The sequence below is a fragment of the Triturus cristatus genome, chromosome 4_1 (assembly GCF_964204655.1).
Source record: "Triturus cristatus chromosome 4_1, aTriCri1.1, whole genome shotgun sequence".
Lineage (NCBI taxonomy): Eukaryota > Metazoa > Chordata > Amphibia > Caudata > Salamandridae > Triturus > Triturus cristatus.
The window spans coordinates 1250219560-1250507917 of NC_140585.1; the positions used below are offsets into that span (position 1 = coordinate 1250219560).

A 288358-nucleotide genomic window follows, 5' to 3' on the forward strand; every position below is an offset into this window, starting at 1 on the left:
TTTGGTCTACATTTATCTTTATGAATCAGGCCCTGAATGTACATATGGTAAAAAGTCAGTCTGCAGTCAGTGCTGGAATAGAATGGAAACCAGCTGTATTCTGGTTCTAGCAGCAATTCTCTTCTTGAGCCAGAACAGAGACCCAAGTGCTCCCAGTGAAACTTGCCTTTTGTGTCCCAATACTGTGTGTTGACATTAGGTGACTGCGTCCCTGCAGGTCCTTACAAACACTGTTCTGTTTCTAGACCTAGACCTCATGGCCTAATGCATTCTGGGTTTGTATTCTTGTTTTTCTTCCGCCAAACTAATTTGACTAACTCCTGAAATCAATGATTTCTAGATCAAAAGCTCAGAACTTCATACATTGTGTTCTTAATGATCTGGAGTGAGATGGTTAACCCAGTTGACAACAGAAAACATTCAGGTGCAGTGGCGTTGAAGTGGTGAGGCGTAAAATGATTGTCATACTGCACCGTAGCGAGCGAGCATAGCGAGCGCGCCCGAACAACCTAAGGAGGGTTGGGGGGGTTCTCCTCCCAAGAAAATTTTGAAAAGAAAATTGACAAATGGTGCATTTTCAAGCAAATTTGAGTAAGCAGGAAGGTTAATAAAGCAATTGTGAAAGTGCAGTTATTACATTAATAAAGAGATGTCATATAACATAGGTAGCTGCTTATTCAGTATAACCACAGAGCTTCATAACAGACTTCGAGATGCAATGCATTTCTGAGTACCTCACAGATGTTTTTTATTTAACAAACAACTAAACAGGTCCCAAACTAGCAGCATTCAACATATTGTTCACTTTTTGTAGATAAAATCAGCACGTCTGTCTTTAAGAGCAGCAAACTTTTCGAAAACTTGAACGTAAAATCTGGGATTCTTTTAACTAGGTCGCTCTCTATAGAGAGCATTGCTAAAGCATTCAGTCTTTCCTGAATCATTGTGTTCCTCAGGAACGTATTAATTCTGTTTAAGGTGGTAAAACATTGTTCCGACTGCTGTTGTCATAGGAGTGGTAATGACAATTTTTAGTAAAGCCACTGTCTCTGTAAGGGACTTTTCCATATTAAGTTTCTGAATTAAAGCCAACAAAGAAATGGCACCAGTGGCCTTCCGGTATACACTCATTCCATGCAGTATAGTCAACTCAGTTTTCAGGTCCTCTGTTGAGCATAGAATAAGCTTCCACAGCATCATTCAGAGCTTGCTCAGGGAAGGATTGATCATATTTTGCAAAGTGTTCACTTTGCAATAATGTGGCACTCACCAAATGTTTTGTGAAAGAAAAACTTTCTTGTGCATGCACAATTATAATGTCACATATCTCCTTGGCAATTCGGACCAGACTGCTGATGTTTTTTCTTGCGGTTTGAAAAAGTAGAATCCTCTGGCAGTTTGCTGTCTAAATTGTCAACCCCATCTCTCACTTTGCTCATGTTGGTGACAAACATACTGGTATCTCTTTGCACAGAGACAGTATCTGTCACTTGTACTTGTAACTGGTCGTATAGTATGTCGACAAAATATATTATGTCATGAAATAAAAACAGAAAGAACTGAAACTCTCTGTCTTGTAGTGTTCTAGCAAAGTCATGGGCTTCATTCTTACTTTTGTAATCAAAGTCTTTATTGGCTTCTATGGGGTCAAAACATTTCTCAAGGTCCTCCCTATGTTTATATATTAGGTTGACTGTACGTATGTTAAAGTTCCAACGAGTTGAGGATCCCCTTGGAAGCCTTTTGTCCACAATCTCCTGAAGTGCTTCCGTTCTTTTGGGGGAACGTGAGAAGAATGCTGCCATGCCTCCTACATCCTGAAAGAAAATGTGTGTCTCGGAGATCTTTGATACTGCCTGTTGCATAGTAAGATTAAGTTGGTGGGCGTAACAGTGCACATAATGAGCATTAGGGTACACATCTCTAAATCTTTTCTGTACTCCACCAAGGCTTCCACTCATTACGGACGCACCATCATAGCTTTGTGCGATATGTTTTTTCTTTGAGGCAGCTCTGGAAAAATGAAGTTCAGTTCAAGCAGTATAGCTGAAGTAATGGTTTCTGCACTAGAATCTCTTAAATGTGTGAAACCATAGAACCTCTCCACAACTTTACTGTCTTTGTCAAGGTACCGAAAGACTAATACGGACTGTGTTTTTGTGGCCGCATCAGTGGTGTCATCAGCCTGAATAGCCACAAAGTCTGTGTTTTGCACCTCTTGGACAATATGGCTTCTCATAATTCCTAGCATACACTCAAGAAGTTCATTTTGTATTGTTTTAGAGGTGCCCTTAAAGACTGTAGCACTTGCTAAATGTGCTTCCATTTCCTTGTCTATGCTTGCTATTAAATCCTCAAGGCATCTGAATATTCCAGGATTTGAGGAACTTTCAGATTCATCATGACCTCGCAATGCCAGTTCGAAAGCACCACAGAAACTAATGCAATCAATTATTTTTGATAGTATGTGTCTATTCCTATCAACTGCTTCATTGTGTTTCTGTATTGTTTTTCTGTATGCATCGCTTATGTGGTGCTCAATCGGTGTGTCTCCCAATATTCCCAGCGGTACAAAAGGGGGTGGTGATGGACGGAGCATCAGAACCAATCAAACACTCACACCCAGTCAACAGATCTGGGTTTGATCCATCACCGTTCTTTAGCCCACTTTGCCACCCCAGTTCAGACATGGCCATATGCAAATCAGTCTGACCCTGTGCCTCATGGGAACAGTCCAGCCCGAACTGCCAAGCCATGCCTTCCCTGGACCGGAAACAAGCTTCCTAGGACCGGTTTCTGGCATTTCAGCCGTCTTCAGCCAGGCTTGCTTGAATCCAGTGGCAAAGTGAGCAAGGGACTCACGTCTGAGCATACCCTGCCAACTTATGGCGAACAAAGCGGTACAAAAGGGGGTGGTGATGGACGGAGCATCAGAACCAATCAAACACTCACACCCAGTCAACAGATCTGGGTTTGATCCTTCACCGTTCTTTAGCCCACTTTGCCACCCCAGTTCAGACATGGCCATATGCAAATCAGTCTGACCCTGTGCCTCATGGGAACAGTCCAGCCCGAACTGCCAAGCCATGCCTTCCCTGGACCGGAAACAAGCTTCCTAGGACCGGTTTCTGGCATTTCAGCCGTCTTCAGCCAGGCTTGCTTGAATCCAGTCCCAATATTCCCAGTCTCGTCAGGTTTCCCATATGGTTTCTTCAGTGTGCATGCTTTTTTATTTTGTCAGACAAATGCTTCAAGTCTATTACTCCTTGTTTTGTCCAAGACACGTCACCACTAACTAGAAAGCAAGGGAAGCAGAACAGAGAATTTCTAGATGCGCACCCTGTAAGCCAATCAGCTTTTCTGTACCAGGTGTTTGAGAATGTACGTTTGTACGTTTTTCCTCTGTCCTGGGAAATTTGTTGTAGTTTTAGGTCAGGCCGATTAGGTCCTAATTGCTTTAGATGTAGTTTCTCTTCAAGTTTCCGTCCAAAGAATGGCCTTGTATTTAGCTGTTCTACTGTATTCATGCCGATGCTGGCCTTACCAATATTAAAGAAACCTGTCAATAATCAAAGTACAAAGTGTAAGGTTTGGTGCAATAATATCAAATTTCAGTATAAATACATGTACCTTGTGCATTATCGCAATATATCTCCAACAGCTCCTCTTTGCACAACATGACTGCTAAAAATACAGCCTTACTGCCTGCTGCCTCTGTGTGCCATACTGATTGCTGAAGGCACTGAAACAGATACTGCTTGAAGGCAAGGGATAGATAGTGCCTTTAACAACCGTTATTGTCCAAAGCACAGGGCTAAGGCTATTAGTAAATTACAGCCACTGAGGGTACAATGTTCAAAATGTGCACCCACCCCAACCACCATGTAGAGTGACCACATACATAGCCCTAACTCCAATCTAAAAAAATATAGCATCAGTTTCCTTACCTTTAACACTGGTGTTTGCTGGGTTGTAGCCGGGGTGAAAGAGCAGCAAAGGAGGTTGGGACCTCTTGTTCTTCGCCCAAATATTGCCCAAAAATTAGGTAATGGTTGTCCGGCTTTACCAGGTGCTGCAAATACAAATATAACAATTTATTATTATTTTTTTTTAAATAAAATATTTTTATTGAAGTAAACAACAACAAGTCACGTATTTGAGCATAAGACAAGTTGCACTCTGTATCATTCACTAGTATCCACCATTTAAGACAGTCAATACTATCAGGGTCCATTATTGCGACTCCTTTCTGTCCGTTGCATCTCTAGTTTTGTCGTTGGGGACACACATATTTCTCCTTGATGAGCATTCCACTTGCCAGTTGTGGTAGTCTATAGTCCCGAACGGGTTGGCGGGTCCGCAAATAGGCAGTCTACTACCACTGTATTGATTCTGCCTTTTTTAATTTCAACACGTTTGGGAGGGTTGGCCCAAGAAGAACCAAGTATAAGCAGGAGTTTTCTCCTCACAGTCACAGGTAAATTAAGAAAACCAAACAGTCTCTGTCCGAGGGTTATTTCTTGTGGATGCGGTCTTCTATGGGGAGGTGCGCCGCCTTCAATGTTCCGTAGTCCGCCTCTCGAGGGGCTCGGTGGTTGAAGGGAGGGAAGAAAAGAAAAGAAAACAGTTCTACGTCGCTGTCACTCTTTGTATTCGCTGTGTGCCACCATCACCGAAGGAGCGTGTAGGGAGGGAAGTGCGGGAGTCGGGGGTCTCACCCTATTCTGTGGCCTCACTGCCCTTTACACTCCTCCCCACCAACCCCACCCGAAAGGTCCCCGGAGAGCCACTTGCCTCGAGCCACGGCCCGTGCCCCGGACCGCGGCGCTGGGACCCGGGGCGTCTTCTCCTCCCTGCAGCCCACCGGGTTTGCTCGCCTTAAAGACCAGGATGTTTCTTCTGGGTCCTCCGCCTTCCGACTCGCCGTCCTGCGCTCCTCTCGTCCGCCGATCTCCTCCGCTCGTCTCTGCTCCTTCCTGTAGTCTCCTTGTCCGCCGTTCTCCTACGCTCGTCTCCCCTTCTGCCGCCGTCTCTCCTCTTTTCACCCGGCCCTCTTCCTCTTCCCTCGTTGGCTCCTCCCCCGAGGTTGGTGTGACCGCTAGAACGTCTCCCACTTCCGGAGCGGAGCCCAGCGGCACTGTCACGCTCCACTTCCGGTCTGGCTCCTGCTCACACCCCACTTTTTATCCCATTTCTTCGGGCACCCCCTTGCTTTAAACACCTCTTTTTCCACAATCCTGCACATGTCAACTCCCTGACCCACATCCGAAGCGAAGGCCGATCTGCCACTCCCCACTTCCTCGCTATCTCCCTCTTGACCATTGTGTAGCCAAGTGTCATAAACTGTTGTTCGATTTCCGTGAGGTCCGTCGGCTCCCATATATTAAGGAGACCTAGCTGAGGTGTAAGGGTGTGTTTTTTCCCCAAGGCCTCTAGGATGTGCTCCGTGGCTCCCTCCCATATGGGTCTCACCCCTGGGCAGTCCCATAGCATATGGTAGAAAGATGCGTCTTGTTGGCACCCCCTAAGACAGTGTGCACTTGTCCTCGAGCCTATCTTCGCCAGGGTTATATCAGTTAAGTAGGATCTGTGTAAGATTTTTAGTTGAATGAGTCTGTACCGAAGTGTTATGGCTGCCTCATGAGGGGACATCAATGCCGCCTGCCAGTCATCCTCGTCAATAGGTCCTATGTCCAGCTGCCATCTCTCCCGCAGTTTGTAAAAGGTATCCGGTAGATTATTACATAGTTTTTTATATGTGAGGGAAATGGCCTTGGTGAGCAATGGTCCATCCAGAAGCCTGTCCTCTAGCGGGGATGAGTCTGGGATCTCGTCATGTCTGGGATAGCTGTAGTGAGAGCGTGTCAGATTTGTAGATATCTAAACACCTCCCCCTGGGCCAGATCATACGTCTTCTGTAGGTCGTCGAATTTGAGAAGAGCCCCCTTTTTAACCAAGTCCCCTATCGTCGAGATTCCTATTACGTCCCATTTGTCGAACCCGGAATACCTGCCCAGAAGCCCCAATCTCTGGGTACACCACAGGGGCGTGGCCTTGGTGAGGGTCTGCGCCGATCCCAGGCGGGAGTTCGCCAGGTGCCATTTCGTCACCGTGTGAGCTGTGGGGCCAACATAGCAACCCCTCCGAACCCTAGAATACAATGCCTCCAGGTACCCCGCCCTCCCCATCTGGTATCTGTCTAGCATGTATGCCGGGTCCACCGGGTATCAGTAGATCCAGTGATTTACCACCACCAACTGTGATGCCCAATAGTACAGACAGAGATCCGGGAGGGCAATGCCACCATCATACAACCCTTTAGTTAACTTTTTCATGGCTATTCAAGGGGATCCACCATCCCACAGCAGGGTTCTAATTTCACTCTCCACTCCGGTGAAAAAGGCGCCTGGGACCCTGTGGGGGCAGTTTTGAATGACATACAGAAACCTGGGAAGGGCCAGCATTTTAAATAGTGCCGCTCGCCCGATCAGCGACAGAGGCAGGGAACGCCAGTGTTTAACATCTGCCCACAGTCTAGTTAGAGGAGCCGCGAGATTACGGTCGTAGAAAAGATGGGGGTCCATAGTTACAAAGATCCCCAAATATCTGAAGCTTTCCATCGTGATCTCCACCGAACATCCTAGGGGCAGTCGGAGAGCCTGACCCCTCAGAACGAACAACACAGATTTACTCCAGTTTATGGCATAACCCGAATATTTTCCGAAAATCGTGAAAATATTTAACACCCCATGAAGGGATCTGTAAGGGAATGCAAAGTAGAGCAATATATCATCTGCATATAATGATATTCTATCTTCATGGTCTTCCGCCCATTTCAAACCCCTCGCCATGACATCTCGCCTGACCCATGCAGCCAGTGGCTCCAGCATTAGAAGAAAGAGCAAAGGGAAGAGAGGGCTACCCTATCTAGTTCCCCGTTTCAGTGGGAAGGATCTGGAGGTGTAGTTATTTACCCAGACCTGTCCTCGAATACCCGTGTATAACAACCTCACCCAGCCCGTGAATTTGGGTCCAAAGCCCATACGCCTCAATACTTCAAATAAGTAGGGCCATTCGGTGGAATCAAACGCCATCGAGGCGTCTAGAGAGAGGACCACAGCGTCCTCCTCGAGAAATCCACAGCGTGCTTTAGCGTTGTGGAGGCGTCTGATGTTTAGCGCCGTGTTCCTCCTGGGCATGAATCCTGACTGGTCTGGGTGGACCAGTGAGGAGATGACCGCTATCAGACGTAGGGCTAAGACTTTTAATAGGATCTTTGCTTCCGCATTTATTAGGGAAATGGGGCAGTAGGAGCTACAGGAATCGGCGTGTTTATCAGGCTTCCTAATTATTACTATGGACGCCAGACGCTGCTCCTCTGGTAGGAGACCTTTCTCGTAGCTTTCTTCAAACATGGCCCGCAGATGGGGGGTCACCTGGGTGGACGCCACTTTTAGAAACTCTATGGGGATCCCATTAGGACCCATCACCTTGCCTGACTGTATCTTACTCATTGCTTGCTGGTTTTCTACTTCCGTCAAGTCCCAGTCCAGTGCTTCTCTATCGCTATCAGACAATGTTGGTATGTCACTATCGACCAGGAGTTGACGGGAGTCTTCCGATGTGTATGAAGTGGATGGAGTGTAAACGCGTTCCAAGTGGTCCGCGAATGCATTTGCGATGTCCCTTGGATGAATGACTTGCACCCCGTCCCCAAGAGTTAACCGGGGCACCCATTTCTCCCCCTGCTCCCTCCACTCTAGCCACGCCAATAATTTCCCTGCCCTATCTCCCAATTCGTATAGTTTATGTGTCGTGTGTCGGAGCTTGTTCTGCATCTGGCCCCTAACTAGGATCTTATATTTCTCTTGTTTGAGCTCCAGGCGGTGTCTGGTGTCCTCTGAGGGGGCCATATTATAATCAGCCTCCAATCTATGGAGGTCTTCCTCAAGCTGAACAATGTGGAGTTGACGCTTCTTGGTGTATCCCACCTTGAGGGCGAGGGTCTGACCCTTTACCATTGCCTTGAATGCCTCCCATACCGTTTGTGCCGAGTCTAGCGAGCCTACATTATCCAGAAAATAAATAGTGGTGTGCTCAAACAGATCCTCTTTAATGTCTGGAATTGTCAGCAACCAGGGACTAAGAGTCAGTACGGTGCATGGTTGACGCTCAAAAAGTATGAAGTCAACTGTCACTGGGAAGTGGTCCGAGATACCTCTCGGGAGAGCCCGGGGATTTTGGAAGTGACCGATGGACTCCGACTGTGTTAAGAAATAATCAATGCGGGAGGAGCTCTTGTGGGCATTGCAATAGTAGGTGTACTGGACACCGTCGGGTTGGAATGTACGCCATACATTCACTAGACCCAGGGCAACGGCGAACTCCTCCATATGCATGTGGGGTCATGTCAACTGTCTGGGTGGATGTCTATCTCTGCTGTCGTCCATAGTCATGTTAAAATCCCCACCCAGTATTAGCTTGCCAATGGGAAGATCAGTTAATATCCTCCCGAGTTCCACCATCGCTTCTCTACCCATCGCCGGGGGGAGGTACACTGAGACCACATGTAGTATGCTTCCCTCCCATTGCACCTCTGCCACTGCAAGCCTGCCTCACGGATCTGCCCAGGTATGCCTCACCATGAGTGCCACACTCTTTTTGATCAAGATACCTGTGCCCCTGGAACCCAAGGTGAAGTCCGCATGTACCAACAGCTTGTATCCCCATCTACTGAGGGCTTTGCATTTATTACCCACCATGTGCGTCTCCTGGAGGAATACCAGGTCAGGGGCCTGCTGTTTTAGGTATCGCTGCACTATCCCCCGCTTGATTTTGTCCCCCATTCCATTTACATTCCATGTCATCACTAGGAGTGATTTGACCATATTAGCCCCTGCCATCAGATGTCAAGTGATTTGGACTGGGATACCTCCATGTCTCCTGAAGCGGGATTGCAGCCTCTAGGAGGCGATTCTCCTCCCACCCATCTCTGCCTCCCCTTAAGTATACAGAAAGTACAACCCAATTTACAGCCATCACGCCTGCAACGTGACTGTCTCGGGTACTCCCGGAACCCACTCTCAGTGTGCCTGTGACTTGTGGACATAAACCCCCAAAACATCTCAACCCCCCTCCTAGAAACTTCCCCCCCTCCCCCCTCCCTGCCCCCCTGCCTGTGGATTTCGAACTACCCACTCCCAAACTAGGCAGAGTGCCTCTTCCCCCCAAAGTACTCATGGGTGTTGGCTAGCAGCCCTCACTTCCTCGCCTTGTCATAGTGTTCGTGATGTTTCAAGTAAGTGTTCACAGCCTACTTTGTGACACATCTCCATCCCCACCGACATGCCATCCAATTTCGTTGACTCCTGCAGCCACGTATCTGCGGACTGGTCCGCTTCAAACCACGTTGAGGTTCATTCTATACCGCTGTGTGACATCCCTTCCTTTGCAGCCGAGGAGGTGCCTTCTTCCTGTTCCCTACAGTGTGTGGAATTGGGTGGACGGGGTCCTCCGTTTCGACCTCTTTGTGGACCCTCAACTCTCCGCCACCCTTCCATCCAGTCCCAGGCTTCCTCCGGTGTGGAGAAGAACCACGTCTTCCCCTCCGATTCTACGCGCAGTTTTGCCGGAAATAGCATCGCTTATTTCACGTCACGCTGTCTGAGTTCTTGTTTGACAGCCATAAAACTGCGCCGTTGAGCCTGAACCTTCGCTGTGTAGTCAGGAAAGAATGTTACCACACTGTTGTCGATTTTAAGTGGTGGATTAGCTCTGGCCGCCTGCAAGATGGCATCCCTGTCTCTGAAATTAAAGACCCTCGCTATGAGCGGACGCAGAGGGGCCCCACGCTTAGGTCGCCCCCCGGCACCCTGTGGGCCTTTTTGATGGAGAAATACCCAGACAGTCTTTTTGGCTGGAGATGCTTAGTAATTAACTCTTCAGCGTATAGGTCCACGGCAGGCCCCTCTGCGCGTTCCGGAACCCTCAAAATGCAAATATTATTTCTGCGTGCCCGCACTTCATAGTTGTCCATCTGCTTGGCCATCGTGGCTTGTTGGGTTTGCAATTCTATGACTTGCTGTTGGAGCTGGGAGGTGTCAGCCTGCAATGCTGCCGTTGTGTCCCCCAGGCTTCTAACTTTATCGTCCATTTTACGAAAGTCTGCCCTGAGGAGGGATACCTCCACGTTCACTGAGTCTAGGCGAGCTTCCAGAGAGGTACGCACCCCCGTGATTGCTTCCATTATATCTTGAAGCGTGAGGTCTGCCTGGGACGATGCTCCTTTCTTGCCGTCTGGGGCTTCCATGAGCTCCTTCTCGCGCTCCTCCCCTGCCTTTGTCCACGCAAATTTGGCAAGCTTAGCCTGGGCTGCTGCTTTAGGTCCCTTCCCACTCGCCATCCTGGTCCGGTAACTGTCCCACGCCGGTGGCCAACTCCGGAGGTCCCCACCGCCTGCCCGGTGGGAAATCAGAGCTGGAAGGCCCCCCCGGGGTGCCCGGGATTTAGCAACCTGTGGGAGCCCTCAGTGCGCACAGGCCTCGAGGTCTCCCCTGCCCACACCGGCGCAGGTCTAGCCGTTTCACCTGGGTCCTCTTATCGACTGTAGGTCGTTTAATTAGCGTGCTACTCCTCTGGGGCTCCCTGTCTGGCCCGCCTCAGCCCCTGCTGCGCTGGATATCGCCGCCGCGACCCTGCCCAGGCCGCCCCCGTACTCCCGCTGTGTTCCGTCTGGCCGTGCAGCATGGGATATAAGGTATGCGTCACGCAGGGGGGGCCCTCGTAGATGGCTCCCCCTCGGTTCCTTCCGTGGGATGCCGCCATCCGGTCAAGTATTCCGCCAATGTCGCTCAGGGGAGGGGGGGCACCCAGATCGCTGATGAGGCCCTGCTCCCAGCTACCGCCGGGGCCTCGACTTAACAACTGGCCGGCCAGGTCCCCAGGCGCCACGCTCCCTTCTCGCACTCACCGCCGTTCCTTGTGCTGCTGGAAATGACCTCTGCTCCGCAGCGTCAGCCCGAGCTTCCGACTGTCAGAGGGCTTTCAATCCACGCCGGTGAGCTGGATCGTATGGATGCTGCAGTTTGCGCTGAATCTCTGGGGCTCGGTCAGCCGATTATGGCGCCTCCGCCATCTTGCTCCCCGACTCGGCTGAAGGTCTCATCTTCTTCCCGCCGTACAGGCACTTCGGAGCACTGTCAAGATTCCCGCTCAGTCCCGGAGGTGTAGGCACACGTTCCCCCTTGGAGTGTTGAGTTGGGCTCACGATAGTTGCAGGATAAATGTCTGATTTTCAGCGAGGGCTGAGGAGCCTCTCTAGAGAGCCGCCATTCGCCTCGGACGCTGGACGACAATTTATTTTTGAAACATTAGGATAATCAAACAAAGAGGGGGGTAAAAAAAATAACGCTCTAATTTTTACTTTGCAGTTTGCATGCAGCTCTTAGATGACAGATAATAACTCACTGTTGTATGTTAGGATTTTAACTAACAAACTGCAAGTAACAAAAGGATCTCTCTGACAAAAGCAGTGACTCACTGACCTATTTTAATCATGTGCATTTTGTGATCCGCATCAGATACATGTTCTTTGCAGCAGGCACATTAACCTTCTGCGCTACCTTTCCATGAGTCAAAACTTCCACTAGACAAAACTCTGATCTCTCTCTAGGAAAAACATTAACCATCAGCGTTATCATGACATTTTTATTGTTTCTGAAAATTGCTAGAGGCCAGGAAGGTGGTAGCGAGTGCTTTTAGAACCATAATATGCTTGCAACTCCATTCACATTACGCACAAGACAAGAGAGCAATATGCTGCCTAAATAACAAGCATTTGCAATGCAATAGGTCTCGAATTATTAAAGTTTGAGCTACAGGCATTGCTAAATAATGCAACACCAATAGCTCAAACTTTAATAATGCGAGACCTCTTGCATTGCAAATGCTTGTTTTTGTAGGCTCTGTGTGCGCTGCAACCCAAGGGGATGTGCAGCAAGAAAATGACCATCCATGCAAATGCAGCGTGAACCTACCAAAATCAGTTGCATTTGCCTCTCTAAACTTCTGTTTCACAACTAAAGCATACAAGGGGTATTTTTACAAACATTGCTCCATATAATAAAGTATTAAGGTATTTTTGTGACAGTGGCACAGCCCTAGGACATGACCTGTTAAGTAGCACCTGCACACCAGTTAGAGAAAACTGGAATCAAAAGGTTGAACCACTGCGAAATGTTACTGTAGTAACGCACCCGCCAGAGGCGTTTGTTTCCCTAGCCGCCCTCCGCCTGATTGTTCTCAGTGGCTAACGACGGAGAGCTGCAGCATCCCACACTCCTGCTGCCCTCTTCAGAGCAGCGCCCTCAGCCTTCACTATCTCTAATAAATTGGAGCAGGAGCTTCCCGAATGTTTACTTTAACTATTAGTCAAGAACCATTACGGACGTCCTTGAACCATGCGAGAAGAAATAGGAGGGAAGTGCATTTAAGTATGTTCTAGAGCTGCTTTAATTATCCCCAATAGTTAAAGTAAACAAAGACAGAAAAGTAATGTGAACTGACTCGAGAAAAACATAGGAAATTTGAATTCAATGGCTCAGATGCAATATGGGGCTGTATATACAAAACTCCATGTTCCAAATCAAATGATCTAGAGTTCTGTAAAATAGCAGACAGCGAAATTTGCTGACAGGCCGTGATTGATAGTAAAACACACACTCCTGCACACATTATGCAGGAGTCCTGCATAATGCACCCCCCTCCCCCCATGATGACAGAACATGCGGCATATGTAGGAGCCTGCTCTGATCTGTTACCCTTACCCTTCTAGACTACAAAGCGCCACGGAAGAAGAAAACTACTTTTGCAACTGCATGGTGTCCCCTTCCACGGTGAAAGGCACCCCTCCACGGGCCTCCTATTGAACTGTCGCTGCTCATCCTGCGCTTCTGCAAAGAGTGGCGGAAGAACGGTTCCACACACTCGCGTGAAGCAGTCAGTTACCTGCCAGTGACGGGCGTGCATAGCACTAGTGTCTGAGCGCTGGGGAAAGAAAGGGTGTCATCGCTAGGCGCGAGACCTAAAAACGAAGACATGGGCTAAGGTTTATAATATTTAAATTAAGTGGAATTAAATCTGCCCATAGAATTGCGTGACAAGATAACTGTTTAAATCATACTTGTGATCTTTGCGTTAAGTCCGGGTGTAACAGCCTGAAGTTGTGAGACCAGTGTTGTGCTGGGGACGCAAACTCAGATGTACCAAGAAGCGATTTAAGAGTTTGTATTTGGCGTTGTTGATTGTTTTAACCACTACCCCACAAACCCTCTGACTGTTCCACCTTTCTCCCATCTTCAATCTCATCTTGCATCAAGGGATATCAGAGTACACAATCTACATACAGAAACTTAAACCAATAGAATTTGAATATGGCGTTAACGCTTAAAGGGGTAGGATTCAATTGGTAGGGTGCTGATGGGAAATAGACTGTTGTCAAGCGTGGATACCTGGAAGAATTGCCATTAAAATAGTGCTTTAAATGTGCACTTTTAAGGGGTGGGACAGACCAAGCGGTGTCCCGTGCTACATACAATTTGGCATCCCGGAAAGACCATTTTGTTTACTCATGTTATAGAGGAGGGGAATTAATTTAAAACCGGCGGACAAACTGTGAAACAAATGCTCCTGCTGTGTCTCAGAGAGGAGACCTCCTGTGCACTCATTGACAGGGTGACCCCTGGTGCCCCTCACTGACAAACAAGCTGCTGCCTGTCACAGCAACGCCCCACTATTTTATCGGGCCTTACTAATAATGAATGGAGATTTATCTTGCGCCAATCACGCGCCGCGGCCTTTGCAAAGCCATAGCAGGGGACCTATCCCACTGAGTAAACATGGCCCACGGAGGGAAACAACAGACATGCTCTTTAATTCCCCCTTGGTCCCACCAAAAGTCATTTTCTCAGTATTTGCGCACCGCACTAAGTTGTACTATGTGGCTTAACCTGCCCTGGCTGTCTGTTCATACACTGCTATCCAACTGCTGGGGCAAGTGCACAATCTCAAGGTTTCACTTGGGGTTTAAACTGACGGATAACGCCCCCAGACACACAATTCCACCTCTTCTTTGCTTTGCGGGGATTTTCCCGGTCCTTTCGCACTAGTGCAGTGAGCGCGTCGTTAAACAGCGGCCATGGAATCTGGTGTGTGCATTATGTTTGGAATTTGGCTCTCACAATTTAACAATGGTCTGTAAAATATGTTGGTTTGTCAGTACACTGCAGGGGTTTCAGGTTCCATATTTAGGAAAGTGCATGGGGTAGTAGTGCAGGATGTGCGTCACTCTTTTCCACATTATGGAGGGAAACAAATTAAGTCATAAACATATGGCAAGTGGGTTGGACTGGTTGTGTGATAAAAGGCGGGACACCAAGTATTAGGTCTGTAAAATGAGATGCGGAGTTTGCTGGTGTGCGCCTGCACTGCCCATGCGTGCCCGGGAAGACCGAAGAACGGACATTTGACCTGCTGGTATGAAAAACTGCACGTGTGATGAGGGGCGTAAAGCGCCTAATAACCCCCATGCCCCCCCCAGTTACGCTCCCCCTTCTTGCCCTCCCTGGAAGATCCTCATAGATAGCACCTAGAAGACAAGTGCTTACGAGGCCGGGTTGGTCGCTGCCTCTGGCAGGTCAGGAAACAACAACGGTATCCCGAGCTAACCGTCTCACATGAACATCATATTTAGAGAGAGCCTGTAAGTGCTCTATAAAAATCATCCATGTTGTTATTGTGAACAGTTTTACAACATAAATTCATCAACATACTGCACGCTAACAAAAAAAAGTAAGAACAAGACAATGGGACCTGTCGTCCTATTTCACGAGTGAAACCTGCCCTGTTTCTCCCTTGCATGTGGTATGCACCAACACTACAAACATGGGTTTGTGAAAGAAACCAAAGAACAAGAGTGAGGAAGATGGCAGCTGGAGCATTGACTCTTGGGGACGCCCTGCCGAGTTAGCACATCCCCGGCCTCCTTCCCTAAAACTAACATTGTGTATCCACTCCCTGGGACCCTCGAGTTACCCGGGGGTGCGCGGCTCGTAACTGAACAGCCACGCCCTGGGTGAAGATGTGAGCGGCTCTCGGTGGTGCCTGGGCAGTCCTGTCCGGTCCTGTCGGGGCTGCAGCGAGGCCTGCCCCCTGCAGAGCCCAGGCCAGGTCTTAAACATGGCTGCATTTCGTCCGGAAGCTCCTCGTAAATCCGGATCTCGCAGCAGGCCGCGGGCCCGGATTCCAAACCCTCACCGGACCCCGAGAGAGGGACCGCAGCCTCCCCCACAGGGCGTGTGGGCCGAAGATAAAGGCGCCGAGAAACCCCTCAAGACGCGGGGAGACGCTGCGCGCCGCTGCCACAGGAACAAGCATCGCGGCACAGACGCTTTACTTTTAACGTTAAAAGTAAAGCACGGGTGCCGCGATTATACCAAAAGTAAAGAAATAGATGTTTTTCTATTTCTTTACTTTTGGTATAATCGCGGCACCCGCACTTTACTTAAAATATCAAAAGTAAAGTGCGGGTGCGGCGATTATACCAAAAGTAAAGAAAACAAGCGCCACTGAAAGCAATCGTGTCGCGATCGCTATTGTCAACAACTAGTGGTGCGCGCACACATTGTCCCGCCTTTGCCCAATCGCGTGCGTTAAAAAAAAAAACACGCGCAAGCCAATGCCAGATGGGGAAAGCAAAACCACGCGCACAAGCGTGTGGGTAGCTTTCTAAACCCCGTACAAGAGGTCTCGCGCTGCGCGAGCAGTGCTATGCACTGCAACGCCAGGCACGAGACCTAAAAAGTACCAACATCCTGGAAAAAGCACAGTAAAGCATGTGAAATGTAAGCAGGAAGAACATGGTTACCAATCCACCCATCAATCAGTCATTGCAGTACTCCACGATTGGTGCACTTCCCCACCAGGGAAAACAATGCTGTTCAAAAAAAGACAAGAAAACAAAAGTACTGCTTCACTGTCAAACTCTGTAAAGTAGCGCTAATATGTTTGGGTGTGAATAAAATCAATATAGCCACTTTGCGAACACTCGGACTTGCTTTATTTCATTTTTTATTTATTTTTCATAGTTTGAACCTATCTTGACCACCAGTTGAGGCTGGTGACATTTGAAAGTTTATATGGGCAAGAACACTGAAGCTGCGCTTACCACCAACAATAGAAATGCAATCGCTTCCCACCACCCTTTTCCATATTCGCCATGATATCTCTCGACATATATTTTTTCACTTTTTTCTGCAGACATAATTGCTGGCCCAATTTGAATAAACACATTCTTTCCCCTATTTCGACCCATGTAGGTTGGTTAATCCGCCTGTGACCTTTAGCCCTTGATTTGTAGACTTCTGTCTGCAAACACTGAGAAGGGGGGTTTGAGGAAGTGCGGAGGAGCCCGGCAGCCGAGCTGCAGACACCGGCAGCTGGTGGGAAACAATTCGAAGCTGCTATCTTTGAGTGTCACACCTGTCACAGGTGAATGATGGCAAAGGATGCATTGCTGACCCTTGCTTCCTTGCGTCGGAGCCAAGGTTAGATCTAGTGACCCGAGCCTCGCTGGTGAAATTTTATATTGTGAGCTAAAACGCCCCCTCCCCCTCCCCCGCCGTATACAAAGTGCTGTCCTGTTTTCTGCGCTGACACTCAGAGCATCTGTCCACTGATTGACAATTGCTGCAGATAATTGGAATTCCGTTACCAATGCAGCTCTGCAAGGTTGGTTTGCGCACTCAGATGGCACCACTGCAGGTAGTTCACTCTGGGAACCATGTCATGAGTCATGGGAGGGGAGAAAAAGAGGTGTCTTCAGGGCAGGAGAAGAAACAGCAGTCTGTCCGTGGAATTGGGTACTCACACGTGCCACACTTGAACTATTGGAGACGAGGCTGCTGTGCTCACTCAGGTAAAGCTCGGACTTCTTTATAAGGATCTGCTGGTATTGAATAAATGGCTTGCAACCAGGTTGGGACAGCGGTTTGGGGGAGGCCATCTTTCCGAGAGGAGTTGGTGGTAACATGACGACCATCTTGCTAGGGTCAGAGAGCATGTGCTTTGTTTTCTGTGCTTCCGATAATTACAGAAACTGAACCTGTGTAGTAGAGGCCCTTCGAGTTCTTTGAATGGTAAGCCATGAACATTGTAAGACAGTTCAAGATTGCACGGTTACCCTGTCTAGCGGCCTCCAATTTATACTATGCTTGGACAGATTGTTCTGCTATCTGTAAAAAGTTGGGCATAGCACCAGGTATGCAAATACCCTAATTTGTAGAGCAATCAGTCTTCTATTGAAGAAAACACATTTCCATAGAGAACAGTATGGTGATCACCTTCTTTGCAAATCGATAACCTTCTTTTATAAAGTCTATCTCTTTGATTTTCATTTCTAAACTTAAATATCTTATCAAGCATTACATGGCGCAGTAAGCCAAGGCTACCGAGAAGTGCCAATTCACATAATAAAGTGGTAGATACTGTTGCTACTGCTCAACTCAGCTTTTTGTGTATAGAAATTCCGTGCTCGCCTTTTGACCATCTCATACCTTATAGTTGATGTAAAGAGGAGCAGGGTAACTGTAAAAGGTCACCCAATGGAGAGCTGGAAGGAGAACAGTTTCAGATGGATGGATACTCTGTATGGAGACCAGGGCATCTTCCGAGATAATGCCTTTTAGGACTACACATTTCCAGCTTTGTATAGTAAAGAACTCTGCACACTGTTGGCACTTGTTGGAATGAACCATGCTCACCTTTTTTGTCATATTTGCTCGGGAGTAGCAACGGGTCAAATTCTTTATGGACTGAACTAATGCCAAATGTGTTTCGATTGCAATTGCCACAACTCAACTTCCCTTCTGAATACTGGAAGCAAACCCCAGGCTGATGCAAACTTGAATTCTCTTGGTACTTCTCAACCTTTCACAACTCAGCCCCACCTCGGACACCTCCGTTCACCCTAAAATCTCCCACAATGACTATCGAGATGAAAAAAGCGGGAGTAAACTCATTTAAAATGATAAACGCGGGAGGAGCCAAGATGGCGACCGGAGCAGTCGCTTGAGCGCCCGGCTCCGTCGGCCCTTGGCCTCGGACTACCATCCTGATTCCTATCCTTGCCGATTTTCGAGGTCCAACGCGTGCGACGATGCGCTGACTGCGCCGCCGCTTTCCCGAAGTCTTAGCCCGCCCGGATGCCGGAGTTCTTGGTGCCTTTGTTCCCCGCACTGGACCCCTGCTCTACTGTGGCCCCGGCCGGCCCCCTGGAGGCGTCGCAGTCACCGGACCCGCTGGTGCAAATCTGAGCCCCGAGGTCCCGATCCCGCCTCACGCCACGGACGGCCGCCGGGGGAGCCGGGGGAGAGACGCCCGGACACCTCCTGCACCCTGCACCTGACGGGCTGGAGCTAGAGGGTAAGCCCCGGCGTGACGGGTCTCCTGCCCCGCTCTGTGGACCACGCTGTGGAAGGCTGCAGACCCCCTTCTTCTATGGTCTAGTCGGCTGCAAGAGAGCCCGAGGGAGGGGAAGCGACTGTTGGCTTTCACCTGTTGCGGCGCAGACCTGTTGGGAATTGCCTCCTTGTCACGATCCCCCCCCTGGCCACGGTACCGTTCAGCGGTAAAACATGGCGCTGATTGCCTGCTCGCTGCTGGGGGGTGATGTTCCGGTCTCGCCCGCTGCCCGCTTCGCCCTCCCTCTACCAGACTCCGGCTCCCCAGTGCCGTCCCGGATTGCTGCCGCTGTGGGGGCGCAGCTTCCGCTGACATACGGCTCCGTTCTGGCTGCCCTGCGGGACTTTCGTCTGCAATTGTGTGTCGGCTTGCAAACGCTGAGTGAGCGGTTCGACTCTACACTGTCTGCTGAGGGTCGTGAGCGCCCCGTTTGTGATCAACAAGACGTGAGTCAGCCAATGCTGTGGTCCTCCTGCGGGGAAGTAACGACTGGGTGTAGCGGTGCTCCACTGGTGTCTGCGTTTGGCTTTCCCGGCGCTCAGGATCAATCGCTCTCCCGCTCAATGGCGGATACTTTGTTTCCCCGGTCATTGCTGCCTGCTTTGTTGTTGCCTGCCTCACCGTGCCCACAGGACCCTCCAGCTGAACTACACCTGACGACCTCGAGGAACCGTTCACGGTGGCCTACGGCTCCTTTTATGTGGAACTCATGTACTTTACAAGCCAGGTCTGGATTTTATATGGTGTGCAAGGGGACCTCAATAGATGATCGGCGGCCATTTTGTGACTCTACTTCTCCATCTTCTTCCAAGCGGCCATATTGTCTTTGTCTGTTCGGGATGCGGGGCATTCACGAGGGGGCGGGTCTAATCGTAAGCCCGCGATCGGGCCAGGGCTAGATTACTTTCTATCATCATAGTTTCACGGACGGGCTGGACTGGGACTGGAATTGTTTGCATATGTTGTGCGCACTCGTCGCGATCTGTCTGCCTTCATTTCCTTGTTGTTACATGCTATCTTCCCACGACCGCCTTTGGGTGTAGTGGGGTTTCAGTGTGTGGAGGCTTGGTTGGCCGGTGGTGTCGGGCGCTCCGAGGATACGTGGGCTCCTCCCCGCCTCCTTTCTTCTTTCTTCTCTTAGTTTCTTTACTCTATTCCTACTTTCTCTCTCGTCTATATTTCGGGTTCATTGGGCGACAGGCACTATGCTGGGGGGGGGGGCAGGCCATAGCCTCCGCATTGGTGTAGGGTGGGGGGGTAATTTACTGTTTCTTTTTAGTTCTATGGGCCTCTTTCTTTCATGTCTCTGCGCTATACTTGTTTCGATTCGGGGTCCGGGTGTGGGGTGGATTGAGTGGGGGCGGCTTTTAGGGGGTGCGTATTTACTACTGTGATGATCCTGTTGTCTAACTGCATCGCCTTACTGTATGAGATTTTCTATGGCTGTTTTAATGATGCTGCTGCTCTCCAGTGTATGAAGCCGACTCGCGGACTCGAATCTCCTTGTTTCTATCCTTTACTGATTTCTTTCTCGATAAAAATTTTTTTTTGAAAACCTTAAAATTAACCTTCACTTCTCCTTCCCCTGGTGTCAAGGATCCCTCCAGTGTATGAATCCTGAATCATTGCTAATCTTGACCTTGACGCACAGGGGATGTACTGTTTGTCTCTGTGCTCAACCGTATTGTGGCCGGCCTGATGGTTGTAGGCCCGTATTTGTTCTTTTACTATACACAAATAAAGGTTTTAAAAAAAAAAAAAAAAAAAAAAAAAAATGATAAACGCAGTTTTATATAGCGCGAACTCGACCGGAAGGTATTGGAGAAGGATCACTGACAGAATATCGAGGAGGAAAATATCGACCTGCCAAAATATAGAGGAAAAAATATAGAATGCCAAAATATTGAATCCCTATCTACAAACAGCTGAGTACAAAAATATCGAATCCAAAATATTGTTGTAAAAAATATAGTTAGTCAAAATATCGAATTTTTTAAATATCTTGAAAGTAATGTAAAATTAATGAAATAATATATATAATTAACTAAAACATGAGTAAAAATTACTATACCCACTCCAGAGAGTGCAACAGTAGGGAAAGCGTTGGATAGCGTAGGGGTAAAAATTACTAATCCCACTCCAGAGAGTGCAACAGTAGAAAAGCGTTGGATAGCGTAGTGGTAAAAATTACTATTCCCACTCCAAAGAGTGCAACAGTAGGGAAAGCGTAGGATAGCGGGAGGATAAAAATTACTACTCCCACTCCAGAGAGTGCAACAGTAGGGAAAGCGTTGGATAGCGTAGGGGTAAAAATTACTATTCCCACTCCAGAGAGTGCAACAGTAGGGAAAGCGTTGGATAGCGTAGGGGTAAAAATCACTATTCCCACGACAGAGAGTGCAACAGTAGGGAAAGCGTTGGATAGCGTAGGGGTAAAAATTACTATTCCCACTCCAGAAAGTGCAACAGTAGGGAAAGTGTTGGATAGCGTAGGGGTAAAAATTACTATTCCCACTCCAGAGAGTGCAACAGTAGGTAAAGCGTTGGATAGCGTAGGGGTAAAAATTACTATACCCACTCCAGAAAGTGCAACAGTAGGGAAAGCGTTGGATAGCGTAGGGGTAAAAATTACTATTCCTACTCCAGTGAGTGCAACAGTAGAGAAAGTAATGATTTAATATTTTAATAAAAATAAATTAATTATCAATACCAATAAAAAATTAATTAAAATTAATTACCAATTACAAAATATTTAATAATTAATTCTAAATACCAATCATTAATATTTATTAAAAATTAATTGCCTATTAATAATTAATTAACAAACAATTTTCAATACCAAAAATTAATAAATAGTAATAAAAATACCAATTAATAATTAATTGCCAGTACATTAATTATCAATACACAAACATATTTTCAATAATTAATTAATTACAATTAAATTACTTCCCACCCTGTTCCCCTATAAAACCACAGCCCGCTACGAAGAATATATTAATACAATTAACAAAATTATACATTAATCAATTAATAAAAATGAATTACCAATTAATAAAAATGAATTACCAATTAATATTTAATTAACACTAAATTAATTATCAATACCAATAAAAACATTTTTTTTACTTAATTACAATTAAATTACTGCCCACCCTATTCCCCTGTAAACCCACAACCCGCTACAGAACTAAAACGCAAAATTAAATTAAAAATAATTAATAATTCCTAAAAATTACTATTTAATTTACTATAATTAAATTACTTCCCACCTTATTCCCCTATAAACCCACAACCCGCTACGAAATTAAATTATGCAAAAATTAAATAACATAAAATTCATTAATTTAAAAAAATTAAACATACATTACAAAAACTAATGTACACTTTTAACACATATACTAACATACAAAACACTTAAAAAAATTCGATATTATTAAAAATTCAATATATTTTAATGCCTATATTATGTACTTCGATATTTTGACAGTCGATATTACTTTACCTGCATTTCAATAATATTAACCACTATATTATGTCCATTCGATATTTTGTCCATTCCATATTTTGTACTCGATATTATGTCCATTCTATATATTTTTTTCGATATTGTGTTTAGTTACCATTGGAGAGCTTTGTTACATTACACAAAGAAAAGATTCATTTTTTGTTAGGCACAGGGAGATTAAGTAATGTTGAGTCGACCTCGAGACTTGAACGCCAATCCCCAGCTCAAAAGTAGGCAACTCCTGCGCTGCTTGCCGTATTGTACTGAGTCAGACTCAAGCAAGGCTTCTTACTAGTACAGTTTTCAACTTGCGAATTTGTGGCCCGCCTGCCATGCATTTTGCGAACTCCGCAAAATGTTTTCTAGGTTTTCTTGACTGTAATGAAAACGGTTTTCATTACAGTCAGCGGGAGGCACAGGCCGCACAACCTTCTCTTTTGGTGGACCCCTTCTGTGGCGGCGGCTCTCGATCGCCTGCTCGGCTTCTAGATCATAATATACAGCACTTTGAAACAGGTTAAAAATGTTAATCTGTTTCCAAGTGCTGTATACTAAGATCTCGAGGCCCCGCAGGCGATTGAGAACCGCCGCCTAAAACCATATAAAATTTCCATATATAATTACACCAAATGGACGGTCCAAACCCATCTCGATTTTTTCACGGAAAATAAAATGTAGTATGCATTGCACACTTGACTTACCTTACGGGACCTCTATCAATCTGGTGACCCACCGAGCACCAGCCACGATGAGCAGTAGACATAGGCAGGCACTCACTGAACACGAGGTGTGTCGACTCGACTCGTGTGTGTCCGATGCGGTCTGTGACGACGTCATCATGAACAAAATGGCCAATCACTGTCTGCATGGCTTGATAAGCCACAGTGTTTGGACACATAGTTGCCGATCACGATCCGGTAAAAACCGGGTACGAACCGTCGGACGGAGCATATTCTCCGTCCGACGCGTACCCGGTCGTCAAAATATACAAACATGGAATTACGATTCGCACGGAAACTCCATTTCCGTACGAATCGTACAAAACCCCGACCGACGAAAATAAACATACAGGACGACGCGAACAAGGAGTACCTGTACGCGACGGACAGACATGGACCCAAACCTACGTGTCATTCCGGCCCTCATAGCAGTCGACCTCCTCTACAGGTTCGGACGCAGACGCCGCAGAAGGTCAGAACAACAAAGGGAAGGGGGAAAGGGGGGGGCAGGACCAGGGGCAGGCCACAAAACCCCCACCAAAGTCACACAGCACACATGCCCTGGACATACCTGACCCCCAGGCCCTGGTCACCACGAGGGGGTGGGGGCGTGTCCAGCAAAGCCAGCGTCCGCCACAACGGAAGTGCCTGACGACGCGAACCGGCAACACAACAATACAGGTACGTCCCGTACCCACGCCTTAAGAGCGTGGGTATGAGTCGTACCACGCCCACACCTACGTCATCCCAACAATGGCGGGACGGCTGTACCCACGTGGCAAAGGCCTGGGTACGGCCCGCAGAAGCACCACATAGCGTGGGGACGCATATGTACGGACCATTCCCCCACACGCATACGTATGGAGCGTACCCCCCACCCCAACAGTGTAAGTACGACCCGTACCCTCACATGCGTACGTATGGAGCGTACCCTCACCCCAACCGTGTATGTACGACCCGTACCCTCACCCGCGTACGTATGGAGCGTACCCCCAACCCCAACAGTGTAAGTATGACCCGTCCCCTCACACGCGTACGTATGGAGCGTACCCCCACCCCAACAGTGTAAGTACGACCCATACCCTCACCCGCGGACGTATGGAGCGTACCCCCACCCCAACAGTGTAAGTACGACCCGTACCCTCACCCGCGGACGTATGGAGCGTACCCCCCACCCCAACAGTGTATGTACGACCCGTACCCTCACCCCAACCGTGTATGTACGACCCGTACCCTCACCCGCGTACGTATGGAGCGTACCCCCACCCCAACAGTATAAGTACGACCCGTACCCTCACCCGTGTACGTATGGAGCGTACCCCCCACCCCAACAGTGTAAGTACGACCCGTACCCTCACCCGCGTATGTATGGAGCGTACCCCCACCCCAACAGTGTAAGTACGACCCTTACCCTCACCCGCGGACGTATGGAGCGTACCCCCCACCCCAACAGTGTAAGTACGACCCGTACCCTCACCCGCTATGCATGGAGCGTACCCCCACCCCAACCGTGTATGTACGACACGTACCCCCCCCTCGTATGCATGGAGCTAACCCACACCCGTGTATGTTCTAAGCGTACATATCGTGAAATAGGAGGGGTGTGTGCAGAGTCCTCCCAGCAGTGCCCAGAAACAGGAGGGGTGGGTGCAGAGTCCTCCCAGCAGTGCCCAGACACAGGAGGGGTGGGTGCAGAGTCTTCCCAGCAGTGCCCAGACACAGGAGGGGTGGGTGCCTAACACTCCCAGCAGTGCCCAGACACAGGAGGGGTGGGTGCCTAACACTCACAGCAGTGCCCCTGCAAAGAAAAGGGTGGAGTACCCACAGATCCAATGCCCACAAATGTCAGTCAGGTGCACAAAGATCCTGCAGTACATGTACCACATGTGTGCGAGGCTGGTAGTATACACATGCATAGCGCCAAAAAGAAAACATGTCCACATGAAGTCATGGCAACAGTCTACATACACAAGTACAGTGACCACCAAGGATGCCACGAATGATGCAGGTGGAGACATCGCTCCGCATGCATGTGCAAAGTTGAAGGAGTCCCTCACACCCCCAGCTGATGTAGACACAGCTCAGCACCACATAGTGGAAACACCCTGCAGGGAAGATGTCAGGGTACACAGAGGAAGGAACACACCTTGGGACAATTTCACCATGCAGTAACTGCTTACATGAACAAAGACACTTAGCTAACACCTTGTGATGGCACACAGATACCAGGGTCCCCCCTATGACCAGCACACTACTACATTTCCCACACACCCAACACATTACCACCACCCAAAATCATGTAGCAGCCCCACCAACAGCAATACCAGAAAAGCAGTAGTGATCTAAGGAAAAAAAATTGGCGTTATTCAGCATTACCAAAAAATGTTTGTGTGGATAAAGTTCAATATTTACAAAGCCCATAGGGCAGTCCATGAGTCACAGCTGGATGGGGGACACAGTGGGACGCGTGTCCCCTAGCTTGCCTGCACAGTCAGACTCCTTCGTCTTCCACAGCGGGGAGGGCATCATGTGGGGGGGAAGGACCAGGCACCGCAGGGACATGAGGGCGATCACGATCCGGTAAAAACCGGGTACGAACCGTCGGACGGAGCATATTCTCCGTCCGACGCGTACCCGGTCGTCAAAATATACAAACATGGAATTACGATTCGCACGGAAACTCCATTTCCGTACGAATCGTACAAAACCCCGACCGACGAAAATAAACATACAAATGTGATCCGGGAAAGCGTTGACGTGACGTCGGGACGCACGCAGCCTGCCATTCACGAACCAGGAATTACGATTCGCACCGACGTCATCCCGCACGGTGAATATTTTCCGGCTGCCAAAAACTGCCGGGAAATCAGGACGACGCGAACAAGGAGTACCTGTACGCGACGGACAGACATGGACCCAAACCTACGTGTCATTCCGGCCCTCATAGCAGTCGACCTCCTCTACAGGTTCGGACGCAGACGCCGCAGAAGGTCAGAACAACAAAGGGAGGGGGGAAAGGGGGGGGCAGGACCAGGGGCAGGCCACAAAACCCCCACCAAAGTCACACAGCACACATGCCCTGGACATACCTGACCCCCAGGCCCTGGTCACCACGAGGGGGTGGGGGCGTGTCCAGCAAAGCCAGCGTCCGCCACAACGGAAGTGCCTGACGACGCGAACCGGCAACACAACAATACAGGTACGTCCCGTACCCACGCCTTAAGAGCGTGGGTATGAGTCGTACCACGCCCACACCTACGTCATCCCAACAATGGCGGGACGGCTGTACCCACGTGGCAAAGGCCTGGGTACGGCCCGCACAAGCACCACATAGCGTGGGGACGCATATGTACGGACCATTCCCCCACACGCATACGTATGGAGCGTACCCCCCACCCCAACAGTGTAAGTACGACCCGTACCCTCACATGCGTACGTATGGAGCGTACCCTCACCCCAACCATGTATGTACGACCCGTACCCTCACCCGCGTACGTATGGAGCGTACCCCCAACCCCAACAGTGTAAGTACGACCCATACCCTCACCCGCGGACGTATGGAGCGTACCCCCACCCCAACAGTGTAAGTACGACCCGTACCCTCACCCGCGGACGTATGGAGCGTACCCCCCACCCCAACAGTGTATGTACGACCCGTACCCTCACCCCAACCGTGTATGTACGACCCGTACCCTCACCCGCGTACGTATGGAGCGTACCCCCACCCCAACAGTATAAGTATGACCCGTACCCTCACCCGTGTACGTATGGAGCGTACCCCCCACCCCAACAGTGTAAGTACGACCCGTACCCTCACCCGCGTATGTATGGAGCGTACCCCCACCCCAACAGTGTAAGTACGACCCTTACCCTCACCCGCGGACGTATGGAGCGTACCCCCCACCCCAACAGTGTAAGTACGACCTGTACCCTCACCCGCTATGCATGGAGCGTACCCCCACCCCAACCGTGTATGTACGACACGTACCCCCCCCTCGTATGCATGGAGCTAACCCACACCCGTGTATGTTCTAAGCGTACATATCGTGAAATAGGAGGGGTGTGTGCAGAGTCCTCCCAGCAGTGCCCAGAAACAGGAGGGGTGGGTGCAGAGTCCTCCCAGCAGTGCCCAGACACAGGAGGGGTGGGTGCAGAGTCTTCCCAGCAGTGCCCAGACACAGGAGGGGTGGGTGCCTAACACTCCCAGCAGTGCCCAGACACAGGAGGGGTGGGTGCCTAACACTCACAGCAGTGCCCCTGCAAAGAAAAGGGTGGAGTACCCACAGATCCAATGCCCACAAATGTCAGTCAGGTGCACAAAGATCCTGCAGTACATGTACCACATGTGTGCGAGGCTGGTAGTATACACATGCATAGCGCCAAAAAGAAAACATGTCCACATGAAGTCATGGCAACAGTCTACATACACAAGTACAGTGACCACCAAGGATGCCACGAATGATGCAGGTGGAGACATCGCTCCGCATGCATGTGCAAAGTTGAAGGAGTCCCTCACACCCCCAGCTGATGTAGACACAGCTCAGCACCACATAGTGGAAACACCCTGCAGGGAAGATGTCAGGGTACACAGAGGAAGGAACACACCTTGGGACAATTTCACCATGCAGTAACTGCTTACATGAACAAAGACACTTAGCTAACACCTTGTGATGGCACACAGATACCAGGGTCCCCCCTATGACCAGCACACTACTACATTTCCCACACACCCAACACATTACCACCACCCAAAATCATGTAGCAGCCCCACCAACAGCAATACCAGAAAAGCAGTAGTGATCTAAGGAAAAAAAATTGGCGTTATTCAGCATTACCAAAAAATGTTTGTGTGGATAAAGTTCAATATTTACAAAGCCCATAGGGCAGTCCATGAGTCACAGCTGGATGGGGGACACAGTGGGACGCGTGTCCCCTAGCTTGCCTGCACAGTCAGACTCCTTCGTCTTCCACAGCGGGGAGGGCATCATGTGGGGGGGAAGGACCAGGCACCGCAGGGACATGAGGGCGAAGGGTAGGCGTCGTGGGTGCAGGGATGGAGGACTCCACCACAGGGGGTGGGGCAGGGCCAAAGGCGGAGGCCAGGATCTCGCTGCACACCTTAGCAAGGTCCTCCAGCGTCTCCCCTGCACCCAAAGGAACCACAGGCCCCAAGGAGGGGGGGGGGGGGCGGAGGGATGGGTCGCAGCGCCACTGGGGGAGGGTGTGGACAGGGGGGGGACTCAACCACCCTGACCGGGGACTCCCTGGACTGCTTGCGGGGTGGTGTCACAGTGGGGCTCAGGGACAGAGCGGCCATGAAGGAGTCCTTGCCGGATATGTGGCCAGGAGAGCTGAGGGGAGGGGATTTGGAGGGAGTGGATTGGGTGGAATGCGGACTCCCACTCTGGCTGCATGACTTGCGTTTGCCCCCCGACCCAGTGGGTGTGCCTACTTCACCCTGAGTGTGCGTGCCAGGAGGTGTGCGTATGACCTTCCCTGCTGGTGTGGTGCCTGTGTCTGTTGTGGTGGGTGCATGCTGACGTCTGGGTGTACGTGGGACAGGCATGGGAGTGGGAAGTGTGGATGGGGCAGGGGTAGGGGGTGGGACGTAGCGCTGCAGGAGACCCACTGCTGCAGTCAGTGTTGAGTCTATGGACCTCAGCAACTGGCGTTGGTCAGCCTGCGATGAAAAAATGCCCTCCAAGTATGCCTCCATGTTGTGCAGCACTTGGCTGTGGCCATGGAGGACATTAACGATCGCAGCCTGACCAACCTGCAACTGCCGCTGGATGTCCACAGACTCAGCATTGGCGGCAGCAGTGGAGACAGGGGCAGGGGGTGCGGTGCCTGGCAGGAAGGAGACATGTGGTGACCGGGCACGCTGGGAAGGGACACGAGCAAGTGGGAGGCGGCTGATGGCAATGGAGGGGGCGGGGTGCGATGTTGTGCCGCTGTCAGCTGCTGGTGCAGCCTCCGCCCACTCGGAGAGATCATCCTCGGACCCGTCAGCTTCATATTCAGTTGTGCCAGTGGACAGGTCCTCGGCCTCACTCTTCTCCGCCTCTGTACCACTCAATGTGCCAGGCACGATGTCAACGCAGGCACTGGTGCTCGGTCCCTCTGCTCCGTCTGTGCTCATGTCTCCCTCCGTGTCCCCCGACGATGCTGTGGGCAAGGTGAAGAGACAGCAATTAATCACACACCTGTATACATATGTCACATGAGTCCAATCTACATAGGTTACAGTGCATAGCCTGCAAAGAAAGATCAGTAACACCTACAAAACAAGGTACAGATGTAGGGCATGCAACACACAGTTGGTTGACCCTCTATGCCAATGAAAATCCATGGAGAGCATGACACAATAGCAAATGACATGAAATGGAGTTTGACATAGGAGCCAGGCCCTGGGGACAATCCAGCACTGCATCTGCACCACACAGCGTTGCCGAAAATAGGGATGAGGAGGGACCATATCCATGAACTTGAGGCACATGCTGCATAGGTAATACTGAAAACATGCCCACCATGACTGGCTCACTGCACCTTGAGTGTATGTCCAGACAAACATCTTACACTGGCCAGACCTAGCAAGGAGAATACTGGTTTTGACATGTAGGCTTGGCCCGCACCAACCACCCCCTACATGAGACAATTTGTTGAGGCACAGGTGGCACTTACATCTCTTAGTCTGGGTGAAATACACAGGGGCTGCATAAATGCAAGATTGGACGCCAAATACCCAAGGTGCGCCTGTCCAAATAATCATGTACAAATGGCCACCATCAGATGATTGTAACAAGACACACAGGCACTGGCCACCGTGAGTATGAACAAGGAAAATCAGGTCAGGCTGTACAGTGGACACTTGTACTACATTTTACGTCAATATACATGGTGCCAGGGGACAATGGCACAGAGCACAACCTATGCTGTAGACACTGAGAGTGTCCACGTTTTGTGATGACACACTTGACACCTATGAAAATATGCCCCAGGGGACAGTAGTGGCCACACAACTCCATGGTCCTGAATGGGAATGACTGCAACACACGCCACCATCCCTGCACTATGCGTATCGCACACTCATGCACATCATGTCACAGGCCACAACATAGGACATGCGCGCTGTAAGGCATTACACTTGAGAGACTAACTCCCATGTCTGGACTCAGCATCAGTGCCAACTCACATGGAACCCACATGTACTGAACTGGACAGGGCACAGGCAAGGTCCCAAAACCTGTTACACACCACCCCCACACATGATGCTACAGGCATAGTTCACGTGGAGAAAGCGCCAGCCGACATTACCTTGTGAAGGAGTGACTACACACAGACCAGGGAACACATTGCAAGGAGGGGAAGGGAGGCAGGAGAGCGCCGCTATACTGTGGGTAACTGGATCTGCACAGCACCTTTAAACCCTGGCAGTGTATCCATGCAACTGTGCACTTACAAATGCTGGTGACACACAACAAACACACATGTACCTACCCCCTTCCTGCTGCTGCTTCTCCTGTAGGCGCCTGTCCAAGTCAGGAAAGACCACCGCCAGCACACGCTTGTGGATGTGGGTCAGACGGCGGCGCCCGCGGTTCTTATGGGTCTCAGGTGAGTCCCCCAGCAGGACCCGTGCGATCCTCCGCGTCCAGCACCGGATATCCTGCCAGCGTTTCCTCACCTGGGGCAGGCGCCGCTTGCGACCATCCGCACTCCTCACGGCACTGACGGCGGTCAGCCATATCTGCTTCTTGGCAGAGGCGCCTACCTGTGAGGATGAACAAGTGACACTACATCAATACACCAGGCACATGTCACAGAGAGACATATTTGAACAAAATTGCTGTTTACAACAAGGCATAGTATGCATCCAACGCATTGCACCTTTGTCATAGGGACATGATCCTCTGGGGAAGGGCTAAAGCAGTACGTGCCATTGAAAGTACACAGGTGGAATGAGGGCAACCACACAATCAATGATCCAGGCTCACACTGTGCATCACAAGCTACACCAGGATAATGTGCAGCACCTCAAAGCAGTCACATGCCACAGGCCACTGACGCTACCGCAGCAGAGTACACAGACACACACAGGCACAGGACATTCACCTGCCATTGCCAAATGCAGCGACAAACCTCACTCTGCACATGTGCCACTAGACGGGGGGGCTCACAGGTGTGGGGCTGGCTCTGCACGTCAGACACACAGCACTGCTCCCTGCTCACATCACATGGGCAGGGTATCTCCATCCCTCATGCAGCCCCGGGTGCTACACTCCACATATGCACCCACCCACATGACAGGGGACTTACACACACACAGATGTCCAGTGTACGAACACATCATGTGGACACTCTCAGCACAGGTACACAGAACTAACACACATCTGTGGGTACAGTCACCTGTCACACTGGGCTGACCACATAATCACATGAGGACTGTAGAGGCTACATTCCCAGGAGGACAAGACAGGCAGAATGTGGCATGCACCATGCAGTGATTGTCACAGTAAACACAATGCAAGTGAGGACGGCAGACATGCACCACTGCATGCTCTGGCTGGGAGACATCAGGCATTCCCCCCCCTGGGACCCGCCCTACAGTACATAGCATGTGTGACACACCTGGACACAATGCCAGAAGTCACAGTCACAAAAAAGGGACACAGTCTGTGCTAGTAGACTCTGCACTCACCTGATACCCTGGTCGGCCATACAGCAGGGGGTACTGTGGGAGGATCACATCCAGCAAAGCCAGGTTCTCCTCCAGGGTGAAAGGCTGTGACCTCTCCACAGACCTTGACATGGTTCCAGGGAATCAGTAGCAGCAGCTGGGTCGTCGAATACAAAGATGTGCAGGCAAGTGCTCCCTCATGGGACCTGGCTGCCTTATATCTGCCTTGCTGTCCTGTTTCATGCACAGGAGTACAGAGTGATTGGTCACTCACATTTGCATCCTATGTTTCCTCCAATCCCTTCAAACCTAGCACAGTCAGTGGGTTCTTATTGTGTTTTTTTCTTCAGCATGATGTCACCTCCAGAACCACATTGCAACAAAGTAGATTCATTCAAACTGACTACTGCTGTGCACCTGCTTAAAAAAATTCAAACTTTAAACTTGGTCTCCATGACAACCAGCATGCATGTAGGCCTTAATACTTGTCCCTCATGTGTCCCCTATGTAATTTGGAGCTCCACACACAGGTACGGTGCGTCCCGGGGCCCTAGGGCACCCCAAATGCATGTCAACGGCCCGTACAGGCGTCTGTACGGTCCGTACCACTATGGGTGTGCTCGCGTATGCGTACTCATGGTGGTACGGACCGTACACGCGCGCGTGCGTACGCTCACTTTCTGTATGGGTGTCCTCGCGTATGCGTACTCATGGTGGTACGGACCGTACACGCGTGCGTACGCTCACTTTCTGTATGGGTGTCCTCGCATATGCGTACTCATGGTGGTACGGACCGTACACGCGTGCGTACGCTCACTTTCTGTATGGGTGTCCTCGCGTATGCGTACTCATAGTGGTACAGACCGTACACGCATGCGTACGCTCACTTTCACTATGGGTGTTCTCGCGTATGCGTACCCATAGTAAAAGTGAGCATACGCACGCGTGTACGGTCCGTACCACTATGAGTACGCATACGCGAGGACACCCATACTGAAGGTGAGCGTACGCACGCGTGTACGGTCCGTCTCACTATGGGTGTGCTCGCGTATGCGTACCCATAGTGGTACGGACCGTACACGCGTGCGTACGCTCACTATCACTATGGGTACACATACGGCAGCACTCCCATAGTGATAGGGAACGGACACAGGCCCTCTTAGCGAAAGTACGGTGCCTTTCACACATCACAGTGGTGACAGGCAGCACACAGGAAGGAATAGGGCTGACATACTTGTCCATGGATGGACATCAAGGCATTGTCTGGCCAGTACTACATGTGTGGGGCACAGGTGTGAAAGGCTGTGATGTGGCACATTACTCCTGAGTCGAGAAGGCACCAGATGTATAATGAGATGTGTACAGATGTTATGTGTGACGGTGCAATGTGTGCCAGGCATGCCCTTAACTCCTTTGACATGTGTGCATGTCGTACTGCACACTTGGGATGAGCATCACTGGCATGGCACGGTCCACAACACACGCAAGTGTCCCCTGATGCCCGGTACAGGGGTTACCACACCAGACATGTCACTACCCACGGTGCACGATGTGTCTATGTCATGTATGTGTGGTGTGTTCCCATTAGGTTGATGTTGGAGCTCCCTCAAAAGCATCAGCTGTTGCAGCAACCAACATAAGTCTGTGTGTAGATGGACATGGCACACAGTTACGCACACCAGGCCACATGTGGTATCAGATGTGAGGTGCGTATGTATGCATGGGACACGGAGTAGCGTAACAAGGACATGTCTGCATCCTCTCTATGAATGTGTGGTGAGTCATCACATGTACACCTTCATGGCAAGGTGTGTGGGCTGTCCTAGTGTAATGTCATGTGACCTGTGGCTCTAGTGTTCCGCTACCAGTCTCTGCAATCGACATCCTACTTCTGCTGATGTGTGGATGTATGTCACTCCTGTGTTGCGTCTGGCTGTTCACTTACACTGGGACACAGCTAATCCCATGCCATGGCATGTGGAGGTTCACAATCTCCGTGTGTAGCTGGGTCTTGGTAGGAGTGTCACCTGCCAGCCATACGTGTCCAGGGCATGTGGCACATACCTGACTCCGTATGTCGCATATGTGTATTGACAGATTAACATGTGCTCAGTACATATAAATTGTTGTTGTAGTGCACTCACTCTTCCTTGTCACTTCCAAATTACTGCAGAGCGCCGCCTCTTCCCCGACCAATTCCGGACTTGGCTGCCATGCGGGAGAATGACTGTATCCGGTGCTACCGCTTCCCCCAACTGTTGATTCTGGAGTTGACGGCGAGACTGGTACCACACCTGCAACCGCTGCACAGGTATCCTACGGCACTGACACCCAAGCTGAAGGTAATGGCAGCCCTACATTTTCTTGCCACGGGTACCTTTCAAAATACCATAGCTCATGTTGGTGGCATGTCCCAGAGCATGTTCTGCCGTGTGCTGCATGATTTCTTAGAGGCCATGTTGCTTCACCTGGCTGAGTTCATCCATTTCCCAACCCCTGAAATGTTGACTGGCGTCAAGCGTGGATTCTATGCCCTGGGAGGGATGCCCCATGTCATTGGGTCCATAGATGGGACACATGTGGCTTTGGTACCACCACAGGCACAGGAGGTAGCGTACAGGAATCGCAAGCACTACCACTCCATCAATGCCCTTGTGGTGTGTCTGTCCAACATGGTGATTTCACATGTCTGTGCTCGTTTTCCAGGATCAGCACACGATGCCTACATCATGAGGCGTAGCAGGGTGCCTGAAATGATGACGCAGCTGCGCAACGAACGAGCATGTGTTGTTGGTGGGTACACTCTGTCTGTCCTGTATTTTGCGTAGACTTCCAGCACGACCGCTTCTCCTGTCCTACTTATGTCCATGTGCTTTCCATGTAGGGGACGCTGGCTATCCCAACATGCCATGGCTGATCACACCTCTCCGCAACCCCATCACGCAGGCCCAGCTCCGCTACAACACCGCCCATGGCCGGACAAGGCGAGTGATAGAGAGGACATTTGGCCTCCTGAAGAGCAGATTCCGATGCCTCCACAAGACCGGCGGCGCCCTCCCATATGCCCCGGCGAAGGTCTGCAAAATCTTCATGGTCTGCTGCATGCTGCACAACATGGCAGTTGAGAAAGCTGTGCCACTCATCCTGGATCAAGATGATCAGGACCATCCACCCGTGGAGGACGAAGGGCTTGGCAATGGGGCTAGTGATGTGGAGCCGCAAGAGGACATCCGGACTTGGCTCATACGCGACTTCTTTGCTTAGTGGTGAGTACCAGTGTCTGTGTGTGCACGCATTGGTCCCCGTGTGGCATGTGTTGCGATGTGTGTGTCCATCTGCATGTATGCCACCTGAGTCAGAGGTGTGTGTGGATGTGTCACTGGAGTGATGGTGCCAGTGATGTGTATTTCCCCAGTCATAATTGTGACCTAGCATGTTGTCATCCTTACATGTGTCGAGTAAATGCACATGCAAGTGGCTGTGCTTTTTGTGGCTGACTTCTTGTGTGTCTCTCTTCCCCAGGTACTTGCGCATGCCGTCTGCTGCTTGCATTGTTGTGGCACTGCTATTCCTCATGGACACGTCATTGTGTGCTGACTCAGCGTTACACGCACGGACAAGTTTGGAAGTCTCCTTAGGGTAAGGGATGCATCAGGGGTGTATTGGGTGTGGCAGTTGTTTACGATGTATGCACACTGCCCCTGTCGATGTTTGGTTCCTCTGCAGACATGTCGCATCACCATGGTGTAGGAGAGTAGGGTCTGCTTTCTATGTTCACCCCCACTTTTTGCTTTTGCTTTACTGGTTTTCGACTTAGATGTGGCTGTGGGCCTGCTAATCAGACCCACAGCCCTGCTGTTCTCTCTCTAAATTAATACTATGTACTTTAGGTGCATAACCCAATTGGATAGGATCATCTTATTGGCCCCTGTACAGTGTACCTTAGGTACCCAGGGCATAGGTGTACCCTAGGCCTACCAGGGGATGCAGCATGTATTATGCCATCCCTGGCCTGGCCTCCCATTATGACACAACTGGCTGATCACTCAGCTGGGGCAAGGTCGTGTAATCACCCCTTGCTTAGGTGTAGTATTCCTATACCTAACTTACATATAGACACATGTGTACCTATCAGCCACTCCTATGGCAGGCCTTAACAATCCTGGAGGCAGAGTGCTTGGTAACATGTGAGATGGTGCTCTAGCATGAGCTGAGCCTGTCTGCAGCTTTCGGAACCATGTCCTTATAGCTGTTCTATGATATAGCCTACCATATACTCTTAAATTGCCTTATAATCTTAAACGGTTATGGTAACTATGGTTTGGCTTTATCAAAACATGTCGTGTAAGGTGTCTAACACTTTGGAATAATACCCCCATCCCATTTCTGGGGATGAGGATATTATCCCTCCCTTCTAGAGGGAGAAGACATGTTGTAACCTACTTACCCGGTCAAAGTTAACCAGAGCCCCAGCATCACAAAATGGATGCTGCTGCCACAGACACAAGTCTGACCTCCTGCTGCTGGGAGTGATCCCGGCAAGGGAGGCTTGGACAATAGGTTTCCTGCCTTGGGAGGTGCGAGCACCACCCCAGACAGGCCTTAGTGTATTGGGGCAGGGAGGGATGAATAGAATGAGACATGCCTGGGGCACACAAGGTGTCCCGTGCATAGTCCAGTTCAAACCGGTGCTGGGGCTCTCCAGCCCCAGTCCTGGCGCGAAACTGGACAAAGGGAAGGGGGTGTAACCGCCCCCCTCCCAGGTCCCACCCATAAGGCGTGACCTAGCAGGTAACCCAGCCCCCCAGATTTGGATAAGAGTGGTAGCTGGGCCCCAGGAGATTAGATTATCCTGAACCTGCAACTTGAACAGAAACTCTGGACCTTCGACCTTCGACGAAAGAAGAAGACTGAAGAATCTCCCTTGTGGCCAAGGAGTGGCTACCCTGTGCAACTAGGCACCATCAAGAGACTACCCTTTGCTTTGCTAAAGTTCTACGAGGGACCGACTGCAGAGCCCGACCAGAGCCTTGACTTCCAGACTTCTCCGACCCTGATCCACATCCACAGCCGAGCTGAGATCCGTGGAGGCGACGAGAGACGTGGGACCGGCTACCTGGGAAAAGTGGCGAGTATCTTCCAGCGCAGCTTCTGAGGCACCCTCGAAGTTGTGCACCGGGGATTGAGAAGCCCCAACCCCAAGCACCATCTGCACCGAAGATCAGCCCCCCACACTCCACAAGTCCTGCGTGGGGCCCTTCTGCATTTTCCTGCTTGCCGCGTCTGTCCGGTTGCTTGCCCGTTGGCTAGTGGCCTTTGTGACGACGCATCCAGAAATCTTCACTGCTGGTTTGGCTCCTCCAGACTGGCTCCCGCTTCCTTGAAAAAGAGAAGCACCCCAGACCTTCCTGGTCTGCACCAGAAGCAAGTCCTCCATTCTTCGTGGGTTCCGCTTGCCAAGGCTTGGTGAGTCCTAGTCCAACTTCGACGCCACCGACAGCAAGAGCCTTCGTGGGACAGCTCGCCTCCTGGTCCTGGTCGTCCTCGACGTTCCCTGGTCCTCGTGGCTGCAGCGACAAGCTTCACCTTCACCTGCAATCTTCACGACATCGCCTGGTTCCTTCCTGGTTCCACGTGGTCACTGGCTAGTGACCTTGACTCTGTCCCTTCTGCTTGCAGGTCTCCTCTCTTCTTGATCCCAGCCTTGGGATCCACCGGACACTCTTCACTGACTGCCTGTCAGCAACTTTCCTTCAGGCATCCATAGAAGTCCACGACGAAACCCGACGCAAGTTCACACCTATGCACCCGCAGTCCGTGGGCTAGGTAACTTGGGTACTTCGGTGCTCACAAGGGTAGTGACTATCCTAGGGTCTAGTTTCCGAGTCTCGACTCTCTAGCTGCTTCAGAAGTGTCCTTAAACTGTTAATTTCTAACATCTACTATTTCTATCGACTTGTACGCATTACGCGTGAGTGTTTCCACTCTGCACCTGAATCCCGTGGGCCTCCCACTTCCTAACTGTTGCTAGTGTAGTGTAGCCCCAGCGATTCCCTAGGCCTAGGCCTATCCTATTTCCGTGACAGTGGTCCTTATACCACTTACTTAGTATATGGTTTGCGTGGCCCCTAGGGCCTAACTGTATTACTTACCTGTGTGACTTAATGTATGCTTGAATAAGACTGTGTTGTACTTACCTCTAATCTCATAAAGAGTGCTGAGGGTTTGACTAGAATAAATACATTTTTTTCTATATATATATCTGTTGTGGTGTCCTTTCATTTGGTATTCAAGGGATTATATATGGTATCACAGCTGGCTTCACATGCCATTCTGAGTTTAGCCTAAGACTGCTCTTGTCCATGCTACCACTTGGATAGCTGGTCTATAAGGTTGACTTTACAACCAATCATCATAAGGGTTGTTTGGACTGATATAAGGTGTACACTAGAACTAGTGACATCATACATCAGGCCAACTTCTCACACATGGTACACATGACATGCAGCTGGGTACACCTGAATAGATGGTCAGACTTGTTGACAGTCATCAGTGATGGGATTGTGGAATGTGATGATGGCATCAATGTGTGTTACACTGCCCTCGGACACATACGGTTTGCATTGGCTTGACATGGTGTGTGACTTCCACATCAGCGGATCAATGGTGTATGGCAGGCTCTCCGTGAGCAGCAGGGGGTGTTTAGCTGTTAGCCGACACTTGTGTGCCAGTTCCATGGCTATCACGCATTTGTGCTGTAGAAGGGGGGTGCCAGTGTTGGACCCACATGTTACTCCACATGACCTGTTCATGTGTACTCCGAGTTGCCTCTGCAATCCCAAATGCATGACTAATAAAGGTGTCCCTATGCCTCCAAGGTGCCTCTTCTCAGTCAATGCTGGTGTGTTGCCATGGGGCATACGGCATGTCTGGCATGGTTTTCCGTGATAGTGGTTATGTGTCTATGTGTAGAGTAGCAAGATGCAAGCTGTTTGTGTGGGATTAGACTGTGTATTGTGCATGATGTCCATGACTGTGTGGGTATTGTGACATGTGCCATCTCCATGCATCCAACGTTGGCCAGGCCACCATTCTCTGCATCCACCTGACTCAAGCTTGCAGGACATGGTTCTGCCACCTGTCCACACATACCTGGGTGCCCCACAGGACACTCCACATGATCCCTGACCTCTGCGCATGGCTGTCGCTGTACTCAATATGTCTGTCGGCACAGTTGTGCGGCCACCCCCTCAGCTGGTTGGGCCCATCACGGGTGTGTATGGTGCTCCATGTCTGTCTTGCCTAATACAATGTGACCCATGTGTGTCCGGTGCCAGACTCAGGCCCCAGGGTGTGGATGGTTGAAGTCAAATGAGAACTCAGGCATGGTTAGACTTTACAAGACACATGTAAGGTAATAATGCAACCAGTAGGCATCTTCTCTTCATGGTGTGACTTTTTATTTTGGTTGGGGGGGGGGGGGGGGGGGGTTTGACATGAGGGGCTTTCCGGGTGTGTGGAATCCAAAGTTCACTAGGGGAGTTGGTGTCCTTGCCATTTGAAATCCCCAGAGTCCATGCCACAGTCTTTGTCAACATTGGTCAGACAGTGACCAGCAAGTCCATGTGGCAGAGAATGTCTTTTGATGCTGTGCTGCTGTTGCTCCAGTGGGCCAGGTGCCAGGCCAGGTGTCCTGGGAGATGGTGCTGTTGCGCCGACCCTCACGGTCTTTTCCGTGGACGACCCGCCCTCCTGCGGGGACCCTCAGAAGCAGGCCGTGACGATGTTTGGGATGCTCCATCGGATGTTTCCTCCTCCTCCTCCTGATCCCTCCCTGTGGGTGGTGATGTTCTACGCCTGCTGGCACAGGGAGGGTTGCCCATGTTGTCGGCCATCCGATGGAGTGTACTGTGAATTCCCGTGAACACCGTCACGAGCTCAGCCTGTCTGTCCTCCATCCGCCGTTGGTGTTGCAGTAGACAGGCATGTTGCTCCGCATGTTGCTGGGCCTGCTGGGTCTTGATCTCCTCGAGGATGGACACAACCTGGGCCATGCCCGTGGTGTCCTGCCGTTATGTGTCCAGGATGTTACGGACATGGGAATATACCGGTTCCCCAGCCAACTGGTCAGGCTCGCGCCTCCGCCGTCCTCCACTCCCACCACCCCTGCCCACTTGCACCTGGCCTGCCCTTGTGGGCACATCGGGTCTCCGGGACCCCTGAGGGGTGGCCTCCTCCTGGGTGCCCGGGACACCGTGTCCCTCCTGGCCAGCCTGGCTGCATTGTGGTGGTGGGGCAGGGATCCTGGGTGTCTCCTGGGATGTGGCAGGAGTGGGGGTGGTGGTTGGCCCAGTTGTACCTGACGCAGGTGCTGCAGGTCTTTGGACACCAGAGGGGCCAGGTTGGTCGGGTCGGGTTCGTCCACAGAGTGGTGACAGTCGTCGCTGCCGGTGGCTCCGTCATCCCGCCGAGCCGGGTCCTGTGAGTCTTCCCCCCCCAGTGTTGGGGGGTGATCCACGACGTTGACCTGTGTGTGAGAGAGACAATGTTAATTTTGTTCCATGCAACATCCATGTTTCATTGGTTTCTAAGTTGGCACATTTCCTCTGGGAATTTGGATATGTCTTGCATTCCATTCACAGTGCACTTGTGCATGGGTATGTCCCTTGGGCACAGCTTTTGCGACTTTACCTATGTGTGGCACAGTCTTACTAGCTGCGTCAATTGTGACTGCAGTCAGCAGTGGAGTGGGCAGGTGTGGCGAACCATGCATTGGCGCCTTCCGTGTTGCACTGTACGTGGGCACATGGAGTGGTTCCACACACTTAGATAATGCAGGTAGCTGTCGTTGTGCTCGTGCACAGGTTGTGACATGGCCCTGTGTTTTGCCATGGAGAAGAGGGGGGGTTCTGGCACTGGCCACCCTTGTCTACATGCACGCAGTCCACCTGCTGACGAGCAGACATTCCCACACACCACAAGGCTGATTTGCTCTCCCTGTGTGTCCCTTTCTCGCTCCCTCTCTGTCCCCCTCTCCCTCCCTCTGTGTGTCAGCCTCCTCCCTCTGTCCATCTCCCTGTGTCTCCCTCCCTCTCTGTCCCCCTCTCCCTCCCTCTGTGTGTCAGCCTCCTCCCTCTGTCCGTCTCCCTGTGTCTCCCTCCCTCTCTGTCCCCCTCTCCCTCCCTCTGTGTGTCACCCTCTGTCACCTCAGCCCAGCTTCCTGGGCACACACTGTTAGCAGATCTTTGAATGGCCCTTGGATTGTTGATGTGAGTTTGTTTCTGATCTCCAGGCACCCATTGGGTGTAGTGTCTGTGTGTGCGCTGCTGCTGTGGTAGTGTGTGCTGCCACTCTTTCACAGTGTTGGCTGTTCATTAGCTGCTGTCATGTGCAAGAACGTGCCGTCACCCCCATGTGTTGATGCAAGGCGTCCGCCATTTGCTGGCAAGTCATTCCTGTGTTGGGACACACTGTTTGTCTGGCTGTGACCTAGGCCATATGGGCAGGGGGCATTGTTGTCTGCTTCTGAGTTGCACTATGTGATTTTTTGGGCCCACCCTCCCGCCATCCGGCTTACCGTGTCATGTGTTGGTGTTTTCTGTGGCCTGTGACTTGACATTGTCCAGCTGGGTGCATGGGGCATGGTGGCGCCAGTGGCATGTGCGTGTTCATGGAGTGTGGTTGAGTCATGCGATAGCTTGGGGTGGTTGCGTGCCTGTTTGTGAGTTTGGTTGTGGATGACGTTCCCCCCATGTGAGGTGAGTTGTTTGTGTACTCACCCGGCTCTCGGAGTCCATCTACTCCGTCCACTGCCTCCACCGGCAGTATGGCCATCACCCTCTCCTCCCAGGGATGGTATTCTACGCGTCTGCGGGGCGGCCCTCCTCCAGTGACGTTGGCCTGGTTGTGTTCATCGGTCATTTTGGCTCGGACCCTCCTCCGCAGATCGTACCACCTGGCTTGGCATTCATGCTTGGTCCTTCTGGTGTCCGCAACAGCATTCACAGCATCGACGATCGTCTGCCACATGGCTGTTTTTGCTGAAATGCTGGTCTGTCTGACCAATGTTCCAAAGAGCTGTGGCTCGACTCTGAGGATTTCATCGACAAGGACCTCCAACTCTCGGCTAGTGAACTTTGGATTCTTGTTAGTGGGCATGGTGAGGGGTGTGGGTGTGGATGGTTGTGGGGGGTGTGGGTGTGGATGGTTGTGGGTGTGTGGGGGTGGTTGTGCAGGTGTGTGTGTGAATGTGATGAGGAGGTGTTTGTGAAGGTGTGTGTGTGAAGGTGTGCAAGTGTAAGGTGTAATAAAGGTTCTAGTATGGTGCTGTAGGTTGTCTGTGGGGTCTGGCAGCAGTGAGTCTGTTGCAAAGGCTCATGGTTTGTGTGTGTGGGCCCTTTTTATTGGTCCATTGGTGGGTGTGGCTGTGTTTGAACTTTGGGTGGGTGTGTTATAAGGAGTGGTTGTGTTTTGGGCCTCTGTTTTGGTTTTTGGCAGTTGCAGGTCAGTGAATGTGTTGTTTTAGTGGTTGTTGGACATGTTTTGTGGCTTTGTGCCATTCGAATGGTGTATTCTTGTGTTGTTTTGGTTTGTCCTGGTTGTGTACATGCGTTTTTAGCGTGTGTACGGTGTGTACATGGGCCATTTTGTTGTACAGTGCTGTCCTTGTGTCTGGCTTGGTACGACTCGTACATGCGCAATGTTGTGTGAGGGTGGTGATGTTGGGGCCTGGGGTGCGCTCTGTACTTAGAATGTTGGGGTGGGGGTACGCTCCATGCATACGAGGGTGGGAGTACGACTCTAACGTACACGGGTGTACATACACGGGGGGTACGACACGAACGTACACGGGTGTACATACACAGGGGGTTCGACACGTACACGGGAGTACATACACGGGGGTACGACACGAACGTACACGGGTGTATATACACGGGGGGTACGACACGAACACGGGTGTACATACACGGGGGGTACGACACGTACACGGGTGAGCATACACGGGGGGTACGACTCAAACGTACACGGGTGTACATACACGGGGGGTACGACACGAACGTACACGGGTGTACATACACGGGGGGTACGACACGTACACGGGTGTACATACACGGGGGTACGACTCAAACGTACATGGGTGTACATACACGGGGGGGTACGACACAAACGTACACGGGTGTACATACACGGGGGGTACGACACATACACGGGTGTACATACACGGGGGTACAACACGTACACGGGTGTAAATACACGGGGGGTACGACTCAAACGTACACGGGTGTACATACACGGGGGGTACGACACGAACGTACACGGGTGTACATACACGGGGGGGTTCGACACGTACACGGGTGTACATACACGGGTGGGGGTACGACTCGAACGTACACGGGTGTACATACACGGGTGTACATACACAGGGGTATGACACGTACACGGGTGTACATACACTGGGGTACGACACATACACGGGTGTACATACAGGGGGGGTACGACACGTACATGAGTGTACATACACGGGGGTACGACTCGAACGTACACGGGTGTACATACACGGGGGGTACGACACGAACGTACACGGGTGTACATACACAGGGGGTTCGACACGTACACGGGTGTACATATACGGGTGGGGGTACAACTCGAACGTACACGGGTGTACATACACGGGTTTACATACACGGGTGGGGGTTCGACTCGAACGTACACGGGTGTACATACACGGGTGGGGGTACGACTCGAACGTACACGGGTGTACATACACGGGGGGTGCGACTCGAACGTACACGGGTGTACATACACGGGGGGTACGACACGAACGTACACGGGTGTACATACACGGGGGGTTCGACACGTACACGGGTGTACATACACGGGTGGGGGTACGACTCGAACGTACACGGGTGTACATACACGGGTGGGGGTACGACTCGAACGTACACGGGTGTACATACATGGGGGTACGACCCGTACACGGGTGTACATACATGGGGGGGTACGACTCGAACGTACACGGGTGTACATACACGGGTGTACATACACGGGGGGTACGACTCGAACGTACGGGGGCTGGGGGGGTGTTCGGCACGTATGTGGGCACATGTCTCCATGTTTGCTATGGGTGTTCGGTCCGGACGGTGTTTTTTCCATACGGTTGTAACATCGGACGCATGGGATGGATCGTGATTCCGTGGTCGGACTTCACTTTTCACATTTGTACGGTAAATCGTCCGGGGACGCGTCGGACACATTTTCCGACCCGAGGACGTGTGGGGAATGATTCCCAATGCGATTCGTATGGTCTTTTTCCCATGCGAATCGTAATTGGCAGTTTGTACGGCACTTGTACGATTCGTACGGTAAAAAGACCGGATACGAGTCGTACGGGGAATTTTTTTACCGGATCGTAATCGGCACCATTCTGTTCCCATGAGGCACAGGGTGAAGACTGATTTGCATATAGCTGTGTCTGAACTGGGGTGGCAAAGTGAGCTAAAGAATGATGATGGATTCAACCCAGATCTGTGACTGGGGGTGAGTGTTTGAAAAGTTTCAGCACTCCGTCCATCATCTCCTTGTGTTTGCTTTATTATGCCATAATGCCAGCCTCTCATACTGCGCGGTGAAGTGTGAACGCGTGCGGTGCCTCTCAGCCAATTCTGGCTCTGCTCCAGCAGCGCCAGGATTGGCTTGAGCAGGGATACTCCCCGCCCATTAGGAGACCGGGGGTGCGGCATGAAGCAACCCTCGCTCTCCTAAGGGACAGGCTAGTGCATATGTTCGGGCTGGTCGTAAAAATGACCAGCCCAAAACCGAACATGCGCACTACTGAGTGCTGCCGCGGCCCGACCCCCTTCAGCTTCCTGATTGCCTCGGCGTGGCCCGGTGACCGGCCAGGAATTAACGTCAGTAAGTTACTGATTTAGGCCTACATTTTTGTAAACGAATGGGGGCAAATGGGGGCATGTGGCATTAGTGGGGCAACACCCCAGCGCCCTAATGGACGCACCGCCACTGTTCAGGGGCGCAGGCGTGTTAAGTTCCCTTTCCCATGTGGCGCTGCACCTGCAGAAACTGGGAGGTCTTAATGGTCTTTTTGACTTGCATGTTATATAAGGACTTCTGCAACAAACCATTAACTCACTGAGCTATCATACATGACATATAGGTGCCGATTCCGATCCGTTAAAAAAAATTACCGTACGGCTCGTATCCGTATTTTTTTACGTACGAATCGTACAAGTGCCGTCCCACCGGTGAAGTACAATTCGTACGTGTAAAATACATACGACTCGTAGCGGGAAAATGTCTACGAGACGTCGTCGTAATGTTTTACGTAAAAATGAAGTCCGAGCGCACAAGTACGATCCGTACCGCCCTTCCCAATACACAAGCGTATGTAAAAAGTCCCGTGCGGAGCGAACTCCGTACCACTCGTATCCCGGGTAAACCTCTGCCCGGGATACGAGTCATACAGCCCCCCCCGCATATGGCCGCACGTACCCCGTATGTCTGCACCGTACCCCCCGTATGTCAGCACCGTACCCCCCCATTACCGCACCGGACCCCAGCACCGTACATGGACGCGCCGTACCCCAGCCCCATACACCAGCCCCCTACTTGTACGCGCCGTACCCCAGCCCCGTACTTGGACGCGCTGTACCCCAGCCCCATACTTGGATGCGCCGTACCCCAGTCCCGTACTTGGACACGCTGTACCCCAGCCCCGTGCTTGGACGAGCCGTACCCCAGCCCCCTACTTGTACGTGCCGTACCCCAGGCCCGTACCCCAGCCCCATACTTGGACGCGCCGTACCCCAGCCCTGTACCCCAGCCCCCTACTAGTACGCGCCGTACCCCAGCCCCGTACCCCAGCCCGTACTTGGACACGCCGTACCCCAGCCCCGTACCCCAGCCCCGTACCCCAGCCCCCTACTTGTACGCGCCGTACCCCAGCCCTGTACACCAGCCCCGTACTTGGACGCACCGTACCCCAGCCCCGTACACCAGCCCCGTACTTGTATGCGCCGTACCCCAGCCCCATACTTGGACGCGCCATACCCCAGCACCGTACCCCAGCCCCGTACTTGGATGCGCCATACCCCAGCCCTGTACCCCAGCCCCGTACTTGGACGCACTGTACCCCAGTCCCGTACCCCAGCCCCGTACTTGGACGCGCTGTACCCCAGCCCCGTACCCCAGCCCCGTACTTGGACGCGCCATACCCCAGCCCCGTACCCCAGCCCCGTACTTGGACGCTCCGTACCCCAGCCCCGTACACCAGCATCGCGTCTGTACGCACCGTACATATGCTAAAACAACTCGTACTGAACCAGGACACTGTAAAACAGCACAAGGAGGGTCAATTCGACTCGCACAACACCACAAAACACGTCTACAGGAGAAAATGCATCAAAATGACTGACCTGGCACATCCAAACAGGCAAACAGAGGCCCAAACTCACAACCACCTCTTATAACACACCCACCCAAATTTCAAACTCAGGCACTCCCACAAATGAACCAATAAAAAGGGCCCTCACACACAAACCATGAGCCTTACCAACAGACTCACTGCAGATACAGACCACACCACAACAACTGCACCCATACACCTTTACATATTCACCGTCAAACACACTCCTTCACACATACCCCCTCTCCACATTCCCACACACACCTTCACATTCACACCCACACACCCACAACCATCCACACCCTCACCCCACACCATGCCCACAGACAAGAATCCAAAGTTCACAAGGGAGGAGCTGGACATCCTTGTCAACAAAGTCATTAGAGTCGAGCCACAGCTCTTTGGAACATTGGTCAGACAGACCAGCATAGCCGAAAAAACACGCATGTGGCATAAGATCGTCGATCGGGTGAATGCTGTTGTGCCCATCAGAAGGACCAGGAATGAATGCCAAGCCAGGTGGTACGATCTGCGGAGGGCAGTCAAGCGCAAAATGAACGAGGACTACGCCCAGAGCAACATCACTGGAGGTGGGCTGCCCCGCAGACCGGTACATTACCATCCCTGGGAGGAGAAGGTGATGGCCCTGCTTCCGCCGGTGGGAGTACACGGAGTCGAAGGAGTTGCCGAGCCTGGTGAGTACACAAACAACTTACGTAACATGGGGATAATGGCATCCACACCCCAACTACAACAAATGCACTCACCTACCCCCAAGCCCTCACCTGACACAACCACACTCAAAAACAACGCTCATGCCACTAACATGTGTATGCCCCATTCACAAAGCAAGGCCATGCCATGTCCCAGGCTACACAAACCACAAACCCAAGACTGGATGTCCGGGATGCTGGGAGGGTGGGGTTCACAAAACACATTGTACAACTCAGAAACAGACACCATTGCCCTCAGCCCATATGACCCAGGTACATACCCATGCACCATGCTCAATGCACAGGGACTGGTAAAGTACTGACAAGGTAGCTGACACTTGGCCCTGCTGTAGGCAGCACAAGGCCTTCCTGTGACCACTGCAAACTCAAACACAAACACAACAAGCTCAGATATCTACGACAGCAACTCACACTCACTGACATGGCAGCATGCTCCATGGGGGGACAGATACATCACCTGGGGTGGTTAGTCTAAATATCGAGTTTTAAATTTCGACCTACAAGTATATCGAGTTGTTAATATCGTAGGTAAAGAATATCGAAGTCAAGAATATCGATGGACAGAATATCGACCCCAAGGTAAGTATTATCGAAGTTAATAATATCGAAGTCATTAATATAGATGTAAGTAATATCGTAATCAAAAATTTCGATGTCAATAATATCGATATTTTATTAGTGTAATGTATTTTAATATGTATTTTATTTGTATGTTAAAGATTATTGTAATGTATTTTAATACATTTAAAAATAAATGTTTAGAGATTAATAATTATTTAAAATATAATTTAGCGTTTTAGTATCAGAGCGGGTTGTGGGTTTATAGGGGAATAGGGTGGGAAGTAATTTAATTATAATTAATTAATTAATATGTATTGTTTAATTGGTATTTATGATTAATTAATTGTAAATTAATTACTAATTGTAAATTAAATATATTAATTGATTAATTATTTGTTAATTAATAATTAATTGTAAATTAATTTTATTAATTGGTTAGTTATATAAGTTATAATTAGTTTAATATTAGTATTTATTTATTGGTATTGTTAAATAATTAATTGTTAATTACTAATTAATTGGTGATTTAATTTTATTAAGTGATTAATTGATGATTACATTAATTAGGTGAATTTTTATGTGTAGTGGGTTGTGGGTTTATAAGGGAATAGGGTGGGATGTAATTAAATTAAAATAATTACTGATAATTTTTATTTATTTGTAATTAATAATAATTAATTGTTAATTAATTATTAACTGGTAATTAATTGTTATTAGTACGTTAAATATAGTAAATATAAATAATTTATTATTTCATGTTATTTGTTGTTATTGCTAATTAATGTATTGTTAATTAAGAATTAATTTGTGAATAATTGTAATTTGGTAGTTAATATGTATAAATTAGTAAATAATAAGTATATTAATAATAAAGAATGTATTATTAATTGTAAATAATAGATAAACTGATATTTAAATGTATTGTGTATTTTGTATGTGTAGTGTGTTGTGTGTTAAAGGGGGAATAGTGTGGGATGTAATTTAAAGTTATTTATATAAATATTTATTTTAAATAATTGGTATTTAATAATATTTTGTAAATTAATTATTAATATGCTATTTTTTTATAACTAATTATTTAATTGGTTATTATGTTTATAGAATCCCTATGTTATCCAGTGCTTTCCCAACTGTTTTACTATCTGGAGTGGGAATAGTAATTTTTACCCTTACGCTATCCAGCGCTTTTCCTACTGTTGCACTCTCTGGAGTTGGAATAGTAATTTTTACCCCTACGCTATCCAGCGCTTTCCCTACTGTTTCACTTACTGGAGTGGGAATAGTAATTTGTACCCCTACGCTATCCAGCGTTTTCTCTACTGTTGCACTCTCTTGAGTTGGAATAGTAATTTGTACCCCTACGCTATCCAACACTTTCCCTACTGTTGCACTCTCTGGAGTTGGAATAGTAATTTGTACCCCTACGCTATCCAACACTGTCCCTACTGTTGCACTCTCTGGAGTTGGAATAGTAATTTTTACCCTTATGCTATCCAACACTTTCCCTACTGTTGCACTCTCTGGAGTTGGAATAGTAATTTTTACCCCTACGCTATCCAACGCTTTCCCTACTGTTGGACTCACTGGAGTGGGAATAGTAATTTTTACCCCTACGCTATCCAGCGTTTTCACTACTGTTGCACTCTCTGGAGTGGGAATAGTAATTTTTACCCCTACGCTATCCAACGCTTTCCCTACTATTGCACTCTCTGGAGTTGGAATAGTAATTTTTACCCCTACGCTATCCAACGCTTTCCCTACTGTTGCACTCTTTGGAGTTGGAATAGTAATTTGTACCCCTACGCTATCCAGCGTTTTCACTGCTGTTGCACTCTCTGGAGTGGGAATAGTAATTTTTACCCCTACGCTAACTAACGCTTTACCTACTATTGCACTTTCTGGAGTTGGAATAGTAATTTTTACCCCTACGCTATCCAACGCTTTCCCTACTGTTGCACTCTTTGGAGTTGGAATAGTAATTTTTACCCCTACGCTATCCAGCGCTTTCCCTACTGTTTCACTTACTGGAGTGGGAATAGTAATTTGTACCCCTACGCTATCCAGCGTTTTCACTGCTGTTGCACTCTCTGGTATGGGAATAGTAATTTTTACCCCTACGCTATGCAATGTTTTCCCTACTGTTGCACTCATTGGAGTGGGAATAGTAATTTTTACTCCTAAGCTATCCAGCGTTTTCACTACTGTTGGACTCACTGGAGTGGGAATAGTAATTTTTACCACTATGCTATCCAGTGGTTTCCCTACTGTTGCATTCTCTGTAGTTGGAATAGTAATTTTTTTCCCTACGCTATCCAACACTTTCCCTACTATTGCACTCTCTGGAGTTGGAATAGTAATTTTTACCCCTACGCTATCCAACGCTTTCCCTACTGTTGCACTCTTTGGAGTTGGAATAGTAATTTTTACCCCTACGCTATCCAGCGCTTTCCCTACTGTTTCACTTTCTGGAGTGGGAATAGTAATTTGTACCCCTACGCTATCCAGCGTTTTCACTGCTGTTGCACTCTCTGGTGTGGGAATAGTAATTTTTACCCCTACGCTATGCAATGTTTTCCCTACTGTTGCATTCATTGGAGTGGGAATAGTAATTTTTACTCCTAAGCTATCCAGCGTTTTCACTACTGTTGCACTCTCTGGAGTGGGAATAGTAATTTTTACCCCTACGCTATCCAACGCTTTCCCTACTGTTGGACTCACTGGAGTGGGAATAGTAATTTTTACCACTATGCTATCCAGTGGTTTCCCTATTGTTGCATTCTCTGTAGTTGGAATAGTAATTTTTTTCCCTACGCTATCCAACACTTTCCCTACTGTTGCACTCTCTGGAGTTGGAATAGTAATTTTTACCCCTACGCTATCCAACGCTTTCCCTACTATTGCACTCTCTGGAGTTGGAATAGTAATTTTTACCCTTACGCTATCCAACGCTTTCCCTACTATTGCACTCTCTGGAGTTGGAATAGTAATTTTTACCCCTACGCTATCCAACGCTTTCCCTACTGTTGCACTCTTTGGAGTTGGAATAGTAATTTTTACCCCTACGCTATCCAACGTTTTCCCTACTGTTGCACTCTCTGGAGTTGGAATAGTAAGTTTTACCCTTACGCTATCCAACACTTTCCCTACTATTGCACTCTCTGGAGTTGGAATAGTAATTTTAACCCTACGCTATCCAACGCTTTCCCTACTGTTGCACTCTTTGGAGTTGGAATAGTAATTTTTACCCCTACGCTATCCAACATTTTCCTTACTGTTGTTTTCGTTGCAGTTGGACTAGTAGTTTTATTGTGTCTGATATTTAATATGTTTTGTATTATTTTAGCTATTGTAATATATGATTAATCATAAAAATTATTCACACTAAAAATATTGATTATTATTTGGTATATGTAATTATTAAATATTTATTAATGTTATTGTTTTATGTGTATAGATGTATTGGTAATTTTTAAAAACATTTAATAATGTATACGTTACAGAAATTATTATTAAAATTAATTATTAAGTAAGTATATATATTATATATTATATGTATATGTTTAATTAAAGTTTTATTAAATTATATATATTAATTATACATTTTAAATATTATACAATATATTTAATTATGTTTATTTAATTTCTAAGTATAATTTGGTTTATTTTACATATATTTTTAAAGTAAAAGAAAAACGATATTTTTAATAACGATATTTTTGACATCGATATTTAATTTTCGATATTTTTGTACTTACCATGTTGTAGATAGGATGTCGATATTCTTGACATCGATATTTTTGTTGCGATATATTTGTAGGTCGATTTTCTGTCTGTCGAAATTATGTCATACAACCATCACCTGGAAGACCCACTGCCAAATCACACTACACCCACCAGCAGGCACCGTCAATCAATCAATCAATCGATCAGGGTACTTGTAAGGCACGCTACTTACCCGTGAGGGTCTCAAGGCGCTGAGGGGGGGGGGGGGGGGGGGATGCCACTACTGCTCGAAGAGCCAGGTCTTGAGGAGTCTTCTGAAGGCAAGTAGGTCTTGGGTCAGTCGTAGGTGGGTTGGGAGGGTGTGCCAGGTCTTGGCAGCGAGGCAGGAGAAGGATCTGCCTGCGGGGGACAGCTGCGAGGGCGAGGCTGCCAGAGCGGAGCTGGTGGGTGGGGGTGTAGAAGCTGAGTCTGATGTTCAGGTAGGCTGGTCCGGCGTTGTGGAGTGCCTTGTGTGCGTGGGTGAGGAGCTTGAAGGTGATCCTCCTGTAGATGGGGAGCCAGTGCAGGTCTCTCAGGAGGGGGGTGATGTGGCTGTGGTGGGGGCCGTTGACGATCAGTCGTGCGGAGGCGTTTTGGAAGGGTTGTAGCGGCTGTTGGTGTTTGGCTGGGAGTCCTGCGTAGAGTGCGTTGTCGTAGTCCAGTCTGCTGCTGACGAGGGCCTGTGTCACTGTTCTACTTGTTTCGGTCGGGATCCACCTGTAGATCTGGCGGAGCGTGCGTAGGGTGTTGTAGCAGGAGGAGGAGACGGCGTTGACCTGCTTGGACATGGAGAGGGAGGATGCGAGGATCAATCCTAGGTTGCGTGTGTGGTCGGTGGGTGTCGGTGCTGTCCCCAGAGCAGTCAGCCACCAGGAGTCGTCCCAGGCTGAGGGTGTGGGTCCGAGGATGAGAACCTCCGTCTTGTCCGAGTTCAGTTTCAGACGGCTGCTCCTCATCCAGTCGGCGATGGCCTTCATACCCTCGTGGATGTGTTTTTTTTGGCGGTGTGAGGGTCCTTGGTGAGGGAGAGGATGAGCTGGGTGTCGTTGGCATAGGAGATGATGTTGAGGTTGTGGCGGCGAGGCAGGAGAAGGATCTGCCGCAGGCGGTCGTACGTTGAATGCGGGGGACAGCTGCGAGGGCCAGGCTGCCAGAGCGGAGCTGGTGGGTGGGGATGTAGAAGCTGAGTCTGATGTTCAGGTAGGCTGGTCCGGCGTTGTGGAGTGCCTTGTGTGCATGGGTGAGGAGCTTGAAGGTGATCCTCCTGTAGATGGGGAGCCAGTGCAGGTCTCTCAGGAAGGGGGTGATGTGGCTGTGGCGGGGGTCGTTGACGATCAGTCGTGCGGAGGCGTTTTGGAAGCGTTGTAGCCGCTGTTGGTGTTTGGCTGGGAGTCCTGCGTAGAGTGCGTTGCCGTAGTCCAGTCTGCTGCTGACGAGGGCCTGTGTCACTGTTCTACTTGTTTCGGTCGGGATCCACCTGTAGATCTGGCGGAGCGTGCGTAGGGTGTTGTAGCAGGAGGAGGAGACGGCGTTGACCTGCTTGGACATGGAGAGGGAGGATGCGAGGATCAATCCTAGGTTGCGTGTGTGGTCGGTGGGTGTCGGTGCTGTCCCCAGAGCAGTCGGCCACCAGGAGTTGTCCCAGGCTGAGGATGTGGGTCCGAGGATGAGGACCTCTGTCTTGTCCGAGTTCAGTTTCAGACAGCTGCTCCTCATCCAGTCGGCGATGGCCTTCATACCCTCGTGGATGTGGTTTTTTTGGCGGTGTGAGGGAGAGGATGAGCTGGGTGTCGTTGGCGTAGGAGATGATGTTGAGGTTGTGGTGGCGGGCCACTTGTGTGAGGGGGGCCATGTGGATGTTGAAAAGCGTCGGGCTGAGGGATGATCACACACCCCTTACACAAGCACACACCCCCGGGGCAGCCAATGGAGTTACCCACTCTCGCAATGGACATGTGACACAACAAGATCAAGCCACAGCCAAAGAAGCATCCAGGCCCATATTCGACATGTCAAACACTCTGGAGAACATTTCAATCAGTCCCCTGCAACATACCCATCCACAAGTGAACATTGATGTGAATGCTAGGCACATACAACTACCTGGAGGAACTGCGGTAACTAGAATATGTATGAAACATGGATGTCGCATTAAACAGCATTAACATTGTCTCTCTCTCACACACAGGGCAACGTCATGGATCTCCCCCCAACAATGGGGGGAAGTACCACAGTCCCAGGCTCGGGAGGAACCTGATCCCACTGGCAGCGACACCTCACAACACTCCGCGGATGAACCCAACCCACCTGGCCCCTCTGGTGTCCAAGCCCTTGCAGCACCTGCTTCAGGTACATCTGTGCCAACCACCACCCCCATTCCTGCCACATTCCAGGAGACACCCAGGAGCCCTGCCCACACTGAACAACAGAGCCAGTCTGACCTGGAGGGACAAGGTTCTCCGGGCACCCAGGAGGAGGCAGACAACACCGCAACTGCCATCCCTCAGGGGTCCCGTAGACCCGATGTGCCCACAATGGCAGGCCAGGCTCGTGTGGGCAGGGGTGGTGGGAGTGGAGGCAGGCGGAGGCGAGAACCTGACCAGCCAGCTGAAGGGACCGGTATGTCACACGTACGCAACATCATGGAGGCATACCGGCGTGACACCAGGGCCATCAGTCAGGTAGTGGCGACCCTCACAGACATTAAGAATCAGCAGGCCGAGCAACACGCCAGTCAACAACAACACCAAGGACGGATGGAGGCAAGACTGGCTGAGCTCCTGGCGGTGCAAACGGACATAAGCAGTTCACTCCGTCGGATCGCCGACAACATGGGCAACCCTCCCTGTGCCACCAGGCGAAGACCACCACCAGCCACAGGGAGGGAGGAGAAGGAGGATTCGTCCGACGGAGCGTCCCAAGCATCGTCAAGGCCTGCATCTGAGGGTCCCCGGAGGAAGGTGGGTCGTCCACGGAAAAGACCGTGAGAGGCAGCGGACCATCCACATTTCCCAGGTCACCTGGCCTGGCACCTGGCCTTCATGCGCAACAGCAGCACCTCATTCACTGACATTCTCTGCCACATGGACTTGCTGGTCACAGTCTGACTAATGATGACCAACACTGTGGTCTGGACTCTGATGACTTCAAATGCCAAGGAATCCATCTTCCCCTGTGAACTCGGTAGAGCACCTTATTTATTCCTAACAAAACACACATCCCACCGAGAATAAAACACATTTTTTATTATTAGATGTTGCAGTCATTTTGCATTAGTCCACAACATACGTGTGGGTAAATGTCAAACTATGCCTGAGTGTAGAACTAACTCCAGCCATCCATACCCTGGGATCTGAGTCCGGTACAGGACACACATGGTCACAATGTATCATCCGATACAGACTGGGAGCCCATTACTCGCCCGTGATGGCCTCAAGCTGCTGAGGGGGGGCTTGCAATACTGTGCGGACCGACCAATCAGGAAGAGGATGATGAAGGCCTAGAGGTCATGGCTCATGTGGAGGGAGTACCAGGTATGTTTGGCCAGGTGGGAGAACCATCTCCTTCATGCTGGAGTTTTGTCGATGTGAAGAATGGTGGCCAGGGCAAGTTTGGATGCATAGAGTTGGCCCAACGGGGTCTTGGATGACAGACGTACAAGGTTGATTTAGGGGTCTGGGGTTGTTGACTGCCTCCTGAGTGTGTGTGAGGAGTGTGAAGGTCATCCTGCAGCACACAGTGATCCCTTGCAGCTATCTCAGGTGGACGTTGATGTGGCTGGTGCACGGGATGTTGAAGCTAAGGTGTGCAGATGCACCCTGGATGTGGACAAGTTTGCCGGGAGTTTGGCTGTACTTGCTCTGTAGGGTGCGGGGCTGTAGTTGACACAGCTGGTGTCGTGGACCTTGGAGATGGTCTGTCTTGCCTTGGAGTGGATCTATCTGTGGATCATGTGCATCATGCAGAGGGTGTTGCAGCATGAGGTACAGATGCTGGTGAGTAGCATGGCAATTGTGAGCGTCGAGTACAGGATGCACACCATCTTGTGTGCGTGGTCACTGGGTGCTGGTGCAGTGCCCTGGCGGGTGGGACACAAGGAGTTGACCCAGCTGTAAGGGGACAATCCTCAGATTATAACCTCAGTCCTGGCCAAGTCCAGCCTCATGTGGCTGATGCTCACACATTCATCAACGGACCTCGGGCCTACTTGAAGGTTGGAACCGGCAATGGCTGTGTCTTTGGTGAGGGTGAGGAGCAGCTGGCTGTCAATGGCATACGAGATGATGATGAGGTTGTGTGCGCATGGGATGGTGGAGAGGGGGGTCATGGACACATTGAAGATTGACATGCTGAGAGATGAGCCCTTGGCCATGTTCCAGATGAGGCCACTGTACTACATGCTTAAGGCTTGAGTCCCACTCCCATGGCCTTGCTGGTGAGCTACTAGGTGATTTCATCAGGGTCCATACCCGGGATACCAGTGTTGGAGATGTGTGAGCTGACAGTGTGTGAGCACATCATGTCTAATGTTGTGGAGTGGTCAAGGGGGGTGGCCTCATCATTGTGGAGCAGGGCAAAGTTGTCGTTGTTGGTGGTAATGATGACGTTTGCAGTGGGGTGATTACAGTGGAAGATGGCCTTGTGCAGGTTGCCTGGAGCTCTTTGTGTGGAGGAAGTTTGTCAGTCGCTAGTTGCCTGTCTTCCTGATTACATTTGCTGGCTAGGGAAGCACGGTGATGTTCCTGGAGAGCCTGCGTTCCTGCCGTCCGTTGTCTAAGAAGGGCCTGGGTCACTGCATGCATCTATCTACCATGGAATGTGGCTAACTCCAATGATACATACATGACGTGCTGGATGGGGGCTACAAGAATGGGGAATGATGTGGTTGAGATGTTGTGTGGGAAGGGGCCTGATGGAGATCCCCAGTGGATGTTGCATATGAGCCGGGTGTTGTATCTCCTGATGATGGAAGTGCTAAACCTGAGGGGGGGTTGGTCCCGCGTATAATTGTGCGTTCTGCCTCTGTGTGCCAAGGCTTGCGTGTATGTCCATTTGCTTGCAGTGGTAGAAAGTAGAAAGGGATAGCCTTGCAAGGGTGGGCTGTCTTGTGGATGGAGAGCCGATGTCAGTGCACTCACAATGCAGAAGAGCTCCTTGATGTTGTGCGCTGTGTTTGCCTCTGCACCTTCTAAAGGATCTCCAATTGTCCTTGATGATGACATGGTGATGGCTGTGTGTGCCGTTTGCCCTGCTTGTAAGGCCACTGATGGTTATTTGTGGTGCAAGCTGTGCACAATAGTCCTGCTAGACGTGTATGAGTCCACTAGCTGTGCCTGGTCACAGGTGACGTAATTCTTGATCTGCGTCACAGGAAAATCTGTCAACGTGGCTAGATTGTTGGATCCAGTGTGTGAGGTTGCAGGGTGTGGCAGTGGTGTTGGTTCCAGTATCCCACACAGCATGTCTGTGTTGACTTACATCAAGCATCTGTGGGGGTTTGGTAGTGGGGTGTGTGGCAGTGTGTTGCTTGTCAGAAACGTGGATGCCAATGTGGATGGACCAATGATGGTTGCTGGTGTGGTTCTCATCCAGCCAGAAGTTCTGGGCCCACAGCCACATGTATCCTGTGGATGTGAGTGCGTGCGTGAAGATGGACGTGTTGATGGCTTTGTTGAATTGTGGATGTAGGCTTGGAGATCTGTAGATGAGTGTTACTCTGAGGGTTTGCAGGGGGTTTGTGCCAAACCCGATTAGTGACCCTGAGTGCATACTTGGGAATAGATATCAATTCATCCTCCGGGATTGTTAGTGTTGTCCCTGCGGCTGCTCTTGTAGCCGTCTGAGATGGCAATTAAGAAGTTGTGTGCTGCGGATGCTTTTATCCACGTCACTGTCATGAAGGTGATGTGTGGTCCTGTTGTATTGAGGAGGTAATAGAGTCCAATGGCGTGCTGTTGGACGGAGCCGGTGTGGAGCAGGAGGGACATGACCTGGTTGGTGTGCCCGGGCCTGGAAGGCGGGGCAGCGCTGTGTAGGCAGTTGGAGTTGCACACTCAGCATGCGAAGGGGTCGTGTGCGCGCCTAGGGTATGGCTGAGAGCATGTGGTTGAATTTTGGTTGCACATTGCTTGGGGGTGGCTGCAACATGAGACTGTTGTGTGATGTGGGTCATGCAAGGACATGAGTGTCGTGCAATGTGCACGTTGCATGCACTGAGGGTCCTGTCTTTGGCACCGCGTGGCGGCAACAGTGGCACAGACAAGCTGATGCCAGCCCAATGAATGGGTGGAGGGAGGAAGGGTGGAGCATCTTGGAGGCGTGTGGGATGCAGAATCCGGGAACTTGGTGGGCCCTTGCCACAGCGGCCACAGCAGCAGGCGGCATGTACTGGAAACTAGGCCGAAAGTAGCACACAAAGACAAGGAGGTCAGAAAGGACAACAATTGCAACAGGCGTACGTAAAGGAAGGAGTGTCAGGTTAGTCATGGCTCACCCAGAGAAAATGGCTGAACAATCACCAAAGATGACAGACACAGGATCAGGGAACAGAATGCCGATCTGCGCACAGGAGACACACCCTCAGCAGGCGTGTCCGGCCCGTTGGGGTGAGCAACCTGGCCAAAAACATACACACCCATGGACCTCATGCACAATAGAGATCATCATCCATGAAGAAATGCATGCATGTTGACAAAATACACATACACTCCTAGGCACAATCTTTGACAACTATGCCAGAGATGACGCATGCAAAGTGGCAAGAGACCTGCATTGACAGAGATGAGGCACTTATGAGTGTGAGGAACACCTTTATTACTCAAACTCACACTAAGGGAAATGCATCTATGTGCACAGACTCACAAGTAAATTGACTGAACATGTGGGACCTACGCTGGACACCCCCTTCACAACACGGATGTTGTGAATCCAAATGAACTGGCACACAAGGGGATGAGCCACACACCTCCTGCTGCACACGGAGAGGCTGCAATTCCCCACTGAGCCTGTCATGGGGATGTCCCACACTATGTCCACCCGTAGCATCCCATAGGTTTCAGAGGGAATTTTTACACACATTGATGCCTTCACCTGAACCCTACACCCATTACAGATGACTGTCAGGAAGGGTGACTATCAATTCACAGGAGTCATGCTACATGTTATGTGCCCCATGGTGAGTCGACATGTATGCATGGTAACACAACATGCTCAGGAGCAGTACCCACACATTCCAAACATGTACCACCCCAAAAATTGCCTTGCTTCAATCCTTACCCAAAATGACCTTTCCCCATGTCCGTGCATGGAACGCTGATTCACCACACGTTGCAATACTCATGAGGAATAGCAGGAGGACAACGATGAGACGAGCAGACAACATGCGCAAATACGTTGGAATGACAGACACACAAGAAGTCAGTGCAAAGAGTTTTCTACGCATACATGGTCATTTCCTAAACCTGAACAATGTTGTCCCCATGCTAATTTAAAAGACAGTGTCTCTGGGGAAATGTGTGGAATGACATCCTCACTCGAGTGACACACATCTAAGTCACTTAGCATACAGTCAGCTGGACACACACATTGCAACACATGCCACCCAAGGATACAAGCGTGCACCCTCAGACCCAGTGACTCACCATTATGAGAAGAAGTTGCGTATGAGCTGACTCCGGATATCCTCCTCCTCGTCACTTGCCTCGTGACCATGCCCTTCATCCTCCACGGGTGGATGTTCCTGCTCATCAGGATCCAGGATGAGTGGCACTGCCTTCTCCACTGCCATGTTGTGCAGCATGCAGCACACGAGGAAGATATTGCAGACCTTCACCGGTGCATATGAGAGGGACCCGCCTGTCTTGTGAAGGCACCGGAATCGGCTCTTCAGGAGGCCAAAAGTTCTCTCAATCACTCGCCTTGTCTGCCCATGTGCATTGTTGTAGCGGTGATCTGCACCTGATCTTGGGTTGCGGAGAGGTGTCATCAGCCATGGCATGTTGGGATATCCTGAGTCACCTACATGGAAACATCATGTAAAAAAGTGGGTCAGGAGATGCCGTAAGCGAAAAAGATACCGCAACACACAGGCCAAACAGAGTATACCCACCAACAAGACATGCTCGTTCGTTGTGCAGCCGCAGCATCATTTGTGGCACCCTGCCTTGCACAGACATGAGAAATCAGTATGTTAGCAAGACACACCACAAGGGAATTAATAGAGTGGTAATGTTTACGGTTGCGATAGGCTGCCTCCTGTGCCTGTGGTGGTACCAAAGCTACATGTGTCCCATTAATGGACCCAATGACATGGGGCATCCCTACCAGGGCATAGAAATCACCCTTGACACCTGTCAACTCCTCAGGAGTAGGGAAATCGATGAATTCATCAAGGTGCACCAACATGGCTGCCAAAACATCACGCAGGACACGGCTGAACATTGTCTGGAACATGCCACCAACATCAGCTATGGTGAATTGAAACGTACCGGTGGCAAAAAAATGTAGGGCTGCCATCACCTTCATCTTGAGGGTCAGCGCAGTAGGATACCTGTGTCGCAGTTGGAGGTGTGGTTCCAGCTTGGCGGTCAAGTCCTCAATCAACTGTGGTGTGAATCTGTACCGACAGGATGCAGTCTTGTTCCCTCATGGCACCCAAGTCTGACATTGGTCGGGGGACAGGCGGTGCCCTGCAGAAAATTGAATTGAATACCGAAGATTTTGAGCATGACATCATCAATGTCAATGAACAGAGCACATGCTAAACTGCTACTACACATCAGATGAAAACAGAGTCTGGTCTGTGCAATACATCCAGGACACGTATGCGAGCTTGGTGAGACTCCTACAAAAACCAAAATACATCCCTTGATTGGCAAGTTGACATGACATGCCCTGAAACGAGCTGGGGGCCAGTCTGAGTGAACAGCCAGAGACATCACAGGAGTGACATACATCCACATAGCTGCATTTAAAGGATGTCATCTCATACAGACAGCTGACGGCAAGCTCGACGCACAGGTCACATGGAATGGCAAATGTACAGATCCAACACATTGCAATGAAGGGGTACACGTGAAAAAAGAAACCACAGACATTGATACGACGCAGATATGTCCTCATGTGAAAATGTCATGTCCAATGCATACAGACCATGCTTATGTGGGAATCCACATGTGGCATGGTGTGCGCAGATGTGTGCCATGCCCATCTCCACACAGACACATGTTGGATGCAGCAACAGCAGATGTAGTTGACGGAACAATAACAGCAAGCTCATGGGAACACATGACACACACATGACATAGTCACAATGGGGCACGCTGATCGTGAAATGTCAGTTGGTAGTGTCCCTGTCCATGGCATCAGGGGACAGTTGCGGGTGGTGGGGACTGTGCCATGCCAGTGATGCTTTGCGTGACAGGTGTGGAGTACAGGCACACATGTGCAAAGTGTGAAGGGGAAGTGTGCCACATAGTGCCCCATCACGCATGACATGTGTACACAGGTCCTCACACATCAATTGTGCAACTACATGAGGAGACATGTGCAATTTCACTGCCTGACACACCTAGGCCATGCACACGAAAGTCTGCAATGACAATGACTTGATGTACAGCCTTGTGCGAGTCTGTTACCTCCATTCCTTTCGTGTGCGCATCCTATCACCAGTGTAAGCGTGTGAAACGCACCGTACACACGCTCTGAGAGCGTGTGTACGGTCCGTATCACTATAGGAGTAGTGCCGTAGGAGTACGCGTGTGTGTACGCTCCGTACACACACGCGTACTCCTATGGCACCACTCCTATAGTGATACGGACCGTACACACGCTCTGAGAGCGTATCACTATAGGAGTAGTGCCGTAGGAGTACGCGTGTGTGTACGCTTCGTACACACACGCGTACTCTGACGGTACCACTCCTATAGTGATACGGACCGTACACACGCTCTCAGAGCGTGTGTACGGTCCGTATCACTATAGGAGTAGTGCCGTAGGAGTACGCGTGGTACGGACCGTATTCACGTCGTGGGTACGGTCCGTATCACTATAGGAGTAGTGCCGTAGGAGTACGCGTGTGTGTACATTCCGTACACACACGCGTACTCCTACGGCACCACTCCTATAGTGATACGGACCATACACGCGTACTCCGACGGCACTACTCCTATAGTATCACTATAGGAGTAGTGCCATAGGAGTACGCGTGGTGCGGACCGTACTCACGTCGTGTGTATGGTCCGTATCACTATAGGAGTAGTGCCGTAGGAGTACGTGTGGTACGGACCGTACTCACGTCGTGGGTACGGTCCGTCTCACTATAGGAGTAGTGCCGTAGGAGTACGCGTGTGTGTACGCTCCGTACACACACGCGTACTCCTACGGCACCACTCCTATAGCGATACGGACCGTACACACGCTCTTAGAGCGTGTGTACGGTCCGTATCACTATTGTAGTGGTGCCGTACGTGTACGGGTATGTGTGAAACGCACCGTACTTGTGTTTTTGGCTCAAAAAATACATAGTGGAGGAGTATTAGGCCCAAAATGCATGCAGGTTGTCATGGATCCCGAGATTTCTGTTGCAATGTGCACATCATGTGGGCTGGAAAAGTCAGTTGGGCCAAAAATTATAATGTTGCAAAGTAGTGTTTGCCTTGCTATGATGCTCAAATTTCGAACCATGCAAAATCATGTCATTGGTGTATGCTTAAAGGGATTGGAGGAAACGTAGGATGCAAATGAGTCTGACCAATCACTCTGTACTCCTGTAAATGAAAGCCCCCAGCAAGACAGATATAAGTCAGGCTGAACCCATGAGAGGGCACTTGCCTGCACAACTTTCCTGTCGACCACTGCTGTTGTGTGTGTTTGCTCTGGCACCATGTCAAGGACTGTGGAGAGGGCACAGCCATTCACCCTGGAGGAAAATGAGGCCCTGCTGGATGTGCTCCTCCCACAGTACCCCAGCCTGTATGGGAGACCAGGGCAACAGGTGAGTGCTGACTCCACTACCCTTGACTGTGCACCTTTTTTGTGACTGTCACTTCTGCCATTGTGTGCAGGTGTGACAGACATGCAATGTTGTTTACAATGGGTCCCAGGGGGGGGAAGGCTTATGTCTCTCATGCTGAGCATGATGTAGTTCAGGTGTGCACTCCTCACTTGCATTGTGCTTACTGTGACATTCACTGCATAGTGCATGACACATTCAGGCTGGAAAATCCTTTGTTCCCTATTTTGTCTATTGTCCTGAGGTGATTCAGTGGTCCCCCCGGTGTGACAGGTGACTGTACCCACAGATGTGTGTGAGTCGAGTGGAGCTGTGGTGAGAGTGTCCAAGTGATGTGTACGCCCCATGGACATTGATGTGTGTGAATGTTCCTTGTCATGTGGGTGAGTGTATATGTGAAGTGTTGCACCACAGCTGCATGGAGGAGGCAACAGCTCTAACCAGCTGATGTGAGAAGTAAGCCGTGCTGTGTGTCTGACTTGATGAGGTAGCCCGACACCTGTGACTCCCCACAGGCAAGTGGCACATGTGCACAGTGATGTATGTATCCGCTGTTGCCAATGGCAGGTGATTGTTCTGTGCCTGTGTGTGTCTGTGTACTCTGCTGAGGTTGCGTCAGTGGGCTAGGGCACGTAACTGCTTAGAGGTGCTGTCCATCAGCCTGGTGTTGCATGTGATGCACAGTGTGTGCCATGATCAGGGAGTGTGTGGCACCCCTCCTGCCACCTGTGTACTTTCAATGGCATGTAGTGCATTGGGGATTCCACAGAGGCCAATGGACATATGAGAAATAATAAATTCATTGGCAGCATCCGATGCCCTGTCCAACATGTCAAAGATGTTCAAATGTGTGTCTCTGTGACATGGAGCATGTGTAGTGATGTTGTCTCACTTTGTCATCCTCACAGGTAACTGCCTACGAGAAGGGGGTCATCTGGAAGAGGATCGTCAGGGCCATGAGGATGGCGGGGGATCGCAGGCGGCGCCTGGCCCAAGTGTGGAAATGCTGGCAGGACATCCGGTGCTGGACCCGGCAGATCGCCTGGGTCCAGCTGAAACTATCACCTCCACACAAACACGGCGGGCGCCGATGCATGACCCCCCACATGCAGCGTGTCCTGGCGGTGGTGTTCCCTGACCTGGATAGGCGGTTCCAGGAGATACAGCCGCAAGGAGGGGGTAGGTACATGTGTGTTTGTTGTCTTGTGTGTCACCAGCCTTTCGAAGTGCTCTGTCGCCTGGATACACTGCCAGGGTTCATATGTGCAGTGCATATTCTGTTCCCCAAAGTCAAACGGTGCTCTTATTCATCCCTTCCCCTCCTTGACATGTGTACCCTGGTCTGTGTGTAATCACTATTGCACATGGTCATCTGGGCTGCCGGTTGATCCAAGTGCACGTTGCTTTATGCATCATGTGTGAGGGTGGTCTGTGACATGTGTTGGTATCTTGCCTGTGCCCTGTCCTCTTCACTCAGTTGGGGGTCCATACTGGTTTGCACTGATGATGAGTCTCACCATAGGAGTGTGAGGTTTCCAGTGAACACACTTGCAGCATGCATGACCGATGTTGTGGCCTCAGACATGATGTGCATGAGTGGGAGATATGCATGGTGCCAGGACGGTTGCTCATGTTACAGTCAGATCATTCCAGGAACAAGGAGCAGTGTGCCCACTACAGTCCCCTGAGACACCCTTGCCTCGTAATCAGGTGTGTCATCCAACACTGTGCCCATTCTCTGTGTGTTCAACATTGGTTTGCCTATGTGGCATTGTTCCCTGGCCTTATTATTATTTATCCGAAGTGTGCTACATGTGTTCACTGGACAGGGAGACCCCATTTGGCTTGTCCCCCCACACTGGGCAGTGCCTGTGTGGCTATTCACAACTATCTGTTGATGGTTGTTTGTCACATATATGTGTTGGCAGCCTCACGAGGTGATGTTGAGTAAATTTTGGGAAAATTTGAGCAAAGTTTAGAAAACACTGATTAAGAGGTGTCAGTTCTTGATCTGTCTCAATCACATTGTCTCAGGTATGGGGGGTTTGTGCGGGCGAGGCCTACATGGCCAAACCTTATGTCGCCTTGCCAGCTCTGACCTGTGTGCAATAATTGTCTTGACAGAGACTCAACGTGCAGTGACCCAGTCATGTTGTGCGGTGTTTAATGTTTGTGCATTGCAGCATGTGTCAATAGTTTAAATACATGATTCCTGGTCATACATTTTTGGCACCAGTGTGTGGTCCAGATGCTACGAAGTTTTGTCTTTGTGTGCTGACATCTGTGTGGACATTCTGGCTTGCCATGGGGGTTTCTGCTCAGTGCAGGTGTGCCTTTTTACGACCCAATTGCAGGCCCCGCAGCTTTTGCATTGTCCTGTGTTTGGACATGTGTGCCACTCCACATGACAGGCAGTGGGTCAGATGTGTTGCCAACTGTGTCATCAGGGAACGGATGGCCATGGGACAACTGGCATAATGAAAGTTGTTAGTCAAAAGAGTCTTGTACCTTGGCACTCACTACACTTGTCAACATGTCTTCCAGTTTTCAATGCTTTAGTTTGATGTTTTTGTGTGAAGAAGAATAATGTGCATGCATGACAGATGTCTCCCAAGGAAGTGCACAACAAACCACCTTTACACTTTCATGGAACACGCTAGCACTTTTTAAAAGAAGCCACTGTTCTCATCAGACTGTTTAGCAGATTATACATATACTTCTTCCCAGAGTGTTGTGGAATTTGGGTAAGTGCTTGGTTGTTGGTGATACCAACTTACGAGTGTCAAGTCATCAGGACCTCTGTGGGCCCATGTATATGTACTTTCTGCAACACCATTTCTTTTGGACAGTGGGTCCTGTGGATAAGGCTGCCAGCTTCTTCAATGACTGGGTAAATGTAGTTTGGTGTGCACCTCCTTTGGAGACATCTTTTATACAGGCACATGTGTGTTCTGTTCACAAAATGGAACATTCCCACATAATTGACATGTCGATTGTGTGAAGTATTGTTATTTCCAAGGGACTAAAGTTTTGGGGGTTACTGTTTGAAATTACTTACAAGGCTCTGAGTGTGGGGACACCTTTAGTATTGAGGTGTGTTAGTTTGCCTTGGGTGCAACACTCGTGTTTCTTTCAGGGTAAACAAGAGGTGGAATGACTTCATTGTATTGCTGTGCTCACCTGTTCCCAATCACTAACTTCTCAGTACATTTCTCAGTCTAGTTTTGGGATGGTGTGTCCTATTATTCCTTGTGTCCAAGTGGCATGGTGGGTCTACCAACTGGGGAGTACAGGGCTTACATATGTGCGGAGTAATCTAGCTGTTACTCATTAAGTATTGCCTGATATGCACTGTGACCTATTGTTTTGGTACTCATGTGTCAGATGTATACAGGTGACTGATGTTTTTCTGTATGTTCACTTTGCCCACAGCATCATCAACGGTAACCGAGGGAGACACCAGCACAGACCTTGAGGAGGGACCCAGCACCAGCGGCACCAGTGTTGGCGAGTCATCGGGAGCCAGTGGCACGGAGGGCGAGGGAAGTCAGTCAGAGGACCTGTCAGGTGGCGACACCAACTACGATGCAGACGGGTCCGAGGCTGACCTCATCGAGGGGGCGGAGGCTGCCACTACACCTTGCAGCAGCCCAACATCTGGTCCCGCCTCCTCCATCACCGCCCTCCCAGTTGCTCCGGTCCCTTCTGTCCATGCTGACCACCACCATGTCTCCTTTGGTCCAGGCACCGCACCCCCTGCCCCTGTCACCCCTGCTGCCCTCAGTGCTGAGTCTGTGGACATACAGCGGCAGTTGCAGGTTGGCCAGGCATCGATGCTGAATGTCCTCCATGGCCACACCAGACTGCTGACACAGATGGTGTCGTTCATGGAGGGCATGTCATCAGCGATGTCTGAGCAACACCGGTTTCTGCAGCCCATGGACTCTTCACTGACGGTAGCAGTGTCTCTCCTGCAGCGCTTCGTCCCCCCTACCCCAGCCCCATCCACAATTCCCTCTCCCATACCTGTCCCATGCACACACAGACCTTTTCACGCCCACACCACACCAGACACATCCAGCACACCACCAAGAAAGGGCAAGCGCACACATCCTGACACGCACACACAGGGGGAGATAGGCACACCCGTTGGGTCTGGGGCACAAAGCCATACATGCAGCCACAGTCTGAGTACGCATGCCTCAAAACCCAGTCCCTCCACCAGCACTCCCCTTGGCTCCGCTGCCCCCACTGTGTCACCACCCCGCAAGCGGTCAAGGAAGTCCCCGGGCAGGGGAGTTGAGTCCACCCCCATGTCCACCCCCTCCCCTAGGAGCGCTGAAACCCATCCCTGCGCCCCCCCCCCTCCGTTGTCCCTGGGGCTTCTTCCGGGACAGGGGTTACTCTGTCCGCCCTTGCAGAAGTGTGCAGCGCCGAGCTCACCACCACCTTTGGCGCTGCCCCACCCCCTGTGGTGGACACGTCCACCCCTGCACCCACCCCACCTATCCTTCCCCCTCCTGTCCCTGCGGTGCCTGGTCCTTCCCCACATGATGCCCCCCTCCCCCCCCCCCGGTCGACGAACCTGAGGGTTCCAGTGTGCAGGCAAGCTAGGGAAGACATGTGCCCCAGTGTCCCCCCAAGGACTTATATGATGGACTGTCCATTGGCCTTTGTATATAGTGTTATTACTTCCTTTTGTTTAATGCTGAACAAAGCATTTTATTCTTCCTTTGAACACTATTGCATTTCAGGTATTGATGTTGGTGCTGAGGCTCCAGGAGTTGTGTTATTGTTCTGAGAAATGTTCGAGTCTGATGGTGATGAGGTTGACCATGGTATCTGCGTGCCATCACAAGGTCTCTGCCAAGTATCATTTGTAGTGTGTGTTATGATGGTTTTGAGACATTGTCCCAAGGAGTGTTCCTTCTTCTGTGGCACCTGACATCTTCGCTGCAAAGAGTTGCCCAATTGTTGTGCTGACCTGTGTCTACATTTCCTTTGTTGGTGACGGATCCCTTCAACTATGGCCATGCCTGCTCAGCAATGTCTCTGGCTGCATTGTCTGTGCCATCCTTGCTAGTCACTGTACTTGTGTATTGAGTATGTTGAAATGCCTTCATGTGGAAATCCTCCCTTTTCAGCACTATGCATGTGTGTAATCCAGGCCTAGCACACATCTGGTACTTGTTCTGCAGGGTATTTGGGCACATGACTCACAATTGTGGGCATTGTATCTCTGGAAACTCCACCCTATTCCTTCCATGAGAGACGACATCTTGGTGGCTGGCCCAGCACCTGTACATTCCTATCATTCCTGGGATGTGCGTGACAATGTGTGTTCCCTTTGGCTCTCTTAGTTTAGTAGGCAGTGACATGACTATACAGTCTTGTGGCATGATCTCAGTGTGTGTATTGTGCTGCATCTGCCAGGGGTGGGTATGCATGTGTCATTTGTCCTCACACCAACATGTGGTGTGTCATGCAGTGGGGGAAAGACAGCTATCCTCCTGGGAGTGGGACACTGCTGTCAGTGATGTGTTGTTATGGCACTATCATCATAGTCAAAACTCAGGGATGCGTACATACACCCATGGAGTCGTGGGCATATGCTAATGATGTACACACCCCCATGTCTATGTCCACTGCTGGGAGTCCTCTGCACCCACCCCTCATATTGCAGGCCACTGCTGGGAGTCATATACACCCAACCCTCACATGTCTGTCCACTGCTGGGAGTCCTCTGCACCCACCCCTCATATTGCAGGCAACTGCTGGGAGTCATATACACCCACCCTTCACATGTCTGACCACTGCTGGGAGTGAGGTGCACCCACCCATATGTGTCTGTCCACTGCTGGGAGTGATGTGCACCCACCCACATATGTCTGTCCACTGCTGGGAGTCCTCTACACCCACCCATATATATCTGTCCACTGCTGGGAGTCCTCTGCACCCACCCCTCATATTGCAGGCCACTGCTGGGAGTCATATACACCCACCCCTCACATGTCTGTCCACTGCTGGGAGTGAGGTGCACCCACCCATATATGTCTGTCAACTGCTGGGAGTCATATATACCCACCCATATATGTCTGTCCACTGCTGGGAGTCCTCTGCACCCACCCATATATGTCTGTCCACTTCTGGGAGTCATATACACCCACCCCTCACATGTCTGTCCACTGCTGGGAGTGATGTGCACCCACCCACATATGTCTGTCCACTGCTGGGAGTCCTCTGCACCCACCCATATATGTCTGTCCACTGCTGGGAGTCCTCTGCACCCACCCATATATGTCTGTCCACTTCTGGGAGTCATATACACCCACCCCTCACATGTCTGTCCACTGCTGGGAGTGATGTGCACCCACCCACATATGTCTGTCCACTGCTGGGAGTCCTCTGCACCCACCCATATATGTCTGTCCACTGCTGGGAGTCATATACACCCACCCCTCACATGTCTGTCCACTGCTGGGAGTCCTCTGCACCCACCCATATATGTCTGTCCACTGCTGCCACCCATATATGTCTGTCCACTGCTGGTAGTGATGTGCACCCACCCCCAAGTCTCTGGCCACTGCTGGGAATCCTATGCGGCCACACACCCACCCACCCACCCCCTTGGTGCTGTACACTGCTCTCCTTGACCTCCACACACACCAATATAATGGTGATATGCTGCACCAGGCCATACAACACCATTCGTGGTGTGTGTACGCCTTGTATCCCAAGTGTACTGGTGCCGTAGGGGTACGTGTGATACGGACCGTACCCCCGCATTCAGAGGGTGTGTACTGACCGTACCACGCGTACCCCTAGGGACCCAATCCAATAGTGGTACGGGCCGTACACCCGCTCTGAGAGCGTGTGTACGGCCCGTACCACGCGTACTCCTAAGTCACCACTACAATAGCGATACGGACCGTACCCACGCTATGGATGTGTGGGTACGGTGCGTATCACTATTGTAATGGTGACTAGGAGTACGCGTGGTATGGCCCGTACACCCACTCTGAGAGCGAGTGTACGGCCCGTACCACGCGTACTCCTACGTCACCACTACAATAGTGATACGGACCGTACCCACGCTATGGATGTGTGGGTACGGTGCGTATCAATAATCTAGTGGTGACGTAGGGGTACGCGTCCACTTCCGTTGTTGCGGGACGCAGGGATTGTTGGACACGCCCCCCCCGAAGTGACCATTCCCTGGAGGTAATGTATGTACAGAATATAGTATTTTTTAAATTGGGTAGGGGTTATGTTTCCTGCCCCCGCCGCCCCTTTGCCCCTGGGTGTTGTTCTGACCTTCTGCGGCGTGCGCGGCAGTTTCGGTGCACCAGGTCGTAGGCTAGGAGGGCCGGGATGACACGTAGGATGGGGTCCATGGCTGTCCGTCGCATACCGGGGCTCCTTATTCGCGTCGTACTCAATTTTCCAGGAGTTTTTTGCTGCCGTAGAAAATAAGCCGTGCGGAGTGACGTAGGCACGAATCGTACTTGCTGGTCCATAAAACGCTGCCTGACTCCGTACGGACGTCACGTACGCGCTGTCCCGGATCAGAATCTTTGGTATTTTTTAGCTGTACGTAGTTTTGTACGAATCGTACGGAAATGGTATTTCTGTACGAATCGTACTTGCTGTATTGTAAGGTGGATTGCCCGGGTAAGAGTCGTACGGAGAATACGCTCGTACACGGGTTTTACAGGATCGGAATCGGCACCAGAATATTATATCTATGGCTGGACGTTCTAAATAATAGAACAGACAACTCTAGGAATAGCAATCCAACAAGCCCCACCCTGCTAGTTATCTACCACTATTAAACCCTACAATAGGGTTTGCTGCTGCAGGCACCTTAACCCACGAGTTATCTTAAATTGAAGCCAGTTCATGACTGGTGAATATAGAAGAGCTGCATGGAGTAATCACGACCATGCTAGTAAGGTGTAATCCAAGTGAGTTTATTCAGGTAAATAAACAGGTAGTATAAATCCTTAGAAAGTCCTTATCACCAAGTATATAAGTCCTGTAGGGCAGCCCCACCAGGAGCAGCATGCTAGCTGCTCAGCCCCATCCTGCAACTGTCACTCCTCATCCAGTCACCCAAGCATTCTACTCAAGGTCCATTCACCAACATTCCATACAGAACACACACACACAGGCTGAGCAGATAGGACAGAGTAACATAGGGAATATCAATCAACAAAGCTTTATTTCGATATTTGATATCATAAAAGGACATTTACAGATTAAAACACAATTCAAAAAATATAAAAAAGAAGCCATGTAAAGACCTTATTACGATAAATAGTTAAAAAAAAAGTAATAAACTTTAACAGCTTTGTGAATAATAAAAAACATTTAGTACTAATTCATCATACAGCCTTCCGCCTAATCAACCATGCCCAACTTAGAAATTTAGCGACCCCACACACTATAGTTGTACTAGCGTCAGCCTTAAGTATTCTAAGTGCAACAGAGTGGTCCCTAGTCCCTCTGCTCTTGATTATCGACCCATGCCCAAAAGGCTCTCTTAATTTCTGCCTTAGATGACAATGACCCAGACTCCCAAGCAGTTACAAGGCCTATTGCCAAAAAAAGCTTCTTTATATTAGCTAACCATCCAATTTTATAAGCTCCCTGGAGGTTCATGACCTATCTTAGGCCATCAACATACCTAGAGAGCTCTGGAGTACGCCATAACCGTGCTCAGTATAAGAGGGGGCGCAGAATAACTAGGTCTTTAATAGAGAGCCGACCCAAATCGCTCAAAGGTGGCTTGGTTGGAGTGCCCCTCAGGTGCGATACAAGCTCTCTAAAGAACTTGTTTTCTGAAGTAACTAGCACATCTACACAACCAAAGCCAGAGAGTTCTGCACCATAAAGGGCACAGCCTACAGCTTTTGCAGCATAAATTTCCAGAGCAGGAGCAATGGGCTTGGTTGTAGAGGCACGATGTTCCCTCCCTAGTACTCCTACTACCCGCTTGTGGTTTAATGCCATTTTATCAATGTGAGGCTGCCATTTAAGTTTGTCAGAAATTCTGATCCCCAAGTAGTCAAACTCCCTGACACGCTCCAATGGCGTCCCGTCAAGAGACAAAGTAGATCTAGACGATCTGCTCGGATTAAAATAAAGGAGCTTAGTCTTGGAAGTGTTAATGGCAAGACCCCTTAACTTACAAAACAGACAGAAGCGATGCAACAGCTTCTGTAATCCTGCCGGGGTTTTCGATACTAACAGCGTATCGTCCGCAAAAAGTAATGCGGGAACTTTATCAGCCGCCAGGACCGGGGCGTCGTCATTAACCTCGAGCAAGAAAGAAACTACACCGTTCACAAAAAGCGTGAAGAGTGTGGGAGCCAATACACATCCTTGACGGACCCCTCTATTCACAGGGATTTTATCAGTTTTTTGCTCCTGCGACCCCCATCTAATGCGGGCATAATTACCATCATGCATACAGATCAAGAGATTCAAGATGGGCGGAGGAATCCCCATCTCCTGCAGGACCAGCCATAGGCGGTCACGGGGAACCAAGTCAAAGGCGGTCTTCAGGTCAATAAATGCCAAGTAAAGACCGCCCTTGCCAATGGTAACCACCTTCCAGTGTAAGAGCACCAGCCTAAATGCCTGGTCAATCGTACTTGTACAGGTCCTAATGCCCGCCTGGAACTGTGAGATAATAATATTTTTGTCTGCCCATGAGAGGACCCTCTCCAGGAGAACCCTGCCGACCAACTTCTGTCCAGCGTCTATAAGACTAATTGGACGGTAGTTGGCAGGGTCCCCCCTGGGACCCCTCTTATAAATAGAAATTACTTTGGCCCCCTTCCAAGAATTCGGGACCGGTGAGCCTTCCAGCAGAGCATTAATAAAAATCACAAAGTTAATGGCCCATCCCTCAATGTTAGCTTTAAATAGGTTGCCCGGAATGCCATCTTGTCCGGGGGCCTTAGCAGGTACAATCTTATTTATAGCAGCCTCCACCTCCTTCTTCTCTATCTTATTAAATGAAACCAGAACAGGGCGGTGGCTGTGGTGCCACTTAAGGACCCTACAAAGATAATACAAACGGTTCTGTCGGGTAAAGAATATTTCTTAAAGCACTAAACCATCATTGGTTTATTTGTACGAAGATTAATCAAAATTGACACACATAGAGACCATAACCAGTATTCAAAAAAGTTTTATAAATTGCATCATTTATGAATAACTACTTTCAATGGCTGTCAAGGACTGAAAGTGAATAATAATTGTGACAGAGTGACATAAAAGTGCTCAGTGCTGTGGTGAAAGGTGCGTAATATATACAACGTGACTTATAGAAGGATTGATAATATACAGAAGGCCAGAAAAACAAATATTTGAAGCAGTCTGCAGACTGATTAAGTAAGTCTTTATGCAGAGTCTTTTCAACTGGTCCACGGAAAAAATGTCTCAGGACAGGGAGTGACAGCCTATGGAGTAGTAAGGAATATGGTCAGGTGTGCTCAGGGAATTTAGATGCTGTAATCGTTCAAAGCATGCGGGGTGAAAACTCACCAATGGGAGCTCGATGTGGCTCCTGGGGCAAGGTAGGGAGATACTCGTGCAGGAGCAACAGTATCCTGTACGTCGTGGCTGTGATTCAAGCAGGAATTCTAATCAAGATAATGAAACTGTGTAAGCAATAGCCCTTAAGTGGCTGTATAAATAATTGCTGGGAATGCGCTAATTGACTCATCCGGTAATGGGATATACTCTCTCTCCAAAAATGTTCAACAGGCTCCAAGTTTAACTAACGGAAATTGGATTGGGTTACGTTTGTTTCGTCTGATCGAAATAATCCCCCTGAGGTTCTGTGTAGATAAGAGGTGGGAAAGGAAATGAGTCTCATCCATGTCGAACGTTTTACCAGGATAAGCGGGCAAAGATATTAGTTACATTGTAGGACTCACCAGCCAATGGGATAAAATTCTTCCAAAGCGGCAAGGGGGTTGAATAGGGCATAGGCACAAGTCCTGTGTCCTCAGATCGAATAAATCACGCTGAGGTCCTGTGAATTTAAGGGTAAAAGAGAAATTAATCTCTTACAAAAAGTTCGAGTAGGGCATGGTGGCCGGACCATAATGTTCAATCTGCTCACCTTTGAAATGGGCCCAGGAAGGATTACTTCAAGTCTGGGCGAGCGCAGACAAGCGTCCTGTCTCTTGAAAATCTGTCTGCGAGTGTTTGACAACCGCTGTCAGTTAACAGACTGATTGAGGTGCGTGTACGTGGCGTGAGCAATCGCGTCATGCACTCGTTGCTAGGAGACGGTCTCCGTGCGGGAAACTGCTCCGGAATCGAGGAATGGTAAATCACACTAAGTTCTTGTGATGAGAACAGTCTCATCGTGGAGCGTGCAATCTAAAAGTCCTTTTCAAGGACTATTAAAACTGGTACGGAAGGTTTCGCAGTGTGTGAAAGCGACAACGCTTGTTGCTAGGTAACGCAATAAGCGGCTCTCTAATTGGTGACTGGGTATTGAGGTAAACAGCAATTTCCTCTGACATTCTATGCATGTAAGGCAAACATACACATTCGAAATAAAATAGATGTACATTCAAAGTGTAACTGTTCACAGGTTAACAACTCAAACGTTAACCACTAATAAACACTTCTTCATGTATTTTGCAATTGTAGAATATGGACACTCATAGGTTTAAAAGCTCAAACATTAACCATTAGTACACCCTAGACTTTTCTGCATGTATTGTAGCATCATACGTACAAGATATTCATATGATTTAGAGCTTTGTAACACAGGATTATAAAAAAAATTACATTAAAATGATTCACAAGGAAGTCATATTAGAATACATTTGGAGGTAGAGCAGGATATGCTAGGGGGCTAGAGTTGTCCCATCTGTCTCGCAGTCTCCTCAATTTCGTTCAACCCGGTCTGTACCGAGTTAAGCGAGTGAATCCATCTACATTCTTTGTAGTTAAGGGCCACAGAGATTGCACCTCCTCTTACATTAAGACTGACCTTCTCTAAGATCCACCATTTTATACTGTCTGGGGAGTGATTGTGTGTCATGAAATGCTCAACCATGGGTGCGCCTTGCACTTTGCATCTTATTCTGCTCATATGTTGAAGGATTCTAGCTTTTGCTTTCTGGATGGTTTGTCCTACGTATATCTGACCACAGGGGCAAAGGATGGCATATATAACATACGAGCTATTGCAATTGGTGAACTGGGACAATGTGTATGTTTTGTTCTCATATGTGAACGTCGTCCCCTCTTGGCATAGGTTGCATGCCTTGCATTGTCCACATTTATGGTGTCCGGTCAAAGGTGGTAGTCCAACGTAGTTCCTTAGGTCAGGTTGTTTCGGGGGTTCAAGAAATGCTCTTACAACAGTATTCTTGATATTTTTGCCCCTCTTGAAAGCAAAGATGGGGTCCTGCTGAATCATCAGCTCACTTGCTACAAGGTTCCAATATTTCTTTATGATTTTTTTGATGTCATTGCTTTTGGTGTTAAATGTCGTAACACAGACGATATTGTCTTGCTCAGTGTCCCTCACCTTCACCTCCAAGAGTTGATCTCGCGGGCAGTACCATGCGCGCTTTTTTGCTCTTTTGAGCAGTCCGGTGGGGTATCCTCTTTCCTTCAGACGACTTGTGAGAATATCTGATTCTTTAAAGAAATCGACTCTTCGTGTACAATTTCTTCTCAGTCTCAGGTATTGTCCGTAGGGTAAATTGTCCCTCAGATTACGAGGGTGATGTGAATTATATCTCAACAGTGTATTTCTTTCCATGGGTTTTCGGTAGAGGTCACAGTACAAGAGCCCTTCCTCGACTCGAAAGGTGAGATCCAAGAAATCTATTGACTCGTTGTTACTTGTCATTGTAAACTGAATGTCATTCGACCTGGCATTGAGCCACTCATGAAAGTCATTTATTATTTATTTATTTAAGTAGCTTATACAGCGCGCAGCTACCCCCGAAGGGGTGTCCCGGCGCTAAAACAGAAACTCAGAACAGAAGAGGAGAGTCAAGCCGACAGCAAGACAGGAATCATGATCAGGAGAACAGCCATGTTTTTAATTTACTACGGAAGATAGAGTCAGACGGGCAGAACCTGAGGTCGAGTGGGAGACAGTTCCATAGTTTAGCAATGATTACGCTGAACCCTCTGCCGCCCATTCTGGAGCGTCGAAAGCGAGGTGCAGTCAAGAGGCGTAAGTTGTTAGATCTCAGTGATCTGACAGATTGAGATATTGCCACTCGCCTTTTGAGGTAGCCAGGCCCAAGGCCGTTGATAGCACGAAAGGCGAGGGTGAGGATCTTAAATTGAATGCGTCTTGCAATGGGGAGCCAGTGGAGCTCTTTGCAGTAGGAGGCAACCGACTGACAGAAGGGGATATTTCCGATCAGTCTGGCCGCCGCATTCTGCACAGTCTGAAGACGAACAATCAGATATTGAGGGGCACCGGCGTATAGGCTGTTGGCGTAGTCTAGATGAGATGTGATAAGGGCCTGAGTGATCGTTCTGCGGGCGTCTAAGGGAAGGTAGGGAAAGATCTTTTTGATCATGCGAAGCTTTGCGAAGCAGGCAGAGGTGACCTTGTTAATTTGCGCTTTGCAAGAGAGTGAGTCATCAAATTGAAAGCCTAGGTTACGTGCTGATTGGACAGGGGTGGGCGCAGGGTTAAGTACTGTAGGCCACCACAGGCTGGAGGATATTGGAGTTTTCTGGTTAAAGAACAGGACTTCTGTCTTGTCAGCATTAAGTCTAAGGTGGTTGATGGTCATCCAGGCACAGATGTTGTCCAGGCATTTGCGGAAGTTGGCAAAGGTGGAGTCCGAGTGGTCTCTAAAAGAGAATATCAGCTGAGTATCATCAGCGTAAGAGACCACTCTGACTCCACAAGACTCCACCACTGCGGCCAAGGGTGCGAGATAAACGTTAAAAAACAGAGGGCTCAGGGCAGAGCCCTGCGGGACACCACACAACAGGGGTTTACCCTCTGATTTGAAAGGCTTGAGCACCACCTTCTGAGTTCTGCCAGTAAGGAAGGACTCAATCCAGGCGAAGGCCGAGCCACCGATTCCGACCTGCTTTAGACGGTTTAATAGGATTTTATGTGAAACCGTATCAAAAGCGGCGGATAGGTCGAGGAGGACCAGCATGGCCTCCTCGCCCCTATCCACACACTCACGGATAGTCTCAGACACTTCCAAGAGGGCAGTCTCAGTGCTGAAACCTGCTCTAAAGCCGGATTGGGAGTCATGTAATAAAGAGTTATTTTCTAGATATTCTGTTAGTTGCAGCTGCACAGCCTTTTCCAAACTTTTTGCGGGTTTGGGGAGGAGGGAAATGGGGCGATAGTTGGAAAATTTTGTAGGATCGGCATCAGGCTTTTTCAGAATGGGGACCAGCAAAGCTTCCTTCCACGTAGTTGGAAAGATGCCATGATGGAGGGAAGCATTCCAGATAGAGAGGAAAGGGATAGCCAGTAAGGGGGCCAGGTCACCCATGGTCTTAGCAGGAATAGAATCGGAAGGAGAGCCAGATCTGCACTGGGTGAGTAACCTGAGTGCGGTCTCAAAAGTCAGCTCGTTATAAGACTGTAAGGAGGCAGATCATAGGGAGGACAAGGGAAGATTCCTCAGAAGGAAACGAAGTACTAATTTTATCGATTTTTTCAAGGAAATAATCAGACAGTCCATCACATAGAGCCTGGCTAGAGGGGTTCTGCATGGCCCTGGCCGGGGGATTTACAAATTCTTTGACAATATTAAAAAGGGTTTTAGAAGAGTTCTTAGCGTTGGAGATTTGTAGTGAGAAGTAGTCTCTCATGGTGGCTTTTTTTAGTTTGAGAAATTTTTTTAGAGTGGTTTTGTAAATTGCTTTGGATTCAGGGTCATAGTTCTGCCGCCACTTGCGTTCGAGTAGTTTGCAGCGGCTTTTTTCCTCACGGAGGGTTGGAGAGAACCAAGGGGCAGAGGGGCGTGTTCTAGCAGAGGTGATGGGTTTGAGAGGGGCAATAGAATCGATGGCAAGAAGCAGTGCGGAGTTGAGTCTGGACACATTAATATCAATGTCACTAGACAGAGGGTCCGGCTGATAGATGAATAAGGGGTCAAAGGTTGCACAGGTAACTTTATGCCACTTTCTTCCCAGCTCTTTCCTAAGGACAGTAGGGGTGGGTCTCGAGCTAAGCTCTAGGTCGAAAGGGACAAGATGGTGGTCAGACCAAGTGAGAGGGAGGGGGGGAAAAACTGCGATGTTCGAGAAATTAGCAAAGATAAGATCAAGAGTATGCCCAGCTGTGTGTGTGGGGCCCTTGACTAACTGAAGCAAGTTCAGGCTCTGCATCGATTCTAGCAAGTTGTTAGCTTTCGAGCAGAGAGGTTGTCCACATGGAGGTTGAAGTCTCCAAGCACCAAAAAATGTTGGTGCTTAAGGAAGAGATCAGCCATCAGGTGGGTGAATGCCGTTAGAGAAAGAGACGAGGCAGTAGGGGGGTTATAGACTAGAGTACCCGCCAATACTACTGCTGCGGTATCCGAGATAGTGAAGTACATAGCTTCAATCATCCCGATATTCGTCAATTTGGTGATAGACAGATTGAGGTGGGATTTTAGGATAATGGCAAGGCCACCTCCTAATTTGCCCCCTTCACGATTGATGCCCTTTAAGAGATAGCCCGGTGGGGTAGCTAGATGGATATCAGGGGAAGAGGTGTCTCTAAGCCAGGACTCAGTAAGGAAACAGGATATCCCAGCCGTCCGAAACTATTGACGTCCAGATCTCGTTGGAATGGCGGGGCAAGGAACGACAGTTAATCAGACCTGCTTTCAGCGTCAGAGGATGGGACAGACGTTTCGGCAGGCTGAGGCAGGGAGAGGGGCGAAGGCTCCAAGGCGGGAGGGTGAAATTACATTGAAGGCAGTGAAAAGGGGCATCCTCCAGGTGACAGGGACTACAACGTGTGATGGACGGGCAAGTAGTGGGTTTTAGTAGGAGGAGCTGGGATCTGTTCCAGCAAGTACGACCAGAAACTGCCCGACAGCCAGAGGGAATAGCCCTAGGCACGGGCCAGGCGCGGACGGGCGCAGACGGGCTTGCCTTAGGCGCGCCTTCGGCGCGCAAACGGCGCTCCCGCTGCGCTCGTCCGCTGCGCTTACGTGGGAGGCACATTTATAGAAAGAGGGGGTGGGTGTGGCCTGACGGGTGGGCGTGGCCTCACGTTTCAGTAGCGATGGCGGCCGTGGGTAGTTTCCCAGTGCACAGCGCGAGATCCGCTGTTAGTGGGGAGCCTGCTTGGCGGAGGTAGCTGAGAATAGCTCTAGGTAAGGTGCACAGAATTTAAAATAAAGTTAAAAGCACAAATTGCACAGTTTTGTTAAGAAAGAAAAGCGAGTAAATAACACCTCCGGCTTCCGCCTCAGAGGTCTAAAGTTTCACAGTGACGCGCTAGCAGTCAGCGCTTACATAGGCTTGGAGGTGGGCGTGGCCTGACGGGTGGGCGTGGCCTCGCGTTTCAGTAGCGATGGCGGCCGTGGGTAGTTTCCCAGTGCACAGCGCGAGATCCGCTGTTAGTGGGGAGCCTGCTTGGCGGAGGTAGCTGAGAATAGCTCTAGGTAAGGTGCACAGAATTTAAAATAAAGTTAAAAGCACAAATTGCACAGTTTTGTTAAGAAAGAAAAGCGAGTAAATAACACCTCCGGCTTCCGCCTCAGAGGTCTAAAGTTTCACAGTGACGCGCTAGCAGTCAGCGCTTACATAGGCTTGGAGGTGGGCGTGGCCTGACGGGTGGGCGTGGCCTCGCGTTCCAGTAGCGATGGCGGCCGTGGGTAGTTTCCCAGTGCACAGCGCGAGATCCGCTGTTAGTGGGGAGCCTGCTTGGCGGAGGTAGCTGAGAATAGCTCTAAGTAAGGTGCACAGAATTTAAAATAAAGTTAAAAGCACAAATTGCACAGTTTTGTTAAGAAAGAAAAGCGAGTAAGTAACACCTCCGGCTTCCGCCTCAGAGGTCTAAAGTTTCACAGTGACGCGCTAGCAGTCAGCGCTTACATAGGCTTGGAGGTGGGTGTGGCCTGACGGGTGGGCGTGGCCTCGCGTTTCAGTAGCGATGGCGGCCGTGGGTAGTTTCCCAGTGCACAGCGCGAGATCCGCTGTTAGTGGGGAGCCTGCTTGGCGGAGGTAGCTGAGAATAGCTCTAGGTAAGGTGCACAGAATTTAAAATAAAGTTAAAAGCACAAATTGCACAGTTTTGTTAAGAAAGAAAAGCGAGTAAATAACACCTCCGGCTTCCGCCTCAGAGGTCTAAAGTTTCACAGTGACGCGCTAGCAGTCAGCGCTTACATAGGCTTGGAGGTGGGCGTGGCCTGACGGGTGGGCGTGGCCTCGCGTTTCAGTAGCGATGGCGGCCGTGGGTAGTTTCCCAGTGCACAGCGCGAGATCCGCTGTTAGTGGGGAGCCTGCTTGGCGGAGGTAGCTGAGAATAGCTCTAGGTAAGGTGCACAGAATTTAAAATAAAGTTAAAAGCACAAATTGCACAGTTTTGTTAAGAAAGAAAAGCGAGTAAATAACACCTCCGGCTTCCGCCTCAGAGGTCTAAACTTTCACAGTGACGCGCTAGCAGTCAGCGCTTACATAGGCTTGGAGGTGGGCGTGGCCTGACGGGTGGGCGTGGCCTCGAATTTCAGTAGCGATGGCGGCCGTGGGTAGTTTCCCAGTGCACAGCGCGAGATCCGCTGTTAGTGGGGAGCCTGCTTGGCGGAGGTAGCTGAGAATAGCTCTAAGTAAAGTGCACAGAATTTAAAATAAAGTTAAAAGCACAAATTGCACAGTTTTGTTAAGAAAGAAAAGCGAGTAAGTAACACCTCCGGCTTCCGCCTCAGAGGTCTAAAGTTTCACAGTGACGCGCTAGCAGTCAGCGCTTACATAGGCTTGGAGGTGGGTGTGGCCTGACGGGTGGGCGTGGCCTCGCGTTTCAGTAGCGATGGCGGCCGTGGGTAGTTTCCCAGTGCACAGCGCGAGATCCGCTGTTAGTGGGGAGCCTGCTTGGCGGAGGTAGCTGAGAATAGCTCTAGGTAAGGTGCACAGAATTTAAAATAAAGTTAAAAGCACAAATTGCACAGTTTTGTTAAGAAAGAAAAGCGAGTAAATAACACCTCCGGCTTCCGCCTCAGAGGTCTAAAGTTTCATTCAACTCTTTGTTATCACCAGACCACACCATTATAACGTCGTCAATGTAACGTGTTCATACCGCAATCTGGTTGAGGTATGGATTTTGGTGGTTGTAAAGATGTTCCTCTTCGAAATGGTCCATAAAGATATTCGCCAGGCTCGGCGCATATGTGGCTCCCATCGCCACTCCTTTGCACTGGTAGTAGTACTGTTTCTGGAAAATGAAGTAATTCTTTTTCATTGCGATCTCTAAGAGCGTGATCAAGAAATCAGTTGGAATCCAGTGGGGTCTCTGACGTTCGTCTAAGGTGGTTCTAATGACCTCCAACGCTTTATCCTGGGGGATTGAGGTATAAAGAGAAGACACATCAAGTGTTACAAGCAATTGTGTTTGTATATCGAATGCCTGACCCTCCAAAAGTTGTATGATGTGCATCGTATCTCTAACAAAAGATTTTGTCTTTGGGACCCAAGGTTGTAAAAAATGGTCGATAAACTTGTTCAGTGGTTCCAAGATTGATCCGCAACCTGAGACAATCGGTCTACCTGGTGGTTTGACTAACCGCTTGTGCACCTTAGGTAGTGTGTAGATTGTTGGGATTCGTGGTTCTTTTTTGTTTAGGAAATCATGTTCATGTTGACTCAGGAATCCAGAATCCAGTGCAACCTTAGTCACCTTTTGTATCAGAGATTGCAATATCGGGGTAGGGTCTCGCATAGTGGGTTGGTAGCTTTCCGAATCCCCTAATTGGAGTGTTATCTCCTCTACATAATCCTTAGTGTTCTGCAAAACCACCGCACCGCCCTTGTCCGCTGCTTTGATAACGATGGAGTCATTGCAGCAAAGGGAGCGAAGTGCCAGCTTTTCTTCCTTTTGGATGTTGTATTATATATACTTTCTTACATCCAAAAGTTGCATGGTCTCTTGAAGAACAATCTTCTCAAATGCCAAAATCTTCTCACTTATCTGGTGGGCACTTGGTGTGAAAGTGGAGACAGGCCTGAAACTTGTCGCAGATGGCCTTGGGTTATAGGTGTTTCTGCTGAAATAGTATTTCAGTCTGATCTTTCGAAAAAAATGTTGGAGCTCCAGTTTCACTTGAAATGAGTCAGGTATAACGGTAGGCACAAAAGACAGTCCTTTGGTGAGGACATCTCTCTCAGCATTGGTCAAACTGTGGTTTGACAAGTTGATTATTGGTTCTCTGTGGTCAAGCGTACTGATACTGCTTGAGAATTCTGTCCGATCTATTGGGACAGTGTGGCCAGATATAGCTATCTGTGCTGCTAAGGTGTCAATGCTGTCTATGATGGTCATGCTCATCGCATTTTGAAGCGTCCTTTCATTCTGTGTTATCAGATTGATATTGTTGTGAGAATTAGCTAACATCCCTTCATTGTTGGACATAACTAATTTATTGCTAGTTATATTGTCAATACTATTGAAAGCACTCTGTGTCTGAATGGTGTTGCAACTAGTTCTCTGGTTTTCTACCATCTGTAGGTTTGTCTCCGTGTGGAGATTTCCCCGTGTGTTTCTGGTTGGTAGAAGCGGACACGTGATGTTTCCTGCTGTGTGTTCCTGCCTCTGTTCCAACTCCTTGGTCTTTCCCAGTTCTGTGTCTTGCCTCCTCCCCTGTTTGTCTGTCGGTAACCTTCCCCTAAAAAATTGGGGCCCTGATTACCTTGGTAACTAGTGGAGGGTCTGTCAGAATCAGAGTCTGCACCACTACCAAATGAGGAATCTGAGAATGTCTTAAATCTCCTGGGGCCCTGTCTGCTTCTATTAGAGAAAAGGCCCTGACTATCCTGTTGGTAATAGTCGTCCGATAGGTAGGGATAGGTAGTGTTCTTGTCGTAACTCCTTATGTCTTTTGCTAGTTTATCCAACTTCCTGTTTAATGTGACTGTATTAAACTCCGCCAAAGTTTTTTCAGCCCGCTCTAAGGCTTCTCTGGCATTAGAAAGAGCTCTATCCTCAAGAATCTCCTTCTTAAGGTCAGAGATTTCTTGAATGAGTTTTTTTACGTACTCAATCGCAGTCTCAACACCAAGAACCATCCAGTGTCTAGAACAGTTATTAGCTGCGTAGCTGAACCCTTCTCTAAACTTTGGGATGTCGATAAAAATAGCGGGTTCGTTGCGCACTTGCAATCCTTTAGGAATTATATTAGATTGCAAGTACTTAGTTAGTACATGCCCGTGAAGGCGTGCTCTGATGAGTTTCTTTTCTAATCTTTCGATTTTAGCCAATTTCTCGTTAAGGCCAGAATCCAATGATACTCTGTCTGAGCCTAGAAGAAAATTAGAAGCACCTTGATCTTGTATTAGCTTCGCTATATAATCTTCGCTATATGACAGAGTTTCTTTCTCAGACATACTACAATGATATAGACACAGTACAAACAACAAATTATTACAAAACAATTAATGAGAGCTAGAAACCCTCGCAGGTAAAAACCTGCACTCAACTTATTATGATAACAATGTAGTAACCCAGTATCCCTCAGAACCTGGGCAGTGTACAAAGATAATACAAACGGTTCTGTCGGGTAAAGAATATTTCTTAAAGCACTAAACCATCATTGGTTTATTTGTACGAAGATTAATCAAAATTGACACACATAGAGACCATAAACAGTATTCAAAAAAGTTTTATAAATTGCATCATTTATGAATAACTACTTTCAATGGCTGTCAAGGACTGAAAGTGAATAATAATTGTGACAGAGTGACATAAAGTGCTCAGTGCTGTGGTGAAAGGTGTGTAATATATACAACGTGACTTATAGAAGGATTGATAATATACAGAAGGCCAGAAAAACAAATATTTGAAGCAGTCTGCAGACTGATTAAGTAAGTCTTTATGCAGAGTCTTTTCAACTGGTCCACGGAAAAAATGTCTCAGGACAGGGAGTGACAGCCTATGGAGTAGTAAGGAATATGGTCAGGTGTGCTCAGGGAATTTAGATGCTGTAATCGTTCAAAGCATGCGGGGTGAAAACTCACCAATGGGAGCTCGATATGGCTCCTGGGGCAAGGTAGGGAGATACTCGTGCAGGAGCAACAGTATCCTGTACGTCGTGGCTGTGATTCAAGCAGGAATTCTAATCAAGATAATGAAACTGTGTAAGCAATAGCCCTTAAGTGGCTGTATAAATAATTGCTGGGAATGCGCTAATTGACTCACCCGGTAATGGGATATACTCTCTCTCCAAAAATGTTCAACAGGCTCCAAGTTTAACTAACGGAAATTGGATTGGGTTACGTTTGTTTCGTCTGATCGAAATAATCCCCCTGAGGTTCTGTGTAGATAAAAGGTGGGAAAGGAAATGAGTCTCATCCATGTCGAACGTTTTACCAGGATAAGCGGGCAAAGATATTAGTTACATTGTAGGACTCACCAGCCAATGGGATAAAATTCTTCCAAAGCGGCAAGGGGGTTGAATAGGGCATAGGCACAAGTCCTGTGTCCTCAGATCGAATAAATCACGCTGAGGTCCTGTGAATTTAAGGGTAAAAGAGAAATTAATCTCTTACAAAAAGATCGAGTAGGGCATGGTGGCCGGACCATAATGTTCAATCCGCTCACCTTTGAAATGGGCCCAGGAAGGATTACTTCAAGTCTGGGCGAGCGCAGGCAAGCGTCCTGTCTCTTGAAAATCTGTCTGCGAGTGTTTGACAACCGCTGTCAGTTAACAGACTGATTGAGGCGCGTGTACGTGGCGTGAGCAATCGCGTCATGCGCTCGTTGCTAGGAGACGGTCTCCGTGCGGGAAACTGCTCCGGAATCGAGGAATGGTAAATCACACTAAGTTCTTGTGATGAGAACAGTCTCATCGTGGAGCGTGCAATCTAAAAGTCCTTTTCAAGGACTATTAAAACTGGTACGGAAGGTTTCGCAGTGTGTGAAAGTGACACAATGCTTGTTGCTAGGTAACGCAATAAGCGGCTCTCTAATTGGTGACTGGGTATTGAGGTAAACAGCAATTTCCTCTGACATTCTAAGCATGTAAGGCAAACATACACATTCGAAATAAAATAGATGTACATTCAAAGTGTAACTGTTCAGAGGTTAACAACTCAAACGTTAACCACTAATAAACACTTCTTCATGTATTTTGCAATTGTAGAATATGGACACTCATAGGTTTAAAAGCTCAAACATTAACCATTAGTACACCCTAGACTTTTCTGCATGTATTGTAGCATCATACGTACAAGATATTCATATGATTTAGAGCTTTGTAACACAGGATTATAAAAAAATTACATTAAAATGATTCACAAGGAAGTCATATTAGAATACATTTGGAGGTAGAGCAGGATATGCTAGGGGGCTAGAGTTGTCCCATCTGTCTCGCAGTCTCCTCAATTTCGTTCAACCCGGTCTGTACCGAGTTAAGCGAGTGAATCCATCTACATTCTTTGTAGTTAAGGGCCACAGAGATTGCACCTCCTCTTACATTAAGACTGACCTTCTCTAAGATCCACCATTTTATACTGTCTGGGGAGTGATTGTGTGTCATGAAATGCTCAACCATGCACTTGCACTTTGCATCTTATTCTGCTCATATGTTGAAGGATTCTAGCTTTTGCTTTCTGGATGGTTTGTCCTACGTATATCTGACCACAGGGGCAAAGGATGGCATATATAACATACGAGCTATTGCAATTGGTGAACTGGGACAATGTGTATGTTTTGTTCTCATATGTGAACGTCGTCCCCTCTTGGCATAGGTTGCATGCCTTGCATTGTCCACATTTATGGTGTCCGGTCAAAGGTGGTAGTCCAACGTAGTTCCTTAGGTCAGGTTGTTTCGGGGGTTCAAGAAATGCTCTTACAACAGTATTCTTGATATTTTTGCCCCTCTTGAAAGCAAAGATGGGGTCCTGCTGAATCATCAGCTCACTTGCTACAAGGTTCCAATATTTCTTTACGATTTTTTTGATGTCATTGCTTTTGGTGTTAAATGTCGTAACACAGACGATATTGTCTTGCTCAGTGTCCCTCACCTTCACCTCCAAGAGTTGATCTCGCGGGCAGTACCATGCGCGTTTTTTTGCTCTTTTGAGCAGTCCGGTGGGGTATCCTCTTTCCTTCAGACGACTTGTGAGAATATCTGATTCTTTAAAGAAATCGACTCTTCGTGTACAATTTCTTCTCAGTCTCAGGTATTGTCCGTAGGGTAAATTGTCCCTCAGATTACGAGGGTGATGTGAATTATATCTCAACAGTGTATTTCTTTCCATGGGTTTTCGGTAGAGGTCACAGTACAAGAGCCCTTCCTCGACTCGAAAGGTGAGATCCAAGAAATCTATTGACTCGTTGTTACTTGTCATTGTAAACTGAATGTCATTCGACCTGGCATTGAGCCACTCATGAAAGTCATTCAACTCTTTGTTATCACCAGACCACACCATTATAACGTCGTCAATGTAACGTTTCCATACCGCAATCTGGTTGAGGTATGGATTTTGGTGGTTGTAAAGGACCCTAGGCCACCTGATTGCTCATCCCCTACATACAGTTTCCTAAAATGCTCGAACCACTCCCTATCCATTATATGATTAGAAATTTGGTCCAGATCGCAGTCATTGGATCTTCTCACTAAAGTCCAAAAAAGCTCGCCGTTCTTAGACTGGCTCGCAGTTTTTAGACTGTCCCAATGCAATTCTTCCCATTCCTTCTTTGCATCTACAATTGCCTGCCCATATTGCAATCTTGCCAGCCGGATGTCACCCGGGTTATTAGATTTAATAGCAAAGACCAAACTGGCTTTTTTCAATCTACAGTTTCTATTAAACCACCTCTGAGCTGGCTTGACACTCATCGGGCGCTTTATGCTGGGATCTACAAACAATCTACCAATCAAATCTATAGTGTCCACATAGATTGTTTTTGCAGCAGCGGGGCCAGTCCTATCCTTACATGCTGCAGAAAGCCTGAGGGTCTGGTCATTGAGGATTTCTTCTAGGGAACTTAATCTTTGCTCATTCAAAATGAACTTAGGCCACTTGAGAAACCTATTACAGTTAGATGGTAAGACTGTCTTGGTTAGCATTCTCGGTCCAGTGATAGAGGTATGCTCCTTCCTATGCCACATTTCCAACATTGTAAGGGACAAAGGGTTATGATCACTATTTACTGATGGTATAATGACCATGTCATCCACAAACTTCCATGCCCTCCTGTCAACCATTATATAATCAATTCTACTTTGACAGGGGACCCTGTTATATGTAAATGCTCCCATTACATCGGAAGTCGTACGCCCATTTACTGCTCTTAACCCAAATTCTAGCATTAAAGCATTCAATTGGATGACAACCGGTAACCATCACTTCACCGGCTTAAGTGACAGAGAGGGGATGCCCCATCTGGCATCCTCATCATAAACTCCCAGGATGTCATCTGCTGCTAAAGTCTCAAATGAGCAATTGAGGTCACCAGCGACCAAAATAAAGGAATCAGAGGGACAGGAAAGGAGCATATCGGAGAGAACAGAAATAGTAGAGGATTTTTCCTCCCCTTGGGTACCTCTAGCATATATATTAAAGAGTTCCCAGATGTTATTACTCTTCGTACCCTTAAGAGAGAGTCTCATTACATCTAGTGTAGAACAAGGATGGTGGGTAATCTTAAGGTTGAGCTCTGCCCTAACCCATACCATAAGCCCTCCAGATGGACGACCACAACCTACCGAAGAGGCTGGGACACAGAAACAAGAGAAACCAGGCTTATACAGCGGTTCGAGGCTCCATGTTTCTTGAAATAAACAGAGGTCACACCCATCAATAAAATCATTCCAGTCTGGTAAAGAAAGCTTATTTCGTAGGCCCGCCACATTCCACGAAACTAGCATTAAATGACTGGAAAGACCATCACAGGAGATTAAGGCACTTGGAGAATGGTCCAAGTGTCGACCAACAATATTGATAACCCTCTGTGGTACACTAGCAGGAATTGGTGATTCAGAACCCGGAAACTCGAGTGGTACAAAAAGACTAGAAGAATGACAGCCTGAGGGAAGCGGGGGACTAATCGGTACTCCTGCTCTATCCTGGAGTCAATCGACAGCCTCCAGACTAGTGAATCGATTTTGGATGGGGGTACGGTCTAAGGATAATAAAGGCCTTTGCCAACCCCCATGCGACAGCCCCCTCCCATTCCGCTGTACTAATGTCCACCCGTCTGCTAAAGATGTAAAATGGCCTGGGGGATAAAAGTAGGTCAATGGGAGAGAGCGAATAGTTACTCCTGAGCTGGGGTATCTCCAGTTACAGATATACTCAACTATTTTAGGGTCATTGAAGTTGATCAAAATGCAATCCCCCTTTATATTCTTGGCCAGGTGTCCTACCCATGGCACCCTCCTAACCATAAGTATTTTCACACTACATGTGGTGGAAATGGTCTGTTTTGGTTTAACCAATGGACAACCCTGTTCCTCAAAGTTGTAGAAGATTCAACTTCATGCTTACCCAGTTCTGGGACCCCTGCTAGAATTACCATAAACGGACAGACTTCCGGGGGTAAGTTCAGAATATTTTCCCCCTAGGAACCTGGGCTATGGAGGTCCCACCACCCTCACTAGACTGAGATATGTTATGCTGGCAGGATTTACTAGCAGCTGCCACAGCTGTACCCTTATTGGCTTCAACTAGGACCTGATGATCCATAGCCAATGCTGAATGGTCTTCCGGGACAACCGGGACGTTCTCTCCTCTGGCTTTATCCAGTAGTTGGGAAACCCTGGTATGAGTATCCTTCTTTAGGGAATCAATGATTCCCACAAAGTCATGCTCAATCCTTATCAACTGCTGCTCAATCTTACTTAATCTATCCTCCACTGGGCGAAGGAGAAGTCTGAATATATTGGTCAGCTCGGGGACCATCCCCTCTGCCCTGTCAGCTTGGCTTGACCCCCCGCTTACAGCCTGATATGCCGTTCTGGTGGACGATGAATGAGCGAGAGGTGCAACTATATTTGCTGTGGTAACCGTATCTGGCTGCTCCAATATGGCAGGGATTGGTCTAGGGTTTCTAGTATATCTCGTGGCTTTCTTTTTCTTCCCACCGTTGTTATTCTTCCCACCGTTATTGTTAGACAACCCTTGCTTATACTTAGGAATAGCCCCTGGGTGTCTCTCCCGTAGTTGCCTGATGTTATTCTCCATTACTATACTGGGAACAAGCAGCAACATATGGGGAGAAGTCAACAACGAGTCAGAAACCGTAGACTGCTCCTCCGAGGGAACATGGGGTGTAACACAGGGTGATAAATGTGTAATGGGGGTTTCTAGGGTTGGTAATACAACAATACCACTATTTCGGCCTTGGTGGGCAGGGGATCGCACATTAGCAATGTGCCCCATTGAAGACCTCCTGGCCATTGCAAGGTCCTGTGAAACTCGACGTTCCATTATCATGATCTCCTGATCTATAACACTATTTACCCTGGTAATAAATTGATCCCTAGTTCCTGTCAGGTAGGCATTGACCACTCTATCTCTGGCCTCTTTTGGTGGCATAACGAGGCCAGCAAGTCAATAATAAAATAGGCAGCTGTACACTCACGAGTCAAACCCCCAGGCGAGATGAAAGAGGGGTGGCCCGTCCCGTCCTTGCCCGGTCTTGAACGGGCTAAAACGGGCCCGCCCTTGGCCCGGGCTTCGCCCGGCGCGCGTCCCGCGAAGCGGGGGCCGCGAGTAGTTTTGTAGCTGCAGGCAGGGGCGGAGGCAAAGGGAAGAGGACACAGGTGAGGAGATTATCCGGGCTGCTGGTCCTCGCAGTCCCTTGCACCAAACCGGGAGAAAAGTCCTTCCACTTCGAGTGGCACAGAGGGAATAAAACATCATGCAAGAATACTACACTGCAGCCTCAATTTTTTTATGTTGTTTAATACTTAAGTGGTAGGGTGAGCCATAAAATTACTGTCATTAAACAGCTCCTCATGCCTCCGTCCCTTTGCTGCTGCCAACCTAAGCGCTCAAATTGTTTAGTTACCACTCTGAGTACATTTTTTCGTTTGTTTACACAGTCTGCAGTTAAGAGCCCGGTAGGGAAAGATGGAACATACTGGACTCCACATTGTGAAATGTATGCAAATAAGGCATACTCTCTGTGTTGCATGCAAAGAGCAAAGTGGAGGATGGACCACGAGGTGATGTCAGTCATGACTAGGTGTAGCGAGTAGCTTGTGCCCTTATGTCCTCATTGCTTGGCTATTATGTTATACCAGGCCTATATGTTCTTTTGATCGCCCTACGTAGCGTGAGCCCTTCCTGCGGGCTGATCACAGGGACGATTTTGGACGTACAAACTGACCAAGCTGTTGAGATCTTAATGTTATGCTATATAATACCATTATGCTATTTCCATGTTCTTTCCACTCACTTCCCCCCCAATACTGGCAGATTATATCTACGCCATTAGTTTTAATTGCACATCTCTGGTCTGGTACACACCATTGTAACGTTTCTTTTTGTATTTAGACACATGTACCTGTTTCGTATCTTGTACGTAATTCATGTAATCTGAAGTCATGTAATGTAACTGGTTCTATTGAAAAGATCTCTGACACCTTCGGATGAAGTACGCGTTATATAAAAACGCATAAATAAATAAATGAATAAATAAATTAATTAATAAATAAGAAAACGCTCCTTCATCCTCTGGCGAGGGAGGGCATACGGTCGGGCACCTCACCCCTCAAAATGAGGTTAGTCTCTATTCTCCCTGAATTGTGGCAAGTAAGTGAGCAGGTGTGAATAGTTAAAACATTCGAAACCAAAGTTATGCTTTTCTGAGGGAGCGCCTGTTTCTTTCCCTCTTTCTTGAGCGACTGCCGACAAGCTCAGCCAATCAGCTGCAGCAGCTCCACAGAATAGCACAACAACTCTTCCGGTATGTGCTGCAAGGGTTGGTCTCTGATGGACGCTTCCGCTGTCCAATAGTCGTCCAGAAAGAGAGCAGACGTTTCATGTCCGAGGGCGTGGTTCGAGCAAAGGTTGCAGGAACTGCTCTTCCACTCAGCATAGCCAGTGACCAAGCCTGGAGGGACATCTTTGAAGGTGAGCACTGCAGTAGCCCTTATCTGTGTGTACTGTGAAAAAAGGAGTGTACTTTGGTGGGTTCCAATGAGTTCCGTGGGGTCTGAGTGGTCAATTTCTTTGCAAGTTACTTTGAAGCGTAGTTTTACATTTTGAGGAGAGACGCTCTTAAATTGCTATTCATGCTGGCCTTGAAAGGGGGAGGGCGAGGCCCCCTTCTGTATGCCTTGGCAATTACCAGCAGGTGTTGGTTCACTATTGCCACGAAACAGAACTCTGCTTTATTGGCTCCTGTTTCGTGCGTTCCTAAATTCTACGATCGGGGCAGAAATGTAGCTCGGTGGGTTGGTTTGGTTGCAGTAAGGAAGATTTGGGAGGTAACGGGATAAGATGCGGCGTTATGGCCAGAGATGCCGTCACTTTGGGACCAGGGAACGTAGGGGCATATTAACAAGCCAGGCGATAAAATTATCGCCGCTTTAGCGGCAGAAAACTGCCGCTAAAACGGCGATAATGGGCTTGATAATATGCTCTATGGAATTCCAATTGAAGCCCATGTTAGATGTCCTTCACCTCTAACATGGGCTTCAATTGGAATTCCATAGAGCATATTATCAAGCCCATTATCGCCGTATTAGCGGCAGTTTTCTGCCGCTAAAGCGGCGATAATTTTATCGCCTGGCTTGTTAATATGCCCCCAGGTTCGAGTCTCGGCGTCTGCTCAACATCCTGGGCAAATCACTTGGGGGCATATTAACAAGCCAGGCGATACAATTATCGCCGCTTTAGCGGCAGAAAACTGCCGCTAAAACGGCGATAATGGGCTTGATAATTTGCTCTATGGAATTCCAATTGAAACCCACGTTAGATGTGAAGGACATCTAACATGGGCTTCAATTGGAATTCCATAGAGCATATTATCAAGCCCATTATCGCCGTTTTAGCGGCAGTTTTCTGCCGCTAAAGCGGCGAATATTTTATCGCCTGGCTTGTTAATATGCCCCTTAATCTCCCCATGCCTTAAAACATGAATGTGTCCTTGAGTAATGTAACTGGTCCTCATGTACAAAAAAGCTCTCCAATGCCTTCGGGTTCACGCTATCTAAAACTGCAATAATAATAAGGCACCAGAAAATTCTCATAATTGAAACATCAGTATTGTTATTATTGTGAAATACCTATTGTAATAATCCAAATGTTATGAAGGGCTGACCTTTGTCTAGCCAGGTTGTCATTTAATAATGTCATTTCATAGATAACCCTCTAGACCATGGGTACTCACAAACTTTCTCTCGGGGGCCAAATTTGCAGTGTGGTTTGTGGCCGAGGGCCGCACCGGTGGGGGCGGGGTCAGAGGGGGAGGGGCGGGGCTAAAGCAAAAACAAATTGTGACCATGAGGTTGAACACAGGTCCCTGCAGCAGATGCCTTCGTCCACTGAGCCACCAGACCCAGCATACACAGATCTCTCTCTCTCTCTCTCTCTCTCTCTCTCTCTCTCTCTCTCTCTCTCTCTATATCTCTCTATATCTCTCTATATCTCTCTCTCTCTCTCTCTCTCTCTCTCTCTCTATCTCTATCTCTATCTCTATATCTCTATATCTCTATATCTCATATCTCACCCGTGTGTGTGTCAGCCCTCCGCCTGGGCTTAGACAGCTTCCCAGCGCGCGCACACAGCCGCACCCGAGTACTTCACAGGTCTTTAAAAGACCATTTACATGTTAATAAAGCTTTGTTGTATTTCACCTCTTAGGCCCCTGCATCTCCACTTTGACAATCACTGGAATCCCCCGGCCTCCACAGAGCAGAGTCTCAGAGTCCGGGCTGCTGCAACCAGCAGTGTTTACACTATTTAATTTTTTTTACAAGCACATGTAGGATGTCTGCAAGGTCCGCGGGCCGCCGAGGAAGGCTTGCCGGGCCGCTGGCGGCCCGTACTATGAGTAACCCTGCTCTAGACTTTCACACGTACTGAGACTATGATGCGCAGCAGCCTGGCAGTCAGTTGTAGTTCAAACAGACTGCATAATAACTGCTGTATATTGCTTGATCCTCCTACACTCACACAAGACATAAATGTTGTGGCTCATGTTCATCACCCCCCCACCCCCCCCCCCCCCATGCTCTACCAGGCCACAGCCATAAACCGTCCATCACCAATTGAACAGCATGGAATAACGGAAGAGATCCATCACATACCACTGGTGTAATTTAGTCTAGCACTGCCGGTCCCAACCAGTTACATTCAATGACCACGTAACATTTCAAAATGAGATTCAGATTTGGGATTTTGAGACAGTCTATCCCAGCAGACCTCTCAACCATTACTCCCTCCCTCCACCCTTGCCTGCTTAAGACAATAAACCTTTTAAAACAAAAATCGTGGACAGCCCAATGAAATAAACTGTTTCCTGTACTGCGATCAGAAGTAATGGCATATGGGACTTGCAGAGCTGTTCGAAGGTTCCAGCTTACTGACAATCCTAACCTGCACTCCTATCTCTATACTTCTTCATTAATCACACTGCTAAGTTCTGTGGCCAATAACACAATAACCGCACATCGGTGGTCATCATGCATGGCATGGAAACACTTCCCAAATAGGTTGTAAACAAAGACATCAAACACCCTTTCAACTACACACCCTACACTAGGTTACATACTACCCATGTAGACGTGCTTCAGCCCCTTCCCCCACCCCACACGCGTAGTAGTAAGCGCGATATGAATGTTACCGTACAGTGGAAGGTTTATGTACATGTTTCCTACTTGGTCACAAGTGTCACTCCCAATAGGATTTAGCGATCTCTTCAATTCAGGAGTTCCAGGCGTAGAGGGATAGCTCTAGGAGTCGGCAGCTGCCTGTAATATGCAGATAGGGAGTTCTAGTACCATTGACTTAAACTTAGTGACTTTGCTTCAAGTATGCCGCGCTTGGTCTGCTCGATCACTTGCAATTCCCCCATTATACTGTTAATTACCCATAAGTAGAGCATGGTTGAATTAAAAAGGCCCAACATGCACCATGAACTTGGATAAAAAGACAAGTGGCGATGGTGACACAAGTGATGCGGGCTGCTTGAAATCTGCGGGTTAATGCACACGCTGCAGAGATTTGCCTACAGGCAAAGTATTTAAATCCAGATGGGGGCATTTCAGTCTTCTGTTCTGTTCTTCTCGAGTGGGTAAAAAAGAATAGATATGTTTATGGTGTTCCCTTGTGTGCAACGGAGCGCAGTGACACTGCTTGTTGATAATAATACTAACTCATTTCATTTCATTATCTTTATTTCGACTGTAAAAATGTCATAAAAGAGGTCAGTACAGTATAAAACAGATCATTCCACAATATAGTATAAATTTCCAAAGTAAAAATGACAGCTTCAAATAAAGATATTAATCATAAAAAACATCTTCATTGCCTGTACAAAATATCAACATAGGGTCTCAGTCATCATTATAGTGGACAAGATCTCATTTTACCACGAACGGAGCGCAGTGACACTGCTGGTTGATAATAATACTAACTAAGAACATCGTGAAAGTATGTCTGAAAACCCCACACTGCTCTCTGCGGCGTTTCACTTCACTCGCTGAAGGTTACGACTGGCATGTTACAAAAAGAGCACCGCATTTATCTGATCTTATCGCACTGAAAATATGTGGATCATTATTTATATTTTTGTAAGAAGGTGTGGCATGTCGTGTGTCACTAGGGTTGAGTGCGCTAGAGATGGGAGCGAGAGTATGCCTGCTACACAATGGTGAGCTCACCATATCATGCTATGACGTATTATTATTGCACACATTCAGTGTCTCCTAATGCTCTGGGGCTACAACTGCGAGAGCTGTTTAGCTTCTGTTAGTTTGCCGAGTGGTGTGTATAGGAAACCTTCACCTCTCGGATGCCCATAGTGGGCTTTTTTACTGCTCCTTTCTTAAGAAGCTAATGCACCAGCGCCTCTGCTCTGCCTAGTGCCCTTGTCTCCCTGTCACAGAGTTCTAGTCTTCCTCTTCATATGTCTCATGAGGTCTGGCACAAACCTCCATGCTTCTAAAGTTGAAACTATTGCGTTGGGTTGGATAAGAGGGAGCATAAAGAGCTAATATGATGTTTGGTGTGCCCAAAGGGCACTCAACTAGAAGTAAGACAAAACTATTTCAGTCTGGCACTGGATAAGTCGATGTTTTACACTAGAAGGCTGGATTAGTGCACAGTCTCAAAGAGCGGGGAAAGGCGGCAGTTGCTACTATAAGCAAACTTCCCTTTTGAAGGCGGGCAGAGTACAGTAGAGGGCGGGGTACATGACGTGTGCCACCATGGGTAAATACCAATTGAAAGGCAGAGAGGCCCCTCCTTTTAGCCTTATCAGATATGTTTGAGTCACCAGTCTTTAACATGGCGTACAGTCGATGTGGTTGGGGCAGAGAAATACCACAAGGCAGTAGAGAAAGCAGTATTGGGTCGATATATTGAGGCTATAGATAGAGAGTACGAGGCAGAGAGTGGAAGGAACTGGGAGAAGATAGAGAGGCTAGACTGAAAGCTTGGATAGATAGAGCAAGGTCGGTGCACCGGGGAGAGAAGCTCACCAGAAAGTGGGGAGGCCAAAGGAGGAGGGTCCAGAGAGATGAACTGGGAGCGTGAGTTGTTAGGAGGAGAGATGCGTTGTGAGAAACAGCGCATGGGTAAGAGAAGAGAGTGATGGGACATGAAATATATTTTATGGCGACAAAGGTCATGAGAAATGAAAGATGATGAGATAAAGGCTGGAAAGCTTTTAAATGATGGACGGTCGGCCTTGAGAGGAGTTGAAGTTTTCAGATGTTGAGGGCGAAGGCTAAGAGCGAGACCAAGGCTGAAGGAAGGAAAAGGAGTAGAGGAAGATTAAGTAGTTGCAATGGATGAGGAGAGACGATGCAAGCGATTTTAAATGTCATTAGATCCATAGCTACTTCATGGGTAGCAACATGTTAATAACATGCTCAGAAACTGAAATTATAATTTGGTACATCTTCCAAAGATATATGCTGTTCCCTGTTATGGTCAGAAATTGGAGCCCTTGACCAAGTATTTATTTGGGACATTGAGTCGACAAAATGGTCTCCCGACTAATTCAGGAGCAGCTGTACTGTATATGAGACCCCACAAATTGTTGACCCACACGTGTCAACAATTCATGCTGGAATTATATTGTTAATATTAAAATAGTTTATTTTCCACCTGGAAACAAATTTGTGTAAAAACAATAATGCCAAGTCCATATGATACATATGTAGTACATTACGTAGGATATGTCAAACGTCCCACTGGAACATACAACTTAATTGAGAAGGCTCTTATTGAACATTCATTTGCATTCTATTTTCAGGATGGAATTATGCCCACTGTGAAAATCTAAAATGCACTAGTGCTATATTACAAATGTATTTTGCTCAAAACAGTGGTCACTCTCTTAGGTCGAAGCCGACCAGTTAGTGAAACTGTCTGGTTTGCTAAAGACATTTTGCGGACATTCAGAAAGCTTCCCTGAGAATGCAGTCCGCTCGTTGCTTACCATTGGCTTTGTGGTTTGTTACTCGCATTTCTGGCTTTCTATTTGCTGGCTTTATTTGTTTTAGGCTGTCAAGGGTGAGTTTGTCGTCCAAGGAGCCACACCTTTTCACACCAACTCCCCTTGTATTCTTCCACAGTGCTCCTTTATGTAAACAGGCCTGTAAATCTTGCTCTTATCTTGACACATTTGCTGTGTATTCAAAGACAGGGGTCAAATGTCAGGCTTTGTCTTCAGAGGGAGCTTGGTGTTTAATTTTCTTTCTCGCACTTCAGATTTACGTGAAAATCTTGCTGGATACTGGGGCAAGGAAATGTTTTTTTGCAGTGCACACAACAACATTTAAATAAACTGTGCGAGTATTTCAGAATGCATCAGAATTATGAGCGCATAAATTAAGCACATTTTTTGTTAATTCCAGAGTGTTGGTAAAAAATACTTTAATATGATCAAAACAAATCAATACACTAGGTGATGCCATTTCCGCACATTGTTGTTTTGGCTCTGTATAGGTTTAATAGTAAAACTATGTCTCTGCAAACGTTAAGGTCATTTCAATTGAAAATGTGTTGTCTGTAAGGGCAGTGTGCTACAACGCCATACATACTCCACTCTACGCCACTTCACTCTACTCTGCACCACTCCATGCAGCTGCGCTCTACTCTACTCCACTTTGCACCACTCCACTCTGCACCACTCTACTTTGCTCTTTGCCAGTGCACTCTGTGACATTCTATTCTACTCCACTGCACTAGTCGCCTCGGCACTCTACACCATACCAGTGTAGGCCACTTCAGTCTACTCTGAACAACTCCACTGTACGCCAATCTGCAACACTGCAATTTACGCCACTGCACTCTATGCCAATACACTCTGTGCCAATGTACTTTACTCTTTAATACTCAACCCTACGCCCCTGCACTCTATGCCAATCCACTGTACGCCACTCTAATCTCCACTGCACTCAATACCACTTTACTTTGCGTCATTAGACTGTACACCACTGCACTCTATCCTGCACCACTCTCACTTTACTCTGCTCTGAAACAATCTACTCTATGCTACTGCAGTCTATGCTAAACTACTCTACTCTAAACCACCGCACTGTATCTCAGTGCAATGTCTGCAATGCACTCTACACAACTTCACTCTGTCACCGCACTCTACTCTGCACTACTGCACTCTACTCCAGTGCACTCTACACCTCTGTGCTCTCTACTCTGCACTCTCTGCCACTCTACTCTGAAATCACTGCACTCTACCCCACTGCACTTTGCATCACTCCTCTCAACGCCACTACACTTTGTGACTCTACTCCACTGTGCTCTGTGCCACTCTATATGCACCACTACACTCTGCTCCACTGCACTTTACTCTAATTTACGACGCTGCATTGTACACTGCTGAATTCTACGCTGCTGCACTCTATACCACTGCACTCCACACCACTATACTTTGCAACACTCTACACCAGTCCACCCTAATCCACGCCATTGCCACTCTACTCTGCACCACTGTACTCAGCACCACTGTGCTCTGCCATTCTGCTCCACACCACGCCACTGCACTCTACACCACTCAACTCTGACACTACTATGCAACACTGCACTCTACGCCACTGAATTCTATGCCAATCTACTCTGCACTACTGCATTCTATACCAGTGCATTCTATGCCACTGCACTCTACGCTGCTCTGCATCACTCCACTCTATACCACAGCACTCCACTTTATGCCAATGTACTCTATGCCACTGCACTCTACGGCACTATATTCTACTCTGCACCACTCTCCTCCACTCTATTTTGCACCACGCTATGACCCTGCACTCTATGCCACTCTGCTCTACTCCACCCTGCACAGTGGGCATATCCATTTCCCTCTAGGCTTTGCATATGCTGGACAGAAAAATAGCGCATAATTTGTAGTATTATTTGCAGCTAACGAACACAAAGTGCATACAGGTGAATAAGCACCACTCCTGTTAGAGCCCCATAGTGCAGTGAATAACCCCAGTTCCAATGTGTCATAGCAACATTTAAAATATAAAGTTTTAGCAAATTGCTGGAGCTAGTGGTCAAGAAAAGATTCATAAGAGGGACGATCCTTAGTAGTCAGGAATTGATCTGTCAGCCTACCAAGAGAGGAACTACAAAAAAGACTGGTGTAGATGTACTCTCAGTAATTATTTTTTAGCTGAAGCTTGGAAGTAGCCCCCAGCGAGGCAGGTTCTGACCAGAAGGATCCAAGGCCCAGTTTTTCAAACCATTGGTGGGCGTGTTTGAACCACAGGAAGGTGAGGGCTTTGTCGAGGGCTAGCAGTTCCTCAACTGCCATCCGGTATGGCCTCAACTCTTCCGTGGTCCAAAGCCTCACCCAATAAAGGAGGAGCCTCAGTCTAGCTACTTCTCCCACTCTTTTTAATTTGGCATCATAAAACATTGGTATTAGGGGAGTGCTCAGTGGAAGGTGGAGTAGTGAGTGCACAAAATTATTTTTTACTTATGGTGAGAGCATCTAGATTAGTGTATCCCCAAATTTCTGTGCCGTACAAGGCAGCCGATTGGGCCTTTAGTTTATAGAGTTCAAGTGCCGGGAGTAAGGCTTTCAAAGATGTTCCTGGAACCTTCTCTAAATTGCAGAGGCTTGGTGTTGGGTCACAACCTTTCTCTTCTATGTGTGGAGACCATGACAATTTGCTATCGAGCATTATACCCAGGTACTCCAATCTATAAACTCGACCAAGTTTTACATTTGCCAGAGAAATGGCTTGCTTAAATGTTTTATGCGGCCTGGCAGTCATAAATTTAGTTTCAAAGATATTAATCTCAAGGCCCTTAGATAGACAAAAAGCATTACGATTAATCAAGAGCTGCTGAAGGCCCATCAGGTCTGGGAAATTGAATTTAAATGATTGTTTTATTGTCTGCAAATTTTAAAGAATCAATTTTCCAAAATAAACTTTTTAATAATAATTGTCCACTCTGCACCACCGCACTCTATCCCACTACACTCTACTATGCAACACTCTTAATTTACCACTGTACGCCACTATTCTCCTCAACACTCTACACCAATGCATTCTACTCCACTGTACGTCACTCTACGCAACTCCACTTTATGACACTTCAATACACTACACTCTGTGCCACTCCATTCTACAACACTCTACTTCACTCTTCGCCATTCCACTCTACGACACTCCATACTATACTCCTCTTCACCACTAACGTTTAGCCATTCTGAACTGCAGCCAAGCTGGTGTACAAATGGCTAAAACACATTAGCAAAGCCAATAGCTCTTGCATAGGTGATAGCTATTGACTTTCCCAAAGCTTGTTGTTACAGTGACTTTCCCAAAGCTTGTTGTTACAGTGTGGAGACTGTCAGGGTCCAGCAGTTTGGTAAGTTACTTATGAACGGTATGGTGTTGTTGAGTGTCTTGATACACATAGAGCTACAGTTCCAACAGTCTTAATGCATGCGGGGATTATTCTTCTGCACACTATTGAGCGTGAATATAGGACTTCACGTTTGAGGTGTGATAAAATCAATGCTCTTCTGTGGAGGCTGTAATTGGCACTGAGAATGTCGGACTCAGAAGATCTCTTCAGCTCATATTCAGTCTTAGGTTTTGTAAATTGGTGGCAATTTGAAGGACGTTGGACAGTCTTTTGATTTAACAGAACTAACCAATGATTCTTGAATGTTTTGGAAGATACCGGGCTAAATGAAAAGGATTCTCTTTATGTTTTTTAAACTGCAAGGAAAGTAAAGCCACATTGTTCTCAAAAACAGGTCTGCTCAAATATAAGGCAGTGTTAAACGTACCAAAAAATCCAGTTATCATATGTTTTAGTTCTATTAATTGCGTTTGTAGAACATATTTTCAAATTTGTGTGGTCCCAAGGCGTTTTTGGAATCTGGGCTCCGTTTATGGCGCTGAGGTTTACAAAGTGGTTTGGGTATCCAGATATAAAGTCTAAAAAATGGTGGCCTTATCATGTAAAATAGTAATCCTTGCACCTGTGAAGGGATCAGATAGAGATATGGGGATAGATAGAGAGCGGGTTAAGAAATGCTACAACAACTCTCCACCATGCTTACTCATCAATGACCCGTCTTTATCAGATAATGATTTTGCTACATATGTCTCTTCAAAAATCTCAGCTGTAATATTCACCCTGTCAACGCTGTTTATGCTCCACCTCCTTCATCTTTCACCCCAACCCCTCTCAGTTACACTTTGGCACAACATTGTCCAATGAACTCATTCCTTTAATTAACACCAGCCGTTCAATTTTCGTATCATCTGATCCTGTCAGCCCTCAAACCATTAAACCATTTGCTCCCACATCCAGAGTTCATCTGTGTAACTATTTCCGTTACGTCAGGCCAGTGTTCAATCTTTTTCAAAATAATACTGCTAATCCTCCACTTCTCAGTTAATACCTTGTATCTCAACTCCCTTTTTTCCTCCGAAGTTTTGGAAATTGTGTTCATCTTTTTCTCTGTATCTATCCTCTAACAAAGTACATAATCCCTTCTCACAACAGAAACTGTACTTTGTAATGTATCCAATTTATTCACCACTGCTCATCACAATTGCCTTTGTCTACCCTCTTACTTCTAAATTTACCTGCTGCATTCAACAGTGTAGATTATCCTGCCCTACCACACTGTCTCAACTTGCTAAGAATCACAAGCTAGCACTTAAATGACTACATGTTATCCTTCTGGAGGCTCTTGTTAAATTGCCAGGTATTCCAAGATATTGACATTCATTCTGTTTTCATTGGGCGTCCCACAAGTTTCTTTCCCTGGCCTTCCATCTTGATCTCTAAACCACAACCCTTGTTTGGGTTCTCATTCCTTCTTTACGCTGATACCCAAATATACTTCTCATTTCTTAGTTAATCAGCCAAGTGTTTAATCTTGTGTACCTACCTTTCACCGCTATCCAGCACTGGAGGTCTCTATGACTACTCGTGCTAAATTCTTCTAAAAGGTAGGTTCTGTACTTTCCCTCCTCATCAGCACCTGTCTATCTGACCCCCAACTACTTTCCTTTTGACACCCTGAAGTGTTCACTGAGTCGTCCACGACAGTATGATAACAAATACTGAACATAGACTGGATCCACCCACCCTTCCCTTTCCACATTGATAAAACTCTCAACTCACTAGAATGTGGCATGCCGGACTACTGTAATGGTTTACTAATACGCCTCCCCAATATTCTGTTGCCCACTAAACAAGTTCCTAATTTATGGCACGAAAAATGTGTATTCTTTTCAGATGTCTTCCGGCTTCTACATATTGCGTTCAAGTTATTGTAGCTACTGACTTTTTTATTCAAAGTGGGGAACGGTATGGCCCACAACTTCTTCTAACATCCTATCCAGCTATACGCTATTCCAGAATGTAACATCCTTTACCCATAAGCTCTTGGTCATTCCCAAACCGCTGTGTGTTACCTCCATGTTCCAGCGATCCTAATGAATAGACCATTTTCACTGCAAGTCCTGAAAACGAGGCATTAGAGCTACCGCTATTCTCAAGAATAAAACATTTCAAATGTCATCTGTTGCAACCAACGAAACAAGAATGTTTACTTCCCACTACTGTAAATATGTATATATAAATGCCTGTTGTCACACTAGTTTTAAAAATGATACATTTTTGTGCACATCTGCTTTCACCAATTGTATCCTTACCATCAGTAGCACAACTGTTTACAGCTTGGTTAAATGTTCAAATGCATTTTTATTCGAGGAGGGCCAGTTCATAACGTACCAACTTTGATATTTGCAGTTTCCAAATAGTTGTAATACCGATTTACAGGGGGGAAACGTATGGCTTCTGTGATATATGTGGGCCCACTAAACCCTGCACAATTAGCAGAGTTAAGACATCTCCAGGCTGATCTTGAAGCAGATTTGCCCGTGCAGTTAAATAGGTTTAGGTCTGCCTTTTCTTTTCACGCATGGATGCACTTAGATTGCATTCAGACATCGACAGGGTTAAAACTACTATGGGTCTCATCAGGGCATCGCAAGGGCTGCTACAAGACGTGGCAGTCAGAATGTCGTAACCCAATGAAGGTAATTTCCAATGTATGCCAAATGTAATACTTGTTGCCGAAGGACACCATTCATGGCTGCACACAGTGTCCATATACATCACATGTATGCACACAGATGGGGTCACAGTTTTAAAAGACTGCATGCATTTTCCTAAAGGGCCAACAGACAAATGAAATTGCTCCTATCCTGTCAACCATACCTTGCTCTCCACATATACTAGCTAGGAGAAGGTAGCACCTTCCACTTTGTATGGTGCCAGTATACATTGGGTGTACGTCCCCCACCAGTTCGAAGAATCTAGTTTTGCATTGGTTGTAGAAGGCCCCTTCGATCTGGACACTTTAGGGCAATGGGCAAAACAATAAAAAAAATCAGAAAGAGTAACTCCCATTTGCAGCTCTTGTGTGGGTGGCAGGGGGTCCTTGTACTAGCTTTTAGACAACTTCATCAAAGTCCTCTTGACGATCATCTTTGTGAATGAGATGAATTTCCAACTAATTTCCTCTGGTGACTTATATTCATGGAGAACAGCTCCGAAAACAGCCACCAGAATGGACTCTCAATCAGACTAGAGATTACGTTCTAAAAACCCAGAGTTTGAGTACTCTCACCTGCATTCAACTTCTTAAGCTCATAGCACTTGTATTAATGGATACCACTGAAAAAGGCTACTGGCATATCTACAGAGCTAGTCAGACGGCCACACTGGTGGTGTTATTTGGTTCACATGCCTTCCCTAAATCTGCCACATCAACTATGACTGAATCTGTGAGCTATGCTTCAGGTTCTCATCTTGCTGGCTTATATGTTGGTGGCCTTTGCTCACAAGACACACCTATAGTTCATATTAAAATGTATGAGTTCATAGTAGTTTCATTGTCCCTTCATTACTTCCTCTCTGGTTCAGTACATTGTTGTCCTTATCCCTATAGACTTGACTCGAGCTAAGTTTGAGCTCAGTAAGAAATGAAAGAACTCCGTCTTTGATTCTTGTTCAAGGAAACTTTCTTGGACAGTCAAGCAAGAATTTAGGTCTTATGGCCTTTGGGTAGGCAGGGCAAATGGTCAAAGGTAGGTTTCTAGATCATGGCAAATGTTTCTAAAAAGTGGGTGGTGAGACTAACTGTTCACAGAGAGGTTTCAAAACATTAAGGGCCTGATTTAAAACTCGGCGGACAGGTTACTCCGTCACAACGGTGATGTAATTCCTGTTCGCCAAAATATAAATCCCATTATATCCTATGGGATTTATATTTAAGCAGACAAAATATCTTCACCGTTGTGATGGAGTACCCGTCCGCCCAGATCTGAATCAGGCCCCATATCTTTATGTTGATATTAGAAAGGGGCTTAGATCTTTTCGGGGATGATTTCTTATCCCCTTAACTGCTGCCCCACATAATTCCAAATTCAGCAAGGGATCATATGTGTGATATACACCCCTTGCTGAATTCGGAATTTCGTCAAGGTTCTCCCAAAGAAACTAACTGTTAAAACAATGACATATTGAAAATGAGTTGGAAAAAATGCCCATTTGTGACAGTGGTTTCATTTATAACCTTTTGTCACGATGGCCGATTTACAAAAGTAATGTTCCATTACTTCTGCTAGACCCTTCTGGTTGTGGGGATAAATAGGGTTTGTAGATTCTCCAAGAACATAAGGTGCCTAGAGCCAACAACTGAGCTGCGCTGGACAGTGGTTTTTCATTGTGTAGCGAGTATAGGCCAATTTATAGGGTGAAAAATGTAGAGTGAAAAATGGGCATCAAGGAAACCTATGTATTTCTGAAATGAGCACAAGATATGGAATTTAGGAGCAACTGTTAATTGGTGGGTACCTGTATTAGCATATCATTTAGAGGGTAGTTTTCAAAATGCCTTCTTTCTTATACACTGGCTTAAATTTGAAATGCACAAATGCAGCAAAATCCAACTGGTAATAAAAATTGCCCTACTATTCTATCACTTGTATGGCTAAGCCTAGTGCCCGTGGCAGGAAAGAGGCCAACACACAACATAGATGTATCATATTTTTCCACTGAAAACTAACTCTTTTTTTCTAATGTGGGTAGCTGTAGATTTTGGACCCTAGGGAAACCCAGCAAACCTGTAAATTTTTTAAAACTAGACACTTGAGGTAGTTCAAGGTGAGGTGACTTACGTGGATCTCGCCAGGTTTTTTTACCGAGAATCCCTTGCAAACCTCAGACTTTGACAAAAAAACACATTTTGCCCACATTTCTGTGATGGAAAGTTCTGAAATCTCTGGGGATCTATAAACTCCCTTCCACCCAGCATTCCCCCATCTCTCGTTAAAAATGCTACCTCACTTGTGTGGGTAGGCTTAGTGAGCAAGACTGAAAACAGCGGACAACGCAACATGGATACATCACATTTTTCCACTCAAAACGGACCCTTTTCTTGCAAAGTGGGTAGCTGTGGAATTTGGACCCCAGCTCATCCGGCACCTAGGAAAAGCTAGCAAACTTGCACATTTTTAAAAACAAGACAAGCAGGGGACTCCAGAAGTGCACGACTTGTGTCTCTCACTGGGTTTTTTTTTTACTATGAAACCGTTGCAAAGGTTAAATTCGGTAACGAACACACATTTTCCTCCCGTTTCTGTGACGGAAAGTTCTGACATTTTCAGGGAGCTACAAATTTCCTACCACCCTGAATCCCACACATCTCCCAATAAGAACGGTACCCCACTTGTGTGGGTGGGCCAAGAGACCACAACGCAAAAGGCCCTAAAGAGCTACATTGAGAAATAAGGAAGAGGGGTAGTGGCTGTATTTAGGGCCATGCTGTGGCATCACCCATGCAAACGTACAAACCACAGACATTTTTGAAAACTAGACAAGCAGGGGAGTCCAGAGTAGTGTACCTTGTGTGGATCCCGCAAGGTTTTTTTTTCCCCACAATGCTCTTCAAACCTAAAATGTTTAATGAAATAACTAATTTTCCTTACATTTTTGGGATGGAAGCACCCGTAATCCGCAGGAATCTACAAAATTCCTACCATTACCCCACTTGTGCGGATAAAAACACTGCCCCACTTAAGTGGATGGGTCTAGAGCCTGCGACTGAAACGGATTAAACCAAGGTCAATGGGACTCCTCTGGCAAGTTTGATGTTTGCAAGGGCAGAATGTAAAAGTAATGTTAGCCATGTACGTACTTTCAAGTTTTGTATGGCATTATGGGAAAGTGAACAGAATCAATGCATGTTACACTACGCTGGAAACCTCTGGGTGTTAAGATTGCAAACAAAAATGAGAAGTTCTTAGTAAGGGCCATATTTACATTTTGGCTTACAAAGACGACTTGGTCATCATTAAAGAGGACTTAACATCTGCTATGCTGAGACTTCTCTGCCTACCAAATTTAGAAACAACCGGCAAGCTGGCAGTCAATTGAAAAATGTTGACAGGAGCCGCTGTCACGCCAGTTCCTGTCATTGCCTTGTTAATTTTGACACACTGCTCCATCAACATGTCGGAGTCGTCCATCCATTTGTTTTGTTTTTCGGTTTTCAAAAACAAAATCCCAAAGCCGGATCTTCTGTTTGGGGAAAAATGCCCCCTCACCATGAGAGTCATCTCCCATGGCAAGGGTAGGCATTAGGCAGTTTTCACTGCCGCATACCGCCATGGTTTTCCTGGTGGTGACGGGCAGTGAAATCTGACCTATATGTCTGCACATCTAAATTGGGTGAGCGGACATAGGGGTCAGCCACAATGGCCCTTACTCAGTCGGGCCCAGGGCGGGGTGCAACCATGCCAGAGATGGAGTAATCTTTCCCAAGGTTACACCAATGATCTGAACAAATATACTTCGGACGGGAAGACCATTATCTGCATGGTAAGTATACTCTATTGACAATGCGAAAGAATATTCTTACCGCCACAGATATAAATCTGGTACTCATTTTTTAAAGTTAATCCACCACCACTTACACAGATTGGTTTTAACAGCTCTTGAAATGCTAACTTCAAAGCACAAATACTTACAAAGTATCTGAATATTGAAACCAAGACTACTGAAGGTGAGTAATAAAACCACCAACCGCTTTTTGGTCCATTTCACACACCATTCACGCTCCACACACAAGTCTTTCCTATCGCCGGCCAAGGCCCAATCCAACAGACCAGTGCACTCACTTCAACATACCGCTGCCATTTAATGGCTCCTCACATTCATACGACACAAGATCGAATCCCCTTTCAAGACGATCTCTCAACCAGTCATTAACCAAATTGCACACCACAAACAAACCTCTATAAATGAATTTGTCCAGACATGTTGACAGTTGGTACAGCCACATACTTCAATATCAAATGAATAAACAGTTTGACTGCATTTTATCACCTGTCAAGTAACCACCTCCATTCTGAAAATTGCAGAATGCATACCTAGTGAATGTTTACTAATGGCTCTCATGACTGCCACATGAGGCTCAGGAGGGCATGTCGTACATGCATCTTTAGCGCACTCACTGCAGTAAATCCAACTCCTTACAGTTTGTGGATGCAAGTTGGGGGTTACCAAGAATGCCTTCCGAAGCCTACATTACTCGAATTGAGTGCACATATCTATCTTTGAAACTAACGCTAACATGCTGGAAAATATTGCTTAAGTTCCCCAAAGAGAAAGTCATAAACTACAAAGAACGTTCGTTTTTGATACACATGGTAGTCAGTGAGAACGCAGCATATGTTACGGCTGTTATGTGCAGTGCTGTGACTGTAATGCACTTGTTATATAGTAAACTGAATATATACTGACAGAGGATGAACATGGCAAGCAGGACAAACATTTTACCCATACATGTAGCGTTGGCTGCAGAGTTTTCTGTAATGGTATGATTTTTTGTTTAGTGCGCTTTCACTCAAGAGGGTATCCTGTCGCCGATGCAAGAGCAGCCAGGGCTGATCCATAGTAGAGAGGTGTGGTGCAGCGGCCAGAGCGGCTTAATCCGGAGCACAGGCCTCGCGGTTCGGACCGCTGCACCGGCGGAAGCTCAGCTCAGCACTCTGTGACTGTGGGCAATAGCTCACTTAATCTCCCCAACGGACCCCAGTGCCTTGAGACCCGTTGGGGGGGATTAGTTCACGCTTTACAAATACCGGATACATATATACATACATACATAGATTAGCCTAGTCAAAGAGCCAAGAGGTCACCTTCATGTGGAATGCACTAATTTTAGAGGTGGCACATATATGGAGAGGAAGGTCATTCTCCCTTTTTAGAGCCAACTAGGAGAAGTCACTTCTCCTTATTCTGGTGCTGCGTATGCATTGAATGGGTGCTAGTACGAGCTTCGCTGAGCAAAGGTGTCTGGAACATTTCTGAAATCTGAGGCTGTATTGAGGTATGCTGTACCAGAACTGTATAAGACTTTGAATGTGTGTTTCAGGAGTTTGAAAAGAGCTGTGGATGGGAAGTCATTGAAGCTGTTTGAGGTGCAGGGTGTATGCTTATTGGGATATCAATGAAGGAGGCTGCCTTCTTTGTTCTGTATGGGTTGGAGTCATCTGCTTAGTTGAGTGAGGGAGTAACTCCGTATCGGGGTGAGTGCAGCGCCAAAGGGTTAAAATCTGTAGGTAAAGATGAAGTGATGCCATGTTTATCTGTACTACCTTTACTGTCTGCCTTCTACCTATGCAATATCCCTCTGAAAGCACACCTAGCCTAAAGTTTTCCTACACATTCATGTCTCTGTCCTCATCAAAGTCCTGACCTATCCTGTATACTTGCCAAGTGAACCTATACGTACGCCTTCTGTGGCTAGCTCAAGAAAATGTGTCTTTAATGCGCCTTAGCGCACTCACTGTTCTAAATACAACTCCTTCCAGTTTGTAAGTGCAGATTAAGGGGCGTCTGAGAATGCCTCTGAGGCCTACATTCTTTGAACTGGTGAGCATAGCTACCTTTGAAACTAAGGCAAACATGCTGGGGAATGCTGCCTAAGTTCCCTAAAGTAATGAGCCAAACAAATGTCATGTGAGACTCATTTACCTACACTTCTACTTTTGCTTTGAAAGTGTGAAAACTCAATAAGTAACTTGTATCATAATGTTATTTAAAAAGGGTACAGGACACAGTATCCTGTATGATGATGATTTTCACGTTTTTAGTATAAGGACAATATAGATTTCAATACGTATCCAAATTAGTGCAGAAGATGCAGTGTTCCAAAACTTTTATGTATATCTATCAAGACACTGAACAGATCCCAAGATTGCATATGATTTTATATCAAACAAACCTAAACAGAGATCCTGTATGTTCATATATGGTATCTCCTGGTGAATTATAACCGGTTTTGAAAGCAACTTGGGGATGGGATGTCAAAGTTTCAACCTGTAGTTAGTCTATATGTCTCATCAAAACAAAAGTCGTCTGACAGAAGTTTCCTAGAAACCGTTGGATCTTGAGACTATTGATAGGCCATCCTTTAAGCAATATGTGCAAGAATACTTCCAGACAGTCTACAATATATACCGGGCCACTCGGTTAGCTGGACAATTCCGGTGGGTAAACCAATTATTTGAGAGAATTACAGCTTTGTACTGTGTGAAGAAAGTGGTCAGACGTACATATACAAGATGATTCCTAGATAAAGCCAACAATGCAAAGTGGGCCATCCGGTTCCTTAGACGGTCCCTTGCAGGTAAATGGATTACTCAGGAAAAGCGCACCTCTGCATTGGCCTGTCGCCGCATGATTTGCAATCATGTTGGTTGTGTGACACAATGCTCCTGTATAGAAGCTGTCCACATAAAGTTTATAACCTTTGTGAAGGAGTGGCTGGACAAGCTCCCAAACAATATTTCCTGTGACTCCTAGAGTGGTAGGACAAGCTACAGGGTTTAGAGTGGAAGAGTGAAGTCCTTCCCTGTATACACTCTCAAGCTGTAGTCATAGCCAGTAGAGCTCTCACACAGCATGTTCAACATGATTTCATTGCAAGGTCTTTTGCTTGCAATCTACTGCCTGAATATCAGCCGCCCAAATATCAGCCGCCCTTTGTAGAGGATCAAAGATTCCTCAATCGCTATATTCTTTCCAGGAGTATAAATCACTGGAAACCTGGCCGACAAATGTTCCACAAAAAGCTGAATTTTGAACAACCCGTCATGGTCTGGATGGTCATGGGGCAATGCAGCAGAATTGTCATTGAAGTGCAGCATACGTTACATGAGCAAAAAATGGTCATGGCTCATGTATGGTGCGAAGATGGGGGTTACCCAAACCGTGCAAGTAGACTAGTAGGACTACAAGCGTGGTTTGTGCACTAACCCCATTTTTGATCATAAGGCCCAAAAATATCTTTAACTTAAAAGTGAAGTGTGAGCTCATTGGTGTGTCCTAGAATGAGGACCTCAGAAATTGTTTGGCTCGCATATTTCGTAGCTGCACAATTTGCTCATAGAAATCAGCATCTAAAAAGAGATGGACATAATCGATTGGCAAAAAATTAGCTGTATCAACTTTACATCCAGCGTTGCCAGTAAAAGGTAGAATTTAGAGCTGAACTAAATAGTGGGGGCCTGCCAAGGGAGCTCTTCGTTTTGTGCTTGGTACCACATATGCCTGCTCTCTGGGTGGTCTAACCTGCTACGGTCGCTCTGCTGAACAGACTGTGTTTGCAAAATGGACAGCATGACTGCCATTATCATGTCCCTTAAATCGCTGGAAGATGAGTCATCTGAAGGAACTCCGCCAACTGAAACATTGCTTTCAGATTTTGCTCCATTTTCCTCACACTCAGATGCTGTCTCAGTCTCTGATCCTGCCTCAGTGCTGTCCTCCATAATCCGAGTTAGGGTCAGGGCAGCAGTCATCCACCTAGATGCCATCTCTGCTGACTGGCTGAAACCGTCCTTCTAAAACACTGTCCTACGTAGAAGGCAGAAGTATTGTTCTAAATCAGTTAGTGGGTGGGTGAGATGTGTGCAACAGTAAATAAGCAGAAAATTACTTATCTGGTTTTCTGAATCTACATGTTCTCTAAAAACACTAAACAAAAGACAAAAAAGACACAGTATTACTTCATGTTGCCACATTCCCAATACTACAGTATACTTTTGTCATTGCTTATGGAAAACTTTGTTGGTGGAGGTGCTGGGCCTTTGCCAGCATAAAACTAATGTCCAGAAGCCAAACATCTATATTTGAATTCCAGAAGTACACATTCACTTAGTAACCCCAGCAACTTTGTGCACAGGCGTGCCCTTTATGAAAACACGCAGTGCTATCACCATGGTCACTGGAAGTATGCGACGGGAGTGCACATTAATTATAAAACCGGAATGAATACATTATGTGACAAGAAAATCCAAATTATGCAGTGTAATGTGACACTTTTTTTGATAGAATTACTTAATTATAATGTGATTTCAAAACATGATAATACTTCCTAGGCAAAGATTTCACCTTATTTTACTACGGGTATAACAACCAAATGAAGAAATAAGCAACTGAATGATGACCTGTCAACTTTGTGCAGTGCCTTCCACTGCATGCCAATAAATTGTTGACACGTGTAGTGTGTTTTTTTTTTTTATTATAATAAAAATATATATATATATATATGTGTGTTTTTTTCCCATTGGGGGCGCCCCCCCCCAGTGGAAAATACACATAAAAAAAAAGAAAGGGTCCCAAAGGGGGTCAATGCATGCCTGTAGGGACGACCCTCTCCTATATCTCTTTTATATTTTTGGGAAATGTGTGTTTTCCCCGGGGAGAGGCAGGCAGTAGGGACCTAGGGAAAACACGCATTTAAAAAACACAAAACCTGTTGGCCCAACAGGATGGCAGCCATATAGCAGGAGGGCTGACCCCCTTACAATATCATTTTAAATCAAATAAATTTGTTTTTTTATAGTCTTTATCCAGGGAACGCAATCGCCACCCCCCTAATCCTCAGGGGAAAAACTATTTCCTTTTCTCTTTTTATGTGCTCCCATGGGGGGTCGGCCCTTTCACACAAGGGCCGGCCCCCGCCCTAAGCAATTTTATGTTTTTTTCTTCTTCAGATTTTGAATATTTTTGTTATTCCCCCAAAGGGATAAGCACTAACATTTTTGCTTTTATATTCCCCCAAAGGGGATTGGCCTGTTCACCACGAGCACTGACCCCCATAATCAATTTCCCTGGTGGTCCAGTGGGTTTTCTGGCTGTGTATAACGGTGCGACCACGATCCAAAGCCAGGAAACTATTTCAGGAAGGGCTAATTGGAAAGGGAAGACTCTTCCCCTTTCAATGAGGCCTCTCTGAAACATGGGGAGTCCTATTTAGATTTGTTTTCCTCACCGGGGCGGGAGAGAGCACTCACATTGTTGCTTTCCCCGCTCCAGTGGGGAATCAGTGACATCACAGATGGGCGGGAAGGGGTACTGGGGCTGATGCCGAAGCGATTCCGCGCCCCCCCCCCCCCCCCCTTAAAAGAAGAAAAAAAAAGGGAATCATTTGGTGCAAGAACCAGAGGATCCTTTCCAGCCCTCCCCATTGTCGGCCAATTGCCGACCGATGCACTTGGTGTTAAGCAGTGACTGCTTGTGTATATTATGGCTCCCTTTCCACGTACACTATCCCAAAAGTAGTTTTGAAGGACATGCACTGCTTTAACCAAGTTATTCTCCCAAATAGAGCACACTTCACTAATTTATGTAACATGTAACACATGGATCTTGATCAGTTGTTTCAAAGCATGCCCCAGAAAAGTCAGCCCCACACCCGGTGTTTAAAGATTCATGAGGTTAATTTCAACATATGTATTCTAGATTGAAATCATTTACATTGTCCGTACTTATTTTGAAAATCCTGGAATGGATCTGGCAATCTTGGACCTGTGTTGGATATCGCAGAGCTCATCCCTTTAGGATGTGGCTAGGTTTTCCACCCCTCCTTAACATTTATTACTTTTCATTATAAAATTATGCCTTTATGGCTATGTTTCTTTTTCTTTGTTCACGTTAAAAATGTATTTCAATTTTTAAACCTTTGCTTCCAGCTATTGTTGGTCCCCATATTATGCTCTATAGCTCCATAAAGTTCTTTAATTTGTATTTAACAATTTATAGAATATTTTTGCGAAAATTTGTTTGCCATTTTAGTGATGCATGACGTAAATATTTTACGCGAGGAGGGCAACAATAAAATAGTTTGAAGATATCTTTATATCTTAAAATGCTTGCATAGAAGACTGTATAATCATTGCAATTAATTCAGGTTGGGAAGATCCAGCATTCTCTAATAGTCCTCTCTACCTTTAATTTCCTAAGCATGCAACGGTTCACAAGATTTATCCTAGTGTGGTGTCTGGTTTCTGCCAAATCTAATCTGCGACTGTGACTCTTCACTACGAGTCATGGTTTCCTAGGAGTAATGATAATGCATGGTGTTAGGGCTCGGCTAGAAAGCGCACACTCTGTCTCAAAGAGACATGTTATTTACAATCAGTGGGCTTCAGCCCGCCCAAAGTCTTACCATTTGTTCGCTCCATTGTTGTTTCGTATCCTTCATTCCCGTTTGTCCGTGGTATACATGCGTCGTGCCTCTTCTTGTGTTTATCCCTTTCCAAAACTTGGATTAAGTTCTTTTGTGTCAATCCACTGCTCCCGTTTTAGGAGCTTTTTAGGTCTCGCTGAGTCAGCGCGCATGCGCTGCTCGGAGAGACATTTAGTAGGTGAGTTTTCAAAGTGCTGCTGGCTGGCCTAGTGCTTGCGTTCACGCGAGCGTGCGCAGCCGTTAGCTTTGCAATATGTACAGCCGCGATCACTTTCGCGCGCAGCCTACTTTCACTTTTCCCATCGCGCGCACCACTCGCGTACACTTTTTGCTCGCGCTTCTTGTTAAATAGTGTTCCTCAGTCAGAGCTACAGCATCCCTTGCTAGTGCATTGTTATGGTGTATATGCAGCATCTCTCCAGCTCTACTTAGTTTGAGCCTGTAGCGCACTTGCTGGTCCAGAACAGAAGCCCGCCCACAACTCAGGCAAAACCCAAAATTATTTACACGTAGAAAGTCCTTGCTTTCTTAGAACTCGACCATATGTCTCTACCACCACACCTCAATCCTGACCGCCAGTTCCACAGGCTGTTCCACTATGGACCCTCACACAGATCTGCCTATACTGAGCGCTGCCTTGTATCAGCCCGTGCTAGTCAAGGACTCAAATCCACACACAGCTAAAGCAATGCAACTCAAACCCGATGTGTAGAATCCCTTGCTTTTTCGATCTGCTGGTGATACTGCAGCTCTACAAATCCAGTGCAAATGTCATCTGCAGCACTCCTGCTGTTCTGTTACTTGGAAGTGCACCTCATTTTTAATGCATCCTGTGCTATTATAGTGCAGGGTACAGCAGCACAACTAATGTACCTCAGTTGTGGCCCACGGCACTCAGCAGTGGTGTTGTGTGGGGGTTCCAAAGGGGCGGTTGCCCCGGGTGCAAAATTCTTAGGGGGTGCAACATTTTAAATGAAAGTATTGGACCTCCTAACCAGTGGACCGTTAGCACTTCCTGAGCTAATGGTCCATGAGTTAGGGGGTGCAATACTTTCTTTTACAATTTCATCCTGGGCGATGGCTACCCACGCTATGCTGCTGGCACTCAGCACTGCAGTTACATGGGTATACACACACACATGCAAACACACATAGCCCGGACAATGCAACTTAATCCTCAGCCACGGCATCTCTTGCTATTCTGATAATCCCATCCGGCCACAGTTCTGCCAAGGTTCTCAAGACTTACCTAAAGTAACCCATGATATTCCAGCACTGAGACCCCCACACAGTCCTTCCACTCACCTCTGTAATCAAATTTGCCCTTCCCAGATGCACACAGACCTGCCAGTGCAGCTCCCTCTTCACCTGCAGTGTCCGTCCTTTTGAAGGATTGGGAAAATCTATCCCTACAAACGCACCTCACTCATTGACTGAAGCACCCTCTGCTCTTTCCCCTCTCTGCTGCACCAGTGAACATACATAGAGATTTACAAACTGCGCACATGCTGCTGTTCCAATACGGAGATTCACCCATAGCTTTGTCAACATACAGCAATCCTGATCTCCAGCTAACGGAACGCTTACTTTCTCTCTCACCTTCTGCATGGAGTTCGACATTCCCAATGCCATAGGGATTTTTCCATAAGGCACGTCTTGTACTCTTTTCTTGTTGGTGGATAGGCGTGTGGAGCAAAGGTCAATTAACTTGGCTGATCCTCCCTCCCTCCAACTGAAATAGAACTGTGTCCACCCAGTGCACTCCAGCAACATCCTAGCTGATTGGCTGTTTGTCCTGTGCTTAGAAATGCGCCTGCAAACTTCTCATTGTGATTTGTGTATTGAATTCACGAGGGGAATTCATCGGCACTCGGATACATTTGTTTGCTCGGTACCCACGTGAGGCCATGGTTGGAGTATTAAGTAAGTCCCATGGTCAGAAAACATCCATTGGTTTTTGGTCGACTGCATAGAGTGCTGTTGACAAATTGCAGCATTATACATTCATGCTGCATCGTGGCTGGACCCAGGCTCGGATTTCCCTAGAATATTGCCCCTGATATCGGTTGATTATGTGGTGAAGTAACATTTTATTGTGTTAGCTTGGCGGTACGAGGGAGTATTTGTGGTCATTTGGTGCAGTTGAAGATTTTATTTTGGACTGAGTTTCCCTCTGCGAGAAGTGCCTTTGCTACTGGGCACAGTTGGTGATTTTAAGCCAGAAAGGGCCCACATTCTGGAAATCCGTGTCAGTCACGAAGGCAGGTATAGGGGAACAATTTTTTTGTATAACTTTGCTAGTTAATTGCTGAGAGGTGAATGAAGTATTTGGATATTTAATAGCAGCACAGTTCGTACTACTGATCATTTTTTTTCAATGATTACCTACATTAAGCCCCCTATATGACATATCGACTGAACAAATGGAATGCGTTCATTATAATGACATGCAGTTACTCATGTTTAGCTTCACGACCATATTGTTTTTTTAAAACATATTTTATTAACTTTTTCCAGAAGTCACCCATACACTACAGACGATTCCCCCATTCCCACTCTTGCAGGTTCCTTTGTACATCGTCAAACTCTGCCTTCATCTCATTATCAAGCATGTCACGGTTTACCAGACATTGTATTGAATTTACAATTTGTCACGTGCCTTCTCTCATAGTCCGGTGCAAGGGAGCGGGCTGCTCGTACCATTCCAGCTGACCCCCCTCCCTCATTGTTCTCCCATGTTATTACAATCTGTGTAAATTCCCTCTAGTGAATCAACAGCAGCAGGTTCCAGCGGCGGCTGGCATTTAGGAAGATTGGGGGAGGGGAGGGGAGGCAAATGGGTGGTGGGTGGGTGCATGCAAGCATAATGAGTGTAAAGAAAAAGAAAAAATAACCACTTACCTTGCTTGCTGCACGACTCCGTCATGCTCCTCGCTCCGTGTTGTGCTCTGTCTCCTCAATTCCTCTAACCAATCCTGGCGCTGCTCTTGTGCTGGTATAGAGCAGCTGGCTGGACACTGTTTCAGGCCCTGGAGGCCTGTGCTTGGTCTCCACCCAGCTGTCTCAATCAGCTGGGTGAGAGAGCTTCAAAGTGCGCATGTCAGTTTGGCAGGCACATGACAGCCGGCCAAAGTGACATGTGCACTCTGAAGCATCCAGCCAGCCACTGCTCCTGTCAATCTGCAGCAGAGGACACACCTAGCATGTCTTTGGGCTCTGGACTGGCGCTGCTGTAGCTCGCACAATGGAAAACAAGTATTGGCATAGCCAGTAGGTCTCGCTTTTGGTACCTTTATAAGTATTTAGTTATGCAGCAAAATATACTTGGTGCAACAACATCAACCGTTGCATGGCTAAACACTTATAAGGACCCAAAGGCGAGACCTATTGGCTATGCCAATGCTTGTTTATGTATGTGTTTGAGCAGTACACATGAGTGCTCGTAAAACACGCTCCGTCCTCCGTCTCCTGTTGCCTCTTTCCCCCTCCCAACCCCAGCCAGATTGCCCGAACTTACTCCAACTCTGTATATAAGGGTCATGATTAAAAAACTAATGTTTATGTGAGAAGTTATCAGTCCTAAACTGATCACTATGCACGGCTGACATTACTGGCACACAAACTTGAATATAAATGTATGTAGCCACAGATTTACTTTCAAAATATTTTTTAGCACTTCCTATATTAACAAAATGCTCCTAGTTTGAATGCAAAGAGCGGTGCCCGCTCTCATTGGAAGTTTCATCTATCCTTATGCCTGCCCCTTCAGTTTGTGCTCCTATATGGGTGTTTTATTGCGTCTTGTACTCACGCGTAAATGCTGCTTTATCTGGGTTTATACCTGCAAGGCGCGCAGGAAATCGATCTCAAAGCAATAAAGATCACCCCGGTCTTCCTCCCCTTGTGAGCTCTGGTACAGCCTGACCTCTGCTCGCCCTGACAATCTACTTTGCTCTCAAATGAAATTGCAGCTCGTTTTTATTTTCTGTTTAATTTCATTATTCTCTTCTTTAACCGTGTGTGGTGCAAGCTCCTGGCACTTGCACAGAAGATGGTACAGCGCATGAATCCTTCTGTCACACACAAGAACGGGTGGTGGCAGGATTCGAAGATCCGAAGCCACCACGGGTTTATTCCGGATTTCTTGGTGTCTGCTGTAACAAGCAGCCACGATCCGCTTCCTCCACGTTTCCTGGTTCTGAAAAAGGTAAATATGGGCGCGCGCGCTGGACACAATCTGCCTCCGGCTGCAACTTTGACTTTGCCCCCATTTGTTATGAATCTTTCCAAGGTTCTGAAGTGAGCTGAAACCTGATTTTACATAGGAGTGCTGCCCAAGAAAACAAGCATTAGAAATGCAATAGGTCTCACGTTTTTGGGAGTTAGAGCTATTGGCGTTGTAATTGGCAATGTCTTTTAATGTGGAAAATATGCACGGGGTAGAGAGAGACCGAGCATACACCAGCAATATCTGCCCCCCCCCCCCCCCCAGCCTCTCCCCCACCTCTAAACTACTGAAACTGGGTGAGTCAGGGAGAGGCTGCTATTTAAGGAGCTGCTTCAGACCAGAATCAAACTGTCCCTCTTTGCCAACTAACATTACAGGTGTGCCTACCGTCCACCTCCTGTCCAGGGAAGCCGGCATGGACTGGTTTGGGGAGGGCTGGTAAAAGCTAGATGAGTATAGGTGCCAAGGGTTTATATTGCTTATGTGTGACATTTTTATAATTTCAGCGTCATTATGAGTGACATTCAACAACTATGAGTGACACTTCCTGCCGAGCACACTAGGGAAACAAATTTCACAAATGACACCCGTTTGAGCAACGAGAATCTCTAAGATCTAAAGACCGCTGCAAAGCACCAGATACCCTTGTAACCTGATCTTACTGCAGACAGGGACTCACTGTGCAGTGCAGAGGTCTCATCTGCAACTTTAGGCTGAATGACGCGCTCCTAAAAGTAAATTAAATTAGGAAGCCAAGGTGAAGAAGATTACATTAGCAGCCAAGTTTTCCCTTTGCTTATGTGACATTTCCATAGTTTCACTGTGTACTCGGGAGTGACATTTACAGCCAAATGTGTGACAATTCGATATATGTGCTCAGGCTCAGCATATGAGTAATTAATATGAATCATTTACCATGTGGCACCAGCGTTCATTTGATTATGTTATGTGACTGTGAAGACCACTGCATAGAACTACTACAGAATTTAAAAAGTGAACAAAATACCTAACAACTGCAAACAACCATATCGCATCACACGTTATTAAACGATGGTCTCTTTAGTTCTGCACAGATGAAAATAGTGCTATGATGCCATGACAATGGCTGAAAGTGCTGTACAAATACCAGTAATATAAAGTGCCCTCAATGCTAAGTGGCCTGATAAAGGACATCAAAGGCGTAACAGCAGGAAATACAATAAAAGACCAGGGCATCTGCAACAGCATGGAGGGAATAACCAACAGCCAAACAACTAGCAACATGCATACAGGCAACTTTGAGGCGGACATTGAGAAGACAGGAAGGCCCGGTGACAGAGGGCTACCAAAACTCAATGCCAAGCAACGTCGCCAAAAGGAAAGGGCGCCACCTAAAGCTCTACACAAACGTAACAAAATACTTCCCTATCTTTTCAGGTCCACAGACCAAACGTGACACTAACTCCGAAGACGCAAGCTTCACAAATCAGGCACAACTACTTCCAACAACCTCCAAACACCCACCGGAACAGGGAGCCGCCTCAAAACAGCCATCCGCAATCGGGGCACACGCGGAAACCGGAGAAGAAAATGGACTAGGCCCCCCCACCAAGAGCCAAGACAGAACATAAAGAAGGGAAAAGACAAGAAATCACAATCACTCCTCCATCAAAAAAAACCTGACAGAAGTCACAACCAACAGTTAACACACTGCCAAGACCTGAGGGGAGTAACAAGGGACTCATCTAACAAACCTGCACTCCTACAGCAGTCAGGTGGAGAGGAGTGCAACTCTGGGGCCCCAAGTCTGACCAAATTAAAGCAAAAAGTCACCAATACGAGCTTAAACATGGGGCCCAGAAGAGAAGTCTGCGGAACGATAAACAGGCCAAATCAGGAGCCATCTCTCAGAGAGCATAAAAGGCCTATCACACCAACCAATGTCCGCCCCAGCTGGAGTCTATTGGGAAAAAGGGCACAGGACGGGGGGCAAGATTTAAAACCAACATCTCCCATGTTCATAACATCTAAAGCAAACACAAGGAACTCAATGGCAGAAGGACTAAGCAACCAAGCGGAAACACAGCTCGAAGAAGCAACCAGCTCCTTATTCCCAAGTGATCCGATGGCCACAGCAAACCTACAGCCGCTGGCATCACAAATTGCAAGAACTAGACAGCAAGAAACAGGTCTTGGACTTTTACCCTCTATATACCTCAAAGGGCCATCAGGATTCGTTAAATCGAGGAAACATTTTAAGACTAACGAAGTCTATTCCAAATCTTGCCGGCATAAGCACAAAGGATCTACTCTCTGTAGAGTTCCTAGATACTGCCAATCCTCAAAGTCCAGAGGTAACAAAGACAACGTGGACCACAAGCAAAATCGCAGACTCAGTCCTAGCTGAACTGGGCATATTCCTAAACTGGGGCATCGACATTGCCCCTTTTAAAAAACCAGCCTACCCATTTCCATTATTAAGCAACGCAAGCCCTGTAACAAAAAGACATCAAGCACACTTAAACTGCGTACTCAGAGGCGCTCGGGGAAGATCGCGACAATTGAGTACCAGCAGCCAGAAGGACCGACCAGAATTATCGTCTAGGGCAGTCGCCTACTCAAATCAAGGTCACACCAGGGAAGCACTATCCCGCACTATAATTATACGCACAGAGGAGGATTGATGCAACCCACAGGACAGAGCCTACAGCAGGGCAAAAGAGCCTCTCCTCAAACTACTCGTGAAACATCAGCGGCTTAGCAACAAAAATAGAGGACCCTGATTTTTTGAATTATGTTACAACCTTTGATATAATCTTGTTGCAAGAAACTTAGCTCACGGACCCACAGCACATTGAGGGTTACACATGTTTTGCCACACCAGCAATAAGCACCGGCAGATTTGGCCACCGCTCTGGCGGACTGACCACCTATGTTTCCACGATGAGCATAGCTTCCGCAACCCTCATGGACTCGATGTCAAATGTAACACTAGCAGTCACAATTAGTATTGTCCTTGACGAAGAAGAAACGGAGGTGTGCATAATTAACTCGCATGTCCATCTTAAACGCAAAGCGAAAGACTCGATTAAACTTACTAACCAACTTGCAAAGTATGTCACAGAGATGGAAAACCCGACGTTTATCTTGACAGTGGATTTAAACCATTATCTCATTGGCTCGGCAGAAGGGTAGGAGGTATCGGCTCTAACTGGAATCCACAATATTCCCATACAATGCGTCCCACTGCATGGAAAGAAGAAATGCCGCAACAGTCGCTTCCTCGATGACCTGGAACATCTAACTAAACCTTTGAGCACAAAACGGAAGATTTCCGGAAGACACTCCTCCAGTCGAATCATTTTACTCTGCAACAACAAGTTCCACACTGGATTACACCTTTGCAAGCCTCGCTCTGTTCCCATACATCTTTGGGTTCAGAATGGGGGACAAGGGCGATAGTGACCATCGTCCCCAGGAAATTCAACTAACAACCACCTCACCTAGACCAATTAGGTCAGACGTAACCTTGGGGTCTATTTACACCTCAAATCTAAAAAGGATCAAATGTACGACAAACAACTTAAACTCGCCGGCCGAAGTTGCGGTTCAACTCTTTAACTCGCAAGCTTCCAGCACAGATGATCAAATTGTCTACTGGGGACATTTTACTGCCATACTACTAGAAAAACTTTCAGATACTTTCCCTACAAAAGACAATGCTCGGAAAGCATGCGGAAAAAACAAAATACAGAAAGATCAGAGAGTACAGCTCAAGTCACTCAAAAAATCAATAAACTCGACTCTGCGTAAGCTGAGAAGATCCCCAGGGAACACTAGTTCACGAGCATCCCTGAATGAACAAAGGGCAGTGCTAAAAAGATTGAAATGGAACATCAAGAGAGACCGCGAGAATGAAATCTGGGCAAAACTCCTACACAACATAAATTGTAACAAAAGTGCTGGCTTTTGGCAAACTGTGAACGGGATCACACGCCCACAACACAAGGGCATAGGGTCTCAATTTCCGGAAGCAAGCTGGATAAAATGTCTTACTAGCCATTTCAATAACCAAACAGAAAATGCAGGAGCCCAAATGGCCAACAGCTGGATCCCAGAGGGTCAAGCTGAAGCAAGTATAACTAAGATAAGGGAACAGGAATACCAAACCACAGCAAACAAACCATCCGGCGCAGCGAGTTGCCCACTGTCACTCTAAATTAAAAAGCAGATCACCAAAGGGAGGAAAGAAGGAGCCCGGGAACCGAATGGCATTCCACCTGCCTTGTTCAAAGCGAAGAGTGAATATTGGGCAGATATCCTGCAACCTTTCATTTTGGAAATCAGGCTGCTAAACAGAAAACCAGAATCTTGGAGGGGCTCGACAATAGTCCCAATCTATAAAAAAGCAGACAAGGCTGAGCCCAATAATTATCGTTTACTAGCTCTGATCGATAATGAAGCAAAATATTTTGAGGGCACCATATTAGAGGAGCTCACACTCTGGGCTGAGACGAATCAGATAATACCGCTGAATAAGACTGTTTTCCGCAAAATGGCTAGCACATCCACATACATCCTCGCAATCTCTCTAATAATTGACGATTCAAAAGCCTCCAAGTTACCTCTACACCTGTGTTATATTGACTTTAGTGCCGCCTTTGACAATGTAGAGAGAGGCAGACTGTGGGGAAAACTGGCGCGATGGGGCATACCACAGCCTATTCTAAACATGCTACTGCTTCTATACACTGACACCTGGGTGCAGGTGAAACTAGGCGGCGGTACCCACCTCTCCTCAAAAGTCCCCACAACAAAAGGGCTGAAACACGGTTGTGTGCTTGCACCAACCCTGTTCAATCTATTCATGGCTGACCTTTCAAAGGTGCTTGACGGCTGTTAACTCCCATTCACCAAGGGAAGGAGGGAAAACTTTAACCAACCTCATGTATGCAGACGACGTAGTTCTGCTTAGTCATACTCACGTTGGTCTTCAACACCTACTGACGGAAATGCGGAACTACGCAACAGAAAACAACTTAAAAATAAATCTGACCAAGACCCGCACAATGTCAATAAATAAATTAACAAAAAAACACAGAGGAACTGGTTTCTTGGCGGCATTAAAATCGATCCAGCTTGCGAGTACAAGTATTTAGGTGTCACATTCGACAAGGAAGGGTCGTTGGGGCGCCAGAAAAAGGAAATAAGAAGGAAAGGTCTGCTGATCGCCCTGACGATGAAAAACCTTGCAAACCAATTGATGGGACCGACTCTGACCCCGCTCTTGAAGGTAGTCCAGTCTAAACTTCTCCCCTCGATTACTTATGGCAGCGAGGCAATGCAGGGAAGAGACGCTAAGGAGCTGGATAACACGCAGGTCAAAGCTTACAGAACTATGTTCTGTCTCCCGCCCTACACATCACCTGCTCAAATAAGGTTGGAGTTTGGCCTTCAACAACAAGTCTTAGCCAGGTATGGCGCTTACATCATCTGCTGGCATAAGATAAGAAGTGCCACTACAAATACACTAAATTATCTGCTGTGGCACGACATACAGCACAGGGAGTTCTCACAAGCAAGAAGCTACCTTCAGCTAGCCTTGGAATCTACCAAACTTTCTGGACTTTGGAATGTGCAACTTGGCTACCTCAACTTAAAAAAACTAGTCTGGAAAAACATAAAACAAATCTCCTTAGTGGAGGACAAGGCAAGGTTCTTAAACAGATCTCATACCTGGATGTCCCTTAACTCCTACAAATCCCTCGCCCCACAACCATACTTTAACCAGGGCTATCCTAGGGCCATAAAAATGAACTTCTTAAGGTTCAGACTGGGAAACCTTCCATGTGCTCAGCATCTACCACCATGGCTGAGGACAACAGCACAAGATACTTGCAGGCTGTGTAACATCAAGAATGGCGACATTCTACATTTAATTTGCCTATGCAAAGAACTGCACCAAGCACGGCAACAGCTCCTAAAAGAACCTCTCAAACAGAAAGGCATCCGCACCAGGAGGCAAGCAGTGCTGGCCTGCTTAAACCCTGTAAACATCCAACTAAACTGCAGATTGGTAAAATGCAGATTGGTAAAATTCCTGATGATGGCTGAACAAAAAATGCCCAAAATACCAAAAATTGCTCCACAAAGCCTTGTCGCCGCAAGTTGTCCAACAGACGGGAAGAGGTCTTAGCCGGATCACTTTAAGGATGCCCGCCAGTAGCAGAGGGATAAATCTTGCAACAAGTCGAGATAATTTGAAAGATTTGAGAAACGGGCAAGCATGGCTGGAGTAAAGAAAATCTGAGACAATACATCACAGTATCCAGTGAGCTAACGACTTTCCGTAATCAAGTATAATTAACTGTGATTTTAAACTGTAATGAATTTTCTACCTTTTGGCTTTTAACTGGTTTTAACAAAGATTTTTTTTCTAGTAACTGTAACAACTAAAAAGGCAGCTAAGGCGGATGAAAGCATATTGAATGTCTATTTAAAAATTGTATTCTTTTAAGTGTTAATATTGCAACGGTTTTAGTTAACTATGAAAAATAAAATAAACTTGAAACAGTAATATAAAGTGATGTTAAACAATTTGAAACGCAATCTTCATAGTATCCAAGTTTCCCAATTCCATCTGTGATGTGCTATTCCTATCTAGGGGTGTTCTTTGAGACTTGTAGTCCTGTTTTATAATGGAGTGAGCAATAATACAAGTCCTAGAATTTAAAGAAAAAACACAGACTTGAGCACCACTTCACACATGGACCAGGAACAAAAACTTGGTAGGACTGTATCTTTGTTGTTCACTCACACTCTGCTAATTTAGATTAATTGGTATAAGGGTCATAGTGCCTGAAACTCAGTTTTCTTTTCATTTTATATAGCACAAACTCAGTATTGGAGCAGTTTGCATGAGCACCACCAGTTTATGTTGACCACCTGTTACATTACAGAAAGCCACATTTCTTTTTTAGGCCCTGCGAGATTAATTGATTTGCCCAGAATCACAAGATGTTGAGGTGACTCCGAGACTAGAATTCTAACAGTTCTTACTGACAGAAACTGAGCGTGAGAAAAAAATGCGGCTCACTGAATTAGATTAGATTAGATGTACGAGGGCTTTGGAGGCACCCGTAACAACGCATGCATTGCAACCAGTGGTCGAAGTGGGCGGGATCGGAAGGGCATGGCGTGCCCCTACTTTTTTAATTTAACTAAGTCCGTTCCCCTACTTCTTCTTTTAAAAAATGCGTCCCAGGACGGCAGGAATGCTCCGAACATAAAAAGTATTACAGGTTAATCCAGCCCTGTGTGACGTCGAGGAAGGCCTCTGCAGTTGCCAGGACTTCCTCCCCCTTCCCCTTTGTATCTGTGGTGGGCAGGGGCCTGCCCAGCAACACTGTAGGAGCAGTGTTGCACTGGAGGAACAATCAATCAGCATGAAAAAACGGCTACCTCTGATGGCCCAGCTGTGCAGTGATTTACACCTCATTTAGTGAGGTGGCCACCTGCCTTCCCCCCACTATGACCACTACAATGGTCACATCAGGACACCTTCGCAGCTCCGCCCTTGACCCCATCTGCCCATTATTTTCGGGCTCACCCAGACTGATGATGCCACAAGGACAGGAAGAGGACTTCATGTGTAATTCGTGGCAGACTGTGCCCAAACCTTGGCGCTTTTTAAAAAATAACTGTGGAAAAGGCTTGTCTTATCAGCTGTTTTCCTTATTATATTTCATGAAATGTGTACTGCTCACCTGTCTATGTTCAGGGATGTGGTATTTTTTCAAATACTGTTGACCCTTTTCTAAGGATCTAAAATAAAAGCAGCCCGAGGTGTCCAGTTATGTGACACCAGAGCCCCTTGTGGACCCCATCCAGGGTCTGACTGTGAAAACAGATAAGCCCAGGCACCAAGGGCTGGTGTACTGGGCATCGGACGGATGCTGGAGGGGTGGGAGGCTGGTTTTGTTAGTGGAGGCTGCAAAATCGACCCCCAGTAACAAAATCTGCAGGGCTGTCCAGCAGAATGACTCACTTCTCACTCTCAAAAACACAAAAATCACTGCAGAATTCCTTGTAAGCCTAGCAGATTTCAGGCAACAATAAAAGAGTCAAGATTTATATCTCAGGTGGTTGATCTTCCTGTTGGGGAGAGATTGGAGTATTGTCTATTGACAGTTTTGACTCATTCATTGTAGCGCCGAGGGTTAAGATTCCTGTTCCGAAGAACCTGTACCATATAGATCACAGAACTATATTTAATGGGAATAGCTCAGTGGGTTACTGCTTTTGTTACAGAGAACCTACAATCATAATAAATAAAGCACCTTGAGCTATGACCTGCCATCAAAGAGCTGCATGCAAACTGTGTTGTGAGAGTTTGGAAGTTATGTTTTTTCCCCAGTCATTCATTATCCTAATACTGCTAAAATAGGTTTGTTTGGGTAGAACACCTTCCCATTCATTCCTATGGGCTAGGAGGCCCATAGGAATGAATGGGAAGACATTTTTGCGATTACCAATTGGAGAATTGCACATTGAGAATGCAATTTCAGGGTTGCAAGGGTGCCAAAAGGAAACCCTGTTGCACCCCTGAAATATGCATGTGTGCACATTTTGCGCACATACATGCCCTAAGGGCATGTATGTGCGACATATGGCACTTTTAAAAGATCAAAGTGCTTTTTTAAAGAAAATCGCAAATTACCACCAACTTGAAGTTGGTAGTAGTTGGCAATTCCTTAATGCCAAATAGCAAATTTCTGGTGCATCCAGAATTGCATTTAAGGAATCACAACTTGCAATTCCTTAATTGCATTCGCAAAATAGAGAATCGCAAATTTAGCAATTCTCTATTTTGTGATGGCTTTTTCCAATTCGCGAACGGGCCAATTCTGAGAATCTGCCCGTTTGCAAACGTGAAAAAGGCTTGATACATATGGCCCTTAATTTTCTGAGCCCTTCTTATCCCCTTCCTTGCTGTCCACGAGTACACCAAAGGAACACCTGTGTACATGAGGAGCACTGTTTTCATGTCCTAAATGTTTGAGGCAAAAAACACTAATTGATTTCCAAACAAGGAGTTTAAAAGCTAAGGTGACCATGTCGTTCCTTCTTATATTTTGCATGCTTTACATAATCTTGCATTGCCTATGAGTGTTTGCTTTTTCCAGGATGTTGTTACTTTTTTTTTTTTCTAGCAGTGCATAATTTGAATTGACACACATCAAGGTGTTTATAAAGGGGCACAATTGGGTTGTAGCTGAAGGCAGTGCAAGTATCTTTCAGTGGGGTAGAAAGGTGCTCAGTGGGGGAGGGGATGTGGCACTATGGCCAGAGCTACCGAATCTGAAACTGGGGAATCAGGCTTCATGAACAGTCCACCAGACCACTCTCCTGAGGGATCACATTCCCCCGCTAGACCACAGAAGCCCTGGTCTCTTAGCACCAGCAGGTGGACCCTACCGGAGGCCAGTGTGGGTTGACCTTGAAGCCCTGTCCACCACAATCCATACTGAAGTTCACCTCCCGTCTTCCAGGCAGGCCTACAAAGCAGCACACCCTAGATCAGAAGAAACTTTGTCACTGAGGTCACAGGACCCTTGAGGCCAGTCCTCCTCACTGGCCTTTTTCCAGCAGTAGTAGTTCAACTCACCAGGGATCGGCAATGCGGGATTTGGTCACACCAAACTGAGGGGCATATTTAGGAGGGCCTTGCATCATGCTTGCACCACGGAAAGTGGTAAATGCACAACACAAATCTGCAAGTCGTATTTATGAAGCCACGCAAAGCCACTTTGCATGGCTTTGAATGGTTTCATAAATATGGAGTAATGCAACAAAGAGCAAATTGCTGCTTTGCCTTACTCTGCACAAGGGAGGCATTGCAGTGGGTGCTCCCACTCAACTCTCCTGGGTTTTTTTTACGCAATGACTTGTAAACCTGGGACTACATCAAAATCTTACGCCTCCCCTAGGGAGGCACAACAAGGAGAAATATCTTTATTGCTCCCTGTTTTTCCTCAATCTATATATGCATCACACATAGAAAGCGGAAAAAGCCTCTCAGGATTGTTTTCGTGCAGGAAGGTGCTCCTTCCTGCACAAAAACAATACTGCATGCAACGGAGGCACCCGGTGCCTGCGTTGGCGCTAGGCTGACGAAATGGCACCAGTGCACTTGGATAAACATGTATCTATTGGTTGCATTGAATAACGTTATAAGCTGTAACTCATCAGTGAAATGCCAAACATAATAAAAATTGGGATGTTTTGCTCTTTCTAGCCACACCTCTGACTCCGCCCACTGACCCAATCTTTAGATTATTCCTGCCACCTGATGCTCCGCCCACAGTTCCCCTACTTTTCCCCCCCCACTTTGACCACTGATTGCAACAGTATTATTAAAAGGAATGCAGGGGTTTTAAAGAGACTGGCTCTGCTCTCCTAAGTTCACCGTTCCTATTTACAGTATTATCAGGCAACGTTAGCCTGTTATGGGTTAAACTTGGGTTAAACTTCTATGACCCAATAGCTGTGACAATCTTCTGTCAGCTACCACTACAGGTCGCTCACTTATGCCACTTTCTTCTTGTCCATGGTGACAGCCAGCACTCTGTGCTGGTGCATCTCTCATACACACAGGGACCATAAGCAGAGGGAGAGCGCCAATATCAGAAAGCTGCTACACACTGTGCAATGCGCAAAGAGACACATGGAGAAAGGCGGCACGCTCCCTACTGCATAGTAAATAAGTGAGGCAGAGTCTCTCTGCAGCGCACTGATTATAGTGGCATAATCCTCGTTCTAATTGTAGCTGATATGGAACGCGCCTCGTTGGGGGGTGGGGGGGAGGCGGCACAGTGTTTGTGACACTCCGGTCTCCTCTGGAGGTCTGTGCATGTTTGCAGGCAAGCAAAAAGAGCAAGAATAAATGCAGATTAGCTGCTGCACGTTGCGCCCATACCGGAGGTTTGTGCGAAAAGTGCAATAATAAATCAATAAAAAGACAGGGGTGGGTGCGTAGGCAAGCGCGGAGAGGGGGGGCTCAGCAGTGGAGTATCAAGGGGTGGCCAGAGGGCCAGGGTTCCTGGTGCTGGGTGAAGTCCAAGGGCAGACTCGGCGCGCCAATGGAGCATCCGCTGCACTGTGGCCTCCATTAAGTAGGCCCTGGAGGAGGGCGAGGCATTCAGCAGAATGCACTAGAGCTGTTCCGATGTGTCCTAGGTCTGCTGGGTGGGTGTGGCGCTGGTTTCCGTACTAGCGGGAGTTCCGGTTGCAGGTGAAATGGCAAGGGTGGCAGGCGAAAGGTCCTTCTGTGGATCGCGGAGAAGAGATGCAGCAGTTATTGTTGCAGCATCTGTGGACCAGGGCCAGGAGCCCGGCAGTGGAGTACCAGTGGGTGGCTGAAGGGCCAGGATTCCTGGTGCTGAGTGCAGTCCAAGGGCGGACTCTGCGCGCTGCACTGCTGCACATATGCACTGTGGCCTCTATTAAGTAGGTCCTGGGGGAGGGAAGGGCGCTGGGTGGCAGGAGGCTATATTGGCGAAATGCTAGGAAATGAACGGCGAGGCGGCCGGCTCATAGCAGTTAGAGCAGTAAACAAGATATTCGAGGAAACATGTTCACGGCTGAGATAAAATAGTAATGAAATGGCTACGCTATCATAAGTATAAACAAAAGAGCGACATTACCAAAAAAAAGTAGCATTTGCAATGAAAACGGTCTCGCATTTGCGCGACTTGCCGTTGTAAATGACAATGTCTTTTTCCCATGTGTTTTGGTTTTGAGTGGAGGTGTGTGGAGTGGAATCACATGGGTTGAATTGGAATGGTTAGTTGTGGAATTGTGTGGCGTGTAGTGTATTTGTGTAGTGGAATTGTGTGGCATGGTGATTAGATAGGGCTGAGAGCTGTACAGAATAGATAGGAAGGAAAATAGAGAGGGATAGGGTTAGTGCATGAAGTGGTGAAATTAACTCCAGACACAGGAGCAGAAAGCGTGCGTGAGAAAGAAGGGGAGAGCAGGCCATAGAGGCATAAGAGGGTGCGCCTATGTACGCAGAAGACGCTCCCAGAAGAAGTGTGTGTGTGTTTGAGGGATGGAAAGTTTGAAAAAGCACAGGGAAAAAAACTGTGCTCGAAGACTGGAAGTGAGCCAATATGCGAGAGGCGGGAAGAGTGCATGAGAAAGCGAAAGAGAGGTGTGTGGGAGAGAAGCAAGTGGGAGAGGACCTGACAGGTGGACCAGTACACAGCTCGAGGAGGTACAGGAAGGTAGCATGTGTGAGCAGGCAGTATAGAGAGGAGGTGGGGAGTGTGAGGGAGTGATGAGAAGGGGCAGTGGAATTGCAAGATGAGAAGGGTAGTGGGAGTGTCTGGGGAGAGTTGAGAGGGGCAGTAGGTGTGTGGGGTAGAGATGATTGGGTTGGTTGAAGTGCAATGTAGAGATGGGTTGTATTGCAATTGTTTTTTGTGGGATTGTGTGGTGTGGGGTTGTGGAATGAAAATAGGTGGCATGTTGCGCTGTGAAATTATGTGGATAGAAATTAAAGGTATGAACTGTAGTGGAATTGTGTAGAATGAGATTGTTTGTTATGGAATTAATTATTGTGTGCTGTGGAGTGATATGTTGTGAAGTTGAATTATGTGGTGTGCTGTTAAACTTTGTAAAACACACAAGATGATGGACGGAATGTTGCACATTGGCAAAACATTCACCCCCAGTTACAGATCTGGGTTTAATCCATCGTTATTTTGCTCACCACGCCACCCCAGTTCAGACATGGCCATATGCAAATCAGTCTTGACCCTGTGCCTCATGGGAACAGTCCAGCCCGAACTGCCAAGTCATGTCTTCCCTGGACCGGAATCAAGCATCCTAGGACCGGTTTCAGGGTTTCACCCCTCTTCAGCCAGGATAGCTTGACTCCAGTGGTGTAGTGAGCACGGGACCCACGTCTGGGCATACCCTTCCCACATAGGGCGAACAGCAAAACACACAAGATGATGGACGGAATGTTGCACATTGGCAAAACATTCACCCCCAGTCACAGATCTGGGTTTAATCCATCGTTATTTTGCCCACTATGCCACCCCAGTTCAGACATGGCCATATGCACGGAGGACCTGGCTTGGCAGTTTGGACTGGACTGTTTCCATGAGGCACAGGGCCAAGACTGATTTGCATATGGCTGGGTTCAAACTGGAATGGCATGGTGAGCAAAAAAACGATGGATTTAGGCCCAGATCTCTGTACTGGGGTGAGTGTATGACATTGTTCTGTATTCTGTCCATCAACTGTTGTTTTTGCATTTGTCACCCCGATTTGGAATAGTATGCTCAGACGTGAGTCCCGTGCTCTCCATGCCACTGGAATCAAGCTATCCTGGCTGAAGAGGGGTGAAACCCTGAAACCGGTCCTAGGATGCTTGGTTCTAGTCCAGGGAGGACCTGGCTTGGCAGTTCGGGCTGGACTGTTCCCATGAGGCACAGGGCCAAGACTGATTTGCATATGGCTGGGTTCAAACTGGAATGGCATGGTGAGCCAAAAAACGATGGATTTAGGCCCAGATCTCTGAACTGGGGTGAGTGTATGACATTGTTCTGCATTCTGTCCAACTGTTTTTGCGTTAAACTTTGTGGCAGGATGTTGAAATCTGTGGTGTGTATTCGAGGCATGTGGTGTGTTGCGGAATTGCGTTGTGTAGTTGAAAAATGTAGTTTGGTGTGTAATTATGTGGCGTGTATTGGATTGTCTCTGTGATCTACTGTTCCTTCTCATTAAAAGGAAACTGTGTTAAAAGGGCCATGTTTTACATTACAAACACTTGTTTGTGTGGAAGAATGAATGAAAAGAATGCATTAATTGGCAGCCTTTTTTGTGCTTCTCTTGCTTCTAAGGGTAGTTGCTTCAACTTTACAGAGCCAAGCTTGAAATGAGGCTTTCTTGTTTTTGTTTTTATGCCTTTCTCATTTTAGATCTTTAGGTGCAAAGGTAAAGAGTGTTCATCTGTGTCCAAGCAGGGTACTCAAGGGGTGGGGATGAGCAGTGGGAAGCCCTGCCTGCTCCCCTGTTCTTTGCCTGTTTCTGATTTCATAGCCTGATGCGATGGTTTGGATTTTTAGAACAACAGCCGACTAGCTGTCAATCACTCAATCAATCAGGAAACTTTAAAGCTCCCTACTCACCGTGAGGGTCTCAAGGAGCTGGTGGTGGGGGAGCAGTTCTGGTCAGTCGAAGAGCCAGGTCTTGAGGTTCTTCCTGAAGATGTGCAGGGTGGGGGCATGTCTGATGTTGATCAGAAGCTCGTTCCAGGTCTTGGCCACAATGTAGGAGAATGTTCTTCCACCTGTTCTTGCTCTGCGAATGCGCGTTGGTTCGGCGAGGTAGGCGGATCGTAGGTTCGTCTTGGGTACTGTGAGCAAGAAACCGCTCTTCAGGCTTTAGTACTGCAAACAAAATGACCCAAGTGGGTCTTTGGACGCAACCGTGCTTATGGCATGCTGAAAAGCTATTGAACCGCATTGTAAAACGAAAACAGTGAGGCATTTACCAGCATTTCTGGTCCAGCGGAAAAAAAGAAAAGGGGTGACCCCCCCCCCCCCTCCCCCCCTTTATTCTGAGATGTGCTGAAATATTTGAGCAATGAGAAACTGAGGCAGCAGTCGTCTGACAGCACAGCATGTTTGGGCAAGCCTGATGCACACCAAGCGTAGGTCATACAGCTAGATTGCTGTATTATTTCAACAAGGGTGTGCATGGGGTAGGGCACGGTGGTAGGATAAGCTGGGGTACACAGTGAAAATACACCAAGAAGTGCCCTTAACTACAGAACACCACAAACTCCCTGCCAGGTTGTATGTGTGCATCACAAAGTCCCGTGGTGGGCCGGCCTGCGCAGGTCTGGTGAAGAAGAAAACCCATGTGCTCTCAGGTTGCACCAGACACCTGGGGATATGAAGGGCCTCAACCGGAAGGTCGACACATGGCAGCTGGCAGTAGCACATGCACACACTGCTACTGCAGCGGGGCTAGGCTGTGTATGGGGCTAGACAACACCATCTGACAGCTGGTGTGGGTTCCAGGTGAGTGGCGCAGCGCAGAGCGGAGAGTTGAGTTTAGCTTTATTTTTGCCTGAGCTACAGCGGGAGGGAGAGCAGTGCTTGGATGAGGTGCCCTTACAAGTGTCCAAGGACTCACAGCAACATGGACGAACTCCACTATACACAGTGAAAGCAATGATCACTGGTACAGTCGGCAAAATAATGTAGTAATCTCAAACACTTTCGGTTGCACGGATATTATAAAAACACACATTTGAGATGTAATCAACCTGGCATACCAACATTTCCCCTCCCTCTTGGGTGCCAAAAACCTCCCCCACACACCTGTGTCCCACACCTGTGTACTCACAACCAGGGGCTGCTTTAACAAGCCGAGGCTTGTTTGTGCATCGGCTTTCCTTGGAGCATATTTAAATTTCTGAACTCAATGTGTGAGTCAGCCTGTGCTCGCTTGTGTTGTGAGGTATGCGTAGAAGCTGGAATGATAAAAAAAGAAGTGAGAGCAGAGTGTAAAATATGGACTGGAGTCGAAGCTGGGAGGGGTAAGGAGTTGAGGTCTGTGTGCAGCTGAGGTGGGGCCCGGAAGCAGGTCCTGCCGCCACAGTTTGCTTTGAGCGAGGGACAGTCTACACCCTCCCACCCGAAATCCAGTAAATCACGGAGTTCTTTGTCCGTCCCTGAAGCAGCCATTTGCTATTGGTAAGGCATTTTATCAAAATCACAACAAAACATGGAGACAACCACAATCGGAAAATCCAGCCCTGAGCGTGAGTTAAACACAATTGGTTTATTTTTTTAAGTGTGAAACGCGGGGTGGGAGTGTATTGGGAGGTGAAACAAGCAACAGCTTTAGTCGGTAAGGCAGTTTCTTTGCTTCTGTTAAAAATAGCAAGCACATTTGTTTTTCAATTTAATACTCAGTCTGCACTTATCCGCAGCAAGCACAAAAATGCCTAAAAGCAATCTGTTCAGCCCTCACGTACAAGGAGCGTGGAAGTCCGCTTTTGTTGCAGACGCCAGCTATAAACAACACTAAACCTGCAATAGCCAGAAAGGAGGAGAGGCCATCACATGCTGCACAGTCTGATAGCCAACAAACATTTTCTCTAAGTGAAATTGCCAGGGAGGGAACTCGGCACACAAAGGAGGGACGCTTACACAAATGCACAAATAAGCCAGCATTTCTGAATGTCACAGATAACAACCAATGGCAATTGGTGGGTGTGCCAAAATCCCGCAGAAGAGAAACAACAGGTCTTGCAGACAGTGCAAGCACTGTCGAGGCTCGACCTAAAAAATATTAATAGATGAGCTGGCTGCAGTAGCAGGTTGGGGAAGGAGCAGGAGACAAAGCAACAAGGTGGGTAGGGGAGTAGCAACACTGTGGGTGAGTGCGAAGTGGTTCGGCGAATCAACATGGCGGGTAGGGGAAAAGCATCGAGAAGGGAGAGAACACAGGTGAAAGTGAGCAATGTTGGGTGTGTGGACATGAGCACACGGGCAAGAGAGAGCAACACAAGTCCAGAGGACAAAAGCACATGAGAAGAAAGCGAGGTGGGAGTAGAGAAACCTCCATGAGGGAGATGGCTGAAAAACACATGCACTCTCTTGACGTGCTAAAGAAAAAAGTTTTTACCCAAAAGCGAGCAGAGGAAGTATAGAAGCCAGCCAATCAAAGACCTAGGTAAAGAAGCAATGCTCCATTTACGGGCCAAACATGTGATTGACAAACAAGCTGTCAAATAAGAAACAGCCAAATTAATGGGTTAGGCAAGCTAACCAATGGGTAGCAATGATCTGGCGCCGGGCTCTATTGGTAAGTCCACAATATGTCCAGGCCTGCCTGCCATCTCACATGGTGCCACTGTGTGTCACATGTTATTGGCTCCCTTCACAAGCTCACCTGGTGAGGAACAGATATTGCACGGTGGCAGGGAAAATCAGCCAGAAACCACTGCAAAAGTAGTTTTCAGTTCATCTTTAGATGTTTTGTATAGCCCATGTCCATTAAGGGGCGTGAAAACACCCCAGCACATCGGCACAAGCCTCCGTAGCAAGCTGTCAGTGAAAGTTATTATTTCTGGAAAAAGAATCCTAAAAGGGGTTTAGAGTTTTCCCATTACTCACCTTTACTTACTATTGGTTGGCTCCCATGTTACTCTCATTTCTTTACTTACCATTGGTTAAAGCCTCCTCCAGCTTCCTCTTGGCTTTAGTCGTCGTCAGAACCGTGGAGCATGGACCAAGTACAGCTTCCACTGGCCTTTGAACTTCCACTGACCACAGGCTCCTGCAGGTACTCTTTTGTTACTTGTGGACATGCACTCTTATGAGTGCATGTCCAAAAGTTTCACTCTTTCATCCCACCCGTGATTCCCCCACCACCTCTGCCCTCCATTGTTTTTCAAACACCACTCCCACCCTTCTCCCGCTCTCTGATGCATTGATCCCCCACAACACACATTTTAGTTATATGTTGCACAGCAGCACTGGCTGCTATGTAACATGGCTTAGAAAACAAGCACTATGACATAGTCAACGCTGACCGTGTCATAGCGCTTTTTATATTACCTTAAGCCATGTTGTACAGCAGATTACGCTGCAACATTTACAAAAACATTGACAGAGCCAGTAGATTTTGCATAGGCAAAACCTATTGACTTTGACAATGCTTCTTTTTTCTTGAGGAGGACTTGGTGGGGGAGCAGAAGTTCCTCTTGGGAAGTTCTCAGAGTGAGGTCCTGCCCTTTCCTCACATGGTGAAATGTGTTTTCGAGTTTTTGTCTGATAGACTCAACAAACCATTGTACACATGCCACCTCTTGTGGTTTTGAGCTTTTTGAGAAGTACAACCATTACGTGGCCCTAATGGTGATTGAAGAGGAGAGACCAGTGACATCAGTGTGGTGAATTTCTGCCATTGGGAAGAGCAGTCTATTTTTGGTAATCGACCTTGTGAAGTATGTTATTTCACTGTACAGGACCACTAACGATTATTGCTGTTATTTGGGGGCTTTTGAGGTGCAGCATGTGGAACACATTTAGCACCTCTAAAAAGCAGGTAGTATTTTGTTAGAAGTTTTGTACCTGAAAAGTGCCATAATGCAGGTTGAAGAGAGGATAGACAGCCCAGCTTGTGTATGGGTGAGGCTCCTTCTGCAGTAGGTGGCTTCGAGACCTGCTAGGTGGTGTGCACTCATTGTAGTGTCTTGTGAGTTAAAGTTGATGGGACCCTTTTGGTCCCTGACGGACTCTGTAAAACAGTGACATAAGTGCTTTGGTATGGGAATTGAATTAATGCTGTAGAACGTTCAGTTTTAAGGTTACATGCTGAGGAATAAAGATATGTAATATCAAGCTCGGGTGTGGTGTAATCATTTACATGTACCCGGGCTGGGGAGGATGCAACAGCTGGTTACGGGATGGGGATTATGTAAACCCCGTGACCCGAAGATCTGAGAGTGCTCTCCCGGAGAGTTTATCATGCTTCAGAAAACTGCTTGAGAGTGCTCTCCCGGAGAGTTTACCATGCTTCAGAAAACTGCTTGTGTGTGCCATGTGCGCCTCAGTCAAAGTGAAAATCAACAGTTGGTACCACTCTAGCCAGTGCCTGGCCGGTGAAGAAAGTAAAGGCCTTACTGAAAGTTTGTCACGGGCTAGAAACTTGCTGGTAAATTTGAGACAAGAGATACTGCGCAACAGCATAACAGAGCCATCATTCATACAGCATAACAATGCTGAAGACCGCGACAACCAGGTACAGAGAAGCATCAAAGGCAGTTATCACAGAGTGCAAGGATACGCAAAAAGTGGGAAATATTTATAACATAACGAAACGCTAAAGGCAGAAGAAACCAGGCCCAATGAAAAGAGGTAAGAGTGGTGAAATCCCCATGCAAGACCCCACGCAAAAAACAAAAGTGCTACTCGCCTCCAAAGAAGACAGTGACTCACAAAAAGAGAGCAGACACAACGACCCCAGTGGTAGCACACGGCTAATGGTCAACAAAGTTGCTGGTACAGTGCGAAGCCGACGGTGCTGGAGAGGGCTCTGCACCTAACAGCAGAAAGTTCCACAGGTTATAATGCAGCGGCCTTAAAAAAACACCTCCACCCTTTGATACTGCTAAAAAGGTAAATATTGTCAGCAGATGGACTGCCTGGATCGAAACTTTTGATGATTTCATTGATGCGCTGGAAGTAGCAAATTACAAAAATATCATTAAGTATCTGAAGAATGTGGCAGGTGAAGGAGTCAAAGAAGTGATAAAGAAAATACCACAAGGTGGTGAAGTGACGTACCGTCAAATCAAAGAAGCATTAAACACTAATTTCAATTCAATGTCAGATGTCGACTATGAAAGGTACAATTTTCAGTCAGGCAAGGCAGAGAAATAGTGAAATGTTCGATGAGTTTGTAGAAAGACTTGATTCGCTCATCAAGCATTGCAAGTTCAACGAGTTCAATAATTAAGAGGTCAAGCGCCACAGAGTAATAGATGGATGTTGCTCCGATTCCTTCTGGCGAATGCTAAAAGAAATACTTGGCTTGGAGCAAGTACTCATGGCTGGTAGAGCGGAGGAAAGAGCTGACAGACAAGCAGCTAATATGGAGGCTGGAATGGCTCAACATGAATCAGTGCTGAGTGTGAAAAGCAAGCTGATATACAAGGTAGAAGGCCGTAGAGCAATTTCTCCTAGAAAAAAAAAGCTGTTTTTGGTTTGGATTTATTTTCCACATGACGGTAAATGGCCCGCTATTGGACAGATATACAAAGGCTTCAGAAAAGAGAACCATTTTGTAACAGTTTGCGAAGAGAGGTAAAGCTCAATTGTGTCATGTTGAAAAAACAAAATGGAGGAAAGATCAAGTGTGTCATGTCAAGAAAACAAAATAGATGCCAGAAAGTTCCAGAGACATTCCAACCACGCCCACAAGGCCAAGTGACAATATCAGTTGAGGCAAGTAGAAACTGAACAATGTCAATTGTCATCAAATTCCTAGTCTAAACTTTCATCACCGTCCTTGTCGAGTGACCGCGAGGAAGATGGATGTGCGATGTCAGTGGTGACCACTGAACGACGTGCACGTGTAGCATTAGCCTCTTGCAAGGAAGATTGCTGGTCGAAGCTAGATCGAAGAGTGAAAATGCGAAATTCATTTGTAAATTGTCCCAAAATCACACTAATAGTAAATGGGTGCTCCATACCTTTTATCATAGACAGTGGCACATTGATAAACGTTACGCCAGTCAAAAAGTACAGTGAACTGTCTCCAGTGTCCCTTTTAACCCTGTCAAAAACCAAAGTGTATACGTAGGCAGCTTCAATGCCACTGCAAAGTCCAGGTTCATTTATAGAAACTGTGCAGCTTAGAAAGACAAAAGTGCAGACACCAATTCATGTCCTGCCAGGCACTTTGTCAAGTGCATGTTTACTCAGTTTCTGCTCTGCTGCAGACATGGGTCTGATTACTGTAAACTACAACTTCAATGCCTATCATGAGATACTGAATCAGTTTCCGTCGTTGTTTCATGGACTAGGAAAAGGTAAGACAAAGAAAGTGTGCAACTTTACATAAATGAGGATATCCTTACTGATGCTCAACAGCATCATCGAATTGCATTTCATTTACAAGAGGCTGTTGAGGAGGAAATTGAGACATTGAAACATAACATGATTGAGCAATCCACTGGTCCGACACTATAGTGGTAGTGCAGAAGAAGGACAGTGGAGGATGGTGATGCGCAGCTGCATTGATGTGCGCTAAGAGCACAAGGCGATTGAAAGAGAACGACACCCAGGTCTGCACATTACTGAAATGATTACGCAGCAGAATGGAGCCAAAGACTTTTCCTGCCTCAATTTGAACAAAGGGTATCGCCAACTTGAACTGGAAGAAAATTGCAGGTACATTACTACCTTTTTGACTCATGTTGGGTTGTTTAGATATAAAAGACTACGTTTGAGTGTCCTCGGCTGCAGAACTCTTTCAGGAGGTCATTCGTCGCATAATACAGTCCATTACATATGCTTTCTATTACAGTGATGACCTACTAGTTTTTTGTGCCACATAGAGAGAACATGATAAAGCACTTACACAAGTGTGTTGCATTCTTACTGAAGCAGGTCTCACTTTAAATGCAAAAAAGTGCGAGTTTCATAAAACAAAACTCAAGTTTTTCAGTCACATCTTTTCTGATGGGTAATGACTCCAGATCCAAATAAAGTACAAGCATTGTCATCCAATTCTCGCCTACAAGATGTAACTATGCTTCAATCCTTCCTTGGTATGGCCAGTTACTGTTCAAGGTATATACGTGACTTTGCCACTGTGAGTGCCACATGAAGAGACTTAACAAAACAAAATGTCTCATTTTGATGGTCACGTGACTGCAAACAAAGCTTCAAGAAAATCAAACATGCAATTGAGAAAGCCAATGAAATGGCATACTTTGAGCCAAAATTGCATACGGAGGTTGTTGTTGGTGTAAGTCTAGTGGGTTTGGTTGCCAACCTTGCCCTGCTTACTGGACATCCCATTGTACCAAGACGTATTGTGGCTTATTCTAGCAGCAGTTTGTCATCGACAGAATGTGCCTAATCACAACCTAAAAAAGAAAGCCTCGCTGTGGTGTGGGCGTCTGAGCATTTACTTACGTTCCTGTATGGGAGACATTTCAAGGTTGTCACCGAGCATTGCTCACCATTTTTGGCAATCCTAAAGCCAAGATGCCCCCTCGCATTGAGAGGTGGGGTTGTAACTGCAAGGATATGATTATACGAGTGTGCATTGTCCAGGAAAAGATCAAAATCCTGATGACTACTTCTCACTTGTACAAATACCGTATCATGGTATCATCTTCTAAAGTGACTGATGCTTATGTTAGCATCACCATGAAATCCAGCACACCTGCTGCCATATCTGTAGAACAAAATCAGTGCTGCCATGAGCCCTGACAGATTTGCAAATTGTCAAAGATCTCATTACCCATCAGCTTTGGAGAAAGCATGCTCGGCTTCTCCATGATGACCTAGATTACCATAAATACAAAAATGTGCAGGAAGAACTTTCAGTCACTCCAAAAAGCATAATCTTACAAGGAGCAAGAATTGTCATTCCCGAGAGTCATTGAACTGGCACAGGAGGGACATCGTGGAATTGTTGCTACTAAATGAGCTCTATGGGGCTGAGTGTGGTTCCCTCGTCTTGAAGAGTTGAAAAGGAATTGAGAGCCTGATTGTCATCCAAAACCACCCCGTATCCATTAAACCTATCTGATCTTCCAAAGCATGCATGGAAGAAGATACAATTTAATTCTTTGGACCCCATGACAATGGACATCATCTACTAGTCCTTGTTGATGAATACTCCTGTTTTCCCTTTGTAGAATATCTGTCATCAACTACTCATAACGGAATAATTGATCTTATCCCACTATGGCCATCTGCAGATAGTAATTGCTACTTGTTGACCTCACAAATAAAGGACGATGTCGGACCACAATATTTCAAATCCTCCCACTCTGTCCCCTTCAGGAATGATCTCACTCAGAATCAACTACCCACCTGACTTATCATCCAAATATGGAGCAAAAAAAATTCAAACGATATTTTAAGGAGCAACCCTGAAACTCTCATATCTAAGTCCTATTTTTGCATCTCAAAATGAGCCATTAAGATCGCCCTAATCTTCCTCACAAGACACACAGCTAAATGGCGGAATGCATTTTACTTCCTCAGGACAGTCAAAGCCTCACACTACATCCCCAATGGCCCCAAGCGTATAATATCACCCCCCTTTACTCAAAGCGAGAGCTACTATCTCAGTCTATAAAAATGGCAACATCCTTATCCAAGAAGAGAACAATGACCTTATGTTTTTACTCCCTTTTTAGTGACCTGAAAAGGTTAGTAGTAACCCTACCAAAACCTTCCAGCCACCTGTCTCTTACCCCAACTCCCAACCACTACCTTAAACCTACCAACACTGTCCAAAGAAGTACACTCAACAGCAATCGTAGCCCTGCTGTCTACACAGCTTCACAGAACTCCAACAAGACCCTTCGACAAACCACCTTCACAGCCCGAGGAGCAACTACTCAACTGCAGAAAGTGGGTCAGTGCCCAAGAAACATCCCCCTGGCGAAAAGCGGATAAGAACCTCGCCAGGGTTCACTCACCCCAACATAAAGCCTGACAGGTTCAACAATACAACTAAAAGGGAGACCAGGATCTCTGTCGCATCCTCACCTACAAAGAAAGAAAAAAACCCTCTCCCACATTGAACGACCCAAAAATATAGCCATGACATCCACAGCGAGAGGCATCCATGTAGCAACTAGACCACTCCAGCCACCAGATATGTTGAGCTTAAATTGACCAACATCCTATGCGCCATATTCTTACACCCATCTTAGGGCTTTCTCACAACACAACCTCTAGCTCAGCCCAGGGGATCCTTTCCAACCCATCTCCCACCGAATTTGACACTGAGAAAGACCTCTGAGCACTACACCCAATCTAGCAGCGACAAAACCCCCACTTTTAACAACTCTATGCCCCTAAATTTAGTCTGGAATACAACCACTAATCCCTACCTCCCCCCCCCCCCCTCCCCAAACCAACCACTGCTCTGGCCAACACCTCCCCATACAAACCACACCCCTTCCCCTCCATCTCTGACCTCTCAGACCCATTGGGACGTCGACCGAGATGTCCATGCTCCCAACTCCTACCACCCACCCTCTGTGCCAACGAATTCGCTGACAATCTATTTCAAAAGGGCCAACTCTACCAACCCACCAGTCCCATCATTAACAACAAGGTACTGAACTCTATTTGCACCCCCACCAAATTCTAGAATTTCACTCCCACCAACACACATTCTATGACTCTGGACAGCCTTATCCCTTTCAATCTGAAGCGATACACTCATACTCCCTCCCCAATAAATCAAATGCCCATGTCCCAGCTAAATGTGCGACTAACTTAAATGGAAAACCAACTAGAGAAAGTATTACAGGGACTTAACAATATCACTATGAACATCATACTATGTCCGAATCCTGCCCATCACCCTCAACCACCTCCTACATACATCAGCAGACAACTCCCAAGACGAGCGGAGACACAGCCACACAACTGGCCCACAATGCCTCTCTACAACAAAGCTCAGAGGCCTAAAACAACGAGTGTCTCGATGTCTATGAGTGAAGCTGGGAAGCTTGCCAAATCTAGCAACTTGGCACCTAATAGAATCAACCCCTCCTCTAAGATCCAGATTATAACAGGTCTTCGGAGGAATCCCATTCCCACCAGAACAACCAGGCCACCAGGACACCTCACAGATATCCCCTTCACTACCTTCCCTCAATATCCTATGAACTTCAGAGAGACCAAATGCATGCTCATAAACTGCAGATCTTAAACCAAGCATGCAAAAGAACTAGCGGAAACCATCCTGAACCATGACATCAATATTGCATGCATCACAGAAACATGGCTAAAGGATTCCTCATTTTTTGTTGAAACATTTTTTATTGTTTTCCAACTCAACAAGGCAACAATCATCTCACCATCCCCACCCGTCCAGGAAGTACTACACAGGTATCAGCAGCCCCGACTCTCCTGAAGACGGCTCAACCTTCCCACCCGGTCCCCTACCCCCCCTCCCCCACCCCCTGTCAGTGTGCCCCCGTCCCCTACCCCTCTCCCTCTTTCGACGTGCCCCCCCTCCCTAGACAATAAGATACAGGAGCCCAGCCTCTCCCTAAACAAACAGAACCTTCCAGCTTGCCCAGCCAAAGGTGCAGGCGGCCAGAGCCCACCGCCTTGCCTCTTCTACTCCCCGCTCCCCACTACCTCCTGCCCGTCAGACCCGCTCTCCTCGGCCCCAGCCTCGGACATCAACCCCTGAAGTTCTACCACCAACGCTTCCCATGCCCGGGCCGTCGCCAGTGCCTTTTCGTCATCTCTCCGGAGGGCCAGTTGCACCCGGAGCGTGCCCTCAGCCCCCGCCCAACGCGCCAACGCTGATCTCTAGCGCAGGAAGTTAGGTCCCCCCCGGGATTTCCAGTGCAGAGTCAGTTCCCTCTTGGCCATTATCAACCCCAGATCATAAAATTTGCTAGTAACTTTCGTGCGGCGAGTGTGGGGGAACCAAAGCAACAAACAGGTCCCCATATCCGGGGCAATGGAGCGATCAGTTACCTGGTTCAAACAATCCACCACTGCTTCCCAGTAGTCGCCCAACTGCGTACAGGACCAAAACATGTGCCGAAAGTCCGCACCGTCTACCCCGCACCGCGGACACTGAGAGTGCGCTCCCCCGAAATATCGCAGTATCTTGGCTGGCGTCAGGTATGCCCTGTGTAACGTAAAAAACTGGACTAACTGAAACGGGCATTCCTCGTTCCCCTCCAGGCCCTCCGCACCAGCGTGGACCACGTGGACTCGGGGATCTCTTTTCCAAGGTCCGCTTCCCACTTTTCCCTCAGAGCGCCCAGGGGGAGGAGTCTCTCCGTCGACAGCCGGCGATAGAGGCAAGTGATGGCCTTAGTCGTCCCCGCCGCCATCACTACATATTGGCAACCCGCGGCAGTCGGCGGTTCCGAAAGCCCCATGTTCCAATGCCTCTGGAGGCTCGCCACCATGGCTAAAGGATTCCTCATACTCGATCATGGACACACTAGTTCCACAGGGATTCTCAGTTATCAAGAAAGACGGGGATGACTGCCACGGAGGAAGCATTACCATTATCCACAAGAACAACAACGATGTGGAATAAGCAAGCACCTTTTCCTACAACACATTTGAATATCTCAGAACCATCATAAGGATTAAAGACAACATAACAATGAACTGTCACCTACTCTACCACCCACCAGTTAATGTATTCTCCTTCGGTGAACACCTAGCAGATCAGATAGCGCACTTTCACAAGCCAACATCATCATTCTAGGTGGCTCCATCCTTCACTGGAATGAAGAAAGCAATACTCTAATTCAATCCTTAAACGACCTCCAACTCAGTAAAACCTTTCCCAGCATTGCAAAGGTCAAACCCAAGAAAAAGGCTCAACCCTTAATGCTATCATAGCTCATGAAGAAACACTAACCATTGACAGCATCCTCCACCACATCATTCTGTAATAAAGTGCATCTACACCCAACTCACAAGCAAAAAATCCTCCAATGGACGGTAAAAATAAAGTCCCTCTAATGGACCTCGAAGAAAAAATGCTGTCACTACTAACCCACTCATCGGAGGACCTCTCAACAACTGAACTTACCACTCACAACAACTCGGTGATGTCCTCCATCCTGGCCCAAATAGCCCAGCTGAAACTGGAAAAGATGAGAAACACACCCTTGAGTTCCTGGTTCAATTAAGACCTTAAAACTGAAAGAAGACAACTCACAGCGGCTGAAAAACTCTGGGGAACAAATCCATCCACAGCCCACCTCGACCAGCTCAGGAGGGAACGCAGAAAATATAAAAAACACATCATGAATTAAAAAGCCTCCTTCTTCCAAACGCTCTAGATAAGGCAAAAAACTGCCCCAAAGAGCTCAACATCCTTAAACAACAAACCTTCAAGCCAACCTTAAAAAACCCTAAGATATCGAAAGAAGGGTGTGACAAATTCGCCAGTTTGCTAAATAATAAAATCACAAAGCTCAAGCTCTCCCTTGATGATCCTAACCAATCGTCCAATTGGAAGCCCCCACCCAGAAATTAAGATAACAACCCCCTCTCACTGCTCGGCCACCCTAGCAGTGATCACTCCACAGGATAACAAAGTTTGCAACCAAATCCAAGGACCCCCCATAACCCTTAGAAGCCGAAAGGTATTCAACCCACTCTCGGAGGTGGGTATATCTCTTTGCAAGGTACGTCTTTTTTTTTTTTTTTTTTTTTTTTGCAGAGTTTTATATAGCGAGAACTTGACCCGAATCCAATCAGGTATCAGAGCGCTTTACATAGCACCAGTTACGTTACATGAGGACACACATTCATTTTTTTTTGTTAGGCACAGGGAGATTAAGTGATTTGCCCAGAATCACAGGATGTTTAGCGTCATTACCGAGACTCGAACCCAGTTCCCCAGGACCGAGGTCGAGCGCCTTAGCGGTTAGGCCAACTCCTCTCCTCCACGTCTGCACACTCAAACCACCTTGCGGACCCCATCCTATTCTCCCTGGCAAAAAAACTCAATCACGCCCTATCCTCTGGACTAAGATTATAAACAGCTCCCTTATGACTGGAGTGATGCCAGACTGACTCAAACTCTGCCAAGTCACACCAATGCTTAAAAAAGCGGGAGCAGACCCAAGCAACCTCAATAACTTCTGACCTGATTCCAATCTCCCCTTCCTAGCCCAAACTCTAGAGAGATGTGTCCTACCACAACTCGACCATCACATCAAAAACAACAAACCCCTGGACCCACAACATTCAGGCTTCAGAAAAAGATGCAGCATGGAAACCGCTATCTTAAACATAGTAAATAATGTACGTAAATCCCTGGATAAAGACAGATGTTGCCTGCTCATACTCCTAGACCGATCAACGGCCTTCTACTCGGTCGACTACAGGCTTCACCTGGATTCCCTCAAAAAAAGGATAGGTGTGGACGGGTTGGTTCTACGCTGGTTCACATCCTTTCTATAAAACTGCTCTCAACAAAAATAAGCAATCAGACTTCTGATACAACCTCAATAAACCAGGGTATCCTTCAAGGGTCTGTCCTCTCGCCCCCACTCGTCATTATGTGGAACCGCTCACCGCCATCCTCAACCAAGCAAACAACCCTTTCCATCTATACCCAGATGACACCCAGCTCTACATGGAAATCTTCTCGCTAAACAATGTACACCGATTAAATGCCACCCTCAAAGAAGTCCAACACTGGCTATCTCACAACCACCTAAAACTCAACCAAGATAAGACAGAAATTCTCTCCATATCAAAGACAGAACAGTCACCCCAAACACAAGAATGGATACACTCCATAAGTGCTCTCAACTGCAGTCTAACCCTAGCTAACTCTGTTAAATCTCTAAGAATTACCCTGAACCCCAAACTGATCATGAAAGATCATATAAAGAATAGTGCAAAGAGCCCCTTCTCCAACCTGAAACTTCTGAACAAAATCAAATCCTACATACTGCTGTATGATCTTAAATCTGCCATCCAATTGCTGGTGCTGTCTAGATTAGACTACGGGAACACCACCCTCACAGGTACGGCTAAATCTCACCTTGCACCCTGTAGGAAGCTGGCTCTGTTTATACTATACCAAAGTAAGGTATAGTGTGCACAGAGTCTAGTGGATCCCCAGAGCTATAGCAGAGGCTAAAGTAGATAATAAATACCTTACTCTCTTTTGTGGTAGTGCGGTTGAGCAGTCAATCTTATCAGAGGGTAGTTAAGTATTTGTTGTACACACTCGGGCAAGAAATGATGTCACACACTCAAAGACTGAATCCAGACCAATTGTTTGTATAAAAAGTTGTTACTTTGTTGTTTTTATTTCTAGAACCAAGATTTTCTTAGTAGCAGGTAAGTAATACTCACATTTCATGCACCTGCCTCGACATACGCCAACTCCAGATGTCAGAAGTGAGACTTATCCACCTTGCAATCTGGAGAGCCCAACAACTGTATCCGTGTATATGTCACTAGTGCCAGTCATGAACACTTCTCATGTATCTCCTCCGCCTCACAGGACATGATCTGGGTGAGTGATTGGAGCACCAAGACGACTTATTGAAGAGTTAAGACATGTAATATCAAGCTCCATGTGTGGTGTAATCATGTATATGTTCCAACGCTGGGGAGAACGCGACACCCATCACAGGGGTCACCATGTGCCTTCAAAATGGAGGAATGTCTGTTGATTTTATTTCCACTTGATAATGATCACATGTACTTAATATGACAGTTGGGGCCTGCATAGTAGGAGACACTGCTCGAGCACCGAAGCCCTGCTTTTATAGAATTGCTTCTCAGGACTGATCTGATTTCATTTGTGCTCGAGAATGGAGTCTGCATTCAGTTTCCATAGTCTTCTTTTTTTTGTGAGAAATATCAAATATTGACAAACGAACTTTGGCTTTTAAACGGCTGACTATACGTTACGGTTTCTGCTCTCATTGGTGGAAATGTTAATATTTTAATACTTAAGAATTTGTCAAATTTCAGTTAATTTGATTTTTCCAGCAGTATTGCCATCTGCTTCTTTCAGTGGAGAGCTGCCACTGTCCGATTAAAAAACAATGGCATGGGTGCAGGGAAGGGATAGTATAGTCCAATTAAAATGTGATTTTTTGCAAACACACAAAAGTGCTGGTACAGACCCGCTCAAAGACATCAGCACTGCTTACAAATATTGATAAAGCCACAAAGTTATAACGGCCTTCTTTCGAACAGCTGGTACTAGCCTCACTAGCCTCTACAAAGTTAGAAGCCATGTTGTGAAGTGCTTACACTGGCAGTTACCAGGACGGTGTCCTTGCAGTGAAGTGCTGGCAGTCATTTTACTAGTACTGCTTCTATAGTGGCAGTGGCACACTACAAATATGGTAGTACTCCTGAGGCGTGTCAGCACTCAGCACTGCCCCACATCATTTGTAGCAGCTCTGCCGAGAAATTAAGGCACTGTTAGTTATTGTAAAGGGTTGTATGTCGTTACAATGCATTCCGTTGCAACGCATGCCTTTACCACGCATGCGTTACAACGGAATGCTTTTTCAACGCATTACCTTTACCACAAATATTCCTTTACCACGCATACCTTTACAATGATTTTCGTTGTAAATGTATGCATGGTAAGGGCATACTCTTGGTAAAGGTTATACCCCTCCCCTGTACCCTTACGTGACCCCCCAGCCCCCAATACTTCTTATATTTACCCCTGCCCTTAACCCTCAATCCTTTTATATATATATATATATTTTTTTTAAAACTAAAATTCCCCTTACCTCTTCACGTCGTCTCCTCTCCATCTTCCGTGGTGACGGTATACGTCGTAAAGAGGAAGCGGAAGTTTCTTTCCGTTTCCTCTCAATCGAAGCCGATTGCCTGCACTTCTCGACGTGACATCAGGTAAAGGCTTTTGTGGTAACCACGCATGCGTTGTAATGCATGCGTGGTTAAGGTTTGCGTGGAAACGGCCGCGTTGTAGTGGCCGTTTCCCATTGTAAAGCAGCCTCCTATGAAGTACCAGTACTGTCCCATTAAAATCATAGCATCTCTGCCGAGAAGTGATGTGCACTATAGCAGTCGTGCTGTGAAGTACCAGTACTGACCAACTAAAGGTACCTCTGCTCTGCTGAGACGTATAGGCAGTATAGGAGCGGTACTGAGAATTGCTGGTGGGGTCCCAATAGGAATGTGATGGTCCTGCAGACTGGCACTAGAATTGTCCCTTTGAAAGGACAGCAGCTCAGCTAAAAAGCGCTAATACTGTTTCACTGAAGGCGCAGCAAGAAGCTGGTACAATCCATTACACACGGAGCAGCTAAGCCGAGAAGTGCCAATTTAGCCAAGCAGTGGTACAGCCTGGTAACCTAGGAATGCTATGGCTGCCCGCTGTCCGTACAGCAGCCCTGGTGAGAACTGTGATTATGTCTCTGAACAAATGACAGTCCGGTAGAGGTGCTGCTACTATTTCACCTAGTCTACCGCAGCCCTCCTAAGGAGTATACTGTTGCGCCAACAGCATAGTGGCTGCATTGATAAGAGTGTATTGTGTGTACATTAGTGGCATGGCATGTGTGGAAAGGGATATTTGTCACTGTAATACCAAAAGATGCGGTGGCCCCCTGGAGCTTGACAATGGCTTATCACTGTCCGCATACATGGACAGAGCGAGTGAGAGAAAACAACAGAAGGCATTGCTTTTAACACGGATGGGCAAAGGAGGGCCAAGCTTTTAGGATAACCACTGAGTATGTAAATGCTTTCCATTTATAGGGCTTGTAGTTAAATGTAGCTTACGTGCACAGCCTGAAAATCTGGCATGGATCGGGTCTTCTTGACCTAGATTGGACACTCCTGCTCCAAATAGACCTTCATTTGAAGAAGCTACCCTCATTAATCCCCCAGTTATGATTTTGTTTTTTTAGTTGTTAAAATCTGCAATATCCATCCAGTCTCGTAGTAAATCTTTTATGGGATATTTTGTGAAGCCAGGCCATACACCCTGCATGTATTTCTTAGTGCAATTAGAAAAGGAAATATACTGGGAGTAATATCACTTAACTGGAAAAGCCAGGTTTTCAAGAATTTGATACATTTTAGATGTGGTGGTGCACGAGGAAAGTGAAAAGGTACGAATTCCACAACTGTACGGATTGCACTGCCCTCCCAAATTCTTTAACTTGGTTATTTCCAGCAGCAGTTGGTTCATAGACCTAAATAAAGGCTCTGTATTGTACACATTTCTCAAATGTCCTGCTAAGCAGGTTAACGTTGGTATTTAGCAAACTAGATGCCTCATACAAACAATCTTGCAACCTGGGAGCCAGTGTAGCAGTCACGGGGTCTCCGAGCCCGGATGAAATGTATTTAAGCACAGAAGTGTTCCAGTGACAGCATGCTGAATGTGCTGGAACCTGGCCATGCAGTTTTTAAGTAGGCCAAAATAAACAGGCATGACAAAGTCCATGCAAACATGGAAAAAGTATTAATTGCCATAAATTGTAGGTGGAAAAAAGAAAGGGGAAAAAATTCGAAGAGTTCTCAAATGGAACAAGTATAGGCAATTTCAGTAAGTCTCAGTAATATGCAACTCCACTCATATACGCAAAATCATTTACCTCTGGTATATTCTGCATAGGAGCCAGAACCAAGAAAGTGCACCAGCGTGCGTTGGTGTGATGGAACATGGGCACTGTCGAGTGCAGGAGAAAAGGAGAAGAGACGCAAAGCATTTGAGATCAAGCAGAGATCTAAAAGACAAGTGCCAACAACTGCCTTATGCGCGTGCCAAGTGTCTTATACAAGAGCCATTTATTCATTGGTAACGTGTAGAGGAAGTCCAACTAGAATTTAAAAGAAGCACACTGAGATAAATTGACAGATGTGGCAGCTGCATTTTGCACATGCTGTAGGTAACAGATAAGATTAATTTGTTAAGAAAGAGGGCGTTCATATAATCTAAACAAGGTGAGCTAGCTTCATTGATCACCAACCCTATCGCATCACATCAGAGGCGGGGAAGAATTGTCCTTAAGCTCTTGCAAAGGGAGTAACAGATGTCAGCCATCTTATCTTGTTGACAGAATGGAAGATCAGTGTTGCCAGGAACACCAACTTTTTTTGAGCATAGGAGGTGGGACAGAGGATGAGTCAAAAGCTAATGACTACCATACTGAGGTGCAGGTACAAGTGTTATTTTCTGAAATCAACAATTTGTTTTATCTACATTTAACTTCGAAAGTTTATTGGTCATGCTACACACATGCCATGCCCCTTTTTACACCTCTCTGCAATGGCGCTTACTGGACATACCTAGTGGGCTGTTTTGCCCCTAGGGATCCTCAGGATTCAAGGGGACTTAATCTCCCAACTTACAAAACGGCCACAGGGCGTGTTTACACAGTGGAGAAGGGAGGGGACGGGGCCTGATGTGACGTGTGCAAACACGCCCTATGGCGCGTTTTAAGTTGGGGAAATAATTCCACTTCAATCCTGAGTGCCCCTAGGGGCTAACTAGCCCACCAGGTGCTTCCAGTAAGCGCCACTGAGCTGCAATGCAGAGAGGTGGTCCAGGCCGTGCCACTTTTTACACCTCTCTGCAACGCAGCTCTGTGGCGCCTATTGGAGGTACCTAGTGGGCTAGTTGGACCCTAGGGACCCTCAGCATTCAAATGAACTTAATCTCCCAACTAAAAACGGCCACAGGGCGTGTTCACACAGTGGGCAAGTGAGGGTACGGGGCCTGAGGTGACATGTGCAAACACGCCCTGTGGCACGTTTTAAGAGGTAGTTTTAATCCCCTGCCCTATTATATACTAGGGGGTTACAGAGAAGGTCATGCTGATCACAGGGGGACCGCAACGCATAGTGTTCCCTAGTGTATGTAGGTGTTTTCACTGTATTCTTAGTGTCTTTTAACATAGCACTAGCTCTAGGACTGGTTAGTCAGACTCAGTTACCACCAGTATCCGTCTGAAAAAGTTGAGGGTACAGGATGATTTTGCAACAAGGCTTCTTTCTGCTCTTCTGTTTGTTCTTTCTGCACATGATCCTTCTTCCTGCACTTTTCTTCGTCTTTGAGGACTTCTGTTGCTTCTTTCTGCATTTCTTTTTTTTCTTTCTGTGCGTTTTTTCTTCTTTCTTCACATGTCCTATCTCTGTAGGAATAGTTAGAAATTAGCATTTAAAAAACCTTTGAAATTCACTGAAAAAACCATAGGTTTCAGGCACGTTATAGTTAGGAATTAGCATTTAAAAAACCTTCGAAATTCACTGAAAAAACCATAGGTTTCAGGGGCGTTCTAGTTAGTTGGACTTTTCACTCGTACAAAACCATTGAAATTCCCCCGTTATAGTTAGTTCAGCTAACTATAACTCGCGCGCCCGCAATGCACTGCTGATGACGTCCCATATTACATCACTCATGACATGGTCAGTGACATCACTCATGACATCACTGATGACCTCTCAAATGACATCATCCTTGTGATAGTGGCAGACCTCCTCTCCCCCTAATATAACCTTTGATACAGACATTCAAAAATAGAAACTACAATTTTCAAAACAATGGACATACCAATATCAGTTACAACAACCTATTCAGTAATTCTAAGATCCACATACACATCCACTCATTCACCAACAGTCCTATACAGTCACTCATACATGTACTCACTCATCATATGTACTCATACACCTATACATCCTGTTACATAACGCCACTCATCCATAGAGTTACTCACACACAGTCACTCATGCTAATAAAGAATCAAACATTCATTTACTTGCATATACAGTTATACACACACCACCACACTTACTTCTACAGAAACTTACACATACTTAGTCTTTTAAACAATCACATATAGAAACACATACTTATTCATACAGGAACTCTTTTAATCTCTCACTCTCACATATACTCACTTATATACACCAATAGTCACATATACTAGTTTAAAACATATATAGTTACTCATAAAGACACTATTGAGACAGTCATTCACTCACTAACACACCCATGCACACACTCATCCACCCATACAGTCCTGCACACATGCTGTCTTCAACACATACAAACAGTGAGTCACTCATTCATGCACCTATGCACTACGTAATACCCCCCACCGAACCATACAGACACTCAGACTCAAAAAAACAACTAATAACCTATATAGACACTCATGTAGCTACTCACCAACCCATGCAGCCACTTATACACAAAGTGAGAGACTGATACAGATATTTACATATTTAAACATTACTCACTAAGCCATGTATTCACTAAGATACACTTAATCAGTCAGTTATACAATCAATTTTTCAAAAACAAATCATCCATTTAGACACTTATATACCCATTTATTCTTCCCTCAACCTTGAGATATACATATATAAAACATATGTAATTTTCAGAAAAAAACATTCAGTGGATGATGTCATCAGTGATGTCATTTGAGATGTCATCAGTGATGTCATGAGTGATGTCACTTACCATGTCATGAGTGATGTAATATGTGACGTCATCAGCAGTGCATTGCGGGCGCGAGTTATAGTTAGCTGAACTAACTAACAGGTGTATTTCAATGGTTTTGTACGAGTGAAAAGTCCAGCTAACTATTATATTTATTTATATATATATTTATATATATATATATATATATATATATATATATATATTGTTAGACCCGGCCTCGTAGCATGGCTCTTCCTGTCCTCGCACTACCTAACCTGGTACCAGGGACCCCAAGCACACGGCCCAGCCGATCCTTCCCACCAGAACACACTCACGCGACCCGGGCCTCCCCGTCCATGGCCTCTCTCCTTTCGGCCACCCCGGGCACGCGTGCCGACTTCGTGCACCAAGATGGCCGCCCGGCCCCAGCACAACCCGGGCCTAGAGGCGCCACTCCGGCTGGAGGACATCACGCTTCCAGGGGATGAGAGAGGGAGGAGCAGTTTCTATCGCACCTCTGAACTCCCCTGGGACGATGGGTTTCGATCGGCCCTCCGGCCTCCCTGAGGGCTGGCTCCACGCCTGCTGGGTGTCTGGGACTCCTCCCGACCCGGCCCTGAAAGGATCAAAAGACAATGGCAGGAAACCTCGACAAGCGACCCCCAGGTGACAAGACCCCTGCCTGCACAGACTCCGGACATCAAAGAGGGGTCGACCTATAACAAGGGGTGCTCTGGGACTGTCCGGCAGATTCGCCTTGGAACATCTGAGCCCTGCTGAGTGACTCGCGGCTCCCCGAAGATCGTAAGACCTCCGAATTGGTACCTGAGCCTGCTGAGTGACTCGCGGCTCCCCGAAGAACGTAAGACCTCCGAACTTGTGCTTGAGCCCTGCTGAGTGACTCGCGGCTCCCCGAAGAACGCAAGACCTCCGAACTTGTGCTTGAGCCCTGCTGAGTGACTCGCGGCTCCCTGAAGATCGTAAGACCTCCGAACTTGTGCTTGAGCCCTGCTGAGTGACTCGCGGCTCCCTGAAGATCGTAAGACCTCCGAACTTGTGCTTGAGCCTGCTGAGTGACTCGCGGCTCCCCCAGACTCTCTTTGGTCCCGCCGGACCCCACGACGACAAGCGTATCCCCCAGCTCGAGGATTGTGAGCTGTGCGCCGGGTACGCTCCTGCATTTGATCCATATCCCCCCAAAGACTGTCCCGCTACCTCCTACCCCTGCCAAGACTCTGTGAGCCCACGCTCTGCTTGTAAATATCTGCCTTGCTGATCATAAAGATCCTACCACTTCGATTTGATAAAGCTTGAATCCTAAGAACCCTCGGTGTGGTGTCTCTTTGTCGTGTGGTGCCAAGTGTACGATCCTAGGTACGAGATTCCTCCCCTGCGGAATCTCCCGCCAGTGCCCGGCTACGATACTTTGAGGGTGGGTCTCAGGACAGTCAGGGCCCCCTCCGGGCTCCTCTGAGGTCGCCTTCTAACATATATATATATATATATATATGTGAAAGTTATAGTTGTATCTTAATTTTTTTGATTTCTGCACTATTTATCTTTTTTGGGCCAAACTTACCTTGAACTACAAAACCATAACTAATTCAAAACTTGTACTTATCTGTTAAATTTATAATTTAAAACAAACACAGGGAGATCACCAGTGAGTCTCACACAGGAAGGGCGAGGGAATTTTTTAAGGGGAAAGGATATGTTGTCCCAAAACTATCCAATATATACTCAAAAAGACATCCTCACCCGCTGTCTTACGTCAGGCCTCTTGGGCTTATCACCATCTGCGCCCGAAATAAGAGCATTTCTTTTTACGGACCCTCAACCACTCCCTTCTCCATGCACTAGCTATACCCTTGGATATTACTCAAGTTATAGCCTGTGATAGTATATTATTTGCCAGAACATAGTGCATTGTACACTTGGAAGTTATAGTTAATGTAGTGTAGTGAGTGAGATGACAAGACTATGTATGAATGTGCGTGAGTGATATTAATTTAAAGGTGGTGCATAAGTATAAATGTGAGTTTAGTTATAAGTATAACTTATAGAAATGTAAAAGTGGTGCATAAATGATAAATTCAACAGATAAGTATACGTTTTGAATTTGTTATGGTTGTGGTGTTTAAGGTGTGTTTGGCACAAATATGATAGACATAAGTGCGTAAGAGGTGTAGAAATTATAAAATGAAATAATAACTATAACTTTAGTTTTTAGTTTTGTATACCAACCATAAATAAAGTTTTCATAACTATAAATTATTTTTAACCGTTTTTTGTGTGAATTTCAATGGTTTGTTGTTAGTACCATCTGTGTAATTTTTTTTCCAGTTTAGTTTTGTGGAGTGTTATCAAGTGGAATATGGTACAAGACGGTGTTGTAAAGTGCACTGTGGTACAGTATATTGTGGTATAGTGGAGTGGAGTGGAGTAAAGTTGAATGAGGTGTAGTGGAGTAGCGTATACTGTGGAGTGGCGTACAGTGGACTCAGATAGAATATAGTGGCGTATATTGGAGTGGCATAGAGTGTAGTGGCGTACAGTGGTTTATGTTCAAATAACATATAGTGGGGTGTGGTAACGTGGATTTATGTTCCGTAAGCATTGTAGAGTGTAGTGTACAGTGTACTGGCATACAGTGGAGCGCTATACACTGGAGTGTTGTACACTGTAGTGGCGTACAGTGGAATGCTGTACACTTGAGTGTTGTACCGTTTACGGGCATATATTGGAATATTGAGGACTGAAATAGCATACAGTGCTGTGGCGTACACTGGAGTGTGGTACAGTGGAGTGGCGTTAACTCAAATAGCGTACACTGGAGAGGGTACATTGGAGTGCTATACAGTGGAGTGGGGTTCCGTTGAGTGGGTGTCCAGTGGGCATACATAAAGTTGGGTGTGGCAGAGTGTAGTGATGCAAAGTTTAATTGCGTAAAATGGAGTGGCAAATATTGGAGTGCTATATGGTGCAGAGCGGAATAGTGTACAGTACAGTGGTTTACAGTCTAATAGGGTGTAGTGCAATAGCGTATACTGAAGTAGCATAAACTGTAGTGTCATGCGGTTGAGTAGCATAGAGTTTAGTTAAGTAACCTTGAGTTTATTGGCATTAACTGTTCATACGTACAGTGGCGTGCCATATAGCAGAGCAGCGTACAGTACAGTGTCGTACAAGTCATTAGGGTTAATTATAAGAGCATAGACTATAGCCACGTACAGTGGTGAGATTTAGTGGAGTGGCGCAGAATGCAGTATTGTTAAGTGTAATAGCATACAGTGAATTGTGGTACAGTCCAGTGGCGTATAGTGCATATCAGTACACTGGAGTGGCATAGAGCGGAGTAGCAGACACTGGAAAGTGTGCACTCCAGTAGCGTACCATCAAGTAGGCCATAGTGGAATAGCATAGAGTGGAATAGCATAAAGTGGAGTTGGGTACAGTGGAATAGTGTAGAGTTGCGAGCAGTACAGTTTAGGGACGTCCACTAAACTGGCATACACGAAAGTGTAATAGAATACACTGGAGTAACATACAGTCGATTAGCATAGAATGTAGTGGCGTATACTGTAGTGTCGTAAACTGGAGTAGCGTAATGTAAGTGGCGTACAGTGAAGTGCCATAAAGTGAACAGTTAAACAGTGGAGTGGCGTAAAGTGGAGTGTGTAAACTAAAGGTAATGAGGCATAAAAGTGTGTGATTAGATGTCAATGTTATATCTCCAAAATATATATTCCAATATGAAAAATGTTGTGGAGGTCCCAAAGCGTGCTTAAATTCAATGTATTTTACATCCATTTTTGCAGTTTGTGAATTGTGAAAACTGTAATTCGAATGTTGTTAAAACTTGGCAGGATTAGTTATTATGGTGCACAGATAATTAGTTTGGGTAGTGCAGGTAGGTAGTATTACTATTTTATAAGTTTAAAGTTATTTAACGTTTGTGAGATCTGTTTACACTGTATTTTTGTGAAATGTATGTGTATTTCATTGTACTACCACCGTACATAGTGATGAGAAATCATTACCTGAATGCCTAATGACTGCCTTTACAAACGTTCAAGACAGGCATGTTGTTTTTCGGTTCTCTATAACCGTGTTCTGCGTTATGCCTTCCGATATAGGTAAGTATAACTTTTGCTATTTTTGCCCTACCTATTTACACTTTAGTAAAGTGGTAATGTGTAGTGCAAAATATTTATACTTTTCTATATATTTTTGTTTTTTAATACAGAGTAGCGTGGTAGTACCTCAGTGCCACAAAATAAGTACCGCGGTAATTGTTAGTAATGAACACACTACTCTGTATACATTTTTCAAGCATTTGTTAATATGTTAAAATTTGCAAATACACTGTAGCACACCATATTTATAAAAAATGATGTCTTGTAGTGTGTTTCGAATTTTTCGATTTTGTTTTACAATTTGTTATTTGGGTACCACGGGACTCTGTATTTTGTTTTTTAAATATATGTAATACTTACCTGCATCAGAAGGCGTAACGCAACACAGGGAAACTCCAGCTAAAAACAACATGACTGACTTTAACTTTTGTAAAGGCAGTCATTAGCCAATCTGCTAGTCCCTTGTAATCGCAATATAACTCTGTAGTACCATGGTACTACTGTGGCCACAGATATCACTAAGTTTAAAACACTTAAAACGTTAAAAAAATACTTAACCACAGAATCATCTGCGAACCATAACATATAATCCTGCAAAATTTCAAACAAACCCAACTGACTGTTTTCGCGCTACGTAAAACACTAAAGTCTATGTAAAATGCATTGAATTTTATAACCGTTTTCGGGCCCCCCTTTTTTCTGTGCACTCCCTTGACCAAACACTGCGAAACATTCAATAGTACCACAATGAAACTGGGACAATATGTCCGCAAAGTTTCGCGGACATGGTCAAACGGGTGCAAAGTTATTAAGGGACATTAATAAATAAAAATCCCGATCTCTGGTCACCCTAAGTACAGAGTGGCTACCGCTACGCTGTAATGTATATATGTGTGTGTGTGTTGATGGTATATGTATGTGTGTATATATATATATATATATATATATATATATATCACGGTTTTTCCTCCGTAGCTTTTCCGAACTAGCGGCTCTCCTGAAGAGAAAGGCACGGACCCAACTTGTAGTGCAAAAAATCTTTATTCCTCTGTCGCCATTACGCGTTTCGGCTCGCCTGAGCCTTGATCACATGACAGTGGTCTAAGAGAAATAACACCTTTTAAAGTGACAGTGCCAGTATGATCGTGACCACGTGATTAGCCTGCTACGATAATCTCGTAGTAGACATAAACAACCAGAACAGCATGTATTGGTGACGAGACAGGTAAAATTACATAAGATGTCAACCTGAGTATATAATTGGTAACAATCTCATACAAATATAGAGCAACTATATCACATGTGTATTTACTTAATATACTGTCTTCAAACATGATTGATGTTTTATCTTCTGTTTTTGGCATCACGATCAAGGTAAAATCAATAACAATAAATAACAACAATTGTTCTTGAAAAAAAGTGCTTAAGTGTAAGGTGCCATATAAGTGCAAAGAAACCTGGGGTGTGTAGCATACAGTGAATTGTGGTACAGTCCAGTGGCGTATAGTGCATATCAGTACACTGGAGTGGCATAGAGCGGAGTAGCAGACACTGGAAAGTGTGCACTCCAGTAGCGTACCATCAAGTAGGCCATAGTGGAATAGCATAGAGTGGAATAAAAATCCCGATCTCTGGTCACCCTAAGTACAGAGTGGCTACCGCTACGCTGTAATGTATATATGTGTGTGTGTGTGTGTTGATGGTATGTGTATGTGTGTATATATATATATATATATATATATATATATATATAGATAAACAAGCACGGGTCCTTCCAGGATCAATCCCTAAGTCAGGTGGTGCGTTTGCCGGCGAACCCAAATCCGGTTGTATAAATATTTAAAAAATCCAAGGGTAACGCACTCTCAGATGTCAGCTCTTTATTCCTTCACAAAATCGCTACGCGTTTCGACACGCAATGTGTCTTGCTCACACGATCAAGAGTGTGAGCAAGACACATTGCGTGTCGAAACGCGTAGCGATTTTGTGAAGGAATAAAGAGCTGACCTCTGAGAGTGCGTTACCCTTGGATTTTTGAATATATATATATATATATATATATATATATAATGTGTGTGTGTATACATATATATAATGTGTGTGTATGTATATGTGTATGTGTTCTCATGTACATAGAAAATAATTTAATACCTATGCAACGTACAGACCTAAATATCTCTACATATGTACATACCCATAACAATGTATTTATGCATAGACATATTTGTAAATGTACATAGATAGAGAATATACATATACAGTAGATTTAAATATATATCATTTTATCCACATTTTTTCTTCAATTTATTTATAATTTAAAAGGCAATAATATTTTATATGTATTTTTTTTTTAGATCATGTTTTACAAGTATAGTTTTTATGTTCTGCGCCTGTTATTGCAGCACATGTTTTTTGTTGTAAGTATTTCTGGTCATGTGGGGAAGAGCCAAGTTTTGACTAACCTTCTGAAGCTGAGATGTTTGTCAGTGGATTCAATAGTTTGGCTGCTTTGACATTGAAAGTTATTTCACCCATGTTTTTTTCTTGTATGCTAGGATTTTTAGACTGTGTGCCAATCTAGAGTTGTAGTTCCTTTGAGGTTTAAATTTAGTGATTTTCTTCCTGATGAAAAGTGGTTGGTTGTCATGCATTGCTTTGTGGGTGATACAAAGTTACTTGAAGGTAGACCTTTTAGCAACTAATTACTAATGTAGGGCCATCCAAGGCAAGGGAGCTATGAGCTTGTGGCTTTACATGCAGAAGTAGTCTGGTAGCAGTTTTGAATTATGTTATGTTCTCATACTTGTTAGAGATGAGCCTGATATAGGCCATTGGCATAATCAGGTTTTAATAGGACAAGAGAGATGATTGCTACGATCTTGTGGGGAATCTTAGGTACAGGAAGATGCGTCACAAGGTTTTTAGTGAAAGAAAGTCTGATCTGGCTACCTTATCCAATTGGGCATTCATTGACAGCTTGGAGTTCATTGTAATTCTGAAGTTTCTTACCTCCTTCAATATTTTCCGTGATCGGCCTGCCAGATGCAGGTCATAGCATTTCCAGTCGCCACAAGTGAGTATTTCAGTTTTGGACACATTAAATTTTAGGTCACTCCGTTGGAGTCTCCAGTGTCTTTGGGGCTTTACATATTTAAGAAGTATCTGCATGTTATCTGCGTAGTTATAACAGGTGAACTGAAATATTTGATGATTCTAGGTAATGATTTCATGTAGATATTAAAGAGCATGGGTGAGATGCTAGAGCTTTGAGGGACTCCTGCTTTTATGCTGTAGGGTTTGGATGAGTATGGCGGAATATGGATGTCATGTGTTCTACTTTAAAGGTAGATGTGATCCAAGCGAGAGCCATACTCTCTATGCTGGCTTTGTCAAGTTTTTGAATTAGTATGTCATGATCGACTGTGTCCAAGGCAAATTAAAGCTCCAAGAGAAGTTGGGCAGCAACTCCATTCTGACCCATTGTGTTTAAAGATCATCCCAGATGGCCATTATGGCAGATTCGGTGCCTTTTTCTGGATGGAACGCCTGTTTAGAAGTAAGAAAGTAGAGAGTTTTCTTCAAAACATTTTGACATCTTGGAGAAAGCTGCCCTTCCTGTAAGTTTGTCCAGGAATGGTCCATTTGCATAGAGCTGTAGTTGTTGGGGTCTTGAGGATCCAGGTTGTTTTCTTGAATAACTGTCATATTTATGATTTTTTAGGTCTTCTGATAAAACTCTTGTTAAGGAGTTTTTGATCAGTGTTCTTACTGGGAAAGTGGCTGAAGTTGTTGAAAAAATTTGTTTGAAGATTTGTGGAAGACAGCTGTCAAATGGGAACACGGCTGGCTTGCTTGCCTTGACAAGATACAGATATTCAGTTGTTGATAATACATTGAAGGAGTGGAGAGGCTGTGCTAACCTACCCCAGAGGGGCTTGCTGGAAAAGGGTTGATATAGTTGGTTTTCTTATGTGTTAAGAATAGAACATGTCTGCTTTGGGTGTATAATGGTTTTCCAGTTTGTCTGACAATTCTTGTGACATGGGATGTGTTCCTTCTGTGCATTTTGGTTTATGAAGTTCTGTAAGTATTTAATTGATTCTTTATTGGCACATTTTGCATTGTGGATTCTGCTTTTTGATTGTTGACTTGTACATTCTGTTGTGTCTGTTAGGGTGTATTTTTCTAGAGATTAGTTTTGAGCCCGGTGCATTGAAACTAAGCAATTTGTTGTTTTATCTTTTTTTAATTACACATTCATTAACGTGGCTTGTTTTTTTGTCATATTTCAATGTTGTAAGTGTTATTAAGATATCAAAAGCTTCATGAAGCTCTCCATAGAGGTTTTGAACTGAATTTGTCACCATCTCTGTTGGAGGTAAGCTGGGTTTCTAGGTCCTTGAAATTCAGTTTGTTCTAAGATCAATATGTAGTGGCAGATGAGGTGACTTATTCTGGACTGAGTTGTGGTGACTTCTGTTGGAAGACTACCAGGTGGTGGTCTGATCATGTGACTGGAGTAACGATTTGGAATGTCTTGGTTGCTGAAAATGACATCTAAGACCTGTTCTGCTACATGCATGGGTTTGGGGATGAACTCATGTAGGCTGAGTGTCTCTAGGCCTGGGAGGATTGTTTTAGGGTGATGTGTATTGGTCTCAAATCTGAACGGTGGTTCAGGTCACCAAGGGTGCATAGGTTTGAATTTAGTGTAAGAAGATTTGAAACGGTGTCTAGAAAAATGTCTGGGAATGTTCCATGGCTGAGGTGGTGGTCTGTAAAGAAGATTACAAGAAAAGGTTGGGGTATGGGTGCATCTGAGAAAGAGGGCCTCACAACCTTGTAATGAAACATCCTCAGCTTTGGTGGTGAGGTTTGTTGTTCCATAAATATGACGGTTAAGCCACCTCCTCTATTGCCTATGCAATTTTGTGTCATAGACTGAAGGAACAGCTTCGTGCAATACAGCTGCGTCTGTCGGAATTCAGTTATGAAGATTGAGTTTGGTTCTGTATCTGTCAATAGGTCGAAGATGTGGTACTTATTTTTGCAAATGGATCAGGGATTGATTAGTAGGCTGTTTAACAAATGGGTTTTGAATGTGGTGTTGTGTGCTGCAAGAGTGAGTAAGAGAGTGAGCATTGTTCTTTTAAGTTGTATGAGGTGTGTTATTCAACATGGTGTTGTTTTGTGGGTGTCGTTATCATTTTCCAACAGAAGCGACAGGTTGAGATGGAGAGGTTAGGCTGTAGAGATGTTTCTGAAAGCTAGGGCTGTTGAGAGATAGACAAGGGGATACCAGGTTATGGTGAGTGGAGTGAAGTTTCTTTCTTTTGCCTATGTTGAGGGCGTATGGGTCAAGGGTAGTGATAGAGCATTAGGGTCAGGTTTTAGGGCTCTGAATTCTGCAAAAGATGATAGGTGAGTGAGTGTATATCTGGGGTGGGCGGTTGGTATCTTTGTAGTTTGGAAAGTGTGAGGTGAAGCTGCTATAGAATATGTGTTGTTTGTGTTGGCCTGAGGAGCAGAGTGGATATATGCTTGCATTTTGGGATGGTGGTGGGTTTGTAATTGTGTGTTGATTTGTTTTGAAGTGTTTGTTTTTGTGTTGGTGTGGTAGTAATATCTGAAATTGGTATATTGACTACAGATGTAGAATTCGAATGTGAAGAACTGGAGAGTTGTGGATGTTGAAGAATAGTGGGGTGGAAATGTGTGTTAGAGGAGTGGCTCATAGGAGTGGTTGTAGGCTGTTAGGTGGAAAAAATAGTCTTAGTGGTTGAGGGGAGTGTAGAGAATGTCTTGATTTGTTTTGGGTGAAAAGTAAAGGTAGGGATGTAGGGGATCGGTATGATAGAGAGTTAATAAAGTGTTTAGGTGGCGGGCGAGGGCAGTATTTGGAGTAGGCAAAGCATAGTGGATGGATTTTGTATGGAGAGGGTATTTTGAGTGGCTTATGAATATGCAGGGCTCGAGTCGGGGTACCACGCGGGTGGACGGCGTCCCCCCACTTATTTTACCGGGTGGACGCCGTCCCCCCTGCGCAAAAGCTGGCCGCATTGAGGGCTTCACGAGGAAAACATAATCCCAGCACACCACCAAATAAAGCAAGAGAGGAAACGGCGCGCGCTCACAAAGGGGCCGGGTTTGGAATAGGAAGGAAGTGTGATGCCAACGGCGAGGTTTGCTGGTGCAGCTTGCCCCCTTCACCTTTCGTGACGACACTTCCTATCGTGACGTCACTTCCGGTGACACCACCTAACTTGGAGCGTCCCCCCACTTCTTTTTTTAGGACTTGTGCCCTGTGAATATGTGCACTGTGGGTTGGTGGTGTATTGGTGATATATGGTTTGAAATCTAGTTTAGCATAGAGTTGTGGTTTATGTAGGAGGGAAGGGGCCCTTGTGTGGCTGTAGGTGTAGAAAGGTATGTAGGAGTGTTTTATTTGAGTGTGAGTGAGTGGTTGGCACAGTGGTTTTGTTTGCTCTGTGTAAAAGGTGTGTATTAGTTCTGTAAGTGCATTGTTGTGAATGTGGATGGTCCTCGTGAAGGTTTGCAGAAAAGAGCAGTATTTCTGCCACCAGGCCCAAACAGGCAGGTCGCCATTGTACTCGACGCCCGGGCTAAAGGCATGTAAAGGCTTTTGGCGAGGTCACGTGTCCCTCACTCGGCTTTTAAACTCACATGCATGCCGTCCAGGTGGTTGTCCAAGTATCACCAAATGAGAGCGCCTGGAGGGGGGTGTATTCAACGTCATAATCCTCAATCTGTGCCTGGGAGAGTAGGTAGGAAGAGGGAAAATGGAAGGGCAGAGGAGGGAGGTCGGGAAAACGGGTCTGCAGCAGGAAAGGTTTGTACCGTGGGCACAACTGCACAAAATTCACAAGCTTTTACAATTAAAACATACTCCGTTTGTTATCAAACATGCTAGTCTATGACTCTAAAAAAGCACTTCGATAATAGTCAGAGGGGTGCACAGCTGTTGAGCAGATTCAGGTCGTTAGCAGGGGCCTGTGAGTGGAGAGCCAAGTTAGCAGAAAGAGCAGGGGCATGGGGAAGCAGAGGCTGCAAAGAGTGAAAGCAGTGCAAAGAAAGTGGAGCACAGCTAGAAAATGGAGGGAGATGAAAGTGCCAGTGTAGCTTGAGAAGACAAGCATTTACAATGCAACGGTCTCGGCATTGGTAAAGTTAGAGCTATTGGCATGGCTCATGACAATGCCGTTTATTTAAATGTTTTAAAAACAAAAACATAAATAAAAATGTCATGAGCAATGCCAATAGCTCTAACTTTACCAATGCCGAGACCATTGCATTGTAAATGCTTGTTCTGTAACTTAATGGAGTGAAATTTTTCCCACCCCTACATTAAATGTCGTGTCTAGTTGAAGACTTTTATTTTACATCAAATACACTTGAGACCATTAAGCGCAAGGGGCAGTTGGTTTAAAAAAAAATAGATTCTGTTTTCCTCGGTGTTGATCTGGTCTTTACTCCGCGTCTGAAGTTAAAGATATGAATCGAGCGCACAGTGCTGTGTTTTGGAGCAAAAAAAGTATATGTGTCAGAGGTGCGTGTAGCTCCTTTGTTGAGGGTAAAACTAAGCCCCCTTCAAACAGAAACAAGGTGATGGGGTACACAAACAGACACGTATACACAGAACACAAATAGAGACAGACGCACAACAGACACATTAAGCATTCCCGCTCACAGACCTACCCACAGAGACTCACGCAAACACAGCCAGACTTATACCCAGAAACCCACACAAAGACACAGACTCGCAAACACACAGGGCACAATCACAACGTCACGTTCATAAGCACACATACATACAGCCACAATCCGAAACACAAGCACACACAATCAAACCATCGCGAGTCAGAAAGGCGCCAGAGACTGAATAAACGATGTGAGTGCGTGAGAATTGCCCGTATGTTGATGCCCCAGAGGTGGAGTGAGCGACTGCGGTGCGGGTGCAGTACCAGGAGTGAGTGTTCTCTCGAGTGGGGCGAGGGCTCATTTTGTGGGGGGGGGGCGCTCCCCACCTCCCGCGGTAAGGGCCGAGGTGGGGCGGGCGAGGCCGCTGTAGATAGGGGTGACAGTCGGCAATGGAAGCCAGAGCCCCTAGCCGGCGGGGGCCGTCAGACGGGAGCCTCCGTCCCTGCCCGGGAGATTAGTGCGTCTCCCTCACCGCATTCCCCGCAATCCTGGCTGCTCACACAGACCCCCGCCCCCACCCATGAATCATGGGCTTGTCACCCTGCACCAGGCCGGAGACACCGCTGTATCACGTTTATTGCACTTTAAGTGGCGGGTGGGCTGGGCCACTACGGGGTGGTGGGGGAGGGGGCTGGGATTGAGGTAGCGCCATGAGGGTCTTGAGACCTCTCCCAGGCGCTCACGCGACACTTCCGTGAAGAGACAGGCAGCATTGTGGGTCTCTGGATCACACAAGGAGCGCGGTGCTATATAGTGAGAGAAACAAAGCGCGCTGACACCTGAGGGAAAAGTAGCGTAGGCGCTATATAGAAACCCACAAATAAATAAATAAACAAAACAAAGAACACCCTCTCCCACAGTCTGATGCACAAACTAATCAGGGTATCCCATTATTATATACGCGTATATGGGTGTGGGGGGTTCCTTCAATAAAAGTAGAAGCATCGAGGTGCACATAGCCACCGAAGGGGCATATAGTTATCTTTAGGAAATATATGCAAACCTAGAAATAACGCCCCGATTGTCGTTCCATTTGAGCATGACTTGGCTAGGGAAAATCAGGCTTGTCTCAACTTTCTATAGTAATAAGAGACCACCTTCGTCCCCGTCTCTCTGCGATTTGTGGCTGAAGATATTGAACAGAGGTCGAGCTTGAGGGAGGGTTGGGGGGGACGCGGCAATCCACAGTCATCGAATGACAAGAGCGTAAAAGCAATAGACGTCACCCACCGCAACGGGAAGAAAAGCCTCAAGTCAGCACAACACATACTATATGACAATTAAACAAGCGCGTGGTACAAGAAACGACACAGACGTGAAATGTGTACTGGGACTTTCTAGTTATTGACTTTCCCAAAGATAAGTTACGAGACACCCATTTCTGGCACAACATTAATGTTACATCTCAGGCGCATTTTTACAATCCCCTTTTTAAAGTGTGCCTAAGGCTCCGGGGTATCCTATGTTTGAATTTTAATGGAATGTTTTGTCGATAGTGCTTCACACCGCACTTTAGCCGTTTCTCGGCGCTATAAATACCAGGTATTGCTTTTGGCCAATGTAGTTTTCATCAATTAAACGGCTTTGACAGGGAGGCTGGTTAGGAGTTGCCGCATGTTTCAGCGGCGAGCGTTTAACTCCACGAACCCTCCTGTGGCTTACAGGCCCTGGCAGTCATGGACTCTGGTGATAGATTTGTGTCTCTTGCGTTTACAATAGAAGCTGTCATTTTAAATATATTTTCTTCATTTATTTCTGGCATTTCCAGCTTGTCAGGCCTCTTGGGTGGGAAGCGCTGTTATTGGTGTTTTTATGTGTCTGTCCCTCTCCGTCACCCATCACAGAACAGATTCATCTTCAAAGACGCCCTCCCATCCCCTAACCGCGAGCCTCGGCGTGTGATGGAGAGGGAAAACGTGCGTGTTGTTTTTGCTCATAAATCACGGGGAACAGGTCTGAGAGGTACCCCTATAATCACCCGGACCAGGGAGCCCATCTGCTTCTAAAGAAACTCGAGGCGGGGATGGCTGGCACCGCTCCTTCTACAAAATAAAAACACAAGCCGAGGGCACCGGAAGACACCACTGTAGCAATCCAGAAAGAATTCACACACAAACACTGCGCCAGCACATGCGTGGTTAATAACAAGCGCACAGTCAAAACACTAACGTAAAGGGTGAGGGTGGGGGAAGGTGGAAGGGGGAGGGCCGCACAGATGCTTTGCTGTGCCGGGGAGCGACATGGAGGGAAGGGTGGGGAAGATACAAGCATACAAGGGAGACAGCTGAATTCTATAATTCAGTGCTGCAAGAAAAAGAAGAAAAAAAACAGTTCCTGTAAAGAAAGCACAGCAAAAGGCAAGCACACCACCGCCTTTCTCAGAGGTCAAGAAGAAATGCCTCGGAGAAAGGCAGTGGCGGATTCGGATTCGGGGGCGTGTTTGTCTTTTCTCTCCTCCAGCCATTGGCTGGAGGAGAGAATGAGACTTTCTTTAAAAAACACGCCCCCCGATCCGAAAAGGACGGGGCATAATCGGAGTGACTGGACCTCTTCTCCAGTGGCTGGCCAGCATTTAAGAGGCCAGCCAATGGAGAACAGGAGAGAAGAGGGGCGGGTGCAAGCCCCTCTTCTCAAAGACATTAAATCTCCGGACTTCCGGTCTGCCGACCGGATGGTCCCGAGACCTAAAAACCGGGTGCAAAGCGGAAGATAAATAGAGGAAAACAAAGGCTGCAAAGAGCGAAAGGAAGGGGCTTTTATAGACTTTAGCAAGCAAACACTTTTTTTCTTTGTGTAACCATAGAACGCCATGCTAACAGGGTCAGGGTCTAGATGGGCCAGTGAGTGTTGCTAGAAATCACAGGTGATACCGTTCTGTTTTGCAGATAGTTAGACCTGGATTAAGGTCATATTAAAGGAGGAGTAAAGGTGCTCCTTGTTCCGACAGGTGTGTCTCAGGGGGTCGCAACCTGAAATCTTTTGACCTGTTTCTAAGCAAGGTTTGAAATGAGTAGTCTGCTTGAGGCTCGACCACTACAACTAGCCAAGAGGAATACCCCCATTTTTCATTTGCTGCCCTTGACAGATGATTAAAACAATGTATTATCTGAGTCGGGTCAGAGTGTGAGTGGTTGTGTGACACTCCCAGTTTTCCCGTGATTGTTCCTGTAAGCAGGGGGTGATGGTGTTGTCCATAGTGCTGGGGCCCTGTATCTGCCAGTGGTTCTCAGACTCTGAGCAGGAACAGCTGTAGAGCTCACCTTCTGTAAAATATTGTGTGACTAAGCCCACTGCCATCATCTGCAGACATGGTGACCCTGCCCTAGTAATTCCTTCCTGTGAATTGCAGCTACCGCTGGGACTGTGGTTGATTTCTACATGATATTTGGCACTTATGTCCGTGATACTGTCTTGTTAGTTATGTCATTTTATTTGAAACTGTGGAAACCATGAGTTTTGGAACCATATATACCTGCGGTCTCCAACGAGTAGCGCGGGAGCTACTGGTAGCTCACCAGCACCCTCAAAGTAGCTCTCAGAGGTGAAGCTAAGCCAATCGCAGTCTGTGCACATTAAACAAAGCAGCAATGCTCATTTCAAGACCGTTAGAGTGACGACCAGCCAAATCAATGACAGGGTCTTATGATAGCACTCAAACATGCACTGTCTTGGCTTATGGGGTCTGCCAAATAACCATCTGTATCCACTTTAAATCTAACTAAGTCACAACGAGATAGACCAGTACATATAACATGGTCAATCAGTTGCACCACATGTGCAAACAATGCACTAACAAAGAAGAGTGCCAGCAGTTACCAGTGCTGACCAACCAAACTGTGTGACTGCAAGTACCAGAGTGAAAATGTGTTAGTTGGAAGCATGCTTAGCCCAGAAGCTGATAAGAGCAGGGTATGGATCCAGGGTAGAGAAAATTAAGAGCCTTATCTGCATTTATTTATGTGTGTGCCTGTCTGACATTCTGCCCCTCCCGAATAAACAGTGTTGTTTCTCGGAAGCCACATCTAAAGTCAAGGGTTTTATCTTTGGTGCGATTGTGCCAGTGCATGGCATAATAGTGGCAATAGCATAATAATGGCCATCCTTGGTCACCTTTTGTCAATCTAGACTATACTGGCTACCGCAATTCACATATTAAGAGCATGACCAACATACTTTTAGCCATCTCTGGCAGAATGATTACAGCTTCTTGCATAATAATGCCCATGACTGGTATAGGATGGGGACCCTGGATGGTCTGGCATCCAGCCTTAGCATAGTGGTAGCTTTGGGATAATTGTGGTTTTAATATTAGCATAACACAGGCATTCTTTGTGTTATGGTGACCACTTATGGTCTATGATTGTAATACCGGAGTATTTGAAGCTGAATTTGTCCATGTGAGGAATTTTTACATGGTAGTGCTTGATGAAAATGATGTATTTATGTTTGGGCGCTTTGCATTTATTTTTTTATGAAGACTGTTTTTTGCAGACAAATTTTTTATTTTTTATGAAAAAGGTTTTGTGTTGGAAAATTGAGTTTGCTTGCCAAAAAGAGAAAGGTGGTATTTGATGGGAAAATATGTGCATTTTTAATAACTTATATGCTAACAAAGACAAAATATTGCAATTCTAAAACACATTACATTTGTTAGCCTATTGACAGTAGAGTGTGAGTTGAGGAGACTTACTGCTATGGTTATGTCCTTGGTGCCACAAGGCATGTGAAGATTCGAATTTTAATTCATTACACGGTGGAGGCTTTTAATATGAATTAACATTTTCCTGGCATTTCAATTGGTCACCCTGCCTGAAATGCTTATTGGTCACTATTGGTAGTCCTGTTTATGGCGGTCATAGTGTCACTATATTACAGAGATAAAATATATTAGTAGCTCTGCAAGTCTTCCCTTGAACAGAAGCAGCTCTCACAAAAAAAAGGTTGGAGACTTCTGATATATACACTTTAAAATGGCAGATGTCCTGCATCCGCCAAACTCCTATTTCATCAAATCTACCTTATGTTTATGTGGTGCATTTTATTCGTTATCAATATCTCTGGTACTACTTCTGACCTTTTTTGCATGTTCATGTATTGCATTGTAATCTCTATAACATAACTGTTTTACTAATTTGTAGAGTAAATTAAAGGTAAACAAGGTCTACAATGTGTAACTTAAAATAAAGATCCCTTTTAATTTCTTTCAATCTACACACACACCTCATAGCTCACCCCCAAATCAGAAGCTGTGATAAGGTAGATCTTTTCACTGTGAAACATCTACTTTTTAACTATAATAACATTGCCTTTAGAAAATTACCTGAGCTATTTTTTTGAATCATTGAAAGTAAAAAGTTTATCTACCATACTAAATAGTTTAGTACTTACAACTGTGAATTGCTTTGAAATTTCATGTTTTTTTGACCTAAACTGCCAGACACGTTTTATATTTTGTGAATGAGAAAATCAGTTTAGGTTGAAAAAACATGTTACTACCTACGCAAAAATAATCGTATCAATGTTTTTGATTAATTGCTTTTTTGAGTTACCTCCTGCATCATCTACTCCATTAAGTCACTCACCTTAGCGAATCTTACAACCTTGAGTCACCAAAGAGCACAAAACAATTTATAATTTGACTTAAGTGCACGTTACTCACATGCCGTAGCGTGCTGAATTGATGGTCAGAAGGGTAGCCATATTTAAACATTCACAATTGGATTTGAAGAACCCTCAGGAGATTGGTGACTCTATGGCGAGCCTGTGCCCTTTACGCTGTCTAGTGAACATAGGCTGAAGGCTTGACATTCATAGAACGATCAGACAAAGGCCTCTCTCATTTAGGAGTTTTATATCCCACCCCACATAATCCCTACATAATCTCAGCTTTCACATGAGCCTATGTGCTAGGAGTTGTGTTGGAGGTATCCACTTTTGGGCACAACTAGGACCGTAGCACAGCCCCTTTTTAACTTTCCCGAACTGGCACAGAAGTCTCAATGGAAGCGTAGCTAAGATCATGCAAGCTGCTATGGGTGAGAGCCCAAACAGAGGTGGTAGAATATGGAACAGGGCTTGTTAAGTCTAGTCAACACTTTTAGCCCCATGATGACAAGTAAATTGCCATTTTTAGGTTGAGTGTGAGCCAGCGCGCAAGTGCTGCTCTGCAAAAAGAGCTGTGGTAGTTCCGTACGGAGAGAAGCTTCACCCACTCCCCCGCCCTTATTTTTCTGTCTTCTGATTCATTATGAGGCCAGTTAGTCCCTCCTTAGTACAGCCATGTTGTCATTTGTATCCTTCCATGGCTACTGGCCCCTTTACTTGGTTGTTACACGGGGCATGTACTATTTCCTTCATTAACTTTCTCCATTAGGCGGACGACGTTCCACGCTTACATTTAGAAACCACGCCTGCTTTCACTTTCGGGATGTGGGTTATAGAATCGCGCAACACAACATGTTTTGGTGCCTTCACCCCCCCTCCCGTTGTCATGCCTTCTTCCCTCCCTCCCGTTGTCCTGCCTTCTTTTCCTCTCCCGTTGTCTGTGCCTTCTCCTCACCTCCCCCGCCCGCCAGCCCTCCCCCCCGCTGTCCATACCTTCTCCCCCCTCCCTCCATCCCTTCCAACATCCGTGCCTTCTCCCCCCCCGCCCTCCCTCCCTTTGTCTGTGATGCCAAGTTGCCAACCATTTGCAATGCAATAGGTCTTGTATAAATTGGAGACCTATTGCATTGCTAATGCTTGTTTAATATGAGTCATTAATTCCATTGCTAATGATGAGGAGGGCGGGTGTTGTGTTTTTCAGCCTTGAAATGTCTAAGGTATTGAAGTCACATAGGTGAGGACTAGTGGTCTGAATAGCGCTCGTTTATTCCACCCACGTAGTGGAATTGAGGTTGCTCCATCGGCAGAAAATAAAACAAAAAAGCACAGCTGCTTGTTTTATGCACTGTAAAGAACTTGGCAATGTATTTATTTACCTTTACACTAACAGCTTTAAGGTAAATACATAGTCCCTTCTGCAGGCTGGGCTCTTCAATGCAATTTCTCAAGCAGATAAGTTTGTGTGTAGCGCCTGCCTGCTAGGTCTTCCTGATGGACAGGGACGGGCACCAAACATGGGCTCCCCTGCAGGGACAGTTTCTTTAAAGAGCATGGTATGGGGCCAGCCCCTGCAGTTCACTTGATCTATTTACTAATAAGTTAATTGCAATGTTCGGTCCGTGACAATGCTGGTCTGCACAAGACGCCACAGCCAGTGACTTTTTATGCGATTTTTTTAAATGGGTGATGCAAATGTAGTTTGTGAGGTTCAGGTACTTGTCAACTGGAGCATGGGTAGGGATTCATTGAGGAGAGCCAGAAACAAACATGAATCACCAAGGCCCTCTTCTGCTCTTAGCTTCAGAAAACCAGGATGATGATGCGCAGATGTAGTGTTAAAACGAAGGATTGCCACTGATCAAAGCAAACAATACATACGGCATTCGGGGTGCGTTAGAGCCACAGCGAAGTCTTCATACACTTTGTGATTCCTAGCATTTTTCTAAAATCCTTTTATGGGGTGTGCATACAATATTGAAAGGGCCTTGGTAACCATGATTTACAAATGTTAGTGTTGTGAAACAACCGCACTAATGATCATGTTATAGAATCAACAAAAGAGAAACAAGATGACCAGTGATAATTGGAATTTTATCCACCGTGTTTGAAGGAACACATACTTTTTTGTGTGGTTATAAGGAGATTTTTCAGTTGCATACACATAAATATTGCAGATTATTGGAAAAAAGTCACACTATCTAATTCTCTCAGTTTGTTTAAACTGGTGCAGTGAAACGAATGTCTTCACTATTCCACCAAGGAAGCACCTAGTAGTTAATTAAGCAATAGAAAGTCTGCTTTTAAATTTAAAGGTCACCATCATTATATTTGAATTTATTGAGGTTAGGTGGAGCTTCTAACACAAGTGCTTTTCATAGCTTAGTGATGGTACATAAGAAGAGAGTTACAGATGGGGTGGTTAAATGAAGAATTGATATGTGATGGTTGAGAGGCAGTCACATGAATTACAATTATTATAACTATTTTCAGCTATTAACAATGTAGTGGCAGTTACCTTAGGTCATGCATGATCTGAGTTGATGGTAGTAGTGCTAATGTGTTTTATCTGCAAGGATGTGTGTTTTTAGGTTGAGTCTAGAGTCAGTGCACATGTGCTGCTCTGCTAGTGGAGTATGGAATAGTAGCCCCGTCCACTCTCCGCCCATATTTGTCATTGGCTTGTGTGATTGTCCTTCGTAAATGCTGGCTTCTGAAACGTACATAGGCTTGTTCGTCCCTCCTTAGTACCGCCTTGTCTTAATTTGTAACCTCCCATGGCGACTGGCCCTTTTACTTTGGTTGTTACACTGTAAGTGTTATTTAGTCTGAACGCACTTCTTTATTGAGTTTCTCTTACTGCAGGCACGACGTGCTTTGCTTACATTCAGCACGCCTTGCTCGCTTTGTTTTGAAGCAGCCGGGACAATGGCGGCTACTTCTTTTCAATGCCATAGTTCTCGTTACTCTTGCAGCATATTTACGTAGCAATTTATCACCCGGACAGATTCAGTGATTTACCCAGAATCACAGGCTGTGGCACCGCTGAAACTCGAAACGGGATCTCCAGCTCTACAAATCAGGAGTGCTGGCTGCTTAACCACATCCTCTCCACTCCTGTGTTCCCTGTCAGGGAGCTCTTTCCTTTGTCCTGACGGTGATTGATGAAAACAGGTCCTTATTCTTCCCAGGCTAACCCGATGCATTAGCAATGCTTGTGTTGGCCATCCCAACAACTCGCTGCTTGCTGTCCTACTGAGAAAACGCTTTCCTGACAGTATTCAAAACATCACCACATGGCAATAATTACCATTTCAATAACTGCGCAGACTGTGCTCCTGCTCTTAAGGTGAGTACAGTAAAATATCTCCTTCACACTCCCTGATGTGTGTTAAGAAATAAACATTGCCATCCTACGATATCCCCGCACGAGCTCTTCCAGTTCTATTTCATGTTGGTGAACTACTAACTTTCAAGCCGCTCTGTGCATAGTGCTTGTGAGAGTGGCCAGTGTGGAGGAGTTATCTGTGAAGCTTTTCAGCATGAATCCTTACAGAGCGGTTCTTGCCGTGACACACACACTTTCATACAGAGATGATTGCTACCGTTCCTCTTCCAAAGCTGATTCGAAGATTGACTAAAGTCCTATGTAGGTGAGCCTTTCGTTTACCTTTATCTTCCCCTGGCTGCACTCTTATACAGCGTGCTTTTAAATGTACTCTTGTCCTGTTAGCACGCATTTCACTGTTGTTGTCAGCAACCCTCCGACCCCCTTCCCTCAGCTAGGCCTGGGTGGTAAATTCCTTTCCGCTCGCGGAATTTGGGTAATTTCGCGTTCCGCGGCTTCGCGGAATTGCCAAAAAATCAGCGGCTTCGTGGAATTTTTTGCTTGTTCGCGCTTTCAAATTGCGTGTTCACGAGATATTTCCCCCCGAGCACGCAAACAGCGTTCGCGGACTGGAAAAAAGCATCGCGAACGGGCGGGACAAGCAATTCCGCGTGTTCGTGGAACTCTGCTTGCTCGTGGAGATTTTTTTACCGTTTTGCAGAGCTTTGCGTAGCTGACTACGCAAATTCCGCCCACCCCTACCCTCGGCCCTCCTCCCCCCCAACACCCGCCCCTCGCTTGAGTTTCACTGTAGTCAGAATCAAGGCATGTTCCTTCTTTTCTCAGCAAGCACAGGTCTCCCTGGTGTCCACCCCCTAACTTCCATGAGGCGCCTCTCGAGAGTTCTACATTGAAATACTAGCAAGCACTAGACACGAGACACCAATCACTAGGAGCTGAAGACAGCATCTGCAGTACTTCGAGCAACTTTCTTTTCTCTTGCTTCCTCATTTAGCAAGTAAACCGAGTTGGAGCACAATGCTTGAGTTTTTAGCGTCCTCTGGGGGCACCTGTCTGTGAGTTCTGTGTGAAGGTGCCAGTTTCTGCTGACTGAGCTGTGCCACTGCACCATCTTACGGGCAGACGCACTTTCACGTGCAGAGTGAGCTTTAATTCGTGTGCTGCCTCTTTAATAATATACAACGTGGTCCCGACATCTAGGTGTGGTGTCTGAGCATGCCCTAGGGATTAGTGCATCATGTTGTGAGAAGGACTTTTATTCTAGTCGTGTTCCAGTTATTAATGTTTCTAAAACTGCCTCTGAGCATTCCCTCTAGAATAATGTCTCATGCAAATGAAATCGCCACCTTCAATTTTAGTTTTCATTCATGCCTGACAGTCACTGCCAACAAGCATTTGCAATGCAATAAGTCTCGCATTTGCGAGAGTTTGAGCTATTGCCATTGTAAATGACAAACGTTCTATCTGTGTGTTGGTTTTGAAACAGATAAATAAAAGGCATTGTCATTTACAATGCCAATAGCTTAAAATTTCGCAAATGCGAGACCTATTGCTTTTCAAATGCTTGTTTGGAAGTGCTTAGAAAATCTGGTCTGGTGAAGCACTATATAGTGTGTGCAGTTAGTATAATTAGATACAGCATGTCTCTTGTCAGGTGAGTTAAGTTCTCAACCCTTTGTTGTGGAACTATACTTCACCTATATCAGAACAGTTGCAATAAAATGATTACACATACCTGTCCACCATCCACTTTCTGGGTTACTTCTCAGACGTGGACACAAATGCAGCATTGAAGCGCTTTATAAAAAGAAACACCAAAAATCATTAAATGCAGGACTTGCTGCCACACTTTTGCAGTATAATCGACTTTGTAAATACGTAATTGCTTTTACAGAACTAAGTAGTACTCACTTTAAGGAACTCTATAGGGTGAAAGGCAGCCTCCGCCAACATTGGAACTTATATCTAAACCCTGTAGGCTACACACAGATTTCTGCAATGTGCGTCCAAGATCATGGATTTACTGTATGCTAACTTCTAGATTTAGAGTTGCTTGTATCACCTCTTTACCACTGAACAGAGACCAACAGTTTATCAACAATGTATGCTTACAGGGTTCTACATTTCTGCCCTTCAAAAATGAGTTACTGTAAATTAAGCCAGTTGGAGAACAAAGGGAGTTCCAGAGGACAATAATCTATCAGTTGCTGGACAGACTCAGGGAAGCAGTACAGATTGGTACTCCTGCTGTTTTTGGGATATAATTTCGACTTGCTTTTGGAACAGCAAATCAGAATATTTTTTGCAATCTAAACACAAACACTGATAAAGTCTTGAGCTTTCAAGTCAATCACTCTTTCGTGTTTCAAAATGTTAAATTAGGATTTTGACTTAAAACGTACATTTTGGCTCCTCTCTGAAATGCTATTAGCCACCTTTTTTTTGTACAAAATTTACCTTACCGCTTATAAAAAACTGTTCTTTCAGTGGTGCCATCCCGTAAGAGGCTCAGCTCTAATTAACTATCCTTTGACACATCCATATACCTTAGTGCCCATATACCTTAGTGCCACCAAATGATTTGTATTGCCCTACTGTGTAATCCAAGAGTACGAAATGGCATTTTTTATGTAGATTCTGAGTAGGAATCTCTCAAGACTCATTTTCTTTTTTTAAAATTTGTTTATTAAAAATAACATTCTTTGACATTTTTCGATATGGTTTTGACAAACTATTGTTTGGTTCACATGCGTGTGTACATTGCACAATAAGACATATAATACAGTTTGTCTACCTATCGAGGGCATGCATGCTCTGTCTCCTCCGCGGTGTGCTCTGCGATTATGTGCACTTCACTGCGATCTACTTGGGATATGAGATTCCAGCCGTGGCTGATTGGATAGACAAAAAGTGACCTGGCTATGTACGTGAATTGCACAGCGATCGAAGCAGCCCAATTCCCTACACTACAGGATGCCCGGCAACGGCTGGAATCTCTCAAGATTCATTTTAGGATTACTGTTGCCTAAGGCACAAGGCTTGGTGACCACGCTGTTGTATAAGGTCAGAGTAGTCATTATGTACAATCTAGGTAGTATAAACAAGTAGTGATAATATAGTTCAGGAGATTATCAAATTGCACCTACTTGCAGTTATACGTCCACGGTCCAATACCCTTGTTTACCAAAAGTAACAAACAATTCTGTCACTGTTGTGGCTATTTGGTGATGGCAAACAGATGGTCCTTGAAACTTAGAGGGTTTGAATAGTATGAGGTAAGGGTATTTTCCTTCTGAGTTTACATCTCACAAAGTAGTGATGGATTTTGATTAGGTGTACAGACAGTCAACCTCCAACTTTAAATGTTCTCCCTTTTCTCTGACTATATATGTGGTGTTGTTTTGCCTGATACTTGTTTTGCCTATCAATACAATTTATGATTATCTACAGATTCCTTTCATAATTAAGATAATTTCAGTAGATTGTGGATATGGCCTCAGGTTTTACACCTGTTAGGAGTGTTTTGTTTCTAGGGATTCTGCTGCCTGTCGATAAAAATGGAATCTGACAGCCAGTCAGCAACATTGTTTGAATCTTCATGCCATTCTTTTTTCAAGATGTTGGTTTGGGTCTGCATGCCCTGCGGACTGCTAGTGAGATTGGTTTGTTTCCAGGCATTGCTGACGGTCATTGGTTTGTTAACTATCAGATTGGGTGGATTGTGTCTTCTGACTTTGCTACCTGTGGAACTGTTGTGTGTCTGTAGGTTTTACTGCAATACACCGGTTTTATGTGTTCTATATGTTGTTGCGATTGTATTGACAAACAGAGGTGTGTGTGAACAGAGGGACTAGGGGAATGATACACAGTAGTTAACCCAAAAGACTAAAAGTACTGGGATTATTATGTTAGTTGTGTTGACCTAGAGGTTGAAGCAGAAACGCAGAAATCAGAAGAATTAATATTCCAGTTCCTTGAAATGAATTGATTTTGAGCAAATAGCTTTGGACAGCGGTTCTTAACCTTTTTAGGTTTCGCCTACAGCGCGCACACACTGTCAGCGAAAGCTTTTATTTATGGGGAATACAAATCTTGGAAGGTGCTTAGAGTCCGTCCATTACTTACCTTTACTTACGATTGTTTTGCTCTCATGTTACTCTCTTTTCCTTGCTTCCTTTACGTCAGCGCCACGTCTTCACCTCCGCTTCCTCTTGGGCTTCCAGCCTTCGTCCATGCCATGGAGCATGGACCAAGTACTACTTCCTATGGCCAGTGTCCTTCCACTAGCCAGCAGCTTCTAGCAAGTACTTTTTTTCTTTACTCTCATTGCGTGCATGTTTCTGCAGTCACTTCACCCTTTCCTCTTCCCGCTCACCCTTGTTTTGAAACCAACCCCCTCTCTTCTTCTTGACGTTATTTTGACCCATCCCCTCCCTTCTCCTGCCCGCTGTTGTTTAGACCCGCCCCACCCCTACTCACTGTTGTTTTGACCCACCGCTCCTTCTGCTCGCTGTTTTGATAACCCAACCCCTTCCTTCGTCCTCCTGCTCGCTGTTTAGATCCACCCTCTTCCATTTGCCCTTGCTTTGAATCTCCCCCTCCCGCACGCTGTGATGTTTATGCCGTTGTTTTCATCTGCGCCCTCCAAACGCTTGTTGTTGTTTTGACTCACTTCAGGTTCTAAGTAGCCTGCTCCTTTCTGGTTCCGGAGGGTTGGCAGCAGCACCCCAAAAGCATCTGCTTTCACCGTATTTTTGACGCTGAGAGCTACATTGAGAGTATTGCCATGTATAAAGAGCCACCATCCTCACTTCAGGGAAAGCAGTAAAAAAGGAGTGGTCTATGGGTGAATGTAATGGTTGAGCTCCGGAATGCTTCCCTGTCCTGGTATTGCACACTGTGTATAGTAGAAACGTTTCAGGTGAATTGTAGCCACTTCGGTTAACTTTCCTGCCCTAAAAATGTTGTAGGTATGTTTGTTGTATTTGTATACTTTTCAAGGGAGACAGATTGATGAATCCAGAATCCCATCCATAAAAGCATTTCTACTATAATTCTTGGATTGCAGGTATCACCCTACATTTTTAGATTTTGAAAAGTTTGTTTTTTATGCCTTTTTAAAGATCTAGTGCATTTGAAATCTTTTTATATAAATACATTAACCATACATTCATACTTTTCTGTATGGGCATATTTTATTTTGTAACGATTCACCCTCAGCCTCTTGATGATAATCCTCTTAGAATAATTACAACACTCTCCTCTCCACTGTGAATTTTCCAACCTTGCTTCTTTTACATATTCTGTTGTACTCTTAACATTTAGTTCATTTGTCAGCACTTAAGCAGGTGCTGTTTGCACTCTTTAATCGGACACACCAGAGTATTCTGTAAAGCGCCAAAGCCAAGAAGTCTACATGCGTGCATCCCTTAACACTCAGAATTTCTTCATACTTTTCCTTAGATTAAGCCATGTTGCACAACAGCCTACGCTGCTGTACATCATGTCTAAAAACACATTGACACATCATGTCTAACAACACAGTGAGAAAGCTAGTACATCTCACAAAGACAAAACCTATTGGCTTTGTCAATGCTTGTTACTTCTGTTGACTCGCAATTTAATCTTTATTGGAACCTCCACTGAGCCATTACTGGAAGCCGGGGATCCCAGCTTAAGTCATTTTGATGATTTGAACCTTAAAACAATGCACAGAAATACAGAAACAGGCATTCATCAAACAAATACACAAATAATTAAATATTTAATTTAATTCACAATGATAAAAAATGTAATTATTAATTTTAACTGGAAGGTTGGGGCTTTTCTAAAGTCAACTGAGGACACCCTTCATGCATACTATAGTCTGCACAGCTCCTACAAATCAGTTTGAAGACCACAATATAATTTTTAGCCCTAATTTCACATACCTTCACATTTAAGGAAGGTTTTAAAATGTACATTTTGCTTCTTTATTCTATTTATAAACACTTTATTAATCTGTTAATATTTTTTTGTTTTCTAAGCACCTTCATATCTTGGCTTAGTTGACTTTGCGACAACATCTCATGGGGCAAGCTTTGGGCCAAATTGAGAAAGTGGGGATCCCAGCTTCCTACTTAAGGCCATAATATCATTATACTCCGGCATAGGGTACAAATAAAAGCAACAGAAGGGCTGGACGGCATCCACAAAGGTGGACACTAATAAGGACTTAAAACAAGGTTGTACATTAGCGCCCCTGTTGCTCAACCTTTATTTGGTCGACCTAAAAGATTACCTAAAAGAAGCAAGAGCATTCCCCCTAAAAATTGCCACCCACAAAATACAGCTGTTGCAGTCTGCTGACGATATTGTGCTATTAGAGCAGACAGACTTCGAGCTTCAGAGATTTTTCAAACTCTTAACCAAATACTGTAAAGTCAATGAATTGCCGATTAACCCCTCAAAAACTAAACTGATGACTGTCATTCGAAAGATAATCAAGAGTGGAACATGGTTCTGCTGACGGAATAGAATCAAGACTGTTTCCTCATATAAATATCTAGGCGTATGGTTTGACAGCCAGGGCGCCATAGAGCACACATACTTACACATCAGGCAGCAGGCAGCCGCCAACTCCCTAACCTGGGCTTTTTGCAAACTAAAAAAAATCAATCCAGAGTTCAGTCACAAGCGCTTCGAGTGGCTAGTGCTATCTACCATCGCTTATGGTGCCACGTTCTGAGGTAACATGGCCAAGTGTCTAGACAGAGTTCAATTAATCAGCTATAGGAAACTCTTTGCCTTACTAAACTGGACAACTCCTGCCCAAGTACGCTTAGAATTTAATCTAACTTCCCCATAGCTAACACATGCCAGGTTTTTAGCTTGTTTGTGTGAAACTAAAGCAGCCCCACTCTGGCACATTCAAACCTATCCTTTGGGAGTAATACATGGAGAAGAATCAAACTGGTGTCAGTACTTGACTAGCTCATTGACAAATTTAGAAACACATGATATATGGGCCGCAGATCTCCCGGCAAAACTGCTTTCAAAGCTAATATTCTGGGACCAAGACATGAAAGCCCTGAAAGAAAAGGCTCAGGGTAAGTTGGGCTGCCAACTTATGTGAGCCAGGGTCACTTACCATTTATCTATCCCAGACACTGGCCAAGGATACAAAAACAAATTTAAGGAAGATGAAGATTCTGCCTGTTCCCGCTTAAAGCTTACTGGCATGGAAGAAGAGAAGGGGGTAAAAGTGGGCCATGTAGATTGTGCGCAGCAGAAGTAGAGTCACTAATGCATATGATCTGCATCTGCAAACTGCTGCTCCAATAAGGGAGAATTTGGCTGCGCTCGCTCCTGCGGGCATTAAACGTCCTCACATGTCATGATGCAATGCTCTGCTGTTAGAAAGGGAATCCACACAGCTGTCGGCAGGCTTCTTGAAATTTTTCAGGACAGTTACCCGAATGCTACAAGCAGCTGAGGAATAGGCCTTCGACATCCCGCCAGGCAGAAGAGGCCGATAATAGTTATGTGGTTAATGGATTCAATTCTAAATATGGCAGTGCAGTGGCACAAAGCACTTCATAGTAATGGGAGGATTACAGTTGACTTGCAGTACTTCTTCCTCCAAAAAGCCAATAGAAACTCTAATAAACAAAAGGTATCTCCCAGCTACACTGAGATCTGAAGACCAGCAGGTTTTATGACCGAAGACTCCGGATGAGTAGCACAAAGTAGTTTTATCGCATAGAGAGGACCATAGTTCACCTTGGACACTAATTGGGATCACCCTAGGACACTTGTACATGGTTAGACTCTGCTTAAAAACAGGCACTTAAGGGGGAACCCTACAGGAATCCCTGCCATTGATAAACTACTTCCGTGCCCCTCTGTTGAAAATAGTGTCCGGTGGTTCCCACCAAGCTGGGACTTAATGCTCTTTTTATTAAGTTGATTTCGACCTAATTGAAATGATTTTAAATAACGGCACAATACATTTTTGGATCTTGAAGAATCTTCGTTTTTTAAGCCATCACGGACCCCCTGTGTAGGTGATCTGGATTCAGTCGTCCAGAGACCACAGGTTAATAACCACTGGCCTATAATATTTCCTTAAAGGCTCAGATTAATGATTAAACTTGGATAGGAGTTCAGTTTGCTTGGTTATAGGTTAGGATTCAGAGTCCAAAAATGTTTGTTCTGTTTCTGCTCAGTCACTTCCCTTTCTCAAGAAACTGAGCATTGAGTCACCTGATTATTTCTCTAGGAAGTTACCCTCTACATATGTTCCACAGGTATGCTGCTGTTCTGAAAATGTTCTTTAACTGTGGCACAAGTTTGTATGATGTAGCCAGATGGCGCGAAAGTGTACCCTAGCCCTAATTTTATTGACCTGTTATGGTTTCAATTTCAGAAGAAGTAACAGTACTCTTGCTCTCCGCCCGACAGAGAGGTCATGTATCCCACCATGCCAGGTGAGTAGTTCCTGGTGTATGCCATGCTGTGTACCTATGGTCATAAGATATTGTATTTCTTCCATTGTATCTGGATCCCTGCCATGCAATACTACTTGTGTGCAGTAGGTGAGCATTGTGTAACTTCTGCACCGAGTGCCTAATACCATGTAGACTCCTATCCATTGTGCTGGAGAAGTTTGTTGCGTAACACACACTTGAAGGTGTCAATTCTTTATTTCTAAGTTGTAGTAGTTTGTTTCTATGGAAAGTGTTTACCACGTGATGCCAGAAAGGAAAATTCCCACAGGCCAGCGTGCATGTTTTCGCACACAAAGGGTAAAGCAGTAGAAAACGATTGCAGACTTCCTCGGCAGCTAGCAATGGAGGCGATGAGTTAAAGGTTTTTTTTTTTTTTCAGGATAGGCAAGATCAAAAGGGGTTGGGAAGAGAATCTTAACGTGTAGTAAAAGGCAGGGAAAGAAGCAAGAGGATATTTAAAAGTCAAAAGAAGCCAGAGGTGTGTAAATAAGAGACTACACCAAGCACGATAAAGAGAGGGCGTTAAAGAGAGTCAGACGGAAAAGAGATTAAACAAGGAAAGAGGTAAAAGATTGAGAATGAAAAAGGACGAACAGAAAAAAAGGAATATGTAGGGTGAAGAAACAGCAGCAAGATGGGCAAAAGAGAAGAGGGAGAAAAGGAGAAGTGTTAATTATGTGTGAGAATTCCCATGAAAGATGGGGAGATACGTGAACTGGGGTGCATTAGGTCTGAATCTATCTTTGCTTCCCCTGACCTTAATTTTTTATATTTATTTCAGGACAGCCGGGGTATCCTGGAGGGCCGAATCCCGCCTTTCCTGGGGGACAGAACCCAGCATATCCAGGAGGCCACAACCCAGCATTCCCCCCTGGCACGAATCCCTCTTTCCCCCCCGGCACTAATCCCGCTTTCCCTCCTGGCACTAATCCCGCTTTCCCTCCTGGCACTGCTCCACCTTGTGCTTACCCTGGTCAACCTGGCGGGATTCCAGGAAACCCAGTGTACCCTCCTGGACAGCCTATGGGACCCACGTTTCCAGGCCAGCAGCCGGCCTTTCCTGGGCCCCACGGCGGGTCTTATCCACACCCTCACCCAAGCCATCCTGGCTACCCAATGCCTGGGGTTAACCCCATGATGCCCGGAGCTGTTGTAGTGGGGCCTGTGGACAAAAAGATGAGGAAGAAGATGAAAAAGGCTCAAAAGAAGGCTCATAAGCAGCACAAGCACAGAAAGGTAAGTGGAGGGGATGTAAGTAGCGTAGTACCAAAGAGGGTGAATTTGAGCGTTTTGAATGCGTGCGATAAAACACTGAAGGAAGACACATAGAGGCGTCATGAAGGAAGTATTAGGCACTATGTGGGCTGTGCCTGGGCAGGAGTTGGAAGGCAAAGGTTGGGTTGGGAAAAGATAATGTGGGTTGTTGGTTGCATTTATTGAAAGAGGTAGACAAAGGATGGCAGTATAGAGCGTAAAGTGTGGAGGGCTGTGATGTGCTTCAAGTTCTTACATTTCACCGTTCACTTATGTGACTAGCTAAATTCCAGAATCTCAGGACCATGGTAGCTGTTTGACTTGGTCCTCTCTGCAGCCCCCCCCCCCCACCTCCCTCCAAGTTTTTGCCTTCACCTCTCCTATTTTTCTGAATTTATGTTTGTTGGCCTGTTCACTTTACCACAGCTAATCAGGGCTAAAAGGCTTGTCCTCACTCCCTTAAACGGGCTTACACCTCATTGGCATATTTAATTTACTTATAAGTTCAAAGTAAAGTCGTTCTACAGGTACCCTTGAACTGTAAAGCTACTAGTGGGCCTGCGGCACTTATTGTACTACCCACTTAAGTACCCTTTTAAGCATGTCTCAGCTCTACCATTGCAGACTGTTGGCAGTTTTAAACTGCCAATTTAACTTGGCGAAATATTCTGCTTGGTAGGCCTGAAACTCCCCTCTTTAATACATATGTCATCCCTAAGATAGGTACTTAACAGCCCATAGGACAGGGTGTATTGTAATTAAAAAGTTAGACATGTACATTTATGTTTTACATGTCCTCATAGTAAAAAAAACCCATAAAGTAGTTTTTTTTGGGTCAAGCTTAGACAGCACTTGCGCTGTCTCTCAATCTGTTGTATACACCTTATGAGCCAACAGTCCACCCTTTAGCTTTTTATTCATTACTAAGATTTTCCTTTAAAATGCCTTGCCTGCAATTGGTTAACATCCCTTCTTTGTCCCTCCTTATCGTCCTTTGTTTCCTCCCACGGAGCAGTGCCTAGCTGGCTATCTTTCTGCTTTTGTCTTGATCTGTTTGTTTGCAGGGACTTTTGTCAAATTATTTCGGTCATCCTGAAGTTGTTGACTGCTATTTCCCTCCTCCCCCCAACCCTGCTCAAACCATTTTATTAGTAAGCGCTCCGACTGGCAGGTTTTTTTACACAACATGTGATCTTCGGTTTTCAGCCACTTGGAGCTCCAACTGCACGTTTGTATGCCAGGTGTGCATTGTAAATGGATAATAGTTGTACTGTTGGGTTGCGTTGAATCATGGGTCATACATCACATATTGAATATTTTGTGATGTTTCATGTTATTCAGTGCTCGTCTGTGCCGTCCCCCCACCACCTGCCCGTCGTTGCTTGCCACGCCAACCCCTCCTCCCCCAACTCTGCTTAAACCGTTTTATTAGTAACTCCTCCGACGGGTAGGCTTCTCACACAACAGAAGCACTGCTGTTTTTAGTTGCTCAGATTTCCAACGGCAAGTTTGTATGCCAGCTGTGCATTGTAAATGGATAAAAGTTGTACTGTTCGATTGAATCAGGGGGCATTCATCACATATTAAATGTTTTGTGATGTTTCATGTTATGTATAGCATTTGTATAGCCTGTTCTACTATTAGTATGGTGCAGTTGTCATGGGTTATTGACTCAGCCAGATGTGGGCAGCTTTGACTTTCAAATACTCTAAATCACTGAAACAAAAGTATGTGAATGGAGCTGCTGGGCCCCCTGCTTCTCCTTACAGTGAGCACAGAAGGGGGTTGGGGGGGATCCTGCCCCCGGCACCCCGCATGCTAATCCCAGGCTCACTGTAAGCCAACATTGTGCGGCCCTAGGGCTCTGAAATGTCATTCACATGCAGGGATGTGACTGGCCTTGAAGAATATCTTGTGGAGAGTTCAGCGCTCTGGCCATGTCCCACACAAGGATCAGAAGACTGGCTGATGTGGGTCAGACTGGTCATATGCGGCCTTCCCCTGCCAGTACTTCAGCTGGGCAGTGTTTGTACCCCAGGGGTGCGACTCTCCGGAAGCAAGACCGGATAATGAACAGTGTTACACAAGAGAGTCCACATATCCCCGTGCTTCAAAGAAGCACAGATCTTGAACAAAAAAACATGACCGGCTGGTTCATGATAGTAACTGGCCATTGTTATGGGAGTGTCATTCACTCACATATGTTTTTTCAGCCAATGACAGCCTCTGGGACCTGTGGGGTGACACTTCTGGTGCAAAGCATTAAACTGGAAGCCTCGAAATCCTTATTGTTGATGACCAGAAATCCATTTATTTTTATTTTATTTTATTTTGTAGAGTTTTATATAGCGAGAACTTGACCCGAATCGGTTATCAGAGCGTTTTACATAGCACCAGTTGCATAACACGAGGACGCATTCATTGTGAGGCACGGGGAGATTAATGATTTGCCCAGAAACACTGGATGTTCAGCGTCATAGCCAAGACTCGAACCCAGTTCCCCAGATTCGAGGTTGACCGCCCTAGCCGTTAGGCCAACTCATGCCCAGAGCCCTGCATCACCTTACTAGAATACAATTCTTCCAGTTAAGCAAACTACCACCAAGAGAATTCATATCAATATTTCTACTTTATTTTTTTTTGTTTTAAGGTTAGCTGGAGTTACTGACCTTTGACATCCAAAATGTTCCTACAACTAGCTTGCCTTCGTATTTCAACTATTCCTTACAAACTGGAATCAATTTGACACCTGCAGCACATCCTAGATGCCCTCTTTATTCAAAAGATGTAGCTGACCACACAATGAAGGAAACTTGAATTTTTATAGTGACCGCTTTCAAAGCAGATGTTTGGTGCTGGTTAAGTGTTGGGAGAGAAGATCTGAAAACAAAGTTCAGCAGCAGGGAATAGAGGAGAATCTTTGTCAAATCCATTCTAAAGTCCTTTTTGGTCAACAACCCTAAGCAGTTTTGAGGTTTTATCCCAAAATCGGATCTCCTTTAAAAAACATTCCAGTGGCACAAATACCATGTGAATGCATAGCAGTACCATCAGAAAGGTCTTTCCAAAGAAGAATGTGCTCACATGGTCATCACTCCTCCCCGCCTCTTCCAGTACGGTGCTGCATGGTTTTCAATGCAAAGTGTCAAGCCACGACTGGCTGAAAGTCTCCATACGGACATGGGGTCAGTTGGACCAGTCTATCATAGCCTACTTGGTCTGTCCAGTTGTTACATTTCTGCAGTCTGCTTGATCTCTGGCTCAGCTGGTGCTGTGGGGCCTACAGGGTCTCCAGCTTACTCCCTTCTACTCAAAGCCAGCAACATAAACAAGTGAATTCAGCGCTTGCTGTTAAAACTCTGTCCGAACTTCGAAACACAGATTCGTATCCCGGCATTGTCAGCTTATCCATTCATCCATCCAAGTTCCATGACATGGTGAGTATCAGTTTAAATTGGGTAATAAATAGTTGTATTCTAAAAATGTATGTAAAGGAGATTCAGATTCACGCGCTGCGTAGTAACAGATTATTACTATTAGTAGTGTTCAAAGTAGCCTGTGAGGTTTTAACAGCCTGGTAACCTCTACTTGATCTCTGATTCATTTATGTGCCTCATACTCTTCTTTATCTTTACCTTTACTTTACATTGTCTTCCTTTTCTTGTTTTTTAATTCAGATTTTTGTTTTCACTTCCAGTTTCTTTCTCAACGACATTGACTTGTATTTCATACACATAGTCCAGGCCACCTACCCTCTCAGCATCGCAGAATCATAAAGGGGCTATAGGCTGAGTGTGTAGTATCCAGGGTGTGCAGCGAGGAACGCCATACCCTCCGTAGGGACATCCGCCTGTCATTGTTACACCCGGGATTCATTTTATCTTTCTTGGTTGGCTTTCAGGTTTTAGCATTTGTCATTTTGTACCCCCATCGATCCAGTTGCCACACTGCATCAACTTCCAGTGATCCCTTGTCTCTAACTAAGGCATGATGCCCCCTTAGTTCTCAAACCAATTACTAATGTATCACAACAGCTTCTTTCTAGCGAATTATCTTGTGTTTTGTCAATGCCACTATACCCAGGAAAATGTGCTGCATGGCTAAACACTTATATGGTCCCAAAGGCACGATATATTGACTTTGCCAATGCTTGTCCTTACTGTGAGGCCTACCTCTCCCATAGATAACATTGGGTTACCTTATGATATTTAATAATAAGTGCTACATTTTGATTGGGGGCAGGCAGAGAAGTCCGGTTTGGTGTCTAAGGAAAAGTAATTTAAAATCCTGTTTAATTGTAAAGTCTAGCTTTAAGTCACAACTCTGAAAATTCAATATTTAGAAAGTTGCCATGTTCTTGTCCTAGCCATTTGGTGCCTGCAGCCTGTTACTGGGTCACATCTAGATGTAGTTGGCAGTTCGTTTTGGTGTATTACTCCCATACAGCACCGTAGGGAGTCTGGGTATTGGCAATTAGGGCCATCTGTGACTGGATAGGGGGCCGGAGCTGTCACCTCCCACACTTGCACTTCAGAGGCCCAGGCTCAGCTCACACACAAAGGACTTCACACTAGCCTATTATACCCCCAGAGAAACTGGTACCAGGGCGAAATTCCTGGCACTTTTGTAGGGGGAAACTCCAGAAGCTTCTCCTATTTCGTGGGCACCAGGTATAAATATTGGACCTTCAGATCACTTCTGGACCTGTGGAAGGCTCAGAAGGACTGCTCTTCTGCCTTGCTGCTCTGCTGCAGGACTGCCCTGCTGCTCTACTGCCTAAGAAGGACTGTACCTGCACCTGAACTCAGGAGCACCTGAGTGACTCCAAGGGCTAGATGGCTGGCCTCCTGATCAAAGCCTCCGGGACAAAAGGTTCCTACCATCTTGAACCCTGCACCTGGACTCAGTCTGCTGTGCGTATTCACCACCCCATGCGGTACCGCTCCATTCCTGGACGCTTGGAAGTGAGATTAAACATGCTCTGCCAGCCCACCTGTAGTCCCCTCTAGAACTGACAGTGTGACACAGCTCGATGCAGAACCTCGCAAACGCAACCCATGTAGCTCCTCATCAGAACCAACGCAGCACCTCATCAGAACCAGGACAGCATAATGCAACTCAATGGGGACCTCATCTCTTAGCCCTTGCAGCTCCTCATAGGATCCAACACAGCGTGATGCAACCCGGCGCAGGACCATGCATCACTCATCGAACTGCGATTGCACAATGCATCTCAAAATAGGACTCGCATCACATCTTGGAAATGCCTCTGCCTGGCTCAATGCCCAGCATCAACGACATAAGGTCCAATTCTCAGCGGGTCTGCGCTCCATCAGGGTTAGCCTGAATTTGTAACTTTGACCCGGTCCTGTGCAATAAGATAACCACAGTTGGCGTTTGGGGCTTTTAAGCACTATTATTCCCTAAACCATTAACATTGCAAATCCCTGGATCTACTAATTAAATTTTTCTCGTTTTGTTATCAAATAGTTTATTGAATTTTACTCTTTTTTTTTTTTTATTTCCTAAATAGACGCAGGATTTTTCTTGTCTGTGTTTTCATTTTATTACCGTATGTGTGCTGCCTAAGTACTTCACACATTGCCCCTAAGTTAAGCCTGACTGCATTTGCATCAAGCTTCCAGATGCCTAAGCACAGGTTAATTTAGTAACTGTTGTCCACCCTGACAGGGAATGTGGCTGTTGCTTGAGAATGGCTCACACCCCTCTCAACCAACCCCCAATTTCTCACAGTAGCTGTTCCATTTCTTGCCATACATTTTAAGTCCCCAATAATACATTTTGATGGCATAATAAGTACACAAGTTACAACTCAATTTTTTTTTATAAAAACTTGCTCCTGTTCAAGTTAACTTCTATAGTGGTGTACATAATGTTTAGTTAAAAACTCCTTTCAAAGTCACACTTTGAAAAAGTATGAAAGAGAAAAGGAGACGCAATACGTAGAAAAAGAGAAATTATATATGTTTACCTGATTTGCAAAATGTTTAGGGACTCCATAAAGTTATTTGCCAACCTCCAGTAATGCTGACTTTGAGTCTGAAGGCCAAGGCAGTACGACCTTTTATTTCAAGGACTATCGGTGTGCCGATCATTAAGTTCGTGCCCACTCCTATGCTGCAAAGTATTAGAAAACACACAAAAAAATCAGGCACTGCCTCGCATCAGTCCTGAATTTACCTGAAGAAAATCCACAACTGCATGCCCCAAATGCTGCAAAATATTTACCACAAATAAAACTCAAAGCAGTTATCGACAGTGGAGTGCAGTCCATTTAAATTAAAAAATCACCAAAGCAGCGTGACACCCGAAAACTGCGCGTTTTTTCTACTTAGTGTTCTAGCAGGCTTTTTAAACACCTAGACTATCGAGCCCCTGAGTAAAAAGCAAAAACAAATATGAATTTACTTTCCCCAGCAATATGGTGCCAGGCAAAAACCCACGGAGTTGCACATCTTTTATAGCTCCACCAATAACACACATAGAAAATAGCTTGTAAAAAGTAAGTATATCCTCCTAGCCATAATCGGGTTAAACAAATACTTAAACAAAGTGACACCAACTCGGCAACTATGAACCATTCTCTGCCAGTCCACCATTTGGATGTGTCTGGAGGGTTAATGTTTTTCTTTCCTGTTTCGCATATTTCCAGGTACGCCAGTGACAGTAACTGGAGCTGTGAGCAGCTTCTTAGTTGTCTTCTACCTGGTTCTATGGGTTGTGCCACAAGATGTTGCCCCTCACCAGTTCCTATCAGTGTCTCCATCTACCCTGCTGTGTGATCATTAGACACTACAACAATCTTTGTTTTTCCAATGCACATACCACACCGATCGGATGGAGTATCAAAGTAAATCAGAAAAAAACTGGGCAAAGGAACTCTGCTTGTCGTCTGTCGGTATCATCACCTATCCTAGTATTCTGCATAGCCCTGTGGGTTTGAGTGAGATTGAGGATCATATGAGCCCACGGAGGATTCTCCTTTTTAGGTCTCGCCTGACCCAGCGCATGCGCTGGTCTGGCGAGACTTATTGAGAGGTCTCCAAAAAGTGCTACCAGGCCAGCCTAGAGCTACAGTGCAAGTGTGCGGGCTCGCGCGCCGCTTGACCGCGATTACTTTCACTTTCGGGGCCGCATGGCCGCTTTGATGATTGATCGCGATCGCTTGGCATAACCAATAGGTCTCGCTTTTGGGACCTTATATAAGTATAACGTTTAGCCATGCAACTCTTGCATGGCTAAACACTTATAAGGTCCCAAAGGCGAGACCTATTGGCTATGCCAATGCTTGTTAACTTTGAATTCGAGGGGACACTCACAGGCACTCCTGTTGTGAGTATGACTAGGTTCCTCTTTCCCTAGACTGAGTGGACTGAGAATTGTGGGAGCATAATTTTTGGTCTGTGGTATCGAATCTTGTATTTGTGCCCATCTGCGGGAGGGGCTTTCCCCTCTTATCCAGATAAAATCTCTCAAGTCCTATATAACGGAGGGACCTTTGCTTTGTGTCTGAATGTTTGGGGCCATAAGAATCCATGATTGTGGGCTGCACAAGATTTTGGTCACCTTGGTGCTGGTCTTTCAGCGTCTAACCTAGACATTGGATTTTGTTCACAACACCTGTACCCTTCTCGAAAACCAGTTGCTTGCGAGATGGGAGTTGGTGCTTTCCATAGTTCCTCTGCCCGGTTGAAACTTACCCCTCTCCCTTTCCTCTCTGAGATCAGCATCCCTGTGGAGAGGTCCTTTGTGTCTGAAGCTATTCCAAATGTTACCGTAGCTAACCTAATCAGTCTCAAGGGATGCAAGATACTGCCTGACCTTGAGTAGAGGTGACCATGTCCCTTCAGGGTGATGCAGCGGAGTTTACCAGCTCTACACATTCATACACACAACACTCATTTGGGCCCATTTACATTCATACACTCAATTAACTGGCAAATATCCACTGGTTATAAATTTTATTTTACCCTAGGAAACCTTTACACCAGTATTCTTACCATTCCTGTCTCCTGAGTAAATGAGCGTTCGATAAGATCTAGTAGTGAATTAGAATAGGGAGGAAAGACAATAATACATTTAACTTTATTTTAAAGAACAACAGACTCAGAAGGAGTTTTAAAAGTTTATCTGAATTAATAATTTGTGAGTCAAATCAAAATACACATGAATATACCAGAAATCTCCATCAGGAAAATAGTACAGTTAGCTTATAATCAGTTTGCATTCATAAATTCTTGCGATGACAGCACCTGAGGAGATAAAGGACAGTGAGCAAGTCCAGAGCATTTACCCTACAGATATATTTACCTAGAATGGTGTGAGGACCCCGACATCAAAGAGTCAAGGATTCAGGACTGGTTCGGGACAGGGAAAAGTGACCTCTTCTAGTGTAACGCCAGCGTTACACCCCTCTCTGGTGCTACTCTTTCCTGCTCGGGCTCGCCCGGACCCCTTCCTAGATGTGCCTCCTCGGTTGTTCTGCTAATTTTCCCTAGTGTTGGATTCTTCAGTCAGATTGCAGCAAAATCGGGCAGCATCTCAGACACACTTGATGCTGAGATGCTGATGCTATGCTAACTATCTAGAACTTTACCTCTGTTATACAAATTCAAATGTATGATCCACCCCCAAATGTTTCAATTCCATGTTCACCCGCAATTTTGATTGGGCCAAGCAGTGGAGTGAGGACATCACACCATACCAAGTGCAATACTTTTCTTTAGTCTATTGTCTAATTCCCTGCCTCTTAATTTTAATACCCACAAGTTTTATTCCCAAAGATATTTCATATGTGGATCGGTATGTCTAATTTACAATGTTTCTTCTCCTTCCTCTTGTAGGGTCAAAAGTTGGTTTCCCATGTCCTTGCTGGGCTTGAGTTTGGCAGTCAGTCAATTTAGTTCACTTGTTCAGAGCGAGCAGACGTTTTACACATGTGTAGAAGTCGCATGGAAACAGAGACGCGGTCACCCTCCAAGGCCCAAATGGGAACTATTAATAAAGTCAAAGAAGAACACATTAGAATACAAACTTAAATGAATTCACTGTATACCACTTACTTCTACTCTAACCCCATTTACTTAATAAATCTTTTGCATTAATGGCTTCGTAGAACTTGCATAGGTTAGTTTAAGCATAGCATGTGCGTTAGTGCATTACTTTAAAGCCGCCATTTTAGAGGCTATTGCGCAGCTGCAAAGTTTTCCCCCAAGCGACAGAAAACGTCATACTACGTAGATGTAGTAGACGCATGCGCAGAAGAATTCCTGCGTTTCGGCGGCCATTTTAGAACACTTGGGTTATTCATTAGTAAGGCACATAGAAAAGCGTCCCCTAGATGCAATAATGTTGAATGCGGTGCACTGTAAGTACTCACGGACAGGTTGATTATAGTATTACAGGTTATTCAAGAGGATTGCATACGAGCAAGTTTCTTTTTATGCGAAACCTTGCTCCATCAAGGGTTGTGGGGCCATCAGAAGTTCAAAAGATGTAGACCGCACGGTGGAAAACACGAGTGGAAGATAAATTTAGGCAACTTTGACTAGTACATAGTTCAGTGATTCCATTTGAAACCAAGTTGGTCCAGTGTGAGAAAAGTGGTTTATTATGTGGTGTGGTTCTGCAACCTCATCCTGTAATACAGACACAATTCTGTTTCGGTCTTGTCTGGTTCGTTTGTGAAACCTTACCTCAATTCTATGAACTGTAGCTCAGAGGAGTCAGGTTTCATCAAAGGAACAAATGTAAAGCATTAAGAAGTTCCAAAACAGTTGAATAGGAAGAAAATGCAACACAAAAATAGAACACCAATTTATAAAAATAGGTTGTATTTTTATCTTTAACTAGATACCTCAATGACAAAAATCCACCAGAAGGTTCCAGAGATATGAAATAAAATTAAAAAAATATATCCCTGCTTTTCACTGAATGCAATAAATCTTCGTAACCTACTGTGATCTAGGTTTAGGGTAAGCCTTGACAGGCAATTTGAAAATCACTATATGGGCAATCTTGTGGGTGTCGGCTCCAATATCTTGAAGCTCAACATCGTGAAGGAACTCTCCAACCCCAGCTCCAACACCAATGACATCCCTCCTTCGCAAGACCTGTGCGACTCCCTTGCCACCTTCTTCCATCGCAAGATCGCAGACATCCACGACAGGTTCAACGCCACGACCGCCCCGACAACCACTGAGACCTCCGCCACCACGACTACCATCCGCACCGACCCCCTGCTCTCTTGGACCAACATAAACGACGACGACCCCATCAAAATCATGAACACCATCCACTCCGAATCTCCGTCAGACCCATGCCCACACCACATCTTCAAAAAAGCCAGCACCACCATCGCACCCCATCACCGGAAAGCCATCACCATCTCCTTCGAGACAGCAACCTTCCCGGAGAGCTGGAAGCACACCGAGATCAACGCCATACTCAAAAAACCCAAGGCTGACCCCAAGGACCTCAAGAACCTCCGGCTCATCTCCCTGCTCCCATTCCCAGCGAAGGTCATCGAGAAGACCGTCCACAAACAACTGACCCGCTACCTCGAGGAGAACAGCATCCCCGACCCGTCCCAGTCCGGGTTCCGCAGCAACCACAGTACCGAAATTGCCCTTATCGCCGCCACCGATGACATCAGGGTCCTGCTAGACAACGGAGAAACCGCGGCCCTCATCCTCCTAGACCTATCAGCCGCCTTCGACACAGTCTGCCACCGCACCCTACGCACATGTCTCCACGACGCTGGGATCCAAGAGAAGGCCCTGGACTGGACCACCTCCTTCCTCTCCGGCAGAACCCAGAGCGTCCACCTACCCCCTTTCCGCTCTGAAGCCACCAAGATCATCTGCGGCGTACCCCAGGGCTCATCCCGCAGCCCAACACTGTTTAACATCTACATGGCACCGCTCGCCCACGTGGCCCGACTGCATGACCTCAACATCCTCTCCTATGCCGACGACACCCAGCTGATCCTCTCCCTCACCAAGGACCCCCACACCGCCAAAACCAACCTCCACGAATGAATGAAAGCCGTCACCGAGTGGATGAAGAACAGTCGACTGAAGCTAAACTCTGACTATGCTATGATTGTGAAACATTTGTTATGTATTGATTATCATGAAGCAATGATAACTATACTTGTGTACATCAAATGATGTTGAAATTTGTGTTTCACTGAAAGTAAATGAAAACCAATGGTGATATCATTGTGAGACCATTGTTTTTGTCATATGTTGTATGAGATTGCACAAACATTTGTGAAAACTTTCTAAAGTTGCCATTTGTGAAATAGTTACAATAAATTCGACTTGAGCATCAAGTCATGTTTAATGCAGGGATTCTTTTGATACCTTGAAGTATCGTATTTAGTAGTTTCATTCAGAAGTTAACACTTCTGAATTGTCCGCGTGTAACTCCTCACTCACCAATGGTGCTACTTACCTTTCCATAGTAACAAGCATTGGCATAGCCAATAGGTCTCGCCTTTGGGACCTTGTAAGTGTTTAGCCATGCAACAGTTGATGTTGTTGCACCAAGGATATAGTACTGCATAACTAAATACTTATAAGGTCCCAAAGGCGAGACCTATTGGCTATGCCAATGCTTGTTTTTGGTGTGCCCGTGCCGAATTTTGATCCCAATCCAATTCTGCCTATAACCAATAGAAGTGCACCGTGAAATGTAATAAAATAAGGAATTATCAATGTGTTCTTGAACAGCGTGTCCTCTGTTGGAAGTTAATCAGCAGAGCGGTGCAGATGCCCTCTCTTAGTGACTTGTTCATTTGCAGAGTTATGTAGATGTAATATTTCAGCAGTAGCTCTGCAACAGAGGTCCATTGGCTGGCGAGCACAGCCGCATTCTGGAGTAAAGTGTTTCCATGACGGTCCCGCAATCTTTGGGCGGGCCGCCTTTCTGCGAGGTTAGCACTCTAGTAGTTGAGTGCATCCATCCACGCTATTCCATAAAAGGGCATGCTCTCGCGACCGTGCAGCGCTGCCAAACGTTTCTAATAACTGGGAATTTGAACAGCTCGGGGGGCACTGTTACTTGCTAGATTTTTTTCCTTTTAAAAACGGAACAATATTTTTACCCTGATTTATTATATTCTGTCTGTTTACTAAATACTTTTTAACTCTGTTTTTACATGGTGTGAATATTGTTAATGAATTGAGAAGTTGCACTTTACCTGGGGTTCGCGTTCAGAGAGCCTTTGCTTGGACGTACTTTCTCTGTTTCCGTGACGGTCCCGCAATCTTTGGCGGGCCGCCTTTCTGCGAGGTTAGCACTCTAGTAGTTGAGTGCTTCCATCCACGCTATTCCATAAAAGGGCATGCTCTCTCGACCGCGCAGCGGATGCGCGCAGCGGGTGCACCACCAGCGCGCCAAAGGCAAGCCTGTCTGTGCCCGTCCGCGGCCGGACTGCGCCATGCGCCATTCCCCCTGACCAAAACTATGCAATTGCTTATGCCAAATCAACCTTGATGAACCTTCAGCACAAAGGTAAGGGTAACAAATGTCACCCTATCTTCCAGAGAAATGATTCTCAGGACTATTGTCCTACGTGTAACTTTGTCTTGGGCAATGGGGACTCTGTTTTTCATCATCCAAATAATGCCGACACTACTCGGTCTAAATGTATACAAGAGAAAAAGGTATCAAGGAAACAATACGAAAAGCATCAGTGAAGAGAGCACGTTTAATTACCCCTTCAAGGATATCTAATATTCATTGTGAATACATCAAAAATCAATTTCAAATACACACAGAAAAGGGCGCTTAATCAAAGAGAAACACAACGACATATATCACAAAAAATCATGTACATATCAATGAACAAAGGACATAGTACAAATGAGAATAACCCAAAGCAAATTATTCACACCAGTGTCCCCCTCTTAATTGCAGGCGAACCACTGAGAGGTAGTAAAAAAAGGAACACTAAAAAAAGGCTAAGTGGCCCAGTTCTGAGTATCCCCACGACAATCTAAGAATCACTATAATTCTAGTGACTCCTCCATCCAATGTCTGTCGACGTGAACACGTTTCAGCCCTTATTTCTTATGGCCTCTTCAGGACAGGGGTTATACAGAAATACTCCCTCAATAGTTGGGCGCTAGTTATCTCACGCTGCAGGGTAGACAGCAGACTTAATATACTGCCTCTTCAACATTATAAACGCCCGCCAGCTGAAACTCTCGACTTCCAAATGATCCAAACACCGGGTTCCACAATTTAATCTCAATGAACGTCGGGTCGGTCCAAAAGCCAAAACCTCACTCCACACCAGCTCCTCAGTCACTTGGGTTAGTATATATACACTACTCGGTCTGACACACGTTTCGGTAATAAGCTTGCCTTAACGGGTGTCTTACTGAACACTAGCTCTCTTCCCAAGCATAGGTACAAACTTGCTGACTTTCTTGAACTTCATATGCCTGACATATTATTCCTCACAGAGACATGGACTCACAGTGCCTCTGAACCTGACCTAAATGTGGCCATACCTTTGGTTTATGACCTATTTAGGATTGATAGGAAAGGTCAAAGGGGGGAGGGGTGGCCATTGCTTATCGTTCACACATTAAAGCAACTTTTTCGGATATTCCCCAGTTTAAGGAGGAGGCCATCTTGTTTAGCTTCAAAGTTACTAATTCTGATGTCTTTAATGGACTCCTAGTTTATAGACCACCTGGGCCCAGGAACACTTTTATTTAAGCCATTACGACTGTTATTGAATCCTGCATGGTATACTCTAATTTCTCCGTGTTGGGTGATTTCAATTTTAATTTAGAATCCACAGATAATGCTGATACCAAGGAGTTATTAGATCGGTTTCTCAGTTTAGGACTGAAGCAAATTGTCGCTAGACATACACATACGGCCAAACATACCTTGGATGGTATTTTTACCAATCATCCACAGACAAAATTTAATAAAACACTACCCCTGCCTTGGACCGACCATAGTGCTGTCTTTTTTGAAGTTCATACCAACGGATTCCTAAATAGAACCCTTGGTATAAACAGAACAGGGGTATCACGCCCTTGGAAATAAATATGCAGTCCTGATCTTGAAGCTGCACTGCAATCACAGAACCCTTTTATGGACACTGATCCTGATCAAGCAGCGGTACATTTTAACCGTTGGATTGAACAGGCAGTCTTAAGGCTAGCCCCTGAAACTTGTACACGAACAAACAACAGATTGACCTCTGCCCCTTGGTATAACTCGAAGTTAAAAAACCTAAAGAAAATCTGCACACCTAAAGAAAGACTCTGGAGGAAGGAATACTCAGAGACCGGAAAAAAACACTACAGAGAGACGTTAGCAATATATAAAGAAACCATAAATGAGGCAAAATCTATGTATTTTACTGAGAAAATTATGGCTTCTAAAAACACTCCCCGAGAATTATTTAAGACAGTCACTATATTAGCCACCTTCGGTAATGCTACACCTTTTAACACAAACTGGCTAAATTTTTTACGAAACTATCTTGGCGATTAAATCAGGCTCTCCTTTGGATCCCTGTCCAGCTATGGTCCTTCATATGGTCCCTAATACCATTGTTAACAATTTGACACCTCTTCTGAATAATATTCTTAACCTAGGACAGTTTCCGGTTGACTGGAAAAATTCCCTGATAAAACCGATTCTAAAAAAAACCGACTCTTGATCCCTCGGAAGTCGCTAACTACCGTCCTATTACTTCTTGACAATTTCCGTCAAAAGTTCTTGAAAAGTACTAAATGAGGAACTGCGGTCTTTTATAGAATCTAACGACAAACTGGATGCAGCACAGCATGGCTTCAGGCCACGGCATAGCACCGAATCTGCATTGATTGCAGCTACTGAAAGTCTACTTGCGCAACTAGATCAGGGCGGAAAGGCCATACTGGTAATGCTTGATTTATCTGCCGCGTTTGATACGGTGGACCACCGCATACTTCTCCAACAGTTGGCGGAAATAGGGATTATTGATAAGGCTGCAGATATTCTTCGTTCATACCTGACTAACAGACAACAAGCTGTGACGCTAGATGAGCACAAATCTCCCCTTTTTGTTATGTCATGTGGGGTACCTCAGGGATCAGCACTTTCGTCTACCCTGTTTCACATATATGTTACCCCACTGGCTAAACTTATTCGTTCTTTCGGTTTTAAGGCTATTTTTTACGCTGACGACAAGCAAATTGTTGTCTCACTTGCCGCCAATCCTGAGATTGTGGCAGAACGTTTTAATTTCTGCATGAGCCAAATTATTAGCTGGCTGCAGAACAACTGCTTAAAATTGAACACCGGGAAGACGGAAGTGGTCATGTTTGGAAGGGACATTTCACTTTGGAACTCCAACTGGTGGCCCGTGACAGCAGGGCCGTGCCCCCAGCCCGTAAAGAAGGTAACAAATCTTGGAGTACTGATTGATGATCATCTCTCCTTATCAGATCAGGTCAATAGCATTACTTCATCTTATTTTTATACATTGAAAATTCTTAGGAAAATTCTCCCTTTCATCCCTATGCCCCTTAGGAAGATGGTCGTCACGGCTCTGATCTTGTCAAAAATTGACTACTGTAACTCTCTCTACCTTGGCGCCAAAAAATGTGTGATATATAAACTTCAGGCTTTGCAGAATGCGGCTGCCCGGCTACTACTAAAATTACCCAAATTTAGTCCCATTAGTCTAATTACTCGAACAGCTACACTGGTTGCCCATTTCGGCCAGGATTGAGTTTAAATCTGTGTATTTTACGCTTAATATATTGACTAATCTGCACGGGTCCCATCCCGTGCAGATTAGTCAATATATTAAGCGCTATACTCCACAGAGATGCCTCCGTTCAGCATCGGCGTATCTGCTTGTGGTCCCAAGGGTAAAAACGCTGAAATGGGGTGGCAGAAGTTTCGATACTTAGCCCCAAGGATATGGAACTCTATGCCTCTGCACCTTAGAACTCAAAATAACCTGTTACAGTTCAGGAAGGAACTTAAAACTTGGTTATTTGCTTGCACCCAATCGGGGGTTTGATTTTTCGGTTACACTCTATGGCAGCAAGCGCTAAGACGCCACGGCAAACACGCACTCTACAAAAACCCAATTTTCATTTCATAAAGTGCACTGTAATGGAAATCCACTGTTTAGAGATTTGCACGTGTAGTCTTCATTATAATTGTGGCTGGTGTTAGCAAAAATTTTCATTTTGCTAACATTTTATGGTAATAAAAGTACTTCTAGGGGCTTTCAGCCAGCCCTCTTCATCCATGGGCCTGTTATTGTCATTCATATTTTCAACATACAGCATGGGGCAGCCCAGCTTCGGCCATTGGCTAACTTCACTCAGTGCGTGGTTTTTTGAAACCGCAAAAAGTATTGTTACTCTTAACCTATTTTTTTAAGATTGATGAGTGCCCGGCAACTTTTGCGACGTAAAGTTTACAAAAAGCATGACAACACAACCACCAATGACAAACTTTAAAGGCTCGTGGTCAACACTAGGCCTACTGGCTTTGCCAATGCTTGTTATTCATATTGTGACCGTTTTGTAACAGAGATATATCAACTTGCTTTCGCGGCAGAGTAAAGGAGACTGTTTTAGGAGTAGGTATATACATTGGCAGAGCTTTGCAGATGGCGTCTGTGGAAGGCCGCTGCCTGATAGAAGTGCATCGGTTGACATGTTTTGCAGATGCTAGATTTGATTGGCAGCTCTTTGGCGGTAGAACAGGGGGAGGGGGCTGCGCCATAACTGTGTGAATTACTGTGCCCCACGAGAAAAGCGCATCAACAAAAGTGTCAGTGATGCATAATCGCTTCTGTGTGCATCTGTGGTCAAGGGATAGCCGTGGGGGAACAAGACAAACATAACAAGCATTGGCCGCGCGGCCGTAAAAGTAACGGCCGAGCGGCCGTGAAAGCGAAAGTGATCGCGATCAAAGCGAAAGTGATCGCGAGGACGGGAGGCGCTGTGTGGTAAGCACGCGAGTGGTGCGCGCGCCGCAGTGATTGGCGGCTGCGCGCGTGAACGCAAGCGTTAGGCCAGCAATGTCTGGTAGCACTTTAGATACCCGTATACTAAATGTCTCTCCGAGCAGCGCATGCGCTGGCTCAGGCGAGACCTAAAAACGAATTTGTGTTTTTTACTGCCAGGACATGTAAAGTTAATAAAACACATGCCCTTCTTTCAAATATAATGTACCCTGCCTGCTTTATGGGTGACTTACAAATATTAACAAGCATTGGCAAAGCCAAAAGGACTCGCCTGAGATCTGTTGGCCTTATCAATGTTTTTTAGCCATGTTGTAGTGCAGAACTAGCTGTTGTGGGGCATGGCTGAAAGTTAAAAACAAAAGTGCTACGACGCGAGCAACGCTGGCTGCGTCATAGCCCTTTTTCCTTTACTTTCAGCCATGTTGTATGGCAGCAAGCGCTGCCGGACAACCTAGCTAAATAAAAAAACATTGACACAGCCAATACATTTCGCATAGGTGTGACCTATTTTTTTTGCCAATGCTTGTTGAACAGTGCAGTGGGTGACTGCGATGGACACCGCAACATATGAGGAAGCCACGTGGTTTATTGTTTTCAGTATCAGTCCTTTGTAGACTCAACTATTCATTTATCCAACTAAAAAGGGTAGATAACAGAGTGGGTTGATTCTCTCCTGGCAATATTTTGCAATTATTCATGCATGTCGGCGGTGATCTACTTTACAGCTACAAGACTAGGATTGATAAAGCAGGTAGTGATGATGAGAAATATATCGAAATTCCACACAGATGGAAACTGGCGATTAGCAGGAAACAGATTCATTTTAATGAAGTCATCCATAATTATGTAATATTGTTTGTACATGTCTAAAATATTGGTAATATATTCAAAAAAAGCAAAAGAAAGTAAAAAGATTTTTGATCAAGCAATGAAATTAAATAAATAATGTTAATATTTATAAATATGGTTATCTTTTTGTACTTTGCTGTTGCTTAGCCCGTGTTGAAATTAATGTATGACTTATGAAAGAAATTTAGGTCACGAGGGAGTCTTTTCAGATTGTGTTGTTGTTTTCCCCTCATCTCCCTGACCTCTACTTAACCCATATAGAGGGGGTCCCCCACTTTTACCTAGCCTCAATGACACAACCGCATGCGCCATTAAAAAATATAAAACATATTGGCGTGTCTGTGTAAGACTGCACACAGAATCTGTATTGTGGTCAGTGGGATCAAGAACACACTGCAACTCCACATCCAGCGTCAGTTAACACAGAAACGTATCACATTGGGTGGACGCATGCCGACAACATAATCTCTCCGCAGCAACTTTTATGCAAAACCACAAACATCACCCTACGCAGACATGTCTGCACTGCACCATTGCACCTCTAAAGCAATCAAGTTGTCCCAGGCAGGGGTAATGCGGTCAGCCAGTACCGGCTTATCGGTTGTCACCATTTGCATCCTGGTGCATGTAGTTTTACTCCTCTGATAGTTAATGCACATCTACAAGCACCAGAATGTAACCACGGGAAAAGGGGCACCTGGAAAAAAAAAATCTATTAATTTGAATAACACACACACAAAACAGCGTAATATGAATTAATCAAAAGACAGACAACAAGCAGCGTGCGCATCGGGGTGGACTGGCAGTGTTGTGGGTGGGGAGAGACTGTACAGGGAAGTGAAGCATAATATAAATGAAACAAAAGACAACAAGCGTGCGCATCAGGTGGGCTGGCAGTGTTGTGGGAGGGGTCAGAGGGTGAGGAGAGACGGTACAGGGAAGTGAAGCATAATATATTTTAAACAAAAGACAAGCAGCGTGCACGTCGGGGCTGCACTGTGAAGTTGCGGTCTCACAGATGACACAGGAAAGGCGGCTGGTGTGCCGTCCCCTGCATCACTACATTAGGGTAATAAAACACGATGGAATTCATTGGAAAGGGAGGGGAGACCTACATGAAGAGAGGGAGTTAGGAAGCAAGAGGCAGTCGGTTTCCTAGGAAAGAAACGGCCCGGATGAGTTAGCCAGATGGGAAGAGGGAAGAGAGGCCATCACTTGCTGTACTGTGTGATGGCCGACCAAAATGCTCTCTGAGCGAAATCGCCGAAAGAGAGCTGAACACACAAAGGGGGGACTTTTACAGAAATGCACCAAGAATAAGCCAGCATTTCTGAATGCCACAGATAGTAACCAGTGGCAATCAGTGGGTTTGCCAAACCTCACAGAAGAGATATAAAAGGTCGATCGAAGCTCAACCTGAAAATATGAATGTGGACTTTTGTAGTGTAACTGGTGATCAAGTAAAGTGCCCCAATAGTTTCTGGTTGGGTTGAGTTTGGTCTATATAAAAATGCAAAAAAAGAAGAAATAGTACCTCAGTCAAAGCCGGAGCAGCATGTGGACGCTTACCAAGTTAAATCAATTTGTAATTGGTTCAAGCTCCACACAAAGATGCAGGAAGTGGCTCATCGCACATGCTGCAGAATTAGAAGGCAGCACAGAAAATTGATAATGATGCGAACAAATGGTAAGTAATGGGTGGGCTAAAAGCCCCCGCCACCTTTTTTTTTAATAGGTATAACAGGTCAGTGCCAGTGACCGCGCATGTGTGCTGTCTGCAGGCTCGACCAAAAAGGAAGGTTTGGCTTTTGCCATTGGTTTAAAGTCGAGTGTGCAATTTAAAACTGCTCTGCCAGCCTGCAATGGCAGGATGGGGGTCATGCCTTGCTTTGTCACACTCATGTTGGCACCATATGTGCTACAGTCTACAAGAGACACTTAACTTACAGGCCCTGGGTACCACCGGTACGATTACTAGGGACTTATAAGTAACTTAACTTATGACAATTGTGGGTAAACCTTTAGACTTGTAGCCTCAGAGCACTGGCATTGAGGCATGTTTTGCAGTACTTGGTGCGCTCCAAGTCAAAAAGCAAAAGCATCAGTCCAAATGTTTGGAAGTGAGGCATTTCCTTGCATCCAGTAAACCACACAATAGAGAGGAACCTAGAGTGAGACTGCTACTGTACTTGTAGGAAGACAGGAAAACATATACGTTCACATGAGGAGGTGAAGTGGGCTTTCTAGGAAGATGTGACGTGGACCATCAAAAGATGGCTCAGCTCACTCAAGATAGACAACACAGCCTGGAAACCATTAGGTCACCCCAGCCAGGCTGGTTGAGGTACTGCTTGATTACCTTCACATTCCAAGAAGGATGAGCCTGCATATCATCCACCGCCAACATCCTTTTACTTCTTAGGTGCTTGCATGTGCCTCTCAAGCTGTCCATTAGGAGTATTAAAAAACCATGGCTTTGCCCCTGACCAGGGTCTGTACCGTTGGTTGGAGTCCTCTTCTGAGGACAAGCATATTGAGGTGTGATCTCCGGGTGCTCAAAATCCCTTGTCCTTCACAGGAAAAACCCAAACGAAACTGGTGGCTTCTGAGACACGGACCCCCTGTCCTTGCTGACTTAGCCAGCCACTGTCCCCATAGTAACCTACTGGACTTTGGACTACTGTGGCTTGGCATTATACCACCCCTACACCTCCAGACATCACCAGGAATACCTAAAGAACACTTTATTACTTTAAGATTTAAAGATTGGGCGTTTAATTTCTTTGAATGATGGCTCCTTTGGCATCTTCTTTTCAGGGATCGGGCAGGTGCTTTGTGTGTTATGTTATCTTAAATGTATTTAATATCGCACACAAATCATCTCAGGAGGGGTATCTTGGCTCTAAGGCAGGTTGCAGGCACAAGGAAGACTACTGAGCTAGAACAACACTGTTTTGAGCAGTTTCCTAAATTTAAGATGATCTGTGCACATTCGAATATGCTGAGGCAACTTATTCCAGCAGCAGGGTGCCAAGTAGGAAAAAGACCTGCCACCTGCTTGAGATCTTCTAACATGTGGGACAGTGAGTAAAGCTTTGATGCTGGATCTCAGAAGTCTAACTGGACAATAGTATTTGAGCTTTGCTTTCCGATAGCTGGGGCCTTACTCTAGCAGAGAATTATGAGTAAGACAACAGATTTAAAAAAAAAAAATCTTTTTTGGACCAGCAACCAGTGTAAAGATCTTAGCTGGGATGAGGAGGCAAAACCAGATGACGGTTGCATATGAGACTTGCAGCTGTGTTTTGACCCACTGGTAGTTTCGATATTAACGGCTCATTAGCAGAGGCTAATTGCTATAATCCAGCCTGCTAGTGAGAAGTGCCTGAACCAAGATTTTTCTCGCTGAAAGAGTAAGGAAAGGCTCTCCTCAACAGGCGCATCACGTATAAGCAGGTGCTGGCAGTAGATAGAACTTGGTCTTCCGTAGTGAGGCTGTTTTTTAAGAAATCCCCTACCCATTGGAGAGGTGTCCCATGTGTTCTGATCTCATACAGCCTTTGAAGCATCCTGGTGTGAGAGACCGTGTCAAACGCTGCGCATTAGTCTAACAGCACAACCATAGCTGGTGAATGAGCATCCAGAGAAAGCATTATATGGTCTACAACCGCTACCAAGGCGTTCTCTGTGTTGTGTGTAGATCTGAACCCAGATTGAGGTGGGTCCAGGATCTTGTTAGCCTCTAGATAATCTGTGCATTGCTGAACATATTCCTGGAAGAAATGTCTTCATATTCAAACTAACAGCACTGTTAGTTTTTGTCTTTCATTTTACTTCTAGAAAGACTGAGGGTAAAGGAGAGCCAAGCGTGTCCAAAGAGGCCCAAGCCCAACCAAACAATCTCCCCTTGGTTAATATTGAGCTCAGTGTTAAAAGTATGGTACCTAGCAGTAAGGAGTTACAAACACATTTGGGGTCAGTGTTGACTGGATTTCAATGTTGATCTGCATCTACTGCGTATTTACCTATGATAAAGTCATATTGTTTGTTTATGTAAATAACTGTATTAGCATTACAATTCATTGTTATTTACAGTATCTTACTGTTACTTTTTCAACAACTTTATTTCAAATAATTGAATGATAGGATCCATGAGAAACCAGCATAAGAGACATTGGAGTTGCTGAGGAGGGAGTATGGGTTTTACAATTAAAAAGACAAAGAGCTGAGACAGCGACAGGCTGGGATCAAGTACTAGTCAACTGTACAGTGTCTACTCTCCTAGCCATGGAATAAGACGTTTGAATCACATTTCTATCGAAGCAATCATTCATGAGTGTATAGAATACAATCGGGTAGTGTCGATCAATCCTGCCGAAGCCAACATTATGCCTCTATATATAGTGTCTAGGAGTTCAACAAATGCAAGATGAGGGGGCAAATCTTTTCAAAGTGTAACATTTTGTCTCTGACCGTTGGCTTGAGGTGTTCCATGGCACAGAGACTCCACTCCTTATTCCCCCACAGAGTAAGGATGGACTTTTCGGATCCTTTCCATTTTGTGCAATTTTCAATCTAGTAATGAGGTGAAGTTGGGAAATGACTTTACCAATCAATCAATCAAGAGGCTTTATTCGAGAAATTCTCATAAAAGCAATACACACAATGATAATTTTTAGAACATTGTTAAAATCATACCTCATAAAATGTACAGACGATCAAAATTCGCAAAGCTAGATATAACACAATGCATTAGCACAGTAACCAATATTACGTTCTTTTAAATAAATAGCTCCTAAACAATGACATTCTGCCTAATGGACCATGCCCACCCCAAAAATTTTGCGGTTGCTACAGTCAGTTGAAGACAGGAGCTAGTGCAAATAATTCTCATAGCTACAGAGCTGCTGGGAGCACGTAAATTTTTACAGGCCGGTGCTAACCAAATACGTCGTGGGGCTGCGTAGGCTTTGCAGGAAAACAAGAAGTGCCCAATGGACTCTTTTGTAATTCCACAGGCAGGACAGGTAGTACCGGTAGAACCCCTCCACCTCCCGGTTAAAGACCTTAAAGGGAGGGCACCTATCCTCAATTGAAAGAAAAGTTTCCTATCCCTTGGGTTAGTTATAATGTCCCAGAATAGTTCCAGTGTAGGAGGGGCTTAACATCCAAGAAACGACCAGACATAGAACCCGCATCAGATTTTCTCCACGCCTGCTCAGACACATGGGCCCAATACAGCTCCTTGATTACTTGCTTGCTTGGAAAGGATGCTTCTAATGGGGTATCCCATAGCAGCTTTACCCCAAGCACACATAACAATGTTCGAAGTTTACTCAACCATTGGATCTTATGGAAGACATCGGCCTTAATCACTGCTACAAAGCCCTCGGCATAATGCTTAAGTTCTGGTGTAGTCCAGAGCCGCCTCCAATATAAAATCGGGCGTAACCTTGCCAAGTCACCTACTGCCTTCCTTCCCAAATCATGTCTGAGGGGGATCAGAGGTGTGCTTTTAGGGAGGCCGGTTAGTGACCTAAAAAACTTATTCTCAGACATCTGCATCGAATTGAGGTTACCAAATCCCCACAATTCTGCACCATACAGTGCAGATCCCAGGGTTTTTGCTTCATACACCTGCAAAGCTGGTGCAATAGGTTTCAACTGTGATTTCCTATGCTCGAGCCCGAGGACTCCAGCCACTTGCCTATGCTTTAGAGCAGCCAAGTCAATGTGCTGAGCCCAGCTTAAATCATCAGTTATGTAGATGCCCAGATAAGTAAAGGCTCTAACTGCATCTAGGGGGCGTTGGCTCAAATACAACTTGGGTCTGACACTGCGGTGAGGGTTAAAAAACATGAGTTTAGTCTTTGCCACGTTGACTTCCAAACCATTATTCCTACAAAAATCATCAAAAATACAGAGGGCACTTTGCAGACCACTGGGAGTCTTTGACAGGATCAGCGTATCATCGGCAAACATCAAGATCGGTATCTTGATGCCCGCCAACGAGGGTGCGTCCACATTCGCGGATAGCATTCTTGCTACTACCCCATTAATAAATAGTGAAAAGAGCAGCGGGGCCATCGCACACCCTTGTCGCACACCCCGTTCGACCGGAAAATCAGCAGTAGTCTCACCCTGCCTACCCCACTGTATCCTGGCGAAATTTGCCTCATGTAACCACATAACCATAGTCAGTAGATCGTCAGGCAGACCCAGGCTTCTTAATTCAAACCACAGCTTGGACCTAGGCACCAGGTCGAAGGCAGCCCGTAAATCTACAAAAGCAGCGTACAAGCTGCCACCGCCAAGTACCACGGTGCGCCACTGTACCAGAGTGAATTGAAACACCTGGTCCATCGTGCTGGTGGCCCTCCGAAACCCTGCTTGGTAGGGTGATAGTGCATTATGCTCATCAACCCATTCCATAAGCCTATTTACCACCATCTTCCCCACAACCTTTTGTATGGTCGCTATCAAGCTAATTGGCCGGTAGTTCCCAGGCGACCCCCTATCGCCCTTCTTAAATATGGGAATAATGATTGCACCCCTCCAACTCATCGGTACCGGTGCTCCTTGAGCGACTGCATTAGCGAGGAGAAGGATGTATCTACCCCATCGTTCCTTATCATTAGTAAAAAGGTCTACCGGGACCCCATCCATTCCAGGGGCTCTACCCAACGATGCTACACTTAACGCCAACAGGACCTCTTTGAGACTAAAAAATGGCTCTTTGGGATAAACAACCTTAAACCCGTCCATCTCCCTGCCAGGATTAGATTCAGCATATTGAGGTTTAAAATATTTAACCCAATCCTCCTCCTGGACATTATTATCAGGGCAGTCAGGCTCACCACCCCTCCCCCATTTAACAATACTCCAGAAAAGCCTGGAATCCTTGGAGCCACAGGCTTCCAGTAGCTCTCTCCAGTGCCTCTCATCCCACTCCTTTTTTGCTGCGACTATACAATCTTTATAATTACTTCTGGCACCACGAATTACCGCCAGATCCCTAGTCTTAATAGCACTGCCCAAAGCTAGCCTTGCCATCCTGCACTGTGCATTGTACCACTTCACAGTCTTGTTTAGGGACCTACTATTATTCCTACCTACCTTCTGGAAATGTGACTTAATAGTTAAAAAAAGAATATCGTGAATTGTTGTCGCTTCCTGCGACCCCTGGGTAACAATGGCAACCTGCTCCAAGGCCTCAATTGCTCTATCCACCTCCATATTTATACTAGCCATAGAATCTTGATTGGCCAGTACACGAGGCCATTTTAACCGGCGTGTATCATTGGAGGGAACTGGTAAGGGGAGACCTTCCCACTCAGTTCGAACATTCCCGCTAGGCAAGGTCCACCATCTGTGACAAATACACAGAGGGTCGTGGTCACTTTCCAACCTGTGCATAACCTCCATATCATTAACCTGCTTCCATATTTCCAAACTACACATGACATAGTCTATCCTACTCCTACTCCGACCATTATCAAAAGTGCAAGCCCCCACCCTGTCACTCTTGGTTCTCCCATTCAACGCACGGAGGCCTCTCTCTAGACAGATGGTTTTTAGGCCAATAACATCATCAGACCATCGTTTTATCGGGTCCAGATCTAGTGGAGGGACACCCCAATGCCTATCCTCTTCTGACCCAATACAGTCATCGCCTATATCTAGTGGTTCGAATGTACGGCTAAAATCGCCAGCAATTATGATATTATTAACCAGGGAGTGGGTCTCTAGGAGAGCCACCAAAGAAGCTAAAACTTCTGACTTTCCACCCTTGTTACCCCTGGCATATACATTGTATAAATCAAGGCGCCCTAACGGTCCCAAATCAAGATTTATAAGTTGGATATCCTTACTCCCTGTCTCAATAACTCTTATGTTAAAACACAGGTTTTGCCGAACCCAGATCATCAGACCTCCCATAGGTCGACCCTTTTGGCCCTTAGTAGCTGGTATAGAGTAATTCAAATAACCCTGAAGGAACATGGGTTCGCACATCCATGTCTCTTGAAATAGACATATATCAAAACCATTAACAAAGTCAACCCAGTCTTGGGACTCCTGTTTGTGCCGCAAGCCCGCAATGTTCCATGAAATTAGACTTCCTGCCCCTTCCCCACCTTCGGTTGGAGCTTCCCTAACTGGAACTGACAAAGGCGATGGCACATTAAAAGTTGTAGTTAGACCTTTTTCATCTACAGAGCAAGTCTCACCAACCATCAAAACCTCCTCCCTACAAATATTACCATGATCAATAATGGAATCGCGGTCAGTGAGGGGGGCAGACTGAACTATTCGTGTACTAGAGGGTTCAATGAATTGTGGCTTCACGTGGGTAGCACCCCCAATCGGGCGGGCCCACATGCCCCGCAAGGGCTGTAATCTTCAATCGCACCCTTCCATGCCAGTGAACACATCAAACCTGTTTGCTGTCTCCAAGGGTGTAAAAGGTCTCAAATGATCCATTCTCCTGTTAGTGATTGTGTTAGAACTAGGAGGTACGGTATTCCACCCAAAGGGATCAGCAAAAGGTGCTGGGTATTGTGCTTGCACAAAATGCCCAGTATTGTAAGATGCTAAGAGATTCGTATAGGTAGGTGCTTGTCCACTTATATAGGTTGGAGGGAACACAAGTGATCTGGAATAGAAGTATGTCAGGGCACGAGGGGTGATGCAGTTATTGCCATTGCCCGTGGGCCAGTTTAATATGTAATTGACCACACATGGGTCTCTGAAATTAACTACAACTACGTCTCCCTCAAGGTCTTTGCTTCTACCACCCAGCCATGGGAGTCGCCGAACATGCACTATTTCACCATTGATGTTTTTTGTGATTGGTCTGTATATACTGAACCAGTGCATGATTTTATTTTTTAACTGGGCGAACCCTTCCTTTTTATTGTCTGTCAATATAGGGACCCCCGTCAAGACAACCACGAAGGGCACAGCTTCAGGGGGAAGTTCAACTAGTGGGCCTTTGTTCATTGGTGCCCTTACGTGTCTGGTACTTCCCCCCCCCCCCCCCCTCCTCCCGCATTTTTCCTACAAGTACCTTTTCCATTTCCCCTCGTGGGTTTACTGGCAGGAGTTACAGCTAGTTTGTTTGCCTGCAATGGGGGAAATAACCTTTGTTGGTTAGATTTTGCTAGATTGGGAAGTTGTGGTGTAACTTTGACGGGTTGGAATGAAACTTTAGAAGCAGAACTGGTTGGTTGTGCAACCAGGGTTATAGGTGGCACCGCCGTACTCACTGTGGCCCTAGTTGCACCGTCCTTGCTGCTAATAACAGACTCGATGGCCTCGAGTCGTTTCTCCACCCTCTTTAGCCCCTCAATAATTGGTAGAATAAAAGACCTAATTAATTGTTCCATGCTATCTGGTGGAACGGTGGGGAATGCTGCTTTCAGCACGGATTCAGCAGAAATGGCAGTAGGTACAATAGTACTAGCTTCCTTATCTATATGTGGAGGTTTAAGGGGGACTTCCAAGTTAGGCAAGTTGACTAATACGGCTACTGACGCCTGATCTGTTCTAATGGCCGGCTTGGAAGGCCTGCCAAAGTCGGTATGACTAATCTTAGATTTTTGTTGTTCCCCCCCTTTGCGTCTTCTTTTGCCTGGTGGTGCGCCATCGACCTTATGCAGCATTAATTTATTCATCTTATTTCGAACAGATTTTCCCCTACTAGTGGTCGGGTTGATCGAATTGGCAGTTATGTTGACGGGACTGGGAAGGGGAGTATAACTCATGGGCTGTTCAATGGAGAGACAAGGTGTAGGTGTGCAATCACGTAGCAGGAGTGGAACACTCTAGAGATGTAAGGTCGGCAATACCACTGAGACTTCCTCCACTGAGGGAGAGGGCGTGAGGCGTGAGATCTATTGGAGCCCTATTTTTCAGACATTCAACCGAGCGACGGCGCTCCGCCCTACGCTCTTCTAGTGTTGATTCCCTATCTAGATCAATGGGAACCCTTGTAAAGTAACTGTCGAGTGTGCCATTTAACGACCCCCCCCACCCCCCGGCTTTTCTAGAATTACATTGTCCAGACTCTGGGCCATAGCAACAATGCTAACAAAAGATACAAATAAAAAGAATAAAGAAAAGAAAAAGATGAAAGGGAATGAGCCCTGCCCGGCCTCGCTCGGCCTCAGAGGGCCCGCCCTTTGCCCGGGCTTAGCCCCGGGCACTCCCGCGCAGCGGGGATCTAGATCGTTTAAGTAGGGCGGGGTTACAGGCCGTGGGCGGAGCAACAGGGAGAGCGGACCAGGTGTTGGCAGTCGGTCTGGCAGGGACTTCTGGGAGATGGAGTCCCTGCTGAAACGCTCGCAGCCCTGCGGCACCCTTTAGCCACAGACCACGAGTCCTTCGGGCAGATTGCACTGTCTCACCCCAGGCGGCTAGGAATGGTGGTGGGTTTAGAATCAAGCGTCTTCCTCCCGGTAAACTAGTCTCCTCCAAAGGTTTAAACAAGAGGTCCCACTGAAGCAGGGCAGGCAGGTGTCTGTAATCCTCTCGGGCGGCCGAGGGCGGAGCAACAGGGAGAGCGGACCATGTGTTGGCAGTCGGTCTGGCAGGGACTCCTGGGAGATGGAGTCCCTGCTGAAACGCTCGCAGCCCTGCTGCACCCTTTAGCCACAGACCACGAGTCCTTCGGGCAGATTGCACTGTCTCTCACCCCAGGCGGCTAGGAATGGTGGTGGGTTTAGAATCAAGCGTCTTCCTCCCGGTAAACTAGTCTCCTCCAAAGGTTTAAACAAGAGGTCCCACTGAAGCAGGGCAGGCAGGTGTCTGTAATCCTCTCGGGCGGCTGAGGGCGGAGCAACAGGGAGAGCGGACCAGGTGTTGGCAGTCGGTCTGGCAGGGACTCTTGGAAGATGGAGTCCCTGCTGAAACGCTCGCAGCCCTGCTGCACCCTTTAGCCACAGACCACAAGTCCTTCGGGCAGATTGCACTGTCTCTCACCCCAGGCGGCTAGGAATGGTGGTGGGTTTAGAATCAAGCATCTTCCTCCCGGTAAACTAGTCTCCTCCAAAGGTTTAAACAAGAGGTCCCACTGAAGCAGGGCAGGCAGGTGTCTGTAATCCTCTCGGGCGGCCGAGGGCGGAGCAACAGGGAGAGCGGACCATGTGTTGGCAGTCGGTCTGGCAGGGACTCCTGGGAGATGGAGTCCCTGCTGAAACGCTCGCAGCCCTGCTGCACCCTTTAGCCACAGACCACGAGTCCTTCGGGCAGATTGCACTGTCTCTCACCCCAGGCGGCTAGGAATGGTGGTGGGTTTAGAATCAAGCATCTTCCTCCCGGTAAACTAGTCTCCTCCAAAGGTTTAAACAAGAGGACTTTACATATCAGGGAGTTAAGAGGGTAGAAACCTGTGTCATCGGCTCCCCCCCCATCAATATAGTCCGAGGGGTGATTCTTAATTAACCCCTGTGATTTGGGAAATATGTGTCATCGCCTATTCTCAGAAGTGGTGAATCTCTGGGCAGTCCTATCACATATGCATGTATGCTCCTCAGCTGTCACACCCTCCAACACTTGCTGTCACCTTCATGGATTTGTGATAAGCGATCTGGATTTAGATACTAACGCAGGAGTACCTTATGGGCACTTGCTTTGTATTGTATGCAAATATAGGACTAAGCAGCCCTATGCCAAATCGTGATCTACTTGTTTTTGTATATATCGGTGTCTAAGTCTGTTGTCCTTTTGGCGATGTTATGTGTGAAGTGGAAATCTAGGGGCAGTTCAAGTACTCTATAGATCTGTTATATACCTTTCCTCTTGTCTCCACCTGCAAGTATTTCTTTGATATTGGCGGGTTCCCTTGTGCCCCCCTGCTTTCTGTTGAATTGGCGTGCCTAATGTAGGAGTTGTGTAATCCTAAAAACATCTGTCCTGACTGAGACACATTGCTCCCATACCATCAATGGACAAATCTTTAGGTGTCAAGTCAGGACTACTCTTGCTTTGCAAAAATCTACTAACCTGCCCGGTTGAAAATCTAGCTTTCCCATTATAGTAGAGTATGGGGAGGGGTATGTCGTGACAGATGTAGAGTGGGCTGCCTCCCACCAGTGGAATAGATTAGTCATAGTGGAGCAATGTAGAAGTCTCATCAGTTTGAGGGATCGTAGCAGGAGCCACAGAAGATGCTTTAGCAGAATTCTACAAGGCAACTGTTTCATCTGTTCCTAGGGATTAGTGGTTGATTGGGGCTGCCACATAGATACATACGATACTCCTAATCCGCCCTCCATTGGGGTTCTATATAACTCCGACCTGGATTCTCGTGACCTTATTATTCCAGACATTCGCCCACAACTTCCTTTGAATGATTTTAACAGTATCTCTAGTCTTGGGAGTGTCATACTGTTAATGAGTTTTCAAACCTCACCAGCTCCTGAAGTAAGCCTTGACTGTTCCGCCTTTCTGACCTAAGAGTCAAGTGCTAAAATGGGGTACTTGCTCTTTGGAATGCAGCAATTTTGTGACACCAGCGATAAACACAATAAATGTCACGGTTCATGCTGTTTAACCCCTGGGTGCCCTTGGGACCCCCAGGAAAAGACCTCAAAAGCTTCAAAACAGAATTGTGATTTCTTAACATTTTTTTTTTTTTTTTAAACGAGCGCCCTCTCCTCCCTCAACAGTCAGATTGGATTAATTGTTAGTTTCTTCCAATCTATATGACATTTAGTTAAATATTCCTTTAAGTTCAGAAACTTTTTATTAAAAGAAAATGCTCAGATGTTACAGAATAAGACACAAAATAAGAAAAAGGATAACAGACAAAAGCAAATATCAAGCTAAGTAACGGCAATAACATAGGCTATAATATGAGACATAAAAAATTGAGAATAAATATATGCAAGAACTGGCAACTGGTATGAAATAAGGGATTAAAAAGGGATATGAAATACTCATTATATGCAAAGAGAAACTCTAAAACAGGAAGTCATGGAGGTTTAGAAACTTCTTGCTGTAACGGAGGTAAGGACAGAGGTACGAGCACTTAAGTAAAAAAATACTGTAACTGGGCTCCACAATTCTCTTCGCTTACTAGCTATGGTTAAGGGGTAAACAAAAGTAGTGTCTAATCTATGATTGTAGCAAACAGCATACCACCAAGCCTTATAAGAGAAATTGGTATAATCCTTCCAATTTTTAGTTATTTGCTGAAATGCTACTGCTAATAATAAGTCGATTATCCTAACGCTACAAGTGCAATGATCCCAGATGGGAGAAAGACTCCCTAAAAAAATGTGAGAAAGAGAAAAGGAGTGAATGGAAGAAAAAATCTTATTAATTTGAGACCAAACCTGCTTCCAAAAGCTAAGAACAAAGTGACAACTAAAAAGCATATGAAAAAGATCTGCACGTGGTGAGGAGCAGGACCAACATTTATCAGAGGCATCTGGGAAGTGTTTGCTGAGGGTGAGTGGTGAAAACAATAAACGATTATAAATAAAAAATAATGTTTGAGTAGTATTGGCAGCCCTGGAAGATCTACGTATCTTCAACCATAACTTGTCCCATAACTGAATAGACCAAGAAGTTGCAAAATCTTTTTCCCAATCTTCCTCTGTCGCGGTTTTAATGCGAGGGAAAGTCAAAGTGTGAAGAAAGGCGTATATCTGTGAAGCTTTAGAATGTTTGAGAAGTAAAGAATTCAGCGAGGAAACATCAGAAGACGTGTACATTGATGGGGGAGGTACAGCAAAATGAACCTCGTAAGCTTGTTGTACTGCACGTGTCAATAACAAAAATTTGGCTCGAAAAGCGAGAGGCAGACCGAAAGACGTGGCAGCTAAATCAAACTAAATGATCTGAGTATGATGGAAAAGTTGCCGCACCCAAATAAGGCCACGTGTTCTCCAAGATTTCCAAAAAATTGGCTTATTATTGATTAAAATAGACGTGTTATGCCAAATAAGTTGATAAAAAAAGGATGAATCCGGTAAGCAAGGAAACATTTTGGAAGTATGTTTAAGAATGGGAGTTGATATAGATTGAGGTTTACGAGAAAACATAAGGTATTCTTTGAAGGAGAAGGGAGAGATGAAAGACTGTTCTAAGTTCAACCAGAGAGGAGAAGATGATGAGGAGTCTTCAATCCACTGAGCAACTTGATGTACTAAGAAGGATTTATGATACAAGGAAAAGTTTGGAAAGTTCACCCCACCCTCTCTTTTAGAGCGCATTAGCTTATATAGAGACATACGAGGTTTTTTGTGCCCCCATAAAAAGGAAGATAAGATAGAATTAATTTTCTTGAAATATTTCAAAGGAATGGCAAGTGGTATGTTGGATATTGTGAACAAAACAATGGGAGAAAGCATCATCTTGATTGTATCTAGTCTTCCCCACCACGATAGATAGAGAGGATGCCATTTGTTAGTGAGAGTAGTTAATTTTTGTATACAATCATCCATACACTTAGTGATTGTACCCGAAAGAGAGGAGGAAAAGTTGAGGCCCAAATATTTAATAGAAGTAGGGCTCCAAGTAAAACCTGAAGCAGAAAAGTCATCTTTAAAAGTTACTTTAGTAAGTGGTAGGATTTCGCACTTATCTTTAATTTATAACCCAATACCTGAGTAAAAAACTGAAATTCATCTAAAAATGCTGGAAGGGAGGTAACTGGTTGTGATATAAATAATAAGACATCAGCGTAAGCTGCCATTTTAACGTTGGAATTACGAAAGTTAAAGCCATGTATATTGTCATTCTGACGAATACGTAAAAGAAAGGGTTCTAAAGCAAGATTAAACAAAAAGGGTGAAAGTGGACAACCCTGTCTAACCCCTCTCCCTAACGAAAAATAAGAAGATAAGCCCCCATTAGCCAAAATTGCTGCTCTAGGACAAGAATAAAGCAAGGAAATCAGGGAAATAATCTTTGATCCAAAACCAAACCACTTCAGAGTTTTAAACAGATAGGACCACTCAACCCGATCAAAAGCTTTTTCCGCATCCAAAGCTATGGCAGCGAGGGACTGAGAATACTGTGAAGTCTTAGAAAGAATATCAAAAAATAATCTAGTGTTGTCCGACAACAATCTGCCCTTAACAAAACCAGATTGTTCTTTCCCTAAAAGCTCGGGTAGGAAAGACTCCAAACGCAAAGCTAATGCTTTTGAAAACATTTTATAGTCAATGTTTACTAGAGATATAGGGCGATAATTTTTACAGTGCTGTGGATCTTTGCCCGGTTTCGGGATAATACAGATAAGGGCATCAGAGAAGGATATAGAAGCGGAACCAGTTTGAAGAAAGGAAGAGAGAAGCAAATGTAATTTGGGGATCAGCAAATTTGAAAAGCAGGAAAAAAACTCAACAGTAAAGCCATCCGGCCCCGGAGCTTTCCCATGTTTGAGGGTGTGTAAAGCCTGGAGGAGATCCCTGTGAGTAAGATCAGATTCTAAAGAGGAAAGGTCCGGAGGAATACCGAGAGGAGAAACGATGGTTGACAAAAATTGAGAAATGGACTGCTCAGACGAAGATGCTTCAGAGGAATACAATGTTTCATAAAAATGTAAGAATTCTTGTAAGATGTCATCACTTTTTTGTTTCAGTAACCCGTCATGACCATACACAGATTCAATGGTGACTTTGTTTTGTCTCACCTTTAAATAATTAGCCAAAAATTTACCAGCCTTATTCTGCCCACCAAAAAATTTGGCGCTAGATTTTAAAAGAAAATTAGAGGCATTAAATGTGGAGTCTTTATTAAATTGAAGTTTGGCAGAAATGAGGTCATTTAAGCAATCTTTTGATTTAGAAGTATAATATAGGTGCTCTAATTGTTTAATTTTGAAAGTAGAACATTAGTGGCTTGTTGGGCTTTCTTTCGTTTACGAGAAACATAGCTAATGATAAAATCCGTAGCTGATGCTTTGAAAGCGTCCCAGACTACAGGAAAAGGAACTTCACCTGTGTGATTACGCAAAAAATAATCGTGAAAAAAGGCTGTAAAAGAAGAAACCAATTGTACATCAAGAAGGAGAGTATTATTAAAGCGCCATTTTTTAATGGAAGTAGGTTTTTGTAGTACATCTAAAGAAATGGAAACTGGGGCATGGTCTGAAATTAAAATGGAGCCGATGTCAGAAGAAATAAGAGACTGGGTGAGGTGGTGTGAGATAAAAAAATAATCTAGTCGAGATTGGGTTTGGTGAGGAGGTGAAAAGAAAGAGTATTCTCGCGAAGTGGGATTACAGAGTCTCCAGGCATCAGTAAGTTTGTATTGTGCAATGAGGTGAGTGAAAGACTTTTGCGATTTATGTGGAGTGTAAGCGCTAGTTGAGTTTCTATCCAAAAAGGGATCAAAAACTTCATTACAATCACCCACTAAAATAAAATTGTCAACGTAATGCTGAGTGATTAGTGGAGCTAAAGAGGTCCAGAAAGAGGCGTCCCCACAAGTTGGAGCGTACACATTTAGAATAGAAATAGGAACATAGTTAATTTCAATTTAGACAAACACCCATCTGCCTGAAATATCAGCAAAATGCGTCACTGACTTAACTGGAACACCGTTGCGTTTACTATCCCCTGGAGAAAAATACACTTCCCCCACCCAACCTCTTTTCAGTTTGGCAGATTCATCTGCCGATAGATGCGATTCCTGTAAACAGGCTATATCTGCATTGAGTTTGGTCAAATGGGATAATACTCTGTCTTTTAATTGGTGAATGTAAACCTCTAACATTCCAAGAAAATATTTTCAAAGGCATAAAACAACATTAAAAAAGCATATCAAGATACTATTCGAGGGAGAAGCATGAGGAAGAAAGATATTACAAGCAAAAATGCACATTAATAAGAGACAACAAAGATAAATAAAGATAATTTCATAAAAAACAACATAGTGAAAGCCAGTTACATGATAAAGAAAAAAGGAGAGAGTAAAAAAGAAGAGGTTCAGTGAAAACATAAGCCAAGAAATGAGCTGGGGAAAAGCAAAGCTAAGGGAGAAATAAGGAGCTAAGGAGCATACCAAAGAAAAAGAAAGAAATGAGAGAACAAAGGAGTAGAGGAGAAGGAATAAAAAAAAAAAACTTACATATTGTCGAGAACAAACAAAAGGAGAGGAGGGTGGAGGCCACATGGAACAATGGCGGGTCATGAGCTTCAATGGGAAGGCAGGGGAGGAAGACGACTACAACGAACTCCAAGGACACGAAGGAGGCTGACGATGTGAAGGAATAGAATCTGTGCAAAGGGGGGAGAAGGATGAGTGTTAAATGTTAAGAACAAATAAATTTGATAAAAAACAAACAATCAAGAAAATCATACAAGCATAACAATCATGGAAACCAGTAAGGAACAAAGCATAAAGGCATTAATATGAAATATGCGGGTGATAACCAATTAACAAGAACTGGATGAAGTATCAGTGTCCATTTTGTTAGCAGTGTGAGAGTACAGAAAACTTTAGTTTCGGCGGATCATCATAGGTAGTAGTCTTGTTGTTGAAAGTCACCTTGAAAAGGCATGGATGAAAAAGTCCATATCTCGCTCCCAAAGAACGAAGCTGTGGTCGAAGAGAAAGGAATTCCCTGCGCCGGTCAGCAGTGGATTTAGCATAATCCTGTGCAAGGAAAATCTGATTACCAGACCATGTAAGACGAGGAAGTGCTTTAGCTGCAGACAGAACGGTGAGTAAATCCGTATACTCCAAAAAGTAGAGAATAACACCTCTCGGCCTCTTAGTATGAGTAGTAGATAACCCAGTAGGAGGAGGACCTAAACGATGAGCTCTTTGTATGTTGAGATGAGTGGAATCCGGCAACTGGAGAATCTTCGGCAAAAAGGATTTGAAAAAAGCTAGGGCATCAGACCCCTCTGAATTTTCCGCCAAGCCGTAAATGCGAAGATTATTCCTCCTACTTCTGTTCTCTAAGTTCTCAATTTGTTTATGAAGTGCCGAAACTTGAAGACATAATGGATCAACCTTGGCAACAGAGGAAGTAAGAGTATCCACAGATTGTTCTAGATGGGTCACACGACCATCAATGGTCGACAACTTATCAGAGAGCAGCTGAAGAGTAGATTTGATTTCCTCAAGGGTAGTTTTAGTTTCTTCAATAAAAGGGCGCAAGGCCCTGATTTCATCCAAAAGGACATCCATTGTTACTGAGGAAGCCTGTTTGGGAGGAGAAGGGGGGTCTTTTTTTAGCCTTTTGGTTGAACCCTTGAGGAGGCCGCTGGTTTGTGAAGTTGAGGCAGAGGAAGAACCTTTAGCAGAGGGATCAAAGGAGTCATCCATCTCTAGACACTGATATCTAGAACTCGTATGAAGAAGAAATTTACGAGGAGTTATAGAAGGCTTGCGTACCTCCTTAGATAATCTACCCATATAGGCAAAAAACGGATGCAACTAAGATACATAAAAACAGGTAACCAAGCAATACAATATAATATAAGGCTCCTAATATGGAAGAAAATCTAAATAAGAATAAGATATGACCATAAATAATAATAATTATGAGGTATTAAGAAAGATGCTCTGTCAAAATAGAACTAGTGAATTGAAAAAATTGAAGTGTGTACAATTAAGTACAGTAAAGTTGAGAGCTTATAAACGAGGTATTAGCGAATGAGCCACATGGAGAAGACAAGTGAAGAGACAGCGAGTTATAACAACAGAGGGATAACATCCCGGCAGAAAGAACAAACAGAATAGCTAGGCAATATGAGGAATTAATAAAGTCTGAGGAATGAAAACAAATAAATGAAGAAAACGAAAACAAAATGTGCAATACAGTGTAGCAATAGTCTGAAAAACATGACAAGAAAAGAGGAAAGGGTTGCCTCTAGGTAGAGAAAAAACAGTCTTTCTAGAGACAAGAAATGAATAACACAGTATTAAGAGCATTAAGTTAGAAGAGTGAAATGAGTATGTGGCATGTGAAGAGACGTAACCTCACAGAAATCAAATATGGAGCAGTACAATCACCTCTACTTAAATAACATTTTGTCAAAAAGGAGCTAGAAATGAGGTGCCCGGGTTAGTCAGTGTAAGCAAAACACATGTGGAGATGAGTAGCTTGCGTTGGTATCCATGAAGAGTCTGTCATGAAGGGGCTGAGTAGTGACTCAAACAGAAGAGGAAGATTCCCAATCTTGAAAAATGCTTGTAGATGAAATGCATATTAAAAATCAACTGTTCCCAAGCAGTTTGCAGCTCGTTACGTATAAAGCATGAGAGCGAGAGGGCACAATTACGTGGCTCCGGGGAAAAAGAATATCTCCTCAGGACGCGGGCGACAACAAAATGGCGGGCGCCATGGAGCGCCGAGAGAATAATGAAAGATTCGAACCTAAGGGCTTTCCTTCCAGCGAAGATGATCACTCCGCCGGGTGCCGCATGAGTTCAGACACACGCGCTGATAATTTCACCGATCCTCTTCACTGGTGAAACATCGCGCTTCCCTCGTTTACTCCGCCAGCACCGGGAGCTCTACGTAGACGCCGCCATCTTCCGTGGGCACTAACCACGCCCCCCTCCTAGTTAAATATTCCTAACAAGCATAAACCTGCAACTCCAGCACAATACACGCTGCCTTCACCTCGATATGCCAAAAAAAAGCTAATTTGCTGTCTCACAGTTATCCAGAATGCTGCACTCTAAAATACTGGTAATGGAACACCTTCCTCATACTGTAAATGTCACATTTGACATCAGCATCTTGCCACTTACCCTCAAAAGTATTCATGTAGTGAACCCTACTACTTCAGGCAACAGAATAGAACATTAAGCGATGGGATCGCCTCTCCACCAAACGGATTCCATTTCACAGCCTTTGAACACAGTGTACCTTCTAAAAACGGTGTAGAATTCTTGTTAAGACTCCCAGACATTCAAGCCCCATAGCCTTCATAAAAAAGTCTGAGTCCATCTTAAACTAAGATGGTCTCTGTGGTTCATCTTCAAAGCATATATAACATATGGAGTATACAAGAGTGTCAAGTCTCTCCATATGTGTATCCTCTACCGTCTGCTTCAAAAACAACGAACATTTCATCTTTTTGTAGGTAGGACTTGTGAATTACAGCGGAAGTTCCACTTACCACGTTGCTTTGTTGTCTATTGTGGGTACATACACGTGGCTGCACCAGATAAAGTGACAACGCAACATTTAACTCTCTTCCACTTTAAATGTACCAAAGAATAGTAAGCTGCAAGAAAGATGATGGCTGACCAGTTTTAATCTTGGGCAATAGTGAAAGACGGTATATGGCAAAAAAAGAAATTGGAGGATTTTGTGTTGTGGGCCATTCAATTGCCAAAACAGTGTTTTTTTGTCATTGTTGTAGGTGCCTCTGATAACATCACATGAAATTGTCTATGATACTAGGTCCCAATCGAGATGTTATAAAGGACTGCCTGAATCTTCATCAGTTAAAATGCATTCCCTGGCTTGCCTACATCAACATTTTTATGCAAGATCTAGATCAATCTGCGTTTTTTGATAATCCTGAGACCCTGTCCTGTCTCACGAGAAGGGACCTAAAGGCATTATGTTTAAATCATTTAGAGTCTATCAGGCTATCCTCTAATATTATGAAACCATCGGTCCGGGCCAATCAATTGCTTTTGACTAAGGCGGTGATACAACCTTTATGTATTATTTATTTATGGTAATTATGATAGGTTATTCTTGAAGCGTTTACCCCTAGGCAATTTTCATAATCTGGTTACCTTTCCCTAGTCAAATGATTGGTCACGTTCTCTTTACCTGTGCCCCTGTGATGACACTGCAGCACAGTCAACAATCCACATCATATTTTTCTACAAATTTTACACCTCACTCAGGAAAAGATGGATTTTGCCTCATTTGAAACTGCAGGCTCGAGACTCACGTCAACCAGCTTTCCTTAAGTTGTCGTTTCTGGATGATGAAACTGTTACTGACCACATTGCAAAATATCTGAAAGGGGTGGTCAGAACCAGGAAAACAATGCAAGGCCCGACTTAATTTTAACTGATTACTAGTTTACTTATGCTAGGGTTGTATATTGATGTGAGATTATGGTACTGATAGTAACATTTTAACCTATGCTATACCAATAGATCAGTTTGTAATTTTTTATCGGCTTTTATTGCATTTTAAAGTTTTACATTGTTGTATGTATGTAGTTTTTGATATGTTTTTATGTTTACATATATTTTAATCGAATAAAGCGTATTTTGACTTTTCTATGATACTAGTTTTAATGTTGTGACTGGAAGATGTACTTAACAGAGAGCAGAGCTGTAGACAGTATTAATCTTTGGAACACATTCTGCATAATGCCCAGACACACTCAGAGTTATTAATAGAGCCTCCTCAAAGTTCTTCACATATGTCTGTCTCATTTAGCATAAGGTGCACACTGCAAACAATGCACATACAGATATTGGAGATACAGGGGCGGACAATAATAAAAACTCGACCTAATTTTTTTAGAATGTTTTGCTCTTATTAGTGGAATGTTGGAGAAGGGAAATCGGTAGGTGGTAGTGATGTCTGGAAACTACTTTACTGCGATAGACAAGTGAGGCACAAACATAGGCTTTCACTCAAACATGCAGTGTTGTGTACCTGGTTGGTGGGAGCGCATGTTTTCTCCTGGTATGGTGGGGAGACTTGTTTAATGTTAGTCTTCTTTCCGCCTCTCTCTGACTTTTTTTTTTCTTTTCCCTTTTCTGCAGTCTTCATCATCCTCCTCCTCCTCCAGCAGCGATTAGAACCAAGAGACTGCCTGGCAAGCTCCGCAAAGCATACCATAACATATGAAGCTTCCAGATATTCCTGCCAGTATCAATACCTGCATGGGTCAAAGGAGGCTCCTCGGCTGCGGCATTCTGCCCTCCATCTATTAATCTTGCTTTGTAATTGAAGGCCAAGGCTAGAATCATGCTGTAACCAAATTTTCCAGATTACTGCTTTCTAATGTGTATTGTATGCATGGATCCGAAATGTGCTCCGTGTATGTGTGTTCCTTTTGACCCAAAGTGACAAACTACCAAATATTGATTAAAGTAGAACTTGCCCACAGTAATCCTCCGGCCTAGAAGCATTAATGGACCAGTCAGTAGTCTCAAAGAGATTTCTTTTTTACAGTTCCATACATGCAGATAAATATTTAAAATACAGCCCCAGAGACCCTCCCAAAAAATTGCTTATATGTGTTCATAGGTGTATCCGTATATAGCATTAAACATTCTCATATTCAACTTCCACTTTGCTTGCTACTATGTGTACAACTAAAATGCTCTTTCTAAAGTTCCTTCATGTGGTCTGTCTGCATCCAGTCCTCCTAAACCGACACTGAGGTTTTGAGGTCACTCAGTGTCTCGCAAGACTCTGCAGGCCCTTTGCCAGCTTGATCTTGCTGTTGGCACCTCTCTGCTCTTCTGATGTGATCTTATGCTTGTCTACACATGCCCTGCCCATAGCTTTGTTGCAGCATATGTCCTCAATAGTTCTAGGAGGAAATCCAACATTCCCCCCCCCCCCCCCCCCCCCCCCAAAAAAAAGAACAGCTGCCGGTGTGCCTTTGGTACAGATGCATACTATCCTGAGACAACTTAGGTGAATGATGGTTTTGGAGGTAGAGAATAACACACACATGTGGCTAGTGAGCATGGCCTTTTTTGAACCGTGATACTCACATCTTAGGAAAGGTTTTTCGACATGGCTCATTATGCATTTACCAGAAGAACCGACAGGTTCCGAAATTAACTTAAGGAGCCTTTGGAACATATTGCGAATTGTTTAGGGTTCGACAAGCCACACTGGAAGCCCCCTAAGTCACTTCAGGCGACATGACTATTGGTGTTCCAATAGCAATTCTAAGATCCAGACAGTTTGCGAAGCTGGTGTTAAATGATCTTGTACTGAGCTTTGGTTTTGCAAGTTGAAGCAAACCTTTGATTGTAGCCGATTCACATTCATGGAACAGACTGATGGACAATACAAAATGATGAAAAACATGGACTGTCCGGTTCTAAGCTGCTACATCTCAATTGACAGGCAAAGTCAAAATATTGACTCTTAGACTACACCCCCATATACCAGTTAAAAAATGCTGGTGTCGTAAATGTATCCTTCTGAAAGCATCACAAGTGAGCCCAACAACAAAGCAACGCAAACTGAAATGACGACCTGCGGTCAATCAGCCAAATGACTTCCATGATTGAGTCTGACTGCAGTCCTCAGAGAGTTACATAAAGATCATTAGGTGCAGAGTGAAGTGTGCAAGTTTTATTCTAAAACAGCTCTGGATATGTCCAGCAAGCCTTTAGACATCATGGTGTTAGGCACCAAAACCCCATGATTGCTTTTCACTCTTAATAAAAACAAAAGTGGACTTTAACTAACGACATAATAGGGTATCAAGTTCTTAAATCAATACAGTGGGTGTGTAAAGGCAACAATACACTATTGGGAAGATTTTTAATTGTGCAATTGCTGTGTTGAGCGTGACCTGTTTCTTAATTGCTATTCATCTAAGAAGAGCACACACTACTTTAATATGTTAATTTGTACGTACCCTCTTGTTATCCCAACTCTCAGGCTCTGTCCAGGTTTGTAATATATGATTTCTTTCCCTTTTGATTGGTGTGTAGTTCGGTGTTAGGAGGCTTCTTTCACTCACGACTCCGGGCTAGCACACATTTAATTTCTATTTATCTTCTATGTGTATTTTCTTGGGCCTTGTTTCCTCGCTGTAAATCCTGAATGGTTGGCAAGTGGTCTCCAGGACTTTTTAATTCCAAGAAAGGAAGACCATTCTTGACCCACATCCATAGGACGTGATACTCTGCAGTGGCTTAGCCCATAATAGGAACATTGCCTCTGAAAGGCATTTGTAGCAGCTGAAGACCTGTGATTCGAACCTTTAGCAGCATAAGAGCATGCCCTCAGCAGAGGGTGTCTAGGTCTTAGTTGTCAGATCGTAGAACTGGAGAGGGTGGAGCGAGGGCTGTTTCCACTCTTTTAAAACAGCCTACACAGCCACAAAATATTGCTTGGTCTTTGTGCACTGCTTTGTTGACAAAAGTGAAGATTAAAGTAAAACAAGCAGCGAGAGGTGATGATTTTGGGGTGCTCCCTAACCTAGGGAGAGAACCAAGCAGATACCTTGAACACCAAGAGCACATCATGCTGAACAATTCGATGGTGGTCCCATCCTCCTAGGACCACCCGAGCACAGTCAGTTATGGGCAAAAATACAATCCCAACCAAAGGCCCTACAGAGCATTATGGGACGAGATTCTAGAGTGCAGTGAATATTATAGTATCCAATATCAATACATTCCTCAAGGGGCAGGCTCTCACAGCTCAGCAGAGAGCTAATACTATAATATTCACTGCACTCTAGAATCTCGCCCCATAATGCTTTGCTGGCCCTTTGGTTGGCATTGTATTTTTGCCCATAAATTTTCTCGGGGTGGTCCTAGGAGAATGGGACCACCACAATTGTTGAGCATGATATGCCCTTTATGTTGAAGGCATCTGCTTGGTCCTTCCCCTAGGTTCACTTCAGAATCATCACCGCTGTCATTGCCTGATATTTATCAAAGCTCATTTTTGTGAGTTGGTTATATGCTGTTCGAGGCATGTGGGCTGCTGAATTCATATCTGTGCATAGATCGCCGCCTAGTGTTGGGTCCGGATGATTGCATATTGTTGTCCTGGAAGAGTCTTCGAAGTATCACGAGATAGGTGGCTCCTCCCCTGGACTACAGTGCGCATGGGCATCCCCTCCATCCTTAGATTGTTTTTTTCCGCCATTGGGTTCGGATGTCCTAATCTTAACTCTTTGAGTATTTAGGAAAAACTTTATTTTATTAGGCCAAAAGGCCTTTAAACTCGTCGGTATTGTTTTCGTTCGGCGCCAAGTACTTTTGTCGAGTTGGTTCTCAAGAAGAGCATCGAAGTTAGCCGTTTGCCCTTCGACACCAGAGGCCCGATCGAGATCGACGATGGAATCCAATAGTCCAAAGAAATCGAATAACCCCTTTAAGCGTTGCCCTCTTTGCAACGCTAAGTATGCTCGCTTCGACGTGCACCCAGTGTGCAACAAGTGCCTCTCTCCAACACACGACGAAGCCACCTGTATGGGGTGTTCCAGGTTCCGATCAAAGAAACCTCTTCGCATTCGTCGAGCAGCTCGGCTCGAGGCGCAGAAAGCGGCGCGAAACCCGGACAACATCTTTGGGACCGAAGATGAAGAGGTTGTGGACCTTGAAGTTCAGGAGGGAATATCGGATCCGGCTTCAGAGCGTGAATCCGACTATGATGCCGAAGACGAGCATCTAGTAGATGAAGAGGAAGATGATGTCGTCGACAAGGTAGGAGGCGACGAAGAGGCCCTTGGGGCCGAGGAAGATGGCTCGGAAGATGAGCTAGGCCCAAATGTCGGTACAGGGCCCGAAGAGGCACTCGATAAGGCTCAGGTCGAGGGATCGCCACACGGCCTTACCCAAGATCTTTCCTCTCGTTCTACAGCCCCGCCTAAAGGCCCGGCTTCGAACTGTCCTGAAGAGCCATCGGTATCGAAAGCGCCATCATTCGATCAAGATAAATCGAAACTGAAGGCACAGGCACCGAAATCGAAACCGAAAGAGAAAATGTCTCTAATCGGCAACAAGGCCTCGAAGCAGTCGGAGCCGAAGACCCAAAAGACGGCACCTAAGACCAAGGTCAAGGTGGTCGACCCGATAAAATCGGCGCTGAGGATCGTCGATACAGAAAAAGAGGACGACCCTCAAGAGCCGACCCCTCCCAGTCCTCGTGTCGAGAAACCGACGTCTGGTACGGGGCTCCATGCCACTACAAAGAAGGTCTCAAAGGACCATGTCGAGTTTACAACACCATCTCCCTTCTTAAAGAAGACGGTGTCGGAGTCGTTATTACGCGCCCAAGACAGGGCTTCGCTGCTCAGCATGAAAACAGCCCCGCAGCCGAAAACGGGCAGCACGGTTCAGACCGCGTCGACGCAAATCAAGTTCGGATTACCACCGGCGGTACGACCGAAGATGTTCGACGCAAAGAAGGGTCCCGAACCGAAGAAAAGTATCGACACGAAGAAAACTGTTGAAGCGCCACAAGGGGTATCAATGGGACAAACAGCTGTTGAAGTACCTCAAGAAGATGAGGAGCCAAGGCAGTTTATCTATGCAGGGACTGGTCAACTTTCAATACGTAAAAGAAAGATAGTGCCAGAGAAATCTATGGAGCCATACAAAATTCCATTAATGAAAAGGAGAACCACATCACCAGTTCTTGTGGAACATATTCAATATTATAGCCAGGAGCCTCAGTCATTCTCACCCACACAGTCTGATGTGGATGCAGGGGATGCTGGTGATGATGAGGGCACTTATCCATTGACCACTGACCCTGAAGACCAAAACCAACCTTGGGTGGACAATACTGGTACAGGGGACCCACATACTGCTCCAGACACGCAAGCATATGCGGTGAAGACATCTCCAACTGAGGATACTGCTGCCTTCAATGCATTAATTGAGAGAGCAGCTGAGAACCATGATGTACAGCTCCACACTGATCCTATTGAGGAGGACTTTCTGATGGATACCTTCTCTACCTCAGAAAGATCTGTTAAGACTCTGCCCATGCTGAAGGGTGTCCTAAAACAGGCTACTGACATTTTTAAGGAAACCACGAGGGCGAGAGTACTAAACCCTAGGATTGAGAAAAAATATAGGCCAGCTCCGGTGGACCCTACCTACATAAGAGGCCAGCTGCCTTTGGACTCGTTGGTGGTTTCCAATGCTCGGAAGAGGGCCAACTCACAGACAACGGGTGATGCTCCTCCCCCTGACAAGGAGTCTAAGGTCTTGGAAACATCAGGAAAGAGAGTTGCTGCACAGGCAGCTAACATATGGAGAATTGCCAACACTCAGGCACTTCTGGCTAGGTATGACAGGGCGCATTATGATACCCTGGAGACACTGCTACAGCACATCCCAGATCAGTATAAGGAAGGAGCAGAGTCACTAATTACAAAAGGGAAGCTCATAAGCAACGCTTCCATTAAGTGTGCTCTTGACGCAGCTGACACTGCAGCTAGGGCTATTAACACCAGCGTCATGTTAAGAAGGCATGCTTGGTTGAGAATCTCAGGATTCAAACCAGAGATACAGACAACTATCCTCAATCAACCTGTCAACCCTCACTCCCTCTTTGGCCCCGAAGTTGACACCACCCTAGAAAAAATCAAAAAAGATACAGAGACTGCAAAGTCTATGGGGGCTCTGCAATCACAGCAGTTTAGGAGTGGGTCCTTTCGTCGCTCTACCAACAGAGGACCATCTAGAGGCCAGAACTCCCAACAGTTGCATTACACTAAACAAGGTACACAGACCACCTATAATAAGAATAACAGAGGTGGATACCGTGGAAACAACGTCCAGGGCAGAGGCCGAGGAAACAACAGCTCCAGGTCCTCCGCCACCAACAAACAGTGACGCCTTGTCACTGCCCCCCGACCACATAACACCTGTCGGGGGGAGACTCCAACGGTTCCTGCCGGTCTGGAAATCCATCACTACAGACAGGTGGGTGAGAGAAATTGTCCAGTACGGTTATTGTCTGGAGCTAACATCCACTCCACCAAACATACCACCACGACACCGTCCTATGTCCGCAGAGCACTTGCACTTATTGCACCAGGAAGTGCTCAGTATGCTCCACAAAGGAGCCATAGAACTCGTGCCTGTACAAGACCAAGGATCAGGGGTGTACTCACTGTATTTTCTGATCCCCAAAAAGGACGGGTCTCTCAGACCCATACTGGATCTAAGACCTTTGAATCGTTACATTCTATCAGAGCATTTTCACATGCTCACCCTGCAGCAGGTGCTGCCGTTGCTCAGTCAGGGAGACTTTCTCGCAGCACTAGATCTCAAAGATGCGTATTTCCATATACCCATGCACCCATCACACAGAAAGTATCTCGGGTTCACTATTCAAGATCAACATTACCAGTTCAAAGTCCTCCCTTTCGGAGTAACAACGGCACCAAGGGTGTTCACCAAGTGCCTGGCAACAGTGGTGGCACACTTAAGGAGACAGCACATACATGTCTATCCTTATCTGGACGACTGGCTTATCCAGGCAAAGTCAGCCCAGCAGTGTGCCAGCCACATATCCCACACCATTCACCTTCTTCACAGCCTGGGATTCTCACTGAATTATCCAAAGTCCCACCTTCAACCCGCCCACGTACGGCAGTACCTAGGCGCGACCATAGACACTCTGGCAACCAAGGCACAGCCAAATTCCATGAGGATCAACAGCATGCAGTTGCTAATAAAAAAGTTCAGACCTCAACACTCACTACCGGCACGAGTGTTTATGCAGTTGATAGGCATGATGGCTTCCTGCTTCTTCATAGTCCCGCACGCAAGATTACATATGCGCCCACTTCATGAGTGCTTAGCACATCAGTGGAATCAGGCTCAAGGACAGTTGAAAGACCTAGTGCTGGTCAGCGGTCGGGCATACAACTCTCTGCATTGGTGGAATCCACAAAACCTTGCCAAGGGCCGACCGTTCCAAGAGCCTGTACCACAAATAATACTGACGGCGGACGCGTCTCTCCAGGGATGGGGAGCTCATGTACTCAATTACACAGTGCAGGGACTATGGACAACACAGCAGAGGGGGATGCACATCAACCTACTGGAACTGATGGCAATCTTCCTAGCAATGAAGGCATTCAAAGTACACTTGTGCAACAAAGTAGTGTTGATCCGGACGGACAACATGACTGCCATGTACGACATACAGAAGCAGGGAGGAACACACTCTCCACAGTTGGCTCATCTGGCTCAGAGCATGTGGAAGTGGGCCATTCAGAGAAACATCTTCCTCATGGCGGAACACCTCCCGGGCAAGGACAACCAAATGGCGGATCTGCTCAGCAGACACAGACACCAGATGCACGAATGGGAGATACATCCATCAGTACTCCAACCGTACTTCCAGCAGTGGGGTCATCCAGAGATAGACCTATTCGCCACAAGGGAAAACGCAAAATGCCAAAGCTTTGCCGCCAGGTTCCCACATCCACAGTCGCAGGGCAATGCGATATGGATGAACTGGTCAGGCAGATTTGCGTATGCTTTTCCCCCGGCACCATTAATACCGCTAGTGGCACGCAAACTGAGGCAACACTCGATGACGTTCATCCTGGTTGCTCCAACGTGGGCACGCCAGCCATGGTACACCACGTTTCTAGAACTCTCCGTGGTACCGCATCAAAGACTGCGGCTAACACCCAGGCTTTTAACACAGAGCCATGGCGAGATTCAGCACCCAGATCCGCAACAGCTAAACCTGGCGATCTGGCTCCTGAGATCTTAGAATTTGGCTACCTAAACTTGCCTCCAGAATGTATGAATATCATCAAGGAGGCAAGGAGACCCACGACCAGAGCATGCTATGCGGCTAAGTGGAAAAGATTTGTCATTTATTGTAAAAATAATGACATCAATCCGCTGGATGCATCAACTCAGAATATTATCTGTTATCTATTACACTTATACAGATGCAATCTGGCATACAATTCCATCCGTATACATTTAACCGCACTGGCAGCTTACCTTCAGAACAGGCAGCACCTCTCACTGTTCAGAGTGCCTGCCATCAAGGCCTTCTTGGAGGGACTCAAACGACTGATTCCTCCTACACACCCACCTTCACCAGTCTGAAACCTAAATGTGGTCCTCAACAGACTCATGGGACCACCTTTTGAACCTCTACACTCCTGTGAGATTCAATTTCTAACCTGGAAAGTAGCTTTCCTAGTAGCCATTACTTCACTAAGAAGAGTTAGTGAACTCCAGGCACTAACCATTCAAGAGCCATTTATACAGGTTCATGCAAACAGGGTCGTACTACGCACCAACCCTACATTCATGCCCAAGGTGATATCGCAGTTCCATATGAACCAATCCATAGAACTACCGGTGTTTTATCCTAATCCTGAGAATGTAGCAGAGAAAATGCTCCACACACTGGATGTCAAGAGAGCTCTCATGTACTATATTGACAGAACACAGACTTTCAGGAAGACAAAACAACTGTTTGTTGCCTTTTCTACACAGCACAAAGGCAACCCCATTTCCAAAGCAGGAATAGCTAGGTGGATCGTTAAGTGTATACAGATTTGCTATGAAAAAGCCAAGCGCACACTAACGATTCCTCCAAGAGCCCACTCCACACGAAAGTTAGGGGCCTCCATGGCTTTCCTAGGGAATATTCCTTTACAGGAGATATTTAGAGCAGCCACATGGTCCACTATACATACATTTACAAAACACTACTGTGTAGATGTACACTCAAGACAGCAGGCAGCTGTAGGACAGGCTGTTCTCAAAACTCTTTTTCAGACTGCTGCAGCTGGCACGGACAGCCGCCGCTAAATGGAGGGACTGCTATATAATCTATGCACAGATATGAATTCAGCAGCCCACATGCCTCGAACCGAATATGCTACTTACCAGTATGCATCTGTTCTTGGCATGTAGGGCTGCTGACATTCATATCGCCCACCCTCCTCCCCGGCGCCTGTAGCAGCTGTAGCATTCAGTAATTACTAGTTAGCATGGTCATCATTTACTATATTACACTCCATTTATGCCACAATGGCGAAAAACAATATAAGGATGGAGGGGATGCCCATGCGCACTGTAGTCCAGGGGAGGAGCCACCTATCTCGTTATACTTCGAAGACTCTTCCAGGACAACAATATGCAATCATCCGGACCCAACACTAGGCGGCGATCTATGCACAGATATGAATGTCAGCAGCCCTACATGCCAAGAACAGATGCATACTGGTAAGTAGCATATTCGTTTTACCATGTAAAGGTAAAATTGTTTATTCATAGGGTTGTGGGTGCAGTAGCTTACTCCAGAGTTTTTGTATAAATTCCATGTTCGTGAAAATCCTCTCATCTTATCTCAACTAATAAAACCGAAATCTCACATACCTTTAATAAAACAACAAATAACTATCTTTACATACAAAATGCATACAGTCATGTCACAAGAGTGAAAATAAAAATATTGCAAACAGTACCTCTAGATAAATATCCAAAAACCCTATCTTTTCAAACTGAAATGCATATAATCAACTCACAAATGTGAAAATGAAAATAAAGCAAGCAGTGAGAGGTCAGTCAGTTATGGGCAAAAATACAATTCCAACCAAAGGCCCTGCAAAGCATTATGGGACGAGATTCTAGAGTGCAGTGAATATTATAGTATCCAATATCAAAACATTCCTCAAGGGGCAGGCTCTCCCGGCTCAGCTGAGAGCTAATACTATAATATTCACTGCACTCTAGAATCTCGCCGCATAATGCTTTTCTGGGCCTTTGGATGGCATTGTATTTTTGCCCATAACTTTGCTCAGGGTGGTCCTAGGAGAATGGTACCACCACAATCGTTGAGCATGATATACTCTTTGTGTTCAAGGCATCTGCTTGGTCCTCTCCCTAGGTTAGGAGGGACCCCAAAATCATCACCTCTCTCATTGCCTGATATTTCGCAAAGCTCACTTTAGTGAATTGGTTATATGCTGTTTAGTCTGTAAAGGTAAAATTATTTTATCATGAGGTTGAGGGAGCAGTAGCTTATTCCAAAGTTTTTGCATGAATTCTGTGTTCGTCAAACTCTCATCTCATCCTAATTAATAAAACAGAAATTTTACATATCTTTAGTAATAAACAAATAACAATGTTTACATGCCAAAATGCATATTGCCATTTCACAAAAGTGAAAATAAAACAAGCAGTGAGAGAGGTGATGATTTTGGGGTCCTCCCTAACCTAGGGAGAGAACCAAGCAGATGCATTGTACACCAAGAGCACATCATGCTGATGGATTCGGTGGTAGTCCCATCCTCCTAGGACCACCCCAAGCACAGTCAGTTATGGGCAAAAATACAATCCCAACCAAAGGCCCTGCAAAGCATTATGGGACGAGATTCTAGAGTGCAGTGAATATTCTAGTATCCAATATCAAAACATTCTTCAAGGGGCAGGCTGTCCCGGCTCAGCTGAGAGCTAATACTATAATATTCACTGCACTCTAGAATCTCACCCCATAATGCTTCGCTGGGCCTTTGGTTGGCATTATATGTTTGCCCATAACTTTGCTTGGGGTGGTCCTAGGAGGATGGGACCACCACCGAATCGTTCAGCATGATATGCTCTTTGTGTTCAATGCATCTGCTTGGTCCTATTCCTAGGTTAGGGCTGACCCCAAAACCATCACCTGTTTCAATGCCTAATATTTTTCAAAGCTTACTTTTGTGGAATGGTTGTATGGTTTTTAGCATGTAAAAGTTAACTTGTCTTATCAAAGTTGTGGGTGCAGAAGCTAACTCTGCTATGTTACAGAGTTGGACATTTTGTATGAATTCTGTGTTTTCAATGCAATGCAGAGTTCATTGCCTCTGGTTAGTTAATGTTACGTTGGCAGCTTTGTTTTTTGTCAATGGCTGTACAAACATGCAGGTATTGAAGTCTAGCTGGTGGGTGCATAGATGGTCCTGCCATCTCAGTATTAAGAGTCCTTCACTTACTGGGATTATGATCGACGTATTCCAGTCCACTATGAAAACAGAGGTTTCTCCATATGTCCGTATTATTCACATTGTTTGTTCTGTACTTTGTGGCATCTGCATAAAGAGAATTTCCGCACAGAGGTAATCTCTAACTTATTCATTAATCAGCCACTATGCAATTACCCGCCATTCCTTTTTCCTTATTTCTTGCAGCATCTGGGGCTATGCAAATGGGGTAATGGCCCGAAAGGCTTCTAGGGAGGATCCATGCCACTTGGACCCACTACACATCGGTGGCTTAAGTGAAGATGTAATCTAGTCCTGAGAATAGGGAGGTGCTGCATTACACATGTATGCTTTCTCACGTGTATGCCATACACGCCATATGCCTGCTAACCAAAGGGAATATGCCCAGCCTGATACAATGGTTTTCTATGGGGGTTCAGTGTCTCATGGGCCAAGAATGTCTAAAGATGTATTCCTGGTTCTGTTAAAGTCAACCCCTTTCACTATCACTATCAGGCCATAGGAGAGATCTGCCAACAGTGTAGGGAGGCCATTGAGTACCTTTATTGTTAATCAATCACTCAAGTAGTATTTGCATAGCACTGCTAATCATCCCGGGGGGTATCCAGGCACTGTGCTGCAGTTATCAGTCGAAGAGCTAGGTCTTGAGTCCCTTCCTGAAGTGGTTCAGTAATGGAGAAGTGCGAAGGGGGAGGGTGTTCCAGCATTTGGCGTCAAGGTGGGAGAGAGAGTATCCTCTAGAGCGGCTGCGGCAGATACATGGTGTCTAGGTGAGGTGTGCGGAGCAGAGGTTTCTGGAGGGTTGGTGGAAGGTATGGCAGTGGTTCATGTAGTCTGGTCCTTGGTTGTGTTGGGCTTGTAAGCGTGGGACAGAGGAGTTGGCCTAACGGCTAGGGCGGTCAACCTCGGAGCTGAGGAACCAGGTTCGAGTCTCGGCAGGGACGCATAACAGCCCGTGATTCTGGGCAAATCACTTAATCTCCCTGTGCCTAACAAAAAAAATTAATGTGTCCTCATGTAACGCAATTGGTGCTCCTGTAAAGCGCTCTGATACCCGGTACCTTCCGGTCGCATTCGTGCTACATAAAAATCCGTAAAACTAAAATACAGAGCTTGAACTGGCATCCCTTCTAGATGGGGAGCCACTGGGGGTCTTTCTGGTGCTGGGTGATGTGTGTCCTCTTGGGGAGGTTGAGGATCAGTCTGGCTGTTGTATTCTGGACTGTCTGGAGTCTTTGCAAGAGCTCTGTGGAGGTTCTGACATAGTGTGTTGCCATTGCCGAGCTGGCTGGTGATGAGGGCCTGCGTCACTGTTTTCCTGCTGATGGGGAGCCATCTGAAGATTTGACGGTGTATGCGGGTTGTGTGGAAGCAGTCTTAGGTGACGGCATTGACCTGTCGTTTCATGGAGAGTTCGCTGTCCAGTATGGTGCTGAGGTTGTGGGCATGGTCTTTCAGTGTGGGAGATGAGTCCGAGCTCCTCTGGCCACCAGGAGTCGATTCAAATGACAATGTACCTAATGAAGATCAGAACTTCTGTTTTGTCCATGTTAAGTTTCTGGCAGTTGTCTTTCTTCCATGACACGATGTTCTTCATGCAGTTGTGGAAGTTAGCCTTCACCAAGGTGGGTTTGGTTGAGAGTAAGAGGACAAGCGAAGTGTCTTTGACTTGGGAGATGATGTTGATGTTGTGCAATCAGACGATGTCTGCGAGAGGAGTTACGAAGATGTTTTAGATGGTAGGGCTGAGGGATGAGCCTTAGGGTACTCCGCAGATCGTGTGCTTGGTTTTCCAGGTGAAGGGAGGGAAGTGGACTCTGTGTGCATCCCATGAGGAAGGAAGCCATCCATCTGAGCGCAACATATACTATTCAAATCTGGCAGTCGATCAATAAATGTGTGGTCAGAGACAATGTCAAAGGCTGCAGACAGATCTAGTAGGATGAGGGCAGCTGATTCTCCTCTGTCGACTAGGGCTCGGTTATCTTTTTTTATTTATGTATTTTTTATTTGAGTAGATAAAAACTTTGTTACAAATTCATAGAAGTGCAAGAGGAATAGCAATCAACATTTCACCCAACAGACTTCTCTGTAATGGCTGTCTAAATATCTAATGTGCAAACAGTATGGTACTAAAATTGCGACAGAGATGCATAAATATTACTATAGGCAGGACAAGAAAATAAAAAATTCATGAATAGCAGCTTCTAAAACACCCTCTAAAACAGCCATTATAATATCCTAAAAAGAACCCTATGTACATATTATAAAAATTTTAAATCTAATCTCTCATCCAAAAAGAAGTGCATTCTGCAAAAGACAACTATATGAATAATGTTTGAAAGTGCAGCAGGCCTACTAGAGGGCATCTTTATGTTATTCTAGCAGACTTTTATACAGCTATCATTTTTACGCTTGCAAGAGACCTATATACATATTATTATAATTTTATACATTTTCTTCCATCCCCAAAAAAAGTGCATTGTGCAAAAAACAACTATAAGAATTATCTCTGAAAGTGCAACAGGCTTACTAAAGGTGATCTTTACATTATTGTAGCAGACTTTTATACATCTATCATTTTGGCGTTTGTAAGAGAGAGGGAGATTGGAATGGGTTATTTATCAACCATTGGTCTCCAATACTAAGGAAAACCTTGAACATATCGCTTTGAATCTATGGACGGCCCCTATCCGTTTAGCATGCCTCTTTACAGGTATAAGTCCTGGCCATCTTTCCATACCAATAATGAATCAATGGCATCTTATCTAATTTCCAATTCTGGAATATCAGCGACCTGGCTACCGCTATGGCAATAGAGACAAAGTATAGCTGATATTTTTTCAGATGGTAAACATCGAATGAGGACCCGAATAGGACCAATCTTAAAGAAGGTGTAATTTGCAGCGATAAATTAATAGCTTCAAAGACTTCTACCAAAATCGATGTAGATAACAGCACTGAAAGAAAACATGATTTCAAATACATGTCTGAAGATCCTGCCATCTAAAACAATGCTCTGGTAGAAGTGGGAACATCTTATGTAGCCAATCGGTGTATAATAAGTCAGCCATCTTGAAAGAAAAGCCATCATTTTATAATTGGCAGCTTGTAGCGCTCTGCACCCTACCTCACATAGTGTCTGCCACTCTTTACTATTAAGGCTGCATCCTGTTTCTTTTTCTGGTTTTAGAAAAAATGTATCGACCTCTTTTTGCTCCATCCCAGGTGATCAGGTTTGATAGATTGTAAAAGTCCTCCAATCATTCAAACTCTGCCTTTTTCCATGAATCAAAGATGTCTTGCAGAAACTGAAGACCCAAGCCTTTGCCATCAGATATTTTTTCAAATGGATGGATCTTTACAAACTAAAATGCATATAGTCATATCACAAAAGTGAAGATAAAAGTAAAGCAAGCAGTGAGAGAGGTGATGATTTTGGGGTCCTCCCTAACCTAGGGAGAGAACCAAAGAGATACCTTGAACACCAAGCTCGTATCATGCTGAACGATTCGATGGTGGTACCATCCTCCTAGGACCACCCCGAGCACAGTCCGTTATGGGCAAAAATTCAATCCCAACCAAAGGCCCTGCAAAGCATTATGGGACGAGATTCTAGAGTGCAGTGAATATTATAGTATCCAATATCAATACATTCCTCAAGTGGCAGGCTCTCCCGGCTCAGCAGAGAGCTAATACTATAATATTCACTGCACTCTAGAATCTCGCCCCATAATGCTTTGCTGGGCCTTTGGTTGGCATTGTATTTTTGCCCATAAATTTGCTCGGGGTGGTCCTAGGAGAATGGGACCTCTACAATTGTTGAGCATGATATGCCCTTTTCGTTGTAGGCATCTGCTTGGTCCTCCCCCTAGGTTAGGGGGGACCCCAAAATCATCACCTCTGTCATTGCCTGATATTTATCAAAGCTCTTTTTTGTGAGTTGGTTATATGCGTTTTACCATGTAAAGGTAAAATTGTTTATTCATAGGATTGTGGGTGCAGTTGTTTACTCCAGAGTTTTGGATGAATTCCATGTTAATGAAACTCCACTCATCTTATTCCAACTAATACAACAGAAATCTCACATAACTTTAATAAAACCACAAATAACTATCTTTACATGCCAATATGCATATAATCATGTCACAAAAGTGAAAATAAAAATATTGCAAACATTATCTTTAGTTTAACATCAAATAACTATCTTTACAAGCTAAAACACATGTAGTGAACTCACAAAAGTGAAAATAAAACTGAAGCAAGCAGTGATAGAGGTGATGATTTTGGGGTCCTCCTTAACCTAGGGAGAGAACCAAGCAGATGCCTTGAACACCAAGCTTGTATCATGCTGAACGATTCTGTGGTGGTCCCATATTCCTAGGACCACCCCAAGCACAGTTATGAGCAAAAATACAATCCCAACCAAAGGCCCTGCAAAGCATTATGGGACGAGATTCTAGAGTGCAGTGAATATATTAGTATCCTATATCAAAACAATCCTCAAGGGGCAGGCTCTCCCGGTTCAGCTGAGAGCTAATACTATAATATTCACTGCACTCTAGAATCTTGCCCCATAATGCTTTGCTGGGCCTATGGATGGCATTGTATTTTTGCCCATAACTTTGCTCAGGGTGGTCCTAGGAGAATGGGACCACCACAATCGTTGACCATGGTATGCTCTTTGTGTTCAAGGCATCTGCTTGGTCCTCTCCCTAGATTAGGAGGGACCCCAAAATCATCACCTCTGTCATTGCCTGATATTTTACAAAGCTCATTTTAGTGAATTGGTTATATGCTGTTTAGCCTGTAAAGGTAAAATTGTTTTATCGTGAGGGTGAGAGTGCAGTAGCTCATTCCAGAGTTTTTGCATGAATTCTGTGTTAGTGAAACTCTCCTCATCTCATCCCAATTAATAAAAGAGAAAACTCACATACCTTTAGTAAAAAACAAATAACAATCTTTACATGCTAAAATGCATTTAGAATCTCAAAAAAATTAAAAATTACAATATAGCAAAAATTACCTTTAGTTAAACAACAATTAACTCCATCTTTACATACTAAAATGAATATTGTCACCTCACAAAAATGAAAATAAAACAAGCAGTGAGAGAGGTGCTGATTTTGGGGTCCTCCCTAACCTAGGGAGAGAACCAAGCAGATGCATTGTACACCAAGAGCACATCATGCTGATCGATTCAGTGGTAGTCCCATCCTCCTAGGACCACCCCAAGCACAGTCAGTTATGGGCAAAACTACAATCTCAACCAAAGGCCCTGCAAAGCATTATGGGACGAGATTCTAGAGTGCAGTGAATATTATAGTATCCAATATCAAAACATTCTTCAAGGGGCAGGCTCTCCTGGCTCAGCTGAGAGCTAATACTATAATATTCACTGCACTCTAGAATGTCGCCCCATAATGCTTTGCTGGGCCTTTGGTTCGCATTGTTTTGTTGCACATAACTTCGCTACGGTGGTCCTAGGAGGATGGGACCACCACTGAATCGTTCAGCATGATATGCATTTTGTATTCAAGGCATCTGCTTAGTCCTCCCCCTAGGTTAGGAGTGACCCCAAAATCATCACCTCCCTCAATGCCTGATATTTTTTAATGTTTAAATTTGTGAATGTTCACTTTTGTGAATTGGGTGTATGTGTTTTAGTATATTTCGGTTAAGTTGTTTTATCAAAGAGTGTGGGTGCAGTACCTAACTCTGCTGTGTGGTGGAGTTGGAATTTTTATATGCATTCCATGTTTGCAATGCAATGCGTCGTAGACGTTCATTGCTCATGGTTAGTTAATGTAAAGTTGCCAGCATTGTTTCTTATCAATGGCTATCCACACATGCAGGTATTGAAGTCTACCTGGTGGGTGCATTGACGGTCCTGCCATCTCACTGTTAAGGGTCCTCCACTCACTGGGATTATGATCGACGTATTCAAGTCCACTTTGAAAACAGAGGTTTCTCCATATGTCAGTATTATTCACATTATTGTTTGTTCTGTACTTTGTGGCGTCTGCATAATGAGAATTTTTGCACAGAGGTCATCTCTAACTTATTCATTAATCAGCCACTATGCATTTAACCGCCATTCCTTTTTAGGTCTCGGCCTGGCGAAAGCAGCGCATGTGCTGCACTGCCATGCAGCGGCCTTTTGGAATCAATACGATTCCAGCGTGCACGCGGGGAGACAAACGAGGCAGAAGATGTGCACGCGGGGATTGGATGCTTTACTGGCGGCGTGATACACTGGGGATTTTTTTTTCCGCCTCCAGTAAAGGCAGTCCCCGCGTGCACATCTTCTGTCGGTCTCATCGGGATCTCTCACTTGCGGAGTTAGCGGTCTGCCTCATTAGCTAGGACGCACTCTTTCTTTTTCATTGTGAGCACTGGCTGCCTGGGTCGTGCTTGTTTTAAGTCGGTAACCACTTTTTATTATTAAAAGAGGACCGCGCTTGTTTCCAGCAGGTGGCAAAACAGGCAGCGCATTGTGTACAACATCTTGCAAACAATTTGTCCCCCACCCTTCCGAAAAAACATTCGCCAAGGATATAGAAGTTTCCACCGCCTCCTCGGACCTTTATATGAAAAACCTACTGCCCTGCTTGCAGTAAAAGGACCAAGCGTGTGCACCTTGCCACCGGCGGCAGTCTCCACTTACTCCGCAGCGTGTCTGCTGTGCACTCACGCGCCGCGGTAAATCCAGGGTGAATCGAAACGTCACACGCACCTTGAGGAGTCTCGCGCCCCTGGGTGTGGCCACAGAGTCCTGGGTGCTGTGGGTTGAGCTTGGAACCCGGCGTGTGGTGCCGCCGCCTGTGCCCAGTGTCTATCTTTAACTCGTGGATGGTGATGATTTGGTTTTACATTCCTCCCGAGCCCTGCTGGTCGATGCCTCACCAATCAGGAGCCCTCGGTTGCACTCCCGTCCCTCCGCCCCAGCGCCTACTCTGCTCCAGAGCGGCGGCTGCTCTTTTACCGGTCTCTGCAGGATGAGAGGGGAGCCGTCTTTGTTCGCTGATGCAGGGGTCGGAGTGTCTCTCGCTGCGGCTGGCTGCCTTCCTCGCGCCCCTTCGATAACGATGCATGAGGGAATCCACTGAGACCTTTCCCTCCTGTGCAGTGATGCACCAGGGCGGACTTCCCCAGGCTCCTGTGGGGGCACAGTGCTGGAGCAGGCTGGACTGCTCCTCTCACCTCCACAGACGCTTCGCAGAACCAGGGTGAACCCTGGAGGGGGGTCTCCGACAAAAAGCTGCGTTTATAGGTCCATGCATAATTTTTATTACGCAAGCGTAAACTCGTGGCTTAACTTTCTCTTGCGAGAGACTTGGAGAAAATGACTTGCGTAACTTGTGAAACCAAACTGTATGTAGTAGTCGTATGCGCTGCACTAGCAAGGGTTCACTGCTAGACTTGAGAAACTAGATGGACATATGTTGGATCTGGTATCTTGCTGCACCTGGCATACTGCGGGCTTTTTGTACTCGACTCGCACGTGATTTTCTCGTGCACTCCTCTCCTTGCAAAATATCTGTAAGTCTCACAGATGTTGTTCAAATATAAAAAACGCTGTCCACCTTTAATTTACAGAAGAGCAATAGAGGCAGGAAAGATCCCTTGATTATCCAAACACTGGCCTAGGGGTTGTATTATATTAGAGTCCAGGGAGTACTGTAGGCCTTTCCACTCCCCTTTTGTGCTCTGGGGACAATTTTTAAATACAGAAGTAATATCAGGCGTTTGTAATACGCATACGACAAGTGCACAGGTGTGGGCCTATGCAAATAAGGGCACATAAACACAATCTCACAACAAATAGAGACACGCAAATACTCGGAGAGGCACGCACACACACAGGGCAGCTTTAATTTGCTCTAATGTATTAAGTGGTTGGCATTAATGGCTGTCACATAGCGTAGAATAAGCGATTTAAATGCCTCTTCTAATCATGACAGACCAAAACGTCGAAACCCAGAAGTAGCTCTTTTGGAAGGGAAGAAATGATGTTGCTTTTTTTCCCTCCTTCCTATCAGAGACACACAGCATAGCTGTGGGTACAAACACAGAATGAGGTGGCATTTATACTTCCAGGTACATTCTATTTCGATTCTGCTATTCGTTATGTATATTTATTTATTGTTAGAGAATTGATAGAAACAGTGTAGGAGGAGTACGTGTACGTTGCAATGTCCACTGCCAAAGGATATTAATAATGAATCATTCACAAGTGGCAAGGTGATCAGAGCCTTCGTGCCATTCTGAGACCCTTAATACCACAGGCATTCTCAGCAAATCCTATAAAATGGTTGTTGTTCCTGCTCATTTTCGCAAATTTGAGTGTCTTAATTTCTCCATTACTTTACCATATCGAAGAATCTGATTAGCAGTTTTGTTGCCAAAGAAACTGGCTTAATTTAAATAAAGAGACTTAAATCATTGTTTCAGTGGTGTTAGCTATATTTACATATTTTCTACAAGCAAAACAGAATAACAATACAAGTAGGGTATTCATGTGACAAAAATGAAACAAACAAGTATTTACAGGAGAACATATTTCATGGACAATAATTTCCCAAATAAAAAGACACGGTCCTACTTTAACACAAAATAACCAATCACAATCTGTAAAATAAAAAAAACACTGTCGCAGTATAAGTTATAAAATAAAATATTACAAAATAAATACAAACCAACAATTCAAGTACTTGTATTGTGAGGGATATAGACGAAAACGTTGTTTTAATCATTTATTTGCTTTTCTTGAAAAGCATGTGCTCCAAAATACTGATGTGTTTAAACTAATCTAAACACGAATCCTTTACATTCGAAGTCAAAAAACGTTTTTGTCTTATCCAGAGTGGTTAACTTCAACAGTTCTTTTCTGTTCCTTTCATTGATATGCACACCGTTTATTAAGTTTGTTTTTCTTTGAGCTTTTTCAAGGTTGTTCTTTGTCGGTTTTTTCTTTGTTCATCTTTTTCATCTTCATCCTCCTATTCTGGAACCAGATTTTGACTTGGCGCTCCGTGAGGTTGAGGACCCTGGCTACTTCATAGCGCCGGTCTCGGGTCAGGTACATGTTAAATAAAAATTCTTTCTCCAGTTCCAGAGTCTGATATTTTGTGTAGGGACATTTTGTTCTTCCTGGTGGACCGTGAGTTGATCCAATTTGCCACCGGATTTTCTAATCAAATAAAACAAGCATTGAAAATGCAATAGGTCTCGCCTTTGATTGAGTTAAAGCCATTTGCTTTGCAAATGGTATTGTATAGCAGAGCAAATGGCTTTAACTTAATGAAAGGCGAGACCTATTGCATTTTTAATGCTTGTTCCTTATTTCTTGCAGCATCTGGGGCTATGCCAATGGGGTAATGGCCCGAAAGGCTTCTACGGAGGATCCATGCCACTTGGACCCACTATACATTGGTGGCTTAAGTGAAGATGTAATCTAGTCCTGAGAATAATGAGGTGCTGCATTACTCATGTATGCTTTCTCACGTGTATGCCAACACGCCATATACCTGCAAATCGCAGGGAATGTGCCCAATCTGATACAACAGTTTTCTATGGGGGTTCAGTGTCTCATTAGCCAAGAATGTCTAAAGATGTATTCCTGATTCTGGTAAAGTCAACCCCTTTCACCATCAATATCAGGCCATGGGAGAGGTCTGCCAACAGTGTAGGGAGGCCATGGAGTACCTTTATTGTTAATCAATCAATCAAGTAGCATTTGCATAGCACTGCTAATCATCCTGGGGGGTATCCAGGTACTGTGCTGCAGGTATCAGTCGAGGAGCCAGGTCTTGAGTCCCTTCCTGAAGTAGTTCAGCAATGGAGAACTGCGAAGGGGGGAGGGTGTTCCAGGATTTGGCGTCAAGGTGAGAGAAGGAGTATCCTCCAGAGCGGCTGTCGCAGATACGTGGTGTCTAGGCGAGGTGTGCGGAGCAGAGGTTTCTGGAGGGTTGGTGGAAGATCAGGCAGTGGTTCATGTAATCAGGTACTTGGTTGTGGAGGGCTTGTATGCATGGGACAGAGGAGTTGGCCAAATGGCTAGGGCGGTCGACCTCGGAGCTGGGGAACCAGGTTCGAGTCTCGGCAGGGACGCACAACAGCCTTGACTCTGGACAAATCACTTAATCTCCCCCTGCCTAACAAAAAAAAAATGAATGTATCCTCATGTAACGCAACTGGTGCTCCTGTAAAGCGTTCTGATACCCGATACCTTCGGGTCGAGTTTGCGCTATATAAAACTTCGTAAAAAAACAAAATAGAGCTTGAACTGGCATCCCTTCTAGACGGGGAGCCAGTGGAGGTCTTTGAGGTGCTGTGTGATGTGTGTCCTCTTGGGGAGGTTGAGGATCAGTCTGCCTGTTGCATTCTGGATTGTCTGGAGTCTTTGCAAGAGCTCTGTGGAGGTTCTGACATAGTGTGTTGCCATTGCCGATCTGGCTGGCGATGAGGGCCTGTGTCACTGTTTTCCTGCTGATGAGGAGCCTTCTGAAGATTTTGCGGTGCATGCGGATTGTGTGGAAGCAGTCTTAGGTGACGGCGTTGACCTGTCGTTTCATGGAGAGTTCTCTGTCCAGTATGATGCCGAGGTTGTAGGCATGGTCTTTCACCGTGGGAGATGGGTTCGAGCTCCTCTGGGCACCAGGAGTCGATCCAAAGGGCAATGTGCCTACCGAAGATCAGAACTTCTGTTTTGTCCATGTTGAGTTTCTGGCAGTGGTCTTCCTTCCATGACGCGATGTTCTTCAAGCAGTTGTGGAAGTTAGCCTTCGCCAAGGTGGGTTTCGTTGAGAGTAAGAGGAAAAGCAGAGTGTCTTTGGCTTAGGAGATGATGTTGATGTGCAATCAGATGTCTGCGGGAGGAGTTACCGAGATGTTTTAGATGATAGGGCTCAGGGATGATCCTTAGGGTACTCCGCAGATGGTGTGCTTGGTTTTCCAGGTGAAGGGAGGAAAGTGGACTCTGTGCGCATCCCACGAGGAGGGAGGCCATCCATCTGAGCGCATCATCTGCTATTCAAATCTGGCAGTCGATCGATGAGTGTGTGGTCAGAGACAATGTCAAAGGCTGCAGACAGATCTAGGAGGATGAAGGCGGCTGATTCTCCTCTGTCAAGTAGGGCTCGGTTATCTTTTTAAAAAAAAATGTTTTATTTGGGTAGATAATAACATGGTTACAAATTCATTAAAGTGCAATAGGAATAGCAATCAACATTTCACCCAACAGAATTCTCTGTAATGGCTGTCTAAATATCTAATGTGCTAACAGTACGCTACTAAAATTGCGACAGAGATACATAAATATTACCATAGGCAGGACATGAAAATTAAAAATTTATGAATAGCAGCTTCTAAAACAGCCTATAAAACAGTGATAATAATATCCTAAAAAGAACCCTTTGTACATTTTATTAAAATTTTATATATAATCTCCCATCCAAAAAGAGGTGAATTGTCCAAAAGACAACTATATGAATAATGTTTGAAAGTACAGCAGGCCTACTAGAGGGGATCTTTACATTATTCTAGCAGACTTTTATACATCTATCTTTTTCACGCTTGCAAGAGTCCTATATACATATTATTATAATTTTTCTTCCATCCAAAAAAAAGTGCATTGTGCAAAAAATAACTATAAGAATTATCTCTGAAAGTGCAACAGGCTTACTAAAGGTGATCTTTACATTATTGTAGCAGACTTTTATACATCTATCATTTTAGCGTTTGTGAGAGAGGGAGATTGGAATGGGTTATTTATCAACCATTGGTCTCCCATACTAAGGAAAACCTTGAACATATCGCTTTGAATCTATGGACGGCCCCTATCCGTTTAGCATGCCTCTTCCCAAGTATAAGTCCTGGCCATCTTCCCATACCAATAATGAATCAATGGTATCTTATCTAATTTCCAATTCTGGAATATCGGCGACCTGGCTACCGCTATGGCAATAGAGACAAAGTATTGCTGATATTTTTTCAGATGGTAAACCTCGAATGAGGACTCTAATAGGACCAATCCTAAGAAGGCGTAATTTGTACTGTGAAATTAATAGCTTCAAAGACTTCTACCCAAAATCGATGTAAATGACAGCAATAAAAGAAAACATGATTCCAAATACCTGTCTCAAGATCCTGACAACAATGCTCTGGTCGAAGTGGGAACATCTTATGTAGCCAATCAGTGTATAATAAGTCAGCCATCTTGAAAGAAAAGCCATCATTTTATAATTGGCAGCTTGTAGCACTCTGCACCCTACTTCACATAGTGTCTGCCACTCTTTACTATTAAGGCTGCATCCTGTTTCTTTTTCTGGTTTTAGAAAAAATGTATCGACCTCTTTTTGCTCCCCCGTCTGGCATAGCAAAGAATATCAATTGCCCACTCCAAGTAAATTATACTCCTATAATTGCAATATCATCCTTAGTGCTGAAGTATTCACCATCACATAATTTTCTCTTAAACTGGTTATTTGGTTAAAACTAAAACAAAGGGCTGTATTCCTGGAAACCAACAAATCCCAGGTGATCCGGTTTGATAGTTTGTAAAAGTCCCCCAGTCGTTCGAACCCTGCCTCCTTCCATAAATCGAAGATCCCTTGCGAAAACTGAAGACCCAAGCCTTTGCAATCAGATATTTTTATAAATGGATGGCATACAGGAATTTTACCTGTTTTAAAAAAAGATTGAATGCGATACACTAAATCTATTATTGACTTGTATTTAGATTTTTTCGGCTATTTAGGAAAGCGGAGGAAAACAGGTCCTTTTATTGCACTTTCAGATAACATTATATTAAAAATAAAATTTTCGAATTTAGAGGGTGACATTGGAAGCTGAACTAGAACATTAAACAATGCTGCCTGATAGTATGTTAAAAAAGTCAGGAGAGTTAAACCCCCCTGAGATATATCTAATTGTAATATCCAAAGTGTAGTTCTTTATTGTTTATTCGCCCAAACAAATTTTCGGATCATTTTATCTAGATTCTGAAAATAGGATTTGGGCTTTTTAAGAGGGAGGTTAATAAACAAAAATACAAATAATGGTAAAATAGACATTTTATTCATTGATACTCGACCGCTAGTGTGAGAGGAAGCAGAGACCAGTAATCCATGAGCCTCTTTGCTTTTTTGAGTGTATTTCCATAATTAAGCATAAACAATTGATCATAATTATTCGTTACAAATATACCTAGATATCTAATAGGTTTGGATGATATCCGTTGCAGGGAGAGTGGGAGACTGCCTTAGCATTGAACATCAAAATCCCAGTATTGGCATGATTTAGCCTATACCTCCCCTATCCGTGTAAAAACTTGAATTTCATCAAATGCATTTTGGATGTTAACGGATCTGCTGATAAGTAAAGGATAATATCATTTGCAAGTAATTTAATCTTGGCATGGCATTCAGGGGAGATAATACCCCTGGACTGTTAAAAAATTTTATTGTCAGAGGTTCTATAAATAACAAAAATAGAAGAGGGGACACCGGGCATCCCTGCCTAATCCGGCGTCTGATCCTTACAAGTCCTACCTCTTCTTGATTAATCACAATGTTTGCCTCTGATCCTGCATAGAGCTCTTGTAGCATTTTAACCAGCTGTACGGGAAAACCACATTTTTGTAATATAAAAAACAGAGCCTGCCAGTCAACAAGGTCAAATGCTTTTTCCACATCGAGCATTAAAATCCCGGCCCTGACCTTGCTGACCGACAGGAAATCGATTACTTGTGTTAAAAAATAGGTATTGGAGGTTATCAATCTGTGTGGTAGAAAACCTGTTTGATCCGGATGGTCCACGTGTTCTGCACACAGGGCCGATCTTGGTTCCCATATTTTCATAAATATTTGATAGTCTACGTCTAATAGACTGATGGGACGATGCGCATTGGGGTCCCTTGGGTCCTTGTCTTTCTTTAAAAAGCATACCACCACGGCTTCCTTAGATGTTTTTGATACAATTTACCCATCTTTTAATACATTAAAAATTATCAGAAAAGGTAGAAGTAGTGCCTGGAAGGTGTTATAGACTTCTACAGGTAGACCATCATTTTCTGCAGCTTTCGCATTGGCCATATGTTTTAGTAAGGCCAATCTCTAGTGAGAAAGGCTTAGTAAGGGAATCCCTCTGACTATTGGACATGCAAGGTAATTGCAAAGATTCGAAATATTGTGCAAGTAATTCAAAGTCAATATCATGCGCTTCCTCATGGATACTTTTAAAGTGCCAAAGGAATACCATAGCGATCTTATCCTTTGAATCTTCTGCTATACCCATTTTGAGATCCCTAATCTGATCAACTACATTTTTACTACTTTGCACTTCAGTAGCCCAAGCCAAATATCATCCTATATGTTGGATTTCCTCGTAGAGTTATTGGTTATAAGCCATACTGCCCTTAATATCCTCCAATTAAATAATTCTTTCAGTTGTTCTTTGGATGTGGCTAAATCTTGCTGGCAAGCAGTTTTCTAGCATTCCGAGCTGGCCTTATTTAGCTTATCCCTCGATTTTTCAACAACTGTCTGCAATGTCAGGATTACTTGTGCTCGTTGTTTGCTAACCGCAGCATTATAACCTATTACCTGCCCCCTAAAAGCTGCTTTAAAAGCCTTCCAAACGATGAATACCAAAGGTGAGTTCTCATTGATTGAATTTTTATTTATAAAAAGCTGCCTTTCTTTAATCCAGTCCAATCTTCGAGAAGAGATTTATCAAAGTGCCAACAATGACTGTTTTTCACCCCTAGCCCATCTATTTTGATTATCGTGGAAACTGTTGAGTGATCAGAGAGTGAGTTTGTGATAATCTCTTATTCCCCTCTTTCCAACCATTTGTCCATTAGAAACCAATCTATTCGAGAAGCCATCTTAAACCTAGAAGAATAACAAGTGTATTGTAAATGGCCTGGATGGCCTTGACGCCTTGGGTCTAAGAGGGCCATTTTGTGTTTCATTCTATTTATCTGCTTCATTGTTTTAGGCTTTAATAGCTTCTTGGCTTTATTTGAAGTATGGAGCCTAATATCCTGAATGTAGTTAAAATCCCCTCCCAATATTATTGATCCCTCCGAAGAAATTAATATATCGTAAATTTGCAGTAGAGCCTCCGTATCATCGAATATGGGACCATAATAATGTAAGAGATTCACCAATGTCCCCTCCAGCTTGACTTGTAACCATATCCATCGGCCTTGGGGATCTCGGCTAACTTGTTGTATTTGCCAATTGTATATATTACCAAATATTATAGCAACCCCAGAGCAGCCATATTCGCAGATGTAAAATAAACGTAAGTATATCTTTTTGGTAAGGATATTTTAGGAGTGTTTTACTTAAAATGTGTTTCCTGGATAAACAGAAACTGAGGGGAAAGGGACAACAGCCAATTTAACAGGGAGCCTGCTTTTCTATGATTCAGTAACCCATTCACATTGCACGAGATTATTTTAATACTATACATTTCTCATAATATTTGACTGAAATCTTGACTTGCCTCTATATTTTTTCTTAGCACGAGAGGGCCAAAACACAAAGCAGATAGAATAAAGAAGTAAAGCAAAAGAAAGAACCAACAAAGTTTTTCTCTGTATTCCCATTCCCATTGCCCTCCCACCCCACCTTCCCCTCCCACGCAATGGGAACCCCCTTTCCATCCCACCTCGTGGAGAGCCCGTCTCAAAGGATGCCATGGAATCGCATCCAATGCCCACCTATACCAGCTCCTCCCGGCCCCCCACCCACATTGCTTGACACTTTCATACTCAGCCATATCTTTAGCTTTTAATTGATTTTAAGAAAGCTTGCACATCCGCCAAAATGGCAAACAGCTTAAAATGGCCTTTCCAAAGAAGTTTTAGCTTAGTATATTGCACCACTGAAGCGTGGGCACCCATCAGCCTGAACTCATACGCTAGCTCTTGAAAGGCCTTCCTGCGCCTTGCTGAGGCCACCGATAAATCAGAAAAATGTTCAGAGTCACATTTTGAATGACAGTAAAATATTTCTGCTGGACAGCTCTAGAGACTCCGTTGCCCCGCTCAAGCGCATCTCTTCCAAACGCGACAAAGACGCTAATCGGTGGTTTAATAAGAGCTCAAAACCACCAAATTAACAGTCCGTCGCGCGGAGCGGGCCTGGAGGAGAAACTATTGCCCCACTTTGAAACTGGAATACTCTAACATCCTGAGCCAGTACAAAAAAGACATCTTGGAGGCTAAAACATCTTATTTCTCCTCCAAGATTTTAGCAGCAGAGAACCAGTCTAAGGAGATTTTTACCATCGTTCACAACCTGGCGTTCTCAGACCGAATTACTCTAAAACCAGTCCCGTCTGAAGATCTTTGCCTCTCTCTCAACGATTATTTCATTCACAAAATTTTAACCATCAAGGCCAACATCCCTCCTCCTTCCCCCTCTTTTGTTGCTCCTCGATGTCCTCCCCCCAAGGGCGCACTGACCACCCTTCCTCCAATCACTAAGGAAAATCTTACCTCTTTGATCCCTTTGATCAAATCTGGCTCCCCGCACGATCCCTGTCCTGCCCATATCCTCCGCCACATCTTTGTCTCTTGCCCAGACCCTCCCCTTCATCTCCTAAATAGCTCCCTCTCTCAAGGCATAGTCCCCAGCTCCCTGAAATCCGCGGTAATTGTGCCCATTTTGAAAAAACCGGGGGCAGACCCTTCTGTCCCAGCCAATTTCCGCCCCATCTCCCTTTTGCCATTTTTGGCTAAAGTGCTCGAGCGCCACGTCACTCGCGCCCTGAGTTCCTTTGTGGAGAAGCACGGAGCCCTTGCCTCCCGCCAAGCTGGCTTCCGCCCCGCACACTCTACGGAGTCCGTGGTTATGTCGGTTCTAGACACCCTCAGGGAGGGCATGGATACTAATCAGCACCAGGCCCTTGTGCTCCTCGATCTCTCAGCCGCCTTTGATACAGTGGATCATAACATTCTACTCTCCCGTATCGGGGCGGCGGGGATCGGGGGGTCTGCCCTGGTCTGGCTATCCTCCTTCCTGAGTAACCGCACCCAGGCTGTCCGCCTGGGTGAATTCACAGCGGACATCCGGAAAGTTCAGTGCGGGGTCCCCCAAGGTTCCTCTCTCTCTCCCCTTCTGTTTTATTTGTATATTGCCCCCCTAATTTTTTCTCTTCAACAGATGGAGGTCACCGTTTTCAATTATGCGGATGACCTCCAGCTGGTCTTTAATCTCTCTTCTCCCTCTGCTGTTCTTAACTTCCAAACTGTCATGCTTCATATCAGGGACTGGATGAACCACAACCACCTGAAACTCAACCCTGATAAAACCGAGTTGGTGCTGACGGGTGGTTCATCCAGCCCCTGGTCCCCCCTCTTCTGGCCCCCCGCCCTTGGTCCCTCTCCTGCTCCCTCTTCCTCAGTTAAAACCTTAGGCATAAAACTTAATTCTCAACTCACCCTTCACTCCCAGGTCAGTTCTGTGGTATCCTCTTCTTTCCTCTCACTGCGCACTATACGCAGGGTGTCCCGTTTCTTCACTTTCTCTGCCCTCAAACTCATTATCTTGGCCATGGTGATGTCCCGCCTGGACTATGGGAACGCCCTGTATGCCGGTATCCCCGCATACAGTTTGCGTCGCCTACAACAGATACAAAACCAGGCGGCTCGCCTGGTCTTCAATCTCCCTAAATGTCACCATTCCACCCCACTTCTGAATTCACTACATTGGCTCCCCGTGCGAGCTAGAATTCAATTCAAGCTCGCATCCATTACCTTTTTGGCCCGATCGGGCTTGGCGCCAGCCTTCATTTCTTCTGAAATTGCCTCATATATCCCCACCAGGACTTTACGTTCCTCCTCCCAGTCCCTCCTCACCATCCCACGCTTCCGGAGAAAGAAGTGGGGAGGATCTAAATTTGCTATTCTTGCCCCTACCCTCTGGAATTCCCTTCCCCTTGAACTTCGTTCCATCACCCTCTATTCACAGTTTCGCAAATGCCTTAAAACCCACTTATTCACAAAATCCCTTGTATAAACGCTCCCCCTTCCCTCCCTGTTCTTAACCTCAGTTTCCCGTCAGCCATAGCGCCAAGAAACCGCTGGTATACGTGCGCTCTATAAATACTTTCAAACTCAAACTCAAACTCAACTCAAACTTTCAAACTCAAACTCAGAGTACTTGCTCTTTTTTCTAAAAGTCCGAAAAGTTGACCACGATCGATTGCGGATATTTGGCACCTGGATACTGGTGGAAAGGCACTCTATGTCCCCGCATAATCATCAAATCCTCTGGAGATGAAGGTAGAATATGTTTTTGATCACCATATAGATAAGTTGTGGAACAGACTGTATTTCGCCCTGCGACTCTCTTCCTCCAGGGATTCCTGTGAATCTTAGATTCAAGCGTCTTGAGTGGTTCTCAATCGTCTCAAGTTTCATCTCTAGTTCAGAGATTTTGTTTAGCTCTGGCAAAATATGAGATTTAGCTAGTGCTAATTTGTCTTCAATATCTGAAATTCTTTTCTCAGCTTCTTGTATTCGCTTTAGTAGTGCCATCAAGTTATCTTCAAGCTTGGACAGTCTTTGGTTTATCATCTCCGTATCTAGGGCTTGTTGCACCTTTAATCCTCGTAACCCAATTACAATGATGTCAAGTACTGTTTTTATGGGTTCTGGTAGTGGTCCTAGGGTTTTGCACACAAGGTAGATTAGTGTGACACCAGACCACAGATAAAAAGTTAGGATACCAGATACAAGCAATCGGGCCTGGGGACATTTCCATCCCACCAATACCTGTTCTTAGTACTCCCGCCTGTTAGGAAGAACCTCTGAAGTTGTATTAATATTATATGTTGTGTCTAGGGATTTTCCCTATGAGGGCCTGTATTAGTGATAGGGCATACTGTCTTTGTTTGCGCCACGGCGCACATTTAAACAAGCGTGCTGGGCACAAACAGGAACCCTGTGCCTTAATACAATGAATACGCTGCCCCAGGGTAGCTGGCAACTCGTGCTGCCCTGGGCGCAGAACATTCATTGAAAGGTGCTCCGTGTTTCACAATGCAGGCGACACCCCTGCCGCAGTGTGAAGAAGGGAGAGAGATTTCCTTGCAGGCAGGTGCAGTGAGTGACTGCACCCACCTGCAGAAAGATGTTTTAGGGTGGTCCATGGGACCCCCTTTCATCTCTCCAGAGGCATGCTCACAGGGTGTGCACTCTCAGTGTGTCTTCTAAGTGGATGTTTGCCTCTACGACCACGTGCATAATATGGCACAGGCGCGAGTCAAAGCGATTCCCTCATTTGCATGGGGCCACGCCCTCATGCAAATGAGGGCATGCCTGCTTAAGATAGCGCCGGCGCACATGTAGCGCCAGTGCTATCAGTATTACAGAAGGGGCCGCACAAGCATCTACAGCCCGTTCTGTGATACGATAGTGCCCAGGGGCAGAAAAATTGGATGTACACGCTTGTTGTATTTCTGGGGGACTATTTATAATACTGCTCCGAAAATGCATACAAAATGAGGATCAGGAAGACTGCCTTTGGTATAATATTAGCCAAGAGGCCTATAGCGATTATTAGAAGTGCCCTGAGGTTCCAAATCATGAGAGTTGGAAAAAAATACCTGATTGAATGGGATATAGCAGATAGGCAAGATAGGGAAAGAAACATTGGCAAAGCTAATAGCTTTAACCTATCAGACCTATTGACTTTGTTCATGTTTTTAGCCATCTTGAACAACATTGCGGCTGATGTGAACCAGGGCAAAAAAAAAGAACTAATGGCGAAATCGTCGCATCATTTTGTAGGCACATGCATGTGTTCAACACGCATGCATGCATCGTCAAACGGTACTGTTTTGTCTTTTTATTTACAAACCTGAGATGGTACATTAAATTTATAAAAGTAGCGTGAAAGTACCGTTTTATAATGGATCTTGATGTGGGAACTTCTCTTGTACTGGCACCGGGGTCAGATATTGAGCCTTGTATGCGCTCTGGCCAATGTAAACATAGCATTCATTACAGCTAGCACAGTAATACTTTGGGTTCTGCTTCTTATGTCCCGTGGCTACCACAATAAGCATTACTCAAGCCATCATGAGGCAGTCACTTTAGTCAGGTACTTCGGTTTTCCTTCCAGTTTGTATTTCCCATGTACTCAGTATTCGTTCAGATCCACTTGTTGGCGACGTAATGCATCAATTGTCTGTATGTTGCAGTAGTTTAGCCTCTCCCGGTTCATGAGTCCATTTCAGATAAGGCCCTGCGGTTGGTGGCAATATTTTTTTTTAAACTCCATTGCTGCTTCAAGTGTAGTGAACAACTTCAAGGTACCCTGGTGATGGATTCACAGTCTAGCCATATATAGCATGGCATAGGGAATTGCCTCATTGAAGCTTCATTTTTTACAGGGGAGTACTCTCTACGAGCCACCTGCAATGTTGCCATGATGTTGGGGAAGACGGCTACGTCGTTTCCATGATAGTTTTCTTTTCCCTAGAGAGGTTGAGCACTGTGTCCTGATCTCTGTAATTTAGAATTCTCTGTATAATGGGACATAGCGGCAACCGGGGGGCAGCCGCGCCTCAAGAGACCGGTGCGCTCTCCCTACCGTCAGCACACTAGATAAGTGCTCATCGCCAAATATTTCCCGCAACATCAACTCAACATATTGTTCCATTTTGCCGGTATTGGTGAATTCTGGAATATCAGTGAATCTCAGGTTGTTCCAGTTGGATCTTGCCTCAAGATCCTCATTTTTAGCTTGCATCAGCGCCAGCACTTTTCCATATTCAGGCATTTCTATTTCATATTTTGCAGAGTATCTTCAGTTGGAGAAATGTGTTGTTCTGTCTCCATTAGGCGCACTGTGTGCTTGTCCAATTTAGCCGTCATGTCATCCATTCTCATATTGAACGTTTCTATTTTACCACCTATAGACTGTAGGCTTTGCTGCATGGCATTTAGCGTAGCTTCGAGTGCAGTGGACTACTGGGGCAAGGGATCTTGTTCAGAGTCCAAAAAGTTGTGTTGTAGTTTGGTGGCCCTCTTTGGTTTAAATGTGAGCCGGTTTGGTGCCTGTCCGCCTTCCCCATTGTGTATATGTTGCCTTTGTTGTCGCGCTTGGGTGACTCGGGTAGGTCCGCTGTGTAGTTCCAAAGTGTCTATGTCAGCAGTACCAGCAATGAGTATGCGAGGCGCTTTGCGTCCTGCGGAGGGGTGTTGCAGCTGCCGAGGATCACCCCCTCAGTCTCGCAGAACTTTTTGTGGAAATCTGTGGAGGAGGATTTGTCCTCCTCTGCTTCTTGAGTTTGGTCTGCTGTGGCAATGTCTTGCTAGTTTATGGGACTCTTTATCCCACGCCAAATTCTCAACAGCTCTTATGGTGGAGAGGACAATTTGCCAACAAGCACCTAAGCACTCTGAGTAGGATTAAGTGACCTTATGTCGCTGCATGCCTTGAAATGCGTTGCCCTGTTCTGCAGTCATTCTTGTATCACAGCTCCCATCCTCCGATGTCTGCTCTTGGGGTAGATTGGTCAGGTTGTTGGTGGCATATAGCATATATTTAGTAATAGTATGCCAACTTCCACCCACACCGTAGCCCTCTATTGCTCTCTGGAACTAGAGGTGACCTGTTCTGTGCATCGGCTGCATGGTGCGCAGACACCCAGTCCTCACTTTGTACACCGTTCTCGCCGGCCGCCATAGCGCCCCAGGCCTCCTGCACAGACCCCCAGTCAGTTTTACGTGTGCGCGGCTGGATTTCAGATGTGTCCTGCTTCACTTATAGGGGCCCAGATAGAGGGCAGTGTTCTCCAATCATGGGAAATGCAGCTTCAATTATTTATTTTAAGAGGATTCCTCCCTGGGCGCTCACTTTGGCCGCACTCCGGGCAATGTGCAGAGCGCCTTGCTGCCACAGCGCTCACCACACCTGTTTGGCCCACCGTAGCCCATCTGCAGCGGCATGATCTCCTTCCTGCCACGCGGCCTCCTCACCTCACTTTACCTGCCCCCTCCTCTCACCTGGGCAGTACAGATGGTGGGTGCGGTCACAGGCTTGTCAGCAGCCAGCCCGCCTGGTCACACAGCCCAGTGCCTCCGGCAGTTACGGGCGCCACTTCCTACGCAGGAGGGCTCCCATACAGCGATCTCTTAAGAGCCAGATTTCTGCTTCTCTGCTGTGCCAGGCATAGTTTGGGACATTGGCTGATGTTCCCCTGTGACCTGCTTAATGGGAACTCTGTTCCCAGGGTGGATCATCGACCAGTTGCAAGATATTGGGAAGATTGAGTCTCGCGGTCCGCTGATCCTCACTAATATTCTGCCATCTTGCTTGGGTCACTTTAGCACTCCCCATCCTATGCTAAATTAACATAATTTTTTAGCTTTTAAAATTGTGTGTCCCGCCCAAATTTATACTATCAGAAAATGTGCTAGCTGCATGTAAATTGATTTCCCACCCATTTTAGACATCCCACTTGGAGCATTATTATTGAAATTTAGTAATATGGTATTGTGTACAGAAAAGGCTGGTCTTAACTTCTCTGCAAATAAATATAGAATGCCAGAGATAAGTGTGACACATTCCAACACTTGTATGTTAAATAAACATGCATTATTTGTTCTGTCTCTCACTCAAAACATCATACCAGTCAACCTGTTAGCTCTCAAATGAGGGTGAGATCAGATGTCGCAAAAAGTGATACAAATTACAGTGACTAGAGTTAAAAAAATAACATTTTAGAGGATGTTTCACATTTGCAAAGAGGGGAACCTTATTAAAGTATCTGGACGAGTGTTGCGTTTTTGGATGGTGGATCTTGTTGAAGAGAGGGCCACATCTGCCAAATCTAGATAGATAGATAGATAAACTTTAGCATGACAATTTATTTAAAACCATCACAATATAAAAACAGTTGTCGTGATAAAACATATAGCACAAATGCAAAAACATAGTGCAACACAATCGATCAATGCTTCAAGCCGCACTCAACTGCCTTGCGAACCTGGGCTACTAAAGTGCAAAGTGCAGTATTGACTTCCTAGCTTTAAAAGAAATAAAAGGGACCCTCAAATTCGGCCAGCATAGAAACCTACTCCTAGTACATAAGGTTTGTGCCATTCCAACGGTCCTGAAGAAAAAAATTCAATAGACAAGTTTGTGATTAAAGTGCAATGTGCCAATTCTTAAAAAAGGAACCATGGATTTTACCCCAGGATTAGACGTGGCGGGATTCATGCACTGGACCACGGAGGGCCAGCGCTCCATAGGGAATTTCTTTGACTTCACAGGGCCTCAGTCCTTCTCTGACTTCCGCGGAGACTGGGATCTTCTGGAATCGGAACGTTTCTGCTTTGTTCAGATCCAACACTGGGTGATCCACCCTGAGGTTCGTGTAGGTGTGGAGCGACTCCTGACCCCTTTTGAGAGGTGGCTCCTTACAAGACCCAGGGATGCCCGCCTAACGACGGATTTGTACAGATTAATTTGGGACACCCCAATAACTGGGAAATCTCCTAGTCAGTTGCGCATCTATTGAAACCACCTCGGATATCGCTACATACTGGTATCTGACCCCCCCCCCCCGGCTTTACAAAGGGAACTCCTCCCGCAGCCCCAACTGCTGGAGGGCGTGTGGCTCACTTGCTACTCTAACTCACCACCTCTTGTGGGACTGCCCCTCCCTGGCAAGCTACTGGAAGCAAATACTAGACGATATCGACCTACATTTTGGCACTGAGATCCCCCGTTTGCCAGCATACATCCTTCTGGGTCTTCCTAACTCACTCACGTTCCCACTCAGGGGGAAGAGAGGCCGGCAGATGGCCTTGGATCTAGGAGCAGCCCTACAACTGATCCTTTCCCACTGGGGCACTCCGAAGATTACGACTCATCTAGAGTGGCTTCACAGACTCTGGGGAATGGAGAACATCTCGCTTACATTGGCGCATCCGGTGGCCTCCTTCTGTGATCTGTGGCAACCTTTTCTCACATTGCTCACTGCAGAGTTCACAGAGCTCAACTGCCCAAAATATCTGAGGGTCCTGCGGCTTGCTGATCCACCCACTCCTGGATGACCGGCCGGCCACGTGTCTCCCTTACTCGCCGACTTCCTGTAATAGTGGGCCCAGGACACTTTTGCCTTGGTTGTTTTGCTTGGGGTTTAGGGGGGGGGGGAGGGTTTAGGGTAGGGGTGGTTTCTTCTTTGTTTTCCTTCCTTAAGTGTTCAGTTGTTTTGAGGGGCCTTCGAACGTGCCAGTCTTTCGGGCTATATTGCGACACATTATGCTTCTGCTGGACATGTATGTTTTCTCATGTTGTTGAAATCAATAAAAGAAATTTAAACATAAAAAAGGAACCGTGTTCATTTTGGCTGGGGTGTTCTAATCAAGTTCAGTGCTGGAGAAACCACAGCCTCCCCTGCTAGTTATACTATGTGCAATAACAGGTTCATTGAGATCACAAGTGAGGCGCTGGTGCCAATTATGCGTCACCATGCTAGTCTGCAATATGGAGAAGGACAGATACACATGCATTTTCATACGGGAGAACATTTTAACTATCATCTGCGCATCTGTTTAAAAGAAAAAAAGAAAGGGAAAAAGTCAAAGAACCCAATATGATCCAGCTAAAACAGGGTAAAAGGGATAAACAGTCACCAAAGTAGGTAGGACAGTTAAAAAGTATCCATGGGATAAGTTCATTAGCTTCCGTGGTTCTCTGAGGAATTTCACACAATGAGCTGATAGCTGTGGGTTCACAGCAGTCATACATGCGATGATAGCCATAGCGCATTGTCTTATGGCGAGTTTACGAAATAGGGGTTTCAGCCAGGAGCATCATAGGTTTTTCAAGGGTGGGCACACACATGTAACATGAGAGAGAGTTTTCTTTTTATAGTTGCATAAGCAGCAGTGCTGTTCCATGGGCCCTGTTAGCTGTCCAAATTTGTAGCCTTTTAGTGGAATTAAGCCACACCTCAGTCTCTGCAGTTCTTTTTTTAACGGCCAGTTTCATGGGGGAGACTAAGTACACTGTTTTTCCCAGATCTCGAGATAGTTTTCGTTTGTCATCAATTCCTGATTGGATCTTTGCCCTTTTTACCAACAATTATGCAGTAAGCTTCGGGATTAAGTTGTGAGCAAAGATATTCTATGCATTCAGGGCTTCCAATGCCTCACTCAAGTACAGTTCCCACATTCGTTTTTTGTCATGAATACCTGGCCTTATCAGTTCTTTCAAAGACCCAGTTGGTGCCGCTCTGAGTTTTGTGTAATATGCCAAAAAGCGGGCCTTCGACATTATAGATTGTTTATGAAGACCAAATCCCAGCCGTATGTGCGAGGATGGTGCCACATCCGAGAAATTGCATAAACGTCTGCAACATCTTGTTTGCGCTTTGTCCAAACTGAGATATGATCTTTAAAAATAAAAGAGCCATACAAGAGCATGGAAAACCATTTGACATTAATTACTATACATCGGCCCATTAAATAGGGCCACTCATTCCGGTAGCCAATTTTTTAAAACTCATTGTCATTGACTAGGCTGAGTCCTTTACATGGCAAAGATATGTAACATGGGAACCACGGTTGTTAAAATGGATGCCTAGATAAATAAGGCTTGTCACTTGTTCCAGAACCACATTGTTCATTGAAAAATTTAATTTGGCAGCATATCTGTTTTTGACTCTACAAGCCATGATTTTTGTTTTGGCATAATTGACTTCAAGTTTGTTTTCCTCCCAACAACTGCCAAAGATCGCTGCAGCCCTACCGTGGTGTGGTCGTATAATCAAGCATCATCTGCTTACTGGAGGCATTGTTATATGTGGAAGTCTGCAAATTTGGGAGGAAAATCATGTGCAGACCAAATACTTTGTTTATATCCACCAGGTATAAATTAACAAGCATTTACAATGCAATGGTCTCGGCATTGTTAAAGTTAGAGCTATTGATATTGCTTATGACATTGCGTTTTTCTGCATTTAAAAGATTGGAAGAAACCGTCTTGCTATTTTCAATTTAGTAGCTAAATGTGAGACTTAGTGTTTTTGCTCAGAGACACAGAGTCTAACATATAATGTCAGTTATAGCAATCCACGGATAGAAAGCTTTTATCATAGAGTACCAGTTAAAAATAGAGCCGCTCATTCTGAGTTACCTACATACTAAGATTTACTCAGTAGTGTAAGAGGCAGTAATGTATAGAGGCATTTCCACTCAAAGGCACCTTTATAGAAGCACACAAATAAAAATACATACAGTTATAGAGCCTCCTGTCCATATATTGAGACTTGTAACTGTGTGAATTTGGGTATGATAGAAAGTTAGTAAGAAAGAGTGAGTAGTAAAGTAGTATTGATAAAGTGGTATGTTTTGTAATAAATCAGTAATGGTGTATTAGAGTGTTATTAGTATTAATGTTTGTAGTACAGTGAGGATTAGAGTGAGTATGAAAGAGTGTGGTAAACATTGGTATTATTTGCAGTGTATTAGATAGTGTTTGTAGTGGTGTAGTAGAAGTAGTATTGTTGGTTGAGTTAGTGTATAGATAGTGTACTATTACATGATTAATAGTTGTGAAGAGAGAGAGCAAGGTGTGAAGAGTAAGTTGTAGACTTTAAATGGAGAAGTAAGTATTAGTAGCAGAGTGCTGTAAGTATTACTGTGAAAGTATAGAGATACATTAGTTCCTTTCTTTTAATATTAGTACATATATACAAAAAAGTGTGTACATGTATACATATGTGCATGTGTAATCGGTTATCAGAATGGTGCATATAGATGCATGCAAGTACATATAAAACAATATTTATTCTTTGAAAAAACAAACAGTAAGCCAAATGTTGTATGAGATTTTTATTAACTTAAATTTCCAATTTTTATTTATTATTTTTATATAATTTTCTACTTTTATGATGTTTGCATATTGTATATTTTAAGCTTCGTCTAGAATTTCGATAATGCATTCATTTTGAAAGATGATATTTAATGTCTTTGGTAGGTGTGGCATAAGAGCCTCTGCAAAGTCCTCAATATCTGCTGGTATATTTAGGTGGTCCATTAGAAGCGTATTGTTAATTTGTACCGATTTTCAAATGTTCATTGTCTTCAATTTGTATTGTTACCGTACTTTTTTCCTGAGTTGTATTCTCTAGTCCATATATTGTGATTTTAAGCTCCTCTTGGGGTGGCTCTATTTTCTGTGAAATGAAAAAAACATTTGTTAATAAAGGCATTTATACTGTACATGCATGTATTTATTGCTAGTTTTGAACGTGCTTTTGTGAGAAATAGAAAAGTGCCATAGATGCTGAAGGAAATTATAAAATATATTACTGTTAATTGCATATTGCCTGAGAGGTAGAGAAATGTGTGTGTATGGTTAGTTACTGTTGAAGACTAAAAGGACGTTATTATGCGATATTATTTATGTATTTTATTAAGGAGGTGGTGGTATGTTGTAGATTTTTATGATGTAGAGTGTCTGAAATGTAATGTAAGAGGAATCCAAGATGAAAGATATTTCGAGAGATGTATGTTTGTACAGTGAGTTTTTAGCTAATAGAATTTGAATATGTAGAGGTAGGGAGTGATATAGTGTGAATATATCAGAAGGTAAGTTACAGTTAAGATAAAAAAGATTCTTGTATTTAAGGAAATTGTGTAGTATTGTGGTTTAAGAAGAGGTAAACGTAGACGTAGAGAGTTGGATGTTGTTTTGCTTTAGATTTAGAAATGTATGAAATTGCTGGTATTTTGATTGAAAGTTAGTGTTATATATAGACAAAGTAAGGTATTTTAGCTTTGCATGTGGTAGCATGTAAGGTACACATAGTGAGTAAAATAGGTAGTATGGTATGGTTACGGAGTAGCATTCTAAAATGTGTGCAAAATTAATAGAACAAAAGATGTAGTATGTTTTGCTGGTAAGATTTTACATATATGGACGTTGTTGGTATGTGTAATTGTAAGTATGTTGAAAGTGTTGTAAAAGTTTTTCTGTAATGTACTTTTCCTAAAAGTTTTGTATTTTGTAGTTATGTAGTGAGTTGTAGGGAAGGTAAACAGAAATGTAGTTAGTTAGAGATATACAGGCAGAGTGTTTAAGGTATTCATGTATATGCATGTAGGTAAAGTGATATATTCTTTTGGTATGACAGTTATGTGTACGACAGTTATGTGTACAATTGCAAATTGTATGTTGAAGAAAGAGCAACTGACGCTATTAGTTGCAAGATTAAAAAGATGAATGTAATCTGTGTTGTGTTTTAGATGTGTAAGTAAGTTTTTTGTAAAGAATGCAAGTCTTGTATTTAGAAATATTGTATTTTAGTTTGTACTTACTTGCAATTGTGTATTTCGAGTAGAATTCAATATTTTCTGGTTATTAAATTCATGCACTGTTAAATGAGTTATTTTGAGATATGTTCCAACTTCGATTGGAAAGTCTGCCGCATCTCTCCATAGTATTATTTTTACTGAGTCTGTTGCATCGTTGACTGTTATAGATTTTAGTTTTGTTTCTTGTCCTCCAATGAACACTGTTTTTGTTTCTTCCTCCTGTTAAATTAAAAACAAAAAATTAGTATTGGTTTGAGCATACATAGTATATAGTGGAGCAGTATAGTTGTTTATTGGAGAGAACATTCGAACCAAATTTTAGTTGATTGTTGTAGTGTATTTGTTGTGTAATAGTAAGTGTGTGCTACAGTGTGTACGCTAGAGAGTGTGCGGTAGAGAGTATTTTATTACAGTATATATATTATATAAGCTGTAGGAGAGTGTACATAAGAGTAGATGATAATATTTAGTATAGCTATCAATTTTACTAGTGTTGCGAACAAATAGTACTAATACTTTAAATGTGTCGGAAACTGTTGGGAATGTTCCATGTAATCAACATTATTCAATTGTGCATTTAGGTTCTCACCTGTATGCTTACTCATTGGTAATAGCGTTTTGTCAAATTCAAACAGTTATATATAAAAGAAATTATAAAAGGAGCGAGTGGAGTCGCCAGTACATTGTATGTGGTGTATAGTAAGTATAGTGCTATTAGTAGCAACATTATTGTGTAGCATATTGGATTTTCTACATTGATTAGGTCTAAATATAGTCTTTAGAGAATTTTTTAGACTATTAATGTTTTTTATGCATATAGTAGATTGTACTAGAGACTATTGGAAAGGTGTATGTAGTAAAGAATGAGTTATAGAGAGTGTGTATGTAAATATATGTAATAGAGTGTGTATATGGCAAAGTGCGTCAGAGTGAGTGAATAGTATTGATATGTGTAAAAGAGGAGGAACCAACAGTCAGTACTAGAAATTTTTGTAGATAGTATGTGTGTTACAGTGAGTCTTGTACATAGTGTATAGTAAAGAGTGTGCTGTTGAGAGTGTGTGTTTTAAAGAGTTGGAGTTACCAAATTTGTTATAGAATGTATGTTATAGTGGTCTGAAGAGTGTTTCTTCCAGTGTGTGTGGTAGATACTGTGTTTGATAGTGTGTGGTTTTACTTGACTATTACATGTAATCGCTAATATGCATCAAAAATTTCCCTTTAAGCTACGTACCTCAGATATTGTCCCTAATATGCTCATTAATGACCGTAAGTTTGCCTTTCTTATTGTTTTTATTGAAGAAACTGGTGGAGCAGGTGGCTGTAGTATATATTCTGCTTCCTGGATATTTTTTGTGGAATTATTAACGGTGGCATTCTGGAAATCTTTGTTTGTATGGTTAGGATTATTACATTGTTCTTGTTGATAAATTTTCGAATTATAATCCCATTTCCTTCCTTTGTCAGCTTGAAAAAATCATCATTGTAGCAAGTTCCTTTTATTGATCCACTTTCATCAGCTAGAGCAATATGAAATAACATTTTATTTTCTTGCTTAGCGTTTTTGTAGTTTGTTTTTGCAGAGCATTTTACTATGTTTGCTCTTATTGCTTTCTGATAAGGTTTGCTTTCTTCTTGTTTTGTTTGCTTAATTTCTTGTTTAGAAATCATCTGCAATGAGAGAAAAATGTGACCAGACCTTTTTAATATAACATGTAAAGAAAGCAAATCTCTGAAAGAAAAGAACATATCAAATGATAAATTATGCTTATTAAACTGCTACCCATAATGCTTTGTGATCACTATAGTAGGACTCTAATATACCAAAGTGAGTTACATTTACATTAACATATATATGGTCTAAGGTTGAATTGTAGTCTGTTGTGTAGTCTTGTATTTTTTGGTGACATTGGAATTGGTTTTGCATGTACTCTAATAGCAGTGTTGTGTTGTGTGATACTTGTGTTAAATCTATGTTGAAGTCACCCATTATTATATATCTATAGTTTGGGTAAAAGTTCAATATGCTAGTTAATACTTGCAAAAGTTTTTGTAGTTGTACATGTGGTGGCTTGTATAATATTACAAATAAGTAGTCACAATTATTTACAATTAAAGTAAAATGTACAATGTCGATTTCGTGTTGTTTCATAAATTGGTAAAAGGCATATATGTTGCTTGTAATAAATAGCGATTCCATGCTTAGTATGCTGATTATGGAATTTATCAAATATTATTAGATGATAGTGTTGAATTAATAATGAATTGCTGTCTCCTTTCCTAGTTGTGTTTATTTCAGTGAGACATATAATATCTGCATTCATGATATTTGAGTCGGCTTGTATAGCTTTGTAATGAACGTATGTTCTGTACAATATTATTAAAGTTTTGCAGATAGTTACATAATTGGGATACTGATATTTCCAATTGCATATCTGTCCTTAAGCGGGCCATTTCTTCATGAACTTTTGGGTGTACAACTATTTTGTCTTGCTGAAAGTTCTTAATATATATGTTTCCTAATGATTTTGATCTGCTTAAAACAACATAATGCAAATGATGTATTTTACTATTGTTAAAATGGATGTAAAGTGGTTCAATAGTTTCTCCTTGTGTTCTATGTATAGTACGTGCAGATGATTGGCGTAGTGGGAATTGCTTGCGTATAATTGTTATACATTTTTGTGTAAATTGAAAATGTCTAGAGATAGCATGAATTGGTGTCCAATGAGGCGAAATGTTATTATAATATATGTGGCTATTTTCCTGTCTTGTCAATTTACCAACATTTTCTTTATCAAAAAGAATCCATATCGCATTAGGAACGCTATTGATAGTTTCTACTAATTCAACTATACCTGTAGCACCATTTGTTAAGCCATCATTAACATTTATATTGCAAGTCAGATCGTATCGTAATTTTAATGCAATATGTAATATGAATGGCAGGCCCATGGTCTTAGTTGGATCTGTAGGTAATTGCATTAGTATTATTTTTTTTTACTATTTCGCTTAGGTCAGATGCAACTGTATCTATTGCGGTTGATGTGTAAACAGGATAGTTCATTATATGTTGTAATAAAACTTCATTATTAACTTCTTTGTTTGTTGCCATAATATAAGGGATGGTTTTGGTAATGTTTTGGGGTGGGTCTAACTCGCGTGTTTGTATTTGTATTATATCGGCATTCGTTTGTTTTCCTTCTCTTAATCTGTTTAGTAATTGAGCAAATGGTAAGTCATTTAGCTGACGCATAATTTTTGTCTATTTAAACAACTTAAAGTGTGTTTGCCATAAATTTGTACTTACTGGTCTGTATGAATGCCTAGAATTTTCAAATATGTATGTGTCAAATACTGGTTTTAATTGATAAAAATCTCCAATTGCTAATATGGATATTCCACCAAAAGGGAGGTTGGACATTTTAATTTCTTGTAACCTGTTATGTATAAAATTGAAAAGATTTGCCCCTACCATTGATATTTCATCAATTATTAGCAATTTAAGATGCAATAATTCATTTTGTAGTGCACTCCTGTTCTCATGAGTTAGTGGTTTATGAGTTAGCAATTGTGAAACTGGTATTTTAAATGTACTATGTAGCGTTTTACCATGAATGTTATGTGCTGCTTTGCCTGTTGGAGCTGTAAGCAATACATAAATGTTATCTGGATTTTCTCCAGCTTTGGTATTGTAATAGCGTAGTAAGGTTTGGTAAAGGGCTGTAATAAGGAAGCTTTTGCCTACTCCTGCACCACCTGTGCAAAATGTATAGCAAGGTGTTTTTTGTTTTTTATCCAATGCAAGTGATGGTATATAAAGTTAAGTTGCTCATTTGTAAGATTTTGCATCACACTGTGATATTGGTCATTTGGCATTATATTATTGGTTAAAAGTTCATCATTACTTGTACTTCTAATGCCTAAATGAAATGACAAGTCATATAATAGTGGTTCATTCACTTGAACTTCAGGACATATGTTTTCATCGGTTTCTATATCCATTGGAGGTATAAGTAATGTGTCTAATGTACAGTCTCCATTGGTATTAGGTGTTAATGGGGTATTACGCTTATTATACTTATTATGATTAGCGTCAACTATGTTTTGAATTTCTAGGTATTTTTCATAATATGTTCCCTTATTATCAATAATTAGATTTTCTACTCTCCAGGGGTAATAAAGCATTAACAATTCTCTATAATAATTTTCAGGGTCATTTCTTTTGTTAAATCTGCAATAGCGAATTATCTTCTGTTTATTGCGCTTTGTATAGTCTGGTTCTGCAGTTTCATTTGGTATATTAATTTCAAGTTCTTCCTCATCTGAGCTATAAAAGTTATTTTCTGTGAGGAAATTGTCATGGTCGGTTTCATTTTTCCGCTTTCTACTTTTATTATTTTCATTATACATAGATGCATAGTCAGCTAATGTACATGTTTCTAATTCTGTAGGACGTTTACTATAACATTATCATATTGTATGTGATTGGATGTATCTGGTAACAAATTTATAGTTTCGATGTCTTTTAATAAGTAGGTACGCTTTTCTGGAGGGCTTGTATTAATGAAAACATAAGATCTAGAACTTTTGCGTAAAGGAATTTGAAGTATAAGATATGCTGCTTCTTGCGCACTTATTTCTGTACAGTTTAGGAATTTGTTACCTATATGTTTAAGTTGCTCTTTTATACTTGGATTGTGATAAACTTCTTTTGCTGCTTGTGCAATTAACTTGCTCATTCCACGCTGCGATTTACTAATATATGATACTATATATACGGCACATGCATATGCATCTAAGATGTATTGTATATCAATGTTCGCTTGCCATGCTTGTAAAATTGTAGTATTATAGTTATTAATAAAGCATTCCGCTGGTGTTCTTTTTAGGAAAATTTTATTTTTTTCTATAATGCAGCGTATACATATAACCTATTGTCTTAGATCTAGTTGCATAGAATCTAAAAACTGACTAAAGGAATAATTTGGGAACTCTTGTGTGTTCATAGTCAGGTGGATTAGTTCAATTTGCTGTAAGAGCTCTTGATCAGTTTTGTCCAGTGCTAATGGTTCTAGTATAAAAGTTTCTGGCATTGGATATTTTGGGTACTGGTATTTGCAGGTTCTTTTATGTTTAATACGACAATTTTTGGTATGCCCGTGCCTTTGCAGGGGTAATAAAGACTCAACATTTGGATCCTGTGTTTTTGCACATGTTATATATTTATCTATAAAAGCTGTAACTGCATTATGTTCTGAAGTTGCATATTGTGGAGCATTTTCAATCCATATTATTGCATGTATATGTGGGGATCCTCTTTGTTGGAATTCTACTCTATAAAAGTAATCTATAATCTTGCCAATTGGGTTACTTTTATGCAATAAAATACAATTAAACAATTTTCTAACTTGAAAGTCAAAATGTCTTGCACAAGTAATAGGATTTTGTTGTATTAATTTGCATTTTGCCTCCCATGACATATTTTGGAATTCTTCTTCTGTACATTGTTGTTTTTTCTCAGTACGTAATAGTATGTTAATTAAATGATACCATTTAGTTTCTGCTGCTGATAAAGTAAAAAAAATGTTGGAATCCCTAATTGTCTAATCATAGCAAATAAGTCTTTTTTGCATTGCTCCCAATATGGTGGCGAGCTACGTATAGTTTTTAGGATTTTGTATCCCTCATTAAATTGGAAAATGCTTTCTAATTTTTGTTTTATGTCTTGCTGTAATAATGTTACCATTGTTAAAGTGAGATGTATATTTTACTCTGTATTTGCTTAATATGCAACTTTTTCAATTTAAAGAAAACATTTGTTATGGACTTAGCTACTCTTTGATCATTACTTCTTAATTCCCATTGACATATTGTACTGTAATGTATTGGTACATGTCTTTCTTTATTTGTTGGCCTTCGCTTCCCACAAAATATAGTGGGGAAAGCGAAATATTCGGAATCTTTGTCTTCATATAGACCTCTTGGTGTGTTCTATTCAGCAGGTGCTAAATTTATAATATTAATGCTTTCTGTAGTTATAGTTTCATTAGTTAGCATAGTATCTAAATTCCCTGCTGCAACGTTGTCTGAGGAATCTGACGTATTGTTTGTATCAGAAGTGTCATTACAAGGTGGTATATTTGCTGGTGTATATTCCCAATCCCGATTAACGGTGACTCCATATTCTTGGAACATACTGCTATTAGTTGCTAAATATAGAGCTGCACGCTTTACTTTGTTTGGCCTAACATTTTCGAAATGGGTATAGGATTTATAGCTTAATTTTCTTTTTAATTTAATTGGAATTGTCATGTTATCATTAATTTGCTTTGGTAAAACAGTAACAGTTGTCATAACATCGGCAGGGACGTTAACTACTGCACCTGAGAGAGATTTTTGAAAGCCACGCGGCAGTGTTCTAATTTGTAAAAAAGGTTTTCTTGGTGATACTAATCTCTCTTCTAAATTATGCAAGTGTAATTCTGGTGGTATCTCAGGAAATGTCATCCCATTATAGAAAGAACAAGGTGGTATTTTGTCCTTGGCAATATATTTGTAGCATGTTCTGAATATATCTTCTGTTTGATATTTGGTAATGTTACATCCAAGGAATTTACGCCTTTTTTTTTACATTGTGCGTTCTTTGCAAACTTTGTTTTTGCCGTAATTGATTGCAAATAGTGCAAGCATACTCTGGGCCATATCTAATTTGTGCATGGAAACTACTAATCATGGCATTTGTTGTCAATGATGTTATATTTGTGTAATTGTTAAGTGGATTTTCTGGTTCTTGTGCATGCGTTCTTTTTCTGTTACTGTTATTTTGTGGGACTTCTATTGTAGTTGGTTGATTGTGAATTCCAGCATCAGGTGTAAATGTGCTTGTTAGTACATTGGGATTGTTAATAGCTATGGTAGAACCAATATTACTTGCGGTTGGGGAAATCTCTGTATGCATTTGACTATCGCTGTTGAGTGTTTCTATAATTGTATGTTCTAACTGTAAGTCTATAGGTGTGATATGTGGAGATGCATTTTGAGCTACGTTTGTAGTATGGACATATATGTTTCTTTTAGGTGTAACTTTTTTTTCCCTATGATTTTTTTGTGTTGCCTTAAGTGACAATTTGGCAATTTTTCGTATTTTAACTGGAGTGAAGTATAATACTTAGTGAATTTGTTAGTTTGTTTTAAAGCGCTAACGTTATGATGTATTCAATAAGTTGATTAGGTGATTCGATTTTTATAGCAATAGATGTTTCATCAGCATGAGGTATTACTTTCTCATTTTGGCTATTTGAATTAAATATAAAGTATGCATGGATAGTTTTGAATATCGAAATAGTATATGTATTTAAACAAACTAATATACCATCTTGCAAATCAATTGAAGTAAGGGTTCTCAAAAGCTTGGTATTTTGCATTTCTGCTTCTTTGACCTCAATTGCAAAGCTTATTTTTTGCTTAATTGCATATATAATGTTATTTTGATCTATGTAATTGGACAAATATTGTGGCTGCATACAATTTTCTTTATTGACAGACTGCATTTCAATATATAGAGCATCTCCAAGTTCCATAATAGATTGCAAGTCTAGACTATCCCAACTATCTGCAGGTTTATAGTAGTTATGTAGAATAGCAAATAGACTATTTTGTAGAGATTGTGCACATCTTGATGGTAGTCTAATATCTGTTTGTGTTTGCTGTTTGTGCTATTTAATACATTTATATTTTGTTGTGTTTCTGCTAAAAAAGTTTTGTCTATGTTGTTCTTGATGGTATTGTGCCTTTTGGACAATATGCCATTGGTGGTACTTTGTGGACTAAATATTTTGTTACAATGAGTATCAGGTATGTTTGCAGGATGGGAACTCTGTGTATATGTGTTAGTATGCAAATCACTTGTTGAGGCTGTCAGGTTTTGTGTATGTATGTTTCTTGTATTACTACTTGTGATTCTTGTGTTGTGTTTAAGTGTATTTGCATGTATACTTGCATATGTAGTAGTATTATCATGTGAGACACTAGTATATTGTGTTGTATCTATGCTATTGCAGGTAGGTAGAGGCAGTTGTGCAGGTGTTATAGGTACAAGGGCATTTGGTTTTGTTTGAATATGTCGAGTATTAGCTAATTATGCTGATGGCTGTTGTGTATTTACAAGAGTGCTTGTCTTTGATTCCCGGAGCAAATGTTTTTCAGTTTCTATGCGAGTTTTCAATTTGCGTGTGAAAAAATCTGTACATGCTCCAGTAGAATGCACATAAATATGTTTTTTTAATATGGTACTTGTATTTTGTTCTGCTATGAGCATTGCCTTATGTAGTGAATCTTTTTTAATTGTACTTATATGTATTGGAGTTAATTCATACGGTAAGTAATTTGTATTGGGTCGCTTTAGACTATATGCCAGATTTGTAATGTACTCTATAAGTCCTTCAAATGATATTTGTATGGTAATACATGTTCCATTTGGGTGAGGCATTCCTGTGCTATCGCGGCTGTGAGTCAAATACAAAGTGCGAATTTTCATTGTGCATAATGGCTATAACATACATATCCATGCAGAGTAAAACACTGCAATGTAAATTTAGTGCAGCTCTCAATACTGTTTGCATATTTGGTGAAGATGGGTCAAAATGTTTCAGTATATCCCCATAAGAAGGCTGTTTAAGCTTAAGCGAATAGATAGTGTTATTGTGTTGTACATAATTTGGTAAATCAGGATGCATAAGGTTTTCTTGATTAATGGAATGCATATCTATATATAAAGCATCCCCCAAGTCCATAATGGCATGTAAATCTTCTACAGTCCATGTATTTGCAGGTATGTAGCAATTGTGTATGATTGCAAATGTGCTGTTTGGCAAACATTGTTTACCTCGCGAAGTAGGGGAAAATTTGTTATGCCCTTGATGATAAGTTGCTTGCAGTATTTCCATTATTCAAAAGGAAGGTATGAAACATACCAGATCAGTGGAGCCCTCTATATGCCAGCACCTAAGCTGCTATCCCTTCTGTATACAGGTCCCTATGTACTTGCTAGGGTTGAGTGTGCACACTGGATCGCACCCACTGATACAATGCCAGTCCAAGCGGACCTTACAATTTTAGACCAAAAGCACAGGTGCACCACACTTTGAGAAAATGGGGAAGATAATAATATAATTCATTCCCAACGTCCATGTTATTTAGAAAAGGTCATTTTTTATTCACAACATTCATAATTGTTCTCTTTTTTTAAAACAACGGAATATAAATACAGTCTGTTCTTGACAATACAGCCGACGCGTTTCGTCCCATTCGCGTTACGCGGGATGGGCCATGTACGCACGATGCGCTTCGCGCACCGTGCGCACATGGGGGACATATTATGCGCTTCGTTGCGAATGGTATTCATTTATACTTTCAATGATTAGACATGACATGCACAAATGGTGCCCTTCGGGCACCATTTGCACACGGGGTGGGGATAGTGTGGATAATTTTTTTTTTTTAAATAATTTTAACCGTATGCGTACGGTAAGCGTAATCGGCGATTTTTCGGAAAAATTTTTTTTGGCCTTGTGGGTTGTTTGGGGACACCTATATCGATGCTGGGTGGTTAAGAACTGAATATACTGCCCCTTTAGATGTTTTTTGTCTTTGTTTTTGCTGCCCCCCTCAGAGTCCGAGAGAGAAAATGGCGGCCGCCGCTTCCTGGTTTCGACCGATTCGAATGTTTACTTAGATCGAACAGCCAATCAGAATCGCGCTTGCGCACGTCACCTTACGCGTACGGTAAGCGCACCGTAAGCGCACCGTAAGCTGGCTCAGATATATATATTGATTTAAAGGCTATTTTCTCAGAATCTACTGAACAGATTTACACCAAACCTACAAAAGGCACTTCCTTGACCTGTAGACTACCTCTCTGCCAAATTTCAAGGAACTCTGTTCAGCCGTTCGGGCTGTAGCTGTGTCTAAAGGTCCTATGGAAAAATGTATGGGAAAAACGCGTTTTGGGACCCCCCTTTTATCTCAGCCCCCGCTTGACGAATCCCCCCGAGACTTTCAGGGTAGGAGCGGAGCGTAGCGCCCCACCTATTTTGAAAATTTGGCGAGGATTCGTCGACCGGCGCCAAAATTATTCAAAATAGAATGTTGCGGTTTTCCTATGGAAACAGGGTCCTAACTATAACTACCTACTGGCGACCGCCAGTAGGTAATATATATATATATATATATTCTAATGATTTTAACTAATCTGTATTGGGCATAGGCAGATAGGTTAACAAAATAGTAAGATACTTTCACCTTGATGTCTTGATAAGGAATGAGCAACTTGCTACAGTGATCTAGGGAAGAATAACAACCAGTATTAATGATGACTTGGCATATTAGTATACAGAACGTTGTCGAATGGAAAGAAATTAGGAAAGTCATTTGTAGTAATACCATTAGTGTGTTAGTAGTAAGAAAAGTGTAGCATAGAGTGTATTATAGTATATGTAGTTAAGTATGTAGTAAACATTGCTTAGTAGAAATTTATAAAGAGTGTTGTAGAATGTCATAAAAGAAAAACATACCCATAAAGTTTTGTGAAAAGAGTAATACAGGTGTAATAATACGTAAATAGTTTGTAGCGGAAGGTTTCTGTAGAGTATGCTAGAGAAAGTGTGGGGAAATGTAGTATAGTTTAGAGAATGTGTAGCAAATAAAGTGTACATCAAGAATGTGTAGTGGAATGTTAAGAAAAGATTAGTAGAGTGTGGTTTTCAGAGTGATTTATTGTAATACTAGTGTGAACAAAGAGAAATAGTAAGGTAGAAAAGTGTTGAGAAAAGTTGGCAGTGCTTCACGTAAGTCACCCCATGGGAGTATGTATTTTGCGTTTGCGAACATACTCACTTTTTCATCATTAGCAAATGCCAACTTAGAGTAGGAAACTGTGTAAAAGAAATGAACAAAGAGAAGAAAGTGAAGAATAGAGAGAGAGTAGTATATACGATGTGTTTGAAAGAGCAGTAGGAGCAGTGTATGTAGTAAAGATTAAGTGGTAAAGGATAGCAGGAAGTGTAATAAAGTATAGAATTGTAACTTTAGTAGCTAGTGGTGATTAGAATGTACAGAGTATATGTTGTGTTAAGTAGTAGGGGGTGGATATTTAAATGTGTGGAATAGAGGATGTGTGCTGTATAGTATGTGTTATAAAGTAAGCACTAAGAGTATGTGTTTGAGTGCGTGTGGTATCGGGTGCAAAGAATATAAAAGCTATAAACAGTTGTGTGGTGTGAAGAGTGTGTGTGGGGTTGAGAGTGTGCGGGGGCCGATAGCCGCCTGAGGGAGGGAGTGTGGCAGAGCAAGAGTGTGGCAGAGCAAGAGTGTGGCAGAGCAAGAGTGTGGCAGAGCAAGAGTGTGGCGGAGAGCGAGTGTGGCGGAGAGCGAGTGTGGCGGAGAGCGAGTGTGGCGGAGAGCGAGTGTGGCGGAGAGCGAGTGTGGCGGAGAGCGAGTGTGGCGGAGAGCGAGTGTGGCGGAGAGCGAGTGTGGCAGAGAAAGTATGGCATAAGGGGTCTGTGCTAAGAGTATGCAACAAATATGTTTTTTGTGTTTTTTTTTGTTGTAGGTTTGCCCTGGCCTGTGCCGCTATACATTGTTATGCAAGCAGTATTGTTGGTGGTGTGGTTTCTGTTTTTTTTTTTGTTCCAGGTAAGCTCTTGTCTAGGTTTCTTATATGTTGTTTTTTCCTGTTTTGATATGCCTTCCTCGGCCCATGCCATGCCTGTGCAGTGTCATGCATGGAGTGCTTTGGCTAGTATGTATGATGCTGTTTGTGAATCTTAGTTAAGAAACATAGTCAAAATGGCTTACCTAAGGTTTTGTTCCTGTTTTATGTACAGGTTTAGCTCTGTTCATGGATAGATAGTAAGTATTACATTGTGTATGTTAGCTTGTACTATATATAGCACAGGAATGTTTGTGAAGGGTGACTGCACAAAGTTTTTAAAAATTGCTTGGTGACTTTCTTTGCTTTGTAACACTGGCTTATCTAGTATAATGCAGTTTTCAACTTGTTATCTCTCTGCATTTTGTAATATACTGCACAGACACAGTTACACACCCATACACATACATACACACACTGCTTCCTTTGATCGGCAATTTGTTTTGTACATCTTGTCTATGTTTGTTATCTAACTATTTTTTCATTTGTTTTACAGGGCTTCGCCAATCTGTGACGCCCCCGTGAAGCATTGTACATTCTTCTCTAAGGTAAAAATAAGAGTTATTCTAATTGATTTAGTTTATATGTTTTTTTGATTATTGCTATTCTTATTTGGTTGTTTTCTCATTACTTTGTGCAGTCTTTAATTAGTAATGTTTATTTAAATAGATATCTCATGTGTTTGGTTTGATAGTAATACAGGTGGTTCTTGACGAAAGTGCTGTTATGTGTATTTGTTGCGGAATTCGTTATTTGACTGTAGCAGGGCAGGGCAAGTTTTTTATTGAATCTGCTGTTGTGAGAGTGTTTCATTAATTACTGAATGTAATGGCAGGCGGAGCGTAGCTGCAAACAGGGGAGAGCAATCTTTGTAGCATTTGTATGTTCTTTTTGGGATTCAGTGTCATCTGAAGGTAAGTTACAGGTGTACTGTGGTCCTTAGCATAGGCGTGTAGTATTGTATATGGAATACTTTGCCTGTGATGTATGCTGTTGGCTGTGGGTATTAGGTAAGCCATCTTGTCTATGTTTCTTATCTATTATGTAGTAAGAGCGTGTGGCGCAGAGCGTGTGGCGCAGAGCGTGTGGCGCAGAGCGTGTGGCGCAGAGCGTGTGGCGCAGAGCGTGTGGCGCAGAGCGTGTGGCGCAGAGCGTGTGGCAGAGAGCGTGTGGCAGAGAGCGTGTGGCAGAGAGCGCGTGCCATAGAGGGTGAGGCATAGAGGGTGTGGCATAGAGGGTGTGGCATAGAGGGTGTGGCATAGTAGAGAGGATGTAGCAGAGAGTGTGTGGTACAGAGTTGGAATTAGCAGTTTTTCACTTGCATAACCATTTTCTTGTAATTAGCTATTGTCAACTTATAGCTTGAAAGTGTTTACAAATTTTTAAAAAAAGGAGAAGAGTGAAGAGTAGTGAGTGTGTAGCATACATGAAGTAGGAGAGAGTATTAAAAGCAGAGTATGTAGCATAGAGCAATTAGCAAAGCATAGTAGTGACGGCAATATGGTTAATAGAGATGTAAGTGTTGGCACTAATGCATGTAGTATGGAGTGAGTTTGTAAATGTATGTAATAGAGAGTGTGTATTCTACAGCATGTAAAAAGCAAGTGTGCGGTAAGAGGATATATGAGAGCGTGTGGTAGAGAGCATGTGGGACAGAATGAGTGGTAAAGAGCGTGCGCCAAAGAGCGCTTGTCAAAGAGCGCATGGCAAAGAGTGCATGGCAAAGAGTGCATGGAAAAGAGTTCATGGAAAAGAGTGTTTGTAGAGAAATAAATTGTATTCCTGTTGGAAACATAAAGATAGATAAAATAAATAGTTGCTGAAAAAGTTGACATTGCCTCAAGTAAGTAACACCATTGGAGTTAGCAGACTAGTTCTCACCTGCATGTTCACTTTCTCATCATCAGCTATTGACAACTTATACCTTGAAAGTGTAAAAAAGCATGAAATAAAAGAGGAGTGTAAAGAAGAGACTGTGTGTAGTATACATGAAGTAGGAGAGAGAGTAGTAGGAGTAGAGTATGTAGTGTAGACCAAATAGTAAAGCATAGTAGTGAGGAGAATATGATATCAGAGATGTAAGCATCAAATGTGGAGCATGTACAGGAGGTGTGCATAAATATGTGTGCAGTAGAGAGTGTGTGTCATAGAGTATGTAAAAAGAAAGTGTGCTAGAGAGCGTGTGCTAGAGAGCGTGTGCTAGAGAGCGTGTGCTAGAGAGCGTGTGCTAGAGAGCGTGTGCTAGAGAGCATGTGCTAGAGAGCGTGTGCTAGAGAGCGTGTGCTAGAGAGTGTGTAGTCGAGATGTAAGCATTAACTGTGGAGCATGCAGAGGAGGTGTGCATAAAAATGTATGCAGTAGAGTATGCTATAGAGTATGTAAAAAGACAGTGTGGTAGAGAGCGTGTGTCAGAGAGCATGTGACATTGCATGTGTGGCATAGAGCGTGTAGCAGAACGCGCGTGCAATAGAGCGCCTGCGACAGAGTGCATGCAACAGAGCGCATGCAACATAATGGCATACATGCTAAAGCACACGCACTTTGTTACATGCAATGGTCGCATACGCAAAGTCACATGTGCTAAGTGACACCTGCTCATTGACACGTGCTAAGTCACACAATGAATGTATGTTGTAGAGAGTGGATGGTACAGTGTTTGAGAAGGAGATTGTGTGATAGAGTGTGTAGTGTATACTGTGTTGGAGTGTGCGTGGTGGAGAGTGCGTGGCGTAGAGTGCGTTGTGAGCAGTGCGTGGTGGAAAGTGCATGGTAGAGAGTGTGTAAAAGAATGTATCAAAGTTCAAAGTCTGTAATAAATACTGTGTTGCAGAGAGTGTATAGTAGAGAGGTTGAGGGTTGAAAATGTGTTGCAGATTGTGATCAGTAAAGAGTGTGTTTAGAAAAGAGTGCGTATAGTAATAGAGTGGATAGTTCAGAGTGTGCACAGTATAGAGAATGCATAGTATAGAGTGTGCTCCTTTTTTTCCCTCTACTCCATTCTGTGGCCTCTTAAATCCCAGTCAGCCATTGGAGAAGCGCTTGGTCTCTCCAAACAAGCCCTGTCTTTTTGGGATTTGTGGGCGTGTTCTTTTGATTCTTTTTCTGCTGTGGAGCTCGTCCCTTATGCACTGGTGTGCTTGTTTTTTTGGGGTTTTTTTCATCAAATCTTCTCAGACATTTTTTTATGTCTGTTGCTGTGAGGCGAACACTTCCTGAAGTTGTATGTCAAGCAATGTTTCTTTTCCTTTGTTGTGTGCTTTTTTCTTATCTAAATGTTTTTATTTCAGTTTTTTTATAGGACTTCCCTAGTCCATGTTATACCCGTGCAGCGTCGTGCATGAAGTGCTTTGCCTGGTATGTATTCTGTTGTTTGCAAGTCTTGGGTAAGAAGCAGACAAGATGTCTTATCTAATGTTTTTTTTTCTTTTTTCTTTACAGGTCTATCTCACCTCGTAACTAGAAAGTCTGTATTAAATTGTGTATGTTAGCATGTACTATGTATAGTACAATATGTTTTGAGGAGGTTGGCTGCACAATTTTTTTTAGAAATTGCTTAGTAACTTTCTTTGCTTTGTAACACTGCCTTATATAGTCTAATGCTGTTTTCAATGTGGTATTTTTCTCGATTTTTTAACATACCACACAGATATTTACACAAACATACACACTGCTTCACTTGACCATCAATTTGAGTACTCCATTGAAACTTTTCATTTCATTCAGTTCTTAAAAAGCAATAGTACATTAGTTGACTGTGCACAGCCATCTATCCAGTGCTTTTTTGGGCATGTATGCTGCTGCTTGTGGGTAGCAGGCAAGTCATATTGCTTGGCAGGTTCATTGAATGCATTTTTGTGTTTGCGAGGTCTACCCTGACCAGTAATATATCCGTGCAGCGTCATGCATGAAGTGTTTCTCACAGTATGAAAGCTGGTTCTGCTTGTTAAGTAAATCTTCTTGTCTTTGTTGCTTAACTAATGAATTATTATTTGTAAGTTTGGCGTGTACCCTATGTTAGAGAGCGTGTGTTAGAAAGTGTGGAGGAAAGAGCGTGGAGGAGAGCGCGTGGAGGAGAGAGCGTGGAGGAGAGAGCGTGGAGGAGAGAGCATGTGGCACAGAGCTGGAGCTAGCAGTTTGTTTCTTACATACATGACCACTTCTGCATCATTATATATTGATAACTTATATGTTGAAAGTATATGGTAACAAAAAAAACAAGAGAAGAGTAGTAAGTGCGTAGCATACATGAAGTAGGAGAGAGTAGCAAAATCAGCATATGAAGCATCGAGCAAGTAGCAAAGCATAGTAGTAAGGGCAATATAGTGTATACAGATGTAAGTGTTGACAATGGTGCATGTAGTACGGTGTGTGTATGTAAATGTATGTAGTAGAGAGTATGTGTTGTATAGTATGCTAAAAGAAAGTATATGATAAGAGCGTGTGGCAGAGAGCATGTGGCAGAGAGCGCATGCGAAAGAGCGCATGGCATACAGCGCATGCTATAAAGTGTGTGGCATACAGCGCGTGCTATAAAGTGTGTGGCATAGAGCGCGTGGCATAGAGCACATGGCCTAGAGCGGATGCCAAAGAGCGGATGCTAAAGAGTGCATGCTAAAGAGCGCACGGCAAAGAGTGTACAGCAAAGTGCGCACAATAAAGAGCGCACGGTAAAGCGTGTTTGTAGAGAAATAAAGTGTATTCCTGTTGGAAACAGAGATAGATAAATACAAAAGTGTCATGAAAATTTGAGTATCTCATGTAAGTAACACCATTGGGGTTTGCAGATTAGTTCTCACCTGCATGCTCACTTTCTCTTCATTAACTTTTGGCAAATTATAGGTTGAAATTATATAAAAATAAGGAGCGAAAATAGGAGAGTGTGTAGTATACATGAATACAAAAAGTAGTAGGAGTAGTGTATTTAGTGTAGACCAAACAGTAAAGCATAGTACTGAGGGCAATGAATCTAGTAAAAATGCAAGCATTAACTATGATGTATGTAGAGGTGTGCATAAAAATGTGTGCAGTAGAGTGTGTGTGTTAAGAGTGCGTGCCAAAGAGTGCGTGCCAAAGAGTGCATGGTAAAGAGGTAAAGAGTGCGTGCCAAAGAGTGCGTGCCAAAGAGGGCATGGGAAAGAGGGCATGGGAAAGAGGGCATGTAGAGACATAAAGTCTATTACTGGTGGAAACATAGAGATAGCTAAAGAAAAAAGTTGCAGAAAAAGTTGACAGTGCCTCACGTAAGTAACACCATTGGAGTTTGCAGATTGGTTCTCACCTGCATGCTCACTTTCTCATCATTAGCTATTGTCAACGTATAGGTTGAAAGTGTGGAAAAGCAAGGGAAAAAAAATGAGAATAAAGAAGAGACAGTGTGTAGTATAAATGAAGGAGTAGAGAGAGCCGTAAGAGTAGTGTATGTAGTGTAGGCCAAATAGTAAAGGATAGTAGTGAGGATAATAAAGGTAGTAGAGATGTAAGCATTAGCTGCGGTGCATGTAGAGGAGATGTGCATAAAAATTTGTACAGTAGGTAGTATGTGAAAGCGCATGTCAAAAGATAGTGTGTGAGAAAGTGTGTGGCGTAGAGCCTGTGGCAGAGAGCCTGTGGCAGAGAGCCCGTGGTACAGAGAGCCCGTGGTACAGAGACTGCCACAGAGGCTGTAACCAGAACGCGTGCAACAGAGCGAGTGCAACAGAGCGCGTGCAACATAATGTCACACGCGCTATGGTACACGCACTATGGTACACGCGCTATGGTACACGCGCTAAGTCACATGCGCTAAGCCACATGCGCTAAGCCACACAATGAGTGTGTGTTGTAGAGAGTGGATGGAAGAGAGTGTGAATGAGAATGTGTGATAAAGAGTGTGTGGTGTGGAATGTGTAATGGAGAATGCATGGTGGAAAATGCATGGTGGGGAGTGTGTGCTATTACTGTTTAAAACAGAGATAGTAAAAGGAAAAAGTTGCAGAAAAAGTTGACAGTGCCTCACGTAAGTAACACCATTGGAGTTTGCAGATTGGTTCTCACCTGCATGCTCACTTTCTCATCATCAGCTATTGTCAACTTATAGGTTGAAAGTGTGAAAAAGCAAGGGAAACAAAGAGGAGAATAAAGAAGAGACAGTGTGTAGTATACATGAAGGAGTAGAGAGAGTAGTAAGAGTAGAGTATGTAGTGTACACCAATAATAAAGCATAGTAGTGAGGATAATAAAGGTAGTAGAGATGTAAGCATTAGCTGCGGTGCATGTGGAGGAGATGCACATAAAAATGTGTACAACAGGTAGTATGTGAAAGTGTATGTAAAAACATAGTGTGTGAGAGAGTGTGTGGCAAAGAGTATGTGGCAGAGTGCGTGTGGCAGAGTGCGTGTGGCAGAGTGCGTGTAGCAGAGAGCCTGTGGCACAGAGCCTGTGCAACAGAGCGCGTGCAACAGAGCGCGTGCAACATAATGCCACACGCGCTAAGTCACATGCGCTAAGTCACACGCGCTAAGTCACACAATCAGTGTGTGTTGTAGAGTGTGGATGGAAGGGAGTGTGAATGCGAAAGTGGGCTAAAGAGTGTGTGATGTGTAATGGAGAGTGCATGGTGGAAAGTGCATGATGAGGAGTGTGTGCGAAAGACTGTATCAAAGCCTGTAATAAAGAGTGTGTTGCAGACAGTGTGTAATATAGAGCTTTAGGGTAGGAAATGTGCTGCAGTTTGTGATTAGTACAGTGTGCATAGTAAAGAGTGTGCGTAGTGAAGAAAGTGTATAGTCCAGAGCAGAGGCGCAACTAGAGCCAAATTTCGGGGGGGGCTAAGAAAAAATTTCGGGGGGGGCTGAGTCTTTTAAGCCATAGGCAGAGTGGAGGTGCAGGGGCTCTTAGAAGGGGCGAAACAACAGCGAGGCCTCATTAACATGCAAATGGTCTTTTTAAAGACCTTTGAAGTGCTCGGGTGCGGCTGTGTGTGCGCCTGGAAGCTGTCTCATCCCGGGCTGCAACACGCAACGGGGGGGGCTGAAGCCCTGTGAGTCCAATGGGTGTTGCGCGCCTGGTCCAGAGTGTGCTTAGTATAGCCTATGCATAGCATAGAGTGCACATAAGAAAGAGTGCATAGTATAGAGAGCATATCAATGTGAATGCATGTAAGAAATCGTGTGCAAAAGAGTATGTGGTAGAGAGTACGTAGCATACTTGCGTGATATAGTGTGTAAGATACTGGATGTAGTTTAGGAAGTATAGAAGAATGTTTTGCGTAGTGTTTATAGACCGTTAGAGTGTATTGTAGAATAAGAGGGGGTAACATAAAAATGTCATCTTCGTTTGCATTGTAATATGCGGAATAACTTACTGTGTCCTAGTGGAAAGTAGGCCAACTGGAGTTGCTTAAAGGAATGGCTGGACTCCTTTTTTTCCTGCATTAGCAGTGAGAGCACCCAAAAAAGGTAGTTAGTATAGCCTTATGTCTCCATAATGTTATAGACTTATTATGTAGGCTGCTAGTAAAATGCAGCATGCTACTGGAATTGCCAAAACCGATCCCATAATTTCCTGTGCTTTAATTATACATATTGTGTTTCCTCAACCCTATGCCTTCTGCGCTTTGACTTTCAGCATCATGGCAACTCTCTCCACAAGCTGTGCTACTTTGTTGCACTAAAAGTTTAAGGAGGCGCGGTATGGAGCATATATAAACAGTATGCTAAAAACTGCAAATGCAGCACTTAATGCCCAAGTCGCGCATTGAACTTTCAAGCTATGAAGCATGAGTTTCGACTTAAAAAATGTATTGTACTATGAAGCGTGATTGCAAAAAAAAAAAACAATTGTGCACTAATATCTGCATTACTGCGGTTAATCCATACATCAAGGCCAATGTCTGTACAGCACACATTGAAAATAAGTGACCAATGAGAATCAATGAAAGTATTTTGAGAAGTATACCTAGTTCCGTAAGCGTACGTTGTGAAAGTCCCCCCCCCCCCCCCAAAAGGATAACAAACATCGCACATTAAAATGTCAGTGATATTATAAGGATAAGCACCCCCCCTCCCCCCCTCGACACACACTTGTTTCAGTTTGATAAATTTGCATTGAAGCGGCACAGAGTAAAGAAGGTGAATACGCATTTTAGATGAAACTTAAAAATAAACAATGTAACCTGAAAGCATCTGCAAAGAGGCGAGAAAAGAATATGGTAAATTTATTCGAATCTAAAGCATGACAAAAAGCAATGGATGCAAAGCTATTGAATGCGCGCACCATAAATGAAATCCTAGACAAAAAGTGAGATACAAAAGTAGACGTGAGCAAAAGCCCACATGACCGAAACGTTTCGCATCACGAAACACATTTTGGCAACGAAAGTGAAACAGTTGTAACACATGCAACTAACAGTAATAAGCGCGTCAAAATTAAAAGGCAGGCAAAGTTGTGTATTAGCGTATAATTGTACGATCACTGGCAACAGTAGCAAGTTTCTAATGCAAGCGAGGCGAAAGTATATTATGCAGAGAGCGTTTCACTAAGTATAAAATACACGGCAAACGATAGCGAAGCGGTACCGTAATGAATATAGTATTAGCGGTGAAAGCAAAAGTAGCAAGTTAATTTGCTGCTTGTGCGTTTTTCTTCTAAATCCTAGTCAATATATGTTAGGTAAGCAGTTCGGTTCAAATTTAAAAATTCACGGCATCGAAAACTAACGGCTGCAAGATACTAAACGAACTTCGATAATTATAAAGCAAAACAGGTTGGCAAAAGTTTAAGTTGTAAAACAACTGCACTTTAAATTTGATAAACACGATTTTAGAAATACGATGCATTTATTTTAAAAACTGCAATGCACAAGCGTATTCCAATTGCAATGTTTGAAGTTGCTTACCTTTTTGCAACAGAGATAGTTCAGCTCGCAATGTATACTGGATGACGTTGACCCACGAAATGTTTAGAATGGCTGCTCTTCGAGTTTAAGTACAGTAAAAGAGAAAGAAAGGGGAGTTACTTTAAATGAATAACGAAAGTGAAACTGTTGTAACACATGCAACTAACAGTAGTAAGCGATTCTAAAGTAAAAGGCATCCTAAGTTGTGTTTTAGCGTATAATTGTACGATCACTGGCAACAGTAGCAAGTTTCAAATGCAGGTGAGGCGAAAGTATATTATGCAGAGAGCGCTTCACTAACTATTAAATACACGGCAAACGATAGCGAAGCGGTACCGCAATGAATATAATAGTAGCGGCGAAAGCAAAAGTAGCAAGTTAATGTGGTGTGCGTGCGTTTTTCTTCTAAATTCTGGTCAATATATGTTAGCAAATCATTTCGGAGCAAATTTAAAAAATCGCGGCTTTGAAAATTAACGGCAGCAAGATACTAAACGAACTTCGTTAATTAAAAAGCAAAAAAGGTTTTCAAAGGTTTAAGTTGTAAAACAACTGCACTTTACATTAGATAAACAGGATTTTAGAAATTCAATGGATTTATTTTAAAAATGGCAATGCACAAGCGTATTTCAATTGCAATGTTTGAAGTTACTTACCTTTTTGCAACAGAGATAGTTTAGCTCGTACCGGATGACATTGACCCACGAAATGTTTAGAATGGCTGCTCTTCGAGTTTAAGTACAGTAAAACCGAACGAAAGGGGAGTTACTTTAAATGAATAACAAAAGAGAAGCAACACTTGTTGTTTACGAACAGCACGTGTGAGATGTTGGTGTCTAGCCGTATGCTAATGTTTGGGTGGGGGGCTTCCTTGTAAGGATGAAAGAGATGTCTGCCTGAGAGTGTGTGTCATTGTTAGTGAGGAGGTGTGAATTCCGTGCGAAGCGAATGTGAAAGCATGCATGGAACAGATAGCGATGCAGTAAAAGGAAATGTGGCTCCAACCTGTCTGCCTTGCGTACAAAGGTGTTTTCAAAGGGAATTGAATGCAAGTGCGCTGTAAAGCTAAAACCTACTAAAAGAATAATAGAAAGCACGCATTATAAATACAGGTAAATTCATAAAATAAGTAAATAATATTACCTTTAGATGCCTTACCTAAGACCCGCAAACAGCATCATACATACCGGCTAAAGCACTCTTTGCACGACGCTGCTCAGGGACGGGACGGACTGGGGAATCCCTGTAAAAAAAAAAAAGGAAAAATAAAGCGTTAGATAAGAAACAGACAAGATGCCTTACTTCAGACCCGCAAACAGCATCATACATACCGGGTAAAGCACTCCATGCACGATGCTTCCCGGGAACGGCCCGGAGAGGGGCATGCCTGTAAAAAAACAGAAAATGTTTTAGTTAGGTAACAAACTGAGAGAATGACTTACCGAAAAACCCGCAGCCAACAGCATACATCCTGACCAAAGTATTCCATATACAACGCTACGTGACTACGCTAAGGGCCATGGTAGACCTGAAACTTACCTTGAGACGACGCTACACACCGACGATACACACAGCCAGAAAAAAGTGCAAAAACACTAAAAGCAGCAATAAATAGCAAAGATTTTGCAACAAGCCAAATACATACACATATTATGTTCACATTAAAATTAATCCCATAAAGAGCATAAAACGTATACAAACATTTCACTTACCTGTTTGTAGCTGCGTACCGCCTACCGTGACATCCAGAAAACAATGGCACTCTGACAACAGCAGATTCAATAAAAAAAACGTGCCCCACCCTCCCGTAATCAAATAATGATTCCCACACAAAATACATGTAACAGCACTTTCGTCCAGAAACACTTGTATTACAATCAAACAAAGAACATGAGACACAACCCATAATACGAAATAACATTGAATATACTAACAGCATCGCTAAATAAGAAACATTTATCAACAAGGTAACGTTATTAACATATTATGTCCACATTACAATTAATTTCCAAAACAACATAAAACCTATACAAAGATTGCACTTACCTGTTTGTAACTGCGTACCGCCTACCGTGAGCTCCGGAAACCAATGTCACACTCCGACAACAGCAGATTCAATACAAAAACGTGCCCCACCCTCACGTAATCACATAATGGATTCCACACAAAATACACGTGACAGTACTTTCGTAACGAAACACCTGTATTACTATCAAACAAACAGCCTGAGACCCAACAATGAATAATAAAAGAGCTCAAATAATAACAGTATCGATAAATAACAGACATTTATCAACAAGTCAAATACATAGAGGCATTATAATCACATTAAAAGTAATTGCAAAAATAACATAAAACGTATACAAGAATTCCACTTACCTGTTTGTAGCTGCGTACCGCCTACCGTGAGATCCGGAAACCAATAGAACAGTCCGATAACAGCAGATTCAATAAAAAAACGTGCCCCACCCTCACGTAATCACATGATGAATTCCACACAAAATACACGTGACATTACTATCGTTACGAAACACCTGTGTTACTATCAAACAAACAGCCTGAGACCCAACAATGAATAATAAAATAGATCGAAAGTAGTAACAGTATCGATAAATAACAAACATTTATCAACAAGTCAAATACATAGAAGCATTATAATCACATGAAAAGTAATTGCAAAAAGAACATAAAACGTATAGAAGAATTCCACTTACCTGTTTGTAACTGCGTACCGCCTACTGTGAGATCCGGAAACCAATAGAACAGTCCAAGAACAGCAGATTCGATAAAAAAACGTGCCCCACCCTCCCGTAATCAAATACTGAACCCCACACAAAATACTTGTCTTACGATCAAACAAACATGAGAGGCAACACCTAATAAGAAAAAACATCAAAACAATAACAGTATCAATAAATAACAAACACTTAGCCACAAGCCAAATACCTAGACATAATATGTACACATTAAAATTAATCATAAAATGAAATTAAAACGTATACATAAATTTCACTTACCTGTTTGGTGCTGCGTTGCGCCTACCGTGACATCCGAAAGCCAACGACACACTCCGACAACAGCAGATTCAATAAATAAACGTGCCCCACCCTCCCGTAATCAAATAATGATTCCCACACAAAAATACATATAACAGCACTTTCGTCCAGAAACACTTGTATTACAATCAAACAAAGAATAAGAGACACAACACATAATATGAAAAAACATTGAATATACTAACAGCATCGCTAAATAAGAAACATTTATCAACAAGCTAACTTTATTAACATATTATGTCCACATTACAATTAATTTCCAAAACAACATAAAACCTATCCAAAGATTGCACTTACCTGTTTGTAACTGCGTACCGCCTACCGTGAGCTCCGGAAACCAATGGAACTGTCGTACAAAAGCAGATTCAATGCGAAACGTGCCCCACCCTCCCGTATTCAAATAATGCATCCCACACAAAATACATGTAATAGCACTTCCGTTAAGAAACACCTGTATTACTCTAAAGCAAAAAATCTTAAAATATATAATTAAACAAAGTTTAAGAATCAAAGATTACAAAAAGCATTTTATAAATCAAAATATTAAAATAGCTTCCTCTTACCTTAAAGAAGAAGGTACGACGCTGCAGGGGAACGCCACGGACCGGGGAAGCCCTGTAAAAAAAATTGAAAAAAAATGAGTTAGTTAAGAAAAACACAATATGGCTTTCAAAAGACCCGCAAACAGTACCATACATACCGGAAAAAGTACTCCATGCACGACGCTGCACGGGAACGGCAACGACCGGAGAAGCCATGTAAAAAAGTGGGAAAAAAAAGTTAGTTAAGAAACATAGGATGTCTTACCTAATACCCGCAAACAGCACCATACATACCAGGGAAAGCATTGCAAACACGACGCTGCACGGGAACGGAAACAGACCGGAGAAGGCCTGAAAAAAAAAAAAGAAAGGTAGAGAAGAAACAGACTAGATGACTTACCTACCACTCGCAAACAGCATCATACATACCGTGGAAAGCACTCCATGGACGATGCAGCACTGGAAAGCCACATACCGCGGAAGCCCTACAAAAACTCAGAAAAAAAAGAGTTACAGAAGAAACAGACTAGATGCCTTACGTAACACCCGCAAACAGCATCATACATACCGGGGAAAGCGCTCAATGCACGACACTGCACCGGAACGGCACGGACCGGAAAAGCCCTGTAAAAAAACAGAAAAAAAAGAGTTAGATAAGAAACAGACCACATGCCTTACCTATGACCCCCAAACAGCATCATACATACCGGGGAAATCGCTCCATGCACGACGCTGCACGGGAACGGCAGGGACCAGGGAAGTCCTGTAAACAAACGGAAAACAAAAGAGTTAATTAAGGAACCTAGAAGATGCCTTACCTCAAACCCGCAAACAGCACCATACATACCAAGCAAAGCACTCCATACACAACGCTGCACGAGAACGTCACGAACCGGGCAATCCCTGTAAAAAATTGGTAAAAAATGTAGTTAGGTAACAAACATAGACAGGATAACTTACCTAAAACCCGAAGGCAACAGCATACATCCTGGGCAAAGTATTCCATATATAACGCTACAGAACAACGCTAAGGCCCAGGGTAGACCTGTAACTTACCTTGAGACGACGCTACCGACAATTTGAAAAAAGATAAAAGACACTACGAGCATCGATAAATACCAGACATTTAGCAAAAATACATAGACATATTATATATACATCCAAATTAATAGTCAAAATAACATTAAACGTATACAAAAATTTAACTTACCTGTTTGTAGCTGTGTTCCGCCTACCGTGACATCCGGAAACCAATGGAACAGTCCGACAACAGCAGATTCACTAAAAAAAACGTGCCCCATCCTCCCGTAATCAAATAATGAATCGCACACCCCCAAAAAGTAAACAGCACTTTTGGCAAGAATCACCTGTATTACTATACCACCAAAAACATGAAAAATAAAATTAAATAAAGGTTCATCGTAAAACACTACACAAATTAATATGTAAATGAAATAATTAAAATAGCTTACTCTTACCTGAAAGCAGAAGGTACGACGCTGCACAGGAACGGCACAGACTGCTGAAGGCCTGTAAAAAAACTAAAAAAAAAAAAAAGTTAGAGGACAAACAGACTAGATGCCTTACCTAACACCCGCAAACGGCATCATACATACCTGGGAAAGCACTCCCTGCACGACACTGCAATGGAAAGCCACAGACCGCGGAAGCCCTGTAAAAAAAAACAGAAAAAAAAGAGTTACAGAAGAAACACACTAGATGACTCACCTAACACCCACAAACAGCATCATACATACCGGGCAAAGAACTCCATGCAACACGCCGGACGGGAACGACAGGGACCGGGGAAGCCCTGTAAAAAATTAGAAAAAAAAGTTAGTTAGGAAACACAGAAGATGCCTTACAAAAGACCCGCAAACAGCACCATACATACCGGGAAAAGCGCTCCATGCACGACGCTGCACCGGAACGGAACAGACCGGGGAAGCCCTGTAAACAAACAGAAAAAAAAGTAGTTTGTTAAGAAACATAGAATATGCCTTACCTAAGACCCGCAAACAGCACCATACATACCGGGGAAAGCACTCCATACACGACGCTGAACGGCACAGACCGGGAAAGCCCTGTAACAAAAACAGGAAAAAAAAAATAGTTAAGGAACATAGAAGATGCCTTAGCTAAGACCCGCAAACCGCACCATACATACCGAGGAAAGCGCTCCATGCACGACACTGCACCGGAACGGAACAGACCGGAGAAGCCCTGTAAACAAACAGAAAAGAAAAGAGTTAGCTAAGAAACATAGAATATGCCTTACCTAAGAGCCGCAAACTGCACCATACATACCGGGGAAAGCGCTCCATGCACGACGCTGCACCGGAACGGAACAGACCGGGGAAGCCCTGTAAACAAACAGAAAAAAAAAGTTAGTTACGAAACATAGAATATGCCTTACCTAAGACCCGCAAACAGCACCATACATACCAAGCAAAGCACTCCATACACAACGCTGCACGAGAACGTCACGAACCGGGCAATCCCTGTGAAAAATTGTTAAAAAATGTAGTTAGGTAACAAACATAGACAAGATAACTTACCTAAAACCCGAAGGCAACAGCATACATCCTGGGCAAAGTATTCCATATACAACGCTACAGAACAACGCTAAGGCCCAGGGTAGACCTGTAACTTACCTTGAGATGACGCAACCGACAATTTGAAAAAAGTAAAAAAACACTACGAGCATCAATAAATACCAGACATTTAGCAAAAATACATAGACATATTATATTTACATCCAAATTAATAGTCAAAATAACATTAAACGTATACAAAAATTTAACTTACCTGTTTGTAGCTGTGTTCCGCCTACCGTGAGATCCGAAACCAATGGAACAGTCCGACAACAGCAGATTCACTAAAAAAAAACGTGCCCCATCCTCCCGTAATCAAATAATGAATCGCACATCCCCAAAAAGTAAACCGCACTTTTGGCAAGAAACACCTGTATTACTATACCACCAAAAACATGAAAAATAAAATTAAGTAAAGGTTCATCGTAAAACACTACACAAATTAATATGTAAATGAAATAATTAAAAATAGCTTACTCTTACCTGAAAGCAGAAGGTACGACGCTGCACAGGAATGGCACAGACCGCTGAAGGCCTGTAAAAAAACTGAAAACAAAAAAGAGTTAGAGGACAAACAGACTAGATGCCTTACCTAACACCCGCAAACAGCATCATACATACCTGGGAAAGCACTCCCTGCACGACGCTGCAATGGAAAGCCACAGACCGCGGAAGCCCTGTAAAGAAAACCAGAAAAAAAGAGTTACAGAAGAAACGCACTAGATGACTCCTCTAACACCCACAAACAGCATCATACATACCGGGGAAAGAACTCCTTGCACCACGCCGGACGGGAACGACAGGGACCGGGGAAGCCCTGTAAAAAAATAGAAAAAAAAGAGTTAGTTACGAAACATAGAATATGCCTTACCTAAGACCCGCAAACAGC

General features: G+C 45.0%; 1 protein-coding gene across 4 annotated transcripts; it reads left to right on the top strand.

Moving 5' to 3' along the window:
* The first annotated feature begins 90009 nt into the window (after positions 1-90009).
* Positions 90010-221932, top strand: PRR13 (proline rich 13). 4 transcript variants are annotated; one of them, XM_085654682.1, is made up of 5 exons: positions 90103-90170; positions 176255-176369; positions 180477-180537; positions 181340-181794; positions 221408-221932. In XM_085654682.1, exons 3-5 carry the CDS (start codon positions 180519-180521, stop codon positions 221441-221443), a joined length of 510 nt encoding a protein of 169 aa, XP_085510808.1. In that variant the 5' UTR covers positions 90103-90170; positions 176255-176369; positions 180477-180518; the 3' UTR covers positions 221444-221932. The 4 variants fall into 4 exon arrangements, with proteins under 4 accessions (XP_085510807.1, XP_085510808.1, XP_085510806.1 ...); XM_085654680.1 differs by having other exon boundaries at positions 90106-90170; positions 176255-176373; XM_085654681.1 differs by lacking the exon at positions 176255-176369 and having other exon boundaries at positions 90010-90170.
* The last annotated feature ends 66426 nt before the right edge of the window (positions 221933-288358 follow it).

Coding starts and splice junctions, on each gene's coding strand:
- PRR13 (XM_085654681.1), top strand. Junction 181,795..221,407: donor AGCAGCACAAGCACAGAAAG/GTAAGTGGAGGG, acceptor CCTTTTCTGCAG/TCTTCATCATCCTCCTCCTC.